Source organism: Mya arenaria, chromosome 5 (genome assembly GCF_026914265.1).
Source record: "Mya arenaria isolate MELC-2E11 chromosome 5, ASM2691426v1".
NCBI classification, from domain to species: Eukaryota; Metazoa; Mollusca; class Bivalvia; order Myida; family Myidae; genus Mya; species Mya arenaria.
Genome location: NC_069126.1, coordinates 35,549,576 through 35,823,182, shown reverse-complemented (window position 1 = coordinate 35,823,182; position 273,607 = coordinate 35,549,576). Strand labels below are relative to the sequence as shown.

The 273,607-nt window shown below is 35.4% G+C and overlaps 7 protein-coding genes, 2 long non-coding RNA genes and 1 pseudogene across 11 annotated transcripts; 5 read left to right on the top strand and 5 right to left on the bottom strand.

Moving 5' to 3' along the window:
• The first annotated feature begins 48,415 nt into the window (after positions 1 to 48,415).
• LOC128233690 (uncharacterized) lies at positions 48,416 to 54,786 on the top strand. 2 transcript variants are annotated; one of them, XM_052947495.1, is made up of 9 exons: positions 48,416 to 48,536; positions 49,463 to 49,690; positions 50,244 to 50,374; positions 50,517 to 50,645; positions 50,792 to 51,139; positions 51,450 to 51,602; positions 52,073 to 52,273; positions 52,753 to 52,831; positions 53,558 to 54,786. In XM_052947495.1, exons 2-9 carry the CDS (start codon positions 49,656 to 49,658, stop codon positions 54,366 to 54,368), a joined length of 1,887 nt encoding a protein of 628 aa, XP_052803455.1. In that variant the 5' UTR covers positions 48,416 to 48,536; positions 49,463 to 49,655; the 3' UTR covers positions 54,369 to 54,786. The 2 variants fall into 2 exon arrangements, with proteins under 2 accessions (XP_052803455.1, XP_052803454.1); XM_052947494.1 differs by having other exon boundaries at positions 48,422 to 48,536; positions 50,513 to 50,645.
• A 654-nt stretch (positions 54,787 to 55,440) lies between these two features.
• Positions 55,441 to 115,708, bottom strand: LOC128236213 (fibrocystin-L-like). The gene is given in 60 exon segments (XM_052951098.1): positions 55,441 to 57,365; positions 62,084 to 62,219; positions 62,590 to 62,771; positions 63,066 to 63,198; positions 63,511 to 63,771; positions 64,158 to 64,532; positions 64,777 to 65,054; positions 65,332 to 65,652; positions 66,188 to 66,394; positions 66,910 to 67,158; positions 68,363 to 68,595; positions 70,871 to 71,753; positions 71,991 to 72,096; positions 72,892 to 73,019; positions 73,833 to 74,003; positions 75,032 to 75,280; positions 75,525 to 75,782; positions 77,617 to 77,880; positions 78,226 to 78,394; positions 79,012 to 80,507; positions 80,775 to 80,940; positions 81,376 to 81,578; positions 81,953 to 82,162; positions 83,181 to 83,346; positions 83,512 to 83,588; positions 83,591 to 83,658; positions 89,284 to 89,446; positions 89,887 to 90,027; positions 90,328 to 91,788; positions 92,552 to 92,725; positions 93,116 to 93,301; positions 94,610 to 94,759; positions 95,414 to 95,511; positions 95,929 to 96,106; positions 96,340 to 96,469; positions 96,907 to 97,031; positions 97,762 to 98,028; positions 98,306 to 98,411; positions 99,380 to 99,495; positions 99,686 to 99,844; positions 100,417 to 100,573; positions 100,781 to 100,935; positions 101,431 to 101,603; positions 102,478 to 102,611; positions 103,210 to 103,437; positions 104,002 to 104,165; positions 104,349 to 104,492; positions 105,128 to 105,236; positions 105,528 to 105,687; positions 109,277 to 109,344; positions 110,047 to 110,393; positions 110,700 to 110,816; positions 111,259 to 111,329; positions 111,494 to 111,536; positions 112,428 to 112,501; positions 113,249 to 113,390; positions 113,813 to 113,870; positions 114,471 to 114,579; positions 114,850 to 114,994; positions 115,633 to 115,708. Coding segments are annotated over 60 exon segments (13,344 nt in total). The 5' UTR covers positions 115,649 to 115,708; the 3' UTR covers positions 55,441 to 57,078.
• A 3,239-nt stretch (positions 115,709 to 118,947) lies between these two features.
• Positions 118,948 to 161,302, top strand: LOC128236214 (serine-rich adhesin for platelets-like; annotated as a pseudogene).
• Positions 135,998 to 141,505, bottom strand: LOC128236212 (uncharacterized). The gene is made up of 2 exons (XM_052951097.1): positions 141,143 to 141,505; positions 135,998 to 140,232 (listed from the first exon to the last, which is right to left on the bottom strand). Exon 2 carries the CDS (start codon positions 140,015 to 140,017, stop codon positions 138,845 to 138,847), a length of 1,173 nt encoding a protein of 390 aa, XP_052807057.1. The 5' UTR covers positions 140,018 to 140,232; positions 141,143 to 141,505; the 3' UTR covers positions 135,998 to 138,844.
• Positions 143,812 to 150,779, bottom strand: LOC128236211 (uncharacterized). Its single transcript, XM_052951096.1, has 2 exons — positions 150,219 to 150,779; positions 143,812 to 148,324 (listed from the first exon to the last, which is right to left on the bottom strand). Exons 1-2 carry the CDS (start codon positions 150,554 to 150,556, stop codon positions 146,935 to 146,937), a joined length of 1,728 nt encoding a protein of 575 aa, XP_052807056.1. The 5' UTR covers positions 150,557 to 150,779; the 3' UTR covers positions 143,812 to 146,934.
• Positions 161,303 to 162,436: 1,134 nt separating the features above from the next.
• LOC128234569 (39S ribosomal protein L39, mitochondrial-like) lies at positions 162,437 to 173,281 on the bottom strand. Its single transcript, XM_052948863.1, has 10 exons — positions 173,139 to 173,281; positions 171,172 to 171,372; positions 170,476 to 170,615; positions 169,382 to 169,481; positions 168,684 to 168,745; positions 168,131 to 168,243; positions 167,116 to 167,260; positions 165,239 to 165,313; positions 164,335 to 164,382; positions 162,437 to 163,541 (listed from the first exon to the last, which is right to left on the bottom strand). Exons 1-10 carry the CDS (start codon positions 173,206 to 173,208, stop codon positions 163,443 to 163,445), a joined length of 1,053 nt encoding a protein of 350 aa, XP_052804823.1. The 5' UTR covers positions 173,209 to 173,281; the 3' UTR covers positions 162,437 to 163,442.
• Positions 173,282 to 173,293: 12 nt separating this feature from the next.
• LOC128234568 (cilia- and flagella-associated protein 45-like) lies at positions 173,294 to 183,393 on the top strand. Of its 2 annotated transcripts, XM_052948862.1 has the most exons (11): positions 173,294 to 173,419; positions 174,430 to 174,719; positions 174,970 to 175,114; positions 175,753 to 175,923; positions 176,149 to 176,329; positions 176,815 to 176,981; positions 177,465 to 177,572; positions 178,008 to 178,315; positions 178,670 to 178,894; positions 179,519 to 179,594; positions 181,506 to 183,393. In XM_052948862.1, exons 1-10 carry the CDS (start codon positions 173,417 to 173,419, stop codon positions 179,586 to 179,588), a joined length of 1,668 nt encoding a protein of 555 aa, XP_052804822.1. In that variant the 5' UTR covers positions 173,294 to 173,416; the 3' UTR covers positions 179,589 to 179,594; positions 181,506 to 183,393. The 2 variants fall into 2 exon arrangements, with proteins under 2 accessions (XP_052804822.1, XP_052804821.1); XM_052948861.1 differs by lacking the exon at positions 179,519 to 179,594.
• A 952-nt stretch (positions 183,394 to 184,345) lies between these two features.
• LOC128235648 (uncharacterized) lies at positions 184,346 to 187,917 on the bottom strand. The gene is made up of 2 exons (XM_052950453.1): positions 187,814 to 187,917; positions 184,346 to 187,046 (listed from the first exon to the last, which is right to left on the bottom strand). Exons 1-2 carry the CDS (start codon positions 187,915 to 187,917, stop codon positions 185,564 to 185,566), a joined length of 1,587 nt encoding a protein of 528 aa, XP_052806413.1. The 3' UTR covers positions 184,346 to 185,563.
• Positions 187,918 to 218,391: 30,474 nt separating this feature from the next.
• LOC128235147 (uncharacterized) lies at positions 218,392 to 220,290 on the top strand. The gene is made up of 3 exons (XR_008261145.1): positions 218,392 to 218,699; positions 219,043 to 219,455; positions 219,699 to 220,290. It is a non-coding gene; the product is annotated as an uncharacterized LOC128235147 (long non-coding RNA).
• Positions 220,291 to 252,070: 31,780 nt separating this feature from the next.
• Positions 252,071 to 254,701, top strand: LOC128236217 (uncharacterized). Its single transcript, XR_008261291.1, has 2 exons — positions 252,071 to 252,419; positions 252,761 to 254,701. It is a non-coding gene; the product is annotated as an uncharacterized LOC128236217 (long non-coding RNA).
• The last annotated feature ends 18,906 nt before the right edge of the window (positions 254,702 to 273,607 follow it).

The window sequence follows — 273,607 nt, the reverse complement described above, 5'->3', positions numbered from 1 at the left end:
ACATCTTCACACAAGACATTTGTGTATTTAAGTCAACCTTATTAACATTGATATATATATATATATATATATAACGAATACAATACAGGTTCTTGGGGCGGGTAATCAACGCCAGTTAAGTCGTATGAATTTCACGAATTTAGTGTACTGTAGCCTTTTACAGTTACGCCCCTTAGAAGTTGTAAATCAGTCTGGGCAAAAAGGACATACAAATAATAAGCAAGAACACAAAGATAAACCGGTAAGTTCACATAGAAAATTATACTTTGGACATACTGGTTGACGGTACATTTCCGAATAGGGCACAAATCTCGAACACCGGCTAAAACACGCGTTTGTTTACCTTGATCGATTATTCGATGATCTAGATCATTACAGAGGCTTGCCTTGGTCACACTTGCGAAGTTTCATCTTGTTTTGTTAAGATTTTTTTAGAAAAAAAATCCATTCAATGTTGAAACGCTTGAAGATCAAACTATATAGTACATGGGTGAATGACGTCAAAGGGCGCACGCGCATCTTTAGGTTTTGCAGATCTGTTTACCTATACTCAAAATATTTATAAATATAAATCACGCTTTACATTTGAATTGCATGTTTTGAAAATCATCTGAAACAATAAATAACTTTATAGCCAAGTGTTTATTAATTGTATGACCATGTATTTTGGCTTTGCTCGTGTTCGGTATTTGTGCCCTCCATAAGGCCAGAGTTTTTATATCTTTAGATTTACGGGAGCGCCGTACCTAAATATTGCAAAACCCAAATAAAAATAAAATTCATTTTCGTAGTTTTATTTTTATTTTTTCCGACGAACGTTGTTCCAATGTTAAAAATAAAATAAAATTAGTGTTCTATAACCCATATCTCAGAACCAACTGGTGTATTAATTGTCATTCATTATCGGTCTTTTTACTGCACAAACCACGTAAACCAGTCGGAAATACGCGGGGAAATAGAACAGGTACCCGTTACCATAACAACGTCCTGTCAAAAGTGAAAGTAGTTAATGTCATACCCCTTATTTCTCGCAATTTCTGCAGCTATATTGAAAGGTTTTACTACAAAGACGTTCCGATGTTAATGTTTCTTTATTTAAATCAAACCGGGGAGAACTTAAAGCGTGTTTATTGTGGGTTTTTTTTGTAGATTCAGTATGTTGTTCGCGATTCGTGGAATGATTGCGCAACTTCCGGGCAAAATAAGGAGACAGAAATTAGTGGGTTGTATTGTCCATTAAAAGTCATTGGCGCACGTCGTATATTAACAAGAATGAATTGGATTACAGCGCAAAAATGTGTAGCTTCTGACAAACATTAACTGCAAAATGATATCGTGTTCATCATAGTCAAAATGGATATTTTTTTCTAAATTTGACTCTGAGGAGCATTGAACACACTGCTTCACGATCACATATTTGAAGAGAAAAACACAAGGTATCGTGATACGTTCGTAGTTGTTAATTAGTTTAATAATGATATAGAATTTAAATCGTTAAAGAATACTGAAAATGATGTAATAATAACATAGTGTGTGTTTCCGATAAGACATTGCTCATTGCCAACGGGCATAGCTGGAATAGGAAGGATATTGTTCAGGACTGATTCTAAAATCAGTTCTTAGACCCGGTTTTTTGAAACATATAACACTTGTCAAATTTATCTTAATGCTCCCGAATTTTCTTTGGTGAAGTACATAAATGTAGATTTTGAATGTCTGTGCATCGGTAAGCCCTGTCAAACTTTGAAGTGAAGAGGAATTTCCATCAGGGCTTGGACTTTATTTGGTAATATTTTCTATATAAAAACCACATCACGGTAAATTGTCACGGTGCTATTTCGTTAAAGACAGAAAAACACATTTGACCTCCTTTAATACCGTGTCTGAAACTTTGTTCAATGTTTGAATACTTCACAATGGAAAGGATATGCTTATATTGTGGGCAAAAGGTTAGAAATGGCCATTTTAACTTCTTTATTACACTGACATGTTTCATAAAATCTATGGGTTGATAACATATGCACCACATATGCATAGATGCATTCGAACAAATATATACAACTAATTTCAATAAGCGTTTGAACTGACAGTGTTGAGGTCAATAATAAAGGACCTTTTAATTATGCTTTTGAAACTTTATGGTGATCTTTCACCCTTTGTTCAGCCTATGAAATAGCTGACACAAGTAAGGTGTGTTTGGTCTTCATGATATAAGAAGGTTTAAAAAATAAAAAAAAATCAGAGAAAAATCTATTTTATTTTTATTTATTTCTCCTTCGGGACATTTTATGCATTTTATTTTTATTTTTATTTCCTCCTCCTTACCCAACTTTTTGAAAAATCTCCCGTAAATCTAAAGATAAAAAAACTCTGGCCTAACATAAATTTAAGGGTGATTTACTGTCCATAAAATGAACGATTTTCGACATAAAATTGATGAAATCGTGGATCTGTACTTTTACAGATCTTGTCACATTGACCAAAGATGTTTCATTTGCAATTTTAACTTACTACAACAAAAGCTCTCCATGATATTTGTGAAATACCTCAAAAAGTGTTCGGATTTGTGACCTTAGCCAGTATTTGAAACACCGCGTGTTTTCCTTGCATTATTTTTAGTTACGACTCTGCTTTGTACAATTTCAAGGATTTTTTTTACAATATTTTATTTGCAATTGATGATTGCAAAGGCCTGAAACATTTATGTTTATATTTTGAATTTTAAAATGTTTAGAAAAGCTCAGACCTGCAACTTTTTTTATGATGGGAATTTGCAATTTTAATAGTTTCTGATTTTATCCAGATGACAGAGTTTGAAAAAAAAACTATTTTGTATCAATGAAATCAAGTGTTGTTAATTACTTTTTAGCTCAACTATTCAAAGAAAGGAGGGCTATTCTAAAAAAAAATATTGTGATAAGAGTATGTTTGATTTCAAGTGAAGTTTTAGTGGGTGAAATTGGCAATTTATAATTGCAAAGGCCTGAAACAGTTTGGATTTTGAATTTTTCAGTGTTTTACAGTTTTTATAAAAGCCACCAGCGGCCACTTATTTAACAACAGAAATTTGCAGAAGCCAGTTTAAGTAGTTACTGCTTTAATCCGGATTGGAAAGTTTGATGAAAACTAATTTTTTTTCAATGAAGTCACAATTGTTGTTAATAGTGATTGCGGACGGCAGTTTTAATAGTTTCTGCTTGTATTGGAAGTTGGAAAAAACTGTTATGTATCAATGATGTGGAAGTTTTTGATTACTTTTGCTAATTGAGTTAAAACCCCATTATTGTGAACAAATAGAAACATAATAAATATGTTATGTGTATTATAAATTGAATTGTGGTACTTATACTGACAAACAACTTGATTTATAAGAGGTTCAGAATTTACATAGTGATTGCAGGCGGCAGTTTTAATAGTTTCTGCTTATATTGGGAATTGGAAGTTTGAAAATACTGTTGTATATCAATGAAATGGAAGTTGTTGATATTTTTGCTAATTGAGTTAAAACCCCATTATTGTGTACAAATAGGAACATAATATTTGTGTTATGTGTATTTTAAATTGAATTGTGGTACTAATACTGAGAAAAAAGACTTGATGTATAAAAGGTTTGGAAGATATATACCGATTTAGTGAAAGCAGCTGGCAGTTTTAATAGTTTCTGCTTATATTGGATGATGGAAGTTTGAAAAAACTGTTGTATATCAATGAAGTGGAAGTTGTTGTTTTTTTTACTGGTATTATGTGTATTATAAATTGAATTGTGGTACTAATACTAACAAACAACTTGATTTATAAAAGGTTTGGAACATATATACCGATTTAGTGATAGCAGCTGGCAGTTTAAATAGTTTCTGCTTGTATTGGGAGTTGGAAGTTTGAAAAAAACCTGTTGTATATCAATGAAATGGAAGTTGTTGATATTTTTGCTAATTGAGTTAAAACCCCATTATTGTGAACAAATAGAAACATAAAAAATGTGTTTTGTGTACATGTATTATAAATTGAATTGTGGTACTTATACTGACAAACAACTTGATGTATAAGAGGTTTAGAATTTACATAGTGATTTAGTGATTGCGGACGGCAGTTTTAATAGTTTCTGCTTGTATCGAAAGTTGGAAAAAACTGTTATGTATCAATGATGTGGAAGTTGTTGATTACTTTTGCTAATTAAGTTAAAACCCCATTATTGAGTGCAAAAAGGAACATAATACTTGTGTTATGTGTATTATAAATTGAATTGTGGTACTTATACTGACAAACAACTTGATAAGAGGTTCAAAATTTACATAGTAATTTAGTGATAGCAGCCGGCAGTTTTAATAGTTTCTGCTTGTATTGGAAGTTGGAAGTTTGAAAAAACTGTTGTACCAGGTATATCAATGAAGTGGAAGTTGTTGATTTTTAACTGGTATTATGTGTATTATAAATTGAATTGTGGTACTAATACTGACAAACAACTTGATTTATAAGAGGTTTAGAATTTACATAGTGATTTAGTGATTGCGGACGGCAGTTTTAATAGTTTCTGCTTGTATTGGGAGTTGGAAGTTTGAAAAAAACCTGTTGTATATCAATGAAATGGAAGTTGTTGATATTTTCTGCTAATTGAGTTAAAACCCCATTATTGTGAACAAATAGAAACATAATGAATATGTTATGTGTATTATAGATTGAATTGTGGTACTTATACTGACAAACAACTTGATGTAGAACAGGTTTAGAATTTACATAGTGATTTAGTGATAGCAGCCGGCAGTTTTAATAGTTTCTGCTTGTATCGGAAGTTGGAAAAAACTGTTATGTATCAATGATGTGGAAGTTGTTGATTACTTTTGCTAACTGAGTTAAAACCCCATTATTGAGTACAAAAAGGAACATAATACTTTGTGTTATGTGTATTATAAATTAAATTGTGGTACTTATACTGACAAACAACGTGATAAGAGGTTCAGAATTTACATAGTGATTTAGTGATTGCGGACGACAGTTTTAATAGTTTCTGCTTATATTGGGAATTTGAAGTTTGAAAAAACTGTTATATATCAATAAAATGGTAGTTGTTGATATTTTTGCTAATTGAGTTAAAACCCCATTATTGTGTACAAATAGGAACATAATATTTGTGTTGTGTGTATTATAAATTGAATTGTGGTACTAATACTGACAAAAAAAACTTGATATATAAAAGGTTTGGAACATACGGTACATACCGATTTAGTGATAGCAGCCGGCAGTTTTAATAGTTTCTGCTTGTATTGGATGTTGGAAGTTTGAAAAAACTGTTGTATATCAATGAAATGGAAGTTGTTGATTTTTTACTGGTATTATGTGTATTATAAATTGAATTGTGTTACTAATACTGACAAACAACTTGATGTATAAGAGGTTTGGAATTTACATAGTTATTAAGTGATTGCGGACGGCAGTTTTAATAGTTTCTGCTTGTATTGGGAGTTGGAAGTTTGAAAAAAACCTGTTGTATATCAATGAAATGGAAGTTGTTGATATTTTTGCTAATTGAGTTAAAACCCCATTATTGTGAACAAATAGAAACATAAAAAATGTGTTTTGTGTACGTGTATTATAAATTGAATTGTGGTACTAATACTGACAAACAACTTGATTTATAAGAGGTTTGGAATTTACATAGTTATTAAGTGATTGCGGACGGCAGTTTTAATAGTTTCTGCTTGTATTGGAAGTTGGAAAAAACTGTTATGTATCAATGATGTGGAAGTTGTTGATTACTTTTGCTAATTGAGTTAAAACCCCATTATTGAGTGCAAAAAGGAACATAATACTTGTGTTATGTGTATTATAAATTGAATTGTGGTACTTATACTGACAAACAACTTGATAAGAGGTTCAGAATTTACATAGTGATTTAGTGATAGCAGCCGGCAGTTTTAATAGTTTCTGCTTGTATTGGAAGTTGGAAGTTTGAAAAAACTGTTGTACCAGGTATATCAATGAAATGGAAGTTGTTGATTTTTTACTGGTATTATGTGTATTATAAATTGAATTGTGGTACTAATACTGACAAACAACTTGATTTATAAGAGGTTTAGAATTTACATAGTGATTTAGTGATTGCGGACGGCAGTTTTAATAGTTTCTGCTTGTATTGGGAGTTGGAAGTTTGAAAAAAAACTGTTGTATATCAATGAAATGGAAGTTGTTGATATTTTTGCTAATTGAGTTAAAAACCCATTATTGTGAACAAATAGAAACATAATGAATATGTTATGTGTATTATAAATTGAATTGTGGTACTTATACTGACAAAAAACTTGATGTATAAAAGGTTTGGAACATACATACCGATTTAGTGATAGCAGCCGGCAGTTTTAATAGTTTCTGCTTGTATTGGAAGTTGGAAAATACTGTTATGTATCAATGATGTGGAAGTTGTTGATTACTTTTGCTAATTGAGTTAAAACCCCATTATTGAGTGCAAAAAGGAACATAATACTTGTGTTATGTGTATTATAAATTGAATTGTGGTACTTATACTGACAAACAACTTGATGTAGAACAGGTTTAGAATTTACATTGTGATTTAGTGATTGCAGAGTCAGATGGCAGTTTTAATAGTTTCTGCTTACATTGGGAGTTGGAAGTTTGAAAAAACTGTTGTATATCAATGAAATGGAAGTTGTTGATATTTTTGCTAATTGAGTTAAAACATTAAATAGGAACATAATATTTGTGTTATGTGTATTATAAATTGAATTGTGGTACTAATACTGGCAAAAAAACTTGATGTATAAGAGGTTTGGAACATACATACCGATTTATCACTAGCAGCCGGCAGTTTTAATAGTTTCTACTTGTATTGGATGTTGGAAGTTTGAAAAAACTGTTATGTATCAACAAAGTAGAAGTTGTTGATTACTTTTGCTAATTGAGTTAAAACCCCATTATTGAGTGCAAAAAGGAACATAATACTTTTGTTATGTGTATTATTAATTGAATTGTGGTACATATACTGACAAACAACGATGATTAGTGAATGCGGACGCCAATTTTGATAGGTTCTGCTTGTATTGAGAGTTGGAAATTGGATAAAACTGTTATATATCAATGAAGTGGAAGTTGTTGATTACTTTTGCTAATTGAGTTCAAACCCCATTAGTGTGTACAAAAAGGAACATAATACTGGTGTAATGTGTATTATAAATTGATTTGTGGTACTTATACTGACAAAAAAAAACTTGATGTATAAAAGGTTTGGAATTTACATAGTGATGTAGTGATTGCTAATGCCAGTTTTAATAGTTTCTGCTTATACTAGTATTGTAAGTTGGAAGTTTGAAAAAACTGATACAGTACATATCAATACATGTTGATTACTTTCTCTCATGTATTTCTATGAAAACAGAATATGCCTAGGTTGGTTACAGTCAGAATGTGCACAGGCCAGGGTTTTGATGTTTATTGTTGTTCACTTTTAACCATGTATTGTTATGTTAACAGAATGTGCCATGGCCAGGTGATTGTTGCTTCGTTTTGGTCACTTTTAACCATGTATTGTTATGTTTACAGAATATGCCTGGGCAAGGGTTTTGTCATTTAGTTTGTTCACCTTTAACCATGTATTGTTATGTTTACAGAATATGCCTGGGCCAGGGTTTTGCTGTTTAGTGTTGTTCACCTTTAACCATGTATTGTTATGTTTACAGAATATGCCTGGGCCAGGGTTTTGCTGTTTAGTGTTGTTCACCTTTAACCATGTATTGTTATGTTTACAGAATGTGCCTGGGTAGGGTTTTATCGTTTATTGTTGTTCACTTTTAACCATGTATTGTTATGTTTACAGAATGTGCCTGGGCCAGGTTTTGTTGTTTAGTGTTGTTCACCTTTAACCATATATTGTTATGTTAACAGAATGTGCCTGGGCCAGGTTTTGTTGTTTAGTGTTGTTCACCTTTAACCATGTATTGTTATGTTTACAGAATGTGCCTGGGCCAGGTTTTGTTGTTTAGTGTTGTTCACCTTTAACCATGTATTGTTATGTTTACAGAATATGCCTGGGCCAGGATCTTGTCGTTTAGTATTTTTCACCTTTAACCATGTATTCTTATGTTTACAGAATATGCCTGGGCCAGGATCTTGTCGTTTAGTATTTTTCACCTTTAACCATGTATTGTTATGTTAACAGAATGTGCCTGGGCCAGGGTTTTGATGTTTAGTGTTGTTCACCTTTAACCATGTATTGTTATGTTTACAGAATGTGCCTGGGTAGGGTTTTATCGTTTAGTGTTGTTCACCTTTAACCATGTATTGTTATGTTTACAGAATGTGCCTGGGCCAGGTTTTGTTGTTTAGTGTTGTTCACCTTTAACCATATATTGTTATGTTAACAGAATGTGCCTGGGCCAGGTTTTGTTGTTTAGTGTTGTTCACCTTTAACCATGTATTGTTATGTTTACAGAATATGCCTGGGCCAGGATCTTGTCGTTTAGTATTTTTCACCTTTAACCATGTATTCTTATGTTTACAGAATATGCCTGGGCCAGGATCTTGTCGTTTAGTATTTTTCACCTTTAACCATGTATTGTTATGTTTACAGAATATGCCTGGGCCAGGATCTTGTCGTTTAGTATTTTTCACCTTTAACCATGTATTGTTATGTTTACAGAATGTGCCTGGGCCAGGGTTTTGATGTTTAGTGTTGTTCACCTTTAACCATGTATTGTTATGTTTACAGAATGTGCCTGGGTAGGGTTTTATCGTTTAGTATTTTTCACCTTTAACCATGTATTGTTATGTTTACAAAATGTGTCTGGGTAGGGTTTTATCGTTTAGTGTTGTTCACCTTTAACCATGTATTGTTATGTTTACAGAATGTGCCTGGGTAGGGTTTTATCGTTTAGTGTTGTTCACCTTTAACCATGTATTGTTATGTTTACAGAATGTGCCGGGGTAGGGTTTTATCGTTTAGTGTTGTTCACCTTTAACCATGTATTGTTATGTTTACAGAATGTGCCTGGGTAGGGTTTTATCATTTAGTGTTGTTCACCTTTAACCATGTATTGTTGTGTTTACAGAATGTGCCTGGGCAAGGGTTTTATCGTTTAGTGTTGTTCACCTTTAACCATGTATTGTTATGTTTACAGAATGTGCCTGGGTAGGGTTTTATCATTTAGTGTTGTTCACCTTTAACCATGTATTGTTATATTTACAGAATGTGCCTGGGTAGGGTTTTGATGTTTAGTGTTGTTCACCTTTAACCATGTATTGTTATGTTTACAGAATGTGCCTGGGTAGGGTTTTTTCGTTTAGTGTTGTTCACCTTTAACCATGTATTGTTGTGTTTACAGAATGTGCCTGGGTAGGGTTTGGTTGTTAAGTTTAGTTCACCTTTAACCATGTATTGTTGTGTTTACAAAATGTGCCTGGGTAGGGTTTTATCGTTTAGTGTTGTTCACCTTTAACCATGTATTGTTATGTTTACAGAATGTGCCTGGGTAGGGTTTTATCGTTTAGTGTTGTTCACCTTTAACCATGTATTGTTATGTTTACAGAATGTGCCTGGGTAGGGTTTTGTCATTTAGTGTTGTTCACCTTTAACCATGTATTGTTATGTTTACAGAATGTGCCTGGGTAGGGTTTTTTCGTTTAGTGTTGTTCACCTTTAACCATGTATTGTTATATTTACAGAATGTGCCTGGGTAGGGTTTTATCATTTAGTGTTGTTCACCTTTAACCATGTATTGTTATGTTTACAGAATGTGCCTGGGTAGGGTTTTTTCGTTTAGTGTTGTTCACCTTTAACCATGTATTGTTATATTTACAGAATGTGCCTGGGTAGGGTTTTGATGTTTAGTGTTGTTCACCTTTAACCATGTATTGTTGTGTTTACAAAATGTGCCTGGGTAGGGTTTTATCATTTAGTGTTGTTCACCTTTAACCATGTATTGTTATATTTACAGAATGTGCCTGGGTAGGGTTTTTTCGTTTAGTGTTGTTCACCTTTAACCATGTATTGTTATGTTTACAGAATATGCCTGGGCCAGGGTTTTGTCATTTAGTGTTGTTCACCTTTAACCATGTATTGTTATGTTTACAGAATGTGCCTGGGTAGGGTTTTTTCGTTTAGTGTTGTTCACCTTTAACCATGTATTGTTATGTTTACAGAATGTGCCTGGGTAGGGTTTTTTCGTTTAGTTTTGTTCACCTTTAACCATGTATTGTTATATTTACAGAATGTGCCTGGGTAGGGTTTTGATGTTTAGTGTTGTTCACCTTTAACCATGTATTGTTATGTTTACAGAATGTGCCTGGGTAGGGTTTTTTCGTTTAGTGTTGTTCACCTTTAACCATGTATTGTTATGTTTACAGAATGTGCCTGGGCCGGGGTTTTGTCATTCAGTGTTGTTCACCTTTAACCATGTATTGTTATGTTTACAGAATGTGCCTGGGCCAGGGTTTTGTCATTCAGTGTTGTTCACCTTTAACCAGTTATTGTTATGTTTACAGAATATGCCTGGGCCAGGGTTTTGTCATTCAGTGTTGTTCACCTTTAACCATGTATTGTTATGTTTACAGAATATGCCTGGGCCGGGGTTTTGTCATTTAGTGTTGTTCACCTTTAACCATGTATTGTTATGTTTACAGAATGTGCCTGGGTAGGGTTTTTTCGTTTAGTGTTGTTCACCTTTAACCATGTATTGTTATGTTTACAGAATGTGCCTGGGTAGGGTTTTATCGTTTAGTGTTGTTCACCTTTAACCATGTATTGTTATATTTACAGAATGTGCCTTGGTAGGGTTTTTTCGTTTAGTTTTGTTCACCTTTAACCATGTATTGTTATATTTACAGAATGTGCCTGGGTAGGGTTTTATCATTTAGTGTTGTTCACCTTTAACCATGTATTGTTATGTTTACAGAATGTGCCTGGGTAGGGTTTTGTCATTTAGTGTTGTTCACCTTTAACCATGTATTGTTATGTTTACAGAATGTGCCTGGGTAGGGTTTTGTCATTTAGTGTTGTTCACCTTTAACCATGTATTGTTATGTTTACAGAATGTGCCTGGGTAGGGTTTTATCATTTAGTGTTGTTCACCTTTAACCATGTATTGTTATGTTTACAGAATGTGCCTGGGTAGGGTTTTGTCATTTAGTGTTGTTCACCTTTAACCATGTATTGTTATATTTACAGAATGTGCCTGGGTAGGGTTTTATCATTTAGTGTTGTTCACCTTTAACCATGTATTGTTATGTTTACAAAATGTGCCTGGGTAGGGTTTAATCATTTAGTGTTGTTCACCTTTAACGATGTATTGTTGTGTTTACAGAATGTGCCTGGGTAGGGTTTTATCATTTAGTGTTGTTCACCTTTAACCATGTATTGTTATGTTTACAGAATGTGCCTGGGTAGGGTTTTTTCGTTTAGTGTTGTTCACCTTTAACCATGTATTGTTATGTTTACAGAATGTGCCTGGGTAGGGTTTTATCATTTAGTGTTGTTCACCTTTAACCATGTATTGTTGTGTTTACAGAATGTGCCTGGGTAGGGTTTTATCATTTAGTGTTGTTCACCTTTAACCATGTATTGTTATGTTTACAGAATGTGCCTGGGTAGGGTTTTTTCGTTTAGTTTTGTTCACCTTTAACCATGTATTGTTATATTTACAGAATGTGCCTGGGTAGGGTTTTGATGTTTAGTGTTGTTCACCTTTAACCATGTATTGTTGTGTTTACAAAATGTGCCTGGGTAGGGTTTTATCGTTTAGTGTTGTTCACCTTTAACCATGTATTGTTATATTTACAGAATGTGCCTGGGTAGGGTTTTATCGTTTAGTGTTGTTCACCTTTAACCATGTATTGTTATGTTTACAGAATGTGCCTGGGTAGGGTTTTATCATTTAGTGTTGTTCACCTTTAACCATGTATTGTTATGTTTACAGAATGTGCCTGGGTAGGGTTTTATCATTTAGTGTTGTTCACCTTTAACCATGTATTGTTATGTTTACAGAATGTGCCTGGGTAGGGTTTTATCGTTAAGTGTTGTTCACCTTTAACCATGTATTGTTATATTTACAGAATGTGCCTGGGCCAGAATCTTGTCGTTTAGTTTGTTCACCTTTAACCATGTATTGTTATGTTTACAGAATGTGCCTGGGCCAGGGTTTTGATGTTTAGTGTTGTTCACCTTTAACCATGTATTGTTATGTTTACAGAATATGCCTGGGTAGGGTTTTATCGTTTAGTGTTGTTCACCTTTAACCATGTATTGTTATGTTTACAGAATGTGCCTGGGCCAGAATCTTGTGGTTTAGTTTGTTCACCTTTAACCATGTATTGTTATGTTTACAGAATGTGCCTGGGCCAGGGTTTTGATGTTTAGTGTTGTTCACCTTTAACCATGTATTGTTTACAGAATGTGCCTGGGTAGGGTTTTATTGTTTAGTGTTGTTCACCTTTAACCATGTATTGTTATATTTACAGAATGTGCCTGGGTAGGGTTTTATCATTTAGTGTTGTTCACCTTTAACCATGTATTGTTATGTTTACAGAATGTGCCTGGGTAGGGTTTTATCATTTAGTGTTGTTCACCTTTAACCATGTATTGTTATGTTTACAGAATGTGCCTGGGTAGGGTTTTATCGTTTAGTGTTGTTCACCTTTAACCATGTATTGTTATGTTTACAGAATGTGCCTGGGTAGGGTTTTTTCGTTTAGTGTTGTTCACCTTTAACCATGTATTGTTATGTTTACAGAATGTGCCTGGGTAGGGTTTTATCGTTTAGTGTTGTTCACCTTTAACCATGTATTGTTATGTTTACAAAATGTGCCTGGGTAGGGTTTTATCGTTTAGTGTTGTTCACCTTTAACCATGTATTGTTATGTTTACAGAATGTGCCTGGGCCAGAATCTTGTGGTTTAGTTTGTTCACCTTTAACCATGTATTGTTATGTTTACAGAATGTGCCTGGGCCAGGGTTTTGATGTTTAGTGTTGTTCACCTTTAACCATGTATTGTTTACAGAATGTGCCTGGGTAGGGTTTTATTGTTTAGTGTTGTTCACCTTTAACCATGTATTGTTATGTTTACAGAATGTGCCTGGGTAGGGTTTTATCGTTTAGTGTTGTTCACCTTTAACCATGTATTGTTATGTTTACAGAATGTGCCTGGGTAGGGTTTTATTGTTTAGTGTTGTTTACCTTTAACCATGTATTGTTATGTTTACAGAATGTGCCTGGGTAGGGTTTTATCGTTTAGTGTTGTTCACCTTTAACCATGTATTGTTATGTTTACAGAATGTGCCTGGGTAGGGTTTTATTGTTTAGTGTTGTTTACCTTTAACCATGTATTGTTATGTTTACAGAATGTGCCTGGGTAGGGTTTTATCGTTTAGTGTTGTTCACCTTTAACCATGTATTGTTATGTTTACAGAATGTGCCTGGGCCAGAATCTTGTGGTTTAGTTTGTTCACCTTTAACCATGTATTGTTATGTTTACAGAATGTGCCTGGGCCAGGGTTTTGATGTTTAGTGTTGTTCACCTTTAACCATGTATTGTTTACAGAATGTGCCTGGGTAGGGTTTTATTGTTTAGTGTTGTTCACCTTTAACCATGTATTGTTATGTTTACAGAATGTGCCTGGGTAGGGTTTTATCGTTTAGTGTTGTTCACCTTTAACCATGTATTGTTATGTTTACAGAATGTGCCTGGGTAGGGTTTTATCGTTTAGTGTTGTTCACCTTTAACCATGTATTGTTATGTTTACAGAATGTGCCGGGATAGGGTTTTATCATTTAGTGTTGTTCACCTTTAACCATGTATTGTTATGTTTACAGAATGTGCCTGGGCCAGAATCTTGTGGTTTAGTTTGTTCACCTTTAACCATGTATTGTTATGTTTACAGAATGTGCCTGGGCCAGGGTTTTGATGTTTAGTGTTGTTCACCTTTAACCATGTATTGTTTACAGAATGTGCCTGGGCCAGGGTTTTATTGTTTAGTGTTGTTCACCTTTAACCATGTATTGTTATGTTTACAGAATGTGCCTGGGTAGGGTTTTATCATTTAGTGTTGTTCACCTTTAACCATGTATTGTTATGTTTACAGAATGTGCCTGGGTAGGGTTTTATCATTTAGTGTTGTTCACCTTTAACCATGTATTGTTATGTTTACAGAATGTGCCTGGGTAGGGTTTTGATGTTTAGTGTTGTTCACCTTTAACCATGTATTGTTATATTTACAGAATGTGCCTGGGTAGGGTTTTATCGTTTAGTGTTGTTCACCTTTAACCATGTATTGTTATATTTACAGAATGTGCCTAGGTAGGGTTTTGTCATTTAGTGTTGTTCACCTTTAACCATGTATTGTTATGTTTACAGAATGTGCCTGGGTAGGGTTTTATCGTTTAGTGTTGTTCACCTTTAACCATGTATTGTTATGTTTACAGAATGTGCCTGGGTAGGGTTTTTTCGTTTAGTGTTGTTCACCTTTAACCATGTATTGTTATATTTACAGAATGTGCCTGGGTAGGGTTTTATCATTTAGTGTTGTTCACCTTTAACCATGTATTGTTATGTTTACAGAATGTGCCGGGGTAGGGTTTTTTTGTTTAGTGTTGTTCACCTTTAACCATGTATTGTTATGTTTACAGAATGTGCCTGGGCCAGGGTTTTATCATTTAGTGTTGTTCACCTTTAACCATGTATTGTTGTGTTTACAGAATGTGCCTGGGTAGGGTTTTTTCGTTTAGTGTTGTTCACCTTTAACCATGTATTGTTATATTTACAGAATGTGCCTGGGTAGGGTTTTATCATTTAGTGTTGTTCACCTTTAACCATGTATTGTTATATTTACAGAATGTGCCTGGGTAGGGTTTTATCGTTTAGTGTTGTTCACCTTTAACCATGTATTGTTATATTTACAGAATGTGCCTGGGTAGGGTTTTATCATTTAGTGTTGTTCACCTTTAACCATGTATTGTTGTGTTTACAGAATGTGCCTGGGTAGGGTTTTTTCGTTTAGTGTTGTTCACCTTTAACCATGTATTGTTATGTTTACAGAATGTGCCGGGGTAGGGTTTTATCATTTAGTGTTGTTCACCTTTAACCATGTATTGTTATGTTTACAGAATGTGCCTGGGTAGGGTTTTATCGTTTAGTGTTGTTCACCTTTAACCATGTATTGTTATATTTACAGAATGTGCCTAGGTAGGGTTTTATCATTTAGTGTTGTTCACCTTTAACCATGTATTGTTATGTTTACAGAATGTGCCTGGGTAGGGTTTTATCATTTAGTGTTGTTCACCTTTAACCATGTATTGTTATATTTACAGAATGTGCCTGGGTAGGGTTTTATCATTTAGTGTTGTTCACCTTTAACCATGTATTGTTATGTTTACAGAATGTGCCTGGGTAGGGTTTTATCGTTTAGTGTTGTTCACCTTTAACCATGTATTGTTATGTTTACAGAATGTGCCGGGGTAGGGTTTTATCATTTAGTGTTGTTCACCTTTAACCATGTATTGTTATGTTTACAGAATGTGCCTGGGCCAGGGTTTTGTCATTTAGTGTTGTTCACCTTTAACCATGTATTGTTATGTTTACAAAATGTGCCTGGGTAGGGTTTTATCGTTTAGTGTTGTTCACCTTTAACCATGTATTGTTATGTTTACAAAATGTGCCTGGGTAGGGTTTTATCGTTTAGTGTTGTTCACCTTTAACCATGTATTGTTATGTTTACAGAATATGCCTGGGCCAGGGTTTTGTTGTTTAATATTTTTCACCTTTAACCATGTATTGTTATGTTTACAGAATGTGCCGGGGTAGGGTTTTATCATTTAGTGTTGTTCACCTTTAACCATGTATTGTTATGTTTACAGAATGTGCCTAGGTAGGGTTTTATCGTTTAGTGTTGTTCACCTTTAACCATGTATTGTTATGTTTACAAAATGTGCCTGGGTAGGGTTTTATCGTTTAGTGTTGTTCACCTTTAACCATGTATTGTTATGTTTATAGAATGTGCCTGGGCCAGAATCTTGTCGTTTAGTTTGTTCACCTTTAACCATGTATTGTTATGTTTACAGAATATGCCTGGGCCAGGGTTTTGTTGTTTAATATTTTTCACCTTTAACCATGTATTGTTATGTTTACTGAATATGCCTGGGCCAAGGTTTGGTTGTTAAGTGTTGTTCACCTTTAACCATGTATTGTTTTGTTTACAAAATTAGCCTGGGAAGGGTTTTTTCGTTAAGTGTTGTTCACCTTTAACCAGTTATTGTTATGTTTACAGAATATGCCTGGGCCAAGTTTTTTCGTTTAGTGTTGTTCACCTTTAAACTTGTATTGTTATGTTTACAGAATATGCCTGGGCCAGGGTTTTGTCATTTAGTGTTGTTCACCTTTAACCATATATTGTTATATTTTCAGAATGTGCCTGGGCCAAGTTTTTTTCGTTTAGTGTTGTTCACCTTTAAACTTGTATTGTTATGTTTACAGAATATGCCTGGGCCAGGGATTTGTCATTTAGTGTTGTTCACCTTTAACCATATATTGTTATATTTTCAGAATGTGCCTGGGCCAGGTTTTTGTTGTTTAGTGTTGTTCACCTTTAACCATTTATGTTATGTTTTCAGATTATGCCTGAACCAGGGTTTTGTCGTTTAGTGTTGTTCACCTTTAATCATGTATTGTTATGTTTACAGAATGTGCCTGGGCCAGGTTTTTGTCGTTTAGTGTTGTTCACCTTTAACCATGTATTGTTATGTTAACAGATTATGCCTGAACCAGGGTTTTGTCCTTTAGTTTTGTTCACATTTAACCATGTAATGTTATGTTAACAGATTATGTCTGGGCCAGGGTTTTGTCCTTTAGTGTTGTTCACATTTAACCATGTATTGTTTTGTTTGCAGAATGTGCCTGGGCCAGAATCTTGATTTTTAGTATTTTTCACCTTTAACCATGTATTGTTATGTTTACAGAATATGCCTGGGCCAGGATCTTGTCGTTTAGTATTTTTCACCTTTAACCATGTATTGTTATGTTTACAGAATATGCCTGGGCCAGGATCTTTTCGTTTAGTATTTTTCACCTTTAACCATGTATTCTTATGTTTACAGAATATGTCTGGCCCAGGATCTGTCGTTCAGTATTTTTCTCCTTTAACCATGTATTGTTATGTTTACAAAATGTGCCTGGGCAAGGGTTTTATCATTTAGTGTTGTTCACCTTTAACCATGTATTGTTATGTTTACAGAATGTGCCTGGGTAGGGTTTTATCATTTAGTGTTGTTCACCTTTAACCATGTATTGTTATGTTTACAGAATGTGCCTGGGTAGGGTTTTATCATTTAGTGTTGTTCACCTTTAACCATGTATTGTTATGTTTACAAAATGTGCCTGGGTAGGGTTTTATCGTTTAGTGTTGTTCACCTTTAACCATGTATTGTTATGTTTATAGAATGTGCCTGGGCCAGAATCTTGTTGTTTTGTTTGTTCACCTTTAACCATGTATTGTTATGTTTACAGAATCTGCCTGGGCCAGGGTTTTGTTGTTTATTATTGTTCACCTTTAACCATGTATTGTTATGTTTACTGAATATGCCTGGGCCAGGGTTTGGTTTTTAAGTGTTGTTCACCTTTAACCATGTATTGTTTTGTTTACAAAATTAGCCTGGGCAGGGTTTTTTCGTTAAGTGTTGTTCACCTTTAACCATGTATTGTTGTGTTTACAAAATGTGCCTGGGTAGGGTTTTATCGTTTAGTGTTGTTCACCTTTAACCATGTATTGTTATGTTTACAGAATGTGCCTGGGTAGGGTTTTGTCGTTTAGTGTTGTTCACCTTTAACCATGTATTGTTATGTTTACAGAATGTGCCTGGGCCAGGGTTTTGTCATTCAGTGTTGTTCACCTTTAACCATGTATTGTTATGTTTACAGAATGTGCCTGGGCCAGGGTTTTGTCATTCAGTGTTGTTCACCTTTAACCATGTATTGTTATGTTTACAGAATGTGCCTGGGCCAGGGTTTTGTCATTTAGTGTTGTTCACCTTTAACCATGTATTGTTATATTTACAGAATGTGCCTGGGCAAGGGTTTTATCGTTTAGTGTTGTTCACCTTTAACCATGTATTGTTGTGTTTACAAAATGTGCCTGGGTAGGGTTTTATCGTTTAGTGTTGTTCACCTTTAACCATGTATTGTTGTGTTTACAGAATGTGCCTGGGTAGGGTTTTATCGTTTAGTGTTGTTCACCTTTAACCATGTATTGTTATGTTTACAGAATGTGCCTGGGTAGGGTTTTATCATTTAGTGTTGTTCACCTTTAACCATGTATTGTTATGTTTACAAAATGTGCCTGGGCAGGTTATTTTTCGTTTAGTGTTGTTCACCTGTAACCATGTATTGTTATATTTACAGAATGTGCCTGGGTAGGGTTTTATCGTTTAGTGTTGTTCACCTTTAACCATGTATTGTTATGTTTACAGAATGTGCCTGGGCAGGTTATTTTTCGTTTAGTGTTGTTCACCTTTAACCATGTATTGTTATATTTACAGAATGTGCCTGGGTAGGGTTTTGTCATTTAGTGTTGTTCACCTTTAACCATGTATTGTTATGTTTACAGAATGTGCCTGGGTAGGGTTTTATCATTTAGTGTTGTTCACCTTTAACCATGTATTGTTATGTTTACAGAATATGCCTGGGCCAGGGTTTTGTCATTTAGTGTTGTTCACCTTTAACCATGTATTGTTATGTTTACAGAATGTGCCTGGGTAGGGTTTTGTCATTTAGTGTTGTTCACCTTTAACCATGTATTGTTATGTTTACAGAATGTGCCTGGGTAGGGTTTTATCGTTTAGTGTTGTTCACCTTTAACCATGTATTGTTATGTTTACAGAATGTGCCTGGGTAGGGTTTTGTCATTTAGTGTTGTTCACCTTTAACCATGTATTGTTATGTTTACAGAATATGCCTGGGCCAGGGTTTTGTCATTTAGTGTTGTTCACCTTTAATCATGTATTGTTATGTTTACAGAATGTGCCTGGGTAGGGTTTTATCGTTTAGTGTTGTTCACCTTTAACCATGTATTGTTATGTTTACAGAATGTGCCTGGGTAGGGTTTTATCATTTAGTGTTGTTCACCTTTAACCATGTATTGTTATGTTTACAGAATATTTCTGGGCCAGGGTTTTGTCATTTAGTGTTGTTCACCTTTAACCATGTATTGTTATGTTTACAGAATGTGCCTGGGTAGGGTTGTTTCATTTAGTGTTGTTCACCTTTAACCATGTATTGTTATGTTTACAGAATATGCCTGGGCCAGGGTTTTGTCATTTAGTGTTGTTCACCTTTAACCATGTATTCTTATGTTTACAGAATATGCCTGGGTAGAGTTTTATCATTTAGTGTTGTTCACCTTTAACCATGTATTGTTATGTTTACAGAATATGCCTGGGCCAGGGTTTTGTCATTTAGTGTTGTTCACCTTTAACCATGTATTGTTATGTTTACAGAATGTGCCTAGGTAGGGTTTTATCATTTAGTGTTGTTCACCTTTAACCATGTATTGTTATGTTTACAGAATGTGCCTGGGTAGGGTTTTATCGTTTAGTGTTGTTCACCTTTAACCATGTATTGTTATGTTTACAGAATATGCCTGGGCCAGGGTTTTGTCATTTAGTGTTGTTCACCTTTAACCATGTATTGTTATGTTTACAGAATGTGCCTGGGTAGGGTTTTGTCATTTAGTGTTGTTCACCTTTAACCATGTATTGTTATGTTTACAGAATGTGCCTGGGTAGGGTTTTATCATTTAGTGTTGTTCACCTTTAACCATGTATTGTTGTGTTTACAGAATGTGCCTGGGTAGGGTTTTGTCATTTAGTGTTGTTCACCTTTAACCATGTATTGTTATGTTTACAGAATGTGCCTGGGTAGGGTTTTGTCATTTAGTGTTGTTCACCTTTAACCATGTATTGTTATATTTACAGAATGTGCCTGGGTAGGGTTTTATCATTTAGTGTTGTTCACCTTTAACCATGTATTGTTATGTTTACAGAATGTGCCTGGGTAGGGTTTTGTCATTTAGTGTTGTTCACCTTTAACCATGTATTGTTATGTTTACAGAATGTGCCTGGGTAGGGTTTTATCATTTAGTGTTGTTCACCTTTAACCATGTATTGTTGTGTTTACAGAATGTGCCTGGGTAGGGTTTTGTCATTTAGTGTTGTTCACCTTTAACCATGTATTGTTATGTTTACAGAATGTGCCTGGGTAGGGTTTTATCGTTTAGTGTTGTTCACCTTTAACCATGTATTGTTGTGTTTACAGAATGTGCCTGGGTAGGGTTTTATCGTTTAGTGTTGTTCACCTTTAACCATGTATTGTTATGTTTACAGAATGTGCCTGGGTAGGGTTTTGTCGTTAAGTGTTGTTCACCTTTAACCATGTATTGTTATGTTTACAGAATGTGCCTGGGTAGGGTTTTGTCATTTAGTGTTGTTCACCTTTAACCATGTATTGTTATGTTTACAGAATGTGCCTGGGTAGGGTTTTGTCATTTAGTGTTGTTCACCTTTAACCATGTATTGTTATGTTTACAGAATATGCCTGGGCCAGGGTTTTGTCATTTAGTGTTGTTCACCTTTAACCATGTATTGTTATGTTTACAGAATGTGCCTGGGTAGGGTTTTATCATTTAGTGTTGTTCACCTTTAACCATGTATTGTTATGTTTACAGAATATGCCTGGGCCAGGGTTTTGTCATTTAGTGTTGTTCACCTTTAACCATGTATTGTTATGTTTACAGAATGTGCCTGGGTAGGGTTTTATCGTTTAGTGTTGTTCACCTTTAACCATGTATTGTTATGTTTACAGAATATGCCTGGGCCAGGGTTTTGCTGTTTAGTGTTGTTCACCTTTAACCATGTATTGTAATTGTTTACAGAATATGCCTGGGCCAGGGTTTTGATGTTTAGTGTTGTTCACCTTTAACCATGTATTGTTATGTTTACTGAATATGCCTTGGCCAGGGTTTTGTCATTTAGTGTTGTTCACCTTTAACCATGTATTGATATGTTTACAGAATGTGCCTGGGTAGGGTTTTGTCATTTAGTTTGTTCATTTTAACCATGTATTGTTATGTTTACAAAATGTGCCTGGGCCAGGGTTTTGTCATTTAGTGTTGTTCACCTTTAACCATGTATTGTTATGTTTACAGAATGTGCCTGGGCCAGGGTTTTGATGTTTAGTGTTGTTCACCTTTAACCATGTATTGTTATGTTTACAGAATATGCCTGGGCCAGGGTTTTGTTGTTTAATATTTTTCACCTTTAACCATGTTTTGTTATGTTTACTGAATATGCCTGGGCCAGGGTTTGGTTGTTAAGTTTTGTTCACCTTTAACCATGTATTGTTATGTTTACAGAATGTGCCTGGGCCAGGGTTTTCTCGTTTCGTGTTGTTCACCTTTAACCATGTATTGTTATGTTTACAAAATGTGCCTGGGTAGGGTTTTATCGTTTAGTGTTGTTCACCTTTAACCATGTATTGTTATATTTACAGAATGTGCCTGGGTAGGGTTTGGATGTTTAGTGTTGTTCACCTTTAACCATGTATTGTTATGTTTACAAAATGTGCCTGGGTAGGGTTTTATCGTTTAGTGTTGTTCACCTTTAACCATGTATTGTTATGTTTACAGAATATGCCTTGGCCAGGGTTTTGATGTTTAGTTTGTTCACCTTTAACCATGTATTGTTATGTTTACAGAATATGCCTGGGCCGGGGTTTTGTCATTTAGTGTTGTTCACCTTTAACCATGTATTGTTATGTTTACAAAATGTGCCTGGGTAGGGTTTTGTCATTTAGTGTTGTTCACCTTTAACCATGTATTGTTATGTTTACAGAATATGCCTGGGCCAGGGTTTTGTTGTTTGATATTTTTCACCTTTAACCATGTTTTGTTATGTTTACTGAATATGCCTGGGCCAGGGTTTGGTTGTTAAGTTTTGTTCACCTTTAACCATGTATTGTTGTGTTTACAGAATGTGCCTGGGCCAGGGTTTTCTCGTTTAGTGTTGTTCACCTTTAACCATGTATTGTTATGTTTACAGAATGTGCCTGGGTTGGGTTTTCTCGTTTAGTGTTCACCTTTAACCATATATTGTTAATATTACAGAATGTGCCTGGGCCAGGGTTTTGTCATTTAGTGCTTTTCACCTTTAACCATGTATTGTTATGTGTACAGTATGTGCCTGTGCTGGGGTTTTATCATCTCATGTTGTTCACCTTTAATCATGTATTGTTATGTTTACAGAATGTGCCTGGGTAGGGTTTTGTCGTTTAGTGTTGTTCACCTTTAACCATACATGTATATTGTTATGTTTACAGAATATGCCTGGGCCAGGTATTTGCTGTCAAGTGTTGTTCACCTTTTACCATGTATTGTCATGTTTACAGAATGTGCCAGGGGCAGGGTTTTGTTTAGTGTTGTTCACCTTTAATCATGTATTGTTATGTTAACAGAATTGGCCTGGGCCAGGGTTTTATCATTTAGTGTTGTTCACCTTTAACCATGTATTGTTCTGTTTACAAAATGTGCCTGGGTAGGGTTTTGCCATTAAGTGTTGTTCACCTTTAACCATGTATTGTTATGTTTACAGAATGTGCCTGGGCCAGGTTTTTATTGTTTAGTGTTGTTCACCTTTAACCATGTATTGTTATGTTAACAGAATATGCCTTGGCCGGGTATTGTCATTTAGTGTTGTTCACCTTTAACCATACATGTATATTATTATGTTAACAGAATGTGCCTGGGCCAGGATTTGTCGATTAGTTTTGTTCACCTTTAACAATACATGTATATTATTATGTTTACAGAATGTGCAAGGGCTTGGGTTTGTCGTTTAGTGTTGTTCACCTTTAACCATGTATTGTTATGGTTACAGTATATGCCTGGGCCAGGTTTTATCGTTTAGTGTTGTTCACCTTTAAACTTGTATTGTTATGTTTAAAGAATATGCCTAGGCCATTGTTTTTTTCATTTAGTGTTGTTCACCTTTAACTATGTATTGTTATATTTACAGAATGTGCCTGGGCCAGGTTTTGTGACTTTGTATTGTTCACTTATATCCATATATTTTTATGTTGACAGAATGTGTCTTGGCCTGGGTTCTGATGTTTAGTGTTGTTCACTTTTAAACATGTATTGTTATGTTTACAGAATGTGCCAGGGTGGTGAATGTGTTATTATTTTTTGTTCACTTAACAAGAACACCACCATTTGTTTTCTAACTGTTGTTTATTGATAATCATGTCTTGTTGGTGGTGGGTGTTGTTTATGGTCGTGTTTTTGTTTACATAATTTGCTTGGGTTATTATGTAAACAAGAACACAGCCTTTTGTTTTCTAATTGTTGTTTATTTATAATCATGTCTTGTTGGTGGCTGGTGTTATTTATGATTGTGTTTTTGTTTACATAATTTGCTTGGGTTATTATGTAAACAAGAACACAGCCTTTTGTTTTCTAATTGTTGTTTATTTATAATCATGTCTTGTTGGTGGCTGGTGTTATTTATGATCGTGTTTTTGTTTACATAATTTGCTTGGGTTATTATGTAAACAAGAACACAGCCTTTTGTTTTCTAATTGTTGTTTTTTTATAATCATGTCTTGTTGGTGGTGGGTGTTGTTTATGGTTGTGTTTTTGTTTACATAATTTGCTTGGGTTATTATGTAAACAAGAACACTTCCTTGTTTTTTCTAATTGTTTTTTTTTTATAATCATGTCTTGTTGGTGGTGGGTGTTGTTTATGGTTGTGTTTTCATACTATGCTTGGGTTATTATGTAAATAAGAACACAACCTTTTGTTTTCTAACTGTAGTTTATTTACACCAAGTCTTGTTGATGGGGGGGGGGTATGTTTTTGTTTTCATACTTTGAAGTGCTACTGGTGCTGCTCTTTTACAATGGATTGAAAACATGGTGTGTGTTTATGTGAGTTGGCAATTATTTGTAAAGTCTCAGGTGCCTGTTGTTTCCTCATTGTAGAATTGCATAGGCTGTCAAACTTTAGGCAGGACTTGTTCATTCTTTATTGTTAATTGCTCAATAGTTCATGTATTTAGATTTCACCCTTTGGTCAAACATTTCAGAAAAGCCTTACATATAATTGTAATGTTTAACATAAAATTTTATGCGCATCTCCATTCCATGAATTTCAGAAAAGTCAACACTGCCTGAATCTGCTGGGTGCGAGTCCAGATAACCCATTTACGGGCTTCGAGCCATATGCTGATGCAGAGGAAACCAAGAAAACTGGTATGTCTGGTGGTAGCTTTGATTGTTACTAATGGCCGTACCCAAATTGTTGATAGCCAAAGTGTTTATAATCTCGTGCCACAGACTCTTTAGCCATTCCCTTTTCCACCAAGCTTTTAAGCTTTTCTGTTGTTTGTTTTGAAGAAAAGTCAGGCTGTTTAGATCACTTTGGTGACGTCACTGTAGTGCAAAACTTCAGGGGCATGATTGTCTGCAGATTTGCACAGATTTAAGTTGCTCCTAGAACCCAAAAAAATAATTGAAAAACTTATTATTTTTTTTACTGGTAGCCTTCTGTTGTTTCATTAGTATTGACATACCAATTTGATTCAAATTGGAATCCAGGAGAACTCTCAAAAGGGCCTTGTGAATAAAAAACTGTATATTAATTGAAACTGCAGTACATTCCCAATATTTTGTTTATTCCTTGCATTGCACTCTTTATGACAAATATCAAAGTTATAAACAGTCATTTATATTATCCTATTTTCTTATGCAGATATTGGATATGTGATGGAAGCGGACTTAGAAGGAGAGGTGTTGTAGCGTCAATAGTGGCCTGTGATTATTGAGGACAATCTTGTGGGCGCTTTCCAGGTATATATATATATATATATTTATATATATATATATATGGAATGGCAGATATCACTTTTGGTTTTTTATTTCTCAAATATTTAATTTGTTTACAGTTTCGGATTATATACTTAATATTTTATAAAAGTAAATGTGATTGTTTTTAGAAAACATGATTTAAAGTACAATTTGTACAATCTGATTTCTTTATCAATCCAATATTTAGAATTTACTTTGGAGGAGGGGGAAGTGGACAAGGTCATCCAAGAGGTGGAACCAGGCTGAAAGACATTGGCACTTTTGTCTATGGAAAAGTAGGTTAATGATGATACTAACATGATATTTTCATAAAAAAAACTTGCTTTAGATTCTCAAAAGTATTTACCCAAATTTATGGAAATCTCTAGTCGTCCAGCTTGTGAAATACAATCATTATGATATTGTATTTGGCACATGGCACCGTTCAGTAAATATGTTCCATTGCATTAAAGATTATACCACCACCACTCACCATACCAATCATACAAATGTTTTTCGCACAGCAATACGACAGGGAGTCATCTACGCCACAAGCTTGTGAAACTTGGATGGAGGAGCGGGATGTGGACCAGCTTATCCGAGAGAAGGAACCAGACTGATGGACAACTCGCCTTGTAAGATTTGATTTTTATGTCTGTAAAGGTACCTCTTTGAAAATACACCATATGTGGCAATGCCTGATGATGATGATGATGATGATGATGATGATTTTTGTTATGTTTTATGTCTGACCTCAACCCTTGCCTTAGACTGATTATTTTTTGAAGAATATCAGAATGCATGATCTGTTGTCTGTGAATATGGAATATGTATTTTTAATGCATAATGCATTTTTAAATTCCACACACTCCATTACAGTTAGGGACTTGACCGAGCAACTCTTCTTCCCCCATCATGCCCAACAGACAGGTCCAACATTTTTCAAAACTCCACAGAAATTTGCTGCCTGGAGTATGTGCATAAGGCTCAGGTACATTGTAGATCTTAAACTCTGAATTCATGTATTATTCAACAGTGTAAATAGACGCTTTTTCCAACTATTTCATTTACTTTGTGATTTTTTTTATTTACTTCCTGTTGTTCTTAGATTTAGATGAAATACATGTATACATGGTGATTATTATGTTAGCCGCATGGTCTGTGGAGTTGTAGCACTTCATGTTGCTCTCGTAAAGTCCATATTCCACGAGACCATAGGTTGAGTGCAATGTGTCTTTACACAAGCAACGAGAAGTGCGATCCCACAGATAAAGCAAATGAAATAAAAATCACAATAATTTTACAATAATTTTCTTTAGAAAAGAGGTAAAATAGGACTATATGTGTCCTACTTCTTTCCCATAGTATTGCAGAGTTGGATTTATGAGTGTGCACTAGACTACCATGTTATTGAGAATTGGAAAACACATTGTATAATACATATTTTATGTTGAAATCATGCAATTCTATTGACAAAATCTTAACAGGTATGAAATACAGATGTATACCCAATGTTACAGGACAGCAAGTGTTTAATTTGTTGGATGTGGCAGAGTTGCCGGGGAAGGTCCTGAGCAGAGACAGCTGTGAGCTTGGTGCGTTACTACTTCAAATACCATGCAAGATTGTTTCGATCATTATGACAGTAAAATAAAAATCATATCAGCCTTTGGTATGTTCTCTTTTGAGAAGAATGGCAGGTTTAAATTGAGCATTCCTTCATCTCAGTTGCATACATGTATCCATAAAATAAGCCTACTAGTTCTGTGCTGTCTATAAATGTACAGATAAGTCACCCTGGCAAATACTGGTAAATTCAAAACATTTCTATCTAAAAGAGACTGTAAGAAATGAGTCAAGAAATTAATTTATCATTTACTGCACAGTACAGTTCAATAGATGTATGTCATAATGTTAAAGTACTAACATTTTATTCACAGTACAGTACCATAGGTCAATGTCATTATGTTAATTTAGTAACATTTTATTATCGTTTTTTAAATTTACATTCACATGTATCTGTTGTAGGACTACATATGCTGATTGAGATATCGAGGATAGCCATTGGGAGCTCCTTGGCCATTTTCCATTGAAAACAACCTCAGATGTTTGTGGACGGTTTACAAGGTCAGATATCTTGACATTTAACTACGCTGCAATAAGATCACACAGTTTATTAAATTTTCAATTTAGCAGTTAAATTTTATGACGTTTCTGATGGGAATTATGCAATAATGCACTTCAATTAATTTAAACATAGATGTACAAAATACACATTTATTAAAACACTGCACTCCATTTAAACTATTATCTAAATTGTTAACGAACTACTTCTACAGATGTACTGGCCGAACTACTTCTACAGATGTACTGGCCGAACTACTTCTACAGATGTACTGGCCGAACTACTTTTACAGATGTACTGGCCGAACTACTTCTACAGATGTACTGGCCGAACTACTTCTACAGATGTACTGGCTGAACTACATCTACAGATGTACTGGGAAACAACAAGGTTATTTTCGATTGAAAATGGCCGAGGAGTTCCGAATTCAATGATGGCAGAAAATACAAAGTTCCACCTGGATCTGCACTGTGGCACTTCAGTCCATAGAAGGTTAATTGTAAAACTATCTAAATAATTCCCTAAAAGACTTTTGCTTAAGATTTTTAAAAGTATTCACTATTGTTTTAGCCTTGTTGTTGTTGTTGTAAGTGTCATGTAGAAAACTAACCTTGGCCATAACTTAAATACTGTTGAAATTATTTGAATACAATTTTGTTGACATGTTGCCAGAGGAATTATGTAGATGTGTAGCAAGAACCGTAACTGTGTTTTAAGTAATTTTTGTGTTAGTTTAATTCTTGAAATGAACAATATAAGCAAACCCTCCAATGATTTCAGATGGAAAATCAAATGCTGAGATGATAGGAGAAGTGGCTGCCACGGTGCTGAGCTCATCAACAGTTGCCATAACATTCTCCAACTTGTAGCTGATGCCTGAAAACCAGTCGATCGGAAAAACAACCTACAACTGTTTTTCATGCTATTGAAAAACATCTCGAAGTACCGGGGTAACACCATTTCCTACCTGAAGGTGTGATAACATAAAATATGTCATATCACCATTTCTTTAAGCTAACAGCATTCAATGTTAGATTTCAATTTCCCAAGAATGTTTAAATGAATATAGAATATTATATACTCTGTTTAACATAATTCTAATATAGATAGTCAAGTCTTTCCCAACCTGGTCAAAAATACTTGCATGAATTTTGTTTAATTACCGATACCTGATTCAGTATATAAATACAAATAAGTAATATTCTGTTTAACATAAAAATGAACAATTTGTTTTATATTTGACTCTTCCTGAATCAACTGTATGAGCCATTTTCCTCTCGCCCTAAGACGTCATTGGACCTTCCAAATCAGATTTTAAAACGGCATCTCATTTATGCTTTTATAACACTTTTTTAATAAGATTTTGATCATTATCTCCTTTTTTGTTTGGATAAACTTTTAACGATGTATATAAGACATATTTCATGGTATTTTGGTGTCGGGGATGACATTCAGCCTATCAGCTTCAGGCAACAGTTCAAATGTCACCCCCTTCACCTTGGGACAACAGTTTTGACTGTTATCCAAATAAACACGAAATAACTGTATACTGAACAGTAGTTTTTGTTATTCTTTTATGGATTGTTTTAAAGTTTTAAATATGTTTTATCAATGTATAATTTCAGCAGATTGACCCAGATTTGTGCAGTGCATAGAGATTGCTGAATCAGATGCTGCGGAGTACAACTAATGCTTCATTGCCGAAAATTGGAGGAGTTGTCTTGCCTGAACTGACCCATGTGAAATCTGCACCCAGGGCATGGATCTTGAACAACAGTGATATTTCATTAGAAGATATGGAAATACGTCAGATTTGACATAAATGGAGACCAAAGCACTGAAGTTTTATGAACACACTGTAACCTTTTCTTCTTACAATTTGTTTTGATACATCTGTCATACAACTGATGTATGGTAGGGTGAAATATATTTTCAACTATAATATGTGTTCTCTATTGAAGGTTGTCTATTGTAACCAACAATTGATATTCGTTGTATTATTCGCCTGTGAAATCTTTAGAAAATTCCCTTGATAGCTTTACTCTAAAGATGCTCTCTTACTCCCAAATAAGATGTACCCCATTAATACAAATGTTTTTGTATACCTTAAAAAGGACAACATTTTAGTACATGTCAAAAACAAAAGTTCTTATGAAGGATACACAGTTAAATTTTAAGGAAACATGCAGTAGATATTATTTATACATTATAAGTGGAGAGTAGATCACAATTTTTTAACACTCACCAGTAATTTGATATTTTTGCTTTTTCAGCTATTAATATATGGTTATAATTATATTATCAGTAATTAATATTTTCCATTTTTTGGTATTATGGTAACTTTTAATGTCTGCCTGAATCAAGAATTTGAAATCCATTATTTGACCAATTTAATAGTAATAGTTCAATAGTTCAAAACACGCATTATACATGTATAATCTGTACTGGTTACCCATAAAGGCAAGAATTAATTTTAAGATCCTCACTTATATGTACAACTGTTTTGTTGGAAATGCGCCTAAATACCATATTGAACTTTTGTCTAGAAAAGATTCAAAACGCACACTATGATCCTCGGAATCATGAATAGGATGCTATGTTGTGCCTTTAAATAAGAAAAAGACCTTCAGTGACAGAAGTTTTAGAACTATTGGCCCTAAGCTTTGGAATGAACTGCCTCTGAGCCTTAGACAAAGAGATTCAGTAAACATCTTCAAGAAACATTTGAAAACTCATCTTTTCAGAGATTATTATGCTTGTTCTAAAACATATACCCATGAACTATTTACCAATATATTGATGTGCTGTTGTCTGTTTACACCTTGGTGAACACCTATCATGTATATACATGTTGTATATAAATTATATACTATGCATTGAACTATGTATCTAATGTACTGTGTATAAATATTCGTGATTTTTTCATTCTGGTTATTTAATTCTTGTGTCTGTATTGCTGTATTGCTTTTATTATCTTCTAATTCATTATTGTACAACGCCATTGAATATGTATTTATATGTAGAAATAGGCTTTTAAGCAAATAAACAAGTTTCAAGTTTAATAAGATTGCTGAACTGCAATGTCAAAACAAAACATGTAATATATATTTAAATGTGTATTTAGTTTTGTCATGGTAACATTTAAGGTTGTTTTTTTATCAAAATTATTATTTACTTTAATTTTGTATCCTAGTAAAATAGGTACGTAACAAAATAACGCAGTTTAATATAAGCTTTCCTGTAGTTGAGATTTTTCAGTGAAATAAATTTCCATCTTTATCATTTAATTAATTTGATTTTCTATATTCATCTTGAAAATGGTTGAAATTTGAGAACTGACTATTGGGAAAGGTGTTAAGTGTATTGTTATTTTACTAAGTTTGATAAAAAAAAATGTAAATTATATTGTGTATAATGAGTATAGCTATAAAATGCATAATTACCAGAATAAACCGTTAATTGTATTACTATTTCTGAATCTTTGGAATGTTGTTTTTTTGTACAACAATGATCCATTCTGGACATAATTGAACACATGTCTAAACATAACGTTCATCAGAAAAGTAAAGTTTGTGTGTGAAAAAAAGTATTGATGAATAATGATTGAAATATGGATACATTTTGATATGGATACATTTTGATATGGATACATTTTGATCTCATAGAAATTATGAATGAATTTGAAGCGTTATGGTATTCTGAGGTACAGTTTTCCAGAGTTATTTTACAAACAGTTGAAGTTTTGATCTCTGGTTTTTACCCTGTCTTGGAATATCATAATTTGTAAAATGTTGAATTATTCAAACATTGTATATAGATGTTGTATGGTAACAATTTTTGGTAAAATGTATATTTGTAATTTGTTTAAAGTTGGCCCGAGAAAAATAAATTTATCACAAGTCTTGCTTAAAGCAACAAAAGTGTTTGTGTTAACTGTTTAGTTGTGTTAAGACATAACCATAACAGTATAAGTATTATTACAGTAACACATACTCTTTAATAACCTTTTAGAAAGTATTTCTAAAATGACCGCCTATACTTTTGTAATTTAAGTAGATTTTTTATGCCTATACTTTTGTAATTCGAGTGTTTTTTAAATGCCATTACCTTTGTTATTTGGGTAGATATTGGTAGCTATACTTAAGTCATTTGAGTAGGTTTTTTTAATGCCTAGCTAGTCCCAATTTCTCGAAACTTCTTAAGCATAACAGACTTAAGTAGCTTATTTCAGTTAGCAAAAATGCATACTTTAATTAGATTTGATACATGAAAAATGGTTTATTGTAATTGGCAATTCCTATATAAAGTATAACAACACTTAAAAGAAGTAAATATAATGCAAATTATTGAAAAACAAAAATATTGAGCTTAGCCTGGTCCTGTTATAAGGGACTTAAGAAGTTTCGAGAAATTGGGGCGATCATATTTGTAATTCAAGTATTTTTTAATGCCTTTATTTTTGTTAAGTAGTTTTTTAAGACCTCTAGTTTGATCCCTGATGTGTTGCATATTGTATTGCATTTTATTGTTGTTGTCATGGTAACATTGTTAATATCAATGAAAGTATTGCAATGATAACATTGTTAAAATCAATGAAAGTATTATCATGATATTAATAGAAATTGTCACCACTTTGATTATGTTATTTTGTGTATACATGATATTTAATTATATAAAGTTCTACAAAATATATAAAGACATGAACAAAACATGTTCTCTTGGATTATTATCTCTAAAATTCGCCACATATAACAAACTTTGCATTATTTGTCATAAAGACAATGCCATAATCGTGATTTTTTTTTTAAATGAGCAAAGCCTCATATGTAAAAGTCTGGACCATGTGTTTTTTGGGCCATGCACCATATTTTATAAAATTGAGCCAAGTCGTGTAATCAGCAGCAAGGTTTCCATGTCCAAAACTTTTGGCCAAATCTGGACTCTTTTTTGTATAAGGCCTTATGGTGCATGTTATGAATTAGGGGTTATCTGTTTTAGTTAAGCCCTACGTGCATCGCTACGGTAACACGTTTCATCCACCGGGTGTTTTTCGTAGGCGGCTGTCATTCCTATGAAGGATATATGATCAAATCTGTATCACCGTTAGTAAGCATGAAGAGGCGCAATGAAGACTCTATGAAACTTTGTAATTATTTTGTTGACTACAGTCTACTGGTAGTATACAGGTTTGATCAGGGCATGTGCCGGAGGGGCCGGTGTAACGTTGTAAAGTGACCCCCATAGAATAATGACCCCCCGGTCATTATTTTATATAAAATAATGACCATTTTCTATAAAATACTGACTCCCCTTATAAAATAATGACCCCCCGATTTTATCTGTAAAATATTGACCCCCCCCCCCCCACTTAGCCTGTTACTAACATATCTATATCAATTCAAGTCACTGTCGTGTTTCTATGGCTTTTATATTTGTTGTTGTTGTTTTTGCTTCTGGAGCCGCTGCATGTTACTGCTGCAGAAGCTGCTGTGTCTACATCTATTGAAATGAAATATAAAATTGCTTCCATTTGAATTTCATTTAAATTATCATCAATGTAATACAATATACATAAGTCGCTTTAACGTAGCTGTATATGATTCAACTTCAAAGACAACATTGTTCTACTTCATCTGACGTTAGATAGCCTTTGTTCATACCGTGGAGGCATTGCTTAAAACGAATGTGTTAAAAATGCAAGGCTTTGAGGAGCTATTTAAGCAGTCACTGTTCGTGCCATGACTTACATCAAAGTCCATGATGTCACTGAGCGGTGTTTTTTATGTTTTATGCAGACTGCATCATTTCTAAAAATAGTTCCTTTGATTTACCTCAGAAAAGCCGCTCGTTCAACATCAAAGAAAACGACAGCGACACCGAAAGCAGTTCTACGTAAACGCGTGTATATATAAAGGTCTGTGGTAAGCAGTCAGTCCAACCTTGCAGCATGGACGAGAAAGATTACACAGATGTTGTAGAGTTTGTAAAAAATGGGAAGTATCCCGTTTCTGTAAAAGACAAGAACAAAAAGAGGAATTTTCGTAGAAAGTGCAAACCTTTTATTTTTGATGACGGGTTGTATTATAAGAAAACCAGCTCATCAAAACGTTTGCAAGTTGTTAAGAAAGGGAAGACAGATGACATCATTCAGAGCATGCATGCATCAGATCACGGAGGACATTTGGGAGTTTCAAAAACGTAAGTTTGATATAATGATTTCATTATCATGACCAAAAAGGAACTTGTGATTCCTGTGAGCCTGTGTTAGATATGACATTTAAGATTATTTAAATTAGTACGAAAGCTGAATAACAAAAGCGTCAAAACGTGACTGAACTCGTAATAACGAGATAAATATCTCGTAAAAACGACTAAGTATCTCGTTATAACGAGACAACTATCTTGTTATTAGACTTGTACGGATTATGACGGACACGGACACTGAGAGCGAACAACCGACAGGCAGGGGATACTCTCAAAGTTATTTCATGCTTTAAAACAGTCATGTATGTATAAATAAGGCGTATCAGATGAGTCGTTTTACAAACTAACATTAAGCTCTAGATCTTTGTATCAGTTATGATTAATTTTCGATTATAATAACTGTAAATATATTGTGAGAACAGTCCGAACGCAATATTTTGGTTTTCGCTGACAAAACCATTATACTGAAAAAGGTAAAGAATATATAACGGTACTTGATTTTAAAGTTTATAATATAGGTGAACAGGTCTTTGGATCATTCCATTATTAGATAAAACTGAAATAAAGTGTTTTGTCTATATATTGTCCGCTTTTCATGCCAATAGTAAATGATACTGGTTTATTTTGATATGCAGTGTGCAATATTAAAGTATAGTCCGTTTAAAAAAGCTGATTATGAGATACGAGTTTATTGTCAATAAATAGGGGTGTAATGATCGGATGACTCCAGGTAAATGTTATTGTTTTGATAAGTATTTTATTTACTTGATGCATTAGCATATTCACTTTAATTTAATTGTCCTCTAAAATGCTCTGTACTTAATGAAATTACAGATATTAATTTCTCATATAGAGTCGCTGGCCCAGTGGTATCGTTCAGATCTATGACGATAGCGGTTGTGGGTTCGAACCTCAAGTGAGGAAGTTTTTTTTATGCCCCCCCCCCCCCCACAAAGTGGGAGGCATATAGTGATTGCACTGTCTGTCCGTTCGTCCGTTCGTTCGTTCGTCCGTCCGTCCGTCCCGTTTCGTGTCTTCGTCATAACTTCTTAACTGTTGAATGGATTCGAATCAAACTTCACAGAATTGTAAAGCACCATGAGAAGGTGTGTCGCGTCCAACTCTCAGTTCCCCAGGTCCAAGGTCAAGGTCACACTTAAAGGTCAAAGTTCAAATCTTTCGTGTCTTGGCCATAACTTCTTTACTATTGAATGGATTTGAATCAAACTTCACAGAATTGTAAAGCACCATGAGACGGTGTGTCGCATCCAACTCTCGGGTCCCCCAGGTCCAAGGTCAAGGTCACACTTAAAGGTCAAAGTTCAATTTTTTCGTGTCTCAGCCATAACTTCTTTACTATTGAATGGATTTGAATCAAACTTCACAGAATTGCAAATTTTGAGTTCAAACATTTCAAGGTCAAGGTCATCCTTCAAGGTCAAAGGTCAAATTAAGGTCAATGTGCTAGGGGGGCATTTGTCTCTTACAGTGACAGCTCTTGTTATTTCATTTTTGGAAAGAATTACATAGTTTGTATTTAGTAATGTTATGTAAAAATCTAAATCACGAGAACCTCACTTATCTCGATTTTGCATGTATAATTCAAATAAGGTCCGAGTACACATAATAAGTAGACAGTATCCTCCAAGTAAACTATAAGAATGCCAGGAAAGTATTTGAATTCCGCCGAAAAGGAAAAGGTTGTATCTGTGCACTTATGAGGATCGAACCCATGATCATAACATGTGTAGTGTTCCGCATTCTTCCATTATACCACTACGCCACAGTCATTGAAAGTTGCTTATGTAAACTCAAAACTAATTCTAATAATTCTATCGTCATTTAGAACATTTAGAACAACATGTATTGGATTTCAACTTGTCTCAGGTGCATCCATGGCTAGCTTTATTTTTAGTAATGATACTACAGTGAAACTTGTAATAGGTGACTTTCCGTGAGACCTTAACAAAAAGGTCACGTATGACTGGGAGTCTTTTAATTCAGGTCCACTAACGTCAAGTGTTTCAATTTATTATTTGTTCTTGTAAATCCTGATGCCTGTCTTTTTCTTGGATTATGGTATTTAAATTGATATAAGATATTCCCTATTTAGAATATGTATACGTATTTGCATTATTATTTGTCTAATTCCTTTTTACTTGTTTTGCAAGCCATTTTGTCTGCCGTGATATCATATTACTGCACATCGGTTGAGTTTTCAAATCCCGCGTTTATTCATCGGGTAATGGATAGGTTTATATGAGATTATATTTCCATCATATTTTATTATTGTTTGGTAATACTAAAAGGAGCAGGGATTTTGAAATTTCGAAATTTTAATTAGGTTGGTAGCTCCAATTCGATTTTCTCACAAGAAAAGTTGTTCGTACGGATTATATAAAATGAACTCGTGCATCCACAGATCGTCCAATTTTGGACATATTAGAAGTTATGGTTAAATTGACTTAACTCAGATAATAAAAGAGAAAAATAAACATTTTTGCCATAGCACACAGTAAAGTTAACACGCTGGTAAGAAATCCAAGATCCGAAGCGCTATATGTTAATGACTGAAAAATGCATGAAATTCGTTTAATTAAGCCATATTATCATCACGGGGTGCAAACATTACGGTCGTTTGTGGCGTCAGACAGGGAGTCTTTTAATTCAGTCAGTGACTTTATATAGATTTTTTTACGTCAGGCGGTCGTAAACAGGGTCGTATACGGCAGGAAGTTGTCTAAATCAGTGAGTCGCTAAGGCAAGGTTGACTGTATTTTGGTAACTTATCTGGACTAATAGTTATGTTTGCTTTGTTTCAGATGGGAAAAGATTTCGACTAGGTTTTACTGGAAAGGATGTTTCGAAGATGTACACACGTTTATACAGAACTGCGACAACTGTCAAAGAAAGGTGAACCTGAAGAAAGCAAAGAAGCCACTGCGACCTATCACAGTTCCCGCCGAGGCTTTCAAGCAAGTGGGCATGGACCTTATAGGTCCTCTAGAAACCTCTTATCAGGGTAAGTTTTGTCTGTCGGTTTGTTGGGCTGCTTTGGTAGACCCTGGTGACTTTGACTCGTAGACAATATATGTCGGGGCATTGTGGTGCCGCATAGCGGTGTTGCTGCATAAAGATGGTCAAACAAAATTATGCGGCGATTTTCAACGCATGCAGAGGGCATGTTTAGGCGGCAGAAAGGCCCCCTTTCGCCGCATAAAGAAACCCATTAAAACATAAACGATAATTACTAGTTACTTCTATGAAGTTTCAACCAGACCAGGATCTAGTTTTATGTACTCACTCTCTCTTCCTCTGAAAAAGTCTTAAGTTCCGAAGGTCATTCCATCTTAAGTGGGGGCATATTTTATTCACTATACATTATATAGGGAAAAAAATTGTGAACGCAACTTCTCCTACACCGCTTGGTGGATTTTGTTCAAACTTTCACAGATGATCAACCTTAATGTGTAGATGATCGTAAAGACAGGAATTTTGGCTGTGATTGGTTTTAGCAAAATTATGGCCTTTTGATGTTTTATTCACTATACATTATATATGGAAAAAAAATTGTGAACGCAACTCCTCCTACACCGCTTGGGGGATTTTGTTCAAACTTTCACAGATGATCAACCTTAATATGTTGATGATCGTACAGACAGGAATTTTTGCTGCGTTTAGTCTTAGCAGAATTATGGCCCTTTGTTGTTTTATTCACTATACATTATATAAGGAAATATTTGTGAAGTAATAATTTTGGTATTAATATACTTATTAATTTCATATTTGAACACAACAAAGCTTTGAACTGGACCTTCAAAAAATTAATATGAAGATAACCTTGGCCTCTGAATGACCTTGACCTTCAAATTTAAAGCCTCATAAGGCCTTTGTGTTTGGAGTGGCTGCCACTATTTTTGTGACTAAAGTATACTAAAGAAATTATATATTTTTCAAGTTAAATTATATAAGAAATAACTGTTTTCTTAAAGCTTTTTAACAGATTTGTATATCCAATAAGCATTATAAGGAAAACAAAATATTTTATTACCTCCCTTAATTCTTTTTACTATATGTTTACATGTAGGATAATTAAAAGTGAGTGTTTCTTTACGTTTTATTGTTGACATTCCCTATTTAGACAAATGTTAAACCCATTTTTAACATAAAAATAAAAGCCTTATGGGACTTTAAAGTTTGAAATTTCCCAAAAGTGACTAAAACTTTGCTATTTATTTATTAGTTTTCTTCATGCTTGAGCACAACAACCTTTTTAAGACAAACTTAATATGCGCTAAAGATCAAATGATATAACATGTTACTAAGCATCATGTAGGGGTGCACCAGTGTCCTATGGACACATATCTAGTTGTTTTATGCGTGGCATGTCGCCGCATAAAGGTGGTCACCCTCTATATGCGTTGAAAATCACCGCATAAACGAGTCCGACCACCTTTATGCGGCAACACCGCTATGCGGCACCACAGGGCATAATAATGTTATGACCCCCGTAATAATACTATGACTGGGGGTCATAATACTATGACCGGGGGTCATAATACTATGACCGGGGGTCATAATACTGTGACCGGGGGTCATAATACTATGACCGGGGGGTCATAATACTGTGACCGGGGGTCATAATATTACGACTCCTCCACACATAGGAAAATGAGTCTCACACAAACCACTATATGAGGGTTATTTTCTGTGTGAGGCAGAGTCATAATATTGTGCCCCCGGTCATAAACTGTGACTGGGGGTCATAATTTTACATCTCCCCTACACATAGAAAACGCCCTTCACATAGTACCAACGGTTGCACTGCTCATTTTTAGTCACTATTATGCATAAAAGTAATGATGCGACTCATATTTCTATAAGGATCAGTTTGCTAAGTTACAATATACTTATATTGATAAAATCACCATGTCCAGTCTTCACGTGGTTTGACGGTGAAGTTAATGCTAAATGATGGTGGAAAACAACCTACTGGGTATTTCACCTCTGTACCACCGTACTCATTTGAAACGTTGTAATACATTGTAGTCAGTTTAACTTGAGATTTTTAGTTACTGGAGCGGTAGAGACGTATCGGTAATGCACCTGTTGAGTGGTGGTAAACTGAAATAGATTTTACGCAGTTTACGATTAGTTACAAGCAAAGCGACCGCCCATGTGAAACAGGGCCATGTGCGAAAGCAACTGCATTTCTTTTTAAGCACTGTAAATATATGTCGTATTTTTACGGGAAAACCATAGTTTATTAAATTAAATTTTGATAGTTCTGTATTTTTACGGGAAAACCATAGTTTATTAAATTAAATTTTGATAGTTCTGTAACTTAAACGCCGTCGACGGTTGCCAGCTGATATGTCAATGTACCAGCTGTTTATGACCTGTCAGTCAAATATGATCAGGCTTATTAGTCCCCTACGAGGACTATAGGAATGCCCTCCGTCAGTCTGTCCGTCCGTCCGTCTGTCCGTCCGTCCGTCCGAAAATCTGGATCCCGCGATATCTTCAAAATACTTAAAAAAAATTCATGAAACTTGGAATAGTGATAAAGGGCAATATGGAGATTATGCACGTCTTTTTATTTATTTATTTTTTTCGTTTTTGCGTCCGTCTGTCTGTCTGCTTTAAAAAACATTCAACACATCTTTAACCTAACTGGATTCCACTATATCTCCAAAAGTACATTGAATTTTTTTATGGAACTCCCCTACCGGTGTAACCGAGATAGGATTGCCCTCCGTCCGTCTGTCCCGTCTGTCCGTCCGTCCAAATTTTGTTTCCGGGCTATTTCTTGAAGACTATTGGCCAGATTTCAATTATTTTTTTTAAGAGTTATAGCATTTGACTAGCAATTTGCAATTTTCAAGCGAAATGAATGGGGGATTTTTTTCTTAAAGTAGTTTGTATAGAACATATCAACTGTAAACTTGAGAAAGATATTATTAAGAAACAGAGTAGTGCTTTTTTATTTTCCTTCCATTTTTGTCGAGCCCACCTTCGGTGAACTCGACCCTTAGTCGCCAGGTTTTGATGTTCGCTATATGTGCGTGCATGTGTCCGTCCTGATTTTTACGGACCATAACTCCAATTTGAATGAAAATGGAGGAATTTCTGTAAAAACTTCACACAAGTGATCACCTCCATGAGTTCTAGTTCTGCGCGCATGAACTGGGTTTATGGGTCAAAGGTAAAGGTCTTCTTAGAGATCACTGATAAATGCTTGTGCAGGGCATATCTGGTAACTGCATGAAGAGATTTTTTTTACTATAACTTCACACAAATGTTAACTACCATGAGATCTAGTGTCGCACGCATCAACCAGGTCTCCAGTTAAAGGTAAAGATAACAGAGGTCATTAGAAGTGCTTTTCTAGAGGATATCCTATATGCATGAGGGAATTTTTATGCAACATCTTAAAACTGCGATGCTGGCCCGTAGACATGCAGAATGAAATTCTAGTTTCTATGCAAACTCAAACTTGAAAAGAAACATCTATCGGCTGGGGATATACTAGTATTGTCTTTGACAATGCATCGTTGATTAAAATAAGTATTGTAAAATGCTTACATTTATACATTTCAGGAAACAAGTACATTGTCGTTATAACAGAATATTTGACAAAATGGGTAGAGGCAGAAGGGATTCCAGACAAGTCATCTGAAACTGTACTATCAGTATTCACAAAGTTTGTCACGACACATGGTTGCCCCAGCGTATTAATAACGGATCAGGGGAGAGAATTCTGCAACGACTTGAATGAAAAGTTTTGCAAGCAGTTTGGGATAGAACATAGAATTGCATCAGCATATCACCCACAAACAGGAGGACATACTGAAAGATTTAACAGGACTTTGTGCGATATGCTTGTGCACAGTGTAGATTTGTCGCAGAAAAATTGGGACATTAAGTTACCATACGTACTGTTTGCCTATAGAACGTCTAAACATGAGTCGACGAAACAAACACCATTCTATCTTGTGTTTGGAAGGCACGCACGCTTACCAATAGAACTAGACTTAGCAATGCAATCGGATGATAACCAAGACTCTGAATTGTCACTAAAGGAAAGAATAGACTCGTTCATTAAACTGTCGTGCAACAGAAAAGAAGCATCGTCCAATATTAAAACGGCACAATCGAAGCAGAAGAAATATTACGATTCTTCACTACCTAAAGACGATACAGCAGGTTTTGAAGTCGGCGACCAAGTCCTTCTTCATAACACCAGAAAATTGACGAGAAAAGGAGGGAAATTGGGTCTAAAATGGAAAGGACCATTCAAAATAACAAAAGTAACTGGAAAAGGCACTTATTTCCTAGAAGGAATGAAAACAAGTGTAAGTGGGAACAGACTGAATCGCTATAGGCAGAGTAATGACGATGCTGCTACAGATAACACAGAAAAGCGACCAACTGAAGGTCCAAAAGATGACCACAGTCTAATAAACAAAGAAACAGGAACCCAAGCAAACGAGAAAGCGTTTGAAAGACCTGCAAAAAGAAACGATAAATCTGACGACTGCAATCTCCCTCCAAAAAAGAGAAGAGTATCGCGAGAAGATGTTGCAACACAACCTACCAATTCTACAGAATCTACTAATCAAGAACCCCAACCATTTCAATTCAGACCATCTAATCAAGAATGGCAGGAACAAATCTCGAGTGTATTTAAGTCGGCAGTCAAAAACACGTATGCATCCGGTCCAGACAAATATATACGACGAGACGCCAAACCTACTAAAACTGTAAACATGCGTGGGGATGGCAATTGTTTGTTTAGAACATTCAGTTATTTAGTTTTTGGCGTACAAACACACCATAGCTTGATAAGGCAAGCGATTGTTGACTTCATGAAAGAAAACGAAACTCTAATGAAAGGCATTACACGTGATTCGGTTTCCAGATATCTAGACACGTCAATGATGGCCTCCGAAAACACTTGGGGAACAGAAGTGGAGATATTTGCTTTTGCAACTCTCACCAGAAGCGTTGTGTATGTTTATTCACAGTATGGCAGTAAGGAACAGTGGCGTTGGTTAGAATACAAACCGTTAGGCCTCATTGGTGGTAATTTAAGGGGTCGAGCAGTGTACATTCAGAATTCCAGCGACCATTTTGTCCCGGTGCTAGAGGTAGATGGCGAAGAGTTCTCAAGAAAGCCATACAAACGAATTCGGAACCACATTCCAGAAAGATACCACGCCCTTATAAGTGATGACATATTAGATGCTGCTTTAGTGAATTGTTACGCAGACGAAGCCTTGCTATTAAAACTTGACAAAAGTGTAAAGACTGTATATGTGAAGGCTTTTACTAACACGCCTTACAATGTAGAAGGGCTGCGTGGGTTATCTGACGAGGTGGATGCAAATATTTTCAATATAGTATGTGACTGGAGCGATGTCGAAAACATACTTAATTGATAAGTGACACGTGCAAGAATAAATCAACAACTCAGTGGAGAACGATACAATTTATGCTAAATTTGGTTTAACATATTGCATCTGATGAGCATAACAATGCGTGCTAAATATACCTTGTGTGATTTACTAACTAAAATAATAGCTTAAGATATAAACATATGTGACATGTAGTTTTACCAAAGCACAGGTCAACACCCTGGGACGTTTTGTTGGATTCGCCTCTATATTCCATACAGTTTTAAATAAAAAGTCCTTTCGTTTATGAAATTGTCCTTATTATATACCGAACAACACTCCCGAACCACGGATATATAGGATCTCACATGAGTTGTCATATGATATAAGATTTTATTAAACGAGCTCAAGAAAATGTTACATAGCGAGCCTCGGGCGAGCTTTATAACATTTTCTTGAACGAGTTTAATAAAATATTATATTTTTTGACAACGAATGTGAGATTCGTTTTATCACATGACTTAAAACATAAAAATAAAACATATAAAATAAACCCTTTTTAACGCTATGAGTACGCACGCTTTTCACGCCTTTTTTCTATATGGAATGTATTGGCGGAAATGAGTCACGTCAAAGTTATATTACACGTGTTAAATATAAAGAAATTCGTAATGATTATATTACATGAAAAACAAGCGATGTCATGTGATAAAATCAGATCTAGCAAATTCAACGATAATGCTACCAAGACCCGTATCTATATTCACACAAAAGTAAAAACACTCTAGAGGCCACATTTTTATATGAATCTTTATAAAATTTGGTCAGAATGCTAGTTAATTCGAGTGAGTTTAAAACTGAGTCATATTAGGTCAAAATTAGAAGTATGTCCGTCCGTCTGTCCGTTTGTCCGTCCGTCCGTCTGTCTGTCTGTCTTCCGGTAATGTCAAACACCCCCGGGGACGTAGACATGGTTGCGCGTCAAAATCGCAAGAAGGTTTAAAGAGTAGTTTAAAAAGATTTAAAAGAATGTTTAAAAGGGTTAACTAGAAATACATTCTGCATGCCCACGGGCAGATGTCGAGCCCGCTTTGTAGGTTTAAATTTTCACAGAAAGATTCATAATGGACATTTGTGAAGATGAAAGAATGATAATGACCTTGACCTTTGATATTGTGACCCCAAAAACAATAGGGGTCATTTACTCAATATGGGTGATCATCCTATCAGGTTTGGCAGCTGAAGGTTGAACAATAATTAAGTTATTGAGCGGAAACCGTTTTCAGTTTTAAGGTCTATGTAACCTTGAACTTGTTATTTGACATTTGACCTCTAAGTGTGACCTTGACCTTTGCCACAGAGACATAATTTTTTCGCGCGACACACCGCCTTGCCATGGAGAACATTTATGCCAAATTATATTAAAATCCCTCCATCCATATAGAAGTTATGCTCCGGACACGGATTTTGCGCCGACTCCAAGTGTGACCTTGACCTTTGACGAGCGGATCTGGGTGGTGTGCGCGACACGTCTTCTAATTAAGGTTAAAATATATCTCAAGTTAATGTTAAATTCCTTCAAAAAATGAGCGAGATATTTCGTCACGCAATCTGATTGGCACATACGAAATAAACAAGTCTCCGTGACGTCATATGGGCTGGCCACCGCTCTTCCGAATAACGGACGCGATCGTCGTGTTAATAAGATGCAATCGATTTTCTTAGAAGATAATCCAATAAATCGACTATTATTCTTTTGATATAAGTAGAAATAATATAAATGATAATATAAATATAAGAAATGAACGCCTTCTCGCTATAGTTCAACGGGTATATGAATACAACAAGTAGCGTGCATAGTTAACGTAAACCCCTTCGGGGTTTACGAACTATGCACGAGACTTGTTGTATTCATATAATCGTGAACCGACGCGAGAAGGCGTTCATTTCTTAAATATAGCTGCACTGAACTGCTCAGGGGTAGGGAGGAGGGCAACAGTAAGTGGTAGGTTGTTCCAATGGTACACAGTCCTGGGGAAGAAAGAACATTTATGATAATAAGAGGTTGCTGTAATTAACCTGTAACTCAGATCTTTTGCATGAATTGCTTATCCTTTTTGTGCTAAATGATTTCTAAAACCACTTTTCGAATGGTCATGAAAAGAAAAAAGGGATAATATTTTTAAGTCATTCATCATTGCTAGTTCCATTAATCTGTGTGGGACGTTTAATCACTATACAACTTTGATGACTACGAAAATGATTCAAATCACTAACAAACACTTGTCACTTACAGTGCACTTACAGTGATTCTGCTTGTATAATTAATAATTATTTAATTTCAATCGCAGAGAGGTTTATATAGTTGACTCCTAATCCAGTTGCACAGATTCGATTCTTAGGCGAGGAAGCTATCGAAGTATGTTACATCAGATCAGGATTAGACGAGTTCTGGTAAGAAGTCCAACGATACTAGATTGAAATCCAGCCACCCTCGCCCCCTGAAAACTAGCTAGTTCTGTGATTATAAATATTTTTGATTGTTGATATTCAAACAGGCCGTAAATTACAACAAGTAGTTGCGTATTTTGTTGATGGAACGTTCCTATGCAGTCCATCGCCTATGTTTTAAATGATAAACTGAGCAGCGCACAGTTTGTATGCCTGTCACCCATACACGACCCTGGTAGGCGTCGAACTCACAACGGTGAGGGGCAAGTGATTCTCGGTCGGAGACTTTAACCATTTTTTCTTTCCACACAAATAGGCATCGGTAGTGGTAATCCCTGAAGCTTGGATCAATTCCATCTAACTGCGGTCAAAAAAAAACGTGCAGTATGGACGCATGCACGGACGGGTGCCATCTCTCCTCCGATGTCTATGGATGAAGATAATTATGTTGTGCAAGTGTACCTTAGATAGGTTAGGTCAAGGTTTGGATTGGGGGGGGGGTCCTTATTCTATAGGGGGTCACATTTCTACGTGAGGGGTCATTTTTCTACGTGTGAGGAGTCATAATATAATGACCCCCCAGTCATAATATAATGACCCCCCGGTCAATATTTTATATAAAATAATGACCGGGGGTCATTATTTTATATAAAATAATGACCGGGGGGTCATTATTCTATGGGGGTCACTTTACAACGTTACACCGGCAACATTTAGACAGAATGGAACAGTATGTTCGAGCTTTTCAGTTGTTAAAGTATTTATGTAGAGAATTTGCTTTAAAAGAAAATTGTTTGTATGCGTTTGTGCCACACTGCTCCAACATGTGCCAAAATAAATATCGAAGTCTTGCCCCATGCAAACATGTGTTTGTCGTTTGTGCGGATGGACGTTAAGACTATCTTTTACAGTATTGTATTGTATCAAACTATTATGATTTTGTTTGAACTTAATAAATATCAAAATTATTTTTTCGTTATGTTTAATTCTTTGATGAACTAATATTTCAGTGTTTGGGAATACCCAGTAAAGGTATTCAGTAAGGTCCAAATGTGAATTGGTTACCCTACAGGAGAGGTGTTTGCGTGCAACCACTATCTAGCAAGGAAAATTACCTTGTTTTAAGAAAGCCGACATGGACCTTGTAGTGGCACTCTTATTCAAAATACACATGTATAACCATCATAAATTTTGACTGATAAACCTTTAACTACTTACTAAATAATGCATTTATGGAAACTATTATTAACTGATTACAAGATTGTAATAGTGCACTTAATAGGTGAAAACGCCCAAACAAAAAAGGTTGGTGAGTGCTAAAAGAATTACTGTGATCTACTGTGGTAGAAAGACCATGTTTTCTGCACATTTCTTTCAAATTAAACTCGGTATCCATCATAAGAACCATTTTTTTCGACATTTATTCATCGTTTTTGGTTTATTAAAACAATTGTATTAATTGTGATAAATCTTATTCAGAAGTAAGAGTGCATCTTTAAAGTAATTGTGTCTACCAAAGCATGGAAAAAACATCCAAGAGATTACACTTATCAACGTTCTACCAAAATGCGAAAAGATGCGAAAAGCGTGGACATATGGGGGACTTAAGGCAGCGCTTGAATCCTGACAGGTGGGATTTTGAAATATAATAATCATATGACACAGAAAACATCATTTAAAGAATCCTCACTACGCCATTATTGCTATAATTTTTAACGAATCTACTTGAAGTATTTCCAATATCCCTGATATGTATGCAATCAGTCGAATTACCTTATAGAGCACTGTATAATCAGTGTGGAGTCATTTGGTTTACTTCTTTGGATATATTAGTGAACTCATACATATTCACCTAAATGTGTTCAGTTTTAGTATCAGCTACAAAATATAAAATTGTTGTTCGTCCCAGCGAAACGGTTTTTTACGTCTGTAAGCGGACACTTTCGAAGGAAAAACGAGTAACTCAATATCTGACTTATACGACGATAAGTGTATTGCATATATAAGTGAGCAAATAAATGCATTAATAAGGCTCTACGATACGCACTTACACCGGATTTTCAAACTCAGTCATTTTTTAAAAAAAAAATCAAAAAAAATCATATAATTCCTTACTAAAAATTATAATACCGAATACGTAAAAAAATATTGAATTTTTTTTTTTTTTAAATATGCACTTTGTACTGTATATTATTATACAGTACAAAGTGCATATTTAAAAAAAAAATCAATATTTTTTTTACATATTCGGTATTATAATTTTTAGTAAGGAATTATTAGATTTTTTTTATTTTTTAAAAAAAAATGATTGAGTTTGAAAATCCGGTGCCAGTGACGATACGGTAGCACAAAGGTGACATGTGTATGTGCGCGCGACAAACTAAGTCAGCTTGCGCAAGAGATACTAAGTCGTGCGCACGAGCTACTATGTTGCGGCGGGGATTCGAACCTGCGACCCATGGTTCTACCGTCAAGTGTGTTACTACTAGACCATGGATCCGCCAGATACTTTTAATGTTTTAAAGTAACAGTAGCAGCGAGAGTAGTCAATGATTTTTTCTGACCACTTAGTCCAAATATATTGCTATTGCCAATAATATTGGCAGTTTTATTTAAACGTAAACGGCCGTGCTGGTCAAACAAGTTTGATATAGACTGTTGCATTTGAAGGTCAAGGTTTTATTTGAAGGTCAAGATTCGTGCTTGTCAAACATGTTTGATATAGACTGTTGCATTTGAAGGTCAAGGTACGTGCGAGTCAAACAAGTTTGATATAGAATGTTGCATTTGAAGGTCAAGGTTCGTGCGAGTCAAACAAGTTTGATATAGAATGTTGCATTTGAAGGTCAAGGTTCGTGCGAGTCAAACAAGTTTGATATAGACTGTTGCATTTGAAGGTCAAGGTACGTGCGAGTCAAACAAGTTTGATATAGACTGTTGCATTTGAAGGTCAAGGTTCGTGCGAGTCAAACAAGTTTGATATAGACTGTTGCATTTGAAGGTCAAGGTTCGTGCGAGTCAAACAAGTGTGATATAGACTGTTGCATTTGAAGGTCAAGGTTCGTGCGAGTCAAACAAGTTTGATATAGAATGTTGCATTTGAAGGTCAAGGTACGTGCGAGTCAAACAAGTTTGATATAGACTGTTGCATTTGAAGGTCAAGGTTCGTGCGAGTCAAACAAGTGTGATATAGACTGTTGCATTTGAAGGTCAAGGTACGTGCGAGTCAAACAAGTTTGATATAGACTGTTGCATTTGAAGGTCAGGGCTCGTGCAGGTCAAACAAGTTTGATATAGACTGTTGCATTTGAAGGTCAGGGCTCGTGCGAGTCAAACAAGTTTGATATAGACTGTTGCATTTAAAGGTCAAGGTTCGTGCCGAATACCTTGATAAAGATAGTTATATTTAAAGATCAATGTCTGTGCGAGTCCAAACAGCTTGGTAAATGCAGCTTAATTTAAAGGTCAAGGTTCATGCGAATAAAAATAGCTTTATTTAGAATGTTGAATTAAAGGGCCAAGGATCGAGGGAGGCCAACTGGCTTGATTTATGACAGTCGTAATTGAAGGTCAAGTTCCGTTCGAATACAAATATATTGAATAAGACAGTTTTATTTTAAGGCCAATAACCATGCGAGCCCAAATAGCTAGATAAAGACAGTTATATTCAAAGGTCAAGGTCCGTGCGAGTTCAAATACCTTATTAGTTATATTTGAACGCTCAGGTTCGTGCGAGTCCAAGTAGCTTCATTTCAACAGTTGCATTTAAAGTTCAATGTCCGTGTGAGTCCAAATAGCTTCAAGTAGACAGTTGAATTTATAGCTCAAGGACCGTGCGAGTCCATACAGTTGCATTAAAGGGTCAATGTCCGTACGAGTCCAAATAGCTTCAAGAAGACAGTTGAATTTATAGGTTAATGTCTGTGCTCGTCCAAACAGCTTTATTTAGACAACTGCATTTAAAGGTCAAGGTCCGTGTTCGCCCAAATAGGTTGCTTTAGACAATTACATTTAAATGTCAAGGTCCGTGCGAGTCCAAAGAGCTTACTATGGACATTTAAATTTAACGCCATACGATTTTGATTTATTTTGATAAGAATTGGTTCGGTTAGTAAATACATTAACAGATTGAAATTTAAAAAGCAAATGTGTGAACTCTAAGCCTTACTTGCAGCTGCAGTGGCATGTTGGCTGACCACTTCTGGTATAATGAGTTAATGGGAGAAAAAAAGTTAAACATCTTGACTCTACATCTACTAAAGTGGTGCAGTCGCTGAGTTATTCCCTCAACTAATTAGGTGTCCACATAATTCATACGGAAACTATTTCAAGTGCTTCTTTCCTCTCTTGCATGGCCAACGGTGTCCCCCGCACATGCCATTTATTAGGTTGTTTTGGATTGTTGTAAACATAAGCTTTTTTAAGATGGAGGTTAATATACTGCTCACGTTTTTTATGTCTTTATGTGCCAAATTAGCTGGTAAGTTTGTGTTCAAAGATCTTTTTGCATGGCAAAATAATTAATACGTAACTAAGTGTTGTTCTTTTTGCTGAAATAACAGACACAGTTATGTTTGTAATTATTTCATATGGATCGCATCGATGAAAAATTGGTAACACGAAATTTGATTAAAAACAAACCAAAAATACGACAACATTCTTTAATATGTTGAATTTTTGAAGCTTCATTCATTCTGACTATCGCCTAGTTTTGTTTTATTTTAATTAAACTCAGTCAAAAAGAGCATTAAAGAATCAAAATACAGGGTCATTCATTTTATTAGGCTTTGTCATAGCTTTGATGTATGGAACGAACATTGGTGTATGATGAACTCTATCATTCGATTGTTGGGAGCATTAATTCGGTTAAATTTGAAACCAAAGAATATATAATGATTTGGATAAATCCCAAATTGAATCATAGAGGTATCTAATTGGATATGAGAGCTCTTCAATTCAGTTGATTTAGAGAATCTAAAATTGAATTGTAGAGCTCTCCAAATGATTTAGAGGCGTCGTTTTTAATTGAATTGAAGAGGTCTCCAATTATTTAAAGAGCTCTTCAAATATTTGAGTTCATGTAGATTTTGTGTTCTATATTGGTGCAATCGTCATCAACGTTGTCATGCAAAAACTTAAACCTTGGCCATACCTCACAAAACGTTCAAGATGTTCCAATGAAACTTGGTACACATTTTGCAAGACACAATACGAACATATGTAACAGGGCCTATAATTCTGGTTGGAATAAGTGTCGAGTTATGTCCCATGTTCGACTGAGAGAACTAATCAGACTGGCGTTAGCGTTCGCTGCGCGGCACTCTTGTTTGCTGTTGAATTTGACGAACTCTATAGCCATTTACGACATTGATACATTTCCTGTTTATCAATGTATTTGTCATCCAGAGCCTACTTACCGGATATCTCGCCAGTCCGGATCCTGGGAGGACGCAGAGGAACACTGTAAACACTTTAACGGTCATCTAGCAACGCTAGGAGACATGGGGAAGTTTCGCGCGTGGCTGAAGACACAGCAGACGACATTTTTACAGGAAGAAACCATGGAATTGTGGGTAGGCGCCAGTCTTGAAGTTGGAGAATGGCATTGGGATGGCAGGCGAGAAGCATTCAACGGTATTTTTTCTTGCTGTTAAAGGATTAGCTCAAACATAACGCTAAACTACCAATTAAAAAAGGTTTTAAAAACGTATTCTGACGTTATATTTGATGAAAAATGATGGGAGCGATGTCGTACCTGGGAGAGATTTTTGACGTTAGTAAGTTAGTAGTGACTTGTTTAAATTTGTCCTTGATACAAGTTGGCTCAAGGGATACTTGGTGAAATGACATCATGGTTGGATTTGTTCTATGACGGTCCAATATAGATGTGGGGAATCATATATGGAAACTAGTCCAATTTGGCGGAATGTTGATTATTTGGAAAAGCTAAATGTGTATTGAAAATATATCTTGTGAATTGAACAGTAGTTAGATTTTGTAATATTTTTTTTCTTATCTTTATTTTAATGTATCAAAATTTAAGCGAGCATGAAGTTGGACTCTGGTTGAGTCTTTTAGTGTAAGATCTTTTTTGAGCAAGATTTACTGTACTTCAATATGCCACAATCGGCGTTGAAACGCTTCAATATAGACGGTAATGCACGCCAATCGTTAATCATCTTTCCAGGCACGGTCAGATTCTACGATATCGAAGGTTGCCATCGCCAGCAGTATTGGTCAAGCGGAATCCAGATTCCCGAACTGACACCACAGTTGTGCCTGGACCAGTGTGGATGGCGGGGAAGAGTTGGTTTGAAGGTGGGTTTTATTTTGTATGAGATTTAAGAAAAAGAGGTGAACAAAATTAATATTCAAACAATATATTAGCCAGAGATGAATAATTGTCGCATCCCTTTCATTTCAAAGACTGCATACATATAACCGTTTTTCCCGTAGAAAGATTACTGTCTGTGTGAAGGTGACCTACAGAACGTGACGTCAGCCGGTGACGCCATTTGCCATATTGCCTGTGACGGCGACGCTAAGTCGATGTGCGGAGGGTACTTTGGCGTTTCAGTATACAAACCAGGTATCAAATGCAATTCAAAGAGATCAACATATCACCGCATTGCTCAGCTGTCTCATTAATTGAATCATTTCGAAGCAATCCATTTCTATATTAATGTTTTTATTATCATTTGAATTACGTCTCTTGACGTCTCTTGCTTGTCACAGATAACATGACCATTGGCTGGGCAAAAGACGAATCTTCGGAGGAAAACAACTGCGCGGTTTTACGAAAATTATCGATGGACTCCGATCAAGAGTTGTCGTCTGCAAACTGTGACATGCGGACACGTTCTCTGTGCTCATATTCCGATGACGTCACGTGTGGTTTGCACGAGAGCTGTATTCGGAGTTCATCTGAACAAAACACGTGGTCGGCAGCGAGGACTGGCTGTAATATGACATCACTTTTCGACGGTGACGTAAGAAGGTCGGACGTGAGGGATCTTAAAAACCTCGCTCCCGGAAGCTACTGGATTGCACTTAGTCGGGCGGCGTCATGGGTTTGGACGCTTGGTAAGCTGTACTCCGCATATATAAACATCGTTCTCCAATTTTATTGTAATTGTCCGATGACAAAACTCTTATACCAATTGTCGTTTTCAATAGGGCTTGTACCTCATTTCCATCTTTCTGGAACAACTTTAAAAGATATTATGATGGTTTGATTGTCATGCAACGCTTAAAAGTTTCATCTTGGTGACATTGAGAGTTAACATACTATTAAACAGTTATAAATAATCAAACAAAATATCAGTTTAATCGAGTACAATGGGTATCCATGCAAGGGTATCGTGTCATATGATTTGAAACACACTACCACTAGGTTCGACAGTTCGGATGGCAGACTTCTTCCCCCATGAGACGGGACGGATAGGATCTTCCGGGCGGAGCTGCGCGGTGTTGCGGCTCGTGCACGGCTCCTCCGGTCTGGCGGCAAGGGATTGTGAGGCCAACCGCCACTTCCTTTGTCAATATGGTAAGATGGTGCTGGCCAATCTCTCTCTTTTGATATACATGACAGACACTTTTATGAATTGTATTAGTGCATTTGGAGCAAAGACAATCCTATATACAGGGGGCGGATCCAGAAATCGACATAAGATGAGGCGTAACCTAGGGGCACAAACTTTTGACATGCGCCCCTCCTTCAGAATCGAAATAAATTGATAAGATTTAAAATGTTTTGGCGGTTTTGTGGGTACCCTCTATAAATATTTAACAATTTAGATCTGAAATCATTCCGAGCGTATTGTAATTATTTTTCTCCGATATTAACAAAAACGTAAAATTGGACTTTATTTAGGAGGGGGGCTGTATCCCCTAGTGTTTTTTAGTAGTGCGCTGCATTGTATTGAAAACAGTTGTTCATACGTATTCATTAATGAACTGAAAACTTAAAAATGAATCACAAATCATACCCGATCCCCAGTGTTTCTTTTAATTCAGATTATATGGAGAAGCGAGACGGCCCCACCCCACCAGGGCCGAGTGAAAATGACGGTCTACTCCAAAATGTTACCGGAAGTGATGTATTTAACACTCAGAGCACGAGCGGTGTTACCGGACTTGGCATTCCAACAGAAAATAACGAAAATTCTAAATCGAACGAATTCGACTTTTTGGGCATAACGGGAACGGCAAGCACGTGTAAGTTCAGGATGTCTTACGAACATTTCCCGTGTAATAAATGATGTCATATATTATTATTATTGATGATATAGGAACATCTGCTGCCAATTTCACATACTTGGCACGACACTCGCTCTACAGTTCGATTCTCATTATCAAGGGCGTATACGTGTGAGTTTGTGTAATTGTGGTCACCAAGCCAAGTGGGTTTCCCAATTTCCCCCAATTACACATGACTCGCGTAACATCAATCCAACGAAGAGTGATTTCTGTAATGTTGTTATAATTAATTAAAAACTCAAAAGAAAACCGTATATTTCAAAACAAAAAAATAGGTGCCAAAAAAATGTGAACATTTATTAAAAGTATTTTTTTCCATAATTAGGTAATTTGAAGTGTCTATATATTTTCGCTATATAGACAATACAGCATTAGTTTAAAAATTCGGTGCCATTGGTTTTAAATGTTTATGTATAGTGCCAATCCATTTTTTTCAGGCGTTCATTTGGTGCTCGGGTTTGTATCAGGAATGGTCTGCATTTTGATACTTGGGCTCATAGTCTACACCATTTACAGGTGAGGGGTCCTCAAGTTCAGTTACACCTTATGAAAGACTGTACATGCTGGTTTGACATTTTGTCAAGGATAGTATTTCCTTGGAAGGTCATGCCATCCAGGCAGTTATATGTATATGCTTAAAACAACGTCTACGCTAAAGCACTTACTGTTTCCTTCTATTCGTATATGCATTTTTCTGACGATAATTCAAAGCTGCTATAACTCGAAATCTCGAGCAACATTACCGGTCCGAAATGCAGAAGCACACCCAAAACGTTATGAACACATTTGTCCTTATTTATAATGTTAAAGATGCTCTGTTACTCCCAAATAAGATTTACCACATTTAATAATAAGATTTACCACATTTAATAATAAGATTTACCACATTTAATAATATTGTTTTAATATTCCAAAAAAGGATGAATAAATGTCGACAACAATGGTTCTTATGAAGGATACCAAGTTTAATTTGAAAGAAATGTGCATAAAACACGATATTTATACCTAGGAGACTATAGTAGATCACAGTAAATATTTTAGCATTCACCAATCATTAAATATTTTTGCGCTTTCTGCTATTATATACACGGTTACGATCTTGGAATCAGTAATTGAAAGATTCCATAAATGCATTATTTAGTACTAAGTAGTTAAAGGTTTATCTGTCAAAATTTATGTTTGTTATACATGATTGTGTACGTATTGATTTTGAATAAGAGTGTCACTTTAATATTGTGTCAGGTGTACACGACCCCCGCAGACGAAGCATGAGCGGCTCGGTGGAACCAAACAAGAGCAGCACTACACACCGAGCGTCAACTACAGTTCCAAAGACGATTCCCTTCACATTTCCCCACCGCCGTCTGACGTCACCTACGACACCGTGTACGATCACGCCGAGTCACCGTTCCGTAGAACGCAACGTCTCATCCGCATGGGGTCCGCTAACGCCTGGCGCCAAACGCATCAAACACCGACCCGCCGGGTGGGGCGGTCCGATGCCTCGGATTCTTCCGGCTCTGATTATACGTGGCGCGGCATGATTGGTGGAAAGATCGAAATTGTGAATACGGAATTACGTAATCAATACCCAGAACATTCAATCGCGGCCACGTGCGCACGTGCTGAAAGGATGACGCCAGATTCAACTTTGCGCACGCGTTTAGACGTTCACGAGCCAATATTGTGCTCAGACGGGATTTACGATATGCCTGAAAGGCCAGTCAGTTCAGCAAACAACACACACAAACATGGTAACAGTGGAAAAATAGTTGAAGGAACCACTGGCCCGACGATGCAAGAAAACTTGACATACAGACGTGAAAGTGACGCCAGTAGAGGTGACAATGACGCCAGAAGTCAACGCGATTCCCAAGATCCGACTTTCCTTCAATTCCAGCTGTCAAGAAATTCGATGAACGAAGAGAATATTTACGCGACGATTAAAAAAACGTTTGAGAAGATTAAGGACGACCTGGCGGAGCAGGCGAGAAGAGAAGAACCGGAAGAGGAAGAGCAGATGATGTACTCCGTACGTCTGTCTAACGTGTGAGGGAAATACCATGGAGTCCCCGGCACTTTTATCTGACTCAAAAATGTTCCAATCAATGTTGTGCCCAACTGGATATGCGACGTATTTATATATTTATTAATCTTGAGACTTAAAGACTGTGTCTGACTTCCAAAAGACAGGATATTAGCAGGCTTGTTGAGACCCGAGTTTTGATGTCTGGAATACCTCCAACTTTGCTGACAACTTAACCTGCTCCTTGGGTGGGATCTAGACAAAAATGCAGTTTCAGTCTGCCTTATTCCGCCTTGAGCCCCGGGTATACCCCCCCCCCCCCCGCCACACACACAAGATAAGGAAAATCATTGACAGATGCATAAGCTGCATGTGAATTGTAGGTGGACTGAGGGTATAAGTGTGACCCGGTGCTATTCCTTTGAAAATAAATGAGCTTCGAAAACTGAAGTTCAGGACTTGTATATGTAATGTTTGCCTGCCTTGAAGATGTAGACATGTTGAACTGCTGGAACTACATGTACATAATCTGGTTTGAAATAGTTGTTCATTTTAAGTCGTCGCTATACGCATGTTTGAAAAACTGCACGTGTTATTGGAACACCGATATCGGGCTGGCAGCGCCCATCGAAATACTTATCATACAGTTTTCATTCAATGTTGACCAAATTTTGTTAGCATAATACCCGTCAGTCTGATCGGATGAAAAGTAACTGCATTCGACCAATTTGACCTTCTTGGCCATTTTTATAGTGTTGGACGCCTACTTGATGGCTACTCTTTCTTTTTTGGATTTGAATACAATTTGTACAAACATAAATATCTCCAGGGAACATAATTCATCTTTTGATAAGTTTGAAGGCCGCCATTTTCTTGGATATGTCTGTAGCTGATTAGCGAATACCACTAGTAAATGTATATACATACCGAATGATCCTTTGGCGGGCGTTAATCGCTTCATCTGCCAGTTCTTTTTTAAGAGTATTGTTTGCGGGCTCTTTTGCACGAATATTGTTTAAAACAAGGGTTCCAGACATACTGACGTACAGATATCAAGAAGAAATATAATTAAGTTCTACTTCAGAATTTATTTCGGAAAGCTAACAAGACAATAGTAACAAAGTGAAGAAAAAGAAACAACACAGTTGATTTAGGATTAAATAAACACCAACAATATATGTAAGCGAGCCCCAATGCTCCTCTGGCCAGCATGTGGCAATGATTACTACAGCCAGACTTATGGACCTTACGGTATAATACATGTGCCTAACATCTCTGGCAACATGTATACCAAGTTTTGTTCGAATATATTGGACAAACCAATTTCATATTCTGAATTGTGGCCAAGTTTTTCCGAGAAGGCTATTTAACGTCTCTGGCAACATGTATACCAAGTTCCATTTGAATATATTGAACCACATCAATTTAATGTTCTGAATTATGGCCAAGTTTTTGCAAGAAGGCTATGACAATCTTTCAATACTTTTTTCCCAAAAAAATCAGACAAGCTAAATAACATTATAAATACATATCACAGGTAAAGATATCACAGAAGTTGCAACAATACAACATGAATGGATCAATGAAACTGCAGACGGGCCCAAATAATTCGGATCACCGTAAAAACACTAATAGTATCAAATAGTTGAAGTGCTTTTATGTGTTTTTAAATTTTAAATTGATTTCGAGTGAAGTGTATTATTGCATAATTAAGACTCCCAAGAGAAAAGTCACCAAGTTTTACTGCTAAATTAAAATTACTACGCGAACTACTTGCAGCGTTGTTAAATGTAAAGATTTCTGACATTGTAAACTGTCCATATACAACGGAGGTTGTTTTTAATTGAAAATGGCCATGGACTTCCGAATTGGCCCAAATATCACAACAAAGTAAAATCTCAATCTCAGTTTCAACTCATTTTACCTTATAAATTCTTAATAGGATTCAAAGTCTTTCAGGTTTTTAATTTTCTTAAAAAACGTACTTTTGCATAGAATGTGTTGACAAAAAACTGTCAATATTTCTCTAGAAAAACTAATTCTGAGAGCAAAAATTATACTGTTAAAAAGAATGAGTTGTACTCAATTACAATTTTCCTGTAACGTTTTAATCAACATATTCAACACATACACAATTTTAAATAGCTTTTACTTTTACATGTTAGTGGTAAAATGTGTAGAGATTGAGATAAGAATTAAGTACCTTTGTGATATTTGGGCCAGGGTCAATATTCACTACTGTTCTAAGTTTGAGACTCCAGACTCAAACTGCAAATCTTAATTGTATTGTACAGTCATTATTTTAAGAAGAGTAATGGTAAAACTGGCCGCTCATGTTGCAAATACCATGTCCGACATTTATGTTCTCATTTTATGTAAAAAATCAACTACATTAAAGGTAATTGGTGACATAAACAAATTACAATTTCTGAGACCGAGACTGAGACTCGAACTCAAGATGTTAGTGATATGAACCCTGAACAGATTATACCATGTACATGACAATGGGCATACAGCTGATGATCGTCGATTTAAACATATGAAAAGAAATTCTACCTAATATTGTATTACAGCGTAATAAAATGAACATTTTCCCACTGTTTTTCCAAACAAAAGAAACCTTTCATTATAATACAAACTAGTACTTTAATTACAGTGTCGAAATGAGACAGCAGAAACTTTAAATATCTACGGAAGAAATGATGCCAGTTTTATTACAAGTTTAATTGTCTTGGATCTAGAACCTCCATTTTGGCTTCATTGCCTTTAGCGCCATGATTTTCGTACGTGGCCAACGCGATGCTGGCAACTCGTGTTCCACAGGTGTCATGGTGCGCTCCGGGGATGATCCCTCTAGGGGTACCTCAGGGGACTGTATTCTGACACTGAACGGGGACCAGCGGCCCTTGTCCTCCCCAAGGAAGGTGTTGCTGGGCCCCAGATACGGATCGACGCCGAGTTTCTCGTCGCTGTACGGCAAGTCCTCGACCACCATGTTGTCATTTTTCTTCCAGTCTCTGACATCTGCAATTACAGTAATGTAAGAATTCAGTAATAAACTTCTACATGAAAAGTGCATTGAGTGTATTAATCTAGAAGATGTGTCTCCTGGCATTGACGGTCTACTCCTAAATGTAACCAGAAGTGTTGTATGTATGGATACAAATAGGACACAGGACAGACCACACAAAGTTCAAAAGTTTGCTGTGACCTTGACCTTGAAGGTAGGGACACTATCCCCTGTTAGAGCAATGTTTTCAGCTTATTATTGACATTGATGACGAAAACTCTTAAATTCTGTGATTTGAATTTTTGACCACCCAATTTTGTCCATTCAGTAGGCCTACAAACATTGGACGAATCTAGGAAAGATGTGAGGCTTTGTTTGATAAAAGAAGATCAAAGACCACAATAATGTATTATGTGATTGTGTGAAACTACAAGACAGCTCAAGTCAATAAAAGAACCTCTTACTTGACACACACATACATTGCTACACGAAATGACCTTGAACATATGTTTTTTACTTTGATCTAATTTTAGATATAGTAATAATGTTTTCCATACATCTCCATAAATGGCAAGGATTCAAAAAATTGTCAGATTTTTTTATTAATGATTCATTATAGCAGCATGTACATGTACGATTAAAAGCAGCATGTACATGTACGATTAAAATCTAATGCTGGCCTGACCTTGACCTGGATACCAAACGACATAATGATGGACGCAATTATTAGATTTGATCATTTTCAAAGTCAAAGTAAAGATGCATGTTGGGCCTCAACAGCATTTACCTTGACCTTTAAGGTATAAGTCATATTTGGCACCAATATATTGCATGTACTTTCATTTTCTGAGAAACATTTATAATTTAATAAAACTTTGCATACATGTAGCTCTAAATGAACTCTTCAACACTTACCAATGACGGTATTTTGAAACATATAGTTGTTAAACATTTGTGTTGTCTTGAAACATAGTGTCTCTCGTTTCTTGTTTCTTTAGTTTACATTAATTTATTTTCGCTCCATTGTGTATAAAGCTGCAAGCTTATAGAATCACACACTATCTAATTTCCTCAGTGGAAACCAGTAATGGTGTTCTTTTAGAGAGGCTATTTGAAAGTACATACAGTTGTAGTGGGGATCAAACCTAAAACCTCTTGTGTGAGAGGCAGAAACATAATACGACTAGACCACTCTCACATTTTAATGTTTGGACCTCCTGTGCTTTATAAGGTAAACCATCCATCATTAATACAAACATGCAACTGGTAAAGGTTGTTTTTTTTAAAGTTGCATGATGTTAAGTTTGAATATCTTCGACGTTTTCACTCAGTGCTTTTGGATACAGGTCTAATGCTATTAAAGAAAACAAATAAATACAATATCTATATAATCATTGTCAACTTGCTTTATTACCTCCCTTTGACATAATTTATCATATCATAAAAGTGGCGTCTTTATGAAGGATTCTCCTTGTGGCGGTTTTTCCACCCAGATATGTATTTCGGGAAAAATTTTCCACCCAGATATGTATTTCGGGAAATGTTATTATACACATGCTATTGACACTTATGTTTTATTTTACGATATTTCGTAAAAACACTTTTATGGCATTAATAAATGCCCTATTTTCATTCAAAGCTTGTGTTACGTTTTCCCTTCATCCATACGAGTTCGACCCGGCCTGTGACTTAGTACCTTGACGTTGAGCAATACATAAATGGCATTAAACAAAAATGAATCCATGCAATAACATAGAAATAACCTCGATGTTTATATCTGAAATGCACCAACACGTATTTGCATCCTAATGATGGATGACTTACCATTAACAGGATCTTGGTTTATTTTCAGTATACATGGCTTGTCCCTGGAGTTTCCAATGTTTTGTTAGAATGACTGGTAGACAAACATATCACTATTGGACATCTACAAGCAGTGTTTACATGTATGTATGTGACATCTTGTTGGAGGTAAAAATGAAAGATGTACACATACACGAGTCCTTTTTTCGAAAAATAACCTGTTTTCTATAGCATGTGCTAGTTTAAGAGAGTTCAATACACAAAAAGATGGATCGAATGTTTTATTTTATTCAAGATGAAAGAAACAAGCAACAACAACACACTTTCCAGTTAGACCCAATCTGAATAATACATGTTAGTACATAGGAAAACAAATCAGACAGAATGCAATAAGTGAGAAAATAACCAATCTTCAAAGTCAAGCCACAGGGGCAGGGTGTGTTGTGATGCCACCAACCTGACAAGAATGATTTGTACAAAAATAATAGAATAACAGTATAAAAATATCATTCTTGCTAGTTATTACTAGTTACAGTTCCCTGGTCATTATTCATAAGCCTTGGAGTATTTATTAATTTTCCATTAATTATTTTTGGTGGGGGCAGCGGGTATGATTATAGGGGTGTGGCATAACAATGCACACTGCCCTTGTGTGTCAAGCATTTAATGAGATTATACACAAATTGTACTATCAATCCTGCACGTGTATTAAAATTGACCTGAATGACACACTTGAAATATCAGCTAAATATTTCAAAATGTTTCAATTCAGAAGTCTGTAGCCATGTTTTTCCCCACGGGTGGTAGTGGGCTGTCGCATTCCCTGAATGGGGAGTGTGCACGAGCAATGAAAGAGCTCCCTGGGGTATCCGTGCACAATCCTTCATGGGTCATCAAAGAATGAGCCAACAGGGAGGACGCTCTTGCCGTCAGGTCCTGGGGGTTCTGTTTTGACGACAAAAGGATTCTCTTATTGGCCGGGTTTCCTGAGGTACGGCCTTGGTTGGCAAGAGGCATGCTTGCTGGTTTGTTGAAAGGGCTAGCAGTGAGAGCAAGGAGGGCCGCAGAATTCCTTCGTACAGGTGCAGAGATTTTTGTAACCTTGGCATTCATAGGCTTGTAGACATTCATTGCATACACACTTTTGACAGCAGCCTGCAGCTTAGAGGTACCTTGAGCTTGATTGGTATGCCTGGGCGATGCTTGAAATGGTCTCTTTGATTGTAGAGTTTCAACACCCTGATCTGGAAATTCATCTCTGGTTTCCAGCTCATCTGGTGTGGGGGTAACCAACACCTCCAGGTCAGCCCCAAGTTTGTCTCTGTCAACTACTTCTCTTCTAATCAGCTTGGGAGTGCTGAACATGACAGGCTCAACTGATTTCTGGTTGTTCGCGGTGGAGTTGGCATTTTCCACTATAGGACAGGGTGGGGTTACTAGCACAGGCTCCTTTCTGGGGGTTGGGCTGAACTTGAGGCTGTCAAATGTGCTTTCCTTGTTGGTAAGGTAATTCTCAAACTCCATTTTATCATTGCCGGAGAAACCTAGGTACGTCACTGAAACATTGATTTTATTGTTTTTAGAATAATTTTAGGTGTATTTCATTATATACAAAGTTGAATAATACAACACTTATAAAAAAGTTTTTACATTGTCAAATCTAAAATGATTTTAGCAAGATATTTAAACTATCATCATACATTTGATACTATGATAGTAAATGTTGCTGAAATTGTTGTCGGCTGAAGTCAGAAATGATTAATTTTGAAAATAATTATCTTTCAAACTAAACTACATTCTATAAATTAAATTATGCAAAGGAAGAAACTGTCAAACAGCAGCAAACATACCTTGTGTGTTATTGTTCATCAGAAAACAACAGGCAGTCAAACCACACCGTGAATATCGTGAAATTAATCACAGTGAAACAGGAATATTGTGAAATGTGTACACAATAAATTGTGAAAATATGAAACACCATGAAATGTGAAAATGTGAAAACCTGGTTTTAAAAACTGTAAACGCAAACACAGGGATATGTACAGTGTACAAGGATAAATTTCGATAGTGGAAACACATGCACACATTTAACATGTGTCTTTAACATTTACCTAAGGCCGTCTTTTTAGTCTCCATTGATGTGACCATGACTGGTTCTATAAATTAAATGGGGATTGTGCTTATTTGCTCTACTAGTCTATGTCAATATCTGATTTATGTAGTTCAATTTTTTTTATCTACATTGGAACAAATTAGTACATCATATATCGATGGCCTCACTTCAAAATGCCGAAGCTGCATTTTTTCTGTTTCAGAAGTTTTACGTCACTAAAACCATACAGGCGAGCTACATCTAACTGTAAATTGCTGAGTATATAGTGCAAGTAGAAAATGGTGTTGTATCATGTGATAAAAATGTCAAGCAATGATTCGACATCTCACAGAGAAGCAAAAATGCAGAACCTTCAGAAATTGTAACTACAAAATTGTTACTTCTGCATTTTGTAAAAAAATGTATGGTCAAACTACCAAGATTAAATACTTAAAATGTTGCTACTGAAAACATGGGAATTCGTAGCTTTGACATTTGGTAGTGAGGCCATCGATATGCATCACACATGAATTACAATCACAATGAACTATGTATATATCCTATATGCTATATATCACTATAAAAGCACAAGATCAAAAGTAATCTAGACTTACAATGTAAAAAATACAAATATTTAGACGGTGTTCTTACATAATAAACTGAATACTTAGACAGCGTACAACTAAGGCTTTATGCAAATAATGAACACCATATTCTAAGCTGAATACTTAAAGGAAACATAAAAGGCTCTATGCAAATAAGGCACACTAAAGTATCATATAAGTTTCCAACTGCTTTTACTCTACCATACCTGAACAAGAAAAAAAAAATACTGACCATGTGTCTTGGCCTTGGGCTTGACCATCAATCTCCAGATGACCACACAGACAATAGCAGCCAGGATGAGGGCAGCGATACCGGCGATCAATGCTATCACCCACACAGACAGACTCGAGTCTTCTTCATCTTCAGTCTGTAAGCAAGAATTACCCGTAAAACTTATAATGATGCTCAACAAGGAAGCACTGAGAATCTTCCGGCAAAAAATGTTTAAAAACTGCATTTTCATTTGAAATATACAAATATGTACTGTAAAATTCTACAGCAGTTCATTTAGGTTACATTGTCATTCCTTTGTTACATGTATGTTTTGAGCGTATATGTTGAAAAAAAAGAGATCTTTGATTAAATAAATTGTGGCATGACTAGTGTCTAAGTATGAGATATTTTATTTAACCAAGTACTCTTTAAATTTGCTACATGATAACATTACAAATATTTGCAAAATCAGGAACAATCCTAGACTGATAACAATCAACAGCAGACGTAAAAGTTCAACATACAATGCTTCCGCAACTGACACCGTAGAACGTCTGGTTGTTAATGGTCATGTACTCCGACAGTTGGATGTCGTAGTTGTTGATGTTGTATATTGTCTTGTCCTCGATACTTGTGCACAGGCTGTATGCTGTGTCATTAACGTCACTCAATGAGCCCTCCACAATAAATGTCACAACGATGCTGCCTACAATGGTAAAAGGTTATGGGTGAAGAAAGATATTTTTCAAATAGAAACGTGTGTAATAACATTTATTCAACACTAAGTTAATAAAAGGTAAAACAATTGTAAGTTTTATCTGCAATTAATAACACCTTTAAAGAAAAAATGTGTACACATATTTGCTACAAAATAATGCTTCATTTGTGTACGTAGTTTGTTAAGGTTTCATTAAAGGCTATAAAATAATCAACGCATTTAAAATAAAACTTCAACAAACTATAAAGTGTAGGATAAAATTAATGAATTGAATTAATGTACCTTCATAGATCGATCCGACTGACAGACGCACGTCAGGCCACATGTTAGCATACAGAGTGAACACCTGCTGCTCAAACTGGTTCTGTAGATCCGTGGTCGGCAGCACACGGTTAAAATCAACATCAAACTTCACCTAAAAAATACAAGAGAGTATGCGTCAGAAGAGGAGAAATAAAACCAAGTGCCTAGGACAATACTCACATGTACAGCAAAAGCCATAACTCTGGCATTTTAATATTTGTTGAGTTATGAAGCCTTTACTGAAATCACTCAATGATTACATTTTGCCAGTTTCATGCGGGAAAATATAATGAATGATGTAGGCATAAGCAGAAATGGATAAATCCTTTGACCTTTGAATAACATTACCCTAATGACATTAAACTGTTTCAATATTACTTGATGAACAATAATTAACCAATGGTTATGATCATGTTCAACTCACAGACAGCTCATAGGTTTCCTCAACAACCAGCCCGACATGCGCCGGGTTCATGATGTTCAGTTTGTGGTTCACAGTTAGGTCATAATCTGGGGGGTCCGACACAACGTGGATCTGCACATAGAACACGCCATAACCACTCATGTTTAGGCCCATGAACATTGCCTGGCTGGATGCAGGGTCAAAGGTGGTTGCCACGGCACCACCAAGGTCACCATACTCAGAAGCTTTAAGCATGCTCACCTCACCTGTCCAAGTGTGGTCCTGAATATCAGACAAGTATCATAAGTTATTTACTTACTTACCTAACTAAATAATAAAAAAATGGTTGCCATGGTAACACGTCCATCAGCATACTAAGATGTTCTGAGCACCTCTAATGACCAGGAATAGTCCTTAAATGCAATATTACACAGAACGTTCAAGTTACTTTCTTGCAATATATTTATAAAGAATTTGCATCAAACATATTCAACTTACTAGGTTTACTACATGCCTGCTTATGTGTTTGTTTAAAAAACATTCAAACTTAGCTCGTTATACTGACAGTTATTGAAAAATCAAACTGTAGAGACTATGATTATTTTTTACACACAAAATTAATTTGATAAAACCAAACAATTACAAAGCTGAACATGGATTTCACATACCCTCCAGTTAATGTCAGACAGAACTTTGTCAGTGTTCTCATCTCTGATATCCACAGTGAGGAAGAAGTCTGATTCTGGTACAATGTTCCCACTGGTCTGATCAGCAACTGTGACCTTCAGGGGTCGACTGTCAAGGTCAAATGGGTCAGTGTTGACCGTGAAGTTTGCTCCGACCGGATAGGTGACATTGAACACCAGGATATATCCACTTCCCATATGAGATATTGTGAGGTCAGTAAAGTTGAACCATCCGTTTGTGGCCAAGACTGTGAGGGTGCCGGAAAGATTTGCGCTAGCGTGACCCGTGCCCTCTTGGAGACTCACGGTCAACTCCCAAGGGTGCTCTGCTGTACCCAGGTCGGTGATGACCACATCCTAAAAAAGATTGTTTGAATATTTTCTTATGCATTTAAATAAATTGACATGATTATTGAGTCTAAAAAAAACTTTATACATGCAAATTATTAAAAAAACAAAAACAAGTGAAAGTTTTTATTCAACATTTTATTTTGTCGTAGAATGAAACATTTTTTACCATGCATTTTAAATAAAATTTATTCCATTATATCATTGATTGGGTTAATTATTTATTCATACTAGTACACCATAGTGGACTTACAGAAGTATCGGCCACCCGTATCAGAGGCTGGACACTCAATGGAACACCCTCGTACTCGGGAACCAGGTTTGTATGGAAGAACAGGTAATCTGGCGTCTGAGGAGTATATGTGATCACTGGCGAATCAGGGTCATCAGACGACAGTTGAACCATTTCACAGGAGCCACTTAGGTTGAACGACGCTGACAGATTTCCAACTTGGCACTCATTCACAATGTCAGAGGCAAATGAGAGCAGGTCATTGACAGAAACAGAGTCGGATACAGTGGAGTTCATGTCTGGAATTAAAAAGGAATGAATAAAAAATATCTATCATAGGCTTAGGTATTGCAAGGTGTCACAAGGTTTAACAGAGTAAGAGAGTTGAAACTATTTCCCTTCCAATGCAAAGTAATTATCACAGTTGTAAATTCATCAAATATAGTCTTATACACACGAAGTAATTATCACAGGTGACTCAACTACTTATAAAATAGATACATTTTTAAAAGTACATGTAGGTCAAAGTTTAAATTCAAAGACAGTGATGACAGCTTTCTAGGGCTATATTTCTACCTGAGGATGGTTCATTTCCGATTTCAATTTCCACAGAGATTCCACCCGTTGACCTTCGCCTCCGTCCACTGGCACTGATCACGTTCACAAACCTCACCTTCGTGAGCGGAATGTTGAGGAAGTTGGCAAGATTTTCCACAATATTGTCCCCGAAGAACTGCTCTATTGTGAGAGCCGGAATTCCAAACGAGACAATCACAGTCTGTTGGGTGATTACATCAATCTTCTGTGGGCCTTTGATGATAAATGTGAATAAACCACTGTTCTTGTCGAAGAAGTTTGTGCCAGTGGCGTTGGCCACATTAGGGTCAAGCTCGTTACCTGAATCAGGAAGAAATATTCACATTTAAATGAACAGATTTTATTTCAATTTTGTTCACACGAAAATCATCCTCGGAAATTTCTTCGTAACACTTAAGGAAAACAAGAAGTACATTAAGAGCAAATGCCAATGCTTGTCTATTGTGTTTCAGTCAAAAAGTTGCATTACTTAACAAATATTTAAGTTTAAGTCAGAGTTATGGCCCTTGCTGTACTTGTGTGTATTGTCTCTGGCAACATGTGCACAAAGTTGTTTTTTATTTGAATATACTTTTTTTTTATTTGATTTGGGTTTTTCTCAGTTATTGCCAAATTTTTTACACACTGATGAAAATGGCATTGACAAAGCTATTTAAGTACCTCAATTATGTTTCTTCAAAGAGCAGACAAGTTAAATAAATCAACAATTTTCCCTGTCTTGGAGAAACTTACAACATGCAGTAGCATAAAATCTACAGAAAGCACCATTAAAAGAGTCTTTACCAGAACGCCCACAAACAAAACATGTAAACAGATATAACCATAAATCCTTCACCTGTAGGCATGATTGTTTTATAATATCCATTCTCATCAATTTCAGCGTTGGTTGAAATAACGAATGTCCCGTCTACAAACAGATCGAGTCTGTTGGGTCGAGAGTACCAGATGGAGAGCTTCACGGCATCATCGGGCTCCGAGTTCAGTAGGTAGTACCGTAGGTGCTCTGGGGTTGTACTCGTGAAGTGGATCAGGAACTCATGATCTGACATTTAAAAAATGTGAAATTAAAGTCTGAGCTAAAACATAATTGTTGTTATCCCAAACATGTAAATTGACTTGAAGCAAACGAAAATTAAATAACAACTGGGTCCTGTTGAGTAGGCAGAGAGATATACAACAATTACACATTAGATTCCTCCTTATCAAAGTAATCATCCAATTTTAATAGCACGTTTTGGAAAGAATATGATGTTAACCACAAGAAAAAGAACGTGCCAAGTTAAGTCCCACATCTACAAAATTCACATGGTATTTACAGCTCATTAAAGATGTTGATTTTCTATGCAATGATCTGAATCAGAAGGGTGTTCTACCGGTACTTATGGGTCAAAATTCTAGCCCACAGAGAGTACAAAGGGCTCTCTTGTAGCTTGAAGTTACCATTGCAAAGGGTTAGGGTACAATTTCTCAAATGGAAACAGCTAAAGCAACATACCCTAGTTATCATACATGTACATATTGAAATTGTATACCGTAGAGATTAAGCCCAAAGCATACCTGTTGCAACAAGAGCCATGAAAGTGGACAGCCTTTTCCTGCATGTGTAGCCACTACACCAGCCATGGTCCTGAGGCCCGTTAATCAGGTCAATGTAACCATCTCCCAGCACCGCAACAGGAGATAGGCGTCGCAACTCCGTATCCGAGTCCATGTTCTCGATAATTAACATCTCATACTCGAGATCATCTCCGCACTCATACGCCTGCCAGCTGGACTGGTATTCACAGTTCTCACTACGAATCACACCTGAGAAAAAAAAGGAACATCTACAAGGCATGTTAAGTGAGTTGTTTTTTTTCAATTAAAGTGACTGCTGTGAATTTGAAGAGTTTAAAATCACAGGGCCCATATTCCTTAATGTGTTGAGTCTGGTGGTGAGCCCGAGTTCAAGCTCAGAAAAAAATATTTTAAATTTGATAAATTATGTTTATAAAGTCATAAAAGTCATATTTTATTAAAAATATGTAAATAATTGTTAAATATGTTGTTCGCAAAATTTATGGCCATTATTACTCTTAAAATAACAAATGTACGTAGAATCTAATGAAGATTTGTAATTCTGAGTCTTTTGTCTTAAACTTGGACTCACAAATTTAGTGAATACAGACCCTGACTGTTTTCGAAATTGGCTATTGGCCATCTAAACTATTACTAATGACTCACTGTCAGCTGATTACTTGAAAACAGCCCGTTCTAAATTATCGAACAATCTTAAGTCCCTTATAACAGGATCAAGCTCTGCACACTTTTTTCGCTGTATTATGAATTATTTAATCCTCTTAGAGATTTTTGCGACTTTTGAATTGATTTATTTTTAAGTTAATCACAAGAAACTAGTTTTTATTTAGCTAAATCAAGTATATATTGGAAATTGGGGTAACTGAAATTAGATTCTTTAGAGTGTTAGATGTAAGATTTTTGAAAAATTGGGACCAGGTCCCAATATCACAAAAACCCTTAAATCGAATCTCAAACTTAGTCTCACAACTCATTTTAACACTTATTAGCATAGTATGATTCAAAATCTTGTCAGTTTTTATTTTTTTTTTTTAAATCATTAATCGTCATAGAATTGTGTTCATGAAAAGATATTGTCAATATTGCAATGAAAACTTTTTGCTATGATAGCAAATATATACTTGGAAACATTGATTTGCACTCAATTACATTTCATGCTGTGTAGTATGATTTATTTGGAATTTTTACCAAAGTTTTAAACCCTCCAGAAAAGTGTAAAACATACACCATTTTCAATAACTTTTAATGTTATGTAGTTAAATGAGTCTGAGATCGAGATTTGACTTAAATATTTTTGATATTTGGGCCTGGTCAATATAAAAAATCTTCTTATATCACCAATCAAGACACACTAGATTAAATACTGGAGTACAAAAAATTAATTTGCATAATTTGCTTTTACATGTATTCTTAAAAGAAAACCCAAACATACCTTTGTTCGGAGCAATATCCTTAACAGGAATTCTTTTCCCATCGAGCGTTGTGACCATCTCCTTCGGAATACGATAATCTCCGAGACCGCGTCGCGAGTCCCCATCCCACTCATACTCTGACTGAGGGATAACGGAGCCAATGTGACCGAGGAACGTTCCATCAAGATCCTTGAACAACGCTTTCTTGAGAGCATCACAGTCCATGTCTACACAGTCTGCAGAGTTGATCTTCCTGAATACAAAGCAGAAGTAAAGTTATACGTATATTTCTTAAAATAGTATTGAGCATCTAAAAAACAAGAGGCCCAAGTGGGCCTACGCTCTACTGGCATAATGTTTTTGGTAAGTATTTATCCAAAACATGAACATAATAGTAGAACCCACATTTAAAGAAGCAACCAGTACAAAGGAAGATAATAGCTACAATAATACACAGCTCTCTGTACAAAGTTGTCTCCCTTAAAGTATACTATTGCTATGACTAAAGCATTTAAAGGGCCATAATCCAGTCATGCATGGGTAGATCCGGCTCGATGAAAAAAGGAACCAAGCTCTCTAAATATCTAACTACTATATAAGTTTGATTGAGATACAATCATAACTGATGACTCTGTCGCATTCACAAGCAACGGTTTATGGATGCATCCACAAACGACAGACACCATGCCATGGCTATAGCTCTTCCGGCTTTTGCCAGTAGAGCTAAAAATGGATCTAATCATATTATGGTTAGATCCTTGATCTATTATGATTAGATCCTTTAAACCATGTTCAAGACATATAATACGTTTAGCATGTGCTTAACGAGCCAAAATTATTAATTCAATTAAGGTATAATTTTAACAGTACCGTGGTATCATTTATAAAACAAGAGGCCCAAGAGGGCCTATGCTCTACTGGCATGGCTCTTGTGTTCATTTTCATTCCAGAGCATGTACGTTTGAGTAATAGGCAACAAATATATAGTTCACTTTTTGTGTTTGGGTTAGCTGAAAATGCTGCACTGTCAACATCTGAGGACAGAAAGTGTTGTAAGCAGATTTGTTGCATAAACTATTTTAATATGTGCCAAGTAAAGGTAATCTGAGGGTAAAAAATATTTGCTTTCAAAACTGTACTCATGGTCAAAATTTCATTTCTGTAGCTTTAAAAATAAAAAAGTTGGTCAAAAGGTCAAAGTCAAGGACATCTGAGGACAACATTGATGCTCGTTTACAAAACTGTACACATGGTCAAAATTTCATTGCTGTAGCTTTAAAAATTAAAAAGTAAGTCAAAAGGGGTGGGGCCAGCTTTTGCCCAAGGGGAATAATTTGAAATGTTTTGCTAGATGGTCATTATATGATGCTCCACAACAAACATCAAAGGTATGGGCCTTGTGGTTTGAAACAAGAAGATTTTGAAAATATTTCTTAAATAAGTCTCTAGAGAACTTGTGGGCAGTGCCAGTTTTGACCCAAAGGGCATAATTTGAACAACCATGCTAGTGGACCACTTAATTGAGCCTTTTTCAAAATAGCAAGGATCTGCATAGCTGTTTCAGACAAAAAGGTTTTTAACATTTCCCAATTTAAGTATAGCAAACCTGTGAATGTGGGGGCGTGGCCAGTAATGACCCCAGGGGCATAATTTGAACAAACATTTACAAGCAGTTGTGACTTTACATGTAAACTTGGCTAAATAGACTTAGCTAAAAATAGCATTTTTTTATACTTTTCAAAAGTAACCGAGCTTTAATGGATATCTTAATACTGTACAAGTTTCATCGAGATACAATCAAAACTGAAGACTATATCGTGTTCACAAGCAATTGTTTACACATTAGCATTTTTTTATACTATCAAGGCCCATAATCTAGGCATGCATGGTGGACCTGGCTGGTTTTCGAAAGGAACCGAGCTCTAATAGATATATAGATACTGTACAATGTTCGTCGAGATACAATCAAAACTGAAGGCTGTATCGTGTTCACAAGCAATTGTTTACAGACATACTGATTTTTTATACTTTCAAGGCCCATAATCTAGGCATGCATGGGCAGATCTGGCTGGTTTTCAACAAGGAACCGAGCTCTAATGGATATCTAAATACTGTACAAGTTTCATCGAGATAAAATCAAAACCGAAGACTGTATCGTGTTCACAAGCAATTGTTTACAGACGCACATACTACGTACACATTACCATCGCATAAGCTCTTCTGGCCTTTGGCCAGTAGAGCTAAAAACAGTTTAACGGACAAAGCCACATTTCCAACAAAATTTCAAAATATATCCTGCCCAGCATTTTGTGTGTGTTAAAAACAATTCATTGAATTTTATAGTATCAACACACAAGGATTTAAACCACTTATAAGTTAATATTATTTTAGAAAGAAAATGCTTACCCTACATTAAATATTGGTCGGTGGAATACAGAATTGATTGAATTTTATAGTATCAATATATCAAGATTTTACACCACTTAGATTTCAACATTATTTTGGAAATATAGAAAGAAATTCCTTACCCTACATTTGGTCTGTGGTAGACAATCTTATTTGAATGTGGAACATCAGCGAAAGTAACGCCACTTGATTCCACTGGATGCTGGCCGTCATCATTTCCCACATTAGTGGAAACAGCAAAATTTTCCTTACAACCAGTTTCATACTTGGCGAATGTGTTACCAGACATTCTCATCAACCCTCCAATTGAATTATATGCCATGCAGCCTTTCCATGGCTTGCCAGGGGCATTGTTAGACTTTTGGTAAAAGTTTGGGAAAATAAGTCCAACCATCCCTCCATCTGGTGCCAGACTTGGCCTTGCTTTCACTGCCAGCATGTAATTGTCATCCAGGTCTGGTTGCACGTCCTTGTCACAGTCAAAGGCATTTGTCTGTCCAACAAATAGATTGTCAATGACATCGACAGTCTTGTCAGCTTTTTGATGACTTACAGCACTTGGTCCAAGAACAAAAGTTATCAAGCCATTTTGGTTTTCAATAAAGGCGTTATTCTCGGCAACAAAATTGAAGCCATTCTGATAGTACATGCCATAGTCATGATTCTTCCAGACAGTAAAGTTGGCAAACTTAACACATGCTCCAGACTCAAACTCTGGCTTATCCACGGGCAACAAAACCACGCCATGCATGTTGCCAAAAGCCTTGTTGTTGGAATAACTGCCGGAATAATCGTCACAGGCAATGGGTGGCACATGGTATGCTACTCTCTCGGACCCTGTCACAAGATTGTCATGCATGACAAGGTTTGTGGACTTCATGGCTTCAATGCCAGCCTCCCAGCGAGGGTTGAACTCTTCTATGCGGTCTTGGTAGGCATTTGTGGCAATCATTAAAGTCACAAGGTTGTTTAACAGGTGTGTATCATTAGAACTGGTCACCATGCCTGAAGTAAACAGTAACCCGAGAAATAATATTAATACTGTTTGAATTCTTCATGTGTTGAAGTTAAAAAATTTAAAACAGTTAATTAAATAAAATATTTTTTTGCCAAATAGGACAGTAAATTATTAAAAAATGACTTCATTCAACCATTTAAAATATGATTTCTGTGAGAAAAGAAGGAGAGTATGAAATCCAATCAAAAAGTCATTTAATAAGCACAAACAAATAAAACATGCACCATTGCCAACAGTTCCGAACACCACATTGTTGGAAACCTCCAGACTTCCAATACCGAAGGCTCCAACAGCCGTGTTGAAACCATTATGGAAGGAACATCTGGTCACCTGACACATGAAACAAAGGAAAGTACATTACAAAACATGCACGTTGTGAAAATATGTTAAATTTGATCAAGACTATATAAAGGCACATTTAAACAAAACCACCGTAAATGCTAACACTTGTCCGTTCTTTTAAGTCAAAAAAGGGACATAACTGTAACCTGAATAATTTTCTAAAATTTATCCCCCCTGCTCATTTTATATATGCATTTTTTCACAACACGCTAAGAAATAAAGCAAATTTAGTTTAGAAATTACAAAATGAAACAACAAAGTCTGCGTCTTTTCTTTTGAATAAAACTTGTATTTTTACATATTCATATTAGCGTTCATTTCATGTTTATATGTAGGCATATCTTTTATTTATCACCACTGCCATGTATAATGTCTTTTATTTGTCCTAGTATATGTTATGGACGTAAAAATAAACATGTTTTGAGTTGAGTTAAAAACTCAACAACAAATAAAGCCAAAGATAAACAAATGTGTGTATGTCAATGGTTGCTTATATCTGAAGTTTCATGGATATTTTAAGCAATGGCTTTGGTTAAGTTTTTGCCCAAAACGTTGCTGACAACATCAAGACAATACTTTGATAAACTTTTGAATAATTTTTATCTCCAAACAAAAGTTAAACATCTATAAATTTAAGTCATCATACATTAATGATTTGATAATTTTAATGATTTATAATAAAAAAATTCTTTCTTGGCTTTCAAAACAGAAATCAACTCAAAATCAAAATGACACCAAATATCTCTGCAAAAACTTTTATCCTCCATTCGCAGGGAGTCTCACCTTGGAAGGTTTTACATTAGAGACAGTTCCCGTTGCGACAAATGACACTGAGAATCTCGGGTCGTATTCCTCAGTCCAGCCTTCCTGGCCCGTGTGGTAAAACTCCACATTTGACAGGCGAGCATAACCTGCATTGATAGTTCCCTATTATTCCATGTATTTCAATTTTACATTATTATTATTATTATTATTATTATAGCAGTTTAAACATATATTTTTTTTAATTTTACTAAATTCTGTTTTTAAAACACGTACAGGGTCAACGTGTGTATACCACGTGATGAATTGCGTCATAAATGCTACGTCGGAAAGCAACCTTTTGCTTCGAATGAACACTTTAAACCTAAAATAACTTCATTATTTCTTCACCATTTTAAGTGAAACATAGCACAGTCTACGCCACTTACGGGCCCGCGTCTTCGGTCTTTTACCAGAGTTTAATTGCCAGTCTAGTTGCTTAAAACACTTTGGCAAATCTTTCACAAAACAGCTGTCTGACGGAGCACTGTCAAAATATTATTTTGATAAACATGTATGTCGAAGTGTTTGTTTCATTTAAAATGGTGTTGTAGAAGAAAAGTTATTTTTGTTTCATGTCTTCATTTTAAGCAAAATGTTGCCTTCCGACGTAGCATATATGACATAATTTATCACATGATATACACACACTGAGGGTGAGTGCTCTAATGGTAAAGATGTCCACCTCTCAAGCAAGAGATTGTAGCTTCAAACCTTATAACACCACCTAGCCTCCGATAAAGGCCACTAGTACTGGTTTCTTAGTGACTCAGAGAGAGTACACGAGTGTACTAGTAAATCATATCAGTTTATAACTCAAAGTTAACAAAGACATTACAATTAAATAAGAATAAAATAAAACACATACACATCACATAACTTACACATAAACATACGAACATTTAAACAAAAGGGCTCCTTACCTGTGTATGTTTGACTCTGGTGTGTAATAAGCCCGACCAGAACACGAGCCCCGAAAGACTCTGTGTACAGCTCTGAGTAGTCCTCACCGACAACCCGGATATTGTGGGAAAGCAATCCCACCCCAGCAGCCAGGTTCAGTTGCTGACCAGTGGTCAGTGTTTCCTCATAGGCTGGAGAAAGAAAAACAGGCGTATAGGTGCATAGGTCATTGAATGGTCAACTTATCATCGCATATACAAATAGGAGATATTATATGAGTGGTTATTCAGTATGGAATTTATCAAATGAGCTTCCTAAATTAATAAAAAACTTGCCAACTAAAAATAAAAAATGAAGTTGTACCACTAATAAACTTCCAAAGGAATTTTATGATTGGGAACTTTTCTGATGCCCTGTATCACATGGCATGGGTGAGTCTAGACATATTTGTTGAGACTGCTTAGCACAGATGCATGTTAATATACTTAAGGAGACTTGATATAAAAAAGCGTCCTCCTGTGATAAATCCCAAATTCAAAGTACCTTTCAAAAAACTATGTTTTGATTCATAAGTAAATTTTGTAAAACTTAAATAAACATCAGTGGGTTAAAAGCAGCTCTCAACACATAGCAAAAGCATGGTAAGGATCAGAATGTGACAGTAGTGGGATATGGATTTTTTCAGATTTATTTTCGCCGTTGGATATGGACAAAGAAAAAAGAATAAGCATATGATAATCTATTTTTATCTTGAGCTGCACTCTCACAGATATACCGTGTTTACAACTTGTTTATTTTTTTGTCTTGGAAAGAGCAAATTTTTGAAAAAATAGCTGCGAACCAATGATAAAAGATTGCTGACAAAAGATCTGATCGCAGATTTTCATATTTCCTTTCGAAAATTAATGTTATTATAATAGCTTAAACCGTTATTGACAGTTTAAGAAAAATGCATAAAACATCAATTTTTGAACTTAAATATAAAAACCTGTGATCTAATTTTTTGTCAGCAGTCTTATATGACTATGGTTTCAATGCATTTTCCCAAAATTTGCTCGTTCCAAGACAAAAAAATATAAAAGTTGTCAAAACGTTCAATCTGTGAGAGTGCAGCTTTATTTACTAATTTGATGATGTACAGTACATAGCTTTATAGTACATACTTATTCAACACTGTTCTTTTAATTATGACTTCCACTTTTCTTATTTTTTCACTTACCAACATGTCTGTATCTCACAGTATCATTGAGAGTCAAAGTGAGGCCGTCATCCGACACGGCCGTTATCCGGAAAGACTCTGTTTCCCAGGCGTTAAAAGTGGTCGTTCCCAGCACAATATCGTTGCCAGCCGTCCAGTTTACTGACTGGGCAAGCGTCAGAGAGGATGACCCTGGCATTACTGTGGTTGCGAGCTGCGTCCAGGTGAGACCTACGTCCTTACCAAACAGGTCCAGCCCTCCAAATACACCTGGATTCATACATATTTGTTTAATTGACAAAATAAACAAATATATATATATGTCAACTAAACAATAAAAAAACCATTTGCACCAAATCTGATCGATCACAGCTCATCATTGTGTTATCTTGCATATCATTTAACTAAGCGTGATTTAAATCAAGACCCGGAATTAATTTAAGAGAAGTAAATTTGTTACACTGATTGGTGAGTCAAATGTTCTGGGTGAATAGTATATCAACAAAATGAATACCGATAGCTTTAGATCCAAGTACTGGTCCGTCCCCGGGAGTGAAGTAGGAGGAGTCGTGATTTCCACGGAGGGTAATAGTCACGAGACCCAAGAAGGGATCCTCTGGCCAACCAATTATCAATCGACCTCCACGAATCACGATATAATCAGCCTCAAGGTTGTACACGGCTTCTGCCAAGTTGTTGAACTCCAGTACTCCTTCGATAATCAATGTGCCTAGTTGAATGTCTGCTGTGTTGTTTACAACAACCCATGAGCCTGAAAAAATATTATTTTCTGTGAGAAGCAGGACTGTTTCTCATAACAAGAGGCCCAAAAGGGCCTATGCTCTACTGGCATGGCTTTTGTGGTCATATCAATCTACAGCATGTATGTATGGGTAAAAGGCAACAGACATATAGTTTATGTTTTGTGTTTGGGTTACCTGAAAACGTAGCACGTTCAACATCTGAGCCCAGAAAGTATTGTAAGCAGATTAGTTGCATGAACTATTTTAATATGTGCCAAGTAAAAGTCATCTGACAAAAAAAAATGCTTTCAAAACTGTACTCATAGTAAAAATTTCTGTAGTTTTAAAAGTTAAAAAAAGTTGGTCAAAAGGTCAAAGTCAAGGGCATCCTAGGACAACATTGATCAATTTGAACAAACATTCACAATCAATTGTGCTGAGATGGATGCACGAACACACAAAAAGGTTTGAAAACCTTTCCAGATTTATGTTTACCAAACCTGTGAACCCTGGGTGTGGCCAGTAATGACACCAGGTGCATAACTTAAACATTCACAACCAATTTTGTTAAGATGAATGCGCAAACTACAAATCTTAAAGCTAAAAAATGGCCTTTGGGCTTTCAACAAGAACAAGGCAGAGTAATTCACAAAATCAACTGCAGAAGCAAAAAGCAAATTGTCTCTCAAAATCCTAGACTTGCAAATTGTCTCCCTTAACTCTAGACTTGAATTTACATGTACATGTAAACTTGGCTAAAAATAGAATTCGCTCATGCAGACCTGGCTAAAAATAGAAAGCATTTTTTTAAAACTTTCATGGCCCATAATCTAGGCATTTATGGGCGGATCTGGCTGGTTTTCGAAAGGAACCGAGCTCTAATGGATATCTAGATACTGTACAAGTTTCATCAAGATACAATCAAAACTGAAGACTGTATCGTGTTCACAACAAATTGTTTACAGACGCACGACCACATTTGGCCAGTAGAGCTAAAAATTATCAAAATTTGTACTTTTAATTTTTCATGTTTTTTTTTTTAAAAACAAATTCCTTTCTTTTAAATTGAAATTTCAACATCCTAATTGGAACACATCTGTGAACTTATATTTCAATGACTTTAAAAAAAATGCTGTCATTGAAACTAATTACACCTTGATTAAATTAAATGCAAGCATTATTTCAAACACAATAAACCGAAACAAAACCATAAACGACAATATTTTGTTTCTTCTCCATTGATTACGGTATTTAAGCACCTCCTGTAAAATCCTGAACAAATTACAATATTTCCTAGTCATGTTTTTAAATAGGGTCTATAACATTGCTTGCTTTGATTTTTGGCAATACTTAAAAAAAAGTAGTTGTTTGGGAATCGAGAATTTGGCCCACTTTCAGCCACATTTTAAGAAGAGGAAAACATTGCTTAGCATACACAACATTTTTCTGAGACTTCCTAGGTTTTTTGCTCAGAAAACCAAGGGATTTACAAAATGTAGCATTCAAACAAGGGGATGTGATTGACCTCCATTAAGCACTCCAGAACTGTATTTTCTTTGCTGTCTTTTACTGTTAAAGCATTTTCTTTATACTTATTATTAAAAAAAATGCTTAAAATCAGTTAAGATAAGTTCAGACTAACAGAGATAATGGAACATCAATAAACATGTTTATTTCTTTATGTCTTTCACCTCCCAACAACTTAGTCAGATGAAACTATTTGTTTTTCTTTTTATAGATACTTTTTTAATATCAGGATATTCAGCCCCCGTAGGTGGGCCGGGAATTGAGCAAAACTTTAGGGGTCTCTTAGACCCCTCCAGCCAAGGGATATGGCATGAATGACTGCCCAGACATGCTTACCTGAGGCAATCAGCACGTTATCCATGCTCTGAGGAACACCAGTGATTCCTCCAACATTAGTAACGTAATCATCGTCTGTGACATTCCACATAGTTGCATCATTCCAGTAGTCAAAGTCTGCAGGACGGGACGTGGTGGGTGGGATAGTGTCGGGGTCAGGCGGAGGTATACAATCCTCGTAGAAACACTTGTATGCAGTAAAGCCGTATACACGATCAACAGAGTATGTAGACATTCCTCTCTTGGAACGGGTTCGGCCATGAACTGTAATACCAAGTCTTACTTTACAAGATACGCTAATATAGATTGAACACAAATGGAAATACAATGGCAGAATTAAAACAAACTGACTTAAAATGGAAATAATTGTTCTACTATTACAAACATGTTAATGTGGCTTATTTTCAAACGAGACCTTCTCCGAAAATTCACAATAGTCATAAAACGCAGCAGATTAGTCTAGTTATAGGGATGATTGTATTTTTTTTTAACCAATTTAAAAAAGATAGAACACAATATTATTTTTGATATCTGTCTGACAACACGTATATCTTCTATATAAAGTCACATTTTGCTGTATTATTTGTAACTAAGTACATATTTCATCACCTATATATTTGATTTCCTTGTTCACATTATCCCACTCCCAGTCCCCATTCTCGGCTGTGTTCGGGTCAATCGAGCCCTCCGTCATGTTGATGAACGATGCCCCGTTGTCGACAGAAAATCGATCTGGAATGGTCTCCACTGATGCTCTCATAAACAAGTAGTCATCACTCTGCATAAAAATAAAACAAGTAGTCATCACTGCAGAAAAATAAAAAAATTAGTCATCACTCTGCAGAAAAATAAACAAGTAGTCATCACTCTGCAGAAAAATAAACAATTAGTAATCATTCTACAGAAAAATAAACAAGTAGTCATCATTCTACAGAAGTATAAACAAGTAGTCATCATTCTACAGAAGTATAAACAAGTAGTCATCATTCTACAGAAGTATAAACAAGTAGTCATCATTCTGCATAAGTATAAACAAGTAGTCATCATTCTGCAGAAAAATAAACAAGTAGTCATCACTCTGCAGAAAAATAAACAAGTAGTCATCACTCTGCAGAAAAATAAACAAGTAGTCATCACTCTGCAGAAAAATAAACCTTTTTTGAGACTCCATATATGACTATCACAGATCAAGAGACATATGGATTTGCAAATATCTTGATAAAGAATGAATTACCTACAAAAACCATTGATCCACGCCCTTTTTACTTACTCAGTTTGCGAAACCTATCTATGTTAGTTTCTTTTTATCTGAAAATATTCTATAGCTACATTGGCGAAGTATCTAAGATGAATAATCTTAAAGAAAACAAAACAAGAATACAGTAATATACGTACATCAAAATCATAAAACTGGCCAGTGAAGCTGATGTTCTTAAAATGATCTCCATTCTCGAACGAGAACATGTAGGTGGCGCCCTTGAGAAGTGCACACTGCCATCCTGGCTTATGGGACAGACGCTTCTTTGCAAAGGGAACATTGGATGTCCCATATTCATTTGTAATCACGAAGTCTTTCCCCTCAAGTGACGTTGGTACAATATTATTGAACGCAAATCTGTGCCACTTGTACTGAGGGGGACACACGCTAGCATTAATACCGATACTGAACTCTTGAGCAACCTCGCAGTCGCTTGGCAGGGTGCCAGTTGTGGGCAGGATCGTCCAGCCAGGGTCTTTTCCTGTAGTGGTGCCATCCTTGTCCAGAATAATTCCCTCCCATTCCCACGCAAATATGGCTTTGTTGGGCGCATTTATGAACCTAAGCTGCTCGTTGTGGTAAGTGTAACCTCCGCAAAACAAGGAACAGGTACCTGAGATTCTTGTCCATCTGAACGTGGCACATTCTGAGTCCGCAAAGTTGACAAATCTTGTGTTAATAGCTCTAAATCCTCTGCCATATGGGTAGACAAGCCCGCCCTTTGTGCAACCCTGCTCAGAGTCTGGTATGACGGTTGTTTTCCCAACAATTAGACTGTCCTTTATCAGAGGGCTGTCATCTGTCCACAACGGAACATTGTTTATCTTCTTTCCTTCATAACCAGCAAGTTTATTTTGCACGAGCACAAAATCCTTAAACTGCAATGCTCCAACATTGACAGACTCGGCTCCCTTTTCACAGTTCCAAGCAAACAGGCCTTCGAACACGGCTGGTTCCACTTCAGTACCTCCACAGCCACCCTGAAGTGGGAAATAAAATTCAAACACCCAGAGGCCAAACCAACCGAATGAGTGAGCGGTGTTGTTGTAGAACCTCCCCAGTGGAACATTATCAGGGCAAACATCAGGAGTGAAGGAAGGCCCATCAGGGTGGGAATGCATCCTGTACCAGTAGCCGAAATGGGAGCCTCCAGCTGCCGCGTTGTGCTGGATTATGTTGTTAGGGTTTGTCACCCAGAATGAAGCTGGAGTAACATCATCGTTTAGTAAGCTTGAACTCTCGCGAACAAACACAGCCAAGTTGTACTGAATTGTGTTATTGGTCTCAATTCCATCCTCCAAGAAGAATGCTCCACCCATGATGTTATAAATGACAGTCTTCTCGACAAGGGTGTTGTGAGTGCCATGGATGTTGACCGCCCTATTGAATGTCTTGTGGATACCGCATCCTCTGACGTAACTCGTGGACATGTCACCATTCAAGTGGAAATGAATGGGGTATCTGCCAAGCCTAAATGCCTGGCCTGCAAAGGTGACCTCCACATAGGAGATTCTGGCCTGGGCTTCGCGGGTGTCAACAACAGGTGCATGTATAAGGATCATGGCCCCAAACTGGCTGCTGCCGATCTCATCTCCAAATCTGCCCTGGAAACATGTCTGGGTGGCAAACTCACCTGAAAATTGAATCGTCAGTTTTCTAGAAAAAATAATTTCGAATCATTTTGCTTTCCGAATTCTTCAAATGGTGTAAAACCAATGCTTCAAAGACTGGCTTGAATGCAAGCAACAATACATGTTCAGTTAGCATACTTTTTTCGATTACAAAAAAATATGCATCATACATGTAAACTTTCATATGAGATAAATTTTATGTCAAATAACCTAGACAAGATGGTTAAAAGTTAGATAGCCACATATAAAAACAGAAATTTCAAACTGACCAGTGTTAAAACCAGCCTCACAAGCCTCTATCTCGTCTTCCCACTCAGGATTTTCGTTGCCACGGACAACCACATTATGGGTGAGCAGCCCAACCTCTGCACGGAACTCCACCTCTGTACCATCAAATGTCTCTGTTGTCCCAACATGAGTTGCCTCCAGGGACTCCTATGTTTCAACAGAGTGATAGATGATAAAATCACAGACACCTACTTTGATACAGGTACATAAGCATAATTATACAAAGATGAAATATATTTAATAATTGAAGTATATGTAGAAAGGTATGAAGACAATCACCATTCATAAATTGTGCTCCAAAGCCAATATTGCCAGCACTAAAAAAGACATTCCTCAAAACTGGGCTCCATTATTTGGTTCGCAGCAACTGTGTTTAAACATGAGTTTCATTCAAATTAATGTGACAATTTATTGCATGCTAATTTTGTTATCATGATCTGATGAAACAAATAAACTAACATTTTTTGTAAGATATGCCCATCTTTAAAAGTTAATTAAATTAACCAAATGCTAGCTTCGTTATTTTTGAGCCACATTCATTTTAAAAAAAAAAATCCATATTCAATAAATATGCAGATTTACAGTAAGTGTAAGAGTCCTCTTGTCCGATGAAATGGATTCAATTGTTCGTTTCTCATTCTCGCTCTGTGTGTGATGGTGTCCGGTGGTCGCTATGACGATCTCGTCCCCAACGTTCCATTCTACAGGGTCCACTAGGGTGATTGAGTCTGATCCTGCGTTAGCAGTTGAAGCCAGGCGGGTCCATGTCAGGGGTACCTCAATACCTGTAATCAGAAAACAATGAGGAAAAGGGAAACATTACCAGTATTGACTGTTCATGGCAGGCAGGTCAAGGTCAAAGAAACCAATACTGAGCATGACTAAAAGATTCACAAGAATACAAAAAAATGGTTAATTATCAACCTGGTAAACAGGAAAGGTAATTTTACCTTGAATAAATTGCTATCTCTATTGCTGAGAACAATAAATCATAATTTCAAATGAAGATGAAGAGATATTGCCATTTTATAAATGGTAGTTTTCTGCTGAATTTTTTCCACCTTCAATGAATAAAGATCATTTAAAATTCTAGTTAACATTTTATAGACCAATTTAAAACCCTAATTTAAGTCAAACAATCAATATAAAGTCCACTTACCATGCAGATCAAGGGTCCCGTTCCTAACTGCGAGGACCTTGGTGCCGTATATTGGCAGTTCCCTGTCTCTATGGTGACCATGGAGGGTTATAATGGCCTTGTTCTGGAATGGCTCCTCTTTAGTACCAACTTGTAACACTCCGCCATCTGTGATCATAATGATCTTGGACTGCAATTCTATGTCCTTCTCATCAAAGATCAGCTTTCCTCCTGAAGATGAAGTTCAAGAGATCCCATGAACAGAGTTTCTCTATTTCATTAATTTGAAAAAACTTTTCATTCCTGACAGGTTATCGTTACGATAGACCATCAGAAAGAATATTTTGCTTTTTATTAGTATTGCATGGTTTAAATTAACCATCGCCATTTTCATGAATTAATTTTATTTAGTCACTGTCAACAAACATGGTGGCCAATGGTGTACAATTTAATCACTTTTAAATGTGTCCTATAACCCAAACATAGATTTAAAGTGTTTTTTTAGAGTTTTTCACAGATTTTTTTGCCGCGTCTTATAATACCTATCATCTTATAACCAGTAATTTATGATACAATTGAGTTTGTGTACTTTGTTACATGAGAATATATTTATAACAATTTTGTACTAATGTTCGAATCTGAAAAAAGACATAAATTAATGGCCAATTATTTTTTTTCTTTAGTTTGCAATTAGCACTTTAATTTCGTAATCAAGGCACAAGTGCCAATTATAAAAGCTTAATGGTCCAACCGAGGTAAGCCTAATCAGCCCTGTAATGTGTCAACATCACAATGAAAACTAAAGGGACATGCGTATTCAGCCTTATAATTACTCAGTTCGATTAATCACACAAGGACCAAAAACTAAAGTGTTGTAGAGAAAATGTCAACGCTCGTTTTTCTGTTCTTTCTACTCAAACAAGGGGCATAAATAAAAACATTTCACCACGCTATAACTCCTGGATCAAGCTTTAGTCTCTTTTAACAGAATCAAGCTTAGCTCAATATTTTGTTTGGTATTATCTGTGTAATTGTCTCATTTTAAAGAGGTTTGAGACTGTTGAAGGATTTTATTCTAGACTTTAATAATAAACTACTTTTTTGCGATGTAAAGTAAAATAAAAGCAATTAATTTGGTTAAAATGCATTAAGATGCCTACATCTGTTATCCTTGAGATTTTTCCAAAAAATGGGGCCAGCTATAAACCCCACACATACTTATCAGATAAAATTTAAAGCCATATCTGACCTTGTATGAGCAGGAACGATAGTATGGGCGTGTCAGTGTCGAGAAGCAGCGTCATGCCTGCAGGTATGATGATAAACTCCCCCTCCTGTGGTAGCGGACCACCACCCCATGTAAATTCAGAGGACCACACGTCGATGTAGCTGTAGTCTGATGAGCCTGAACTTGCCTTAATATAAATCAATTATGATAATGAATTTACTTTTAGTTGAATGAAATTGAAAGTCCTCAATAAATTTAGGATTTAACATCAATGTAACTTTTTGTTTAAACATTTCAAAACTTGTTCAGAATAATTTTCAAATCTATCAAATCTCAAATCAGTATCACCAACCTCTTCTGCAATCCCATTCCCATCCACCTGGACCTCCACCTTAGCATCAATAGAGCCCATGTGTGGTCCGGACTTGCTGTGTCAACCACTGCACTAACAACACATTCCGATCCATTGATCATCACACTCACAGCACCAACATCTGACCTGCAGTCAAAAATATTATTTTCATTAATTTGAATAAATGTAAACCTTAAACTAGTAATAGTATATCGTAACCTCACATTCTGATTTGTCCATCAGCACACGCATAGCACCAACACCTGATCTTCACCTGATCTACAGTAAGAATTATTATTTCTGTCAATGTTAATATACTTAATAGTCTATCGTAACCTAGCATTCTGATTCATCCATCATCACCCTATATGAAAGGCAGTTAGAAAAGATATTACTTACAATTGTGCATATACCTAGGTCAGGTAATAGCGTATCATTACATCACAGTAATATACAATAAAATAAATGAATTCCAGGGGATATACACCCCGCGGTGGGGACAATGGGATGGGTTGGAATTCCAGGGGATTCCCCCTCCTTCCCCCCGCCGGGGGATATGGCATGTACAGTACTGTTAAGACCAAACTTGACAGTTAGTGCACATCGTGTTCACTATCAGTTCACTTCGTAGTGCACTTCGTAGTGCACTAGGGTAAGACAAGGGAAAGACTAAATGGAGACAAGGGGCTGACCAGATAAGGCTTCTTCAGTCTATAATAAATGCTATCTTTACAGTGAAACTTAGAATGATGTGTTTAGTTTCAACAGATGTTTTAATGTTAACTATTATAGAGATTATAATTATAATCAATTTTGACCTTTCATTTTAACAATATAGAATTATATGATTGATGTTGATTTATAAAATAAATTTGTCAAACATTTAGACATTTAAATGTTTTTGTTTTCTTTATAAATATGCATTGCATTATTTTCATTTTAATTGATAGCTTTAATTATATAACTTTGGTTCTAAATAAAAGGGTTTCATCTTCAAATACTTTTATGACATAACGTTAATGGAGTTCATGAGCCTTTCTTTAAAGTTTCACAAGGTGATAATTACACGTTGTTCGTTATTTGTAATAGTTAATTATCAAAGTTCACGCCTTATATATTGTTCCAAGCTCAAACTGTGAAATTGTTGTGCCATTGTTGATTCATTCAAAGGATATATTAACAAAATTTTCTTCCAACTCTTCTGAAACTTTCAATTTTATGTTTATTCGTGTTTTACAAATGTGTTCGGATTTAAGGTGACAGCCTGACAGCAATCATCATCAAATAAGTACACCGTTATTAATTATTATAGTATATTTTCTACATTGTACCCAGATTTATTAATTGCATTTCTAATTTGATTCACATAATAGATAAACGTATATTTTAGACATTTTGTATTATTGGTTATGCTGCTCCATTATTTAATGAAATACTATCCATTGAAGGCTAATTTAAGCCTTCTTTAAGAGCCCCCCCCCATACTACACAATTCTGTGTATTGATTTTTATCTTTATTTCCTCCTGCTAACTATCAAATCTTAGATCTGTCAGTGTTTGACTTATTGTTTTATTTTGATTACTATTACTTTTTAAATAATCTTAAAAGCACTATTTCGATGCTTTAGAATAAGAATATGAGTAGTATTATTTGTAATATCCCATTAAAATTATTTATATTTTACAACTTAAATGGAATGAAACCCTTTTTACTTTTTTTGTTTATTATTTACTCCCAATCAGTCAAATTAATACATTTGCTATGCATATATGTTTATGCAAGAAGTGGTTGTGTATTAATGAGCTAATGCTATTTTCTACTCTAAATGTTGTCAACTCTAAATGGCCCCAAGCCAATAAACAAATACACAGGAAATTGGCCCCTGCAATGACACTAGTGCCATAAACAAGGGATACACAGCAGACAATTAACATGACAACCATTCCTAAAACTAGGCCTTTGAAGGAAACTCAATATATTTTTCAAGAATTTTGTTTTAGAGAAGAGATGCAAACAAATATGTTTTAAAAAAAGATGGAAAATAGTTAATTTATATTATATTTTGTGTTGCAACTGCATAATAAAATAAAAATACTATTTTTTAAAGTGACACTCTTATTCAAAATCAATACATACACATAAATAACAAACATAAATTTTGACTGATAAACCATTAACTACTTACTAAATAAGGCATTTATAGAAAATATTAACTACTGATAACAAGGTTGTAACCGTGAATTTAACGATTCTAGGACATTTGCCCCCCCGGATGTTTGCCCCCCCGGATGTTTGCCCCCCCTTTGGACCATCGCGGACATTTGCCCCCCCGCCGTTTTCGAGGGGGCGGACATTTGCCCCCCCGCCGTTTTCGAGGGGGCGGACATTTGCCCCCCCCCCCCCCGGTTTTATAAGTTTATACCAAGATATTAAAAATATATTAATATATAAAAAAAATGAACATTTTTTTCTTTAACTATTTGTTCAATTTACGTGCAAACTGCCAACCGATTTACACCAGTTTGTATGTTTGTCACTAATTACATATAAATACAGATTACACCGTTCAGGTCACACATGTGACGATGTAGGCTTAGGTAAGACAACAATGTAAATCCTTTTATAATATTTTTATTTCAAATCAGAAGTCATATAGCACATTTATAGCACTCATATATACAAGTATATACAGCAAAAAATACGTTTCTGTTCTCTGAATGGTATGATAAGTAATTCACTAATCAAGATCAAAATAGCACATTCATTTTAGCACATTCATCATATCATATTACAGGTACATTACAGATGTTCAGTCCTAACGCAGTCGGATGTGACCCCCAATGGCCTGCAGAAACTCTTCGACCGTCTTCTGTCCATTGGATAACTGCTGGCACAGGGTCTTCAACGTCTTCTGGTATCGTACTGTTCCCTTCCTCGCTGGCTTCTTTGAGCACTCCCAGGTGATGGTGGTCTTGCTGCTTTTCTTCTTTGTGTACGTAAAACTATCAAAGCAAAGCTTTGGTGCGCCTCTACTACTCGTAATGAATTCCATGTTGCTTCGTGGAAGTGAATTGTGAGTTGTAATTTGTGATAGGAAATACGTCCATTATATGAGTCCCGTGTTCTTAGTTTGTATTTTGAGCAAAAGTACGTCACATTTTTCTCGTTAATTATCTCTTCTTTGATATCATGCAAACAGAGGTAAATAGCGCGATCGAGATTGCTTTAATTGTTTCTCATTAATTAACTCTTCTTTGATATCATGCAAACAGAGGTAAATAGCGCGATCGAGATTGCTTTAATTGTTTCTCATTAATTAACACTTCTTTGATATCATGCACACATAGGTAATTAGCGCGATCGGGATTGCTTTTATTGTAGTGTTGGATCGCACTTTAATACAAACACATGTTTGGTGTTGATAGTTTGTAAGATTATTAAAGTTATCGCAAATGTCCGCCCCATCGAAAATGGAGGGGGGGCAAATGTCCGCCCCCTCGAACATTGAGGGGGGGCAAATGTCCGCCCCCTCGAAAACGGCGGGGGGGCAAATGTCTGCCATGGTCCAAAAGGGGGGCAAACATCCGGGGGGGCAAATGTCCGGGGGGGGGCAAATGTCCGTTTACCGAATTTAACAGCAGAAAGCGCAAAAAATATTAAATGATTGGTGAATGCTAAAAGATTTACTATACACTACTGTAGTCTACAATAGTCTCATAAGGTAGAGATAGCGTGTTTTATGCTCATTTCTTTCAAATTAAATTCGGTACCCTTATAAGAACCATCGTTTTGACATTTATTCATCCTTTTTGGAATATTAAAACAATATTATTAATTTTGGTATATCTTATTCTGCATCTTAAATGACACTTTTCATCATTTGTTAATCAAATTATTAAGACTGGAGATATTTAATATTTACCATGCATATCATGTATTTTAACATCAAATAGCAAGTTTAATATGAAATAATATTCATTGTAATGCCTGGTTAATGGTTGAATGCATAGGATAATTTCATCTTTTGCCATTTTGAATGTTATCACAGCAGGGTTCCTGATACTCCCTGTGTATTGTTTATTGGCTCCGACCTATTGGGGCTAACACTGTTACAATGGGTAATCTCATTACAAAAGTATGAATAAGCATTTTATCATTTTGCTGATATTCAATTAATTTTAATGCCTGGTTAGTTGGCCATTTGGTAGGACAATTCCCTTTGTGCTATTTTTATAGAAAAAGATAAATAGATACATTCAGTATCAAACGCTAAAACTAGGCTTTAAAGATGTTTATTTATGGAAAGTTAATAAAATAAATCGTGAATATAGTTACGTAAAAAAAATCAGAAAAAATAGCTTGAGCTACTATTTTTAAATTATTCTAATTAAGGCAAGATCTTTTTTCAACCGCATGCATTTTTTCTTTTGTTAAATCACATTGACTTTTTTATCATAAATGATACAATGATTTTGTATTTACAGTTTGAATATATAATAGTGCTGTTCACTTTTATACGTAGGATTTAGAATTACCAAAAAAATCATAATTGTTTGGATGTTACAATAGTATCACAATTATATTTATAACACTCTTATTTAAAATATTGGCTAACAAATAATTTATTTAAGAAATGTTTTATTTTTATTTCATCTGCATTAGAATTAAAAATTGACAAATATGACCAGTAAATGACGGGTCCCCTTTTCTTTAGTTACTGGCCCGAAAAGATGATTTACATCATCAGGTGTGGGCTGAGTGTGTGCGTGTTATGGACAAAAACAATGTGTACTTGTGGTGAGTTGTTGGGAAGAAATTTGACATTTCATCTGTTCTTGCTTACGTCTTTTAAGCGAGCAAAACAGTATTATGTGTTGTAAATATTATGATAGAAATAGTGCTGTTAACTGTATATACAAAGCATTCAGAATTAATATTTTGTTATCACTTAATGATTTAAATCAAATGTCTGAATTACAAAAAAATTGTCATAATTGTTCAGATGTTACAATAGTGACACAAGTATATTATATAACACACCTGTTTCAAAATATTGGCTTTCAAATAAACTTATTGTATTAATTTTAAGAAATGTAATATTCTTTCTTATCAACAATAAAATAAAATTGAAAGATATTGTATCCCCTTGTCATAATTGTTCAGATGCTATAATAGTAACACAATTATATTATATAACACTCCTGTTTCAAAATATTGGCCTACAAATAAACTTTATGTATTTATTTTAAGAAATGTAATATTCTTTTTTTATCAACAATAAAATAAAATTAACAAATATAGAAACCCCTTGTCTTATAAGCCTAGTACAATGGCTTTACATCATAAAGTCATCAGTAAATACTAAAAGATTTTGTCACAAGTTTTGAAATGAACTGGTAGAGGAAAAGATCTTATCAGTGATATAAAATCAATATAGTAAGGCCAATCTCAGTGGACCAGAAAAATCATTACTGGCTTATCAAACAAACTACAGACTACATTAGTTTATCAATAGTGCACAAATTGTTCACTAGTAGTTCACTCCTAGTGCACAAGGGTGTAAAGTTTGGTCTTAACAGTACTGTATGGCACTGCTCTATTTACTGAAAATCGCTTACTCCTTTGATTATATTCACTCTTTCAGCACAAACAATCCTATTCCATCCACTACCAATCACACTAGAACCCATTTGGTGCGTCATTTGGCATATCATGACATAAATACATTTTTGTAAATACAAACACTTACAATTCAATAAAAACAAACCTACCCAAATCCAGATCCTGAGATGGTGATAGTGGTGCCACCCCCCGTCCCACCCTTAGTTGGGGTCACGTCAGATATGGTTGGGGTTAGAGCAGCATTGTAGGTGTACGCATCCGCTAGGGTCTTTGTTAGACCATTAAGTGAAATGGCCACATCACAGGTCAGGGCTGTAAAGTATGTAAATATTTTGATGAACATTGATGCTATCATAAAACAAGAGTGCTGTGGAGTGGACGCAATTTTTTGTCAGTTTTTTCCCCAATAAAACAAGGGACATAACTTGCCACTTACTAAAGCCAGAGTTGTGGACTTGGTAAATGTTCAGTTTTTCTCTGGGATCACACATATCAAGTTTCAGTTGATTATCTTAAACAGGTTTTAAACCAATAGCAATTTACACAAAAGGACCGATGTAGACAACACCAAGGCAATTACAATAGCTAAACTTTTTTGTTGACAGACTTGAGAGAAGAATGTTTGATGAACTTCAAAATTCCAAACTAAAAAATCAAGTCAACACTTAATTCTTTATTTGGAATATGAAATGAATACATTTAGGATGACTAGGCAACTTTTTCAACAAATCTCTCTATCCTTTTCAACCTACCACTGTTTGCTGGAGTCCTGCATGTGTACGATAATGTATCAGAGGTCACATGAGTACACGGGAGACTGCACACTGTCACAATGGCATCCTCGGTAAAGCCGGTTCCAGACAAAACGAGGTGCTGACCTCCTGCAGTTCCACCTGTGGAAGGAAGATTGAAATAGGTTTTTTTTTATTGTCCAAAGTTATGATCAGGAATTCGAATCATGTATAAAAAAATCAAATCCAATCAAGAAAACTTATCTCATGAATCTAACAAATGTCCGGATCAAACTTCAAACTAGTTGTGAGGTAATACTTATCATGTTAACGTTCGCTTCTGGTACAATTTCCATTTGACCAATTGCCATAAATTATACATACTGTTTGTTCTAGATAATTGGGATCAAAATCATGTTGCAAAAGACTACTACAGTATTTGATATCTAGCTTTCATATTACCTGTTGTTGGTGAAATTGAGGATAAAGAGAGCTGATATTCAAAGCTGACATCAGAGTTGGAAACTCCCAGACCATCCACAAACACGACCACTGGCACAGTGCCTGTTGCATGGTTTCCCAGGGTACACTGGATCTGGCTGCCTGAGCTGGAGGTTACATCGCACTCTACATCATTAAGTGTTACACTCCCGTCTGCAAGGTTGGATCCTGAAATTGTAAGGGTGTCCCCTGGCAAACCACGAGGTGGCGAGACTGAAGAGACACTTGGAGTAGAGCCAGTCGCGTAGCTGAATGTTGCGGTAGGGTAACTCTCACTGTTGGAGGTCACTGCAACATCTGATGAACCAGCTGAGTTAGCAGGTGTTATACAGACTACTTCAGATAATGTAGTTGAAACAATTTCACATGCAGTTCCTTCAAAAGTTACAATTGTGTCACCATCTACAAAACCGTTGCCTGCTATTGTGACTGTGGTGTTACCATGGATACTGCCTGATGCAGGTGTTATACTGGAGATAACAGGTGTGCCAGTGACAGACAGACTTCCTGAGGCCTTCCCGTGGGCAGAGAGTCTCACAATCACATCATTGCTTCCGGCAGGTATGTTATCAACTGACACAGTCAAGGAGGTGTCGCTGACAGCAGTAACGGTCCCCAGAACTCCTCCAAATGTCACCTCTACTGCTGAGATGTCAGTTCCAAGCCCTGTTCCAGTAATGGTCAATGATGCAGTAGAAGATATAGCATCAGGAGAGATGTTGGTCACTGTTGGAGTCCATAAGTTTGCATAGGAGTATCTGCAGGTCTGGGTTGCAGTTTCACACTCAGCAGCAAGAGGAGCCCCATTCACCATAATCTCAACAGTTACATCGCGCTGAGCCTGGACAGAAGTTGGCGTCTCGCAGATGATCTCAGAGTAGGAGCTCTCAACAATCAAGCACTCAAAATCACCTACTTTTACTATTGGACTGTCACCAAATCCAAAACCTGTTATCGTTAACATGGCTCCACCAGCAGTAGAGCCAGAAACAGGGCTGATGGACTCGATGTTCGGTATCACAGCAAAGCCTTGGTCTTTGGCTGACATTATTGCGACTAATGCGTTACCACGGTTACTGATTCTTACCCCCAATGGATGGTAAATTCCCAACTCGGGCTCACCTGATTTAGCAAGCTTACATGTTAACTCGGTCGCAGTGGCAGAGATGACGTCACAGACAATACCTCCAAATGTAACCTCATTCCGACACAAAATGGTCGAGAATCCGTTGCCGGTAATGACGATCTCAGCGTTAGCTGTACCCTGGTTGACATTGATGCTAGTAACAGAGGCAGTGCTACATGGAAGGAGCTGGAAATTGAAATATCCAGCCTCACCCTCTGGGATGGAGGAGTCAGAGCAGCCAGAGCGTGCAGAAGTGGTGCCAACACAATCAGAGGAGTCAACTGGGTCAGACGAACCTGCAACATTAACAACTTTAATTTTACACAGATTTATTTCAGGTTGATTCAGACATGCACATACAGATAGAATTATGCTTCAGTCTGTCCTGCGTAAAGACATGTACTAATATCCATATTGAGAGGCTATGAGAAAGTTCCCCTGGTGGGGTTCAACCCACAACCACCTGGATGAGATGCGGACACCTATAACACAAGTTGAGTGGTCTCATCCTTTCATACTAGTGAGAAGTTCTTTAAGAAACCAGAACTTATGCCCATTATGAGTGGACATGAAAACACAACACTAACATTAATCTTTCTCTTTTAACATTAACATTGTCAGGTCAAGTTAAGCTCGCCATTACATGTTTTGTCCCCAAGTCAGTAGCCATGATTTGGAAGAAAACATTTATTGAAGACTAAAACAAGAGCATTGCATACCGAATGCCAATGCTAGTTTGTTGTCGTTTTTCCATTCAAACAAGGGACATAACTCAACATTAAAAAAGCAAGAGTTGTGTGCCTTTTTGTCTCTGGCAACATGAGTACTAAGTTTCATTTGAATTTCGTGAACACTTTTTGAGTTATGGCCATGGTTTTACATACAGCCATTAATGATGACAATAGAAACGAAGGCAATGATAAAAACTTGGCTTCTTTTCTTCAAAAAAAGCACACAAGCTAATAATGCATGTGAATAGCTCATTTTCTCAAAAAGAACTGATGAGTATCTAAACCTGTTACAACACACTACCCTACAGTGTAAAGTATAATATCCTACCTCCGACATTGTACACAGCCTCAATACCAGCTCGAAGGACAGAGACTTTAGCTGTACTTGCCGAAGCCTCCACAACCTCAATAGTTCCTGCGTAGTTCTTGATACCCCACTCATCTACGAAATCACTCCATACATAGAACACTCCAACCTCTGTGAACTGGTACTGATAGTTTCCTAAAATTGGTGAGTAATACATTTACTCAGAAATAAAATATTTTGCAGTGACAGAATATATTTTCAACAACCCTTCGTTCAAAAGAGAAACAACGGCTTATGGTTTAGCCATGTTACAAAAAGCAATGCAAATACATGATATATTATGTATGTGATAGCTTCCGGAAGACTGAAACAGGTATACAGAATTATTTATTTGCTCAGTGCTTACATATAGAAGAGTTTTGCAATTTAATCATTCTAAATATTACCTGTATGCTCTTTTTGTTAATCAAAATCTGTAAAAAAAGAATTTGCTTGCTCGCTCCGATATTACCCAACCGAAGAACAAAACATTAAATTGGTATTGCCTGAAGGTTTTTATCCAAAATCTCAACCTCAACAACTCACCATCCTTCTGTGGAGTTCCGCTTGTGAAGCCTCCCTCCATCCCCACAGTGGAGCTGGGACTATCAACCTGGATTATAGCGTGTGCTACATTGTTCACAAAGTCTGGCGTTTCCCACGACCAGAGGACAAAGTCTCCAACATTCACTGTTAGGTAGGGCTTGTCAAAGGCATAGAACACTCCATAGGCTGCAAATTTTAAGGAAATTATTTCTCAATAAATCACAAAGTATTACAACAAAATGCAAAATATGTTACACATACATGGAACAAAGACTCTTTTCAATATGAAATGCCCTTATGTGGTTTATTTTTGCTACTTTTGGCATATACATGCATTATGGTAACCAAATTTGAATCATTTAAAAACAATTAAAACCTGATCTATATTCTTAAGTTATCATTTAAAAAAAAACCTAATTCCTCTCATAATCTGTAATTAATGACAGATTAATGAGAAAACAACCAGCAAGACAGTGTCCTTTTGTTTTAAAATTTTGCCCATCACTAGCCACAAAATGAATTGACCCCACCATACATCACATGACTTCTATATGCCATAAGTGAAATGAGTTAGAAATCTCCCCAATTTCCTGTCACAAACAGAAATCAGTAAAGTTGGAGACAAACAGCGATATACAAGATCCGGGAACTATACCCTTGACTTTTTTAATGTGCATTGGACCTGTTTCAATAAGGTACCATAGGTTTTAATCTGAGGCTGCTTATGAGTGGTCAGGTACACCCGTAAATTTTCAGGCATAATCCATTCGATTAATGTCAACCGATAGTTCTCCAATTCTCCAAGTTTAATCCTGCATTACTGGCAAGTCTTTAAAGCTGCACTCTCAAAGATTGAACATTTTTATTTTTTGTCTTGGAACGAGCAAATTTTTGTGAAAATACATGGATACCAAGCAAATTTTTGCGAAAATACATGGATATCAGTTATATAAGACAGCTGACAAAAAGTGAGATCGCAGATTATTATATTTTGGTTAAAAAATTGATGTTTTATGCATTTTTCTAAAACAGTTAGTAACGTAAGCCATAAAACATTAATATTTTTTTAACGGAAATATGAAAATCTACGATCTGATTTTTTGTCAACAATCTTATATCATTGGTTTGCAGATATTTACACAAAAATTTGCTCTTTCCAAGACAAAAAATAAAAATTGTTGTAAAAATGGTACATGTATATCTGTGAGAGTGCAGCTTTGATGTCTTTCAGTAATTAAATCCCAGACCCTCCATGCCCTAAGAGACACTGAGCAGAGCAGTTTGGCAATTGTTCTACGTTTGTTGCCACCTTAAACAACACACTGATTTAAAATGACACTCCAATAAAATTCATATTTCCAAGATTAAACCCCAGACTTCCATGTCCTAATAGGCAGTGAGCAGAGCGGTTTGGCAATTGTTCTATGTTTGTAGCAACCTTAAATAACACATTCTTAAGCAAAATGCCACTCCATTAAAATTCATAAAACATACCTGGGTCTATGCCTTTATTTGTGACGTGGTGAATTTTCCCGCCCTTGGCCACCAAGCAGACAATCTCTGAATCCGAGACGGTCTCGATGTCACACGTGGAATCACCAACACTGACCTCCAAATTCGCACTGTTTTCACCAAAACCAGACCCTGCAGGCAAGAATAATAATAGCGTTGGTTATACATTGTTAGTAAGGTTTTGTAAAAACTAGTGATAACAAAGCATATTCTGGCTATTAAATTGCTTTGAATTTAAATAAAACCACTATCCGGCTTCTAAAAATCAGCATGTTGAAAAACACATACTATGTCACTGTCAACTGTTGCCTGGTTTTCGTAGATTGCATCACATGTTTATTACAACCTTGCAATTAGCAAGACTTTATTTTAAAACATTACTCAAACAGAAAAAATTGAGAATAGCCATGCTTGTCATTTAAAATTATGTGCATTTCATGTAAATATTTTGAAAGGTTTCAAAGAAAGAAAAACATATGGGGAAAATTAATTGCACGTTCAAGATAATTCATAATAAAATATGTACTCTCAAAACATCCAATCTCTGCTTTGGTCAGTTCATATGTTCGTGTTTATATTGATGAATATAGAAACATTATACTGGTTGCTTAAGGCCTCTTGAAGGCTTTATATTAACATTCTGCCTGATAGCAAAGAGGTTTGTTTTTTAAAAGTCCATTTTTCTTTGCTATTTTCAGGCTTTTAGTTAAAATAATTCTAAATTTTTCGAAAATATTTTATTTGTTACTTGAATTCTGTACCTTATGGGCCCTTAATGTCTCCTACCTGTAAGAGTGAGCCTTGTCCCCCCTTGTAGCGAGCTCTTCAGTGGGTACACATTGGTTACATGTAGGTCCACGGTAACCACAGGGATCTCTCCAGCACTGGCACAAACAGTGAGAATTTTTTTAATGAATTATGTTATGTTTAACACATTTATAACATGTATCTAAATGTATTTAAGTTTCTGATTCAGAATTTTTATTTGCATAGTGTCATGAATAGATAAAAAAATTGTTTCCTTTCCCACAGCAGTTTTTCAGTGCAAAATTTTCTTTGTATATTTGCACCGGCTGATTACATTCTCATTTGTCTAGAAAGTTAACAGAAGATATTGACTAACATTTGAAAAAAAATAATCATAAGAACCATTTGCAGCATTTACGCATGACCACATATTGAAAAATTTGGTTGCATTTTTCTTTACATACTTCATTCTAATAGTGTCAAATGTGGCAAGATTTGAAAATAACACACCCAATTAGTTGGACATAATAGATTTGAAACTTTTAAACACTCACCTGTTGACTGCCACCCCATCTGCAGTGTGGACTACAAGGTCAAGGTCACCTGCTTCCACGACCTCTACCGTGACCTCAATACTGGAGTCACTCCAAGAGGTCACAATGGCCTCAGTGTCACCGAGGTAGACAATACCCTCGCTGCCGAATGACGAACCTGTGATGGTCAAGCTGCCACCTGCAGAGAAACAGTGTTAGTGTTCATAAAATATACAATATTTCATTTGCTTAAGCATTTCTTTAAATGTAAGAACATAATTAAATTTCATTATGATCAATTGGAAAATAAGAATAAACAATTAACACCTGATAATTACAGGTGAAAATAGCTTCCTAAGAATACACTGATTACACAGATGAAAGACTGCCTAGTAATCACTTTACATGACAGTACACTTATTTATTCGTTACCCTCAGCAGTAAGAGTTGAAGTTGAGAGGTCGGTGATGGTAGGGGTGGCCGAGGGGTCGTAGGTGAATCCCGAGTAGCTTAGTGGAGATGTGCCCTGGGTGACCACAACATCGAAGGTGCCCGCAGTCGCCTGAGGGGAGATATGATTGATGCTTTATTAGGTACATTTTCCTTATAAGAAGAAATATGTTACTGTGTATTAGCGGAGAGTAATTAATATAGCTAATTTGACTTTCATACCATAAGTGTAAACATCGTTCTGACAATTTTTTTTTAAATAATTATGGTGTATATCAAAAATTTAGTCATCAATGATCTAAAGATAATTTTAAAAGGGCACGTTATAGGTTGATGCAAAAAATTATTTTGATTTAAATGAATTATTATATTCAACTCATTTAACTGAAATTATCAAAACAAAAAAGCATACATTGTGTACAGATGAAAAAAATATACTTATACTTTTTTAACCGTACATATGTTTTTTTGGGTTTAGATCATTTTCCATCAAACTAAATTGTGCCCTTTAACATCTACATAAACCTCCTCGTACAATGTGTAACATACCGAGCGTGGGACTGTGCATGTGACTGTATCAGTGGTCACAGAGAGAACCCCACAGTCGTTGGAGTTGATTGTAATAGTGGCGTCAGATTTGAAACCGTAACCGGTCACTGTCAGCACCACCCCACCTGAGAAAGACATACAAGAAGTCTTAAAATTTGCCTTAAAAACCATATTTCGAACTCATTTCACTTATGGCAAAAAGATACACTAAAAGTCATGTGGTATTTGCTTAGGACAAGCCATTATGTGGCCATGGCATTGAAAGGCAACATAACAGTCAAACAAGGGACATAACTTGAAAAAATATTGAAGCCAGAGTTTATTGCATTGTTAACCATGTGTGAATTAATTTTGTCAATATGATTAAATAAATATTTTGAATATCTGGAATGGTTTGTGAGGTATGCCTAAAGTTAAAGTTGTCTGGTTAGCACAGTGATTAATGCACTCGCTTCGCACCAAGGTGACCAGGGTTCGATTCCCAGCCTGGGGGCATGTGAGTTTGGTTGGTGGTCATCGAGCCGAACAAATTTTTCACCAGATACTCCGGTTTCTCCCACACTACAAGACCACATTCTCACGCAACAGTATAAGTTATCATAACTTTCTTCAAAATAGTTGTAAAATAAATAATGTTTAAACTAAGATTTAAGTTCTTTCCTGATGCCAACTCAATCACAGTTACTAAGTATTTGATGATACCTGTTCTTAAAAGTACAGTAAAATATTGTGACTTGTTAAGGTAAGATCCTCTTTTAAAAGGTATCATATAGAATGTTCATATCCCTCTTGTCAAAACATATACAAAGCATAACATTACTATAGACTGTTATTATTTTAGCTATGACAGCTCACCTCCCAGACTACTAGACGCAGGTGAAATTCCGGTCACGTCTGCCGTATACGTGAACTCTATGCTCCCGGAGGCATAACCTTTCCCTGCTATGTTTACCACGACAGGATATGTTCCAACAGGACCATTACCCACGCTGCATGTGATGCTTGTGCTGGTCGCTGCGGTAACACTGCAAGCCACGCCTCCTATTGTCACCGAGTTATCTGATTGGTTGGAGCTAAACCCTGTTCCAGAGATTGTGACAGACGTCCCTAGAGCCAGTGTCCCTGACATATAAAAACATTCATAGAGATACATACATGGTATATGAAAATCTTCTTTAAAATATACAGAAATCTTCTTTACAATATACAATATTAAGCACTTTAATCACAATATGCAATTAACTTAACCAGAAAACATTTTTTTACTCCTACCAGTTACATGGTCACATCATAGCTTATGTTAAACCGAAGTAGACACCAATTTGTCTGTCAGACCCGTTTCAGAGCATTTCAGCGCCTTAAAATCATTTATTTATGTTTTACGAAAGCATTTGCATACCAGTTGAAGGTGACACGGTAGTGACAGTTGGTACAAGAGCAGCGTCCCAGGAGAATGAACAGTCAGTGTCGCATGTAGTAGGCACGTCATTGATGTAAAGCCGCACCTGAGGTGGATATTTATATCATAAATATTTGAAACATTCATTTAATGTTAGGGCTATTCACCGGGGGGGGGGGGAGGAAGGCACTTTTAAATTATGCCACCCCCTACAGAAGCAAATTTATTCTAGTGCGGTCAAAATTAGTGAAACAAGACACGCCCCTATATACTATTTAAATAATTGCCTTCCGCCCTTGGGTTATATGTTTTACTGGGATAGATCTTAGATTGTTTAACTTTTTCTCAGATCTGTTATTTGGCTTATAATAAAATTGTTACAAGAGCTTTGATTAGCGAAAGCCAACGATCACCTCTCATAGTTTTTCCAGTCGAACAAGGGGCATAACATGACAAATATTTCAGACAGAGTTATTGGCCAAGCAGTAATTGAGTAATGGCCAAAGGAAACCAAGGTATGACATTATCTTTACTTTAATTCTTCAAAAATAGAGATGACCTTATAAAAAGATTAACCCATAATAGATCAATGGACGAATGATAAGCTACAAGTAGGACAACTGACTTAAAGATGCACTCTTATTCCCAAATAAAATTGAACCGATTAATACACGACGATTTATGTCGAAAACAATGGTTCTTATGAAGGATATAGAGTTTAATTTGAAAGAAAGGTGCAGAAAACATGGTGTTTCTATCTTGTAAGACTATAGTAGATCACAGTTAATCTTTTAGCACTCACCAATCATTTAATATTTCTGTGTTTTCAGCTATTAAACCGGTTATAATATTGTTATTAGTAATTAATAGTTTCCATAAATGCATTATATAGCAAGTAGTTAAAGGTTTATCACTAAAAAAATATGTTTGTTACACATGTGTATTAATTGATTTTGAATAAGAGTGTCACTTTAAAATTTAGTAGAAATAAAGTGATTCTTAAAAATTAAAAATAAATAAAATTATCTTATATATATTTTTAAAAACACAAATTAAATAAATAAACTATGTCACCTGTGGTGCATCATGTACAGTTGTGAGGAAGTCACCAGACAGGGGGTCATAATACAAGCCCCCATTGACATCTGTGCTCACGGCGCCAGCTGCATTGTTACCCTGCAGGCCTCTCGCTGACAACTGAAATGTATGTGTTATGCAATATAGTGTATGAAGAGTAGGATACAGAACAGTGTTACTATTCTTTGACATTAAATAACTTAAATTCTACTGCTAATTTTGAGTGTTTTGCAGCTTGTTGTGCTTAAGAACTTTCAAGAAATTGAGGCAGAAAGAACTACTTCAAAACTTGAATCAAACCACTCACTGTCATCTCAGGAAGGTCACCAGGCAGGGTAACAAATGTGACCTTGAGGTCAAATTTGGCACATGTCCCCTCCTTCTCTACAGAAAGGGCTCCTATACCTTCCAGGGATTCTAGCTCTTTATCGAAGTCAAATGACTCAAGCGAGACATTTAGTCCTGAAATATATAGAAACAAACGTGACCTTGTGGTCAAAGTTGGCTCCAAGTTTTCTCTTTAGAAAAGGGCTCCTATACCTTCCAGGGATTCTAGCTTTTTTATCAGTATGACTCAAGAGAGTAATTTAATCCTGAAATATAAAGTTGACCTTGAGGTCAAAGTATCTCATACAAAGGGCTCCTCTACCTTACAGGGATTCTAGCTTGTTATCAAAGTCAAATGACTCAAGAGAAACATTCAATCCTGAAATATAAAGAAACAAAGGTAACCATGTGGTCTAAGCTGGCACATGTCCCTTCCTTCTCTACCAAAAGGGCTTTCGAGGGATTCTAGCTCTTTATCAAAGTCAAAAGAATCAAGAAAGGCCTGATAATGGTTGAAATGATTTATATAGTACAGTCAAAATCATATGAATTATTACTCAAACTTCTTTATATTTTTATTTAAATCCAAAAAACTTATATCAAGAATAAAGTTTAAGAGATATTCAACCAATAAGTAGGAGATACTTTAAGGAATTCCATTTCTGTAATATGATAAGCTGTGTTGAGAGGTTTTGAGCTGGTGGTACCTGTTCTAGTTTTCCCGTTAAAGGTGATATCAATAAGGCCTGTAACTGGGGGCGATGCAGTGCCTGACCTTGACACCTTCATAACCCCTGACCCTCCACCGTTGTCAAGGGCATAGGTCACCCTGTTGCTAGGGTAGGAAATTCTTCCTGCTGTCACCTTTTGAAAAATGAAGTAAACATTTAAATATTTAAACATTTAGAATTTAAGCGCATGATAACCACAAATGGATAAAATTTATTTCAAGAAGTTTCAAAGTTCTGCTGTGGACAAAATGTGGTTAATGAAAAAGATGAAGAATGAAAAAAATCGTATGACAATATAATGATTATAAAGATAAAACCTTGAAAAATAATTCTCACTTACCTCTGCATGGGCAAGTTCAAACAGTGGAAACTTGTCTCCACACTCATACGGCTTCAATGTGATGTCATATTGTGTACCTGACACTACGGTCACTGTCACCTCGTCCATCAACGCTCCATTAGGACGGGCAGGCGCCAGACGGAGTCGATTCACCTCTGTCAATTAAAACGGTAGTTACATGCAAATGAGGTTAATTGAAATTTTTTTTTATAGAGGGTTATGTAGTTATACTCATTTCACATAGTTGGCATTACATAAGACTTAAAGCCTGAAATTTGTTGTGTTTTACACTTATACAATATTAAGTAAACCATAAAACTTAGCCTGATTTTTTTTAGTTGTATTTTACATCCACAATATTAGGTTAATCCAGTTGTTGAACTCAAATTGAGGAGTGCATAAAGTTATTATGGTATTGCTTATTCAATTGTTGTTGTTTTTCTGCGCAGAGATACAATTTTAATATCCCAATGACTACCTGCAGCTCTATTATAACAACATGCCAAGGGAACATTTGCTAAGAGAACAGCATGTTAACAGCCATCAATCTTTTTTTCCCTGCTAATCAAGGGAAACAACTTAACACATATTTTAGCCAGAGTGACTGGACTTGCCACAGAGAAACTAAAAAATTAAAAAAGCTCTTGTACCTGGATCATGAGTGGTTGCCTCTCGACCAATAAAGAGTGAGTCAATGTAGAGATTGGTTTGTGAGTTCTGACTATACACCCAGATTTCCGTCATTCGATGGGAGGTGTCCAGCGGGTACGCCTCATACACAGCTTTGTACACATTCACACATGTGTAGTACCAAGTCGTAGATCTAAAGATTGGAAGCAAAGTGAGAATTCACAACAATTTAATGAAACCACAGATTTGTGAAGTCAATAATGTTTAAAAAAAAATTGCACATAGAATACCAATGATGGACTTATTTGAGGCTGATAGATTGTTAGCCTATTTGGAGACACAGACCATACAGCCTCGAATCGTACATGGTATTATGAGCAATAAACTGTCTATGCAGATGCTGATGGCTAAGTTTTAGTCTAAGGAGTTAACACTTGGACAGCTTTTTCTGAATTTATTAGAACTTCCCACAATCATACAAACAGTTTCTTTTCAGTAGTCAGAAATAGCATTAGCACAAAAGACCTGCACTTGTTATATGCCTTTGTCTGGATTTTATATAGCAAGGCATTTAAAGAAAATATATGCCTTGCACAAGTTTTAGCATTCTGGCAATTCCATCCAAAATTCTATAATTGTTGGTCACGGATTATCCATCGTCGGCAACTTCCGTAACCACAGAACTTTTTTCAAACAGACTGCGACAAATGACTGACACAATCTCATTTTAATGAACATGCATGAGGCAGGAGAGACATCTCTTCTTTCAAAGAATTCGCATAATACACTCAAATATTGTTCAATATCTTTACAGTGTCAGTAGCCTCCGTGGCCACATGGTCTTGACTACTGCCAAATATTTTGGTACTGAGAAGGGGGACCCAGTTCAACTCCGGCAATCGCCTGAATATTATTCAACCGTAAAGCATGTGGTACTTTGCGGAACCAATGAAACTGTCTCACTATTCATGATTACAAGATTTTCCTAGCCAAATTGCCGCGGTACACAAAGAAGCATAGCGTAGTGTGTATCGGAGGTATCCAACGATGGGGATTATTATACTCACTGTGTCTCAGAATCCATCTCAAATGTGTGCGGTAGGTAGATATTTTTTGTCACAGTTTCTCCGTCGGAGGCCTGAATACGTGTAAACTTTACACCAATATAGGCCTGTGGAAGACCCTTGTAGGCAAAACACACCTGTAAAACAAACACATGGACTTATCTTTAAGTCGAAATGAATACTTTTTTGGATCCTACCAGCCAGATTAACACTAGAATGCCTTAACCCATCAGATAAATATTCATAACAAGAGTAATTTAGGGATTTATGTTCCAGGTGGTTCCAACAAAAAATGTTTACACCTCAACTTCCATGCCTTAAATGAACTGCCTTTCGGCAATTGCGGTTATCATCCCATGAACACAACATCTTCGGATGTTTCCGATCTCAATTCATCGCACTTTGACTCCACACACTTTGACCAGCCCAATTGCGTTCATTCCCGATTCAATCCTTAAATAAAACCTGGAAAACCCTTTCAATACATTTTAGTGTGAGGCTATTATCACTGTTTCACTGATCAGCCATCAATTTCAATGTACACCTTTATCTTAGCTGTTGCTATCAATTGTTTTCTATTCTAAGAACAGACAAGCAAACAATTGATCAGTAGCCCTAAACCAACTTGTTGAGTTTGTTTAGTGAAAGTATCACATGTGCATTTTATTTATAAATGAAATCTAACATTATTATTGGTAAACTTGTTGTTTGATTGACTTGTCCATTAACACTCACAGTGCCATATGACGACAGCGAAATTCCCAGCTCCCCTTCAATCTGTTTGTAAATGCGATACGGGTTCTGCAGCACGTATCTCCCACAGAATGGCTCCGTGTCCTTTACTCGTGTGCCAGAATACAAGTCTGAGTGTGACTCGAAATCCTGGAAGTACTTGCTGATCCCCGGCCCCGAAAACACTGGTGGGCACTTGGCCTCAAACAAGGATGACATCAATGTTGAGATCTGTAAAAGTTTTCATGTCAAAATCTACAGAAAAGAACCACAGCAACATTAAAATAATGACTTCGGCATTAACTTTCATAATTTCTGAGAGACAGGTAAAGTCAGAAAAAAACATCCAAGGTCATTAAAATTCATAGTCCCGGTTTAAAACTATATTATTGGCATTCTATTTTAATTATTTATGAGGGCTTCAAATTTGCTACAGTCTCAAGATAAATACTAGTCTGCCAACTTTGATAGCATTATATTCTTTTCACGAATATTCATTTTTTTAAATATTTATTTCTTCTTTCCAAAAATGAGACATTTCAATGGCGCAACAAATATGTGGGGACAAAAGCTAACATACGCATGTGCTTTGATGTTAATGTGCTTATTGGCACTTTCAAAACGTGTACTAAGTTTTATTTCAACATTTGAATGGTTTTGATGTTATAGCCAAGGCTCAAGGTTTTGAAATATGCAGACAAGGACACAAAAACAGACGAGCAAATAAAAAGGGATAAAATTTACTGAATCCTGTTTTGTAACTTATGGTCAAAGCAAATCAAAGTTATTACTGACCTTGTTTTGATCAACTGTTGCCACAGAGACGGGACTACTGACCACTCCATCCATCGCTATGGCGATGGTGTGAAGGTCAGGCCGACCTTGCACTTCCTCTGTGACTGTGTACGCCACATCTGAGCTGTTCAACACTTTCACAACCTCAATATTTGGGAAATCACCTGGAAGTCAAGCAGATATTAATTGTTTTGCTCTTTACACTGAAAAATAATGATTCATACCTAATGATAACAATATTATTATTTTTTTATCGGTGGAATGTATTGGTTGCCATGGTTGCTCGGATGCTTCAACAGCTATAACTCAGTAGAAATACATTTTATGAAACCTTTTGTGCTACGTACCTCTGTCAGAAACAAATGTGAGTGTGTATGTCGGTGTTTCAGTGGTCTCCCGTACAAGCGTAATTGATTCCTCACTAGACAACACTGGCAGGTCATTCAGGGCATCCGATATAGTCTTGTCATCCGCCTCCAAAGACAATGGAGCTAAAAATAGCATGTAGGTAGTGTTATGTTGTGTGTTAAAGGAACAAGAGCAAGGCAACAATTGTCCACAATCATCTGTTTATAACGGTTGATTAAGGTGAGCCATCCATCACAAGGATGCAAAGATATGTTAGTGCATTTTAGATATAAACATCGAGATTATTGCTATGTTTAATACTACCGTATACATATCCATGATATCTTTTTTTCATACATAACATTTTTTAACCATATTGTAGCTACTATTGTAAAATGATATATTAAAGGGAGGTACTTTGACCTTATAGCAATTTTATTATTTTTTCTTAAATAACATATTGCCTTTATAAAAAAATGCTTAAAAAATTAAAAATATTCAAAATAAATATTTTGTTTCTTTAAAATGAAACTTTACCAGTAGCAATTTTTGTATTAATGATGAATTGCTTAGTTTTAGGGGCATAATATTTGTTGTCAAAGTTATTAGACTTGCTTCAAAATAAAACATTCTTAAACGATTAAAATGTTTCTCTAGTCATGTTATAAGTATAAGCCTATATTGTGTACAACACAGCATGCCTTGAGATCCTAAAATGTTTAGAAACCTCACAAATTTATAAAGTAAAATATATTAAAACAGTTTCAACTAAGCCTACCAGTGTAAACCCCAAACAGGCCAAATCTGAATTCCCCTCCTGTTTCCAGGGTTACCGTCTGGACTTCCTGTGTGGCAGACTGGTTCCCAAATGTGAAAAAATCCAGTCTCTGTGAAAAAGATATATGAAATAAGTGAAGCTATGTATTGTAGTGTGTTAAAGCATTGTTTGCAACAAAATATATTATGGCAACATTTGAAATTGTCTGTTATCTGTTAATACCGAGACCACCAATATTTAATATCAATGATGCAGCTTGGAAAGAAAATCAAACCCAGGCTGCCTAAATCAGAGTCTAATAGACTAACCATTGCATGTCACTTGAACATTCTTTTTTCAATTAATCTCTCTGTCTTGTAATTTTGTAAAAATAAAACCAAAATCAGGTTTTTGCCCTGACCTGCACATCGTAAGTGACCGTTGACGTGATTGAAATGGTCTGCTGTTCCTGCTCCGCTTTGCTGGTCCATGCACTCGTGAACTTTGTGTCAAAGAATTTCACTCTCACATGCACGAAGGAGCCTCCGTTGTTCTCATAGTGGACAACTTGAAGAAGCGACCTACACAATACAAGCAGCATGAAGAATACTCTCTGACCAAAAGTGAAACAGCAACTCTTTAATTTTCCCTAACATTTGTCATAGCATTGCTGATTGGCATTGTGTCTACACTTTCAAAAGTAATATGTCATAGGCCGAGGATAATTGTTTGTTTCAGTGTACCATGAGTTAAAAGTTTGGACTTTCATTCTGATTGAATTGATATTTCACTGAAACAGACAATTTTTATATCTATTTTATGCCTAAAACTATTTGAAAGTTAGGTTAATTTGTATTTTACTGCAAAAGCGATGGATTCTAAATGACATCAAGCTGTTTAGGAAATGGCCTCATTGATATCTTGTTCAATTTAGTTTGATTTAGACAGAAGAAAAGGCCAGCAATTCAAAACAGCCTGTGATATTTTACTAGTGAAATCAGTATGTTATTTTCCTAGTGATATCAATATGTTCTTTTACTAGTGATATCAATGTTATTTTACTAGTGATATCAATATGTTTTTTTTACTAGTGATATCAATGTTATTTTACTAGTGACATCATTATGTTATTATACTAGTGATATCATTATGTTATTTTACTAGTGATATCAATGTTATTTTACTAGTGATATCAAAATGTTATTATACTATTGATATCACTATGTTATTTTACTAGTGATATCAATATGTTATTTTACTTGTGATATCAATACTAGTGATATAAATATGTTATTTTACAAATGATATCAATGTTATTTTACTAGGGATATCAATATATTACTTTAATTACTAGTTATATCAATACATGTGTACCAGTATTCTTTTATTGTTATACAACAGTTCAATATTAATTAATTATCAGTAATATAATTCTTTGAACAACTGGAATGTATTTCATATCTGCACTATTGAACTAAAGCACCACCTTCTACTGGGGCCAGTGTATTTCACTATATTCATGAATAAAGAAATAAATACAAGGTTATCAGGTTGCATTTAGCCTATTAAATGTTATTTATTAATCTTCTGCCTGATAGCAAAAAACAGGGGCAGATCCAGGATTTGACATTAAAGGGGGCATAACTTAGGGGCGTAAGAATTTGAGTTGCGCCCCTCCCTCAGAAACAACTGAATGGTTTAAAATGTTGGCAGGGGCTGTGGGGGTACTTTGCGTAGAATTTGTATACAGCATTTTACTAGCATTTTGGGCATATGTTATGACCTTTTTTCCCCTATATTGTAATAACATTTTTTTCTTATTGTTTTATTTTATCAGTTTATTTATCAAATTTATTTTGTGTCCTAACTTATCACTTTGATAAGGTGTTTTCCAAAATTTTCAGAAAAAGGTTTGAAATTGAATACATAGAAAATGCAGCTAGCTTATGGGCATTTAAGTCAGTTTAGCCAGGCTGTTACCAGGTGCTGATGAAAATGTTTAATGAAGCAAGTTTATATAAATACTATCATGATTTCAGATTTGGGCCATTGTCTCTTTACAGTCATTTTGATTGCCTAAATAGCAAGATAACATACTCAATAAAATCAAATAATAACAAAACTTTTGGGGTCATTTATCATCAAAAGCCTTAAAATGGATTTTAACAAGGACATGTGAACTCTACTGTGGTAAGACAATAATACTGCTTTGGAATCTACAGAGGTTGACATGTCTGTAAACAAAACCAGTCTGGCGATCCCAGAGGTTCACATATCTGTAAACAAAACCAGTCTGGCGATCCCAGAGGTTCACATGTCTGTAAACAAAACCAGTCTGGCGATCCCAGATGTTCACATGTCTGTAAACAAAACCAGTCTGACGATCCCAGAGGTTCACATGACTGTAAACAAAACCAGTCTGGTGATCCCAGAGGTCCAAATGTCTGTAAACAAAACCAGTCTGGCGTGTCTGTAAACAAAACCAGTGCGCTTTTGCCAGAGGTTCACATGTCTGTAAACAGAACCAGTCTGGTGATCCCAGAGGTTCACATGTCTGTAAACAGAACCAGTCTGGCAATCCCAGAGGTTCTCATGTCTCTAAACAGAACCAGTCTGGCAATCCCAGGGGTTCACATGTTTACTGGGTTCACATGTCTGTAAACAAAACCAGTCTGGTGATCCCAGAGGATCACATGTCTGTAAACAAAACCAGTCTGGTGATCCCAGAGGTTCACATGACTAAAAACGGAACCAATCTGATGATCCCAGAGGTTCACATGTCTGTAAACAGAACCAGTCCGGTGATCCCAGAGGTTCACATGACAGTAAACAGAACCAGTCTAGCGATCCCAGAGGTTCACATGTCTGTAAACAGAACCAGTGTAAACCGAACCAGTCTGTCGATCACAGAGATGACTGTACACAAAACCAGTCTGTTGATCCCAGAGGTTCACATGTAAACAGAACCAGTCTGGTGATCCCAGAGGTTCACATGTAAACAAAACCAGTCTGGTGATCCCAGAGGTTCACATGTAAACAGAACCAGTCTGGTGATCCCAGAGGTTCACATGTAAACAGAACCAGTCTGGTGATCCCAGAGGTTCACATGTCTGTAAACAAAACCAGTCTGGTGATCCCATTGTCGGAAATAGGAGCACAAACACTTTAAGAATTATTCTAGTCATTTACAATAAATTACTCCATAATTTATTCATGCAATTAATAACAATGGTTTTAATAAATATTTTAATAAGATTATTGGAAGATTAAAATTTTATTATGAATACGATACAATGAACAAGCATATTTAGCATGATTAAGCATAATAATCTGTAAACGATTGTTCTTCTGACTTCACTGAAGTTTCATAACCATTTGTTACAGACAAATGTACAGTTCATTTGTACCGCAATTAATTGGAAACATTTTAAATCCATTAATTTTAATCCAACCTTCTATGGGAGCAATTTTGTACAGGTAAAACCAATTTAATCCAATTACGTCTAATTCAGATATGAATCAAACAAATATTTTGATTCTGTGTTTGTTAATGCTTTGGGTCAACAACGCCTCAATTAATAAAAATGACTAATAATATTAGTTTTACCAAGAGATTTTTGTCAGAGGTGGTCAAAGGATGAAATGGATAATACAACCATGCTTGTTTATTGAGGAAATATCTTTTATTTTTTTCAGTGAAATACAGAGTATTATCAGTGAAATAACAGCAGTGAAAATATTTTTCAATCCAAACTAAGGGGTGAAATTATCAACTAAAAGAAGCTTCCCCTCTCTAGAAAATATGTTTTTATGACACTCCTGAGAACTAAAACACGATCTTACATTGAACTCAACAAATATCCTGTATTTTATGGCCGACTAAATGGATGAATGCCAACCAGCTTCAGATACCAAAAAATGGTAATAATATTTTGTGTTTGTTGTTTTTTATCTTAATATTCATTCCCATTTTTTTATTCTTCCCCCCGAGCACCAACCCCAACCACGAAAAACAAATTTAACAACAGCAAGAATTTGTTAAAAATTATTGAATTTGAGAACACCGAAATTTAAACGTGCTACATTATTTTTTTACATTAAACTGACAAATTCTTTAAAAAAAATTGTGAATAATAATCAAATAACAGTTTTCTCTTTTGTAATACTCACCTTTGACCCTTGGTCAAGGTTAATCTCCTTGATCCCGCCTCGGACATTGACGACGTCACCTCCGCTACCTGATTAACCACAAAAGAACTTTCTGTATTTGTTTACGATCATTATCCACTTAACCAACTTAACTTTGAGTTTATGTAAATACAATTAAATACGCTTTTGAGAAGATAAATCTCAGGAAAAACAAGATCAGTTTTTAAAATAAGCATAACTTTTGGTGGGGAGTCATGTTTACGAATATAGTAGAAAAAAACAAATTGACTAAAACTAATGTTTATGCTTATATGGAATGAAAACAAAATATTGACCACTGACATTAAAAGCACATAATAGTATCAACTAACTTATTTCAGGGAAGTTAATACATTACAATAATAATACTTGAATAATACCATGTTTTTTTTATATTTTTAACCAATCAGGGCATTTTTGAAATTTAATGCTTTAAGCAATAACTACAACTTAATTGACTTTACATAATTTGATCAAAATACCAGACATAATTGAAAATATAGCTATTACAAAACAACCACAAAATGATATATAACTTCAGATATCTTATAAGCAAGTTTAAGGCACGAAATTGGACTGGAGGTCATTTTCCTAAAGGCTGTTTTTACTGGTTTTGTAATCTTGAACCATGTTAGGCTTATTCAGGGTTTTTTTCACAACAAAACTTAATTGGATTTGTGAATTGGATTGTATCAAATAAATCCTTTTTCACTAAAGGTCCAAGAAAATTTGAGCAGTTTACATATACTTACTCCATCAATGTAAAGTCGTGCCCCATCATCAGCATTCAACAGAAACTGGTACTCTCCTGTGTGCGGAGCGGTGAAATATGTCGTCATCCGACTCACGTAATTATCCATCGTGTCATTCAGGTCATTGTGATAAGTCTCATCCAACCAGTCTGACACATAGTTAGCGCTAGAAGATGTCAGGTCAAGTATTGAGTCGAGGTCTGAAGCACTCTTAGTGGTCGACATCCAGTACTCAAAGTTGACCCCTCGGTTGCCATGGAAACTGGTCTGCGTGTATCCAGGGTCAGCTGCTACCTCACATTCCACATACTGGTCGACAACGACATCAGTGACCACACACTCTGTGTCTGTTGAGCAAACAAGAGATGATATTTAATGAATCTATAACAATGTAAATCTATGGAGATAATATTTGTATCTTATGTCCTTAAACTTGATGGCAATTGAACAGTTTGATCAAACAACTGTCTATAACTTAATTTCTTTTATCTTATTATTGGTACTTTGCTATCAATGGTGATTGGTGATTACAAATATGTTTTTTCACTCATTGATAACCAGTAGGGTGGGGGTGGGTAATCAAAGAAATTAAAGAAATTATTTTGCAATAAAAAGTAAAAAAGGGTGCCATGCTCAAAACAAACTGCCTGTACCTCCAATATAGGCCCGAGGTTGGGCATAAGGTGCTCTGTTGTCCACAAAACTGCCGTGAATGCGTAGACGTAGACCGCCAGTCGTACTGCCAGATGAGTGGCTTAGCGAGGTGATGTCTGAAATATAAAGATACAAATTAATTGTATACCAAGAAAAATACCTGTATGTATAAGTTAAATTGCTAAAACATTTCTGCATTTTTTTAAAATTTCATTTTGGCCTTGCTATACCTGCACTTATTTTCTCTAGCCAAATGTGTGTACTTAGTTTCATTTGAATATCTTAAATGTTTTTTAAGTTATGGCCAAAGCTTAAATTTTTGCACTATCATGCTTTCATCGCCAGTGACGACATCAAGGCTATTGTAATAACCAGACTTTCAATCTTAAAATCTCAAAACTTGGACTAAAAAGTTGGCATAATAATACCACATTTTAGGTGAATTTGTGCTCTACTTAAAACAGGAGACTGAAACAAGGATATAGTCTCTGTGATGCACAAATAATTCTAAATCTAAAAGCAGAGATATAGTAGAAAAAGTGATATAAAGTGGTATACTTGTGTAGGTCTGGAAGAGGTAAATCTGGTCGTTGTAGGACATACGATATATCTGGGAGTTGGCCATGGACCTACAAACAATGAAACAATGACATTTGATACGATTTTGTGTTTCTTGTTTATAAGTTATTTCAATCTGTTGGTTGTGAAACTCATTTTGTAAGGAACTTCTGAACACTTACTTGTTATAGCAGAGTATATGAATGTACATATATAAGCTGTTGAACATTTTTACCTTCCATATGGCGAGTCAATTATGTAACTGGTATTGTAGAAACCTGAAATGAAAATATGCCAATAATGTTAATTCACCAAGTTATGTTACACAGTTTTTGATTGATAATAATATACAACATATATATTTTATGGACCATAAAAAGTACTATTCACTGAAACAAAGTCAAGATAACTATTACTTTCGTGGTAAATAAAAATGAGATAAACACTGATAAAATCAGCCTCGGTTTTATTATATGCTTTTGGTCATAACGGAACCATCTTATCAATGAAAGTACAATTTTTTTTCGAAAGATGGAGAAATTCGTCTGAATTCACTAGTTCAGTTTGAGATGTCAAGTTCATGTATTAAGTTGCAATTTTAAATAACATAGTGCAACCCTTCATGCCAACATATCTGTTTGAAAATATATCCCGCTTAAACCCAGAATAAAGGATTTGAAAAAATTGATTGTGTCATACCATCGCTGATAAGATGACCCCTATATTCCCAAAATCTAATTTCCCACCATATCTACTCATTAGGCCAAAAACAATTCGCTAAGGAAATGATGTCACTGAGGCTAATTCTACATCCGGTCACTTCTTTTGTCATTCTTTTACAAAGGGAATAACATCATCTCCTGTTACAAACATGGGTTTAATAACAAAAATATCTGTCATATCACTTATTATAGTTTATCATGTCACAGCCTTTTGACCAATGAAGAGTGGAAATCAACCAAGCACATAAGCAAAATATGTATACATGTATACATGTAAACGGACAGAAACATGCTACGATCTGGGGCCAAGGACCAATAACCCCTACTCCCAGCTAAGTTTGAAAAAAGTATTTGTCATTACGAATTTCTATCTTATTTTTTTTAATAAGAAACCAAGTAAGTGCTGTAAGGTAAATATATGTGAATGTAATAACTTCATGTACATACCTATGGAGGATCCCCGATGTTTACAGATCAGAGTACCTTTGTTGGAGTTCTCATCTTCCAGTGCCAAACCATAGCTGAAACACAACACACAAACCTTTGGTTAGTTGTTCATGACAGTAACAGAGTAATTCTAATATTTTTGCAATTTTTTTTAAGCCTGTGTGAAATTCGAAGCAATATATCTAGCTTTAGTGTGTAAATATAAGCTTTTACATTAAAGTCTGAGCTAATGTGTAAAATTCTAAACTTGTGTGAAGCCTATGTGTAATTCAAGGCAAGCTCTAGTACAAATTATAAGCTTTTGTGTAATAATATCGCATGTTTGTGTGATTTACTTAATATATATTTATATATTTGTGTAATGTAAAATTAAATGCTTTTGTGTGATGTGAAATCAAATGCTTTTGTGTGATGTGGAATTAATTGCTTTTGCATGATGTTAAATTGAAGGTTTTGTATTATGTGAAATTAAATCCTTTTGTGTGATGTGAAATTAATAGCTTTTGTGTGATGTGAAATTAATAGTTTTTGTGTGATGTGAAATTTAATGCTTTTGTATTATGTGAAATTTAATGCTTTTGTGTGATGCGAAATTAATAGCTTTTGTGTGATGTGAAAGTTAATGCTTTTGTATTATGTGAAGTTTAATGCTTTTGTGTGATGTGAAATTTAATCCTTTTGTGAGATGTCAAGTTAAAAGCATCAGTGTGATGTGAAATTCAATGCTGATTTATGATGTGAAATTCAAATCTTATTTGTGAAGCTTCACTGTGAAATTTTAAGCTTTAAGGTAAGTTACTTAAGATTAAAGCTCTACTTACAATTCATCTCCTTCCTTCAGAGCACAGTCCTGAGGCCCGACATACACCCTAAGCAGTTTTTCTGTACGTCCGTTCGTGGCTGACCCGACGTTACTACCATAACGATCACTGTACAGTGTGCCACTCATGGAAACAAGGGTGCCTGGAATAGAAATTGTGCTATTATTTATTTGTTCACATAATATCTGTATTAAAAAACATTATAACTTACAAAGCATTACACAATGATATATAAAGTACTTAATCAGATGATATTTTAAGTTATTGTCACTTCTGTATTTCCGCATAAGGCGATACATTCATAAACCATTATTGCTTTTTTTATATATTGGACTATTTAATTGAAGAGTTATATGAAAGGCAAGGCCTGGAAGACTGTACATGATAATTGAGATATAAAATTAACTGATTTTTTTTTCAATATTTGACAAACAAAAATAAAGTTCAGACTTTTCTCAACACTAAATGAAACATTTTTTTTTTTCTTTTTTTTTTTTTTTACTCAAAGTAATTGTTTTTCAGATGACATTCTTTTACTTTGTTCATCAACACAAAACATTATACCAGGATTTCCAGACTGTGGAGAGAATGTGTCGATTGTTGGGGTGTTGTCTGCTTTAGGCTGAAAATGTAAATGTGACAATACTTAAGCATAAGTTACATAACTTGTCACAAAATACCAAATTATTACTGTTAGCAAGTGAACAAAACTTTAATTCATTATCTTGAATGGTTTTCAAGTCATTAACAAAACCATAAAAAAACATAATTTCTTAGTATACAAAGGGTCTTAAAATCTGCTAATATTAAGCATGAGTTGTCACAAAAAAGTGTATTGTTACTATGAGGAAGTATGATTTTGATATCTTGAACAGCTGGTTAGTCATTAACAAATAAAAAAATGTGGATGGACAGATGGACAGACGGACAGGCGGACAGACAGTCTGACTGCTACATCTGGCACCCTCCAATTTTTGCGAGCTATTATAAGATCAGGAATAAGTTATTTTTATGCTAATACCTTTTAATAAGTATGATTGTAACAAAAGCTGATGGCTAAAAGAATCTGGCTTATTTTTCCTCCCAAGTACTAAGTATAGACAAAATTCACAAATTTGACAACTGCAAATTTAAAGTTGTGTTCCTCCATCTCTATTATGAAAATTCAAAGGTCTCTGGCCCATTCACAAAATGGTCAGAATAAAGCACATGTAGTTCTAACCTCAAAGCTGCAGTCATCATCAGTTGGATTTCCTCCACACAGCTCGTCATTGGAGACAGTTTTTCCATCAACCACAACCTTGACATAGTGACGCTGTTCCGTCAGACCGCTGCATGAATAAGACTCAATATCAAATCAAAAAATCATTAAGGGGTTGGGGTGAAAATTAAACAAGTATTTTAGCCAAAGTAATAAACCTAGCTACACATAATTTATGTGTGACACATTTTGTTACACATGATTAATTGACTACAGCCTTGGAGATAAGCTAGAACAACTCATAAAATGGCAACAACTATAATTATTTTCTTTCTTCTCAGAGAATAAAAATAATAAATATTAATAACAATGGCCTTATATTATATCTTAATATAGCAACCTGGGCGTGTAGCAAATGATCTGGAGCTTAGTGGATTGATCTCGATGAACTGGGCAGACCAGCTCGCTCCCCGATTCACTGACGAGGTACACACGGTTACCAACATCTGGGTCGTCATCCTGCGTAAACTGGTTCCCAGAGAAACCTGCATTGGGAAATGTTTTTTATAGACGAGTTATATGCCGAGTGGCTCATGAAAAATCATTTACATATAAAGCCTTAGTCAAAGTTAAAACCGTTGATTTGTGGCAAAATGGTTTCTTGAAGATTTTGGTCCTAAATTGCAACCACCATCATTCATAAAAGTAAACCCAGTCACCAGAACAATTCAAAGAAAATCAAAAATTCTAAAATATTTCTCTTTTAGTCAAAGACCATTGATTACATACATGTATTGTTATTTTCCAGACCATTGATTACATACGTGTATTGTTATTTTCCAACAATCTTCAAACGATTTTTAAATAGATTTCAATTTCCATTCCTATATGTGTGAAACACTTTGATCTCATTTAGAATCACCAAATGCTTTACATTGGCAATCATTGCAAAAAACAAATCATGCTTCACGTTTAGGCAAATGTTCAGCATGTCACATAATCCAACCGATGAAACAACAAAGACAATGTTTATAAACAAGAACACTGTCATGGCAAGGCAAGCTTATTGTTAACATTAATTTAATGAAGTACATTATGTACCTTATTTTTAAATATTTAACTATCAAGTTTTCTTTAAAAATAAATCAAATAAAATGATCTGCATTATCATACTATTACATACAAAACTTATCATTCATGGTATGACTCAGGGGCAGTTCCAGGATTCAACGTTAGAGGAGGCGTAAATTAAGGGTGTTCCCTTTTGACTTGGGCCCCTCCCTCAGAAACAAATTTTATTTAGTTTACAGTGTTGGAGTTTGGGTGTCCTCCCCCAAGAAAATGTTATCAATTTCTAGTTTGAAATAGTGTATTTTGGGCATATTTACTTAGTTGGTGTATTTTGGGCATACTTTTTTTAGTTTTCTTCTCCTATGTTGAAATAAAAAGTAAAATTTGACGATTTTATGGGGGCGCACGACGGGTGCAACCCTCCCCCTCCCCCGCTAGTGTGACTGATGTTTTACTCTAAATATATTACCGTATTAGACCATTCTAAATCATAAGAGGTTTAATTGATAGTGATAAATCTAACGCAACTCTGTGGAACTGTACGCATAGCACCATCACTCTGGAGAGAGTGTATTAGAGTTTAGACGGGCATATTAGAATCAATTTAGATATGAATGTAAGCTGGCAGCTTTATTCAACAGTGATGTGGCCTGACACCCAACTTACGCCCATCTAAAATGAAACTAAAAGTTGACATTTGCGCGGGAAAGATGCACTTGATTAACTTACCCGCTCCTTTGATCGTTAATCGAGTTTCGCCAGCCAGACTTCCATAGCTAGGAGTAACTTTAGTCACTGATGCTCCTGTAAATATTGAATAATAAAGTGTTTCAATGATAATAAAAAAAAATACATTATTATTAAGTACTAAATCTTTATTTTCTGAAAAATATCTCACCATAATTAAAACTCTTATCTTTTTATTCAAGAAACGTTTCCAAATGTATTTGATACAAGAACTACGTGCCGTATGGTACAGCATCTGCGACAATCAGCACTGATTCCAGTATAATTATAAGTAGAACACGCTGTAATTATAAGTTTTCATATTAAACTATACACCTTTAAAAACAAAAACAAATCCTGCAAATATAAACAATTCCAAGCATTAAAAAACCCTTGGACCAATAACTTGCAAATAATCCAACTCTAAGATTTTTTAAAGAAAGAATACCGTTTGCCAAGGAGCAAAGAACAACGGTAATCCAGAAGAAAGCGAACAAAAATAGTTTCTTATATCTTTTCCCCATGCTGTCAAAGTACGTTTTGAAATGAAAGTCTTTGGAAAATGTTTATATAAGTAAATGTTCTTTGATTCATTAATCTTGAATAATGCTTGAAAAACAAACTCTTAATAGGATTAATTGTTAAAATGACTGTAAAAATCCATCAACCTGATCAAAGACCATTATTGATATTGAAATGAAATTGCACAAGGATATTCTTTGGGTCACTGACCAGGTACTTTGTCGCCAACTTAACGTCAATGCTTTTTGTTTTTTTCTGCAAATCAGAATGAACGAATTTGGAGTCTTTCCAAGACGTACTCGTTTATGTAATTTTATTTAATACGAAAACGGAAAAGTCTGAAGGAAAAACCACCATCAGTTCAGAGTGAAAAAAAACTGATGCAAACTTCAATCTGTATGAAATATTTTTTATCTTGATTTTTCAAAGGTCCAACAAACATACGTACATTAAAAACCCGCCGACTATTTTAACACGGAAACACAGTCATGCATTGTTGTAGAATAAATGTTTTGACATATACAATGTATGTGCCTACTCTGTCCCACATTTGGACTGTGAGAGTACATGTACATAAAAAAACAACAAAAAAAACAACATGTAGGCGGTATTCAGGTTGTGTAAAGAGAGTACTCAACTTTCGGCATTTTCGGTAAGTAGACTCGTAAGATAGTATTATACCATTTGGAACGCTGAATGCTGGTATAAATGAGAGTTGTGTTACAAAATTGGAAAGAGGGTTTCCATTCCACTTTCAGTACCCAGAAAAATACCCGAACGGGTTACGAACCAAATTGCGTACATGTACACAGCCACGGACCATTGTTCCATATTGTACTTTATTATATGGCTATAAATGTGCACATGCCGTTTAATGCTGAATAAAGATATGTTATGTTATGTTATATGTATATATGGTTTATTGTTGCTGAACTTTCCAACTCAAAATAAACCAACACTTGACTGTTAATTCCAGTACATTGGTTCTATTGTTGACACATTTAATTGTGATCCATTTTAACAAAGGTAATTGATACAAAAATATGTTGTTGTTCTAGAGAATAATAACAGGCGTGAATAACCGAATATCGTAGATGTTTACAGGATAAGATCACATCACACTGACCGTAGCATGCGGCGCCGCGAGTGACATAAATGCGCAGATTAAAGGATTAATGCAATTTAAACACCATGAATAACACTCGTGGCTAATCAGAGAAATTACCGAATTGTAGCAGTAGCAGTAGCAGCAGGTGGTGGTGGTGGTAGTGGTAGTAGTAGTGGTAGTGTTGTCCAGTTTCATATTTGTCATTAATAACAATAATTCCATGTAACTTGATATGGTTCTTTGAAGTAATAATTAAAAAAATCTTTAGAATCACAGTTATTGAATTGTAAAAATCAGTAGCAACAATATGACTAGTAATCATAAATTCTTGAACATACATTAAATACTTTGCAATTCTACAACATACGCTGGTTGGATATTGTCTGGAAAAAAGGGCATTTAAGTTTGTTAATACATCAAATAGTTCAGTTAGATGCAATGTTAATTCCAGAAGATACGCATTCAATGGTACTTTGAAACTTATCAAATTAAACAATTATCATATATAGAACTGCAATTTGTTTAGTAAATGCAGCACATTTCTAACAATTGAATACATGCACTTTAAATTTGACCTATCAATCCTTATAGTACAACTTATGCGATACATTTCAAACATAATGTAAGGGACTCCATGACAAGGGATTTGTTTAAGTTTAATATTCACATTTACAATTATAGGATAAACACATAATTCGTTCATTATTATTAAAATTATTATAATATTTTATTAAAAATACATGGATGTTTAACATTGGAATTTCCTGGGATTTTTCAGTTACATTAAAGATAATTTTCATACTGAGCACTAATATTCAAGTATTTATTAACAAATTTAAGACCAATGAGTGAATAAATTAAAAAAACAACAAATGTTTAAAAACATTATAAATGATGGTCCGTAAGTTTCTGAAGATGGTCCGTAATGTCCCTAAATCTGGTCCGTAGTGTCCCTAAATCTTGTCCGTAATGTCAATGGTCCGTAGTGTCCGTGACCCGTGTCCTGTTACTTCTAACTAAATTTGTTGTCTGCTCCTTTTAACCGATTGCTATACGGCCTTTATAACTTAATATATCTTTAAACAAGGGGAGATAAATGTCGGCGGGAAGTAAAAATGGAACGAAACGGAATTTTGACATGATTTGGAAGATATTTTCTATTTGACAGCAAGTTTCAAGTAATGAAGTTTTTCAAACTTTAGATTATTTTAAGATCAGGCGTTTTGTCTTGATAAATCTATTGTCATGACATTATAACCCATTTTCTTGAGTTTGTAAAAGTCTTGAAATTGTGTCAGGTGTGTGTTGTTGAAAATTTCACTGATTTCAATTACTATAATATAAACATATTTAATCTTTAATACGCACACAACGGTAAGAACAAAAACGTTTCTGTCAGTGATGTTTTCAGATGTCACTTAAATTGGAAGAATTTCTGGCATTTGTTGTTTTGAATTGGATCAGTGGAAATCTTCTGCTTCTGCTTAGGTGCAGAGCCTGTTACGGCGTAGCACACCGGGGGGGGAGGCGTTTAATCAAAATGGAGAGCGCCCCTAAAGCTCTCCACTGTCTGTGCGTGGACTACACTATTATCCAGATGGTTCCAATCCTGACACGTTTGACAAAGAATGAATGTTTTAACTGCTCAGTTTTGCACTGTTGAATTAAGAATCCTCGATCATGATTGATCACTTGTTTGTCAATAATGTTTGTTGTAATACAGTCTTGAAATTTAGTTGCTTTAATTTGCCTAGCTGGCTGTAGGAACTCTGTAGGTGGTAGTGCTGGCACCAAACCCTCGGCCACCTTATAGAAGATCAGCCTGCTACCCTTTCGTCGATCTTGTAGAGTATGAAGTTTCAAAGATTCAAGCATGTTTGATACACATCCTTCTTCTCTGGACTTGTAGTTCCCAGTTATAAAACGGGCTGCCTGACGCTGAACCTTTTCTAGTTTTAAAATGTCCTGTTTTAGGTATGGGTCCCTAATAATCACACCGTAATCAAGTATAGACCATACTAGTGCCAGATATATGCTGATTTTCTACATTCCTCTGGGCAGTGTCTCAAGTTGCTTCTTAGGAGTGCCATAGTTGAGTTTGCTTTTTTGGTTATCTTAGTAATATGGGTTGACCATGTCAAGTTCTCGGAGATTGTTAAACCAAGGTACGGATTTTCAGTAACTTGTTGTAATATATGTCCACATAGACTGTAAAAATGTGGGGTTTTGTTGTTGACACTCGTGATGTAGCACTTTTTAGCATTCAATTTCATTCCCCATTTATCAGCCCATTTTTCAAGTTCTTGGAGATCATTCTGAAGTGTGTCATAGTCTTTCTGATTTCTAATTTTCCGATATAGCAGGCAGTCATCTGCAAAGAGGCGTACTTGTGACTTTACTGATAGGCAGGTCGTTTATATGGCATGGAAAAGGAAGCGGGCCCAGTACAGTTCCTTGGGGTACACCAGAGTTCACTGTGGCTTTCTGGGAGCATTCACCCTCTACAACAACCTGCATGTGTCTCTTAGTCAGGAAGAATTCTAACCAATTAAATATGGGTCCTTTGACGCCAAAGCTTTCTAGTTTGCAGAGTAGTTCTTGGTGCGGGACTGTATCGAACGCCTTAGAAAAGTCAAGTATAATGACATCTGTCAGGTGACCTTCGTCATTGAAAGTAAGGAGGTCTTTAAGGGTTAATAGGAGTTGCGTTTCGCATGAATATCCTGAGCGGAAACCATGATTCAAGTTTGTTAAGATCTTATTCCTTTCCAAATGGTTCAGCAGATGTTGCAGATGATATGTTCAAGTGTCTTACATAGAATTGACATGAGGGACACAGGCCTGTAGTTCTCAGCAAGGTGGACGTCTCCCTTCTTGTACACAGGTGATATGTTCGCATTTACCCAGTTGCATGGTAGCACGCCGCTGTTTGTTGAAAGTTGAAAGTTTTAGCATATACCAGGGGCAAGCTGGCGTGCACAATTCTTAAGTATGACGTTAGAGATTTTATCTGGACCCATAGCTTTAGATGTGTTCAGTTTGGAGAGCAGTTTCTCGACTCCAGGAGTAGTAATGCATAATGATGGTAGGTTATACTTGTATTGTTTTTCAAGCACAGGTAATGATCTATGTGTGTTTCTGGTGAATACTGAGCTGAATTGTTCTAGTAATATCTGTGCCTTGCCTGTACCTTCGTTCACTAGTACTCCTTTTTGTTTCAGCGGTGCTGTGCCAATGTTGTCCTGGCGTTTAGATTTTAAATATCTCCAGAATGGTTTGCTATTGTTGTTTTCCAGGCCTTCATGAATTGTCTTATTTATGTAATTGATTTCCACCTTTTTAAATTCCTTTTTACACATTTTCTGATAACACTTAAATTCAATCCACTGCTTGGTCTTCTTTGCATGATTATAGAGTCTGCCTTTCCTTCTCATCATTTTCTTTAGAGTTCTATTGAACCAGGGTACAGTGTTTCGTTTACGGAACATCTTTGATGGAATGTTTGTGTCCATTATAGACTGAATACCAGTTTTAAGTCTTTCCCACATCATCTCAACATTTGGTCCACTCATATAAACCAAGTCGTCAGATAATTTACTACACTCCAGGGAGATGTTATCCCAGTTAGCTTTGGAGTACAAATATACCTTTCGAGGTTTTTCAATGTTATAGAACGGTTTGATATCCGAGTCTGTGACTACCATCGCGTGGTCACTAATTCCAGGAATACTTATCGAAGACTTCGTTAAGGATGGGTTGTTTGTGAATACTAAGTCTAATATATTATCTTCTCTTGTAGGCTGAGTATGTACCTGCGTGAGATTGTGTTCGATAGACATGTCGATGAGTTTCTGTTGAACATGGCGATCACTAGCGTTAAGTTTAACTGACATATTTTCCCAATCAATATCCGGGCAGTTGCAGTCACCTGCTAGTACAATGTTTTTACTTTTCTTGTTATCATAGATTTTTTCAGTGACATATCAAGATTGTTAAGGTCGTTCAAGTTTCTATGATGCATGTAAAACGAACATAGGAATAGGTCTTTCTCATTCTTCATTTTAATTTTAGTCCACTCAATTTCACAATCAGTTACAAGGTTAGTTTGTTCAACTGCTATCAAGTCTTTTCTCACACCTGTAAACACTCCACCTCCGCCTCCGATAGTCAATCTATCGTTCTTATGAAAAGTAAAGTTATCAGGGAAGATTTCACTTGACTTGATGGCCCCTTAAGATGGTTCCTTACCAGGTTTGATACCTTTTAACCACGATTCAGTCCCGCAGATGATATCGACAGGGTTTCCGCAAGCCCTTTATGGCTTGTCGGGCCCGACGTGCCTTCCGCTGGCAATGCCAATTACCGACACGCGTTAATTATGCCGACATGCTTTAATCCGCGTAGCGACAATCCTTATCAAAACAATCATCAGTTTTGACAATACATGATTGCAACGGTTGACTGACAGCCAGAAGGCGTGTTGGGACTATTACGACATTTGTATCAGCCATTCAGGATCGACGACAGCATGAAGGCGTGTCGGTGAGGTTCAACAGTGCCAATTAACCAAACTCCTCCTATTCTTTATCATAATGGGAATGTGTGAAAAACACCACTGTCGTAATTGCGACCTTCATCCCTATAATCACCTATGAACGCAAAGTAAACAATAAGTGTTAATTGATTTCGGTAACATAAATCATGTGTCGTTTTATTTTGTTTCTTAATCCCGAGTCTGTTTGTTAACCAATTATTAAATTATAATTGAGAACCGTGTTAAGATATCCGTGTTATTATAAACAAGGGTTATGCTATGTCGTCGTAATTAGTTGAGTCGCGTTCCCGTCTTTAGTTTAAAAGTGTAAAGTTATATTTTGTGTTGCTTATTACTTTGATTATTTTATCGTTCTTTTAATTTATTTAGAACAAAGATAAAAAAAATCTGAAAATACACATTACATTCCCTTTAAGTTATTATTTAGCCAACCTGGCTTTAAAAATATTAGCTGTTGCAGCTTTAAATACGAATACACGAGCAGTCGCTTTGCTCCGGGCTCTTTTGTGTTCCAGCATGCAGCGTGCTTTACACGTTTTGCTTTGACGTCAACGGTGTCAATATAAATAATACCCGCACTAAACGAAACATGAGTCGATCAATATCGTCGATATTGACAATTGTATTGTCGGAAAACTTGAGAAATACCAATAATTAAGGAAGAGAAACCATTAAACCTTTTCACAAATAATTTTAATGTTAATCAGACTTTAGTTGGTAGTTCCAAATCATAGGAACATAACTGTAAACTTGTTTAAAATGCAGGAAATTGCACCATTTTGGATACGAAAATAAAAAAAATCGACGTAGGGAGGGGACACCGCTCCCAAACCCTCCCCTTCCGACATACCTTATGAAATTCCTGGCGGAAACCCTGATATCGGGCTTTACAAAGTCCAGGGCAGCTATAAATTCCTGTTTATTTTCTTTTATACTGCAGCAATTCACTGTTAGTAGTCTAAGGTTAGACTTCCTAGGTATAGTGATGCTGGTTCTGGTGTCACAGACAACGCGAAAACTTTTTCTCCTTCACAGGACATTGCGACAGGTAAACACTTAAAGTTTACCTGTCGCAACAAATTTTTACCTGTCGCAATGTTACAAACAGTATTCGGTTACATCAGCCTAAACCTTGATTTTAAGCCTCTTTTTTAAATAAGTTTTGTAATTCCCCATTATAACAGGTTTAGATCTTTTTGGTTAGATTTGTCCTACAGTACTATAATAAATTACAAAAAAAGCTAAACATCATGTAAAAAAAAAATGAATATTCGAATCTTATGTCATAATTTTTTTCTTCCCTTGCCTCCCAAAAAAAAACTCATATCTGTTCGCCTACCCATGGAACAGCTAGATCTTACTCTTTTAATTCATCTTTAAATCAAAGATACAGTACAGTTATAAAATGTAACGAATTGTACTACAAGTCAAACTCAGGCACAACATTTATGCAAAAACGAAAGTAGATTTCTTGTTATTGGCAATGTTAAACAGAGCGGAAAGAAAGTCAGCTTGGTATATTAATCATCATATTTAAATTAACACGATTGCCGGGAACTACTTCGCCGAAAATAAATACATACGGATCTTTGTAATTTCCGAACATTTCCGTAAAATAAAAGTATGATAGTACGAGCTGAGATCGGAACCTTATGCGTTTTATCGGCTTTAACGGAAACATGTCGAAACGGGGTTTACAAATAGTGATACACAGATTAACACGCTGAATAATCATGATATAATAGTTAAAAATAACTCTGAACATTTATTTAGAAACTGAAAGTCAATTTTCCGAAAATTAAACGGTGCTGACTGTAATTTTTCACCGGACATTGTGACCGACCAAAACAAAAGTTTCGTCGGTCAAAATGGAAATATACCGGACATGTCCGACTGTCCGACGGACATTCGCATTGTCTGGTGTCAGAGGTAGTTATAGAGCTCGACACTTGGCTGGTACGCGATATTAGTGCTCGTGGGTTGTTTTTATTTATCGGGCTACTTGTATGGACTGGGCTGAATGGATTAGTATAGTTTAAAGAATCTATAGGAAATGATTCGCCTGTCTCTCAATCTTTGGGGGGATGCATGGTTATCAACACTAGAGTAGTCTCTGCTGTCTTGGAGCATGTTGTTGATTTGTTATAGAATTAGTTCGTCAAAATGCACAAGGGGAATTTGTTAGAAAAATTGTATTTAATAATGTTTCTAAATTCTATTGCCCTGAGGAATTACAAAAGACATCATTTAAACTTCAACGTCATACCATATTTGTATGCGCTTTCAAATGAGTTTGTGTTGGTTCAACTTCTCTTATACCAATTATCGGCCATTACTTAAACCTGGGCCATATTACCATTCCCATAAACACATGAATCATGGTTTGGTTACCACTTTCTATGTCTTACAAATGATTTTTAGCCCTCGCAAGACGCGAAATTTCATCTGATCATATCTGTGACGATAAGTTAACTGGCAGAATTTCTTGTACTTGTTGAGAGTTTCCCAAAATTGTAAAAAATTTGCCTGTCCATTGGACAGGATGGACAGACACGTTGGAAGTGCCTGTCTGAACAGTCATGACATCAAAGCCGAAGCATATTGAGTGCTGACGAAATTGACTAATTTGAATAGACTAGCTATGGCTAAGACAAAAGTTTTTGCATACATATCATAAGGTACCTTTTGGCATATTTATGATTATCGTCTCCTTTGTTTACAAAAGAGCTGCCAGACCCGACAAAATTTGACGGACATGTCTGGCAGACCAGCACATTTCGGAAAGACTGTGAGTGTGCGCTTAGGGTCGTAAATAAATGAATTTTTTAGAACGTTTTAATGATATCGGCTGTGACTATACATGGACCTGTAAATGTATGTGAATTAATTGATTGATAAATTCTACATTTTTTCACAATAAAATAATTTTGATATACATAAAACAACATGTTGAAAATGGATTTATGGATTTACTTCAGAAAAATTATTAATTTGACATATATTTATTTGAATATATAAAAGTTATACATGTATGCTTTGAATCTTTTTTAACTAAAACATATATTTCAAGACAGGATTTAAACTGAGTATGGTATGTTGGTATGGCCCGGGTATGAGTAATTACATTGATGTTCTTTTCCGTAAGCGAAATAGTCTTTCCATGGAAATGGGCCAATGAACTCTTTCCAGTCCTACTGAATTCTTATCTTGTAGCTTATGATTGCAGGGTAATTCCAGAGTATGTTTCAGGGGTGACCTACAATGGGTGTGGCGACAGATGAGCCCTCTAGAAAGAGACAGAGGCTGTCTCTGAAAGCAAACAGACAGAAAAAAGAGGAGACGACAACAGCTCCTAAAATAGAGGATAATGACAACAGTGCTTCAAAACAGTCTCCAAAGAAAAGGCAACTTGATTTTCATTTAAAACAAGCAATAAAGTAGATTTCTGTCATGACCATTTTGGCATTATCAGTAATGGTACATTTACAGAGTCAGAAGTTCTGGGGCACTGGCAAGCTAGCAAATTTTACTATGAACCACTAGTTCACTCTGTAGAGTATCCTTAAGTTCTACAGCATGAACATACACTCAACCATCCTTAAAGGGACGGTACATCGGATTGGCACCAAAAAAAGTTTTTTTCTGTATCGAATCTCAGGACAATTATATAAATCTAATAGAATGTGTTACGCTTTGATATCATAATTGTAAAAAAAAAGTACCAAAATGTAAGAAAAAATTGTGTCTGCGACCGGGTTCAAACCCGTGTCGCCAAAATTTCAGTCCAGCATCCTATCCACTGAGCTACGACCGCTTACTCTAATTGGCTGACATAATTAAGCTATACACCTACCTCTGTAACATCACGTGATAACACCTACTAGCCAATCACGCATAAGGAATGAATTCTACCTGGTAGACATACCCAGTAATCTTTTTAATAAAAAAATACGAAATAACTGCTAAACTGAAATAAATTGTAAACTATGTGGTACTTCAGTTAGTAAGTTTCAATGCATTGACTTTTGTACACATAGATGCCAAGTTTATGTCAGTTTTCGACAATTTTCTTTTCTTTTCACTATTTTATCATACAGAGTACAGCCCCTTTAAGCTATAGTTGCTGTATGCTTCTCCAAACATCCTGCTGTGTGTGGGGCAAGCTCCTTTTTGGGATGCATTCATAGTCTGCGGAATTAAAGTTTCTGGGTTCAGTTTGTTGTTCTGTCTCCCTATATTGTTAAACATAAGATAAAGAGAGGACCTGCTGTTTTACAGTGCTGGTAGCAGTTCTATTGACACCATAGAGACATCATGCAGCTACACCACAGAAAAGTCAGGCAGTTCCACCACAGATAAGTCAGGCAGTTACACCACAGATAAGTCAGGCAGTTCCACAGGCAGTTCCACCACAGAAAAGTCAGGCAGTTCCACCACAGTGAAGTCGGGTAGCTCCATCACAGAGAAGTCCAGTAGCTCGACCACAGTAAGGTCAGGCAGCTCCACTACATTGACCACTGGCAGTTCATGGTCGTCTGTCTCCAACGCAACAACATACTCTTCCTCTGGTGAGGAGACTCTGGTGCCTGCTGTTGCTTCCCTGGAAAACCTTGGTACTTTGATTAATTCAAAATGAAATAAGCTTGTTTAAAAACCTCGGTGTGTGTACAAATAATCACATATTGATGTATGGATAAATATAAAGCCTGAAGATCTGTAGATTGGTAAGAGTGGTCTAGGGGCAGTGTTATTTTTTTTCACTTTTAAGGGAATGATGCTGGGTCTTGATAGGGGAAAAATTGCTTTGTTTTGACAAAAAGGGAAAAAATATTAAAATGATTCATATGTTCAACTTATTTCCAAACCTTTTATTCCATAAACCTCTTGATGTATTCATGCCTGGCACCCTATTGCTACATTTGCTAAATGTTTAGAGGTCACTGCTCCTCTTAAAATTTTTAAATATACATCTTTTTTTTTAAAGGTTTTTTTTTTTACCCAAAAGGGACACAGTCATGGTTTCTTTCCAGGAAATGGACTTGAGAGTGATTCATATCTACTTTCAGCTGTCTTTACAATTGAGCAAAAATAAATTAGTATAAACCAAAGTATTGAATGAAGATGTTTTGAAGGGAGAAACATTTTGTGCAATAATTTAATGTAGTTATAACTTGGGCATTTAATGACATGCTTATAAATAAATTTAGATGCTGGTGTATTGACAAAAACACTTAAATATTGCTAGAATTTATGCATGATCATTTTTAGCTCGTCTAATTTTTGGAAAAAAAGGCGAGCTATTGTCATCACTTGATTGTGGTCGTCGTCGTCGGCATTGGTTAAGTTTTGCGTTTGTTCATTTAATACCCTTCTTCACATTGTACCCTAAAGTTGCTGAGTCTCACCTGTTTTTGGGGGTAAAAAACATTAATTTTGATGGGTTTTGGTTGATTTTGAGAATTGGACATAGCATCTTCAATTTCTGTTGGATTGATTTAAAAAAAATTCAAAGACAATAAATGGATAATGCACTTCAATATATTAAACAGGTTTTTGAGTCACACATTTGGAAGGGTAGGGGGAGGGTGGGGGATATTTTGGACTTTGTAATATTTAGCTAGTCTGATTTTTTAAGTTTTGTGCTTGGGTCACTTACATGCAAACTATCAAAGCTATCACTTTCAAACTTTGGAATACCTGTTCTCTATCAAATGTACAATATGAAATAAATCAACCGCAAAAGGATAAAATCAGACGAGGGTTTAGCACCTGCAGGCGGTGCTCTTGTTTACCGTAATTTTGTTTTTTCATTCATACATGATAATAATGTTTTCCAGGCAACACATGTTTCATGAACAGTGTGCTACAGGTTCTTCGCTTTACACCTGGTTTCCTTGACAACCTTGCCACTCTATACCAGGACATTGCTGCCTCGGAGAAAGTAAAGAGGAAAAACTCGAGCACGGGAGACGTTGAGGTAGGGCACATAGACCGGGGCCATCTGGCTTGTAATATTGGTAGTTATCTAGTACAGTTTAAGCCAGGTTTTATAAAGGGCAGGGTAAGGCAAAATAGGTAGTTTGTTTGTATTTTTTATTATCATTTAATAAGTTTCCAATAAAACAATAGAATTATTTGAAAGTCTTATAAGTATTAGAAGGGTGACGGTTCTGATCTCCTTGAGTGTAGTAGGGTGCTACCAAAAAAAGGACAGGGTGGAGCAGATTGCCACATTGCAACAACAGGAGAAATCATTGAAATTTTTACTTATTTCTTGTTAAAAAGCGTATTCTTATTCTTAATAAAAAGCGTATTCTTATTCTTACATAGGTTGATGCAAATGCAGGCTCTGCAGATGAAGACAATGTAAAAATTTGTTGGAAGATTGTCAAAAATATGTTCAGGGTAAGTTCTGTGTTGGGGACATAAAAACACAAAAATATAGTGAAAGTGGTCTTCAACCTAGTGTTTGTGGTCTTGAATCAGGTGTTTGTGGTCTTGAATCAGGTGATTGTGGTCTTGAATCAATTGATTGTGGTCTTGAATCAGGTGATTGTGGTCTTGAATCTGGTGAAAGTAAACTTGAATCTAGTTATAGTATGTAAAGTTCAGGTGTGCCAACTGTCAGACCCTAAAATTTAATGATTTATAGTAATAACTTCTTTTGAGTATAAACATCAATTGGACACAAATAAGTAAATTACAGCCTAGGAAAGCATGTAGTGCTAAGCCCTTTTGTACAAGTCAATGTCATCATTTGAATATTGCTCATTAATTGTTGTAAATGAAGTAAATAGAGAAGTGTATTCTACTCAGGGTTTGTTTTTACTCATACATTTTGTACCTTCCCAACTTTTTTAAGCCTTAGTAGAAGTCTGTGGAGTGACAAACAAACATGGATTTTTTCGCAGGTAATCAATCATTTGACCCTATTTGCAGGTGTACCGTGATCAAAGTGCCCTGGAGGAAAGATATGAGGAAGTAGCATCAGACGATGTCATGTCCATGGCTGTACGGCCCTGTAAAGTTCTGTCCGCAATCAGGTTAGATCTTTAATAGTCATTTAATGGTACTTATTGGCAAAAATCTTGTTTTTATGTACTAAGTTCATTGACAAAACACATTAAAACAACAATATTTTGTGGAAATCTTGAAATCTTGCTGTACCAAATTCATGACGCCTGGTTGAGAAGCGAGTGTACTAACCACTTACAGGGAAAGTGGCAAGTATGTTGACTAAAAACTAAAGCTCCCTTGGGCCATGATTGCAAACAATCTAGACTCAGAAAAGCACTTTCATGTTATTTATTCTATTCATTTTACCAAAAAATGTCAATACTTGTAGTATTTCAAATGTTAATAAGATTTAGCAAATTCCATCGTTAAAACTCAACTGGAAAGAAAGTTATAATGAAACAAAGATATTATGATAAACCAAATATTATGATCAAAGCAAACAATATGACAATAAATGAGAGAATTCTTTTAAAAATAGCTATTACTGCCTTATCCTGGGGCAAGAGTCCTGGCAACAAATGTCATCTGTCTTCACAGAACCCAATTTCCCTGATGATGTCACATATTATGTCATAGTATAATTTGTCATCTGTGGCCCAATTCACAATCAAAAAACGTATAATTTAGCTATGGAAATTGGACTTAAAATTCACAATCTTTGTTCAACTCTGCGACATGTCAGCTTATGTCAAAATACAGTCTTTTAAAAAGGTGAAAATAACTTATTTATCTGCCAGATAAAACAACTTAATCATTTTCAGGGATATGAACCCGATGTATGAGGGTCATATGCAGCATGACGCCCAGGAATTCCTAAGATGTCTCCAGTGTTACTTTCAGGATGCAGAGAAAGAGGTCCAGAAATTCTACACCCAGCTCCCCACCAAACTCTCCCCAAAACCCATGAACCACATTATGCAGAGACTGCTGAATATTGTGCAGATCATTGATAAGAACATGGGCATGAAAGCTTCAGGTATGGAGTCTGATACTGTGCTTGAAGTAGGTGGTGAAACCCCTGAGGCAGAAAAAGTTAAAGTTAAATTGTTCCCAAAACCTGAAGAAGAAACCAGAACCGCCAAGTCTCCCAGTAAGGTTCATCTGGTTCCTCATGAAGCAGACACTGCTGGTGTTGTAGATAAATTGATTGGTGAAGCTAGTCTTCCAAGTGCAAGTCTAGAACATCATAGTGAAGATCAGGGTAAGAAAGAAGATGGCACTAGTGAAGTGATTGGGGATAAACCTGAATCTGTAAACAACAATTGTGCAGCTGGAAAAAGAAAGCAAAAAAAAGCCGATGTGTCTAAACATTTTGAAAAAGGTAAGAAGAAAGATCAGAAAAGACCCAGGAAAGAAACTAGTAAAGAATTAATCATAGAGGACACTAGTGAAAAATTTAATGGCAAAGGTATAAAGACCTATGGTGCATCAAAGAAGCGACTTGGAATGAGAGGTGCTGTAGTGAGGAAAACATCTGAGGAATTGTTCGATGAGATACAAGAACAATTTGATGATATTAAGTCTGACAGCGACTGTAATGGGAAAGAAAATGAGGCTGCTAGAGCCATAAATAGAACTGATCCTGGACAAAATGCTGATGTGAATGATGATATGAAAAAGGATGTTGCAACAAAAGATGGTCCTAATAAGTGGGAAAGTGAGAAAGAAGTCATAGACGCTGGAAAGTTGATTGGACCTTTAACAAAACTGAACTCATTTCAGAATGCTTTCTCTGCATTTGTGAATGGCACTCATGTTAAAGTTGAAGACGATTCGGATTCAGACAATGGAGATATTGTGGCAGAGAAAAAGAGAGCCAAGCTCTTGCATGAGTCTCCAAGAAGGTCCCCGAGAAAGACAAAGTCGGAAATGGTGCGACCCTCACCGGGTAAAGCACCTGTCTCTAAGCTTGCATTCGTCTCAAATTCAGAATCTACTGTGCAATCGGTCAAATCAAAACTGGATTTTTCTCAGCCACCATATAGGTCATTGTCACTGAAGCGGACAGCAGAAAATTGCAGTCAAAATGCTTCTGTTTTCAGTGAAAATAAGACATGTTCTGACGCTGTGAACAATTCAGAAAATACAGAAGATGTAGAAATGGATGACAGCGATTGTAAAATATCAAATGAAAATGTGTCACATTGTAATGATAAAAGAGACACACAGCATCTAAATAATTTCTCACTAACATCCAGTCAGTCATTGTTACCTGTAGTAATTCTCGAAAACTGTGACTATGTACTGCGTGAAAATGGAATGTCAGTGAGCGCAGCATACGCCAGTCAATGTTTGACCCCAAGAAAGGAAGGCCCAAGGGAGGATTCCAACAACTACCTGAAACAGCGCACACCCCAGCTGCCCACAGAGATACACGATGAAGTGGAGTTTAAGAAAGCTCTAGAGGAGATGTTTAACTCGCCAGTTAAGAGCCGATCAAAGTATGACATGGTGGAACGAAATTTTCAGGTATGTGCCATTAATGTGATACTGACTTGTTTAATCTAGGCAGTTTGAGAGGAAGGATGCCCCCTGCCCATTAGGATTTTTTTTTTAACCTTGTTTGCAAATATATCTGTTTGGCGGTCAGTCTGTAGTTAATGTCTTGTCAACACTGGTAGGTTGCCCATGACCAGTTGATGACCTCTAGTCATTAGTATTTTGCTGACCAATTTGGAGCTGAACATTTGCTACATGCTAAAACATATACTTTCTTACCAAGATCATGGTTAACATATTTATTGGTACTTAATCGGCAATCAAAGTGGTGCATTTCTTCTTAAAACACTATTATTCAATCTTTTTGCAATATACTTTCTCAAATTTGGGCTTATCGGTAAAACACTAAATACACCCACAAAATGTATATTTTTTAAGATTATTTATAACCTACATTATCAGCTACTGAAATCGCATGTGAACCTTTAAAAAGAACCATCCCTAAGATTCAGGTTTTTTTTTTTTGGTTATTTTGGGAATATGACCTATACCCATGGGATTGGGAATTTTCGCGTCATTTTGGCAAAATTGGAAATTTCTACAAAAATGTTACAAAGGACATAATATATCTAATATTACAATAAATAATACCAAAAAGGGGTTTACCGTAAATGACTGGGTATTAGACGCATTTTTTTTCCTCAGATTTTGATGCAAAAAAATGCCTGCGTATAATACCCAGTAACAATTTTTTGAACTTTTTTTCTGATGTCAATTTCAAGCCGAGAGTTTGTTTAGCTTTATGTAGAAAGGGATGTTACTCGCGTCATATTGATCGAGTATATACGGGTTAAAACGGCAGTTGAAGATCGGGATACGGTATATCGTAAGACGTTTATAATTTCAACAAAAATATTTTATATTTGGACACCCATAATTATTTCCCAAAATAATTTATTTTGCGTACCTAATTTTCGGACACCCAAAGGACATCAATCATAACTTTCATAGTTACCAAGTTTCACAGACGAAGAATATTGATTTTTATCTTTACACTGCCTGGCTAGATTACCTAACCGTATACACCACTGTGACAATTTAATTAGTTACTACCCATCCTAAACGATTTATTGCCTGTTGAAAAGGAAGTGTGATATATTTATTTGAGGATTAAACAAACAACAAGGGCAATCAAGGGATTAAGAAAACATCGACATGGCATGTTTGTAAAACGATCTGCCAATAAGCTTTCAAACTTGTACCACACTTATAGAATATATGAAGCAATAATCGTACAGTTATACATTAATCCTGCACAGAAATGTCCATGCTCTCCACGAGATCCTCGTGGGCATAACTGTAAGTTATGTGACGTCACACAGTGTGACTCTTTGATCTGAAGCCGATAGAATGTGTTTATTCAGTTCAGTGCATGTATAAAATGGTGTTTTAATTAACTTCATGAAGGATTTACACTTATAGGCGTAATAAATAAGTTTATGACCATTGATTACTACGGATAAATGAATAAGTGGTAAAAAGCAAACATGAAGAAAAAAGGCAGGTTAAACAAACATGTAAATAAAATGTAAAAATGATAATTTTCTATGTATTCGGAGAGCGAAAAAGATAATTAATTTATGGTGTCCGAACTCTTGTGAATTACGGTATTCAATATTATTTTGAATAATAAATTGAATTAAACAATAATCAAACTTACATATAAAAAAGCAAAGTTGGGCACTGTCAAAATATTTTTTGATTAACATAACTTCATTCTCGACAGTATGGTTTTAAAGATAACCATCGCCATTTTCACGAAAAAAATTTTTTTTGTCACTGTCAACAAACATGGTGGCTGAAAATGCCGGACGATTGTGACATTTTTTCTATGCGTCTTTTAACCAAAAACATAGATTAAAAGTTTTTTTCTCGGATTTTTCACAGATTTTTTTCCCTGCGTCTAATACCCCCTATCGTCTTATACCCAGTCATTTACGGTATATCTGTATGGTGTTAACTCAGGTGTGCATATGAGTCTTTACATATAAATATGTTTCAAATAAATATGTTGAACTGTTGGTACTATTCATTTTAGTATTATATATGTATCATATCTTTGTAAAAACCATTATTCACTTACGATTTTTGTGATTATATATAAAAACGACTAGTTTCACTTTACATTTGATGGAAACATTACAGTAACACTTCAAATATTGCATTTTCATGCTACAATTATGTTTGCTTATGCATGCCCAAACTCCTAAACTGTTATTACTTTCAAAACAATTAAAATAAACACGCTTTAATTTTTGTTTACAATGTTGTAATGACTGTAAGAATTTTAAGCAAAACAAGTCTACTTTCACTTTGGAAACTCAATTTTTTTTTTAGGAAGTGATCAAATTCAATAGACACTATCGATCGGTAAAGTTTATTTCCCGGCTTCCGGTATTTTTTGTATGCAAAAACATTTTGCCAGTCGAAAACTCTAGGGGTTATGACTTTATTTAAAGAACAATATAGTTATTGTAATAAAAAACGATTTTTTTTTTTTATTATTTAAATAAAATAGACGTAAAAGTAAAACAATAACATAGACAAGAAAATTGCCAAAGACGGCCTTCTAAGGTATCGGGAACCGGATGTTATACTTCTACGATACCGGGACCCGGATATTATTCTAACATTATATATGTCTTTGTGAAAAGACGTTTGCATGTAAGGGAAATAACTGTTTTGTTTATAATTTCATCGTCCTTTTTAAAAAAAAATCCAAATTTTCGGAACTTCTGATTGGAAATTTTTATTGGAAAAAAGATTGCCATTGGGAAGATGACCGAATACCGGCTATAAAAATCGCCTAAAAAAACCCGCTGAGATTGTCAATTTTACAACTCAATAGATATGATGTCTTAATCTGGTTTCCTGCCTAGATAGATAACACACCTTATGTACAATTACAGGGCTTTTTCTATAGTAACCACGGGTCCGACTATCGGACCCATTCCCAAAGCAAAATATAAGATATTTTTCCCAATCTTCAGAAAAAAGTCTTTTTTAGAAAGTCTTTTTACCTGTACTTGTTCATTTTCAACATCCTAATAAATTATGTGATGTAAAGTTTCTTTGATAAATGAAATCGGAAATCATTGACTTTCATCACATTCAGAGATCAGTATGAAATATTATCTGTCATGATTTATTGCAATAGATATTTACACCCCAAGGATTGATTTTCTTTGTGTCTTTTAAAGGGAAAATAAACTAACATTAAATCATTTCCTAATTCGCAGGAGACTAGACAGCTTTTTTCTCTTAACTGTAAAATTTCCCAATTTTGGCATTTTCACGACGCAAAATTTCCCAAAATGTCTAGGGTCTTTTTCCCAAAATGGGCAGAAAAAGCCCTGAATTATTAATTATGACATTACCACGCATACGTTTCAGTTTCGTTTTGATCACAACAACTCATAAATATATCTAGTTATCAAATAGCCAAGTGTGGCAATCAAATGGTCTACCTCGCTTCAATGAAATTAAATTTCAGTTTTTGAAATTGTAAGAGCATGACATTGTGCAATAGTCACTCCCATATATTTCATTCGCAATTTGCCTGCATTCAGAATTTGTGTGCTTTAAGAATCCATTGAAGTCCAAATTCACACCCGGATTCTAAATAAACTCATATGTAAATTGTTAGTCCTTGTTTATTGTATTGAAAAAGCTAAATGTTTTATGTGACAATATGTAGGAACTGTTTTGTATTCTGTTGGTTTTGGTTGAATGTCTGCACAAAAAACGCATGCAACTATAACAGAATTCTGACATTTACAAATGACCGTGGTGATTCTCAATCTGTCAGGCGTAAAAAAAAAAATTGTGTGTTTCCGGTTACCCGGCCGTGTCTGTTCCGCGCCCGCCGACCGTAATTTTTTTATCCTACCCAAATATTCCTCAATGTCGTCAGAGGCTTTAAACGTGTATTTTATTCATCCCGGAAAAATCGATAAAGCGTCTGAGCGCACTGAGTAGGAGTAAGCAGGCGACAGATAATGGCGTCTGCCGATTAACTCAGCGTCTCATCTGTATGCAATCTGTTTGAAATTCAGAGTGTGTATTTTATCTCTGCTAGTGACTCAAATATAAAATTAAATGTTTCGCTTTTAATGATAATAATTCCGATATAACGATGATAATTTTGAGGTATGTCAATATGGTTATAAGCGGAGTTAACTGTCAGGGTTCCCGCTGGCGATCGCCATTGTCGCCATTTGCGACAAAATCGCAAAAGTGGCGACAACTTTTCAAATTTGGCGAATTTATGGCGACAACGATTTTTTTCTAAAATATTTTCTTAAAATGACGTAAGTGGTGACCATGCGGCCTGCATGATAATCGATTCTGTCACTGTCATAAATCAAGCGCATCTGCTGGTGCGACAACAAAAATTAATCCGATAATTAGGGCAAGCAGTCACGGCCCAGTCAACACCTCGCTAATTATTGCAGAATTTTATTGCTTTCACGGATAAACAATGACATCCTTTAACTGTTATGTCTCTTATTAGCAAACAATTTTAATATTTAGCTCAACAGCCTTGTTGTTGCATAATTATCGTGTTAGTTTTAAATATGCAAATCATAGAATTTTATGTTGTCGGAAAGTCACGTGATATGCAAATTTCGTAATGACGTTTACGCGCTAAAAATAAACTTGCTTTCGGTTTTGTCGCAATTTGTAATATTGCTATAAATGCAGCATTCTAAGAGTTCAAAAAGTGTCAAAAAGATTAACAGAAATCAAATAAATAGGATTAAACCCCATTTGATAAGGCTTCTAATATGTTGGCTGGAGTAAAGAGTAGGTAGACAAATTTCTATTAGGAAAGTTATGGCCCTAGTTTGACAATGTATATTTCTTTGAGTTTCCATTTATTTTGCAGAAAGCTGCATTGTTTTTTAAATGTATGAAAGCAACACATACCCTTTTTGTTTGAATTAATAACATATACTTGTGTTGGAATTGTGAAGTGTGAAATACTGTGCACAGCCTTATCAAGTAACTGGAGTTAGGGCTATATATCTTTGACAAAGCTGCATGAAAGCTAAATGTATATTTTACTGACTCTACATTTAATCCTTTAATAATAATATTTAACATTAAAAACACAATACAAAACATTCATAATTGGCATTTTATTTTTTCCCATAAAATTCCAATTAATTATTATGAATGTTTTGTATTTAATAATATGGGAAATGGAGCATTTGCTCCTCAGGAGCAAATGCTCAGTTTTCGATAATATTTGCAAGAGTGATCAAAATTAGAATACAATGCATTTTTTTTTAAATGTAGCATACATGGAGTCAAGGGTTAATGGATAAAATAAGCCTTTCTGATTTCACAGTGTTGGTTTATTGATAGTAATAAAGAAACAAAGAAATAAAAATACAAGTTGTTTGTTTTTAATATTAATCTTTTAGCAAGAAAAATGACAGGATAATAGTACTAATTTGGTGTTTCCACAGACGTCCTAACAGAAACTGACAAACATAAACATGTGCAGCATCTTGTTTCCTTTGGTTTGCTGTAATTGGTTGTATGGGTCTTCATTTAAATATTGTACATGTATGGTCCTGAAAGTGCACCAATTAAATTATTATAATGTTATAAAATATTCAAAACATCGAAAAAATGGCATCTTTAATGGCATCATATAGTAGTTGTCAAAGATACCAAATATGTGACGGTATAAAAAAAAAAAAAAAAAAAAAAAAAGCCTGCCTACCGTCCCTATTTTTTTTGATCATGTAACCTGAAACACACATATATTTTTTTTTGGCCTCATCAGTTCACTTTTGTGTACCTCATATCATGCTGTAACTTCAACATGATCTAGATGACGAAACCTTAGAACGTCTTGTTGACAGTTTCAAAAGATACAGGAATAGGAAGTTGTAAATCAAGAATCTACAAAGCTGTTATCTGTAACTCTTTGCATTTAATAAATATGCAACTATCAATGTTTCATTGTTGTCTTTTATCCTTCTAATGTTAATACAGACACTAAATCAGGCTGTATGTTTGATTATAACACTATTGTATTTCAGAATTAAGATTTTAATGTTTTGTTAATATTTCACAATTTTGAACTTTAATGCGCTAAAATTTCACAAAAGAAAAGGCATGGTCTGTTTCACAAAAAAAGTGAAAAAAAATCACTGAGTACCCACCATATTCAAGTTTTAAATTTGGTTTCTGGTTAGCATGTGAATATTTATATGTGTTTATAATGAAGAACTGTCACATAATTATATTTTCAAATATTAGATGGAGGCATATGAGAAACAATATCACACACACGCTTGGTGAACTAAAGACAACTTGGCATGAACAGAAGCATGTGTTCTCCACCCCAGAGTAAAACAAAGTTTAAATCATTCAATTATCATGAAAATTATTTCTTCCTTTTGTACTTTTTATAATTTATGAATAAAAAAAAAATCAACAAATCTGCCTCAAATTGTGAATTCTATTAAAGGTTTCAATGATTTTCTTTTCTTTTTGCAATTTGGTTTTATCTTGTGTCTAGTCCCTTTAAAAGTCATTAATTTAATGGCTACAGTCTTATCAAAAGCCTTCATAGGTACTTTTACCCATTCACCATAGGCGCACGTTTCATGGCAACACATTCGAAAATTTCATCATGCGTCACTGATACTTGCATTATACAACTTCCTGACATTGATGTTAGAACGAGACTCATGCACATTGTATGAAGCGATTAATTAGTATCCTTCATATTGTAATTAATCAAACATTTGAAATGAAGTGAAATGTAAATAGTTGATCCTATTTTTGTACATACTAATAATTACAATTGATATATTTCAGGACTTATTCATGTCATGTTCTAATTACAGTGTATCTTATATCAACCACTGACAGTTTCTACTGTAGTTCCACCACTAGAATGTCATTTTGTTGTCCCCCAACAATAAGCCTGCCTGTGTGGGTGCTGTACCAGACTGCCTGTGGATTGTAGATGCCATCTCCCTTCCTGACCAGTGTGGCCAGCTTCTTCCTGCCTTCATGGTCAATCTGCACCACTGTTTGGGAAGTCAGTGAACACACAAACACATGCCCACCCTCACTCACATGTACACTGTAAGGCCAGTCCAGGTCAGGGTCCTGGAGAGTGGCCAAAATGTTGCCTGTGGTGTCAATTGTGACGATCTTTTGGTGGCTGGAGACTGGTATGTATATTTTGCTGCCATCCGTGCTCAAGGCAAAGTGGTTCACTGTTACTTTGGCAGATGTGTCTTGATATACTTTCTTGACCAGGCTACCATCTGTTGTGTAGAGGTACAGGGCATTGAGGGAGCCCACATACAGTTTGCCCTCATAGTGGCTGATGGAGTTACACTCAAGGTCAACTGAGAACTTTCTGGTCATCTTGATAGTGCAACGTGACACTGTGAGAAAGTGGACCTCATATATTTTGGCCCAACACCCAACAGCTACAGCTACTTGATGGTCTGAGATGTGACAGATATCCTGTGGATACTTAGGGAGATCACAGTCGTCTGTCACTTTGTATTCGCTGTCCAAAACCTTAACTCTGCAATTGTTATAGTCTACAAGGACAATATCTCCTCCTGGAAGTTGTATAATACCACGAATATCACAGACATTCTTGTCTGTCGATACTGTGGCTGCAAATTTTTTCGTTCCTATCACCTTGAACGGGTTGGATATACCAGAGGGTTTGATCTGTTGAGACGATTGTTCAAATTGTGCTTTAGAATACCTCTTGATGTCTCCCAGTGCCTTCAGGTCTGAAAGCAGTTGTTTAGCTTGGCTTTCAGGCTCGAAAGTAACAGTCACCTCTGGTTTTGATGCTATCTCCTGGAGAAGATTGTTTGCCTCTTCCATCTTTTCCTGGCATTTCCTGTGACCAATGTAAGAGCAAGATTCACTGTCCTTGTTTGGGGCTTGGACAGTGTCCAGTAACGCCTTGAGCTGTTCATGTAGGAGGTCACAGTGGTCTATATCCTTCTGTAGTGACTCATCCAGGTCAGCCAGGACACTGTCCATTTGTTCCACTCCTTTTCTCAAGCTCATCTAGCAGCTGGTTCAGTGAAGACCTCAGAGTCTTAATCTTTGTCAGCATGGACTTGCCTGAAACCTTGAGAGTGTTTTGGTTCTTCTTTCTGGCCTCTGTCACCTGGTTGAGGCTGTCTGTTACCTTGGTAACATTGGCTTGAAGCTGCTTGAAGTCGGCCATCTTGTGAATGCCCCTGGCCAGGTCAGATATCAGGCTGATGCTTCTGCACATCCTGTTAAAAGTATTAAATGGAGAGAATTAACTGATAATCCTTATCTGTTATATTTTGGACATGATAAAACTTAAACTGATATAAAATACTTGTATATTGGACAGATTTATATTAGTATGTGTGTTTCTTAATGCATATAACAAATATAGTACATGAACTAAACCATACTATAAAGGTTGAACCACGATGGTATGAGGATAGGTGAGCGATTTAGGTCCTAAATCTTACTCTTGGAAAAACCTTAATCCATGTTTTATATAACCTGACACAAATCGGAACTAGAAATGCATAACCAATTTCAAAACATGTATTTGATTTATTTAAAACTCCCTGATGTCCTGACCGGTTGTCCAGTTAGGGCAGCGGTTAGCGATTCCCGGCCTGGGCGCATGTGAGTTTGGTTTGTGGTCACCAAGCCGGACAATTGGGTTTTCTCCGGGCACTCCTGTTTCCACCACAACACGAGACCACACTCTCGCACAACATCGTGCCAACGAGAGTGACTTAGTACAAGTTATCATAACTTTCTTCACAATGATGAATCGTTGTAAAATATAATAATATAAGAATAATCTCCATAATACAAATACAAATATCCTGATAAATGAAAGCTGTTGGAAACAAAATCTTGGCAAAAGATTGCATATGTCCATTGTAAAATGTGAATGACAACCTCTGGCAATTAAACTGTTTACATATTACCCAGCAGTTGTTTCAATTTCCACATATTACGGTTTCAGGCGATTTAGGATTCAATCAAATTGAATGTTTTGTCAAAGTTTATTCTCATTTTCAGTTTTGATCTCAGTGTGAAGGGTATAAAATATAATTGTTTTTTTCTAAGAGAACCATTAATGCCCTAAATCGCTCACCTATTTTCAAAACACTGTGTGTAGAACTGAACACTTACCTATGGTTAAGTGACACACAGAGGGGACAACAGAGCTCATCGTGATCCTCACACAACAGTTCCAAGACCTTTGAAGGGTGAAGGTCGCACATAACCAGTGCATCATCTTGCCCCACCCACTTGTCGACATCCTTACGGCCTAACACAACATGGCGCTTGTGTATTTTGGCATGAAAAGGAAGGCAGTTGTCACAGTAATATTTTGAGCAGTCCCCACAGAAATACTTGGCCTCGATGTTGAGATTGTCATCTTTACACACAGAGCAGGAAAAGTCATGTATCTCTTCAGAGGCATTTAACACCGAGTCCTTCAATGATGTCTTATGCTTTGAAGCCATTGAGTACAATGATTTATGTAGTTGATGTATCCTCTTTTTGAAATTTTCCTTGTTATGTTGAAATCTTTTCAAGATTTGTTAACATTTATCAGAATGTTTTTATCTCATCTCCCATTGACTGAATTGATAGGGTGCCTCAAGGTCAGCGTCCATCTCAAATCAAGCTGGAGATTGAAATTAAGTTACTACCTATCGGTAGTTCAAAAAATCTCCAAATATTTCTTAATCTTTATTACTTAAATCATTTATTAATTAACAAAACAATGGAACATAAAATATAGTTCAACTGTTTAAAATATAGTTCAACTGTTTATTCTAATATCTTTCCTATTGATATAATACTTCTTCAAAAAATAAATTCTATTACAGTACAAAATAACTTCTAAGATCTAATAATAATTTATAACGATTTCTGACAAATCATTCACAGCCGCGGATTTACAGCACCTATCTTTTTGAAAATAAAAAAATGTGCAAATGCACTTATTTTTAACGCATACTGTTTTTTTTGCGATGAGTAGCTTTTTTGAAAGCTGAAATATAATCAATTACATTCGTGTTTTCTTACACGGTTCTAGTGTTGTTTTTTTGTAAAGGCAGTAACTATTGCATGGAGTATTATACTACATATTGACCAGTTAACACATGGTGGCTTGATGACAAGAGCTCATAAAAGTCATAATTAATCAATTCAACTAGCTAAAATCATATTTAACATATACTTGAACATGTATATTATCAATATGATACACTGCCTTAATCATTTAATGAGAGTTGACAAAATTTAAAAGAAACCTATACTGTAATATAAACCAAATGAAAAATGTTTGTCTGAAAAAATGTAAACAAAGACCAATTCTTGTTGAAAATTATTACTTCTTCGAAAGCTAATACCTGACTCATAGATGCAGTGACTCTTTATGTACATGTTATGTCCTTGTGGAAAGAAACAGTCAAGGATGAAAATGCGAATTATCACAGGCACTAGCCAGACATTTTTTGTCATTTGTAGTAGAACCCCTCTCGCCTTCATCGATTAGTGAAAGCGGCCGAAGGAAGGGAAGCACAGGAAAAGTGTTGATTGTTCCCGTCCTTCGGCAGCTTTCAAACGTTTTCCCTTAAGGCAGGGTTGTTTTTAATGAATGATCGGCATACTTAAAATATGTTATAATTATCTTAGAAATTTGGTTTATCAATATATTTGTCTTAATAAAAATGGATGAATAACTAGTATGTATTCAAACATTTTTGCATTATAAATAGAAATTCAGTTCAAGATTTATTCAAATAGGTTAAAGCTGCACTCTCACAGATTGAATGTTTTGACAACTTTTTATTTTTTGTCTTGTAACGATCCAATTTTTGCTAAAATTCATGGAAACCAGTCATATAAGACTGCTGACCAAAAATAAATCTCAGATTTTTATATTTAAGTTAAACAATTGATATTTTATGCAGTTTTCTTAAACCGTTGGTAACTGTTTAAGCCATAAAACATTAATTTTCGAACGGAAATATGAAAATCTAAAATATGATTTTTGGTCAGCTATCTTATATCATTGGTTTGCAGATATTTACAAAGAATTTGCTCTTTCCAAGACAAAAAAATAAAAAGAAGATGTAAAAATGGTAAATCTGTGAGAGTGCAGCTTTAAAGGGCAATTACATCAAACAATCTTTCTTCTTTTTATTGATTATAAGAAATCAATGTGCCCTTCGTTCGCTTCGGGTTTTATAAAAACTGCCTAAATTGTTGTTTTTTTTGCTTGCTTGCTCCAATTTGTTTGGGCAATACTTTGAGGAACAAAATATTATTTTGATGTGGCAAAATTTATGAAATTACTTCTAACATCAAATTTAATACCTATTTTACACTGAAAAGTATAAGAATTGTCTGCTACCTAAGCCACCACTATTTCTGTAAAAATAATTACTACTACTAGTCAAACTATTTAAGCATTGTGCTTCTTTGAACAGTTGCAAAATCGTGGCCGGGCGTGCATGAACGCCCACAAAATAAAAATCAATCCTTTTTTTTATGTTCTCTCCTTTTCATTACATTTTTTGTGGTAATAATGATTTTTATTGCAATAATTTTAGCGTAAAACTAAAGGATTATCAGGATATTTTTATTCATGTTTTACATATATGCACAACTCAGGTCTTTCTTGCAAAATGACGCCTATAGTGATCAGAGGTTGACTTGTTCATGCAAAATGAATGCAAATTTTATCAAGTTGCAAAGTTTATTGTCAATCAACATAATTTGCCTTTGGCAAGGATGAATTCTAGTTTCTGGTTGATATGGGTGATAAATAAACAACCCTGGTATGTGGAAATGTCATTTTATTTATAATGACGCAAATGATATGTTGAAACTTAAGGAAGCAAACAAGACACAATAATTTCACACATACATGTACATTTAGGTGGAAAACAAAAAAGCTATGACAAGTTGCCACACAAAGAATCAAGTTGCCCTACCCCAGAATAAGACAATATTTGATTATTCTTAAATTTGTGTTCCCTCAGCTTAAACAATTGAATAAAAGATTAAGACAAATTTAATGAACCACAAATGTTGCCTTACACCATAAAATTCTAAAGAGTCCCTTATTAACCCAGTGTGATCAATTTCACCCAGAATGCACACAAAGAACTGCACATGTACACTTGGCTGCACAGAAACAAGCAGCATATTTACACTGAAATGCACTCGATCAGTGCACTGACCTTTGAGCTTTTACACCATTTATGTTTTCCCATGTGAAATGTGCAAGATGTAGCAAAGAGAGCACAGCTACGAGCACAGAGTTCACAGACCATGTTAAACGCTCAAAACCTAATCAAAGAGGACACAGGTTCGAATTGGCACAATGTGTATTTTCAAATGTTAAACTCTCACGATGTAAACAAGAAGTCTTTTTTCTGCAATATTTGAAATTCGTCCCCATTTCTCTTCTAAAAAAATCCCTTTAGTTGTCTTTTTATAGAAGCAATGAGCTCTCAACATTTTAATAGCAAATGTAGCAATATAGTGCCATTCATGAAAAGGTTTGTTGAATAAGATGTTTAAAAACAAGTTTGTACACTATATGAATCTTGTTAGTATCTACCCCTTATGCCAAACATTTTTCTCCTATCAAAGGCCCTTCCAGCATTCTCTAAATAGTGGGGAAAAAACACTGAAAGAGCTCACAGCTGTGTACCCAGAGTGCACTGCCCTTTGCTCTTAAGTTTTAAATTGGGTCAGAAGTGTTTTTTATATATTGAGATTTATGAGAGCGCCTTACCTAAATATTGCAAAACCCAAATAAAAATTAAAAAAAAGAATTGTTTATTTTTTTCCGCTGTATGTTCCTTCAACATAAAAATGAAATAAAAAAGTGTTATTTAATCTTCATCTCAGTACCAACTGGTGTACCAATTGTCTTTCATTATCAGTCTTTTTACTACCATACGATGTAAACCACTTCTAAAATATGCGGGGAAACAGAATAGATATCTGTTACCATAACAACGTCCTGTGATAGCAAAGATGATATTTGTAATGTCATATCATTGGTGAAATGAAATGGCGCTAATCCAATCAAAGCGCAATATTGGAATTACCAATGACGTCATAACTCCTTGCATGTTCAATGATATTATTATTAAAAGTTTTTTTTTCCTCTACAAAGAACAAGGCAAATGTAAACATTGTGAAATGTTAGCAGCATGTTATCGGCAATTTATGGAATAACTGCACAACTTCCAGTCAAAATAAGAAGACATAATATTGTGGGTTGTATTTGTAAAAGTTGCTGGCGCAATTCGTATGTTGACAAGAATGAATTGGATTACATCTCAAATAAAATGCGTATATTGACTGTAAAACATGAGCTGCAAATTAGTATTGTGGTCATCAAAGTAAAATGGATGTTTTTTTTCTGATTTTGACTCTTATGAGTATTGACCTGAAATACTACTTAACAATCACTTATAGGAAATGAAAAACACAAGGTATTCTAATACTCTCATAGTTGATTTGTTAATACCGAATGAGAATTTAAATCTTTATAAAACACTGAAAAGGATATTTTCATAACATTATGAGTTATGTACCTAATATGACAGAAAAAAATCTGAACATGAGATAATATTTGGCAGTCGTTACAAGTAGTCAAACTGACCTAGATCTACCTGGTTGCTACCATGTGTCAAAGGACATCTCTATACCTTGAGTAAGAAGGACATTGTTCATGAAAAATTAAAAAATCAGTATTTAAACCTTTTATTTTGAAACATATTACACTTTTCAAGTTTATTTTTAAGCTCCAGAATTTTCTTTGGTGAAGTACATAGTTTACAGACTGTGACCATTTGTGCGTCTGTATGCCTGGGCCACTTTTTTATGAGGAAGTATGTCCTTCAGGGCTAGGACTTTATTTTATTTCCTCCTCCTTACTATTTTTTTTTAAAAACTCCAATAATGCTAAAAATATAAACTTATGTGAGCTAAATGAAGCCATATTATTTTGCACCAGGTAAGTTATTGATACAAATTTAGATATCATTACTACTGATATTAATCACATCTGAATATATCAATCTGGTTAAACAGGTTTCTAATGTAAATAATCCCTCAATAAATTGAATGAAAACATGAAAGCAGCCAGTGACATTGAAACTAAAATGACTATCAAAATATACAGAAGCAAAATGATAAGAAAGTTATGTGCAATAGGTAATTGGTAATTAGCTATATGATTCAATGCATGACATAGCAATATTATGAATCCTATCATATAATAGATCTGACATAAATGTTTGGATGTGATTATCTACATAAACTGATAAACTTGAAGATATATATTTCATTTCGTTTTTTGTACATGAATGTCAGTTGTGAACATCTTTAAAGAATGAAATTTTGTTTAAAACCAAGTCCGATTAAAATAATCACGGCATGGTTTTCTGTTGAACTGTGCTTTGTGATGTTTGTAAAATGTGATAATATAACTCAATGATGCAATGCAGAACAAACAAATCATGATACAAGATATTAAAGATTGATCTCTCTAACAGCTATATAGTTTATGATTCTTTTAAAATCACTCTCAAAGTCATAACTTTAATGACTACAGTCAAATCAGAAGCCTTCATAAGTACTTTTACCAATTCATCGAAGGGGCACGTTTCATGGCAACACATTTGAAGATTTGATCACTCATCACTGATAATTGCATTTTTCAATTTCCTGCCATTGATGTCAGAATGAGACACATGCACATTGTACAAAGCCATTCACAAGTAGCCTTCATGTTGTAATTAGTCAAACATTTTAAATGAAGTGAAATATGAATAGTTGATCCTATTTTGAATATACTAGTACCATTTACAATTGATATATATCCCAACTTATTTATATCATGTTCTATTCACATTGTATCCTGTATTAACTACTGACAGTGTCTACTGTAGGTCCATCACCAGAATGTCATTTTGTCTTCCCCCAACAATAAGCCTGCCTGTGTGGGTGCTGTACCATACTACATGTGGCTTGTTCATGCCATCTCCCTCCCTGACCAGTGTGGCCAGCTTCTTCTTGCCTTCATGGTCAACTTGCACCACTGTGTTGGATTCAGTTGAGCACACAAACACATGTCCACCCTCGCTCACATGTACACTGTAAGGCCAGTCCAGGTCAGGGTCCTGGAGAGTGGCCAAAATGTTGCCTGTGGTGTCTATTGTGACAATCTTTTTGTGGCTGGAGACTGGTATGTATATTTTGCTGCCATCCGTGCTCAAGGTAAAGTGGTTAACTGTGACTCTGTCAGAGGTGTCTTTATATACTTTTTTGACAAGTCTACCTTCAGTGGTGTAGAGGTACAGGGCAGTGAGGGAACCCACATACAGCTGGCCCTCATGGTGGCTGATGGAGTAACATTTATGGTCAACTGAGAACTTCCTGGTCATCTTGATAGTGCCAGCTGACACTGTGAGATAGTGGACCTCATGTCTTTTGGTCCCACACCCAACAGCTACAGCTACTTGATGGTCTGAGATGTGGCAGATGTCCTGTGGATATTCAGGGAGATCACAGTCGTCTGTCACTTTGTATTCGCTGTCCAAAACCTTAACTCTGCAATTGTTATAGTCTACAAGGACAATATCTCCTCCTGGAAGTTGTATAATACCACGAATATCACAGACATTCTTGTCTGTCGATACTGTGGCTGCAAATCTTTTCGTTCCTATCACCTTGAACGGATGGGATATACCAGAGGGTTTGATCTGTTGAGATGATTGTTCAAACTGTGTTTCAGGATACCTCTTGATGTTTCCCAGTGCCTTCAGGTCTGAAAGCAGTTGTTTAGCTTGGCTTTCAGGCTCGAAAGTAACAGTCACCTCTGGTTTTGTGGCTATCTCCTGGAGAAGTTTGTTTGCCTCTTCCATCTTTTCCCGGCATTTCCTGTGACCAATGTAAGAGCTAGATTCACTGTCTTTTCCTGGGGCTTGGACGGTGTCCAGTATGGCCTTGAGCTGTTCATGTAGGAGGTCACAGTGGTCTATATCCTTCTGTAGTGACTCATCCAGGTCAGCCAGGACACTGTCCATTTGTTCCACTGTCCTTTTCTCAAGCTCATCTAGCAGCTGGTTCAGTGAAGACCTCAGAGTCTTGATCTTTGTCAACATGGACTTGCCTGAAGCCTTGAGAGAGTTTTGGTTCTTCTTTCTGGCCTCTGTCACCTGGTTGAGGCTGTCTGTTACCTTGGTTACATTGGATGGAAGCTGCTTGAAGTCAGCCATCTTGTGTATGCCCCTGGCCAGGTCAGATATCAGGCTGATGCTTCTGCACATCCTGTTAAAAGTATTAAATGGAGAGAATTAACTGATAATCCTTATCTGTTATATTTTGGACATGATAAAACTTAAACTGATATAAAATACTTGTATATTGGACAGATTTATATTAGTATGTGTGTTTCTTAATGCATATAACAAATATAGTACATGAACTATACCATACTGTAAAGGTTGAACCATGATGGTTTGAGGATAGGTGAGCGATGTAGGGCCTAAATCTTACTCTTGGAAAAACCTTAATCCATGTTTTATATAACCTGACACAAATCGGAACTAGAAATGCATAACCAATTTCAAAACATGTATTTGATTTAGTTAAAACTCCCAAATGTTCTGACCGGTTGTCCAGTTAGGGCAGCAGTTAGCGCACTCGCTTCTCACCAGGGCGACCCGGGTTCGATTCCCGGCCTTGGCGCATGTGAGTTTGGTTTGTGGTCACCAAGCCGGACAATTGGGTTTTCTCCGGGCACTCCTGTTTCCCCCACAACACAAGACCACACTCTCGCACAACATCGTGCCAACAAGAGTGACTTAGTACAAGTTATCATAACTTTCTTCACAATGCAGGGTTTTTTTCTGAAAAAGGGGCCTGGTGCCTTTGAGAAGGGGAAAATTTTGCTGCGTTTTAGTAAAAAAGGGGGAAAATGTGCATGTTTAACTTTTTTTTAAATTTTTCTATCATACATTTTATTATATTTGATTGTTACATTACAAGTCCATTTCTCCTTATTTTTCCTGTTCTTAAACTCCTCCAGCACAGTTTTTTTATTCGGTGGGGAGATTACATTTACCTCAGACTCGCTTTCACAATCGAAACTTCCAGACAGTTGGACTTTTTGCTCCGTGGTTTCGAAATTTCAGGGCCACTAGGCTCAACAGAATGTTCAGGATCTTGCTGGGACTGGGGTTCCACATCATCCGAAACAGAATGATCCGGTTCAGAAAGTTCGGACTCGGTCACATTTTATGTGCTAGTGTATTGACAAGATGTACCTGCTGAGTGCGGTCTTACAGTCAGTGAAGAAAGAATCAATTTTCCGAATATTTTTTTTGCGTCATTTTTGTGTGATTTTTTTGTTGAAATACTTCCAGTTATGCGACATTTCTCGAGCATGCGAAATTGAAAAAGAACAGAATACGGAGTGTCGTAAACCATCAAGGGAGACCACTGTATAAATATAAGTTTAATCAATTAAGTTTAGCATGACTTACCTTCCCTGGCAGACGAAAAAACGACAGCTGATTTTTCTCGATTCAGCAATGAAATATTGAATTTTATCGGAGGGGAATTTTTATTTTTAGGGGAAAAACTAGGCTTATTTTTGGAGGGGAAGGGGCCATTAACCGGCCCCTTCTATATAAGGTAAAAAAACCTGCTGAATCGTTGTAAAATATATACTGTTTGAACTAAATCTCCTGACACTGTAATATTGATAGAGTGTTTACTTCGTGTAATAGAGTTTGTAAACAAATGACCAATTCAAGCTTGAAAATATAACTAGTTTGCAAAATATTATCAAAATATCTTGCTCACAAAACAATTGGACAATATTCTCCATGATACAAATACAAATATCCTGATAAATGAAAGCTGTTGGAAACAAAATCTTGGCAAAAGATTGCATATGTCCATTGTAAAATGTGAATGACAACCTCTGGCAATTAAACTGTTTACATATTACCCAGCAGTTGTTTGAATTTCCACATATTACAGTTTCAGGCGATTTGGGATTCAATCAATTTGAATGTTTTGTCAAAGATTATTCATTTTCAGTTTTGATCTCTGTGCGAAGGGTATAGAATATAATTGTTTTTTCTAAGAGAACCATTAATGCCCTAAATCGCTCGCCTATTCTCAAAACACTGTGTGTGTAGAACTGAACACTTACCTATGGTTAAGTGACACACAGAGGGGACAACAGAGCTCATCGTGATCCTCACACAGGAGTTCCAAGACCTTTGAAGGGTGAAGGTCGCACATTACCAGTGCGTTATCTTGCCCCACCCACTTGTCGACTTCCTTACGGCCCAACACAACATGGCGCTTGTGTATTTTGGCATGAAAAGGCAGGCACTGGTCACAGTAATATTTTGAGCAGTCCCCACAGAAATGCTTGGCCTCAATGTTGAGATTGTCATCTTTACACACAGAGCAGGAAAAGTCATGTATCTCATCAGAGGCATTTAACACTGAATCTTTCAATGCTGTCCTATAGTTCGAAGCCATTGTGATTTATGCAGCTGAATTATCCACTTTATGGAAGACTCTTTGATTTGTTTAAATCATTTCAATATTTGTTAACATTTATCAGTATGTTTTGATTTCATGGCCTATGGAGATCTGAATATTCTGTATCCCATAAGTCTTCACTTTTTCAATTCCCAACCAGGAAGTTTAAACTCTTTCGACACTTGCGATCGTCACTCAAATAGTATTTCAAATATTAGGTATGCCAGGGCATACTTTGTTATTGCCTTCAATTGAATGCTTGGTTTGTAGTATATTGAGGTTATAGCACACAGAGTCAATTAAATCAACTAATTGTAAAGATTTAATTTTCTAAGATTTATATTTTGGCTAGATGATTTACGTTTGTTTGTTTTTTTTAATGGGAAAATGAAGATTTAGCTTTATTTTGCTGATTTTAGAATTTTCATTTGAGCAGGGACAATCAGACAGCCTTTAGTGTGGTCAGTAAATGAGCCCTTGTTGATTATGGGGAAAGTAGGTCAATGGCCAAGGCTGACCATTATCAGAAAATCAGTTTTGATTGTTTACTTGTAAATGTCATCTTGAAGAATCATCTAACTTAAAGATCACCATTGATTTTGGGAACAGTAGATCAAAGGTTATGATCATGTTTAACTTTTCTAGAAAAATGGATTTTGCACTACATATTAAAGACGCTTGGTCTTAAGTTTGTAACTCTTTCTTGCATATTATGCAAATTATGGACCTTCATTTTTTGACCTTTTTTGAAATTTGAGATAAAGTTCTGCATGTAAAAATGAAGTCAATATCTCAGCAAATACTTCATGTATTAGAATGAAACATTGGACCCAATGTGTCCCCAACCATCCAACTTAATTGCTTAATTCATCAAGTGAAATAGCTCTTATTTCATATAATGCAAACTATGCATTTTATGTTTATTTGACGTAAAAATTCTGGTTAAGGTTATGCATGTAAGCACACATAAGTCAATAACTCAGCAACTATATGAAGTTGACATATTGCATTGCTGTTCTTGTTTATTCTTAAATTAAGTTGAAATGAAGTTAAATGAAAGCATTTGGAAATTCTCATTTAAAATAGACTTGTGTACATTCTTAAAATCATTGCAATGTTTTTGTAATGTTTTTGTCATATGAACACCTAAAAACTCTTCCTAAATTATCACCTAAAACTTGATTCTACAATATATAAAACTTAAAATAGTCTTAACAACTAATTGCTAGAAAATCCCGACAATATGTGATTTTTACAAAGTGAAAAAACACGCCTAAATGCATCATTACATGCATATGGCTACAATATGTAGAAGCCTAGAGTATGGTATGCAGTTTTCTGCTCTTCTATTTCCAGGGTATGATGATGTTGCGTACACGGTGCAGCACGTGCGAGTGTGCCAGGGAGAGACAGGAGGAATTCCATGACATCAGTGTTCCCGTGCGGGTTGACTCAGGAGATAGCGATACGGAGGAAGGTAAACGGAGGAAATAGGAAAAATTACTACTCACTGTTTTGTTATAAACTCTAATTATTTTATGACCCTTAGACAAACACCGAGTTCACACATCCCATCTGACGTACCAGCCAAGTTTAGTAAAATTTGAGTGAGTTGAACAGCATTTTTAGCTGTTTTTCCTAGAAATACAAGTAAGTTGGTACTGTCATAACTTTGATGTTGGTGATGGTGGAGCAATAAACATGTGTACAGTTAGGCCCATGACTAGTGTTGGTGTTGGCATTCACTTTGCGGTCCACTTGTTAAGCATATACAATAATTCTGTTTAATGAAGAGATATTGGAGAGGTAACCTGGATTGTCACATGATGATTGTTTGATTATCTGATTTACACTAAAAAATATTTAAATTTGTTTTAATGTTGTTTGTGAACAGAAAATTCACATAACAATAAGAAGAGATTGGACCTAAAAAAAGAAAAAATGAGCTGTCAGTAAAAGGTTATGTTTAATTTGTTTACAAATCTGCTTTGCCTGCATTGTTTGTCACAACTATTCAAGTGTAGTTGTAATGTCTCCCCAGGCAGTCATTGCAGTCTTCTTCATCTGATTGAGCCATCAACGATTTATCACTAGAAGTTAGTCCATTTATTGTTATAACACTCCCATTCTTTGTTTCAGACCTGGTTCAAGCCTGTACTCTTCAGAAGTTTATTCTCCACGTTATTCGCCCGGTTCTAATCGAGGCCCCCAGGGGTTGAAAATCTTGTAAACTTATTACTTTTGCCCTATTATTTATGTTTCTCATTGTCAGATATATGCTGCCAGGTGCTGATTCCCAGCAGAGTTGATGCAGTCTCCGGGACAGGGGTTGGAAAACCTGCTAACTTATATCGTTCCATAATTTATGTGTTTTATAGGCAGACTCATGCTCCCAGGCACTGATTCCCAGCAGAGTTGATGCAGTCACCTGGACATGATCAGGCCTCGGTTATCACAAAGATTTTCAATCTCAACTCACTTTACCACATTAGAGTACAGCACTCATGGAAGTGTGAGCTGTTCAACTTAGTGTTATAATGCTCCATGATTTCAGACATGTGTTCCCAGGGCAGTGATACTCCATGGAGGTGTGAGCTGTTCAACTTAGTGTTATAATGCACCATGATTTCAGACATGTGTTCCCAGGGCAGTGACACTATGGAGATGTGAGCTGTTCAACTTAGTGTTATAACGCTCCATGATTTCAGACATGTGTTCCCAGGGCAGTGATACTCCATGGAGATGTGAGCTGTTCAACTTAGTGTTATAACGCTCCATGATTTCAGACATGTGTTCCGCAAGCATTGATACACCAAGGAGTTGAAAGCTGTTCAACTTAGTGTTATAATGCTCCATGATTTCAGACATGTGTTCCCAGGGCAGTGATACTCCATGGAGATGTGAACTGTTCAACTGAGTGTTATAACGCTCCATGATTTCAGACATGTGTTCCCAGGACAGTGATACTCCATGGAGCTGCTGTAGTTTACTGGACCTGATTGAGGCCTCCACGGAGGTTGAAAAGCTTGTCAAGGATAACAAATACTTCTGTGAAGAGTGCCAGTCTTACACCGAGGCCGAGCGCTCCATACACTATGACATCCTGCCGAACATACTTACACTCCACCTTAAAAGATTCTGTGCGGATCCAAAGTATGATATTGTTGATTAGTTAATGTTGTGTGCCTTTATTGCTTCCCATGGAATCATTTTGCTGTGAATTTTTCAACTTCATTTTGGAATCAAAAAGATTTTCCCCTGACTCTTCTCAAACACAACTTCAACTCATCTTACCTTATTACAGATTATCATCATTAAAAAGTTTAAAAGTGCATTTGAAATAGAATTTGATGAATATTTTTTTGTCAATATTCCAAAAAAACAACAACTTAAGTGTACTTTGACAAAAACAAAAAGGTTGTACTATATTACATTTTTTTTGTTATAGGAAATCTTGACCCAAGTAATGCTTCAACATTCTATGAGATAATGCTCTTTTAAAAAGTGTATAAACACTGTAGCTTTTAAACAATTTGTTCATGTATAGTGGTCAAAAGAGTAAAGATTGAGAAATAGCATGAGTACCATATTTTATTATGGTATTCAGGCATGGTGCAAATAATTAATCTTAAGATTAACAAAATGAGGCTATTAGTATTGCTTTTTGATCCGGGAGGTTGTATTCAACTCAAGATTTTTTAATTTTAGTTGCACCTCTTGAATTCAAAATCTGCAAAAGGCCAACAGAGAGGAATATGACATTCTCGATCAAAAGCAGTTATAAATACCCTTTTATTATATAAATTAGTGGTTAAATCACTAGAAAGAGGCATGCTTTCATAATAACTATGATTTAATGGCGCACTTTTTTGTTTGATGACGTCATTTAAACATCACATAATTATACGTTATTGATGTGACGTCAGCAGAGAAGATTACGGCTGTATTGCACTTAAGTGGAATACGGATGGACTGTATTTTGCCATAGGTATCCCATGTGAATTTATGATGGGTATATAATAACTATGTCTTATTACTGCTGCTTAGTTGTTTCCAAATAGTCCAAATACCTTGAGTGTTTCATTCAATCACATTATTAATTAACACGTTGGTTAAGTACTATAAATGTTTGTTACAGCATTTGGAAAGTTGGGAAATGTGGTATTGTATGCTATTAACATTTTGATTGTGCCCTTTGATTGCTTAGTACATCATTGTCCACAGTGTACTTTTGTTTTCGATTGATAGTTTTTGAATAGCTTGGTAAAAAGAGGCTTAAAGCTTGGTCAAAATGTTATAAAAGTTTCCTTAGCGCGCATTATTGTGGCTCAAAGTTTGGTATGCTCATTAGGCATGGTCTATCAAGCCCTGTGGGGGTCAGAAGGTCAAGGTCATGGTGAATGTAATATTGAGCCCCGTTTGGGGTCAAAAAGTCAAGGTCATGGTGAATGTAATACTGAGCCCTGTTTGGGGTCAGAATGTCAAGGTCATGGTGAATGTAATACTGAGCCCCGTTTGAGGTCAAAAGGTCAAGGTCATGGTGAATGTAATACTGAGCCCCGTTTGGGGTCAAAAGGTCAAGGTCATGGTGAATGTAATACTGAGCCCTATTTGGGGTCAAAAGGTCAAGGTCATGGTGAATGTAATACTGAGCTCCGTTTGGGGTCAGAAGGTCAAGGTCATGTTGAATGTAATACTGAGCTCCGTTTGGGGTCAGAAGGTCAAGGTCATGGTGAATATAATACTGAGCCCCATTTGGGGTCAGAAGGTCAAGGTCATGGTGACCTTAATGTTTTCAATAGGCGACATATTTGATTCACAGACTTCTAGTCTGATATATGAATGTTTGTTTTCCAGCAATCCCAGTTCCCTGATAAAGATCAATGACAGGGTGGAAATCCCGCAAACCTTGCCATGTCTACGCTACAAGTGCTCCCCCGCATGTCTGCGTCCGGATCATGGGTAAGAACTTCTATCTAGAAACACTGGCATTCAGATAAGTGAATATTCTTTATATATGTGGCCATAGTGGACTTACGAGATTAATTCTCGATCTAAAAGAAGCAGAAATGCTGTAAATTTCCATGAAGAAATCTTAAAATGTTCAAGTCTTCAAAACTAGCTGTTTATTATCCTTACACATTGAATATTGGTTGATGCATATTTAAATATAAAAAAAATCTTTCAAGAGGCTTATCAGCTGTGGCAGGTTTATTGTTTCTATCTGGGCCTCTTGAACACTTCTTTTTACCAACTAGGGTAATTTATGTTGATATTTGTCAGCAACCATACTGGCTTTGTTCTAGAATGTGTTCATTTCACCTCAAATTCTCACCGCAATTAGAAACCTCTTTAAATTCAAAGTATGAAATTCTGCTGAGTATATATTTATATATATATATATCAATGGCACAGTAAATACAGTTGCCGACTTAAGACCCAATGGTACTGAGTTTTAATTATGTTGCTGCCAAATATATATATATATATATATATTTCTAACAGTCTAACCTATAAATGTTTTCAAAGTTGACAGAAATATTTAACAAGAAAAAATCAGCTTATGAGGCTTTAGCTTTAGAGTATTATGTTTCAGGTACAAGCTGTATGGGATAGTGACCCACTCCGGAGCCAGCTTGACCTCCGGTCATTACCTGGCATATGTGCGAGCCCTACCGAAAACAGACCGCACCCTTCCGCTCTACCCAGACATTAAACTTGAGCCCAACATTGAGAGAGAGAAAGATGCCACAAAAACTACCGACAAGTTTCCAATGACGAGGAAAAAGGCTGGGGTGACTACGAAACTCCCAGCAAGATTCACAGACAATGTTATAGCAAATACGAAAGTGAAGGCTTTTGAAAAAATAGCTCCTAAAAAGAAAGTGGATTTAGTAGATAGTTTGCTTCCAGCACGTGCCTTCAGTACAGAATGGTTTGAGTGTGATGATGAAACTATACGTGTCTTTGACCAGGAAGATTTCCTCAAATTACTCTCGGGGGATTCCGGGGCACTACTGGGCACTCCTTATCTACTCTTCTATCACAAAGCCACGCTCTGTTAGTCATATGATAAAGCCACGCTCTGTAAGTTGTCTGATAAAGCCACCCTCTTGTTAGCTGTCTGATAAAGCCACCCTCTTATAGTTGCCTGATAAAGCCACACTCTTGTTAGTTGTCTGATAAAGCCACGCGCTCTGTTAGTCGTCTGATAAAGTCATGCTCTGTTAGTTGTCTGATAAAGCCACACGCTCTGTTAGTCCTCTGATAAAGCCACTCTCTGTTAGTTGTGTGCTAAATACCACAGTCTGTTAGTTGTCTAATAAAATCATGCTCTGTAAGTCTGAGAAAGCGTCACTGTTAGTCACTTGATTAAGCCACCTTCTGTTAGTTGTCTGATAAAGCCTCTCTGCTATTCACTTGATAGAGCCAAACACTGTTAGTCACTTGATTAAGCCATCTTCTGTTAGTCGTCTGATAAAGCCTCTCTGCTGTTGCAGTGTACGAAATTCGGCTTTGAATCCACTAGCCCATTCGGGCTACCAGATAGGAAATTTTACTAGCCCGAAACCAATATCACTAGCCCAAACTTAAACACTTAAAAATTTCACTCGTTCGGAATAATTTTTGGAAGTTTAATTAGGATTCCGCAACGAGTCCGATCATCTAATCTAGCACGCTCATACAGTTTCAAAAAATGCTCCCCAATCTGAACAATGTGTCAATAATAAATTATAGTCATACTTATATCAGTGTAGTCATCAAAAGTTCAGTAACTAATAAAGTTTTCAAAAAGGTATTACGAGAAAAAAGAGAAAAAATATTTTCTGAACATATCATTTATTTAATGGAACGAGTTATGCATGTACTGTAAGTTATGTTATCCAATGCATCCTTGTCAAATCCGATATGTACCAGCGATTGTGCAATGACATTTTTCTCTTTTCAACTTTCAGTTTCACTTTCAAGTTTCAGAAGTAACAACAAAAATATATGGATGTTCATATTGCCAATATTCCTATAATTGTTCTTTAAAAATTAATGGCAAAGCTATTCAAAGGTATAAAATACAACATGTAGAACCCTACTGTACTGTACACAGACAATGAGTTAACTATATCCGACAGTTCCCCTTTCACTTTGATTAAATTTGTCAGGAAGTAAGCGGGCACCTGTTTCCTCCGCATTTCAGACAACTTTTGTAGAATGATTATGTTCTGTTCGCATTAAAAACTTAAATATCTTTCTTTTTATTTTAGCTAATAAATAAAATATATTTAAATGAAATAAACAAAATATCAATGTTGATATTGCTATTTTAGCATTGTTGATTTTCATAGCCATCGTTGTTGTCAAAAACTGCCGACTTTATCCGTTAATTTACATAATGGGCGGAGTTTAAATGACGTCATAGAGTTTGACTGCTGCTATTAGACGCAGTTACTGGTTAGAAACTGATCGATAATTACTTGTCACTTTAGGCGTTAATTAATTTTGACATGTGCTTATATTCATTGATTAAATAAACAAACATTGAGCACATTGCTTGAGCCCTGAATAGCAGAGCAATTAGCTTTTTTATCATCGTAAATTTCGGCGAATCAGACTACGCCGTTGTCACTCCAGTCGCCTTGAAGGACGCATTCTTGAATAATAAGGCTTTGTGTATAAAAAACATGATGCGTAACACATTTAATTGGCAGTTTTTTTTGGTTTTTTTTTAAATCACAAGGAAAAAACGGTAGCCCGGTCAGGCTAGTTTCTGTGGAAAATCGGTAGCCCCAGCTGAAATTTGGTAGCCTCGGGCTATCGGGCTACCGCAAATTTCGAACACTGCTGTTGACTTGATAGAACCAAACACGGTTAGTCACATGACATGATTCTTCTGATCATGATGGTGCGAAATTGAAACTGTCTACAGTACTCATATAGGCCATACTAAATTGATTCTATGTCTAGGGTCAGTTTCCACTTCCCAAACATATCGACCCGGCAGTAAAAAAACAACTTATTCTTTTTACATTTGGCCTGACAGCAGAAAATCATTAGAAAAGATCAAATATATTTTAAGGTCCATGCATTTTCTCCTAGAATATGATACATTTCATGACTGTTTATTAACTCTAGAAAATCCTACCTGTTTGCCTAATAGAGATTTTGGAATTATTTGTTTTTATTCTGAAGATTGAAAACCTTCCCGCCAGTTAACTCTAAAATTTCAATTTAAGTGGCGTGGGCTTATCACCGAATGTTAGTCACATGGCACTTTCCCCTACCTGAGGAGAAGATAATAGCTTTTTGTTTATATTGCAAAACCACTATGTGTTCATTCCATGATGTTGGAAATTTTACAACCAATCATTTGGCAGCCTCATATTGATTATTCCGAGTTAAATGTATTTGTTAGAGTAATGGAAAGTTATTCCATATAAATGCATATATATTCTGTTTGATGAGCTCATTAGTAAACTCACTTATTTTTAGCTCACGAGGTTTTGAAGATAAAATGTCGAGGTATAGTAGCCTTGGTGTCAGCAATGTGTATAAGCTTGGCCGTATTTCTTGAAACTTGGTACACATGTTGCCACAGACAATATGTAAATTTATAGCAAGGCCCATAACTCTTGCTTTATTAATTGTCGAGTTATACCCCTTGTTTGACTTAAAAACAACAACAGATGAGCGTTTGCTTTCAGGGGTGCTTTTGTTATTGATTGTTAATTGCTTTAGAAATACTTGTTTTTGTTGTATATGTATGTGTATGTTCGGATATCTCTGTCATCCTTCTTAGCTCACATCTGTTTGTACAGTATGTGAAATTGTTTATACCCCTGTCCATGAATTTTCTACATTATAATACTTATACTTGCAAGTGCTTGGGTTGATGATTGGTATGATTTTGATTTTTCCTGTTTTTCGACTAAAACAATCTGCGTATTGTGATAGCCTTGGTGTTGCAAGAGACTACCTGTACATATGTGTTGCAAGAGACTATCTGTACACAGGTGTTGCAAGAGACTACCTGTACACATGTGTTGCAAGAGACTACCTGTACACAGGTGTTGCAAGTGGCTACCTGTACACATGTGTTGCAAGAGACTACCTGTACACAGGTGTTGCAAGTGGCTACCTGTACACACATGTTGCAAGAGACTACCTGTACATACATGCTGCAAGAGACTACCTGTATACACGTGTTGCAAGAGACTTCCTGTACACACATGTTGCAAGAGACTATCTGTACGCACATGTTGCAAGAGACTACCTATACACACGCTTTGCAAGACCCTACCTGTACACCAGCTTTACAAGACACTACCTGTACACACATGTTTAAAGACACTTCCTATACACAGGTGTTGCAAGAAATTACCTGTACACACATGTTGCAAGAGGCCACCTGTACACATGTGTTGCAAGAGATTACTTGTACACACATGTTGCAGGAGACTACCTGTACACATGTGTTGCACGAGATTATTTGTACACACATGTTGCAAGAGGCCACCTGTACACGTGTTGCAAGAGATTACTTGTACACACATGTTGCAGGAGACTACCTGTACACATGTGTTGCACGAGATTACTTGTACACACATGTTGCAAGAGACTACCTGTACACATGTGTTGCAATCCTAGGAACAGTATACCTTATCGAGAGATTTTCACCTGAAGTACTGTACTATTGAAAATCCCAACTACGAATTGAACTGCTTCTAGGATTTTTGATGAATCAGCCCCCTGTACATGTATCTCTGACTTTTATATAATTGTTGGTTTGGGCCCTTGTTTTGACTTTAAAACGCAACAGGAAAGTGTTCATGGTTTGAAAATCCTGTTTGCTTCATGTAAAAACTCTTACTGGTATATAGGTCGAAACATTATTTTCTCTGTTTTGGTTTGATAGTGTTTTAATGTCCTTTTTACATTTAAAACCGTTTCTAGGTTTGTCTCTATTTAACTGTCTTAAAGACGGTACAAGAAACTACTGTAAAGAATGCCTAAACGCATAAAATAATCCAAGATAAGAAAAGTTTGTCAGATGGCAATTAAAAAGGGTTGGGTGCAAAATTATTGTACTTCATAACTACTGGGGTATCAGAACAGAATAATCTGAAATGTCTTCGAAACAATGAGGAGTATAACAAACTTATATGCAACTGATAATCATAAATAACAGGAGTCTAGTTTCATTACAAACAGGTAAATATATATATACAGTATGTCGTCGGCATGATAATCCAATATTTATTTAACTGTTTCATTGAAATAATTCATCGTTATCAACTTTTTGTAAACGTTAAATCTGCTGTACTAAATGTTATGATGTACACTGTATTATACATGCACTCATTATATTCCTACTCATGACTCCGATGAGATTTGATATTCTCACTGCATTTATTGTTTATAATACCGATTTTTACTGTAATTAATACGCAGTTTTTTCCTCATAATATCATTAAGATTATTAACTAAGAACTATAAAGCAAAGTAATGGACTTGAAGTAGATTGTCGTTATTCCCTGTGTAGCGTTGTAATACGAACGTTTACCCGAATTTCTCTTGCATATTATCTATCCATGTGTATTGTCTGCAGTAGAATTCGGTAATTTGTTTCTTTTTTTGATTTATAAACATTTTCCCAGACTACAGGAACTAGTCAGTTGGTTCTATTTTGTCTTTATAATGCAGTTACAGAATTTTTAGTGTTTCCTTGTACAAATAAAAAATCTAAAACTGGTTCTGTTCTTTAATATTTTAAAATCTTACTGACATGTAAGGTTTATTTGAAGTTCTGAACATGTTTGTGAATCAGACTAAATTTTACTGTTCATTATCGGAGATTTAGAAACAACGTAGAGTCAATAAGTAGTCAAATATATATATATATATATATATGTAATATCAATGGAGCCTTAAAGGGTTTTAATAGTAATAATTAGTGTCTCAGATCTTCACAGTATAGAAGAGCTGTGTGGAAGGGTATGTGTCGCGCATACCATTTGTGCTCTCTGGAAAGGTCAAGGTCACACTAATGAGTCAATGGGAGCCTGATAGATATTTTTTAGATATAATTTGTGTCTCGATTGTAGCCTCGTCAAAAAAAGTGGGTCAACACTGGTCTAGCTTTGCGAAGGCACTATAGGCCCAGGCCTGCACATGATTTTCAAAAATGGTACTGTAAAGATAGCAAGATATAGTTGGAAACTCATCAAAGATTTAAAAAAAAAAATGCATGGCAGCATGCCCCCGAACCCCCCAGCAAACCAGGCCTTCACATCAATACAGGTCTAGCTAAAGTCGTGTTTAAGATATATTTTAATACATGTAAAATGATATATTTCAATGAATGAAAATTTTGTCCATACTATCTTTGGATACCCCTGATTCACTAGTCTATTGCGCTGTGGAGTGTAACATAACGGTACCATAGTTGCCGAAGATGGGTCAATATGTAAGCTACAACCATCTATTGTTGAGCACATGATCCAATTGTGTCTGCTAAATGTCTTCATTGGTGTCTAAGGTCAGATATTTGTGCCTGCAACTGAATTAACAACTGGACCATTTTAAATTCAGGATTTTTTCTTGTAGCTTTTGTCAATTAAGATATTGAAACAAAGGTCAGCCCAGTAAGCTTCAAGCGTCAAAACATCTGACAACCTGATAGCTTGGTACACATGTTGCCAGATAAAATTTACACATGTATAACAAGGCCCACAACTCTTGCTAACAAATTCTTTTGAGTTATGCCCATTTATCAACTGAAAAACAATAGTTGAGCCTTGGTTTCAAAAATGTTTCATATTTCATTACTCCAAAACGATAGCTCTCACACTTTTATCACCACACCAACTTCGAAAAAAGACCAAACTTGATTCAACTTTATTTTCATATCTTTCAATGCCCATGTACATTATTTATACATAAGCATACATATATTTAAGATGTCGTTCAAAACATCTACCTTTATTTTAAAGCAGCATGAAATACAAGGAAATAAAAGATAAGAACTGTTAACGCTAATAAAATCGCTTCTTGTAAAAGGAAAACAATTACCCTTCAATCCCCGATGTATCATCATAATGCTTATGCTGCAATCAACTGTTGTCCAAAATAAAGTGAATTCTAGAAATTGTATGTACATTTGAATTCAATTCATGAGATAAGGTCAATTTAGCCATATCCAAGCAGATAATAGGTTAGACATGATTTTCATATAAGAAACATATTCCTAACAAAAACTTTAACATCAAGCCAACACCATTGTATGGTCCAACTTGGGTCCCTGTTATCAGCGATTTTATCTTTAGAGCCTGTTTTCGAGTTGGAAAATGCAAGCAGTAATGCTATTTATTTCAAAACAAATTGATTATTTGGTCACTTAATATACACCTAGTTTGAATTTGCAAACAATACCTCTAGTTCACTAAGCGACTTTATCACAATGTTTAACTATAATTCTTGACAGTAGGATATTTTATCGTATGCACCATAATAAGTCAGCCACCTATGTAAACATATTGAATTGTTGATACAAATTGAAACTTTAAAAGGCAATGAAATACATAAAATGAAATAATAAGTTTGTTTTTTTCTCACAAGTCCTAGTATTATATCCAGAACAGGTCTGCACTTATTTTCACACCACAAGAACTACGACATCTAGTACTTTGATAGCTTCATGTAGTTGTAGTTCTGTTGTGTATTCTCAAAGTCGCATAAACCACACTGGTTCCAAGCTATCATGCGACACTTGCTCTGATAATTTTGGAATTACATGCATTATCAGGCACATCTTAAACAAGTCTATTGGCTTTACTTCCTTGCATTTATCAGTATTGATCCTTGCAAAGCCTCAAACTCCAGTTCCCTGCATTCATGAGCTACTTGTGCTGGATACCAGCCTGTCCCCCTCCTTGTCATCTATTTCTTCCTGTTTTGGCTTCAAAAACGCATCTGGTAACATGTACATCATCTAAAATACATTTATTGCATACATAGTTATACACTCCCGCTGCTTTCACTTCACAAATCATACCAACAGTGTAATATCTACATAGTATGTACATGTAATACTAGTATGTATATAATAACAACAAGTAAATCAATAAAACTTCACAAAACTATACTTAATCAAGAAATCAAATTGGTTTATTTGATCTTACATTAAGACAGTAGAGTAAGTTTACACAAACTTAAGCATATCCATTTTTGGGGCACAATTTATTCAAAGCAACATTTTCTGTTAAAACCATTATAATTGTTCTAAAGTTCTCAACCCTAAACAATAACAATTAACATTGTTAAACATGTTGACAACTTTCATTTTAATGTTGACAAATTACGCCACAATGTTAAATTTTGTTTGTATTTTACAAAAAAGTCCTTAATATCATTTTATCTGTTTACGGTGGTGCGATGCACTAACTCAGACCTAAAGTAGCTGATCCAATACAGAATTTGTTAAACAATTTTAAATTATAGCTAACAAGCTCTACAAATTTCGCATTGAATGAGCACAAATGAGATATTTTATTCTTATCAAAATTACTCATTTGTTTATTTACAGCGCCTAATATACAAAACCTCACAATTTAAAATGCACATTTTTTTTAATGCTATTCATTTATAATGATGCATCAAAATTCATTAAACTAGTTATACATCCAAAAAATATATAAAACCGAAATTTCATGCTGGCAACATCATAAATGATATAAAACTTTTTATCTTAAACTGCCCAGTAGCAGTAAAAAAATAAAACTTACAGGTTTAGCTGCTCTTTCACACAGTAATTCCCAGCTCCACCAATGCATCTGCACAAAATGTTACAAAGTTGATTAAATGTTACCATTCATACAATTGCAATAGTGAGTTTATACCGGATACTAATTTATTTAAGCTTGATTGTGCAGACAGCTGTTAGTTAGTATATGAATCTCTATCAAATTCGTTTTCTGAGCAGAAACCAGTATTGTGTCTTTTACAAGAGAATGCTCTCTTGAAAACGATCAAAGCAACGACCTCTCTATTAAGTTGCAGACACCTGTACTGCCAGACTAATTTCACCTTCCTTGCAATAAGAAGGAAAAGGTCTAAATATTTATCAACATGTTTCTTTTTCTGACCTCAGCAATTTATTTTCAATCTAATAAGGTTTAGATTATAGCCTACTTTTCAAGCCAATGATTTCACCTTTCAGCCTTCAATAAGTAGTACACTTTACAACTAAACAGAAATGACATCATTTTCTAGTTCCCCAATTGCTCAAAAACACGCCTAAATCTTATTTGGTTCAAACAAATTATGTAAAACCTTAATGACTTAGAAGAGGTTGCTTGATATGCCCTTCTTAATCACGAATATTTTACTTAATATGTTCTATCTTTTAGTATTATCTTAATGCGATATTTCATCATTTAAAAAAAAAATCCAATTATTAAACATGGATTTTGTAATGTTTCCATTTCATGACAATTTTGCTGTATTAGAGTAACTTCTATGTGATGAAAATATTGTGTTTGATTTATATTATTAATTACAAGATTAATGATTAACAAACCAAAATGAAACTCTTGACAGTAAAATTATACTTCACAAGTTGTCTTCATAGCAAATATTAACATGAGTAAGCTTCAGTATATTTATAATTGCAAACAACTGCTCACTCACCATGAGTGCTGAAGGCAGGGCTATGGCCTGGACCCGCTGTAGAGAGCCATATCGCTGTGAGCTGATCTGATGAATCTGAAACATAAATAATACACTATTTAGTTTTGTCTATCTTATGAGATGAAAGTAGATCACAGTAAATCTTTTAGCATTCACCAATCGTTTAATATTTTTGCATTTTCAGCTATTAAATACACGATTATAAACTTGTTATCAGTAATTAATATTTCCCATAAATGCATTATTTCGTAAGAAGTTGAAGGTTTAACGCTCAAAATTAATGTTTGTTATACATGTGTATGTATTGATTTTGAATAAGAGTGTCACTTTAAAAACAGACAAGCTAAAAATCACTCCTTTCATGTAGTCGCAAGTTCACAGATAATTTCGTTGACTTGAACAAAAAATTATATTGAAAAGAATACATGTGATATCTTGTTTATTTCCTAACCTTGGGCCGAATACATGTACTTATCTATATCCTTACACGTGTCTCAGTGATTCTACTGAAGTTTAATCGAAGGTGGTTATTGAAAAAGCTGCAGGGGTCAATACTTATATTGGCTTTTATTTAATCCTTAAATTGGAATCAAAGCATTTTGATTTGTCTATAAAAATAACTGGCCAATGGTCTGAATGGAATCACTGAGGCATGTCTAAGGACAAGAATAAGAACGATATTGAATATGGCCCCAGACCTACACATTCTGCAAGAACACAATTATAGGGGCCATCTTATCAACAAGCATATATGGCAACATGTGTACCAAGTTTCATTCGAATATCTTCATTATATTTTTGAGTATTGGCCATTAAGGTTAAAAAAATTGCACAATGACACAAAGGCAGTTACAATAAACTCTCAACTCTGTCTTTTGAAAAAACACACAAGCTCAAAACAATCCCTTTGAAGTGGTCACAAGTTCACAGATTATAAGTATCTATCATGTGTTTTCGGTACAGATAGAAAAATCCGACCCTCAGGCACGTGCGTAAGCCGGTAACGAGGCTTGCCGAATTACCAGCCACGCAGTGTGCCCAAGGGTCAGATTTTTCGGTCCGGACTGGAAAAACATGAATATTTTTTCTTGCATATCTAAATTTATCAATTTGTGGAAAAAATGACATAGAAAACAAACTTTTGTACAATTACACCAAAAAGCGTGTGCGACGTTGCTAACTGACGTCATAGAGCGCAGTAATTTTAAATAAGTAAAAATGACATTTTTTACGATTATTTATTTTCAATTTTAATTAAAAGTCTTGCTAACATATATATTTGATTGCGGTTAATTGAAATGGCATAATATACTTTTCATAAATCATACAATAAAAGAAATAAGAAGTGGCGTGTTGCTGCGCGTGACTTATCTTACATGGGGTATGTAAGATGGGTTTTTTCCAGCACTGGTCACATGACCGGACCCACATGTCCGGTATGCTAGAAAATTTATCCTTACAGGTAGGTGTCTCAGTGATTCTATTAATTCCATTGGCAAGTTAATTTTACACTTAAGTTTAAAACACACAGATTCTACACTTCAACTTAAATATAAGGAGGCTCTGGAAAACGCCCAAGATCTTCACACTCTGCAAGAACATGACATTAGGAGCATTCTTATCAACAAGCATACGACAAAACATCTTATGATTAAGATTTTAAGTTAATTAATCCATTAAAACTCTCCACTTTAAAAATTAATTGTACATCAATTATTCTTTGTCTGAACTGACGACTGAAGCCATTATTTTGCGGAAATTTGTTTATAAATATTACCCAGAAGTACTGAATTGAAAAAATTGTTGAGGTGGATCATATTCTGCAATAAACTTGCTTATTAATTAATCTGCCAACATAAACTTATCATGACACGTACCGCAGTGACTTGGAACCTGTAGAATTGTGAAGTGTTTGCTATCAGCGGGCCCTTCGTGATGTCGATATGGTCGCCCATCCGGTAAATAATCACACGATTGTGGTCAGACTTGGCAGCTATGTCAGGAATCTGGTCAGACTTGAACCTGGATAAGTTTAATTTAACATCACATATAGAAAGGGAATCAGGAGTAAAAGTTGTTCTTTAATCAAAGTTTTTAAGTTTATAATTCATTAGTTTTTGTTTTTTAAATACACTGGTCTTATATCTATTTTTATTAAATTTTGGGATCCACATTAGCATTATTTTTAAAATGGATACCACGCTGTAACCAAAAACGAATTACAGGTGACAATGCTGTAAAACATTTTTAAATTCTTTTAATCAGACAGTTTCATTTTAGTTTCATTTAATTTTGCAAAACTTATCTCATGATTGACGACTCATGATGCGACTTTAGGAATTTTTCTTTCATGTAATCATAAAAGCTGCACTCTCACAGATGCTGTTTTGACAGCTTTTTTTGTTTTGTCTTGGAATGAGCCAAATTTTGCGAATATGTCTGAAAAACGGTGATATAAGGCTGATAGTAAAAGATCAGAACCCAGTTTTTAATATTTACTCTTGAAAACTTATGTTATCAGGTTAAAAGCATTACTTACACTTTTAATATGGAAAATGAAGGTTTCATCAGTTTCCCAAACAACTGAGATCTGTTCTATTGTGTGTTATCCTACATGACTGATTTCAAAACACAGAATGATGCCAAAATCAGCTGATTCTATGACAAAATATAAAAAAAAGTTGTCCAATCGGTCAATCTGTGAGTGTGGCTTTAAAAAATGGGTTTACGTATAAAAAAGGGTTTACGTATACACTGAGATTCACATATACCTATGTTTCTGTGTTGGAGTCAAATGTATGGAATATGACATTACCGCATTACCATAATGAAATAGCTGAAATATTTCTACAACCTTAATCATAATGTAAAAACAATAAATCAATGTCCCACCTATTATCAGCGAACATTTTCAGGGCGACGCTGGCATCCACGTCAAGTCTCTCAATGTCCCAGTTGTGACCCCACAGTCTCCCGCCGACCATGCCCAGTCCCGTCAACTCTCTCTGAGTAGTGGGAAACAAAATGTTAAATTATATGCTTAATAGTGGTTTATAAAGATTGAACAGTGAAAAAAAATTGATTATGATATTTCACTGTTTCACAGATGCAATAAAATCAATGCAGGCATCAAAATTAGTCTTTTGAATGTACCAGTTGGAGTTTATATAACAATTATTTACATTACTACTTATTTTTAATTTCAAGCAAAGCTATATAAAATACAGAATCAACCCATGTCTCCATTTTAATAAAGATTGTAAGGCTTAATTAAGATCATAAATTTCCAGGTGTAATCCCTTTTTGATGTCAGATCATTAATCACATTGATTCTGCCTGCAACTTTAAGGGTGTCCCTGAATACTACTGGTACTAAACTTGTAGGTCAATCTTCCATATGAAAATTTAGAATATTAAATATTAAGTATCTTAAGGGCTCCTATACCTGAGTTGGTTTCCAGTCTGGTAGTTTGAGATCCACATCATACGCAAAGCACCCATACTGAACTGAAAAACATCAAACAAGCCTAGTTAGTACCTACATATACATTCACATCAAAGGAACTGTTCATAAAAACATGTAGTTAGTGCTTTTCACATTTTGGAGAGGGGGTCAAGGGCCTTTCTGAGTTGGAAAATTGGGTCATTTAATTATACCAAAAATTTGGAATTTCATGTTTGCATAAGACTGAACAAGTTGCTTTAAAGGAGAGACAGAGAGGATCAAAGAATGTGCTAAGCTACCATGCAAAAATGGTTTTTGAGGTCCAATTATTTGAACAAGGTTTTCAAGTGTTTATTATCAAAGTCAGAAATAGTTGTTTTTTATCACATTCAGAGATCAGAATGCAATATTAAGTGTCATGATTTATTGCAATACAATTTAGATATTTATACTGCCACAGATTGATACTTCGGCCATTTCAAGAAATAAACTAATATTTTACACGTTCTTTTAACTGAAAAAATTCCCATTTTTTTCTCAAGCGATTATTTTTTCTCAAAATGGTATATTACGCAACACAAATTTTCCCACAATGTTGAGGGTCTTTTTCCCTAAATGGGCGGAAAAATGGTAAGAATTAAGGTAAATTTAACGAACATAAATATTTAGTGATTCCATAGTAGAAAAACAGTACCAACCAGGAACTTTAGGAAATGAACACAGCTCCACATAAACATCATCCTTGAAGGCTGTCTCCAGAACATGACCGAGGGCAAAGGCTCCACTTCTCCAGAATACCTGTAAACAGATGTATGAGAGAGTAAGAGTGGTGTAGTGGTTAAGGGAGTCACTTCTCATCAAGAGGTTACAGGTTTGATCCCCAACTGGGGTACATTCTCTTGGCCACTATAGATGGACACCAGTAATGGTTTCTGCCCAGGAGACAGACAGAAGAGAGTTTTATATCAGCTTTTAGCTGTTTTAAATCTGCCCTCTCACAGAATGAGAGTTTTGACATGTTTTTTGGTCTCATAATCAGCTAGTTTAGGTATCAACCGTTGATACCTAAACTAGCTGATTTTGAGACAAAAAAAAACAACGCCTTCAATTCAGTCATATAACTTGCAATAGAACAGATCTCAAACGGCCAGAAAATTTCATTTTCATCAAGTGTTAGTAATGCTTTATGCCATAAACCATCTATAAATATGAAAAACTGTGATCTTATATTAGTCAGCCTATTTCATAGGTAGGGTGGGATAACCCAAACCAAATGTATTTTTTTTGAGCCTTGAACTATTTTCTAACAAAGATACACCATGCTAATTTAGTCATAAAACATTCTTTAAAATTTCTTTACATTGTAAATATTTTCCAGGGACCTCACTTAAATCAATACTCAGATTATACTCACTGGACACATGACAAAAGGGTAAAAATACTCAGACAAATAGTGATTGAAAAGTTTTTAGATTAGAAACGATATTGAAAAACACCCTCACAATGAAATTGAAAAAAAGATTTTTAGCCTCTGAGACTTGCATTATTCAGATTCAAGAAATATCCCTGCTGTTCTATACCTAACCACAGTCAAAGCTCGCTATGTCAAAGTCGTTGGGACCTCTGTAAAGATTCGAGGTAAAGAAAATTTGAAATAACCAAAATTCAAAAAATGTCTGACTAAACCATAAGTATCAGGAAAAAGTTTGACATAACCGAAACATTGAGATAAAGAGTTTGACAAATTAAGTTTCAACTGTACATGTATTATTCGTCATCCATATCGGCCTACCTCATTGACAAGTTTCGTGTCCACCTCGAGCATATGTTTGAACTCAAGGGAGCAGTTTTCCTCCAGGGGGCGGTGCATGTCCCAAGGCTGACCGTTCACCAGCGCAACCACTGACCGCTTCATTAGATACTCGTGAACATCTTCAAAACACCAGTCAAAATGATTTTATTTTTTATTTCTTCAAACACAAGTCAGAGACGTTAGAACATAATTATTTATACCGGAATGTATCTTTAATCATCATTCAAAATACTTTTTTACATTTTTAAAATGGAAGGTTGTTTAAATAAGTCCCAGTGTCAATCTAACAGTGTGCCCTTTTCACCCTAAGCACCCTTTCCCTTGGCACCCTGTCCTTTTAAAACCCTAGTTTAAACCCTACAGCAAGTTACACAACATTTCATAAAAGTCATAATTCTATTGCTTTAGATATGTTAGATCTACTGTAATGTTCCCGTTATTAAATAATTACATGCATAATGTACAGTTTGATTTTGAACTACAAGAAATTTTATTACCTGAATACATAATCAATAAATACGAGGGGTGAAGTGCAAGGTTCTAAGTGACATTAAATAAAGAAGAAGATAGAACCTTTTCACTTTTACCAATCAAATTATATATTCCTAGACCTAAATGGTACGCCTGGTTAAAAACAACACCTGGCATTATAAAGTTATATAGTTTAAGACTTACGCATAGCACAATTGTATGGTGTGGAAATGTCTTTATTCATTAAAAGTGTCACATTTTCTGGAGGGCCACTGTAATCCACTGTGATTTTTTCCACCCGCTTAACAAAGGCTTCCCGCTGTCTCTGCTTTTCTTCATCAAATATCGCATTTCTTTTCTTCCTCACTTCTGTATTAGTAAGTTTTGTGCTGGCACTGTAGAATCCTGAAAGAATTGGTGTTGACAGAAAAATATTTTAGAGGCTGGGTAAATGGGCTTTATATGCCTTTGAATGTGAATCCAGGTCAGTTAATGTTTTGTGATGAAAAATTGGCACTATTTGAGACAAACACAATCAGCAAGCTTTCGTTACTTTTCAATCATATGATCAGACACTCATATTGACTTAAATCCATACATTCGTTCTATTCTAACAGACCTATCATTTAATTTATTAATTGACATACATAATTATGAAAACACTGACAAAATAATTTAATTTTATAACACAGATATATATGAATGTAAGTCATTCCAAGTCGAGCAAAAAAAATAAAAGTGTGCTGAAATCATTTAATGGCTAAAAAATGTTCCAAGCTGAAATAGTTTATTGACTGAACTGACTCCTTTTACTCCTATATTTGCATAATTTGGCCAACCCCAATAAAATGTATTGAAAGAAGTGTTAAGATTTGACAAGTTCATAAAGTAGTACAAATTTGTGCACACCCTCAAAAGCTTTCCTCTACAATCACAATACACTTACTGGATATATAAAATAAAACAAAAACATAGGTGTAGGTCTGAATTTAAGAGGAACACATTTAGCTTTATGCTGTAAAACACCATTGGGTGGTGACTTACAATGTAGTACAGGCAAAATAAAATTCATTCCAAACAAAACTTTACAAAGACTGGGTTGATTGCCCTGATAAACTTTAACCAAAGTGATATATATATAAGAACTGAACAATAATTATATAGTTCATAAAAAAAGTGGAATTTGAAACTGTTTATTCAGTCATTACAAACCTAACATAAAACAGGGAAAACTGAATTTAAAGAGCCTTAGAAACCAAGTGTTAGTGGGGACGAACTGATCAAATCTGGCTTAAAATTATATATATATAATTGCAGTCATCGAAATTAGACTTTTGCCGTTTTGGATGGACAAGCACAAATTCATATACTATTGCTTGGCATCAAATTTTTTAACAAGCCCTGCAATATAAAATTCAGAATTTGAGCAAGCCCGGAAGACATTTTATCAGTGCAGGGCTTGTGGGCTAGTGCTAATTTCGACCACTGTAATTGTGGATTGGTCGACCAATGGTTCAATTTTAACATTTAATAAACCTTATTTATTTATATAAACCATCACTAGCATAAGGAGCAAATTAAGCTATTTTCGCTCAAAAAAAAATGTTAAAATATATACTCTAAAACCAAATATTATCTGAATGACATGCCTTTTACTAGACAACAGGAATTAATGTAGTCCAAATAATTGTACGTTGACGTTTTTTTTTTTTTAGGTTTTTGATATGGCAAATCCTTCACGTACAAATTGTTTAGTATCAAAAGTGGGTAGTTGTTCCGATCAGGATTCCGGGTTAAAGCATATAACGTCTATAAAATATCATAAAAACAAGAAATATTACCAGATAATGTTATTTTATATTAGTTCCGTACACAAAAAATAAATATCCAACTTATAATTAGGAGTTTGACGGCTTTTCTTCATTTCATTCTGTCAAAACATAACGATATATACATGAAGGGCACCTGCAAGGCTTCAGGGCAGTTTTAAATCGTTCGGAACATTTCGGCCATGGCCGAGTTTTTTGCACATTCCCGTTTAGACGTTAGGGATTGCAAGAATCCCGTATAACAAGTCTAATATTTTAGACTAGAATTAATGTTGTGAATTTTGGTACGAAAAGGAATGAGTACAAACAAATTATACAGGGTCATGTACATTCTACACATACTTTTAGAGCCCTGGTTACTGATGTCTACAGCACTTTTCATACATAATGTGCAAAATCTTTTAATAAGCATTTTGGTCGCAGTTTACGTAGAAATTATTCTACTTTAACATGTAATGTCACATTTGCCGGAACCGGATGCTTAGTTCCGGAAATGATTTTACGCATGCGCACTTGCCTTAACGACGGGATAAAAACAACTTCAGTGGCCAGGTGACAGCTATGAAAAGACTGTAAAATATCTATATTGGACACAGTTTACATATAAAAGATTAAAAAACATGGTAAATATATACATTTAGTTACATTTTATTATCTTAACAATGTAAACATCACGATTATTTGCAACAAGCATGTCAAATCTGTAGTTTTTAGCACAATTCTGGTTCATAGTTTGATTGTGAATGTCTTATGGTCAAGAGTTAAAAACTTAGCAAAATATTTTCAACAGTCGAAATAAGTACAATCATGCAAGGCCTGCGATAGCAAGTACCTAGGCTTGTTAAAATTTAACAACTCATATAGCAGGGCTTGTTGAAAAAAGTTAGTCTTACTGTCAACCATAAATATGCCTAGCCACAATAATGTGGGTTTAGGCAACTTCGTTAACATTTGGATATTCATTTTGTTCCCTAAACGCCACAAGTCGACTGATTCATACAAATGTTAATTATATTCTTCAACTGTAACTCAACAAAACTTAACACTTATTTGATAAATAAAAACACAAAGTTGCACATTAATTATTTTAAGCCAATACCATTCTTTTATTACACACTTATGTGTTTCATGAAACACTAATTCAGATCAACAAAGCATTGCCATTTTAGTACTATCTAGCAGGTGTCCGTTATCTTTCCCCTCAATATGCTTAGCGCTGGGAAAAGATTAAGTGGGATTTGGACGCGCAGAATCGCCAAATCTATCATCAGACTCTGAAGCAGCTGTTTATATGGACTATAACAAGCCCTGCTTAAAATTGAATAATATAAATTTAGGCTTGCTCTTGTAAAAGTGTAACTGATATGATTATTATTGCTGTATCATAAAAAGAAGTTTCCAGTTTAGCAATCTGTTCTAACTATGCCAAATAATTTTAGGGAGGTTGGCTTGCAGTCGACAAAGTTAATAATTAAATGAATCCATGAAGTTAATAATTAATTGAAGTTTAAATATGAATAACCTGAGACAGTGATGGTACCTACAACACCATTTTAGTCACCAAGTCATTAATTTTCTTGTAGTATTGTACATGTATGTATAGTTCAATAAATAAATGTGGTATTTTTTACAGCCTGGCAGTGCAATCTCTGCTGTGGGGAGTTCCTCCTCTGCCTCCTCACGGCGAGGTAAAACAAAGAGCTACAGAGTTGTCAGCAACCACTCACAGATAGATGAGTCTTTATTCGGACAGCCAAATCATGTGGCAAAGAGACAAGAACTTTTGGAAAACAAATGGTCTGGTGGTGACAACAGAATTGAAGATTTAGCTAGAGAAAGAAGTGCAAGAAGAAATAAGAAAAACAAAAAGAACAACAAAGAAACAGTTCAAGTTATCACAAAAGACCTTATCAGAAATCTTATGTAAGTGTATTTGAGTGACATTTAATATTATCAGATGGTAAATCTTACTTGCCATGTTTTTCTTTTAAGCAGAGGAAGTTCTCTTTAATGACTTGTACAATTGTGTGTGTACAATGTATAATAAAAGTCATTATCACCAGTGTGACAAAAAAAATGTCAAGATAATCCTTACCTTGCTCATTGTCTTGAAACTCAAGCCAGGAAATAAAATCCAAATAAAAGAAAATGCATTTGTAATGTATCTTTTCAGTGTACCAACAGAAGACCCTAGTGGCCAGTCAGTTATCCTGCCGCGACATGAATACTACAGAATAATTCAGAACTCTAGAGTAATAACAAAATCAGAAAGAGAGCAAATGGACAACAGAATAAAAGAAGGGAAAGAAAGGGCAATGGTATGGGTTTTTTTTGCTCTGCACATAACTATTAAAGAAAATCCTATTCAAATTTACTTAACAAATTTGTGTTGTACTGTAGTTAGAACTTACTGTGTAAAATCTTAATGCTTAAGATGGATTGAGCAAGAAGTCCTACTTGTCATCACGATTTCACACTTTGTTCAAACTGATTTAGATAAGAATGTGCTTATAGTAGACAGGGAACTAAATTATGACGTCATTTCTGTTAAGAAGTAATATTTGAACTCTTACTGACTATGGTTAAGCGTAGTTCTTATTGGAAACTGATTGGCAATCTTAATGGCTTCAAATGTAGGTTATAATCTAATTTACATGACTGGCATTACTCCTGAGGAAAAACAGTAAAATATTTAGCATTTTAGCAAATAAATCAATTTTGTCAATAAAATAGAAACTCTTGTTTGGAAAAATACCATAAAATCATGTTCAATCTGTTTCACTAAATATCAGTTTGCAAACCGGGCACACTTTACCAGGTTTACTTAAGCAATCTGACATAAGAAGACAATTTGATGATTTGTTTTCTGAGAAGTTCCAATCAGATTGAGTACATACAATTTTGCTTAATTATTATGTACCAAGTCTCTGAGCCATTGTGTTGTGTGAATTTACAGGAGGAAAGTGCTGCAAGAAAGAATCAGATGAAGGCCTTGGACCTTGACAGGCGTAATAATGAGAAACTCAATGATCTTGAGGAGGAGGCCAAGGAGATGGCAGAGCACCTGCTCTCCAAGGCAACGGAGATGAGGCAGGAACAGGAGGATGAGATCAAACATCTTAATGAGGTGGGTAGCAACTGATGTTGTTGATTGAATATATGTTTTGGTATATTTTTTTCATATTCTGATTCTTATCATTTAACCTTTTCAAATGATATCAAATTGTGGGGAAACATGACATTCAAAGTTTAATTAATTGTACAATGGAATAATCTGTGTTGACTGCACAAATGGCAAGGTGAAGTATTTTGAGTTCATCTTTTCATTCATTTCATAATCTTACACTTGCAGCTGATTCTGAATGCCAAGTGCCACGCAATCCGTGACGCCCAGATCCTCGAGAAGGGACAAGTACGAGGTGAGATGGATGAGGAGGAGAAGCGGCTGGACGTGATGATGGAGGTAGACAGACAGAACGCCATCCGTGTACAGGAGGAGATCGAGAAGAAGAGGAAGGAAGAGAGGCTCATAGGTACTAGCTTTATTGCAGTGTATTATATCAATTACTTTTGTGAAAATGACGGAAGTTGTTATAATGTGTTTAGCATTTTCTTATTGATAGATGTATCTATAAGTGTAGGTCCATTAAAATTTAAAAAAAAAACAGTAGCTCCATCCTCACTTTAAAATACTTATTCTGACCTACTATTTGATAGTTTGTTCACTATGTTTGCTAACCAAGGTATCTCCCACTGTGGCTCGAATCTTAAAATTAAACGTTATTATTGACAATAAATGTGTTGTGACCATGCTTGAAGTCATGGTTCATTATTCCATCCACAAAATAATCATTAGTTATGCAATTTAAAGTAGTCTATTTTATAGCTACCAGTATCTGGTACACATTTTTATATTGCATAATTAATCATTAACTTAAGACCAGGGGAATTTATGTCTAATTGTTTTCACATTGTAGACCTTAAATCTTGACTAGCTGAAATCAATCTTATCCCTCAGGTGCGGCTAAACTGTTGGAGCAGATAACAGAGAATGAGCAGGACCGTCTTCTTGAGCTGGAACGCAAGGACCAAGAGAATGTGCATATGCAGCGCCAGGTTGAGAAGATGATGGATGAGGATCGTGTCATGCTGGACAAGAGGAAGCGTGAGCAGGAGGCTCTCAGGGTATGGGAGTTGTAGGAATCTGACCTCATCAGGGGCCACTTCATTAAAATTATAGGAGCTATTTTGAATTTATGAGATGTTTAAAGATTTCAACACTACTATTTATCTATTTAAAAAAAACAACCTATATATGTCATAAAAATCATAAGAATCTTGATGAAACAGCCCACTGATTTTTCGAAAATAGAATATAAAATGAGTATAAATCATTTAAACAATTAAGCTGATTCACTAATTATTTTAACCCAATTCAGAGAGATTAGTTGGCCTTATTGTTATCAGGAGTATTATTTCAGTAAATCACAGAGTCTCTTGGAAAACTGAAATGCTGCATAGTTTATATACCTGTACCCTTTAATTCAAGTGCATCATTAATTAAAATTGGAAATTATGTTGAAAAACCAAATGATCTATTTGAATGATGAGAATTTATGTTGCATGCCGTGAAAACTCTGTATAAATCTTGTTTCTCATGTATTTCAGACTGACCTAAACCTTGCTAACGAAGAGATCCTTGCCCGCCGAGAAATCAAGAAGCAGCAGGAGAAGGCTGAGGAACACAAGGTCATCGAGTACATGAAACAGAAAGCTGTAAGTTAACTTACACATAAGTGAAATTTTTGTCATGTCCCAACTATTTTTGACCCAAATTCGGAAGTTCTGATTTTGAAAAAAGGTCACTGTTGCTGTATTGCACTTATAATGAATTGAACTATAATACAATCAAATGCTGAACTCATTTCACAAAGATGATGACTTATGGTTTAAATTTGTGCAATTCGACACAATCATACAGAACTTTATTTCAGAACCTTTGGACATGTGAACTTTAAAATGTATACAACTGTGAACTTAATGCTTTTAGATTTTTAAGATATTCTATTTAAGCATTTATGGATACAGTATTTATTCAGCATCACTTATGACATTGTTGCAAATAAAAGGTCATCTCTATGTAAAAAGCTCTGACCTTAAGGGGAAAATATGATCATGTTTAAATATATATTCACACTTTTTATTCCTCAGGAGCGTGAGGCAGCGTTTGAAGAGGAGCAGCAAAGAATCCGAATTCAGAAGGAGAAAGAAACTGCTAGGCTCCGAGCCCTTCAAGAGCGTGCCCGTGACGAACAAGCGGACAGGGACGCCCTCCGCGCCAAGCGAGCCCAAGAGCAGGCGGAGCGTGAGTGGCGCAAAAAGGAGGCAGAGGAAGGAAGGAAGAAGGCAGAGACGGAAGCAATGTTAATTGATGCACGTAAAAACCAGATGAACCAGAAGGAGCACTACCTCGCCGTCCAGGCACAGAGGGAAAGGAACGAGTTCGAACGTGTGCTCAGGTATTGAAATGCTTTCAATATAATTGTGTTTTAAAATTTCAAGGCTATTATAAATTGGTTTTTCAGAAAAAAACAAGATGGTCAAATAAACAAGGTGGGCAAATGTTGCAATATTAAATCTTAAGCATATATAGGTATAATCATTTGTGGTAAATTTATAAACATGTATGTTTAAAGGACTTTGTTTACATCAGGTTTTGGGGCTTCAAATTCATGAAAAACTATTTTCTATTATGTGCATGCATGTTGTTGTTTTTTTAGAAATTCTTTTTCCTACTTAAGGTAAAAAACATAACGTTTACTGAACTAATGCATTTATTTTTAACATTTTACAAATTAAATATTTAACTCCAGGGCCCAGAAAGAGCTGGTTGAGAAGGAGCGTCGCGAGGAGCAGGAGGCCAAGAAGAAACGCCACGGCCATGCTGATGATGTGCGCGCTCAGATACGTGAGAAGGAGCAGGTGCGAATCTCTGAGAGGAACGCATTCTTCGAGGAGGGTGTAAAACTGGATGAGGAGGCCCGGGCCCGGCGCGCAAAGTTGGAGGATGTGAAGAAGAAGAAGTTGGAGCATCTTAGGTTAGTTCAGGCCCAACACTTAGCTCATTGTTTTTTATACTGGTCTTTAGCTCATTGTTTTTTATACTGGTCTTTAGCTCATTGTTTTTTATACTGGTCTTTAGCTCATTGTTTTTTATACTGGTCTTTAGCTCATTGTTTTTTATACTGGTCTTTAGCTCATTGTTTTTTATACTGGTCTTTAGTTCATCGTTTTTTATACTGGTCTTTAGCTCATTGTTTTTTATACTGGTCTTTTTATGCTTTCAGATTTTATTATTGGTTTTATATTTAGGCAAATTCTCAAACCAGACCCTAGCACATAGATAACATTTCTGTATTAATTTGTTTGGGTTGTAACAGTTTCTAAGTGTCATACTGGGCATTCCTTGTCCTAACATAATATTAAATAATTCTGTACGTAATGCAGATTTTTGTTTTAAATTTGAAAAATTAGGTTACATTGAATATGAAATTATTTAATTTACGGTCGGTTTGCATTATACCTGTTTTCATATTAATGGTTTGAATTCTTATGAATACTGTTTTTAGCTGAATATTATTAAGTAGTGTTTTTCATTTATATTTTAATTTCTTATTTTATCAGACAGTTATTTTCATTTTATTGGTTGTCCCTTTTTACAGAGCTGCAGGCATACCTGATCGCTATGTTACACATGTGGCCCACAAGGTCAATGTGAACATAAAGGCGTAAAAACAGGTGCTCATGTGTGCCCAGAAACTGCGTGTCTAATATTGTAACAACATTGTGTGTTGCCCGCAAATCTTAGTGTGTGTGCTTAACTTTTTCTTGGCTGTTGTGTTTTCTCAATGGATTTCAGTGACAGCTGGTAGTTTGGCATTGCACATTTAATATAAGGCCTAAAAAATACATTTGGTTCGGGTTACGCAATCCTACTGTTTTTAAAGACAGTTGGTAAAAAAAAATAAAAAATATATATATATATATATATATATATATATATATATATATTATATTTTATTTTTTTTAAGTGTGTGTTTTGCTATGTAGTTTAAAACCTTTAAAGCTTTAAATGGAAGATTACTTTAACACCATTCCCAAACGATGACAATAATGTTCTTTTATAAAGCTCATAAAAAGAAAATAATAATAAGCCTATCTTCCCTACCTGTTTTTGAAAATAATGTAACCCTTACCAAACCATTTTAATTTTTTTGGCCTAATCAATATTGATTGAAATAAATATTAATGTATGATACCTTAAGCATTCTTGAGGTTGACTTACATTGTAAATCATTATTTTCTGAAATTGTATATCTTTAGTTTGGAAATATCCAACATCACATACTTGAAGTTTTTATTTTGTGAATTCAACTGTGGTGTAACTCTGGTGTCTGGTATAATCTGTTACATTTTCTAATGGAGATTTGGGCCACCCTATCAACAAAAGTTCAACAAAATGTTGGGAGGTCTGGTGCCCAGATTACGAACAGTCTCAAGTCCTAGTCTAGACTCAGACTCAGAAAAGCATTTTTATAAAGGAACAAAAACTCATATTTACTTCATTTAAAAAAAAAAATGTATGTAAAGGTAAAACATTCAAATATTAATATATTTCAACAAATTTTACCATCAATACTCTGATAGAAGGAAAGTTACAATGAAATGAAGTTTTGCCATAATGAGTCTCGAGTCTGAACTTGAGACTGTTCGTAATCACTGCCCCAGGAATTTTAGTTGAATATTAATTACATTTAAGTGTTGAAAATAAATGATTTGTTGGAAAAATAAAAAATTCTTTGCCTACTCTGACAGATAAAGTTATTAGATATTAGAAGAATATCAATGGCCTCACTTCAAAATGCTGGATCTGCATTTTTTCTGCTTTGGAATTTTTGCATCACTAAAATCAACAAGGCATCTAACTGCAAAATGATGAATAAATAGTCCAATGAGAAAATGGTGTTGCATCATAAGATCAAAATGTCGAGCAATTGTTGGAAATCTCACAGAGAAGCAAAAATGCCGAACCTTCAGAAACTGTAATTACAAAAATGATAACTTCAGCATTTTGTAAAAAAAAATGTGTGATCGAATTACCAAGATCGAATACCAAAAACGTTGCTACTGAAATCATGGGATTTTGTAGCTTTGACATTTGGTAGTGAGGCCAGATTAATAAATTGTATTTACCCAGATATCGTGACCGTAGGATATATGCTTTGGTATAATGGCCCAAAAATGATTGTTTCATTTATTTATTATTTTGATGAAATTGATAAATATGCTTTTGTGTTGCAAACCTCATGGAAGTATTTTTTTGGAAAATTGTAGTGAGTTGCTGTGTTGCTATTTAAGATTTTATTTCATTAACATTTATAAAAAATTTGATATCTCATATTTTCAATTATCAGTAAAAGAAAAAGATCATTATGACATTGATCTTAATTTCAAATAGATCTTATATGAATTAGTAATTTTCAATTTTGGTCTCTTATCTTGAATATGTTCCAAATAATTTCATTGGATTGTTTCATTGGCAAGAAAGTTAGTTCGTAGTATGTAAATACAAATTTACACTCATACTTACACTATCAAAAATAAGACCTATGTATATTTATAAAACAAATTGTTTTTGTCCTTTTTCAGGAGTGCGGGAATCCCAGAGAAATACTTGAGCCAAGTGGAGAGGAAGATAGCTGCCCCTCAACACATCTCAGCATGAAACTCATCCTCTACATCGTCAACATGACATGCACAACATGTTCTGTACATTGTGTCTGTGATATCTTTACATTGAAATAAGTTTAATTATCTATATATGTGCATTATTTCTCGAGAAAAACTTGGAACAAAAGATTTATTTTTTTCATTTGTTTTTCTTCAAAAAATATATCTGTAAATTTGTAAACTTACCTTATGTTTTTATCAATCTATATTAAAATTGGTAGAGAAATAACAAAATAATATTGTTTCTTTTAACGAAGTTTGAGAATTTTTCAATAATGTATACACAAAAGTAAATCTAGAATGCCTTCATTTCGACCAAATATTTGAACATGTTTTTTATAAGATTGAGTATTAATCCTTATCTAAAAGCCTTTAAACTCAAATTTACCACTTCTCTTTTTCCATCTTTAGTTTTTTTGCACTCATGAAAGCAGAGAAAGTACATTACTTTCTGTAACATTGTTGTTTTTATTTATTTTAATATTTTGATTGTGTGTTCAAAAAGAACATGTAAACACCATTTCAAAATAACGTTGTTGATGGCTTGTTATATTGTCTATTGCATTTTATTGCTCATTTGCAATCCACATGTACATTATTTTTTGTGCACAGTATTTCACATACATGTAATATCAAAGCATTATGTGGCACCGACGTTTTGCAAAAAGATAAACTGCTGTTTTAACGTTTACTTGTATTAATTTTTAATCATTGTATTTTTATGAGAAGAAATTATTTTTCCTTTGAAAATATTGTTATAGTTTTAGACTTGGCCCATATTGTATAAAATAACAAAATGCTTTATTAGATGTGGTTTTTATTCCATTTTTATTTAAAATAAGTATTAAATTATTGGTTGTTGATTTTTAAACATTCTGAGGTTAAATAACTCCTGCCTCTTATTGTATTGTATTGATTCAAGGGTTAAAGTCTGTGGTTATAGCAAATTGATTGTCTTCAGGATGGATATAATTTCCTGTTTATTAACATACCGTATATGGTATTGTTGACTTTCAACATTAAACTTATTGTATGAAAACACCAGCCTAAAATCCAGAAAAGCAGTATTAACAACGATAAAACATGTCCAATTGGTTTTATTTACATGTATAATCCACACTTTGTGTGCTGTAAAGCATCTTTTGATGCTCTTATGAGATGGATTTGGCATATTTTTCCATCTCAGCCATTGTCCACATTTTAATAATTGTATGATATAACCATGGCCTGCAGAATAATTAGTCGCTAAGAGATTTAAAGCAGTATTAACAACAATGCTAAAATAATCGTTCAGTTTGTTTGTATTCATTATGTAGCCATCTTATCAAGAACTGTACGACCAGGGGATCAAGATTTTTAATTCCAGATTGCCTGAAGGTCACTTATTAAATTGAGCGTGTTATGTGCAAATTCTAACAAACTGAGTCTTGCATGCTTGTTCAGTTAACATTTGTTCCAAAATAAATGAGTTTGCCAGTTCAAAGAAGAGTAAGGTGATACTATCGTTGTCGTCCCATTGTGTGTACTGTCATGAATAATGAAAAATGTAGATTTATTTGCATTACATATTCAGGGTTAAATTTGCCCTAAGCTCTGTATCTTACCATATGCACACTTCTGGAAGTTGTTGTGTAACATGCATATGAATTATGATCAGAGAACGAACGTTTATGGTAGGATTAAATTATGTTCTATTACTTATTTAGATATATACATATATAATATTGAACGACTGAATGTTGATATAATGACTTCCTCTTTTTGTGAAAGAAAATGTTATGTAAAGACAATAAATATGTGATTTATATATGTGGTTGTCGGTCATACACCTAACCCATGCTCCATGAATTCCTATAATTTGTATTCCTTTGGATTAGGCCATGCCAAATTGATTCTTTGTTTAGCTTCACCGGTCGGGTAGGTTTTCAGCTTTCCAAATGAAAGAAAGGCTAAAAGACTAAAACCAGTCAAAACATGTATTATTTGTTGTAATTAACTCCAGATAAGCCAATAATCTAACTAAAATAAGTTGTTTTTATCAACATTTATGCGAGGACCAATAATACTCCCAGATTTATGAGAGCACTTATCCCTGATATATCTTTCTATTGTGTTAATGCCATTTTTTATAAATGAAACAATATACATCAAAAAAGTATAAAGATCGGCTTTAATCTAAAAAATCTAGGCCACTAGCTCAAATCTTAGGTTTGCAAAATTTCATCATCAAATAAAAAATCGGGTTTTAATGCGGCGTTGCCGCATTGGTGTCTTGTTGAGAACTAATGAATGGTTTTCATTATAAAAACTGAATAGATGGGTCATAAACAGCTCCAATTCTTAATTATTTTTTTAAATATTTTGTAAAAACGGTGTGACGAACTCTACAGGTGTTCATGTCTCTTTCCTTTCCCAAACCAATTGAAAATTAAAAAGGCTAACTTATTTGCGCTGTTTATAAACATTACTCAGTATAAATCTGAGACGCTGGTTACTGGCGTCTATGACACCCGCTCGTCATTCAACGTGTTACTGAGTTGGAATTCCACGAGTGTGTAAGGTATATATACAGTATTATAGTAAAAAGCCCCTCAACATAGAGTTTTGGTGTGAACACCATTTAGCCTGTGGGTTGTTTAAGAAAAATCCACATATATTCTCATACCCAGTCATTGTCAAAATGTAGATTGAACATTGATGTTTTAACATCGTTTCACTGGAATATTTAATCAGACGAACACAGAGTGATGATACTTAAATTACACAAAATGACAATATTTCAATTACACAAAATGACAAAACTTTAATTACGCAGGATGTCAATATTTCAACTACACAGAATGACAATACTTCAATTACACAGAATGACAATACTTCAATTACACAGAATGACAATACTTCAATTACACAGAATGACAATACTTCAACTACACAGAATGACAATACTTCAATTACACAGAATGACGATACTTTAATTACACAGAATGACAATACTTCAATTACACAGAATGACAATACTTCAATTACACAGAATGACGATACTTTAATTACACAGAATGACAATACTTTAATTACACAGAATGACAATATTTTAATAACACAAAATGACTTTAATTACGTAGAATGACTATACTTTATTACACATACTGACATTATACATTATTTTTTAATAACGCAAAATGACAACATTTCAATAACACAGAACATGAGAATTATTTTATATTAAACAGAAACTACAATAATGACAATATTTTAATTGCACAGAATGACAATACTAATAAATTACCCTGACCATGACAATAACTTAAATATTTTTATATTATAATTAAATATAAGTACTTAATATTAAACATTCAGGCAATAAATACATTGTTAAAGACATGCCAAATCACCCATATATTGTTAAGATATTCATAAAAATGACGAAACTATTATTGTACACCATTGATATATCTATGTTTTTGTATTATGGGCTGGTGGCCGTAAATTACTTAATACGCATGACTATATGCATGGACTGAGTTAGAAGTAACAAGTGTGACATATATTCAGCACTGATAAGCAACTATACGTATCGTTAGAAGTAGCAAGTGTGACATATATTACGCACCGATAAACAACTACACGTATCGTTAGAAGTAGCAAGTGTGACATATATTCAACACCGATAAACAACTACACGTATCGTTAGAAGTAGCAAGTGTGACATATATACAGCACCGCTAATCAACTACACGTATCGTTAGAAGTAGCAAGTGTGACATATATTCAGCACCGATAAACAACTACACGTATCGTTAGAAGTAGCAAGTGTGACATACATTCAGCACCGATAAACAACTACACGTATCGTTAGAAGTAGCAAGTGTGACATATATTCAACACCGATAAACAACTACACGTATCGTTAGAAGTAGCAAGTGTGACATATATACAGCACCGATAAACTAAAACGCGATTCTGGTTATCTCACAAGTCTACAAATTACCATAAATGTTTAACGAGGCCCCAGATTTTCTGCACTGGGATGCAGAACATTTATCGTATCCATCGCTGACATGATCACGACCAATCTGAGAGTTAGAATACAACTCCTCGTTCAAATTAGAGTTAGAATAGAAGTCCTCATTCAAATCGAGTCTTGGATCGTTATGAAGCCTGATAGGACTACCGTCCTCATCATATTCCGCCTTTCCAAGGGTGGTTATATCATTGCCATGATCTGATTGACTCCTTCTTTTACCATCCAACGGCACTGATCGCGGCTGCACATAAGAACCACGAATAGCGTCATATTGTTGATTTCCATCCACCGCATCCAACTCATGACTTTCCTGTGTATAATCCGTTATAAATGGCGTTTGAGTCTTGTTGCAAAATTTGCGTATCGATAGAAATAAAAATATAATGCCAAAAAGGGCTAGAATTGCACCTACACCTATAACAATGCCGATTACCAAGGAATTTGTATGAATTTTATTTTTGTCATCAAGAATGTCCGTACGATTGTAGACATTGTCATCAACTGTGTCGTTGTTGTTTCCGTGTTTTCGTCTTACGTTCTCTAAACAAACATACTTCCTCCTCTTGTTACAGTCTTCCGGTTCTAAAACAAGCTCGTTATTAACTCTCGTCACTACCAGGCACGGACTGTTACCCGTGCGGTCATCAGCAACAGTAAAACTACGAAACGTTCCTACCCAGTAATCAACTGTATCATTGACTCGTGCATTTATTTCAGATACCAACTGCGGCGTGACAGTTGGTAAAATGTTACCTGAGATAGTTTTACAGTGGTTTACGCTGTCAAACCAAGTCTTAGTTTCAGCAACAATGCAGTAAAACGTCCAAGAGTTGTTTATAAGATAGTGTCTATTGTTGTTTGTGCACACTTCCGGGTTTCTGGTATAACAGACGGATTTATGTTTTTCTGTGCATTTTTCGATGCTGGTATTGATTTGCATGTTGTTACACTGGTATAAGAATTTATCTTTTACCCTTTCTGTTTTAACTGCATACACACCCAACATTATATCGTTGGCTGGGTCGCATCGAGTCCGATTCGCTTCTACCATATGCCGTGTAAAGCAAACACAGTGTCGTGAATTAACTCCTATGTAGGCGTCTGTGGTTGATGTATCGTATCCACAATAATTTAAACAACTATAGATGGAAGCGCCGTTTCCTTCGCTAGCAGTGTTTTCGGTCCACACCACGCAATTTTCGAACACAACAGGCAAGCTGTATGAAGCAAATCCCGCTACCCACGCTGATTCCCCATCTTGTAAGTTAAAGTCAAATAACTCGTCGTATTTCACTCCAAGATCTGGGTGTTCTGGTGGATAACTGACCGTTCCTGGCACGGGATTGAAGTAATTGCTTGGTGCTAGTCCACCGCTGCCCTGGCATCTTTGAACTGCATTTTGGTGTAACCTCTTGTTGCTATATTCGGCTTGAACTCTGTTTAACAATAGGTACAACACAAGTACAGCATACAATTGTATTACGTTCATAATTCCAAATGAATGTATAGTGGCAACTAATTTAATAAATACAACTCAGTTATGTAAAGATAAAATAAATAACGTTTTATATGATGTACAACCGGACTTTTTTAAAGATTCCTTCGAGAGCAAAAGTCAAGTACTGTTATTTTCAAGGAACATAATAAAAAATCGGATTGCACTAAAAAACATGCACTTAAGACAATTACAGCGGAAATTGAACGGTCGCGTAAGACATCATCACCAGCTGTTTTAGTACCATTGTGTTTTACATTTGCCGGAAGCACACTTTGAACATGCCAGCACATTGTTAGTAGAAAGATGTGGTATGAGCAGTTTGTCTACATGTTTTGTAGTTACATTTGTTTAAAACGTTATTTATATACACTTACATAATTATGTAACAGGCGGTCGTGAGTACATTTCACGAATTATGGCTCATACGTTGGGATTACTGTGATTTTATTATTTACAAATATAACTATGTTTGAGAAACTTGATGTTGTTTTGTGAAATTAAAAGTTTACATATTTTTTTGCGAATTTAATGTTTCTTTACTATTTAAGCTTATATTGAATCAGTGTTCATTCAGCATCACTGCTCACATGTATACACAATAAGTTTGCAAATAAAGAAGTTGTTGCATCTGTAAGAAATCTGACCTTAATGGGATAAATATAATCATGATTTCGTATCGTTTCATGCTTGTTTTTTTTGTCCGACAGGAGCGGGAGCCAGCGTTTGAAGAGGAGCAGCAGGAGAAAGAATTCAGCTCGTCGGCTCAGTTGGACAGGAGCGAGCTTGAACGTGAGCTCTGGTTTGGACATGTTTAGGATGAAATTGTGCCTTGTAAGCCTGTCCGTTTATTTCAAGTTTATATTATATTTCAAAGATGATTAGCTTTAAAATAAGGTGATGACATTTTACATGATAAACTATTTTCTATAATAAACTTGTGTTTTGTATGTAATGTTTACCCAAGTTAAGGCTTATAAAAACTTGTTTTTGTGCCAACTAGGCATTCTTTGATCAAAGTTATAAAGGTAATATTGCACAGTTTTCTAACAAATGCAGATCATTTTTACAAACTGTTCAAAATACAGGGATGAACAATTAGGTTGCTCATGTGTGCCCAAAAACTGAGTGTTTAAAACTGTGTCGCCTGCAAATCTTAATGTGTTTGCTTAACATGTTTGTTTTTCTTCAATTGTGTATTCAAATTTATTTTAGCGACAATTGGAAGTTTGGCATTGCACATGCACTGTAATAGATATTTATTAAACTAAATGGTGTAGGATACCTTTTAAATTCCAGAAGTTGACTTACATTGTAAATAGTTATTTCCTGAAATTTAATTTCTTTAGTTTGAAAATATCAAACATCACATACATGAAGTGTTTATTTTGTGAATTCAACTGTGATTTAACTCTTTTATCACATGTATGTATGTGCTAAGTGTACCAATAAAACTTGTGTCTGGTGGAATGTTACCTGTTCCAATGGAGAATTGTGCCATCGTATCAAGATTCGTACAAAAAATGCTGGGAGTTCAAAAAATTTTAGTTAAATATTATGTCAGTGTTATAAATAAAAATAATTGTTTGCAGGAAAAATGAAAAATAAAATGCATTAACTTACAAATAACGTTATAGATATTACAAAATATATTATGACAAAATATATATTTGATTGCAAAATAAGATGTCCCACACTTGATTGTTTTATAAATTGATTGTTTTGATGAGATTAAGAAGTTAGTTTTAGTGATGCAAACCTCATGGAATTGTTTTATGGAAACATTGAAACATTGAAGTGTGATGCTGTGTTGCTCATTTTAGAAGATTTTATTTCATAACATTTATCAAATTTTAAGAGTCTTTTTTTTCCATTTAAAAGAAATAGATCGTCATGGCATTATCTTAATTTTAAAAAAGCTCTTATATGAATTAGTATTTTTGTCACTTATCACGTAAAAGTTCTTAATAATTTCTTTTGTTTCTCTTATTGGCAAGAAAATTAATTCTCTTATACATACAGCCTCGTATATTATGCCAGGTTGAGACATATATACATATTTATTCCATTCTTGTTTTTTTTTTCAGAAGTGATGGATTTCCAGAGAAATACTTGAGCCAAGTGGAGAGGAAGATAACTGTCGCTCAATACATATTTGCACGAAACTCATCATCTAAATACATATTTGCATGAAACTCATCCTCTAAATACATATTTGCACGAAACTCATCCTCTAAATACATATTTGCACGAAACTCATCCTCTACATCGTCAAGAGTCCAGGAAATAATGCTTTACAATATAAGGCAACCTAAATTATGTTTGAGGTATCGTACATAAATAGTGTGTACTGTATGCATCCATCTACATTTGTAGAGAAAATACAAGATAACTGTTGTTATAGTGTCTATTGCATTTTATTGCTCATTTGCAATCCACATGTAAAGTGTTTTTTGTGCCCAGTTTTTCAAATACATGCAGCATCAAAACATCATGTAGGCCTAATTTTTGCATAAAGATTACCTGCTGTTTTAAAGTTTACATTAACAATAATCACACAATAAGTTAATATAAAAAAAACCTTTATGAGCAAACAATTTTTATAAACTGATTAAAGAAAAAAAGAAACATCAAGATAAAAAAGTATGTCTCATACCGTTATTTCAAACTTTTGGACTTATATAATGGGTACTTGTCCCCAAACTCGTAGGCTACGGGGTTTGTATAGCTTGGTTTACGAACCGTAGGACCCGATTCATCAAAGCTCAGAAAAATACTTTCGGAGGATGTATTGCGTATTTTAAATAATCTGGCTTTTTTAATAAATGGGTAAACTTGAAAATTCAATGATAATTCATAACATATAACAGTTAGAATGATATATTGTAGGAACTGTACGTAACCCAACTATGCAATAATCTTGGCCGTATCATTGTCTTATTTCCTCCCTTTTCTTCAATTAATATAATCCACCTTTCGACTGAAATATTTTATAAAGATAACAGTGTAAGTATGATTTGTTTTAATAATATTTAAATGAATTTCTTCTTACTTAAAGTATGAAAAATGATTAGTATTTAAAGCAATATAGTATTCTTTGCTCTAAGATATGCAAAATTCGTAGTGACGTTCTGCGCTAAATTTAGAATATACTTTCGGTGTTATAGCATGCTTGGTATTACAATTCTATTTAAATAAAAAACTATCTATAAATTATGTGACTGTTGGGTTTTCAATGTTGAAAAATGACCCGACTATGCAGTTGGGGTGATATTCAATATTGGTCTTAATTGGATCTAACATTTATGTAGCTAATCGGAATGCGCTGTATAAATACTCGTAACCAACATATACAATTAATTTATATTTAATGACGTATGACCACATCATAAACTAAGTTTCATATTGAATACCACCCTTATTCAATTTCAGATGATAGTCATTTTTCTACGCAACGAAGGGTCATTTATTAACAGTCCGGGTCAGTTTTCAACGTTATAAATTGATCCAACTTTTTATTGAAAAATGACCCCTGGGGTCAATATTCAACAGAGTCAAAATTTAATGTTACAACGGCATGACTGTGGCGTTTCTTCTAAGGCCTCATGCTCCTCTCCACGTTCCTTCTCCTCAAGACCTTTCTGGGGCCTGGAATTAAATAATTAAATCGTAAAAATTAAATAATTAATTCCTAAAAATAAAATGAATGCCTTAATTCAGTAAACAAGTTGCTCTTAATCCGGGAAAAAATATTTACTTGAAAAAAGTGTAACATACAAAATATGAGGTTTAAAAATTGTTTATGTTAAGATATGATGCAACATTAATTGTTTTTGTTAAATTCATGAAAATGGAATAAAATCTTAAGAATCGCCAATGCTCCTCGTTCTCTCCTTAAACCTGATTTTATCAGGTATTTGCAAATATCTGAGACAAAATAGAACATATTGTGTAAATAATACATAATCGGTAACGAAGTAAACAATCGGTATGACGACTTCAGACTTTGAAAATACGAGCGTACAAAATATTTCATAACGGACCAAAACGGAAGCTTGGGTAGTTCAAAACATCGGACCACTCGAGGTTTTAGCTCGGGTCCGGCGTCTTTGAGCGATCGAAGTATTATTGTACTTTATCGTAAAAAAAATGAAGCACAGCAAAATGATTCCCTATATTTTGCGTATTTGCTGGCCTGAAAATGAGCCTTCGTGAACCTACCCCTTTGCAGTAAAGGATTATATTTATAAATGCTAACATATGACATTGCAACATTTTACCGTCTTGTTGTTGTTTTTTCTTAGCTTTGAAATCAACATATATTCGAAATAAACAGACAGACTAACAAGGCACAATTTCAACCAAACCAAGTCTGCGTAATGTCTACCCACCTCCACCATCACGGCCAGCTTTTTCTCCGCCTCGTCCATCTCACCTCGTACTCTAGGATATCATGGAAATCACCAATCGCGTGGCTTTTCACGTTCAGGATCAGCGACAGGTGTCGGAATATGAAAAGAATGGCTGTTTATTCAAATTTTATTTCTATTTTACACTTTCAACCTGGAACCTGCCGTTTGTCCAAGATATGCGCATCACAATCACATGGTGCGTAATAAAAACCAGTACGGTGTGCTTTTTGAGAGTCTAAGAGAACTTTGCCTAGGTGAGGAACCCGCTAACTATCGAATAATAGGTGGACACCTATACCCTAAGGCATTCACACTGTCTTCATAATTCAAGTGTACTAGCATTATGTATTTGATAAAATTCGAATAGTAATAAAAAAACTTAGACTTATATTATACATGTACCATGAGCACATTAAACAACATTTTATTTTTAAAGACATAACATAAGTGGTTCTACAATCAACGAAGTTTTTTCATAAACTCGCTCATGCTTTTGGACCAAAACAGTTTTCCCGAAAATGCATCTGGAAGCTCTTATTTTAGAATTATTTTACTCTTTGATGCCAAAAGTGCAGAAAAAATACAATTCAAGTATAGAAAAATATATCGGTTTTAGTGAGCAACGAAATTACGCCTGTACGGCAAAGAATTGTGTTTAGAAAACTGAAGTCTTCAACGATCGGCTACAACGACTGATACAAAACATCACGTGAAAATGTAATCAACCCATAACGCAACAACCCTTTGGCGAATCACGTTGCTAACGTTTTCAAAATTGTGGTCTTCAAGAACAAAATCTCGGCAAATATCAAACTTTGTTGATGGGTTCCAGTTGTCAGTATGTTAGTTTCAATACTCCTAATGAATAGCTTTCCATGAACGAGTCCATTTAGATATCCGTTGTATATTTACGTAAATTTTGATAAGGTCTGGTGATCCCCATAACTGGAAAAGCTACCTTTTGGCCTGAAAAGATCGATTGCAAAACAGGTCATTTTACGTACAATTTATTTCAAATAAAGAACAAAAAATCAAAGTTTTCGGCAATTGTTTTACATAAATTTTATCACTTTTAATTTCAAACACTTGGTCACCAGGCATCAAAATATAACCGTATTACCATTGGCTGAATGCAATGAAAAACTTCATTTTACATCATATACCTTAAAGTTGCACTCTCACAGATATACCGTTTTTACAACTTTTTTGTCTTGGAAAGAGAAAATTTTGCGCAAACAACTGCAAACCAATAATAATACATCGCTGACAAAAGATCAGATCGCAGATTTTAATATTTCTGTTCGAAAATTAATGTCTTATGGCTGAAACCTTACTAACGGTTTAAGAAAAATGCATAAAACATCAATTTTTGAACTAAATATAAAAATCTTCGATCCTATTGTTTGTCAGCAGTCTAATTTAACTGGTTTCCATGCATTTTCGAAATAAATAATGACTCTTTCCAGGACAAAAAAAAAATTGTCAAAACGTTCAATCTGTGAGAGTGCAGCTTTAAATTTAAGAAGCCAATATCACCATTATCACGGACACCGAAACCAGACTTTTGTATAATACACACGAATTGTAACATTACTATTTGGCATAAAATGTTGTAACAAGCCCTGTTATATGAAATTCAAGAGCTGAAGCCCTGCAAAAATATTAACAGTGTATGACTTGCTGGCATGAACTTATTTCGACCACTGTTATCATTGAAAGAGACATTTCAGTCAACATCGTCAATCAGTACACACCTCGTTAAGTTTTTTGATATTATCCTCCTGTTCCTGCCTCATCTCCGTCGCCTTGGAGAGCAGGTGCTTCGCCATCTCCTTGGCATCCTCCTCGTGGTTGTTAAGTTTAGCGCTATTATGTACGTCAACAACAGTTTTACAACGATCTGTGAACGGATGATGTTTTCAAGTCATCGACAACCACCTTTCGACAATACCGGCTTTACATCATATCAACTGTATATTTAACCCCATATATATCCATGCACGCCGGTCCGCCACTTACACATAAATTGTACATAAATAATAGTTTTCAGTATTATGATTGTTTTAAACAGTTAGGTCTGAAAACACGTTGAATCAAAATCACGGTCCTATCTGTAATCAAAATTGCCTGTAAAACACGATTTTAATACATGCACATAATCCCGCAAAGCATGCTTTTTAGGCTGTAGGCCAACAGACTTTAATACCGCAATTCAGCTATCGTCATATCTACTTTTTGACATGACATGTTAAAACAATAAATGCGCCAGTGCTACTAAATGGGCGTTTTGCTGTTTGAAAATGCGAATTAAAAGACAACTATTTTCAAATAATTTTATAAGATTGAAACGTAAACGTTCAACCGAGGAATCTTAAATAAATCTTTGTGTGTAACCAAGGAGAATAATAGTGTAATTATAGTGTTGACTAACTTTACTTATTAACTTTTAACAGAGTTCAGGCCAAACATAGTGGACAGGTGTCGCAAAAAGGCAACCACAAGATGCCAGGGCAGCGGTGGACTAGCACCAAGCAATTACTTCAATCCCATTCCTGGAACGGTCAGTTATACACCGAAACACACATTTTGAATCAGAAAACGAATATTTCAGTGACTTGAACTTAAAAGAAGGGGAATCAGCGTTGGTGGCGGGGTTTGCTTCATACAGTTTGCCCGTTGTATTCGTCGAGTGCCTGGTGTGAGCCGAAAACATGATAAGAATCCAACGGCAGTTCCATCTATTATACTTCTTTAAATTCATGTGGATACCATACATCAACCACAGATTCTCTAACTAGGGTAACATTTTGAATAGGCCAGTGGCGCCGTACCCCCCCCCCCCCCACCCCACCCCACCCAAACACCCCAAAATAGCATCATGCTTCATGTAAATGTGCCTGCAAAACATGTATGAAAGATTATAATGTCCTACCCTAGCAAACGAAATGACATATGTGACAATCAATCAGTTAACAAAGGATCTGGCATGTTCAAAGTGTGTTTGTGAATCGTAAGACAAAGCAGCGGTATTGAAAATTTATTTAGGACATCCGTTTAAGCTATTATTTTATAAAACCACAAAGCAAAAACCGAACTTCAATTTTTCCTTGAAATTTAAAATAGTTGAGTTTTGCACCAGGAGGAATCTTGTAAAAAAAATTGTACAGTTTATAAAATTCCGTGATTTATTTAAGCGTGACAATATTTAACTTAACATATAAGCTACTACTGTTGGAAAATTATAATGGAATAAAGAAACAGTAAAATGATGAATGTAATACAATTGTATGCCGCACTTGTGTTGCTTAACAGAGTTGAAGCCGATTATAGCATTAAGGTATCCCACCAAAATGCAATTAAAAGATGCCAGGGCAGCGGTGGACTAGCGCAAAGCAATGACTTCAATCCCGTGCCAGGAACGGTCAGTTACCCACCAGAACACACAAATCTTGGACTGAAATACGACGCGTTATTTGACTTAAACTTACAAGATGGGGAATCAGCGGTGGCGGGATTTGCTTCATACAGCTTGCCCGTTGTATTCGTGGATTGCGTGGTGTGGACCGAAAACACTGCCAGAAAGGCAAACGGCACTTCCATCTATAGTTGTTTAAATTATTGTGGATACAATACATCAACAACACACTCCTACATAGCAGTCAATTCGCGATATTGTGTTTGTTTAACATGGCATATGGTAAATGCGACACGGATTCGATGCGACCCAGCCAACGATACATTATTGGGTGTGTATGCAGTGAAAACAGAAATGGTAAAAGATAAATTCTTATACCAATGCAACAACATGCAAATGAATACAAGCACCGCAAAATGCACAGAACAACATAGCTCCGTCTGTTTTACCAGAAACCAGGACGAGTGCACCAACAACAATAGACACTACATTATAAACAATTTTGGCACGTTTTACTGCATTGTTGCTGAAACTAAGACTTGGTTGGACAGCGTAAACCACTGTAAAACTCTCTTGGGTACCATTTTACCAGATGTCAAGCCGCAGTTGGTATCTGAAGTAAACGCACGATTGAATGATACAGTTGGTTCCTGGGTAGGAACGTTTCGTAGTTTTACTGTTGCGGATGACCGCACGGGTAACCGTCCGTGCCTGGTAGTGACGAGAGTTAATAACAAACTTGTTTTAGAACCGGAAGACTGTAAAAAGGAGAGGAAGTATGTTTGTTTAGAGAACGTAAGACGAAACCGCGGAAACAATTCCTTGATACCAGGCATTGGTATTGGTGTAGGTGCAATCCTGGCCCTTTTTGGCATTATAATTTTCTTTTTATCAATACGCAAAATTTACACCAAGACTCAAACGCCAGTTATAGCGGATTCGGCAACATAAGTTAAGGGGCTGAATTCTGTTGCTATTGAGCAACATTATGACGAAATTTGTGGTTCTGATGTGGAGCTGCGACCGGAGCCGTGGGATGGAAAACAAAGGAGCCAATCGTGTGACGGCAAATATGTAACCACCATTGGAAAGGACGAGTATGATGAGGACAGTAATCCTATTAGGATTCCTAACAACCAAGGAGAACATTTTAATGAGGACTTGTATTCTTACTCTCAGATTGGTCAAGAGCATATCAGCGACGGATACATTACATGTATATTATAATCCCTATCTATCGTCTGGTAAAGGGGGTCTGCGTTCAACAGTTGTGTAAATTTGTAGACTTGGAAAAATTGAGCCGTGATGAACACGCGTATGATAAAATATATTTGTGAGATGCCACAAGTGCGTTAATGTGTGCGATACGTGTAGTTGTTCATTGGAGCTGAATATATTTAGCACTTGCTACTTCCAACTCAATTAATGCATATCAATATAATGAGGGTGTAGTCATTTTGTGTAATATGGTTATTCTTATTTAAATTATTTTGTTTTGTATAATGATGATAATGTTACTCTGTGTTGTCTTAATTCAGTATTCCATAGAAACTTTTTAACAGTTTTTTTTTATCTTTTCTTCATTTTGGCAAAAAATCTGGGTGAGGGGATCTATGCCACATACGAACAAAGTTATTTTTAATTTGTATGCAACACCTCTGTATTGAAATGTATATATGTTAAATAGTGTTTGCACCAAATCCTAATCTCTGGGTGTATATTATAAAAGTATCAACATGTCATTCAAATACGAATTGCATACTGTCCAATAACTAAAGCTTTTTACGTTAAAAAGTTGCTCTGTCGGACAAAGGACAAAGAAGACGTATGCAATATGAACCCCTAGCTCGAGTGTAGCGAAAGATGTTTTAACTTTTTAGTACTCGTGACCGTTAGAACCCTTGACTACGATCGAAACAACGGCTTCTTGAGCGAGAGGCGCATATCTTTACCGCTACATGATTCTAACTGCGGCAATTATAAAGTAACTGTATTGGAGAGCAACTTCAATAACTTTAAAACTATCCAAAGATCAACAACACTAAGGGACATCATGTATGTAATACCACCACTTTGGTTGGACGCTTCTGTCGTTCTAAAAAAGTAAAGCCATACCAAAACAAACCAACTCGGCAGGAAAAACACAACCAAGTTTCATAGAAAAAAAGAAGTCTTATACTCTTTGCAACAAAAGAATAATGAAAAATAGCCCACGATAACAATAGATTTTCACAATTAAGATCAAAAAGAAATTTAACAGATACATACAACTAAAAATTGAACTTCTCGCTGTAAATGACATGTTTTGACTCACAGCATTATTATTTTATTGATTTGGCTCTTTCTTTCTTTGGAAGGCTAGAAACAGACCAGCTCGGTGACGCTAAACAAAGAATCAAGTCGTGTCCGATATGGGTTTCATTTTTGCCTTGCAAATCCTCAATTTATGAGTGTGCGATATAAAACAAAACAGCTATTGTAGTTTTTGTAGACCGGACAAGACTTTTGGATATTGTAGTTTTTGTAAACCGGACAAGACTTTTGGCCATTAGTATAATAATTATAGGAATTCGTGAAGCATGGGTTTGTATAATATGACAGATAGCCAAAAGTATAAAACACATATTTTTGGGCTTTATATTGAAAATTGTCTTTATATCAATATTTCCACATTCAGTCATTCAATATTTTATAATTATAAACTAAAACCATTCTAAACGTCCACTATGTATTTTATTGAAATGTGAGAATAAAATAACAAAATACAAAACTCGTTAAATACGCACGTTTTACGCATTTAATTGTAAACATGTTAATATAATTGCATTTCATTAGAATAATTAATTCATTTGAAATAACAATGTAAAAGTAAGTCAACCATTAAATCACAGTGTACTGTCCAGGAGAAAGTCTTAAAATTAGTAGCTAGGGTGTCCACCATTTTTCAGCAAATACTACATGGCACCTTGACCTCATTGAAACCACATATCTGTGCATGTAGTTCTTTGGAATAATGTCCCACATCCGACGAATATCGCGCCTGAGTTCGTCGGCATTGTGTTGCTTGGACAAAGCCCTAACTTTTCTCTTTAGCAAGTCCCACACATTTTCTATTGGATTCAGATCTGTGCTTTTTGCCGGAAAATCTAGAACACGAATGTTGTTTGCTGCAAGCAAATTCTGAGTTCCCCGTGCAACATGACAAGGCGCAATGTCTTGCAACAACATCATGCCTCGATTAGCTTGAATGTGTTGAGTCTTTGTGTCCATGGATATTCCTGCCCAGACCATCACGTAACCACCGCCAAACTGTTCTACGTCAACCAGACAACATTCCCTGTTTCGCCCCCCCCCCCTGTAGATAAATGAGGACGCACCCATCTGACCCACGGAGCATCTATCTGGTTTCACCCACAAAATGACATTAGCCCAGTCAGCTCTTATCAACCGTAGATTCCGTTTCGCCCATGCTAGCCGTGCTGCTCTGTGTCCCGCAGTAAGGACAGGAACCTTCCGTGGGTGGACGGTCTGTGGGCTAATTGGTCGGTTGTGCGTCCAACGGTCCGCCTTGCCGTTGACGTAGCCTAAATTTCTCCTACAGATGACGGATACTCGCGTGTTGGCTATTAAACAGCCGCTCAACATGAAATGTATTGATTAGTATGCGTCATTGGTTTAAACAGAACGTTTTTGATATTAGTTCGCATATTATATCGGAATTTTCTATTAATTTACAAAATTGGTTATACCAGCCGAATCGAGATACCTGCATCAATCATGCCGACGGCCCTTGTCCGCTCTTCAATGGTCATTCTTATCTTATTTTCTGTTTTTCTAGTTGAAAGTTCAACATGTGTTGCGTAAATATGAAAATTAGCATTAACATCATAATCCTCGTGATTCTCTTGCTAAAAAATCGGAATTCGCACCTATCTTCTCGCATGGTTAACCTCTACAGTAAGGTGTGATTTTTTTTTATATAAAAGTCGATAGAGTACTAAGCATAACGATGTAGTTTCAAATTTCAAGTCGATAACATTGAGTAGTTTTCATATTAATGATTTTCATAAAATGGACGTTTAGAAATTTTGTTCAGTGTATATATATATATATATATATATATATATATATATATATATATATATATATATATATATATATATATATATAATTGATTCATAGATCGTAATTTAATTATACCATAATAACGTTTATTCTCTGATCACATGCAAGTAACACAACAACTTTCAGACGTGTGCATACATATGCCGATCTTAGGGCAAATTTAAACATTAAAGCTACACTCTCACAGACTTACCACTTTTACAAGTTCTTTATTTTTTGTCTTGGAAAGAGCAATTTTTTTGTATAAATATTTGCAAACCAATGATAAAAGACTGCTGACAAAAGATCAGACCGTAGATTTCATATTTCCGTTCGTAAAATAATGTTTTATGGCTTAAACTTTTACTTACGGTTTAAGAAAAAATGCATAAAATATCAATTTTCGAACTGAAATATAAAAATCTGCGACCTATGTTTTTGTCACTAGTCTTATATAACTAAAAATTGGCTCGTTCCTGGACAAAAAATAAATAAAAAAAGTTGTCAAAACGGTTAATCTGTGAGAGTACAGCTTTAAAATGTAATGTAAATAAATCTACATTTCTCATTATGCATGTCAGGGCACAATTGGACGGCAGACTCTCTTATCAACTATCGTATCGCATAACTTTTCCTGGAACTGCCAAACACAATCAATATGGAACACTTGTCTATTTGTCATACACAGCTAGTTTGAATTTGTACATAAAACTTATTTTACAATAAGTAGTTTTCAGACAATCTTTATCTAAAATCCTGACCATCTGATATTTGGTCATACAGTCCTTGAACATGGCCAAGTCATGTCTAAAACAAACTGAACGGTTATTTTAGCACTGTTGTTAAAACTGCTTTCATTATCTTAGTTACTAGTTACACTGCAGGCAAAAGTTAGTTTATACAATTAGTAGAATGCGTTCAATTACTAAGATGGGAAAATATTCCAAATCCTTCTGGTAAAACAACAATAGATTCGTTACAGTACCCACAGGGTTCATAGTACATGTCAATAATACTTAAAGGGCGTATGCTATCATAACTTTTCATTCATTGAGTTTAGGCAGCTATTTTCATGCAATAAAATATAATGCAGAAAGTCGTCAACAGGCGTTTATGTCACTTAGCAGGAAAATAAAATGAAAACATCCTAAAGTCCATCAACAGGCTACAACAACAGACTTTAACCCTAAGGTGTCCTATGATCAATAATTCTGAACATTTGATGTCTGGTGTATTATTTTGGTTTCATATGCAAGGGTTTATTGTGAAGTGGAAGAATATTAAAAAAAAATGATACAAATAATGCAAACACGCTGTTTTGACCTTGAACCATTTCTCGTATTGGTCTTAATTTGATATAATACAGGAGTAAGTTTGTGTGTATCAATGGATTAGTATTCTTGCCAATGAAACAAACAATAGAAATTGAAACTAATTTCTTAATCTCATCAAAATGATCAATAAATCAAATAATCAAGTGTGTGACATCTTATTTTGTAATCAATATTTATTTTGTCATTATATCTTTTCTAATATCTATAAACTTTATTTGCCAGTTAGGGCAAAGTTTATTTCATTTTTCTAGCAAACCATTTATTTAAATTTGTAACACTGACATAATATTTCACTATAATCATTGATCTCCCGACATTTTTTCTGATCGAATCCTGATTCGAGGGCACACTACTCCATTGGAACAGGAAACATTCCACCAGATACCAGAGTCACATCACAGTTGATTGCACAAAAAATACTTCATGTATGTGATGTTTGATATTTTCAAACTGAAAAAAGTAAATTTCAGGAAATAAATATTTACAATGCAAGTCAAACTCAGGAATGTTAAAGAAATCGTACATAACCATTTAGTTAATGGTATTCTGGCACACATGAGCAACCTATTATTTCAAATCATATCTTTTAAACTGTTTATTAAAAATCATCTGCATTTGTTACAAAACTATGCAATATTACCTGTATAACTTTGGTCAAAGAATGCCTAGTTGGCACAAAAACAAGTTTTTCTTAAGCCTTAACTTGGATAAAACATTACCTACATAAACACAAGTACATTATTGGCGCCGCACTGAAGTGCGCGCCTATTATGGAATGGGAATTTATATTAATTAGTGGTAGGAGCGGTTTTTACGTTGATTGACAGTTGGGTTTTACTGTTATTTTATTATGATTAAAAAATGCAAATGGGTGGCGATTGCATGGGTGTTAAAAATGCTATTTATGGTTGAATAGATTGTCTTCAATTTATCTTCAAAACATTATATCGGAAGAACGACAAATGAGTTTAATAACTGTTCTAGATTCGTTTACGTTTTCCGATTGGTTACCTGTAATATCATGTGCCGAAAATGTAAACATTCGGAGGAGTTCCGAATGAAATGTAAAATGTGTGGACCGGTAATTATGTGAATGGGAATAATTATATTTTATGTTATTTTGTTATGTTTACTGCATTGATAAACAATGAGGTAAGCTGTTTTCTTTAATTTAATCGATATTGGAATTCAATGTTCACCTAACTTTATTTGTTAATGTGTTGAAGGTGACATTAGTAAAATTTTATTACGATTGCCCCCGAGTTGTTTTATTTTTATAACACTACACATATCCGGATGTTGCTATTTTTAGAACCAGAAGGTATTTCCCCGCTATTCATAGGTCAATGGAATTTCTACATCGTCGTTTAATAGTTGGAAACTATGTGATGTTTTATCATGAATATACGTTTAAAATAAGTAAACACTAAAAGTGCACACTGGCAGTTGATTACGATACATCTAACAATTTGAGTCATTTTAGTAAAACATGGATTATAAGTGAATACGCGTAAGAGAAGATTTCCTGTCGAAAAAACGAATGTCAACAATCAGCATGGAACTGGGATATTCGTATCAACGGGCTATTCATGTAAGTATCCTTGAGTAGTTGTGTACGTTTATGTGTTCAAAAATGTTTGTTTTTTAATTTATCTTTTGAATTCTTAAATCATTTTTATTTGCTAAATGTTAAGACAGCGTGTTAATATTTTTACATGTACTATAAATATACATGTTACATACTTTATATCTACTTATAATGCATCATTCAATTGTAACCACGGCCCCCCAGGTCCGAGGAATAGCTTGGACTTTGACTTTCGGTCCAGCCAACCCCGTGTAAAATTCTCGTCCTGTGGGGACGAACTGACGGTCAAATTTCCGCCATATATTTTGCTCAAAGACAAAACCACAGCATTCACCCGGCACTGCGAGGCCACCTGAAAGGTAAAAACACAGCCCATTTCCCCGGCTATCCCCGGCATATCCCCAGACCTGGGGGGGGGGGGGGGGTCGTGGTTACAATTGACTGGTGCATTATGTACATGTTACATATTTTTAAATGTACTTATGTACATCATTTATGTATATCATGATATGAGTATGTAATCTTTTATTTGATTGTTTTATCTTAGAAAAATATTAGACTTAAAGTTTTGTTTAAAAATGATGTGTTTTGGTATGTGACCTATTTCTAACATACCACAATACATGAACATTCCCATTATTTGTTTACAAACTGCATATTTTCAAAATAAACCTGTAAGAAAAGATGTACATGGTTTCGGGCTGGAAGCCACTACAGATTGGACACAAGCGACATTCATTTGCTTGGTGTAGGTCTCGTTGAACGCCATACTGTTGTGAATCATTATCAACCATATGCACAACAACTACACATTTGTGCCTACCAACCCTTACTCTTGGCTAAAACGGATATTAGTGCAGAATGTATAATTAATACATGTGCATTTGTATTTTACAGTTGTAGTTTCTGTTGCTTAATAATCAGAAGTCTAATTTCTTTCAGGCAGGAAAATGACTGAATATTACTAAGTCAACAAATCGGGGTTATATGAAGAATTCCAGCCTGCATTAAATACTTTGTTGGATCATTGAGACAGATTTGACATCCATGTCTATCCACAAGGCAGTCACATCTGATAGAGATGATGTGAGTATTTCATATAAAACATATTTAAGTTGGTGTTTGTTGTTTTATAAACTCACTGTATTTAAAAATCCAGTGGTGGTGGTGGTGGTGATGGTGATGATGATGATGAATTCTATTGATAAATTTAGTAATCTTCTTTATATTATATACATGTATGTATCAGCTTGTTGTTATTTTTTAAAAATAATGTCGAGAAATATTAAACTGTTTATATTTTATTTTGTATATGTATGGCAGTATTATTATCTATACTAATTAGTTAGAAAGTACTTTTTTTCCTTTTACAACACTAAACATTCTAGATGGGTAAAGAACCTGAAGGGGCATGAAAACCAAATCAGCATTGACTCAGCATTGAGTAATTATCATCTGTGCACACACTACAAGTACAAACGCATGGGAACAAACCAAACTTCAAATGTTGAAGAGTGAAGAATTATTGTGAAAAATTCTAAATGTAAGAATACCATTGACTAAATAAAACAAATAGACATTGATTACCCACAGAGACTGTTTACATGTTATAATATTAAAAAGTCATTAGTTGAGAACTTTCACTCTGACATTTTTGGAGGGGCATTACCGCCTACTTAGTGTTCTTGTTTTTTTACATATTTTAATTTAAAAGTACATTTATTGTTTTTAAATCTGAATTCTAAGTTAGTATCATAAGTAAAATTCATTTATTTGAATGATTACATTTTATGAATAAGTCCAATTACGCTTTATCAAGTTTTACAAGAAAAAGGCTGATTTTTAAGCATTATATTAGCTATAAAAATGTATAGTTACATGACATTATGTATATTTTCTTCAAAACTGAACGGTAAACTATCATAAATTGTCTTTTAAATTGTTCATTAAACATCATGGAAAATATTTACAATGATTTCAGCAGGTTGTTTTATTATTAAATATTTTGTATGAATTGATGAAACTGCTATATATTTTCAAACATCGAAATACTGCTCTGTCCCGAAGACTCTTAAGATCAATCAAAATGATTTTTTTCCATGTGTATCAATAATATGTTCGGTTGAACTTAAGTTTTCTGTCAACTGAAGTTTATTTTACCAGAAACTGTTGTGTTTATTTCATAATCTCTGATAATGTGAAAAAAAATCAATTATAGACAAAATATTTTTAATTCACAGTAAAAAATCTTCAAAATTTGGATAAAAGTCCCATAGTGTACCATGATAATAACTATGTTGTTGGTAAAAGCTTTATAAAAGTGTGTATTACTTATAAATACCTTAATTCAGTTTAAATAATTATGGCCTTTAAGGATTTTTGTTTTCATATAGATTTCCTGTTATATTGAGCTTTGTCAATTTTTGTTGTTGTTTTGTATTATGTACATTTACTACTTCTATTTCCTTACTTATTTTTTTTGTCTCATTTGTCAAATTGAATTGTTACATATTTAAGTGAAAAAAAAACACACACTATTTTTAAAGATGCACTCTTACTCCCAAATAAGACTTATCACAATTAATATTATTGTTTTGATTTTTTTTAAAAATGGGTTGATAGATGTCAACAACAATGTTTCTAATGAATTAAGGATCTTGAGTTCAATTTGCTAAGAAGAATGAACATAAAACATCGTATTTCTGCCTTGTGATACTATAGTAGACCACAGTAAATCTTTAAGCAATCACCAATCATTTAATATTTGTCATGCTTTCTGCTATTATAAACAGGGTCACAAGCTTGTTATCAGTAAACAATATTTCAGTAAATGCATTATTTAGTAAGTATTTATTGTTTTATCAGTCAATTTGATGTGTGTTATAAATACAATTATATGTATTGAATTCAAATAAGAGTTTCACTTTAAAGATGCTCATTTAAAGATAATGAACAGACACACAAAAACTAGACACCTTTGATACTAATTATATGAATGATTATTGTTTAGGTGACCTCTGATTTGTTTTGGAGATATTCCTAAATGGGTGTTATTCTTTGTTGTCTTCAGTTTCTTATACATTTAAAAAAATATAATTGCTTTTCTGGTATATATTTCAATGTAATTTAATGCAAATGAAAACACACTTTAAACTAGACACATTTGATACTAATGATATAAATGATTATTGTTTACATGTACTCTGATTTGTTATGAAGATATTCATAAAGGGGTGTTCTTCATATTATTATTCATTTTGGACTTGATTTAGTATTGCTTTTCTGGTATATATTCATTTAATGCACAGAGAAAGTTCAGTATCACTTTCACACATTGTTTACTATTATGTTTTTGCATATTTGGCCTATTTATGCTTATATGTGCGTTGTTGTATTTCAAAACCTTTGTGAAAAATAGAGACAGTATTATTTCTTTCATACATAGTCTGATACATATTCAGTTTGAATGCGTTATTTTGATCATTTTTGAAAAAATTGCCATTGTCCAATAAGACACATGCTGTTTTTGTGTTAATATCATTATCAACTAAAAACAGCCATTTTTCTTTACCATGTACATTTTAACTCCATTGATCAGATTTTTATGCAATTTTACATTAAATTTTAGTATCATTAAACAGCTTAAAACAAGGCATGTTATGTTATAAATGCATTTCATCTAGTAAACAATGTTCAATTTTTATATAACAGTTCAATATTTATGTTCTATTTATGTTTGCAACTTTCAGACGAAATGATAATGGTTATTAAAGTACTACAAAAATGTTAAATTGTTTTTTTTATATCATTTCTGTATGATGAATGAGGAAATTTATTCTTCCTTACAAGTTGTCATTCCAGCATGGTGACGTTGCCCCCTCCCCCTATATGATTAGAACTGCAGTGTACATGAACAACAACTCTATTTCAGTGTATTGCAAGAGTTATTCCCTTTGTACCTTTTCCTGTCCGGAGTATAACTAGAAAACTACTTTTTTGGAATTTCATTAAACATCATTCAATGGTATTTAGCACAACGAGAGGAAGTGCAGTGCACAATGACTATACATGTAGCTGTATTTCAGCTAACTACATAATTATTGCCCTTTGCCGCTTTTTGTTGACCAGAGCATTACTTTAAAACTACTTATGGTATTGAAATAAAACTTGGTATATGGATAGGTGACAATGACAAAAAGTACCCTAATTCTGTCGTGTTCATTAATGTGCTACACCTCTAATGAAATGTTCAACTTGAAACTCTTCAATTTCAATGCTTTTGCCTATGTTGTCAAGCACAATACTACAAATATTTTGAGAATTTCCTGGATGCGGTTCGTTGCACCATAATATGCTTGTTGGCCTTGACATTCCTTGTTTTTCAACATATAACAAATGCATAAACTATTAAACGGCGCACTTTGATGCTTTGCATCAATGGTCTTTCTTGTAGTACAACTGTAACGGTCCGCTGTAGGCGGCGGATGTGCGTTCATAGTACAACTGTAACGGTCCGCAGTAGGCGGCGGATGTGCGTTCATAGTACAATTGTAACGGTCCGCTGTAGGCGGCGGATGTGCGTTCATAGTACAACTGTAACGATCCGCTGTAGGCGGCGCATGTGCGTTCATAGTACAACTGTAACGGTCCGCTGTAGGTGGCGGATGTGCGTTCATAGTACAACTGTAACGGTCCGCAGTAGGCGACGGATGTGCGTTCATAGTACAACTGTAACGGTCCGCTGTAGGCGGCGGATGTGCGTTCATAGTACAACTGTAACGGTCCGCAGTAGGCGGCGGATGTGCGTTCATAGTACAACTGTAACGGTCCGCTGTAGGCGGCGGATGCGCATTCATAGTACAACTGTTACGGTCCGCTGTAGGCGGCGGATGTGCGTTCATAGTACAACTGTAACGGTCCGCTGTAGGCGGCGGATGTGCGTTCATAGTACAACTGTAACGGTCCGCAGTAGGCGGCGGATGTGCGTTCATAGTACAACTGTAACGGTCCGCTGTAGGCGGCGGATGTGCGTTCATAGTACAACTGTAACGGTCCGCTGTAGGCGGCGGATGTGCGTTCATAGTACAACTGTAACGGTCCGCAGTAGGCGGCGGATGTGCGTTCATAGTACAACTGTAACGGTCCGCTGTAGGCGGCGGATGTGCGTTCATAGTACAACTGTAACGGTCCGCTGTAGGCGGCGCATGTGCGTTCATAGTACAACTGTAACGGTCCACTGTAGGCGGCGCATGTGCGTTCATAGTACAACTGTAACGGTCCGCTGTAGGCGGCGGATGTTCGTTCATAGTACAACTGTAACGGTCCGCTGTAGGCGGCGGATGTGCGTTCATAGTACAACCGTAACGGTCCGCTGTAGGCGGCGGTTGTGCGTTCATAGTACAACTGTAACGGTATGCTGTAGGCGGCGGATGTGCGTTCATAGTACAACTGTAACGGTCCGCAGTAGGCGGCGGTTGTGCGTTCATAGTACAACTGTAAAGGTCCGCTGTAGGCGGCGGATGTGCGTTCATAGTACATCTGTAACGGTCCGCTGTAGGTGGCGGATGTGCGTTCATAGTACAACTGTAACGGTCCGCAGTAGGCGGCGGATGTGCGTTCATAGTACAACTGTAACGGTCCGCAGTAGGCGGCGGATGTGCGTTCATAGTACAACTGTAACGGTCCGCTGTAGGCGGCGGATATGCGTTCATAGTACAACTGTAACGGTCCGCTGTAGGTGGCGGATGTGCGTTCATAGTACAACTGTAACGGTCCGCTGTAGGCGGCGGTTGTGCGTTCATAGTACAACTGTAACGGTCCGCTGTAGGCGGCGGTTGTGCGTTCATAGTATAACATTCCGTTATAAACGGAAGTACGTTTATAGTACGTATGTTTGCTTGGCTGGTAATATGCAAATTAGCAAAGCCCGGGCTTTGTCTGGATTGAGAATTTAGTGTATATAAAGACCAGCGGACCCCTTCAGGCTCGAGCATGCTTTTCTCTGATTGGATCAGTTGGGCTTGTTTAAAGCGCACGTTACATTAGGTATAGCCAATCATCTTTGAAATCTAACATCAACTTAAACTTGAACTAAACAGACAGGCTTACAAGGCACAATTTTATCCAAACCTGAGTTCACGCTTGAGCTCATTCCTCTCCCACTGAGCTGAAAAGCGATATGTACCCAGTAAGGTCGGGAAACACATTGAACTTAAAGCTCGGCCCTATATTCAAGCAAATGTGACTGCAAACAGTGACAAAATGCTTATTCCCTATTCTTCAACTTACAGTTGGCTGGCATGAGCAAAGTGTGTTTCCGGCAAATGTAAAATACAATGGTACAAAATCAGCTGGTAATGATGACTTGCGCGACCGCTCTCTTTCCGCTGTAATTTTCTTTAGTGCCTGTTTTGTTTAGTGCAAACTGATGTATTTTTATTATTTTCCTTGAAAATAACAGTACTTGACTTTTGCCCTAGTAGTAATCTTTAAAAGTCTTTAGTACGGTTGTATATCCTATAAAACTTACAACGTTATTTATTTTATCTTTACATAATTGAACTGTATTTATCAAATTAGTTGCCACTGAACATTCATTTGGAATTATGAACGTAATACAATTGTATGCACTTGTGTTGTACCTATTGTTAAACAGAGTTCAAGCCGAATATAGCAACAAGATGTCCCACCAAATGGCAATCGAAAAATGCCAGGGCAGCGGTGGACTAGCACCAAGCATTTACTTCAATCCCGTGCCAGGAACGGTCAGTTACCCACCAGAACACACAGATCTTGGACTGAAATACGACGAGTTATCTGACTTTAACCTGCTAGATGGGGAATCAGCGTGGGTGGCGGAATTAGCTTCATACAGCTTGCCCGTTGTATTCGTGGATTGCGTGGTGTGGACCGAAAACACTACCAAAGAAGCAAATGGCATTTCCATCTATAGTTGTTTAAATTATTGTGGATACAATACATCATTCACAGACGCCTACATAGGAGTTTATTCACGATATTGTGTTTGCTTTACACGGCATATGGTAGAAGAAGCAAATCGGATTAAATGCGACCCAGCAAACGATACATTATTGGGTGTGTATGCAGTGAAAACAGAAATGGTAAAAGATGAATTCTTATACCAGTGTAGCAACATGCAAATGAATACCAGCACCGCAAAATGCACAGAAAAACATAACTCCGTCTGTTATACCGGAAACCCGGAAGTGTGCACAAACAACAATAGACACTATCTTATAAACAACTCTTGGACGTTTTACTGCATTGTTGCTGAAACTAAGACTTGGTTTGACAGCGTAAACCACTGTAAAACTCTCTTGGGTACCATTTTACCAGATGTCAAGCCGCAGTTGGTATCTGAAGTAAATGCACGAGTCAATGATACAGTTGAATACTGGGTAGGAACGTTTCGTAGTTTTACTGTTGCAGATGACCGCACGGGTAACCGTCCGTGCTTGGTAGTGACGAGAGTTAGTAACAAACTTGTTTTAGAACCGGAAGACTGTGAAAAGGAGAGAAAGTACGTTTGCTTAGAGAATGTAAGACAACATCGCCGAAATCATACGGGAATTTTTGGTGGCAAAAATGAAGTTGTTACAAATTCCTTGATGCCAGGCATTTCTATTGGTGTAGGTGCAATCCTGGCTCTTTTTGGCATAATATTTTTCTTTGTATCAATACGCAACATTTACACCAAGACTCAAACGCAAGTTATAGCGGATTCTGCAACAGAAAGTCAGGTGCTGAATTCTGTTGCTATTGAGCAACATTATGACGAAATTTGTGGTTCTGATGTGGAGCTGCGACCGGAGCCGTGGGATGGAAAACAAATGAGCCAATCGTGTGACGGCAAAAATATAACCACCATTGGAAAGGACGAGTATGACGAGGACAGTAATCCTATTAGACTTCAAAACAACCCGAACGAGGACTTGTATTCTTACTCTCAGATTGGTCACGACCATGTCAGCGATGGATACATTACATGTATATTATAATCCCTATCCCGCGTCTGATAAAGAGGGTCTGCGTTATACAATTGTGAAAATTTGTAGACTTGGGAGATAACCATAAATGCGTTAAAATGTACTGTACGTGTAGCTCTTTATTGGTGCTTAATATGTGTAGCACTTACTTCTAACTTAGTTTATGCATATAGACATAATTTAGGCATTGTCATTCTGTAAAATTAAAATATTGTCATATTTTTAATTAAATAATTGTCATTCTGTGTAATGTAAGTATTGTCACTTTTGTGTTGGCTTTATTCAATATTCCATAAAAATGTTTTTACTTAATTTTTTACCACTACATTCGGTTAAACGACAAGCGGTTTAGTGACAGTGTTGAAGACAATGTTCTCACTCTTATGGACAACAATGCTGGATCTACAGCATTTGGTAAACGACCATGGATATCAATGGCACTGTTGATGACAATGTCGACAATGGTACGCACACTAAGATCAAAACCACATATTTGAAGACAATGACCACAATCGTACTGACATTCTTGATGGTATAAATAAATTGTATACAAGATCCTTGATAATAATCATTGCTCTTGCAGCACGTTTGATCCTGGCCCTTTTTAGCATTATATTGTTTTTGGCTTATCAATACGCAAAATTTGCAACAAGACACAAACGTCAGATATAACTGATTCTGCAAAGGAAAGTCATGAGTTGTATCCGGTTGAAGGTGAGCAAAATGGATCTGAGCCGTTTGATGGTAAACATATGAGCCAATTGTGTGATGGCAAAGATATAACCACCATTGGAAAGGCTGAGTATGATGATGACGGTTGTCCTATCAGGCTTCATAACAATCCAAGAAACAATTTAAACACGGACATGTATTCCAACTCTCCGATTGGTCACGACCATGTCAGCGATGGAAACAATACATGTGCCTGAGCATCCCGTTTCAGGAAAACTGGACCCTTGTTGAACAAGCGTACGATAAAATAGATTTGTAAGATTCCACAAATGCGTTAATGTGTGCGATACGTGTAGTTGTTCATCGGAGCTGAATATACAAAGCACTTGCTACTTCCAACTCAGTTAATGCATATCAATATAATTAAGGTATAGTCATTCTGTTAAATTTAAATATTGTTATTCTGTGTAATATATTAAATTATGTTTTATTCTGTATAATTAAGATACTGTGAATCTGTGTTGTCTTAATTCAGTATTCCATAGAAATAGTTTTTTATCTTCTTTTTTTGTTTATTTTGCAAAAAACTTGGTGTGAGGATCTATGCCACATGCGAACAAAGTTATGTGTATGCAATACCTCCGTTTTGAAATGTATAGATGTTAAATGGTTTTTGAATCAAAACCTATTCTCTGTGTGTATTTTTTGAAAGTATCAACATGTCAATCAAATACGAATTGCATACTGTCCAATAACATAAGCTTGTACTGAAAAGTTGTTCTGTCGGACAAAGGACAAAAGTATCTTTACATGATTCTAACTGCGGCAATTGTAAAGTAACTGTATTGTAGAGCAACTTGGCAATAACTTCCAAAGATCAACAACGCTAAGGGACATCATGCATGTAATATTCTGTCGTTCTAAACAAGTAAAGCCATACCAATGTATTCCTTGTTTAGGGTTAGATTCCTGTTTCAAAACTTACCAACTCGGCAGGAAAAACACAACCAAGTGTCTTAGAAACACAAAAAGTCTAATACCCATTGCAAGAAAAAAATAATAAAAATTAGCACACGATAACAATAGATTTTCACAATTAAGATCAAAAAGAAATTTAACAGATACATACAACTAAAAATTGAACTTCTCGATGTAAATCTCACATCATTATTATTCTATTGATTTGGCTCTTTCTTTCTTTGGAAGGCTAGAAACAGACCAGCCCGGTGACGCTAAACAAAGAATCAATTTGGTATGACCTAATCCAAAGGAATAATAATTATAGGAATTCGTGAAACATGGGTTAGTGCATATATAATAAGAATATTGCCTTGCCGTTGACGTAGCCTAAATTTCTCCCACAGCTGACGGATACTCGAGTGTCGCTTAAACAGCCGCGCAACCTCAAATGTATTGATTATTATGCGTCATTGGTTTAAACAGTACACTTTTAATAGTATTTCCCATATTATATCGAAATATATTAATTAATTTACAAAATTGGTTATACCAGCCGAATCGGAGTACCTGCATCAATCATGCCGACGGCCCTTGTCCGCTCTTCAATGGTCATTCTAACCATTTTCTGTTTTTCGAGTAGGAAGTTCAACACGTGTTGCGTAAAAATGAATTTTGGCATAAATTCATAATCCTCGTGATTTTCGTGCAAAAAAATCGGAAATCGCACCTAGCGTCTCGCATGGTTAACATCGACCATAAGGTGTGATTTTTTTGTATAAAAATCGATAGAGTACTAGGCATAACGATGAAGTTTCAAATTTCAGGTAGATACGTTAAGTTGTTTTCACATGAATGATTCTCATAAAATGGACGTTTAGAATTTTTGTTCAGTGTATATATAAATGATTCATAGATCATAATTTAATTCTACCATAATAACGTTTTTTCTCTGATCACATGCATGTAACACAACAACTTTCAGACGTGTTCATACAGATGCAGAGTTCAGGGCAAATTTAAACATTAAACTGTAATGCAAATAAATCTATATTTCTCATTATGCATGCCAGAAAACAGAACTGGACGGCACACTAATGAATTTTTAAATATAGTTTGGTCCTTTTTGAACATTTATGTACAATTTGTAGAAAATCGATGCCCAGAAAATGTGTATTAAACTGTACGATAACGGTTGTATTGCCCACCCCGCGGCGTATTCACAGCAGGATAGAAATAATCCATCGGCAAGGTCATGACACTGGGTATGACATGTGCCACGAACTTTGTCATTTATAGTATTAAAATTATTTCATTACTTTTTCGGATTGTTCCCCCTTTTAACATTATTATTTCATTGAAATTATATATGATACTCGATTATTTATTGACATTAGTAGTTAAGAAATGTCATATATTGTTTTTGTGTAAAAAGAAAGAAAGAAATATATTTAACAAAAATTATTCCCATTTTTAATAGCAATCACTTTTACAGACAGTTAAAACGTAACACTTTTCTTATAAAATATCAATGTTTCAAGTTTCATTGGCAATTTTGGAAATACATATGGGCTATGAAAGATAATAAATAAGGGTATTCAAAGATAATAATTAACATATCTACATCGAGTCAACATGTTCATTAGCACTGCTTAAGTTCTAATTCTTAATGGTAAACATTTTGGTCTACAATTTTGCACTCAACCAAACATGTTTATAAATTCAGCGTATACACTGCTATCAGAAAAATTACCAAACTGTTAGAACAAAGGTGTGGAAATGGCCTCAATTAAATGTCTTGATAAACGATCAATTAAAGACTTCAACAAAAAGACAGAGTTTATCAGAGATGATTTGATATTTCAGTACTTTATCAACTTACGTTTCCCCTATATAACAGCTCTACTTAATTATGGCTAAATCTAAATCGTCCAAAACTGAAATTTTTATCGCAACTTATAATAAAAGGACGGGTCAACTTTATGACCCCCATAAATTCTATATTTCTTATCTGCCTTAATCTTACACTGTGTCCAGTAGATAAGTAAGTGCTAAACTAGCGTATCTTAACGCTACTTTTGCACTGAGAGGAGAAATCGATAGAGACCCTCGTTACCCTGATAAGCTCCAAAGTTGGCAATGATTCCAAGTAGTCTAATTCTGTGTAATAAACTAATTGCCATTCTGTTTTATAAAGATATTGCCTTTCTGTGCAATCTAAGTCAGTAGTCCATAGAAATGTTTTTAACTTCAATGTTCATCCTTTCTTATTTTGCCAAAATGAGTATCTATGACACTTTTTTTAAACAATCAAGACGCAGAATTTTGATGCTAACAAAGGTATTTTTTATTTCTTTAACAATACCTCTGTTTTTATATGTATCGATTTTGATGGTGTTCGTACCAATATTTATGTAAAAAACTACAGAAACAAGCTCAGTAGCCAAACGTTTAAACATATACCCCGTTTAATGGCACAGGGTAAACGCCAAATACATAGAATACAAAAACAACAAAAATCACAAACAAGAAACATGGAGCAACAACACAAAACTCCACAAACAACACAGTGCATATATACTATACATGTATAAAAAACTGAATGGTAGGTTGATTTTTACTATGCGAGTACTACACATGCGTATATGAGTCTCAACACTTGAACATATTTAGATACGAGTTGCATACTGTGCAGTAACGAAAGCTTTAAGCATTGAACAATTAATTGCGCACCCAATTACCAACAAATAGGATAATCGCAGATGCCGTTTGAACCCAAAGTGCAATGAAAGAGAGTCTTCCCTTGGAACCGTAAGTCATGATTACGGTTCCACATGTGCCAGGTAAATATGCTGGGCAGCGATGGCTTTTTCACTAACATAGCATATAGTTCGTTTTAATGCAATTTTGCGTATGCAAGGTAAAAAAGGGTGCTTCCGCTTCACACCGGAAGGAAACAAACGGAGTCCCAGTTGTGTATGACATTGCTTTTAACTAGCGCTCTCTTAAGAACAAGGGAAGTATCCCCTGACCCAGGACATCATATAATGCATTTGCTTGATATGATATGGTTAATAATGTACCGAGTTAGGTCGGAAAACACGTTGAATCAAAAGCACGACCATATTTTCAAGCAACTGTGGCTGAAAGATGCTTAAACACAATCCTTATAAAACACTCAATATCTAAGTTAATGTTTTTTTAAATGTGTCGTAAACGGACCACAAAGACAATTCGAACTAATATTTTAAATTTCCTTGATAATAAGAATACTTGACTTTTTCACAAGTGGGATCTTTAAAAATCTGAAGTCTAGTTGTACAGTTTATGACAATTCGTGATTTATTTCAGTTTTTTTATAGTTTTATTTTACATATTAGTTATTATAGAATAAAGAGACAGTAGTAATATGAACGGAATACAACTTTATGCCGCACTTGTGATGTGCATTTTGTTTAAAAGAGTTTAGGCCGATCATAGCACCAAGGTGTCCCGCCAAAAGGCAATCGAAATATGCCAGGGCAGCGGTGGACTAGCACCAAGCAATTACTTCAATCCCGTGCCAGGAACGGTCAGTTACCCACCAGAACACACAGATCTTGGAATAAAACACGACGATTTATCTGACTTGAAATTACAAGATGGGGAATCAGCGTGGGTGGCGGGATTTGCTTCATACAGCTTGCCCGTTATATTCATCGAGTGCGTGCTTTAGACTGAAAACACTGCTAGAGAAGCAAACGGCACTTCAATTTATAGTTGTTTAAATGATTGTGGATACAATACATAAACCAGGGACGCCTAGATAGGAGTTAATTCACGATTTTGTGTTTGTTTAACAAGGCATATGGTAAAAGGGACTCTGACTCGATGCGACCCAGCCAAAGATTTTTGGGTGTGTATGCAGTGAAAACAGAAATGGTAAAAGATAAATTCTTATACCAGTGTAACAACATGCAAATGAATACCAGCACCACAAAATGCACAGAAAAACATAGATCCTTCTGTTTAATCAGAAACCAGGAAGAGTGCACCAACAACAATAGACACTATATTGTGAACGACTCTCGGACGTTTTACTGCATTGTTGCTGAAACTAAAACTTGGTTGGACAGCGTAAACCACTGTAAACATATCTCAGGTATCATTTTACCAGATTTCCAGCCGCAGTTCGCACCTGCAATAAACGCACGATTGAGTGATACAGTTGGTTCCTGGGTAGGAACGTTTCGTAGCTTTACTGTTCCGGATGATCGCACGGGTGCCTGGTAGTGACAAATGTTAATAATAAACTTGTTTTAGAACCGGAAGACTGTAAAAAGGAGAGAAAGTACGTTTGTTTAAAGAATGTAAGACGAAACCACGGAAACCACAAGATTGAGATCACCACATTTGGTAAAGCGACCAGCGATATCAGAGAAAACGTTGAAAACAATGTTCACAATCGCATGGACAACACTATTGAATCTACCACTTTTGGTTAAAGGACAATTGGTAGCAACGACACAGTTGGTGACAATGGTAACAATCATACGGACACCAAAATTGAAACCGCCACATTCGGTAAAACGAGCAGCGATATCAGTAACAAAGTTAAAGACAAAGTCCACAATCATACGGACATTCTTGATAGCATAAATATAATGTATACAAACCCCTTGATAATCAGCATTGCTATTGGTGTAGGTTTGATCCTGGCTCTTTCTGGCATTATATGTTTTGTTTTATCAATGCACAAAATTTGCAAAAAGTCTCAAACGTCAGATTCTGCAAAGGTAAGTGTGAAACTGGATACATTTGATAAAGAACAAAATTATGACATAACTCATGGTTCTGATATAGAACAGTGACCGGAGCAGTTTGGTGGTATAAAAATGAGCCAATCTTTTGATGGCAAAGTTATTACAATTATTGGAACGGCGGAGTATGATAATGACAGTAATCCTATCAGTTTTCATAGCGATCCAAGAGACAATTTAAACACGGACTTGTATTTTAACGCTCAGATTGGTCATGACCATGTCAGCGATGGATACGATACATGTTCTTGAGTATCCGTTTTAGGAAAACTACAGCTGCGTTGAACCACTTTGAAAAAAATAGATTTGTGAGATAACATCAAATGCGTTAATGTGTGCGGAATGTGTCTGTTCATCGGAGCTGAAAATATATAGCACTTGCTACTTCTAACACAGTTAATGCATTACAATATAATTAAAGTATTGTCATTCTTTGTAGTTCGAATATTGTTATTATGTTTAATTATAATATTTTCCATTCTGTATAATTAAAGTATTGTCACTCTGTGTCGTATTCTATAAAAAGTTGTGAACAAGTTTCATCATTTTGTTATTTTGGCAAAAAACTGGGTGGGGGGATCTATGCAACAGATAGAATTTTGTGGGTTTTTTTTTTCATTTTGTATGCAATACCTCTGAATTCATTTGTATAGAGGTAAAATGGTTTTCGCACCAAAACTGAATGTTGGGGTGCTTTTTACTATGCAAATTACTACACGTATATTATAAAAGTCCCAACATGTCAAGATATTCATATACGAACTGCATATTGTCCAGTAGCTAAAGTATTTCATGCTTAAAAGTTGTTCTGTCGGACAAAGGTCAAAAAAGTATGCCTAGCTCGATTGTTGCGAAAGCTGTTTTTAGTACTCGTGCCGGTAAGAACTCTTGATTACGATCGAACCCAATACTTCTTGAGCGAGATTATAAGTATCTTCCATGGCCGAGAGTGTAAGATAGGTTCATTCCGACCCGAGCGTAGGGTGTTTTGGGGAAACGAGGTTTACCGAGTTTCCGCTAAACACCCTGCGCGAGGGTCGGGATGAAACTATCTTACACGAGCGGCTATGGTAGATGCTTTTTCTCCCACCTCAGTTAAACAAAATTAATTAAAAATGTATTTTTTGCTGGAATTCTTTTGTGCTTAGTGAAAATAATTGCGTATGGATATGCGATAGCACGTGGTTGTCATGGATACGCGCGCAGTGATCCAGTTTATGTCAATAGTCAAATCGGTCTTTTTAAATAGTTCTAAGAAAAATGAAGCATTATTTCTTGAATAGTGCGTGAAAACTGTTTTATGGTGACATTTGAAGCGAGAAATAACTAATTAGCGTCCTAAATATTACCATAAGACAAGATTTCCTTGATGGTACTGACGACAGTCTTCATCAATGGAGGTTATTATAATGTGGTGACCGTTAAAAAGGAGTTCCATACGGGCATTTTATCTTCCCCCGTGGGCAAGATTATAAGTATCTTCCATGGCCGAGAGTGTAAGATAGGTTCATTCCGACCCGAGCGTAGGGTGTTTTGGGGAAACGAGGTTTACCGAGATTCCGCAAAACACCCTGCGCGAGGGTCGGGATGAACCTATCTTACACGAGCGGCTATGGTAGATGCTTTTTCTCCCACCTCAGTTAAACAAAATTAAGTAAAAATGTATTTTTTGCTAAAACTCTTTTGTGCTTAGTGAAAATAATTGCGTACGGATATGCGATAATTCGTGGTTGTCATGGATATTCGCGCAGTGATTCAGAGTATGTAAATGTTCTGATCGGTCTCTAAATAGTTCCAAGAAGAGTAAAGCATTATTTCTTGAATGGTGCGTGAAAACTGTTTTCTGGTGACATTTGAAGCGAGAAATAATTAACTAGCGTTCTAAATATTGCCACAAGACAAGGTTTCCATGATGCGCTACAGACGACAGTCTTCAACTAGGGAGGTAATTGACCTTACGACAGCGGCTTCTAAGCCACGCCCCCTGATATCAAGGGAGCGAACTCTGTCTATGTCCGTCAAACAAACGAGGAAGTAATGGCGTCTCGCGTCGTTTCGCTTTCCGATATTCCTGACAAATTATCATAAATGTGACATTACAATGCGAAAAAAATAGAAGTCAAAGGAATTTGTAACTGGCTGCTACATCGGAAGGCTCGATATATCTTTAGAAAATGACGATATCTAACATTGACGGGGTGAAATCTATCCAAGTCAGAGAAAATCGGATAGCCGCCATGTTGTCAACATTGACATCGATACAAAGGAAAAGCGTGTGTGTGACGCATACTGTAAATGCAAACAAGGGTAAGTTTAACTTTAAATAACACCGGTCCTTCTTACAGTATTGTTGAATTAAAGATTAAATCATCGCACAATATGAGTAAATCATTTAATGGCCCGAATGGGGAACCCGGAAGTGACATTAAATAACAGTTACATGCCAGCTATACAGTATAACCTTATATTCTATAGTATGAGCAGAAATGGTTTATTGGGGTTATGCATAAAAAGTTTCAGTTTTAAGCGATTGAACACTCCCCCTTATGAATAATAATGTAATAGTTGACAAGTGACAATCGTGGGTGATACCAATCTGTAACTTTTGCATTGCTCAAACATTCACATGCTTTGATTTTTGTTCTTACAGAAATTGTGGAACATGTTCACACACTCTGGCTGTAAAAGTAGACCTGAGAGGAAAATTGCCCCCGGTGTGGGGTTCGAACTCACAACCACCAGAACACTAGCCCAGCCCTCTAACCAACTAAGCTGACCGGGCAGCTGGTTCTAACCCACACACACTACCCTCCCCCCATTTACCGGTTAAGGCTGGTGGAGGGTCTCCTGCTATTTACCGTTGACACCATTAAAGTATTCTGATTGATGGAGATAAGGAAGTCCCCTTATTATTGTCTTCAACAAGCCTACCGCAACAGGGGACCTAGCATAAGACCGGAAACCGCCCCCCCCCCCCCACACACACACACACATGATATTTGCCAGTCCAGGCAATGTCAACCGCAAGAGAAAACCAGTGATGACAAGTTTTACAAATAATCGGTAGGACCTATTTTAAAGCTTTTTATAACATTTAGTTTTACTTTGCTGTACAAAAGTAATGGACTATTTGTCCAGAGAAAAACAACAACCACAAAACATTAGCTATTATCTTGTCAATATTTCATTATGATATACATGTAGGAAGCAAACATCAAAGGCAGTAGCATTTACAGCTGGTATTAAAATATTTAACAATACATGTAACTGATTTATTTTAATATTGGCATCTTTTATTTATTTCAGGAAAGTGTGGTCTTTTGAAGAGAGTTCTTGAAGTTGTTCAGCATGTTGTTTTGATGGATTCTTGGAAGGATGTACCTCTATGATGTTAGCTTCAGTTCTGGATTATAACACCAGTTGTTGCATATTTAACATCAGATTTATTAAATACATTGTTGTTTTGCAAACATTATTTAAACTTTGATATTTCTTTGGTGTTTATGTATGATATTGTAGGTGAATATCTCTTTATTGCTATGGCAAATATATTTTAAAATATATAGCATTAGCAGAAGTTATTTTTCACTGTTAAAGCTGCACTTCCACAGATTGGTCATTTTGACAACTTACACAGGATTTGATTGCATTTATCATATTTTGGCTCGGAGAAGTTTGCTTTGTGATTTATATATTAGGTCTTAATTTAAAGAATGCCAAAATAAGCCGATTCTGAGACAAAAAGTGTCAAACTAGAATTCTGTGAGAGTGCAACTTTAAGAATACTATTAATTGAGTGTGCATGTGATCCGGACTCTGAACATTGGATGAACTATCATTAAATATTGTAGATTTACGTAAATGGCCCAAAATATAAGAATAACAATGAAAATATGTACATGTTTGACTTGTTCTTTATTCATAATAAGTCTTAAGTCTTTACAGCACATGTTTGGCAGAATCAAGTTCTAATGAACATAACAATTGATTTAAATGTACAGTGAAATAAATTGTTTTATACAGAAAATAATACCTTAACGATTCAGACCGATCTGTTCTCGTATTTTTTTGGTTGCTCAAATATTTATTTGAGTTTTGGAGGAGGCCTAGCTGGTGTGAGCTGGTCAAATACAGTAGCTGCTTGAGGGTCAGGGTTTTCTTGATTGGATTTCCCGTCGACAAAGTGCTGATATGAAAATAAGAAATCTATGAAATGTGTCGGAATGACAGCTGCAAAAGCCATTGTTTACATAGGATCCATACGAGTAGATGAGATTCGGAAGCATGCGATGGTTCGGACAAAAAATTAGTTGTACGATATTTCCTGATTTGCTTTGAAAGCAAAGCAGTTTATAAAAACTACATAACGGTATCAACAAAAATACCTCTATCTTGAATGAAATCAATCGTGTCCATGTTGAACCTGATATTAAATGGCCATTAATGCCGATTTGACAACACAAGCCAAAGCATAAATGTACTATGTTTATAGTTTAAAAATAGTAACACTTATTTAGGTCATGCACGGACAATTTCAGTATTAAATAAATTTTGAGCGGATTGAAATAAGTAGTTTTGTTCAAAAAAATACTTTTGTACAGACGTATAGATGTTTCGCCTTTGAACGATCTTTCAAAATTTCCAAGTTCAGCTGTTGATGAGGTCTTCCACAGAGTCTGATATAGCACTTGTATTTTTCTAAATAACTCGCTGGTTTCGAATACGGAACGAATTGGAAGCCATTCTAAGTCGGCCTGGCTACCTTGTATCCGAATTACAAGTGCCATGACAACACCTTTTTACCATAATACTTAAAAAGGCGAGGAATTGCCAGCGCATGTATATGACGGACTCTGGTCAGTTTGACGGACAAAATGGCGGATAGCAACACGGCTTATCAGCCCTGCATTCTGATTGGCTGATAGGACCTGTCAATCAAATCCTGTCGTAAGGTCAATTACAATGTGGTGACTATAAAAAGAAGTTCCATACGGGCATTTTATCTTCGCCCGTGGGCAAGATAAGAATTTCTAGCATGGTTAAATTAATGGATCTACTTATCTGAGGTGGGAGAAAAGAATATCTAGCATGGTTAAATTATTGGATCTACTTATCTGAGGTGGGAGAAATATATTTACCGCATCATTCTTACTGCGACTTTTGTATCGGGGAGAAACTTGCCAACTACTTTGAAATTATCAAAAGATCAACAGCAACTAGAGACATCATGCATATTACACCATCGTATTGGATGGATGCTTCCGTCTGTCTTATAAACTTAAGCCATACCAAACTCTTTGCTAAGTGTCAGATTCCTGTTTCAAAACCCGGCAGGAAAGACAAAACCATATGCCATACGTAAGCAACCAATTTTACACTCTTTGCAACAAAATAATGATAATAAAAAATAGCACACAATGACAATATAATTTGTCAAAAAAAAAAAAATATTGAACAGCCCCAAACTACAAATTAAACTTCTTTTTCTGTAAATGACATTCTTTCACTCATATCATTTGTATTTTAGTTAATCAGCTGCTTCTTTCATTTGAAATGCTGAAAACCTACCCATCCGGTAACGCTAAACATAGAATAAATTTGGCACGACTTAATCCAAATGAATATTTATTATAGGAATTTGTTGAGCATGGAGTTTGTATAATATGATAGGTAGACCAAAGTATTAATCACATATTTATTAGCTCGATTAAGAATAAGGAGGCTCTACTACTCGCCCAGGTGTCAGCGTCGGCGTTGGCGTCGGTGTCCGGTTAAAGTTTTAGTGCAAGTTGCCGTTGACCCTGTCCCATTAAAAGGGGTTTATGTTTAAACCATCGACTACTGTGCTTGTTTCTGTAAGTTTTCATTTACTTCGGAACTTAGGTTTAAGTTGAGGGCACATTGTGTATTTTAGGGCAAGTTGGGATTTTCACTAATAACTTCTATAGCCGTCATTCAATTAATTGATACTTCTCACAGTTGGTTACGGCCATCACATAATTAGGTAACATAACTCCATTTCATAATTAACACAAATTATAGCCCCTGATTGACTTAGGTTAAAGTTTCAGGGCGTGTTGTGTCTGGTTAAAGTTTAAGGGCATGTTAGGAATAGCACTCATTACTTTTGTACCCTTCATTCATCTGACTTAATACTTCACACAGTTGTTTACGGCCATCACACAATAAGGCTACACAGCTCCATATAAATCCTAAAACAAATTATGGCCCTTGATTGACTTTTTATTAGACCAAAAAAAATAATTGTTTGTTTAGGGTAACCTTCCCAAAAAATTTAGGTACGGTAGGTAGGTTTTTTTTTATTTTTTTATTTTTATTTTCAAACTCTGTCGTAAGTTCAGAGTGTTTCCTTGCACATGACAGTCTTTCCTACATTACTCTCATTGCCTGACTTTGTTTTATCATATAAACAATAAGTCTGATCGTTCAATTCGCATTTATCCGCCCTTCGTAACTCTCTATTCGCCAACGAATATTATTTTGCTCAGAAACGGAAAAAAAAAATAGTTAGGGTCGGCGCATTTTTATAGGTAGTGTCGGGTTACCCGAAACAGACATTTTTTTTAGGCCTTATTTCTTTTTTTTTTACTTTTGACAGGCACATTGTTTTAAATTTTTAACCAAAGTTAAACCTGGTTATTAGAATGATGTACGTCGTTATTTGTGCAGGCGCGCATGTGTACGGTGTTAAACTCACCTATATGGTATAAAACATTTTTGTTAGGGATATACTAAAATTGATATATGAGAAGAGACTATGGTGAACTTTTATGGGATTGTAATGTTGGGCTTTAGGGTTAAGGTCAAGGTCACTGTTACTAAAATAGAAAAGTGGTTAGAATTGATGAATTTTAGTAAGGGTTGACATATTGCATCCGATTTTGGTTTTTAGGAATAGTTTAAAGATACCTTTCATGGGATTGTATTTTGGGGTTCCGAGAATCATGGACAAGGTCAAAGTCACTGTTACTAAAACTAGAAATGGTTTGTACTGAATAACCTTAGTAAGGGTTGACATATTGTGACAGTACATGGCATATAGGAAGAGTTTATGGAGACCTTTCATTGGTTGCGTTTTAGGACCCTTAGGTCAAAAAAGATAACCAGTTGGTACTGAATAATTTTAGTTAGGATTGACATGTTGTGACCAAACATGGTATATAGGGAGTGTTTATTGGGGATTTCCACTTGAGGATTGCATTAGGGGCTCATAGGGTCAAGGTCAAGGTCAAGGTCACTGTTAATAAAAAGAGAAAAACAGTTAAGACTGAGTTTCACTACGAAGGCTGAAGTTCTTCTGTCAATCATTTGAAACCTGGTGTCGTCGCATTGCAGTGTTTGTTGTTTACTTTTAGATTTGTCATTTTTATTGCTTTTGACAGGCATTTTATCATTGTTGCATTTATTTAAGACAAAGGGGCGTATAGTCGAGCGCACGGTCCTAAAACAGTTATTTTTGTCTTTATATCAAAATTACCACATTAAGTCATTCAATATTATCTATTTATAAATACGTAATATATCATTATTTAATTCTACCATTACGTTTGTTCTCTGATCAAATGAATGTTACACACACAACAACTTCCAGAAGTGTGCATACAGATACAGAGTATAGGCGAAATCGGTATTTTAGAGATAAATATAACCCTAAAAATGTAATGCGAATAAATCTATATATTTCATTATGCATGACAGAACACACAATGATACGGCGGACTCTCTTATCAATGATCGTATCGCACAACTTTTCATCGACTTGCCAAATAAATTTATTTTTGAACGATTGTACATTTGTCATTCACAGCTTGTTTGATTTTGCACATAGCACTTTCAATACAATAAGCAGTATTCAGGCAATCTTTAACAGAAAGCCTGACCATCTGATATTTTGTCGTACAGTCATTGAAGACGGTCACATCATGTCTAAAATCAAACTGAACGGTTTTAGCATTGTTGTTAAAACTGCTATAATTATCTTAGGTACTAATTATACTGCATGTAATAGTTATTTTACACAATTAGTACAGTGCGTTCAATTACTAAGATGAAAAAATATTCCAAATCCACCTGTAAAACATCAATAGATTCATTACATTTCCCACAGGGTGGAGAGTATGTCAATAATACTTAAAGGGCGTATGCTATCATGACTTTTCATTCTTTGAGTTTAGGCAGCTATTTTCATGCAATAAAATATAATGCAGAAAGTCGTCAACAGGACGTTTATGTCACTTAGCAGGAAAATAAAATGAAAACATCCTAAAGTCCATCAACACGCTACAACAACAGACTTTAACCCTAAGGTATCCTATGATCAATAATTCTGAACATTTGATGCCTGGTGTATTATTTTGGTTTTATATGCAAGGGTTTATTGTGAAGTGGAAGAATATAAAAAAAAAACAGATACAAATAATGCAAACACGCTGTTATGACCTTGAACCATTTCTCGTATTGGTCTTAATTTTATATATTACAGGAGTAAGTTTGTATGTATCAGAGAATTATTATTCTTGCTAATGAGACAAACAATAGAAATTAAAACTAATTTCTTAATCTCATCAAAATGATCAAGTGTGGGACATCTTATTTTGTAATCAATATTCATTTTGTCATTATATCTTTTCTAATATCTATAAACTTTATTTGCCAGTTAAGGCAAAGTTTATTTTATTTTTTGCAGCAAACCATTCATTTAAATTTGTAACACTGACATAATATTTCACTATAATCATTGATCTCCCGACATTTTTCTGACCGTATCCTGATTCGAGGGCACACAACTCCATTGGAACAGGTAACATTCCACCAGACACCAGAGTCATATCACAGTTGATTTCACAAAAATTACTTCATGTATGTGATGTTTGATATTTTCAAACTGAAAAAAGTAAATTTCAGGAAATAAATATTTACAATGCAAGTCAAACTCAGGAATGTTAAAGAAATCGTACATAACCATTTAGTTAATGGTATTCTGGCACACATGAGCAACCTATTATTTCAAATCATATCTTTTAAACTGCTTATTGAAATCATCTGCATTTGTTACAAAACTATGCAATATTACCTGTATAACTTTGGTCAAAGAATGCCTAGTTGGCACAAAAACAAGTTTTTCTTAAGCCTTAACTTGGATAAAACTTAACTTACATAAACACAAGTACATTATAGAAAAAAGTTTATCCGCTGTAGGCGGCGGATGCGCGTTCATAGTACAACTGTAACGGTCCGCTGAAGGCAGCGGATGTGCGTTCATAGTACAACTGTAACGGTCCGCTGTAGGCGGCGGATGCGCGTTCATAGTACAACCGTAACAGTCCGCTGTAGGCGGCGGATGTGCGTTCATAGTACAACTGTAACGGTCCGCTGAAGGCGGCGGATGTGCGTTCGTTGTACAACTGCAACAGTCCGCTGTAGGCGGCGGATGTGCGTTCATTGTACAACTGTAACGGTCCGCTGTAGTCGGCGGATGTGCGTTCATAGTACAACGGTCCGCTGAAGGCGGCGGATGTGCGTTCATAGTACAACTGTAACGGTCCGCTGTAGGCGGCGGATGTGCGTTCATAGTACAACTGTAACGGTCCGCTGTAGGCGGCGGATGTGCGTTCATAGTACAACTGTAACGGTCCGCTGTAGGCGGCGGATGTGCTTTCATAGTACAACTGTAACGGTCCACTGTGAGAGGCGGATGTGCGTTCATAGTACAACCGTAACGATCCGCTGTGGGCGGCGGATGTGCGTTCATAGTACAACTGTAACGGTCCGCTGTAGGCGGCAGATATGTGCGTTCATAGTACAACCGTAACGGTCCGCTGTGGGCGACGGATGTACGTTCATAGTACAACTGTAACGGTCCGCTGTAGGCGGCGGATGTGCGTTCATAGTACAATTGTAACGGTCCGCTGTAGGCGGCGGATGTGCGTTCATAGTACAACCGTAACGTCCGCTGTAGGCGGCGGATGTGCGTTCATAGTACAACCGTAACGGTCCGCTGTGGGCGGCGGATGTGCGTTCATAGTACAACCGTAACGGTCCGCTGTGGGCGGCGGATGTGCGTTCATAGTACAACCGTAACGTTCCGCTGTGTGCGGCGAATGTGCGTTCATAGTACAACCGTAACGGTCCGCTGTAAGCGGCAAATGTGCGTTCATAGTACAACCGTAACGGTCCGCTGTAGGCGGCGGATGTGCGTTCATAGTACAACTTTAACGGTCCGCTGTGGGCGGCGGATGTGCGTTCATAGTACAACTGTAACGGTCCGCTGTAGGCGGCGGATGTGCGTTTATAGTACAACTGTAACGGTCCGCAACGGTCCGCTGTAAGCGGCGGATGTGCGTTCATAGTACAACTGTAACGGTCCGCTGTGGGCGGCGGATGTGCGTTCATAGTACAACTGTAACGGTATGCTGTAGGCGGCAGATGTGCGTTCATAGTACAACTGTAACGGTCCGCTGTAGGCGGCGGATGTGCGTTCATAGTACAACTGTAACGGTCCGCTGTAGGCAGCGGATGTGCGTTCATAGTACAACTGTAACGGTCCGCTGTAGGCGGCGGATGTGCGTTCATAGTACAACTGTAACGGTCCGCTGTAGGCGGCGGATGTGCGTTCATAGTACAACCGTAACGGTCCGCTGTGGGCGGCGGATGTGCGTTCATAGTACAACTGTAACGGTCCACTATGGGCGGCGGATGTGCGTTCATAGTACAACCGTAACGGTCCGCTGTAGGCGGCGGATGTGCGTTCATAGTACAACCGTAACGGTCCGCTGTAGGCGGCGGATGTGCGTTCATAGTACAACCGTAACGGTCCGCTGTGGGCGGCGGAGTGAGCGGCGGATGTGCGTTCATAGTACAACCGTAACGGTCCGCTGTAGGCGGTGGATGTGCGTTCATAGTACAACCGTAACGGTCCGCTGTGGGCGGCGGATGTGCGTTCATAGTACAACCGTAACGGTCCGCTGTGGACGGCGGATGTGCGTTCATAGTACAACTGTAACGGTCCGCTGTGGGCGGCGGATGTGCGTTCATAGTACAACCATAACGGTCCGCTGTGGGCGGCGGATGTGCGTTCATAGTACAACCGTAACGGTCCGCTGTGGGCGGCGGATGTGCGTTCATAGTACAACCGTAACGGTCCGCTGTGGGCGGCGGATGTGCGTTCATAGTACAACCGTAACGGTCCGCTTGGGTGTCGGGGTTTGCCCGTTGTATTCACCGAGTGCGCGGTCTGGACCGAAAACATTGGCCGAGAAGCAAACGGCACTTCCATCTATAGTTGTTTAAATGATTGTGGATACAATACATCAACAACACACTCCTACATAGGAGTTAATTCGCGATATTGTGTTTGTTTAACACGGCGTATGGTAGAAGCGACTCGGGTTCAATGCGACCCAGCCAACGATACATTATTAGGTGTGTTTGAAGTGAAAAGAGAAAATGTGAAAGGTGAATTCTTATACCAGTGTAACAACATGCAAATGAATACAAGCACCGCAAAATGCACAGAAAAACAACATTCCGTCTGTTTAATCAGAAACCAGGAAGATTGCACCAACAACAAGAGACACTATCTTGTAAACGACTCTACCTCGTTTTACAGCATTGTTGCTGAAACTAAGACTTGGTTCGACAGCGTAAACCACTGTAAATCTATCTTAGGTAACATTTTACCAGATGTCCGGCCGCAGTTGTTATCTGAAGTAAATGCAAGAGTCAATGATACAGTTGGATACTGGGTAGGAACGTTTCGTAGTTTTACTGTTGCGGATGACCGCACGGGTAACCGTCCGTGCCTGGTAGTGACGAGAGTTAATAACAAACTTGTTTTAGAACCGGAAGACTGTAAAAAGGAGAGGAAGTATGTGTGTTTAGAGAACGTAAGACGAAACCACGGAAACAACAACGACACAGTTGATGACAATGTCTACAATCGTACGGACATTCTTGATGACAAAAATAAAGTTCATACAAAGTCCTTGGTAATCGGCATTGTTATAGGTGTAGGTGCAATTCTAGCCCTTTTTGGCATTATATTTTTATTTCTATCGATACGCAAATTTTGCAACAAGACTCAAACGCCATTTATAACGGATTATACACAGGAAAGTCATGAGTTGGATGCGGTGGATGAAGAGCAACAATATGACGCTATTCGTGGTTCTTATGTGCAGCCGCGACCAGAGCCGTTGGACGATGAAGCAATGAGTCAATCGTTTGATGGCAAATATATAACCACCATTGGAAAGGCGGAATATGATGAGGACGGTAGTCCTATTAGGCTTCATAGCGATCCAAGAGACAATTTAAACACGGACTTGTATTCTAACTCTAATTTGAATGAGGATTTGTATTCTAACTCTCAGATTGGTCACGATCATGTCAGCGATGGATACGATACATGTATTGCATCCCAGAGCAGGAAATCTGCGGCCACGTTGAACATTTATGGTAATTTGTAGGCTTGTGAGATAACCACAATCGCGTTTTAGTGCACGATACGTGTAGTTGTTTATCGGTGCTGAATATATGTCAAACTTGCTACTTCTTTCTCAGTCCATGCATATAGTCATGCTTATTAAGTAATTTACGGCCACCGGCCCATAATAAAAAAAGCTTGTATACATCATGGTTGTACAATAATAGTTACGTCATTTTCATGAATATCTTAACAATACATGGGTGAATTGGCATGTCTTTAACAATTTGTTATATGTATTGCCTGAAAGTTTGATATTAACTACTTGTTAATTAAGTTATTGTCATGGTCAGGGTAATTTAAGTATTGTCATTCTGTGCAATTAAAATATTGTCATTATTGTAGTTTGTGTTTAATATAAAAAAAATCTCATATTCTATGTTATTGAAATATTGTCATTTTGCGTTATTAAAAAATAATATATAAAATCATTATGTGTAATTAAGATTAGTCATTCTACGTAATTAAAGTATAGTATTTTGTGTTGTTAAAATATTGTCATTCTGTGTAATTGAAGTATTGTCATTCTGTGTAATTAAAGTATAGTCATTTTGTGTAATTGAAATATTGTCATTTTGCGTAATTAAAGAATTGTCATTTTGTGTAATTACAGTATAGTCATTTTGTGTAGTTGAAATATTGACATCCTGCGTAATTAAAGTTTTGTCATTTTGTGTAATTGAAATATTGCCATTTTGTGTAATTAAAGTATCGTCACTCTGTGTTCGTCTGATTAAATATTCCAGTGAAACGATGTTAAAACATCAATGTTCATCCTACATTTTGATAAAGACTGGGTATTAGAATATATGTGGAATTTTCTTAAACATTGACCCACAGACTAAACTCTGATGTGAACAAAAAGTTGTTTGTGTGTGTGTGTTTTTTTTGCAATACGTCTGTGCTTTTATGTATAGATGCTAAATGGTGTTCACACCAAAACTCTATGTTGAGGGGCGTTTTATTATAATACTGTATATATACTGTGTATATATCAACACACTCGTGGGATTCCAATTCAGTAACACGTTGAATGACGAGCGGGTGTCATAGTCGCCAGTAGACAGCGTCTCAGATTTATACTGAGTAATGTTTATAAACAGCGCAAATGAGTTAGCCTTTTTAATTTTCAATTGATTTTGGAAAGTAAAGAGACATGAACACCTGTAGAGTTCGTCACACCGTTTTTACAAAATATTTAAAAAAGAATAAAGAATTGGAGCTGTTTATGACCCATCTATTCAGTTTTTATAATGAAAACAATTCATTAGCTCTCAACAAGACGCCAATGCGGCAACGCCGCATTAAAAACGTGTTTTTTATTTGGTGATGGATTTTTGCAAACCATAGATTTGAGCTAGTGGCCTAGATGTTTTACCAAGAAGACCCATATTTATACTTATTAGAGATATGTTTATACAAATAACCTGATCAATTTTCGTAAAGATCTACAGAAACTATTCCAAATTTTTACCCAAGATGATTCGTTTTCACAAAAGCCACAGATACAATGCAGACAATTTTTTTGAACAAGTTTTATAAAGATTTGATAAAAATCTTTTGACTTCATAACATGGAAAAAACCCCCGTATGATTTGACCTTGTGTCCTAGTTTTCTCAAATGGTCAAGACACCATGTAGACAAGTAATCTGGAAAAGTTCCATAAAAAATGGATAGAAATTATTGACTTTATGACATGGAACAAAAGCTTCCTAAGAATTGACCTAGTGATCTAGCTTTTGACCTGAGGTGATCCATATTCATTAATGTTCGAGACAACATGTAGAACAGTATTCTAACCAAGTTTCATATCAATTGGATAAACACTATTGACTTTATGACATGGAATAAAAAAAATAGGCAGCGCTGTTAACGCCCGCGCAACATTCGATAAAAAATCCAGCTAAAAACCCAAGTTAGCATTTTTTAATTATAATATTTTATAACAATACTGTATTTTGCACTGTCAGTTGCTTATTGAAAAAAAACCTTATACAACACATTCACTAAGTCTCATTACTTGTCTCGGCTTATATGACGATTGTAAATCAAATTTCACATCTTGTTGTTGACAGGGTCTGGGTTATTTCAAGATATGAACAAAATGGGGAATCTTCTTTCATGGAGCACACAGACGTATTATTTCATCAACAGGTATCAGCTTATGACAAAAGCAAACGTTCACCAACGACGTATAGCTGATGTAACGAATTTACCAGCTACATGTAATTGTGTTCTGTAACTCGCCAACAATAATTGAAACATCTTCAAAACCCCTCTTCATCACTCTTACTGCCGTCTTGTAGATGAACTGAATTGGAGATAAAAAATGGCTAGACCTTTAAAACCATCATTAGAATACAACCTATATTTTAAGCCAATGAAATTGCAGATAGGCAATCATCAAGCACTCATCTAGACTTAATCATATAATTAAGAAGTTCACTTTTCACGTGTTTTTAAAGGTCCGCCTACTGCCACTCATTCAATACACATTCACTGAGTCAGATTTTGCGATGTCAATGTATCAGCCAATGAGGTTGTATTATATGTCAGTTAGATGACCTGAAGTAATTTCTTAACGAATAATAAGGGCTCGTTCGCTAAGCTCACTCCGTCCATTCTTATTCATGAAGAATTTACTTCTTGCATGTAAACCACCATATTGGTTGAACACTTCTGCCAGTCTAATATTAAAAGTAAAAAAAAAACATACAAAATTGACTCCTATTTCAAAACCTACCAACCCGGCAGGAAAAACACAACAATATGTCATGGGTAAACAACAAATTTCATGCTCTATGCAACAAAAATGTTAACAAATGTCAACGATGACATTGTATTCTTTTAATGAAAATCAAAAAGAAAGCTTACAGATCCATACAACCAAAAATGAACTGTTTTGACTTGCATCATTATTTTTTAGTTACAGACCGGAAACTCACCTATTCATTCAAGTTCTTAGCATTACGATTAACAAATCACTTCTGAACAAATATTAATTATGAATGCATCGATTAAAGCCGATCTTTATACTTTTTGATGTATATTGTTTCATTTATAAAAATGACATTAACACAATAGAAAGATATATCAGGGATAAGTCTCACATAAATCTGGGAGTATTATTGGTCCTCGCATAAATGTTGATAAAAACAACTTATTTTAGTTAGATTATTGGCTTATCTGGGGATAGTTACAACAAATAATTCATGTTTTGACTGGTTTTAGTCTTTTAGCCTTTCTTTCATTTGGAAAGCTGAAAACCTACCCGACCGGTGAAGCTAATCAAAGAATCAATTTGGCATGGCCTAATCCAAAGGAATACAAATTATAGGAATTCATGGAGCATGGGTTAGGTGTATGACCGACAACCACATATATAAATCACATATTTATTGTCTTTACATAACATTTTCTTTCACAAAAAGAGGAAGTCATTATATCAACATTCAGTCGTTCAATATTATATATGTATATATCTAAATAAATAATAGAACATAATTTAATCCTACCATAACGTTCGTTCTCTGATCATATTTATGTTACACAACAACTTCCAGAAGTGTACATACTAAGATACAGAGTTTAGGGCAAATTTAACCCTTAAAATGTAATGCAAATAAATCTACATTTTTCATTATGCATGACAGTACACACAATGGGACGACAACATAGTATCACCTTACTCTTCTTTGAACTGGCAAACTCATTTATTTTAGAACAAATGTTAACTGAACAAGCATGCAAGACTCAGTTTGTTAGAATTTGCACATAACACGCTCAATTTAATAAGTGACCTTCAGGCAATCTGGAATTAAAAATCTTGATCCCCTGGTCGTACAGTTCTTGATAAGATGGCTACATAATGAATACAAACAAACTGAACGGTTATTTTAGCATTGTTGTTAATACTGCTTTAAATCTCTTAGCGACTAATTATTCTGCAGGCCATGGTTATATCATACAATTATTAAAATGTGGCAAATCCATCACATAAGAGCATCAAAAGATGCTTTACAGTACACAAAGTGTGGATTATACATGTAAATAAAACCAATTGGACATGTTTTATCGTTGTTAATACTGCTTTTCTGGATTTTAGGCTGGTGTTTTCATACAATAAGTCTAATGTTGAAAGTCAACAATACCATATACGGTATGTTCGCTAAGCTCACTCCGTCCATTCTTATTCATGAAGAATTTACTTCTTGCATGTAAACCACCATATTGGTTGAACACTTCTGCCAGTCTAATATTAAAAGTAAAAAAAAACATACAAAATTGACTCCTATTTCAACACCTACCAACCCGGCAGGAAAAACACAACAATATGTCATGGGTAAACAACAAATTTCATGCTCTATGCAACAAAAATGTTAACAAATGTCAACGATGACATTGTATTCTTTTAATGAAAATCAAAAAGAAAGCTTACAGATCCATACAACCAAAAATGAACTGTTTTGACTTGCATCATTAATTTTTAGTTACAGACCGGAAACTCACCTATTCCTTCAAGTTCTTAGCATTACGATTAACAAATCACTTCTGAACAAATATTAATTATGAATGCATCGATTAAAGCCGATCTTTATACTTTTTTGATGTATATTGTTTCATTTATAAAAATGACATTAACACAATAGAAAGATATATCAGGGATAAGTCTCACATAAATCTGGGAGTATTATTGGTCCTCGCATAAATGTTGATAAAAACAACTTATTTTAGTTAGATTATTGGCTTATCTGGGGATAGTTACAACAAATAATACATATTTTGACTGGTTTTAGTCTTTTAGCCTTTCTTTCATTTGGAAAGCTGAAAACCTACCCGACCGGTGAAGCTAATCAAAGAATCAATTTGGCATGTCCTAATCCAAAGGAATACAAATTATAGGAATTCATGGAGCATGGGTTAGGTGTATGACCGACAACCACATATATAAATCACATATTTATTGTCTTTACATAACATTTTCTTTCATAAAAAGAGGAAGTCATTATATCAACATTCAGTCGTTCAATATTATATATGTATATATCTAAATAAATAATAGAACATAATTTAATCCTACCATAACGTTCGTTCTCTGATCATATTTATGTTACACAACAACTTCCAGAAGTGTACATACTAAGATACAGAGTTTAGGGCAAATTTAACCCTTAAAATGTAATGCAAATAAATCTACATTTTTCATTATGCATGACAGTACACACAATGGGACGACAACATAGTATCACCTTACTCTTCTTTGAACTGGCAAACTCATTTATTTTGGAACAAATGTTAACTGAACAAGCATGCAAGACTCAGTTTGTTAGAATTTGCACATAACACGCTGAATTCAATAAGTGACCTTCAGGCAATCTGGAATTAAAAATCATGATCCCCTGGTCGTACAGTTCTTGATAAGATGGATACATAATGAATACAAACAAACTGAACGGTTATTTTAGCATTGTTGTTAATACTGCTTTAAATCTCTTAGCGACTAATTATTCTGCAGGCCATGGTTATATCATACAATTATTAAAATGTGGCAAATCCATCACATAAGAGCATCAAAAGATGCTTTACAGTACACAAAGTGTGGATTATACATGTAAATAAAACCAATTGGACATGTTTTATAGTTGTTAATACTGCTTTTCTGGATTTTAGGCTGGTGTTTTCATACAATAAGTCTGATGTTGAAAGTCAACAATACCATATACGGTATGTTAATAAACAGGAAATTATATCCATCCTGAAGACAATCAATTTGCTATAACCACAGACTTTAACCCTTGAATCAATACAATACAATAAGAGGCAGGAGTTATTTAACCTCGGAATGTTTAAAAATCAGCAACCAATAATTTAATACTTATTTTAAATAAGAATGGAATAAAAACCACATCTAATAAAGCATTTTGTTATTTTATACAATATGGGCCAAGTCTAAAACTATAACAATGTTTTCAAAGGAAAATCATTTCTTCTCATAAAAAACAATGATTTAAAATAAATAGTAAACTTTAAAACAGCAGTTTATCTTTTTGCAAAACGTCGGTGCCACATAATGCTTTGATATTACATGTATGTGAAATACTGTGCACAAAAAAAATAATGTACATGTGGATTGCAAATGAGCAATAAAATGCAATAGACAATATAACAAGCCATAAATAATGTTATTTTGAAATGGTGTTTACATGTTCTTTTTGAACACACAATCAAAATATTCAAATAAATAAAAACAACAATGTTATGGAAAGTAATGTACTTTCTCTCCTTTCATGAGTGCAAAAAAACTAAAGATGGAAAAAGAGAAGTGGTAAATTGAGTTTAAAGGCTTTTAGATAAGGATTAATACTCAATCTTATAAAAAAACATGTTCAAATATTTGGTCGAAATGAAGGCATTCTAGCTTTACTTTTGTGTATACATTATTGAAAAATTCTCAAACTTTGATAAAAGAAACAATATTATTTTGTTATTTCTTTACCAATTTTAATATAGATTGATAAAAACATATAAGGTAAGTTTACAAATTTATGTACATATTTTTTGAAGAAAAAAAAAATGAAAAAAATAAATCTTTTGTTCCAAGTTTTTCTCTAGAAATAATGCACATATATAGATAATTTAACTTATTTCAATGTAAAGATATCACAGACACAATGTACAGAACATGTTGTGCATGTCATGTTGACGATGTAGAGGATGAGTTTCATGCCGAGATGTGTTGGGTCTTCCTCTCCACTTGGCTCAAGTATTTCTCTGGGATTCCCGCACTCCTGAAAAAGGACAAAAACAATTTGTTTTATAAATATACATAGGTCTTATTTTTGATAGTGTAAGTATGAGTGTAAATTTGTATTTACATACTACGAACTAACTTTCTTGCCAATGAAACAATCTAGTGCAATTATTTGGAACATATTCAAGATAAGAGACCAAAATTGAAAATTACTAATTCATATTAGATCTATTTGAAATTAAGATCAATGTCATAATGATCTTTTTCTTTTACTGATAATTGAAAATATGAGATATCAAATTTTTTATAAATGTTAATGAATTTTTTTTAACGCACCCAATAGTGTATCGTTTGCTGGGTCGCATCGAATCCGTGTCGCATTTACCATATGCCGTGTTAAACAAACACAATATCTTGGATTAACTCCTATGTAGGAGTCTATGGTTGATGTATTGTATCCACAATAATTTAAACAACTATAGATGGAAGTGCCGTTTGCTTCTCTGGTAGTGTTCTCGGTCCACACCACGCACTCGGTGAATGCAACGGGCAAACTGTATGAAGCAAACCCCGCCACCCACGCTGATTCCCCATCATTTAAGATCAAGTCAGAAAAATCGTCGTGTTTTATTCCAAATCTGTGTGCTCTGGTGGGTAACTGACCGTTCCTAACACGGGATTGACGTAATTGATTGATGCTAGTCCTCCGCTGCCCTGGCATTTTTCGATTGCCTTTTGGTGGGACACCATGGTGCTATGATCGGCCTGAACTCCGATAAACAAAAGGCACAAAACAAGAGCGGCATAAAGTTGTATTCCGTTCATAATACGACCGTCTCCATAAGAACTAATATGTAAAATTAAACTATATAAAGCTGAAATAAATGACGAAGTTTCAAGGAATTTAAAATAATAGTTCGAATTGTCTTTATGATCGGTTTACGACATAGTTAAAAAGCATTCACTTAGACATTCAGTCTTTTATTAGGATTGGGTAAGCATATTTCAGCCACAGTTGCTTGAAAATATGGCCGAGCTTTTGATTCAACGTGTTTCCCGACCTAACTCGGTCCATTATTAACCATATCATATCAAGCAAATGCATTATATGATGTCATGGGTCAGGGGATACTTCCCTGGTTCTTTAGAGAGCGCTAGTAAAAAGCACTGTCATACACACCTGAGACTCCGTTTACTTCCATCTCGGGTGAAGCGGAAGAACCCTTTTTTACCTTGCATACGCAAATTTGCATTAAATGAAACTACGATTTGAAAATGGGCTTTATGCCCGAAAACAGAAATCTTTGTTCATTTTCGTATATACTGTGTAAGTGAAAAGCCGTCGCTGCCCAGCATACTTATCTGGCACATGTGAAACCGTTATCATGGCGTACGGTTCCCCAGGAAGACGCTCTTTCATTGCACTTCGGGTTCAAACGGCATCTGCGATTATCCTATTTGTTGGTAATTGGGTGCGCAATTAATTGTTCAATGCTTAAAGCTTTCGTTACTGCACAGTATGCAACTCGTATCTAAATATGTTCAAGTGTTGAGACTCATATCCGCATGTGTAGTACTCGCATAGTAAAAATCAACCTACCATTCAGTTTTTTATACATGTATAGTATATATGCACTGTGTTGTTTGTGGATTTTTTGCTGTTGTTCCAAATTTTCTTGTTTGTGATTTTTTTTGTTTTTGTGTTCTATGTCTTTGACGTTTACCCTGTGCCATTAAACGGCGTTTATGTTTAAACTTTTGGCTACTGAGCTTGTTTCTGTAGTTTTTCATATAAATATTTATAACACAATGGTTAATGAAAACGCCGAAAGCTGATCGGCGCGACAAACATTATTTTACTTTTTTACGATTTTGTTCACAGGCAATAAAAATCGATTGCAAAATCTCTTTATGTGTGGCCTAAAACTGAGACTGATGAGCGCATGTAAATTGATGAATCTTAATAAAATTAGCTAGTTTAATAACAGTACCTAATAAACATTTACGTATTAGGCTATATGAAAATTACTTTCATCTCGCAAATTAATTGCTAGTTAATTAAATGAAACCCTATATTGGCTGAGAAGGTAATAAGTAAAGCTTGTCAATACATTTATATTTTCTGCGTAATCTAAAATTAAATATTCTCCCCGGCTACACACCAAGATTTATTTAAGATTCGCCTTGAACTTAAACGTTGCAATCTTATGAAAGTATTGAAGAGTTGTCTGTTAATTCGCATTTTTAAACGTCCTATTTAGAAACACCGGCGCATTTATAATTTTAACATGTCATGTCAAAAGTAGATTTGGCGATAGCTGATTTCGATTTGCAGTATTAAAGCCTGCAGGCCTGCGGCCTACAACCTAAAAATCATACATTTCAGGATTATGTATTATGATCTTGTTTTGTATGCAGTTTAAAGATAGGGCCGTGCTTTTGATTAAACTTGTTTTCCGACATAACTTGTGACCATATCATATCGAGCAAATGCATGGTTTTTTCATATAGGGATTGGAGTACATTGTAGTCTATTTGTTTTTGAGCGTGCGCCAGTGTTACATTGGACCCCGTTTTACATCCCTCCAAGATGACGATATTAAAGAAGAGTTTGCGGTGAGGCTGGTGATCGAACCTATTACCCTTTACGGTTATTGAGTGTCTTATAAGTAATCCATGGAATCGCTGTTATGGTCTGTTAGAGGATAGCGCAGTAAAGAATTTGTTCAGGAGCAAAAACGGGACCATGTGAATTAATCCCGCATCAATACAAGAATAAAACAGGGACACAATATATAAAAGCTAAAATGGGTCAAAATATTAAATCGGTTTTCACCCGAACCACAATTATGGCTGCGCGACCGAAAGAAACCCATCAGAGGACAACTATTATTTATGTACACTTGCATGTGTAAGTGGGGGACCGGCGTGCAGGAATAAATATATATACGCGGCCAGAGTCCTAGATTTTACGAATCGTAGCTGCATGCGTTGAAATTGATACAGTCAGAAGAGACCAGTATCAACCACTAAATGCTGGTAAATCCTGGTCGATCATGCGTAAATATATTTACGCGGTCAGCGTGATATGTAACGAGGACGTCAAACTCGTATTTCGTATTTAGTTTTGACATTGAATGAATGTCCTTTTCACTCACTGTGGTTTATTATTCATGTCTGTCATTTTAGTTGAAATTGTCATGGCTAGCCTCTTCTTATCCAGGAACAATACATAAACATAATGGTATGCCGACATAAAATATTTTATGGATCTTCGGGTTGAACTGAAACACCTGGGTTCAACCGATCATATGTAAAACATGGCTTATCAGCATACCAAGCCATGACCAGTGGTCACGTGGCGTGTAACGACCTATCGTTAGCCTTCTAGAGAATTTTCAGAGATACGTGCTTGCGATTTTTAAGCAAAATATTTTGCATAATTTTCCTCCACCTCCTAATCCACCTCCATACAGTCAAATAACATGTTTTCAAACATTATATGTATATATACTATTTTTATGCATTTCTTTAATAATATGTTGTATACACGTATCAACCCATTGAAATGTTACGAAGATGTCAAACTCGTGTTTAGTTTTGACATTTAATAAATCTCCTTTTTACTCACGGTGATTTAATATTCACGTCTGCCATTTTAGTTGAACTTGTCATGGCTAGCCCTTCCTTATTCAAGAGCATAACATACATACAGCGTCATTAATTTCAGGAATCGTTGCTGCATGCGTTGAAAATGATAGTTTAAGTCAGAAGATCCCGGTGATATCTACTATATGCTGGCAAATTCTGGTCGTGCGGGCATAAATATGTATACGCAGTCAGCGTCCTAAATATCAGGAATTGTACCTGCATGCCTTGGAATTGATTGTATGTGTCAGAAGATCCCGGTTATATCTACTATATGTTGGTAAGTCCTAGTCGGGTTCATGGCGGATCCAGATTTTGACGTAAGATGGGGTATAACTTAGGGGCGTACCGAAGTTTATTTGGTTTAAAATGCTGACATGGGTTTATGAAAGTACTTCTTAAAAATATTTTAACTAGTTATAAACCAAAATGGTATATTTTTTCTCTTATATTGAAATAAAAAGAAAACTTGTACGAATTTGAAGGGTCACGCACGCCGGGTGCCCCCACCGTATCCACTCGTGGGATTAAATCTAAGTATACGTCTTTACCAAACCATGAAGGCCGTGTGCTTAATTGTTAAATTCACCATTCATATATGATGTTAAGCCTGTGTTGTCGAATGGTGGTTGTCAATGACTTGAAAACATCATCAGTTCACATATTTTTAGCACGTGTAATGTAATACTGCTGCTGTCATACAGTACATAATAACGCTAAAGTCAACAACCTCGAGGAGGATGCCAAGGAGATGGCGGAGCACCTGCTCTCCAAGGCGACGGAGATGAGACAGGAACAGAAGAACGAGATCAAAAACCTCAACGAGGTGAATACCGATTGATGTTGTTGACTGAAATGTCTCTTTCAATGATAACAGTGGTCGAAATAAGATCATGTCAGCAAGTCCTACACTGTTAACATTTTTGCAGGGCTTCAGCAATATAATATAGAATATAATTATGATATCAATGAAACGGGAATTGAAAACTGATAAAATTTATGTAAAACATTTGTCGAAAACTTTTGTTCTTAATTTGAAATGAAATTGTACGTAAAATGCCCTGTTTTGCAAAAGATCTCCTCATGCCAAAAATTACCATTTTTTGCATATTGTTTATCCACGCCGGGTAATCATTGGAGCCATAACATTTTGGTATGTGTTGAAAATGCTCCAACGCGTCTTCCGTTATAGTGCCAATGAGTGGAATATGGATGTTAACAGTGAGTATGGTTTCTTTTTTTCAATTTAAGAGGTTTATACGAGTAAATTTAAAAATTAGAGAATGTAGTTCCACATAGGAATGGCCATGAGTTGTTCTAAAGGTAAAAGTTCTGAATAAAATTTAATATCTGATCGTCTAGAACTTGCATAACTTGCTAGACGTTAGTGTTGACAACATAAAAATCTGGATTTTCGTGAGAATTTTTCACATACCTTAGGTTTAAGCATTTTCTTTACATGTGTGTGGCTTTTTTATTGACAAAAGGTTGCCGCGTTACAAATTTGAGAACTTTATTTGTTATACTTGCTGCACTTCGCTCGATTTTCTGTACGTTGTGTTGCCAATGAATAGGTTGTGGTGCTCATGAACAGTAATTTAGTAGGAAACGAATTGTGAAAAAGGGAAGCAATTTCATAACATGAAAATTAACAATTAACTGAATTAAAATCATTTTCGATCTTTTTAAAGTATGACCTACTACCGCACAGCTTCGCGGACTTTTAGGTTCATTTGGTGTCTAATAAATTAATACTTGATAGCAAATGGTCGTCGTAATTCTAATTATGTATGTGTTCTCAAGTATGGACGTGATGAAATTGTGCCTTGTAAGCATGTATGATTATCTCAATGACATAGCTTAACCTTTATCTAAGAATCCTTTGTGGCGAAACTGTAAGTTTACGAAGGCTCATTTTCAGCCCCGCATATACGAACTAGAAGATAAATATTCACACAAGGTATGGTACCTCACCACAAATATTTGCAATACTAGATAAAAAAATTGGTTTTACGTGGCCATTTTTTATGAATTTGATAGAAAAAATATATGTGTCCGCATTTATATGAGGGATGATCCAGAATTACGTGGACTTCTTACATATTTTCTATATTTTTCGTCAAAATCATTTTAAAATTCATGATTATCTTCTTCAAAGTATCCTGCATAGACGGTATGAACTTTAGGTCTGTAAAATAAATAAGCATTGAAAAATTACGGGTTCTAAAATAACAGGAACGCAGGGCGGCGCACCGTCTAAAATGTATGTTTACAAACGTTTTATGTATCTCTTACAACATGCTTTTCTTCCACGTTTATCTATGAAATTCCGCCAAATTACCTCACATATTACGCTGACTTCATACGAATATACTGTTTTAATTTCTGACGTCATTTCCGTTTAAAAGTCGTTATATTTTGACTTGGTTACAAGCACAGTCTGGAATACAACATGGCGTCATCGGGCTTTGTAGAAGCGCGAGGCGATGAAGTTTTACGTTGAATTGGGGAAAACACGGAAACAGATTATGATAATGGTGGCCGAGGTGGGATTGAAGTAACATGTGCCGTTAATTAGTATTTAACTGGTATTAACGTTTAAGAGAATGATGATATTCCATACTTGTATAAGACGATAAAGAAAAGGGACAGAAGAAGACGAGAGTACCATCAAAGTTAATTTAACCGCATACTTTGTATGTAAAACGCTAAATGTACGCAAAACATGAACGCTGGTGGAAGATGTGACCACTCCGGAAAATATTAAATTTCTATAAAATTGTAAAACACCCCATCCAAACCAAATTTACACATTTTTTTCTAAATTGTTTCGTGAAAAAATAATTGCAGATATTATATAATAAAGGGATTTCTTTAATATAAGGTTTTGGGGCTTCAAATTCATGATAAACCGAAAACCTTTTCACTGAGCTACATGAAGTCTTTATTTTGTGAATTAAACTTTGGTGTACCTCTGTTGTCTGAATAATACCAATGGATAGTTTGGGCCAACATATCAACACGCCCCCGACAGAAAAAAAGGTTTCGTTAGATAGAATTTTCTTGTAAGGACACATTTTTATAGAGCTTTGAATTTTGCGCGCTATTATTATCACATATTCACATCATCAGGGCAATCGGAACTCCTCGGCTAGTATCAAGATATGGCATCGGATATAATACACGGCGGGGAATCCACGTGACCAAATGGTAGGTTTCAGTGCAAGATGGCGTCACCAAAACGCTCGACTCGAGCCGAAAATCAAGGCAATACATATAATTATAAAACTTTCTTTATTTTTTAACATAGCCTATCATATGCCCACCTACCTAGTGTGTATTAGCATATCCATGTTTTCCTTGAAACTTTAACCGTTCTCGAGAACACTTCTGCAATGATTCCAAAATGTACGAAATCCGACTGGTAGGTTACAGTTCCATTTATCATTTTGGCTCGGATTTAGCAGAAAATGAGGTTGTAATTTGGGAAAATCGCATAAAACACTTAAGTTTTGTTTAAACATAACAGGCATATGCATTTGGCAACGAATATTTTAATGATTTTAAAAGATATGAGCACGGAAAGAAAATGATAGGTTGCAGCTCCGATTTTTGAAGAGATAGGTTGCAGTTCCATATAAAGGTTGTCGTCTGGCCTGCAAATTATGTAATGTGATTGTATCACTGATATTGTATACAAGCATGGAGGAATTGAAATGTGACAAACTGTTTTTATGTTTATGAATTAAAGATCGTGTATATAATATCAGGATGTTTAACATTTTTATTTATTTACTGCCGATATATTATTATGTGAAGTATTATGGATACAACTTTTCTACCACCTCAGATAAGTACATCCAATAATTTAACCATGCTAGATATTCTTATCTTGCCCACAGGCAAAGATAAAATGCCGTATGGAACTCCTTTTTAATGGTCACCACATTGTAATTACCTCCCTTGTTGAAGACTGTCGTCTGTAGCATCATGGAAACCTTGTCTTGTGGCAATATTTAGAATGCTAGTTAATTATTTCTCGCTTCGAATGTCACCATAAAAAGTTTTCACGCACCATTCAAGAAGTAATGGTTCACTCTCCTTAGAACTATTTAAAGACCGATTTTACTATTGATTTAATCTGAATCACTGCGCGCATATCCATGGCAACCACGAATTATCTCATATTCATACGCAATTATTTTCACTATGCACAAAAGAGTTCCAGCAAAAAACTCATTTTTACTTAATTATTTTTAACTGAGGTGGGAGAAAAAGCATCTACCATAGCCACTCGCGGATGAAAGGGTAAACCTCGTTTCCACAAAACACCCTACGCTCGGGTCGGAATGAACCTATCTTACACTCTCGGCCATGGAAGAAACTTATAATCTTTATCCTGATCAAGTGTTAAAGATTTCTTTAGTTGAAGTTACCTTTAGGTTAACACAAGGTTTAATAAATAAAAAATACCAATCACTTGGTTGGTATTTGTTCATTTAAACAAAGGTGGTCTCAATTGGTCCGAAGTTGTTCAACACGGGGCATTAATCGAAAGCTAACTCTTCAATATCTTACATCATATTTTTTCTAGTACTGATATTAAGTCAGGTAATGCATGCTCATGACACGGAAGGATTATAACAGCGACGAATGTAGTTTTATAATTAAACAATGGAGGAATAAGCTAGGTTTGAACCACATCATCCTGCGATTAAACAATATTTTTACATATAAAATGCATGTTGCCATTGAAAACCAGTCGAGTTTAATTCGTTGATCTTGTTCAAACGCAAGCAACAAAGTTAAACGTTATACTTAACTAAAATGACAAACATTGCCTTTCATGAGTTCTGCTTACATGAACTGGTGACCAAATATGTATTACATGTAATATGTAAGGAGCGATTTAAAAGTTCAAACGTAAATGGGTAATAATTTCTGGAGATGTACATGGTATATGGTAATGCATACATAAGCATGAATATTTACAAACACAATACAAATTTGATAGTACATAGTAATGAAAGAAAGTCACAGTAACATAAATTGCGACAAGTTTGTTTTATACGCATTAAGTTGGTCTCGTTTATAATCTGCATACAAGTCTGATCTTACAAACGATTAAGAACAATGATAATGCATCGACTAAAATCAATAGACTGTTTCCTATTAATTTAAGCAATATTTCTTCGAAAGCGAAATAGAAATAGCTGTTTAAGGATTAGCTCATTTTGTCGAGTGGCATTGTCATTGGTGAAGTGCTCTCATCTAAATGCGTCTTAGTTTAACACATCATTGTATAATTTAGCACAGTTCATAAGGGAGTCCGGGTATAATTGTACATCGAGTACCTTTATCAAATGTTCGTCGATTTTGCCAAGTGTGTATATAATGAAGGACTGTCTCGATATCGTACTAAGTAAGTCATACATCGGTCCACTCAAACTTTTAATCGCCACCAGGAATAAAAGTCGCGAATAGCTATTGTTATTTGAGCAACACTCGAACATCAAGTGCTAGAGCTCATGGCTGCATTGTCGATGGCATAAACGGCAATCGGCTGGTCTGGGGGACGCTGGCAGCAAAGACATGCTAGCAGCTTCATGAGGGAGAGGTTCTAGGGACGAGCTCTCTCGACGGACCACACACTTGATAGGCACAGATGCGGATGGATCTATTTAAACAGATCAAAGTCAGAGCTTGTGTCCATTCTCGCTTTCCATGCATTCACTTCGTGGTTGTAGACAGCTGTTTTGCAGACACCTTTCTAAATGTACTTGTTTGGGAATGACACTTTGACTAGGTTCAATATATAATATTATAACACACACACACACACATATATATATTAAAGCTAAAATATCAAATGTAAGAACGGCATCAGCATAACATGAACTTTTTATTATGATATTTACAGTGAAAATGGATATATTTGTCGTGTTTTTTTTTGGTTATGAGAATGGCACATGAGTCTTTCCCGATGATCTTTGTTGGAAGCTGTTTCGACAAATTTCATCTAGCCTTTCCCAACGTACACCTAAAGTTTCCCTTTGTATTGCATTTCTGTCTGTGGGTGCTGTCGCTTTCTTTCTGCGTGAGGCCAGTCTTGACCTCACCTTGTGATCAAACGAATGCTCACTGAACACTTTTTTTGTTTTGTTGTATCGCTGCCATTTTTTTGGTTGGTTGTTTAGATATCCTGCATTAATTGCGTTTAGGTTGATCAAGGAAAAGACTCTCTTATTCGTGTCATTGGTCTAAAAGATAAAAATGCATTCCATATGATATATCGAAAATTGCAAAACATCGATTGACACGTCATACAATAAAAGTATGCTGGTGTGCAGATTTTATCACAGATAATGGTTTAACAATTCAACTCTAAACGTGTAATATATCAATTTGTCACAGAAAACAAATCATTAATGATGGTAATCTTATAAATTTGTAAGCAGAAAAATCAAAAGTATAAAAACAGCAGTCTCGATGTGATCTTCAATGATTTTATAATTTTAGATGATGTTATAACTATGTAAAAATGGTATAGAAAAATATTAGTTGAGTTTTATGGGAACCTATATGTTTGGCTTGAACACTAAAACTAAGTCAAAGAATCTGCAGTCCAGACGGCAACCTAAATATGGAACTGCAACCTATCTCTTCAAAAATCGGAGCTGCAACCTATCATTTTCTTTTCGTTCTCATATCTTCTAAAATCATTAAAATATTCGTTCCCAAATGCATGTGCCTGTAATGTTTAGACAAAACTTAAGTGTTTTATGCGATTTTCCCAAATTATAACCTCATTTTCTGCTAAATCCGAGCCAAAATGATAAATGGAACTGTAACCTACCAGTCGGATTTCGTACATTTTGGAATCATTGCAGAAGTGTTCTCGAGAACGGTTAAAGTTTCAAGGAAAACATTGATATGCTAATATAAACTAGGTAGGTGGGCATATGATAGGCTATGTTATAAATTAAAGAAACTATTATAGTTATATGTATTACCTTGATTTTCGGCTCGAGTCGAGCGTTTTGGTGACGCCATCTTGCACTGAAACCTACCATTTGGTCACGTGGATTCCCCGCCGTGATAATACGGGTCGTAAGAAAATAGTCAATCATGGCCGACCAAGAAGATGTTCAAACAACCAAGAGATATGTTAGACCAAAGACAGAATGAGGAGCGTAACTTTTACCACTTATTTGTGTGTAATTGTTTTTTTTATACTTATTGTATTTTATTAAAATATAAAAATGGTTTTAAAAGAGCCCTAATGAGAAACTAAATGGAAATGTCATTAATTCTTAGTGGGTTGGGTAAAGTCTTCTTCCATTTGACAGATTCTAAGATATACATTTCATTTCATTAACTTGATTTTTTTTTTTTTATAATTAAAATTTACATTCTTTTAACCAAGGATGTAGGTTTATATGTCCGTGAGTGTTGGTATGGAACAGCTTAATGTAATCGCACAATTGATGCCTGTTCACTAATATAGCTCTCTAAATAAATAAGATCTTCATTCAAGTGGTTTATGAGTTTGAACGTATAAACAAGCACACATTTCTTTCAAGCTGGGAGTAAAATTACTATTATTGGTCCCAGTTTCAACTTCATGGTTAAATTCTATGATATCCACTGGTGGTGGTGATGCAGAAACATTGAAAAATGCTTACATTTTTACTGTGCCAATGAAATGCAGACATTTAAATTTTAACCTTATTGTCATTTTCAGAGAGCAGTATGGTATTAGTGGTGCAGCCGACTCTGAATTCCTGGCTTGTTCTAATGAAAAAAGGCGGATGAGATAATGGTTGTGCTATTTTCGAAATTGGAACAATATTTTACCAATCAAGTATCCTATTGGTTTAAGCCCAAATGTACCTGCATGTTTGTACAATTAATCAACAAGGATTAATAGTATTATCATTAAAATATCAACATTGTAGTGGAATTTAAACATGATAACAATTTCATTTCATATTCTTAAACTTACCAGTAGTCCAGAGCTAAAAGCTGCTCTCTCACAGATTGACAATTCTTCTTGGTCATTCTTCAAAAGCCCTCAATTGATATCAAAGGAGTAATAAAATTAAATGTACACAAATATATGGCTTAAAGCAATAGCAACAAATTATTTTCCAAACAATTGAAATCTGTTCTATTATGTGTGACCTTATATGACTAAGTAGAAGGCATTTATACCAAATTTTCAATCTTGAATATGAAAGACTGTGATCTGTTATTATGTCAGCAGTCTAATATCACTGGTTTCCATACATTTGCACAATAGTTGCCAATTGGCTCGTTAAAAGACAAAAATAAAAAGGTTGCAGAACAGTAAAACTGTGAGGATGCAGCTTTAAATTGGTGTTGCACTTAATATTTTGTGAATACTTTTCTGTTGTTGTACAGGCTTTTAAAATAATTGATCTGAAAATATAATTCCTATTATTTCTGTTGTATTTTATGTTTTCTATTTCACGGCGGGTAATCATTGGAGCCATAACATTTTGCTATGTGTTGAAAATGCTCCAAAGCGTTTTCCGTTATAGTGCCAATGAGTGGAATATGGATGTAAACAGTGAGTATGGTTTCTTATTTTTCATTTTTAGAGGTTTATGCGAGTAAATAAAAAAAAATGGAGAATGTAGTTTCACAAAGGAATGGCCATGAGTTGCCATTGACTGTAAAATACTTTTTCTTGCAAGTTTTGAGCTACGGAGTGATCTTTTTCTCGACATGAATATACCCGCCTCCTTTTCCCTTTAAAGACACCCATATGAAAATATGTAAACACAATCGTTAGATTTTACAGATGCATGTTTATTTTGTTGATTGTATGAGTTTATTTTCTCAAATGATGTTATAAAAGTTATTCTGAATGTCCTTTTTTTGTTTGAAGAAAATGTATTGAGGCTTTGGCATAGCATAGTGTCATCATCATCATCATCATTGTTGTGTGCAAATAAAACATTCAAAACAATGTATTAAAAACCAAACCGTCAAGCCAAGTACTCAAAGAGGCACAAGGATATTGCTAAAGAGACCGGTTATATATTTAGACAAATAAAATGCATAGAAAGATCTATACCTCTGACACATGGTAATGCTTTAGTCCTCTCATTGTGTGTTTATGGTTAACACTGAGACTTACAGTATCTTTTATAATGAAGACTTAAATTTGTATGGCAACTTAAAGCCATATATATATATATGGGGATTAAATGCCAGAAAGATTGTGAAGTCTCCCAAAATACTCAATGCACTTAAAAGGGCTTTGCACAGAAATGAAAGTAAAAATGGGAGCAAAAACTAAAAACTAAATTTGAGTAAATTGTCATTTTTTATTAAAAACAACAACACCAAAACAGTAACTGATAAGATACTCATTTTTTTGAACAAATATTTAGCCTTGTTACTTTTCAGCAATGTATACCAGACCTTTTTATTATTAATACTTAATCTATTTCGAATAATTAGCCTTCAGATCACTCTTCACACAATGACTTTTAAATGTCCAACTCCATAAAATGCAAACAAGACAGTGTTTTTCGCAAAGATACATATGTGTACATGCATAAAGAAATATTGGCGATTATTTTTTCCATATGTGACCTTAAAACCACATATATAGACATAATCTGAATTCCCAACTACTGACTGGTTAGCAGTTAAACATTCGGGAATAATCGACTGGAAATGGTCGAATATCCGACTGGCGAAAATACGAATAAAAGTAAATTAAAACAGTGTTTTTGTCGCAAAGATACATATGTGTACATGCATAAAGAAACATTTGGCGATTAATTTTCCCATATGTGACCTTTAAAACCATACATATAGACATAATCTGAATCCCCAACTACTGACTGGTTTGCAGTTGAACATTCGCGAATAATCGACTGGAAATGGTCGAATGTCCGACTATCAAATATACGAGAAAGAGTGATTTTATACAGTGTTTGTCGCAAAGATACATATGTGTACATGCATAAAGAAACATTTGGCGATTAATTTTCCCATATGTGACATTTAAAACCACATATATATATAGACATAATCTGAATCCCCAACTACTGACTGGTTAGTAGTTGAACATTCGGGAATAATCGACTGGAAATGGACGAATATCCGACTGGCGAATATACGAATAAAAGTGAATTAAAACAGTGTTTGTCGCAAAGATACATATGTGTACATGCATAAAGAAACATTTGGCGATTAATTTTCCCATATGTGACATTTAAAACCACATATATATATATAGACATAATCTGAATCCCCAACTACTGACTGGTTAGTAGTTGAACATTCGGGAATAATCGACTAGAAATGGTCGAATGTCCGACTGGCAAATATACGAGAAAAAGTGATTTTATACAGTGTTTGTCGCAAAGATACATATGTGTACATGCATAAAGAAACATTTGGCGATTAATTTTCCCATATGTGACATTTAAAACCACATATATATATAGACATAATCTGAATCCCCAACTACTGACTGGTTAGCAGTTGAACATTCGGGAATAATCGACTGGAAATGGTCGAATATCCGACTGGCGAATATACGAATAAAAGTGAATTAAAACAGTGTTTGTCGCAAAGATACATATGTGTATATGCATAAAGAAACATTTGGCGATTAATTTTCCCATATGTGACCTTTAAAAACATACATATAGAAAAAATCTGAATCCCCAACTACTGACTGGTTAGTAGTTGAACATTCGCGAATAATCGACTGGAAATGGTCAAATATCCGACTGGCGAATATACGAATAAAAGTGAATTAAAACAGTATTTGTCGCAAAGAAACATATGTGTACATGTAAACATAAACATTTGGCGATTATTTTTCCCATATGTGACCTTTAAAACCATACATAAAGACATAAACTGAATCCCCAACTACTGACTGGTTTGCAGTTGAACATTCGCGAATAATCGACTGGAAGTGGTCAAATATCCGACTGGCGAATATACCAATAAAAGTGAATTAAAACAGTGTTTATCGAATCCCCAACTGGCAACTAGCAGGTAGTTGAATATTCGAATCCCCAACTGGCAACTGGTAAGTAGTTGATTATTCGAATCCCCAACTACCAACTACCAACTACCTTCCAACTTTACCGTCATGTAAAGAAGCACATTTAATTTAACACAATCCTGTTCCTTGTTGTTAAAATGGGCCTTCTTTACGCGGGTTGAAAACGGTGTTAATCGCCGGTAGCCGCATCGCACTTTCGTATATCCTTACTACTATTTACGAGGTCTATCTGGAAGCTTGCCGGAGATGGCCGAGTTCTTACGATTGATCATCAGGGCTGCTTATTTTCAGATTGTATAAATGTGTATTAAATTCAGCATCTTCGTTATAACCGGAAGCATCATTTTATCTTATCAAAAATATGCGTTGAAACAAAAATACGAACTGAAAACGGGCTTTTCTCGCATGCAAGTTACTCATTTTTTGTCATGTAAGTAAGTAGTTGCAGGTGGTGCTTGGTTTGCAGCGACAAAGTAAAATCGTGGTCAGAGGAAGACGGTCGAGGAAGAAGAAACGGCATTGGTTGACGTGGATGCAGCGGAAGTGGGCGTGAACGAGGAGAAGACAGGGGGTGACGGGGGAATATGGGGTAACGAGGAGAATGCTGAACGGGATGTTGCGGTGATAAAAGAAGGAGGTGGAGACAGACCGGACGAGGGAAATAGCGCAGTCGTGCGGGTTGGTTTACAGCCTGTCAAATAAATATAGGGTATGCCATGAGTGGTCATTCATTACGGGATTAAAGAAACGAGTTTTCTTAAATTGATAAAAAGTAGCTTTGGCGAAATATTTTAAACAAACGAGTTCAATTAATTCGGTAATAAATGACAAAGAATGTGATATAATATTTATGTCATACATATATACAAATTCGATGATTAACGTCGTTACATGGAGTGTTCATTTTCAACGCTATGCATTAAAGACGTCACGTCATAAGTAATTACAAAGGTTTTGTAGTTATACATATAACAATATACCTTATCTGAATATGTCCCTTATGTGTATATAAAGTCCAGCAGTCCATAAAACATTTTTGGCCGGTCCGGAACTGTCACAAAATATCTTACCAACCGCTGACGTAATTAGTTCTCTTATTTAGTTATTTAGTTTTATTTTCAACATGGCATATGATATGCATGTGATATCACAAACAATGAAACATATATTTAATTAACATAAAACTGTTGAATATCAAACGCGCTTTAGAAAAAGAAAAATGTATAAAATGTTTAGCATATATTATTGAAAACATAAGACACCACTTTGGGCCATATGTCCTTACAAGGACAAGCCAGTCAGCACGCAAAGGTGAAAGGTTCTCGGCTAATGCCACGGTCAATATACACCTTCGGGGGCTGATTGGCCGGTCCTCATTATTTTATATGACTCACACTGGCATGTACTATATCTTAATTTATATACTGACGATATATAGTGATGGCAGTACCATTTATGATCTTCAAGAAGCAAATTTATTCACCAAAATCGAACTTGAACAACAAATATTGAGTCCTCAACATTCTACATGTAGCTCTAAATAATTAACATAAGAAGGATATCAGTTAACCAATAAATACAGACAGAAGCTTAATTTAATATACATGAACGTTATTTTTAACTTTCATTGAAATCAATCTGCTGTTATTGGAAATTGTTTGTATACTTGTGTAGTCTGGTACACGGCGTACTCTGCACAACAAGCGTGAAATAGTAAGGAAATGTAATCAAGGCTAAAACATGTATGTGTGTAGCAACGGAAATAAGATTTGTTGTTTTTCCATAACATTTTTGAGCTTCTAGATTCAGGGTGAGGAATCACGTGACTTCAATGGGGTTCTCACATGTGTCACCACGGTTCAAATCCGATGTAAACAATCAAGAAAGTGACAGTTATTTCTAAATTACCTTTTTAAGAGAAACGATGGGAAAATATTTCTTAGCCTATAGAAGACTATACTATTTTCTGCTTTTGGATTAACTTGTTTTTAACGATGGAATCTTTGGCCAAAATATCGAATCGACAGGATTTTGTAGTACGATGCAACGCTGTGTGCGCCGTGAGTCTTTGTTTTGTATACCTTTCTTAGTAATTAGTAATATTTAAGAACTCAAACTAATGTTAAAATGTTGATTTTACTCATTTCATTCATTAAACGAATTGTTTGTAAAATTTATTTTAGTTCTTTTATGAATATCGATATTTCCTGAGAAGCTGTTGTAAACGTGATTTTTATATTTGCTGTTGTTTACGTGAATTCTTCTCATAACATGCTTAATTGATTTAATAAGTAGTTTGAACTACTCTCTCAACTTTGACGATTATGCATTCAACACTGAACTTTTATTCCAAATAATATTTCTTTCATGAAATGAATATATATCTATTAAAATGTTCTAGGTTGGCAGTCATGGTGATACGTCCAAATTATTCATTGTCATTCTTTAAGAGACGGAGACAACCCTTATATGTTTCACCAAATGTTGACAAAACATGGATAAATTTAATTGATGCAGTGATGAGTACATTCAAATGGAAGACAAGATATACTCCAGCCAACCCCGTTCCATGTACATCCCGTGGTAAAAGAAAGTCAACAGCGAAGAAATGGTTTAAAGTATTATATATCACTAAACTATTGAATAAAAGAAATAGTGAGGACATGCTTTGCTGGTTGGATCCATTGTATTTGTATATGACGTCATTATAAACTACTTATTTCTTTTTTCATGATATATGAAAAACCCTTTGGGTGAAATGATTCAAAAGTTTTAACATTTTAAGTTATGGATGTAATGTATGCAATAACAATTTCTTTGATATATGTTTGCGTATTACAACAGTAAAGTCATGTTGTTTTTATATAAGTATAATCATATACCATTGCTGTTTGACATTACTAATTATAGGAATTGTAAATGTGTTTAATTATTTGTAAAAGATTTCACAATGTGATTATATTAAAGCAACTGTGCACCAGATGATCAAATTGCAAGAAAAAAAGAAAAATGTCGAAAACTGACATAAACTTGGTATAAATGTGTACAATGCATTGAAACTTACTAACTGATGTATCACATAGTTTACAATTTATTTAAGTTTAGCAGTTATTTCGTATTTTTCCATTAAAAAAGATTACTGGGTATGTCTACCTTATAGATTTCATTCCTTATGCGTGATTGGCTAGTCGATGTTATCATGTGATATTACCAAGTTAGGTTTATAGCTTAAATATACCACTCGATTGAAGTAAGCCTTTGTAGCACAGTGTATACAACACTGGATTGCAATCTTGGCGACACGGGTTCGAACCCGGTCTCCGACACAATTTTATTTTTACATTTTGGTACTTTTATACAATTATGATATCAAAGCGTAACACATTCTATTGAATAATTGTCCTGGGATTCATTACAGGATAAAACTTTTTTGGTGCCAATCTGGTGTACAGTCCCTTTAAATATGTTAAAGCTGTTTTAAGAAAATTGTTTAGATATTTAGAAAGATTGCCAAATTGTTAGTCATGGGCAAAAGTTATTATAGATATATTACAATCACTAGGATTTTATGATGCATGGTTATTTCAAAGCGTTGGTGATTTTGATATATATTTAAAGTGAACGCAAACAGGGACTAAAATGTTAATGTACAAAAATGGTTTGCTGAATTTATTAATTCAGGTTCAGCCAAAACGTTTGTTTTGTTCACTGACTGTAAGTTACAACCACTTTTGTGTGCTGTAAATGTAGTTAAATTTAATAAATCATTGACGATACATAGACTTTCGTCACATAGGTAAGAAATTGAGGCCGGTAAATGACACAAACCTTAACCTATTTCTGAATTTGAAAGGAAGGGTCAAGTTTGCCATAAAATACAAGATGAGTTCTATTTCTTGTTTGAATGTACTTTATTTAGTTATTGAATAAGACAATACAATACATACATAAAAACTATTTAAACAGACCAAATACAACCAAATTTGATGAACTTTTACACATACCAATAAATATATTTAAAGGAAATTAGCAATGTTTATCGACAAAACTTCTTAATTTAGAGTTCCTGTTGTACTTATAATGATGTTAGATAACTCAATTAAATTGTATTTGTAACCACTGTAACCTCACTATGGTTATATTATATTGTATGTGTACTGTCTATGTTTAATTTGTGTTTCGAAAGTACCTTGTTAGTAAAGATAAGTAAACATGTATTAATATATATCGTGACCTACGATCGATTGATAGAAGTGCATTTAATTATATATATTATGAATTCCATTGATGTATGTTCATGGACCTAAGGCCTTTATGCATTTGAATAAACTATGAAACTTTATTATCACAACTCGAGGCTTGTGAGTCCACTTAAGGTCTCTTGTTGGTGATATTTTCTTCTATGGCGTTAAAGCTATCAATTTCCCTTTCCCCCTCCCCAGATAAGTAGATTAAAATATTTGGCCACGTTGGACATCCTAATCGTGCTCATAGCTACATAACTTTTTGATGAAATCTACATAAGAGTGTTTGTTACAACAATGTTCCCACATATTTAAAATTTATTTATGCAAGAAAACAATCAATCATTTGTTTCCAGTAAGGATAGAATAATCCGATACTCGGGCACGCTGCGTGACCGGTAACCTCGGCAAGCCTTGTTATCGGCTTACGCGCGAGCCCTCGGGTCGGATTTTTCTATCCGTACCGGAAACACATGATAGATACTTTTACTCTTCTATTGTCATCACATACCTGCCTCCCTTGTTGAAGACATTCGTCTGCAGCACAATGGAAAAATTGCCATACGGTATTATTTGAAAAGTGAAAACTTTTTAACCTTGTTCCCGCATAATACCCTATGCTCGGGTTGGGGATGAATCTTTTTACACGAAAGGCCATGCTAGATACAAATTATCATCTAACGAGGGAAGGTCATTTTCATGGTAGTCAATTTCGTTGTCAGTGTTTCTTATTATATCCTGATTTCTTATGAATAAAGATATTTTGACCATTTTTGAAACATGGGATTTAACTGGAGCGTGGGCAGTTTTATAATTAACCTTTAGGAATGGCGATTTTGTTATTTAATTGTTATTGTTATTGGTCGTTTATTGGGTGTTGAATTTCTTTAACTTTGGAACGTACATGAGACGGGTTTGGCTCAAGTGAGTTTTGCCTTCCATTTTATTGTATCTATTACTTCATCCATTTAATTTATACATCTTTGTAAACATTTGGTGAAACTGCAGAGGGATACTGAATATTTGGAAGTTTCAAATCGATCAAATTAATGTAATTTCATACCAGAGCTTAAGATTGTATAACTTCTCGTCACAAATGAGAGGACAATACAAACCATAAAATAGAATAAACTGAGCATGTAATGATAAGTTTGTTAAGGATACCGACTTAACATAGTCAGCTTTATTGAGATGAGAAGAAGTTTACGTTACCGACAGCACATATCACTATCACGTTTACAACAGCACTTCATGAAAATTCGATATTTGTTGAAAAAAACTAAAATCACATTTAACGAACAATTCGTTTTATGAGAGTAATGAGCAAAACTAACTTTTTAACGCATGTCTGATATCTAAACTATTACAGATGACTAAGAAATATGTACAAAACAAAGAATCACGGCGCGCACAGCGTAGCATCGTTCTCCAAATTCCCGTCGATTTGAAATTTTGGCCAAGGATTCCATCGTTAAAATACAAGTTAGTCCAAAATATATGCATGTGTAGTATTCGCATACATGTAGTAAAAATGAGACAAACATTGCTTTGGTGCAAACACTATTCAACATCGATTAATATCAATACAGAGGTAGTTCAAAATAAATAAAAAAAGAACTTTGTTCACGTCACAATTCTGCGCCTGGATTGAAAAAAATGTGACACAACTATTTATGCGAAAAGCAACAGAAACAACCTCAGTAGCAAAATGTTTAAACATAAACCCGGTTTAATGACACTGGGTAAACGTCAAAGACATAGAACATACAGTCATAAACAAGAAACATGGGAGAACAACACAATACTCCACAAACAGCACAGTGCATACATACCATATATAAAAAAAACTAGGTAAGTTTATCAGGAATTGTTAGGTACCGCAGTAGAAAGGTCAGTAAAATGTAAATTTACTGGGGGGTTAAGCCAGTTTATGTGCACAAACCTCACTCTTATCCAAACAATTCTTAATAAAGATAAAACGCATAAGGTAAATATCATCAAAGTATGCATTAACTTGAGGGAACTTAACAATAAAACAAATAGTACTTCTATGAGAAGATATCCTAACTCTATTTGCAGATGGAGGAACACAATTTAGAGCATCTAATGCAAAAACTTTTCAAAGATACGATGCAGTCATTGTTTGAAACTTTAAACATCACACACAGTCTGCCTGATAAAATAAAAGGTTTAAAACTGTGTGATCGTAGAGTTTCATAATATAAAGCATCATTGTACTAAAACTGGGAACATATAAGGAACACATTCTTAAAAATAAAGCGACATGTATTAGCAAATCCTTCCTTCCAAATGATATGATAATGTAAAATATTTGAAGAAAATGAAGTCACATGCAAAAACACTCCGAGTCAGCCAAAAACGTGTTCACCAAAAAAAGGTTTTTAATATAACATGAACTAGCAAAATCTTCATAAAATCAAAGGACTGAAAGCTTAGTTATGTAAGGATGCTATATCCAACCCTATATTTTGTTTCAGGAATTTATCCTCAAAAACTATAAGGTAGGTGCTCTTCAAAATATTGCCTTTATATCCAAGGTTCAAATAAAACCAAGTAATTCACTGAGTCTATCTGCCCAACTACCTGCTGGAAACATTTTAATTTTACGAATTTTCTTTAAAACATCACCATAAGAATCGTGATTAGCAATACTATTAGCAATCAGCGATTGAAGAATACTATTGTACTATTGTACTTTGATATGAGATTATAATGACCATTAACAATTCTTGAGAAAGTTTTCCTAGATTTATAATGTCTGAAACCCTGGAATAAAAACACCATATGATGGAATCCTAATTTTGGCCAAATATAAAATTATGAACATTGAAGTTCAAAACATTTCTATGGTATACTGATTAAAATACAGAATGGCAATACATGTACTTAAAATACACAGAAGGACAATAAATTATGTTCACATAACATGACAATAACTTCATTTAACAGAATTTATATTTACATTTATATGCATGAACTGATTTAGAAGTAACGAAAGCAACATATATTCAGTAGCGATGAAAAACTACATGTACCGTACACTTAAACGCGAAGTTGATTGTCTCGCAAGTCTATTTTATCATAATTATTCGACGTCGCCCCAGTTTTCCTGAAGCGTGATGCTGAGGAACATATATCGTATTCATCGCTGACATGATCGTTACCAATCTGATCGTAAGAATACAAGTCTGTGTTAAGATTGTCTTTTGGATTGTTATGCAGCCAGATAGGACTACTGTCATCACCATACTCCGCCTTTTTAATGGTAGTTTTAGCTTTGCCATCAGACGATTGGCTCCTTTCTTCACCATTCAACGGCTCCGGGTCAAGGACTACATAAGAACCAGGAATATCGTCATATGGTTGCTCTTCATCAACCGGATCCAACTCATGACTTTCCTTTGTTGAATCCGTAATAACTGGCGTTTGAGTCTTGTTACAAATTTTGCGTACTGATAAAAAGAAAAATGCAATGCCAAAAAGGGCCAAGATCGCACATACAGAAATTGAAATGCTGATTATCAAGGAATTGAAATCAATCTCTCTTTTGCCATTAATAATTCTCGTATTTTCTTCAACTTTGTCACTGATATCGCTGGTAGTTTTGCCGAACGTGGATGTCTCAATATTGTTTTCTTGGTTTCGTCGTACGTTCTCTAATCAAACATACTTCTTTCTCTTTTTACAGTCTTCCGGTTCTAAAACAAGTTTGTTATTAACTCTCGTCACTACCAGGCACGGACGGTTACCCGTGCGGTCATCCGCAACAGTAAAACTACGAAACGTTCCTACCCAGGAACCAACTGTATCATTGACTCGTGCATTTATTTCAGATACCAAATGCGGTCGTACATCTGGTAAAATGGTTGCCGATATTTTTTTACAGTAGTTTACGCTGTCTAACCAAGTTTTAGTTTCAGCCACAATGCAGTAATTCGTACCAGAGTCGTTTACAAAATAGTGTCTCTTGTTGTTGATGCACTCTTCCTTGTTTCCGATGAAACAGACGGAGTTATGTTTTTCAGTGCATTTTGCGGTGCTAATATTCAATTGTAAGTAGCTACACTGGTATAAGAATTCGTCTTTTACCTTTTCTGTTTTCACTTCAAACACACCCAATAATTTATCGTTGGCTGGGTCGCATTGAGTCCGATTCGCTTCTACCATTTGCCGTGTTAAACAAACACAATATCGTGAATTTACTCCTATGTAGGAATTTGTTGTTGATGTATTGTATCCACAATAGTTTAAACAACTGTAGATTGAAGTGCCGTTTGCTTCTCGGCCAATGTTTTCGGTCCACACCGCGCACTCGGTGAATACAACGGGCAAGCTGTATGAAGAAAACCCCGCCACCCATGCTGATTCTCCATTGTTTAAGTTCAAGTCAATTAAATCATCGTATATCACTCCATGCTTTGTGTGTTCCGGTGGATAACTGATCGTCTCTGGTACAGGATTGAAGTTCATGCTTGGTGCTAGTCCACCTTTGTTCTTGCATTTTTTGATTGCACTTTCATTGGTTACGTTGTTGTGTTCTTTGGCCTGATCTATGTTAAACGAAAGGCAAAACACAAGTGCGCCATACATTTGTAGTATATTCATAGTTTGACTGTCTGTTTAATTCATCTGAATTTTAGAACTTTGGCAACTAATTTGTCACGTTAAATTATATAAAGTTAAATTAATACAAATTTTATCAACAACTGTACAACCGGACTTCATATGTTAAATATCTCTATTGGCACAAAAGTCAAGTATTCTTTTTATTAAGGATATTAAAATTAAAGTGCGAATTTCCTTTATTGTTTGATTACATAATAGCTAGCAATAGCAATTAAAATCGAATCAAAAATATCTTTTGAGTGGCCCAAAACGGCAACCGATAAATTGCATGTAAATGGATGATATTTAATACAATTAGCTAGTTTAATAGCAGTTACTGATACACCTATATGTACTTGGATATATGAACATTGGCTTGAACTCAATTAATCGCTAGTTAATTAAATGAAACGCGATATTGGCTGAGAAGTAATTAAGTAAAATAAGGCAGGGTCTTTTAGTCAAAACATTTCCATTTTCAGCGTAATTTTCTATAATAACCTATCCACCCGGTTCCCACCAATATGTATTTAAGATTCTTCGGTTGCACATTAACGTTGCAATCTAATGAACGAATTTAAAAAGAGTTGCATTTTTGTACCACAAAACGAAATACGTCCTATTAAGCAACACCAGCGCATGAATTATTTTAACATGTCATGTCAAAAAGTAGATGTGACGATAACTGAATTCGATTTGCGGTATAAAAGTATGTCTGCGGCCTACATGAACGTATTTAAATAATTTGTCTTTTAATTCGCATCATTTTAAATCGCAAAACACCACACGTTCAATTTAGTAACTTCAGCGCATTAATTATTTTAATATGTCATGTCAAAAAGTAAAAATGCTGATGCCTGATTTCTATTTGCGGTATAAGAATTTGATCTTGTTTTGCAGGCATACCTGCTTAAAGATAGGGCCGTGTTTTTTATTCAACGTGTTTCCCGACCTAGTTCTTGACCATTATATCGACAGTGTGTGTATACCACGTGATAAAATACGTCATATAATTATGCTACGTCGGAAGGCAACATTTTGCTTAAAATGAACACTTAAAACAATGATAGCTTTTCTTTTACTACACCATTTTAAATAGAACAAAGGGCCGTCTTAGCCGCTTAAAGAGCCAAGCCTCCGTTTTTTACCTGACATTGATAATGTGATTAGTTTCATCAAACACTTCGACAAACCTGTTTGCAAAATAATGTTTTGACAGTGCTACGTCAGACGGCCGTATTGTAAAAAGGTTTGTCGAAGTGTTTTAAGAAACTAGACTCTCAATCAAAGGCTAGCAATAGACCGAAGGCGGGGCTTCGTAAGCGGCGTAGACTGCGCTATGATTCATTCAAAATGGTGAAGAAATAGGAAAGTTATCTTTGTGTAAAGTCTTCATTCGAAGCAAAATATTGCCTTCCGACGTAGCATTTATGACGCAATTTATCACGTGGTATACACACACTGATCGAGCAAATGCATTATGTTGTCATATAGGGACTAGAGTATAGTGTAGTCTGTTTGTTCTTTAGCGTGCGCTAGTGAAAAGCACTGTCACATTGGACCCCGTTTTACATCCCTCCCGAATGATGATATTAAAGTAGGGTTTGTGGCGTGGTTGTTGATCCAACCTTTCACCATTTGTGTTGACAGTTAAGCGTCATACCATTAGTCCTCGGATCCGCTGTCATGTTAGAGGATAGCGCAGTAATCTTAAAGGGGCTGTCACACGTATGATAAAATAGCGAGAGAAAATTGTCGAAAAATGACATAAACTTGGCATCGATGTATAAATGCATTGAAATTTACTAACTCAAGTACCACATAGTTTACAATTTATTTAAGTTAAGCAGTTATTTCGTATGTTTCCATTAAAAAAAGATACTGGGTATGTCTACCAGGTAGAATTCATTCCTTATGCGTGATTGGCTAGTCGGTGTTATCACGTGATATTACCGAGGTAGGTGTATAGCTTAATTATGTTACCTGATTAGAGTAAACCTTTGTAGCGCAGTAAGTAAGACGCTGGACTACAATTTTGTCGACGCGGGTTCGAACCCGGTCTCCGACACAATTTTGTTTTACATTTTGGTACGTTTTTACAATTATGATATCAAAGCGTAACACAATAGATAATTGTCCTGAGATTCGTTACAGAAAAAAAACTTTTTTTGGTGCCAATCTGTGACACAGTCCCTTTAAGAGTGTGTTTTGGACCAAAAACGAGCCAATGTGAACCAACCCCGCATCAATTCAAGGCTAAGAAAGAGACACACTACTTAAACGCTAAAATGGGTCAAAATATTCAAGCAGTTTTCACCCGAGCCAAGAGGATGAATGCGTGACCGAAATATGTGTTAAACCTAAAATTGCTTTTCCTGTTTAAAACAATTATATTATAAGAACTATTATTCATGTACATTTATATTGTGTAAGTGGCGGACCGTCGTGTAGGCGTTAATATGTTCATGCGACCAGCGTGCTAAATTTCACGAATCGTAGCTGCATGAGTTGGATTTGATAGTTTAGTCAGAAGATACCGGAGATACCTACTATATGCTGGTAAATCCGAGTCGGACTAAACTCTAAGTATACGCCTTTCGCAAAATATTAAGATCGTGTACTTTAGTCATACTTGGTTAAATACACAATTCAGATGATGTTAAGCCTGTACTGTCGAATGGTGGTTGTCGATGACTTGAACAGATAATCCGTTTACAGATCGTTATCACGCTTAATGTAAAACTGTTGTTGACATACATTATAACGCTAAACTCAAGAACCTCGAGGAGGATGCCAAGGAGATGGCGGAGCACCTGCTCTCCAAGTTGACCGAGACGAGGCAGGAACAGGAGGATGAGATCAATAACCATAACGAGGTTTATACCGATTGACGATGTTGACTGAAATGTCTCTTTCAATGATAACAGTGGTCGAAATAAGTGCATGCCAGTAAGTCCTACACTGTTAATATTTTTGCAAGGCTTCAATTCTTGAATTTCATATAACAGGGCGTGTTACAACATTTTATGCCGAATAGTAATGTAACAATTCGGATGTATTATACAAAAGTGTGGCTTCGATGTCCGTGATACTGGTGGTATTAGCTTCCTGAATTTAAGGTATCTGACGTACAATGAAGTTTGTCATTGCATTCAGCCAATGGTTCTACGGTTATATTTTGATACCTGGTGACCCAGTATAATTTTGGTATTAATGGAACGGGAATTGGAAACTGATAAAATTAATGTAATTTTTTTGCCGAACACTTTTTTTTGTTCTTTATTTCAAATGAAATTGCACGAAAAATGGACTGTTATAAAATCAATCTCCTCATGCCAAAAAGTAACGTTTCCAATTTTTGCTCAGGTATATTTTTTGCATATAGGCTAGCTACCTATTAATTCCTTTCAAAATACCAAAACACATGCCCATCGAATACATTAAACAGAAGGCCGTAAATAAACTTACATATGCGTCATAGTTGCGTATCAATGTTTGACTCTAAGTCGGTAACCTTGACGTCGAAAAAAATCACTGTTGCTTGTTGAACTTAAAATAAATTGTATTATTAAACAATACAATGCTTAACGCAAAAAAAATCCAGATGAACCCAAAGAAGCATTTTCTCGCCGTTCAGGCTTCACTGGAGGGCAGCGAGGTCAAGCGTGTTCTCAGGTATGAACGTGATGAAATTGTGCCTTGTAAGCCAGTATGTTTATCTCAATGACATAGCTTAATCTTTATAGAATCCTTTGTGGTGAAAGTGCAAGTTTACGAAAATAATGGCAAATCATATATATTAAAGGGATTTCTTTAATATAAGGTTTTGTGGCTCAAATTCATGATAAACCGAAAACCTTTTCACTGAGCTACATGAAGTCTTTATTTTGTGAATTCAACTTTGGTGTATCTCTGTTGTCTGAATAATACCAATGGGCCAACATATCAACACGCCTTGAACAAAAAGAAAATAGTTCTTGCGTGGATACGTTTTATAAGATAAAATATTTTTGTACGGACATATTTTTAAAGTGCTTAGAATTTTGCGCGCTATTGTTGCCACATTTTCACATCACCAGGGCTTCTTAATTCAGATTGTAAATACGTGTATAAAATTGAGCATCTACGTAATAACCGGAAGCATCCCTTTTTTACCTTGCATACAAAAACAGACATTGAAACAAAAATACGAACTGAAAACGGGCTTTTCTCGCATGCAAGTAACTCATTTTTTTGGTTGTTAGTAAGTAAGTAAGTAAGTAATAATAATAATAATAATAATAATAATAATAATAATAATAATAATAATAATAATAATAACAACAACAACAACAACTTTATTGAACGAAGGTTACGGCATACTAAGTGTACAATCATTACAGACATACTACGCATTTCCAGCATGGCATTCACACAAAAAGTTTTACAAAAACACATATACTAACTTACATATTAAGCAACATACAAAACATACAATCACACTATCTCTATCATACTTTTCTCATGTAATTCAACATAATTATACATGTATTCAAAATTTCTTCGACAAACACAACTGAGTTTAATATGATGATTATAAATTACAATAATTTCATCCTGTAAATAATGTATATATATTCAGTAAAACCACATTCAATCAATATATTTTCAACATTTGGTAGTATCCATTACAAGTTGTTGCAAGAATGTCATATACGGACATATACACAATTCATGTAAACAATGAACTGTTTATTATAATGTGAATTAAATAAAGTGTCAAGATAAGTGTTGATAAGTAGTTGCAGGTGGTGCTTGTTTTTCAGCGATGAAGTAAAAACATGGTCAGAGGAAGACGGTCGAGGAAGAGGAAACGGCATTGGTTGACGTGGATGCAGCGGAAGAGGGCGTGAACGAGGAATAGACGGGGAGTGACGGGGGAATACGGGGTGACGAGGGGAAGGCTGAGAGAAATGGGGCGGTGACAAACGAAGAAGGAGGTGAAAGACCGTACGAGGGAGATGGACCGGAAGCCGTCGAGGAGCTTCGTGTCATAGAATACAAATTCATGTTCCGTGACAGTAGCGGTTCAACCGGGGGGGGGACACATAGGGCCCGTGCCTCCCCCCCCCTCCTGCGGGTCGGCAAGTAATGTTTTTTTGGGGGGCCCATCTTGATTGATTTAACTGTACAAATAAGTTGTTTTGTCACAATTTAAATTTTATATAAGCCTTTGATCAAATAAACAACCTGATTATTGAGTATAATATAGTATACGAAACAAAAGCCTTTTGAAAAATGACATCGGGGCCCCAACATTCGATAAAAAAAATCGGCGCCGCATTTAACACAGACAAAAGTTGACAAATATGACTGCAGTTATACGCGTAAGTTTACTGTTTTCAGAATATATCATATTCCAGAAATATAAGTTGTTTTAAACTGTTTACATGTGTACATTATATGTTCGTCATTGCTTTTAATAATGTCTTTGTGTGCATGACGTCATTTAACAAAAGTTTAAATACAAAACGTTGCCACTTTGAAACTTTCCATTTCGGCCTATATTATCGTCTTGTTCTCTGAATTATGCTAGAGCCTTTGTAAGTTATAACATTATAATTTATTTGAAACCCTTTTTGGAATTTGTTGTGAAGTTGTTTTTACTTCAGTTAACTCAAATTTATAACAATGACATCCGAAGTACATAGTATAGTTGAGTGCGATCAATATACTGTAGTGTAGGTTTATATCGCACTAATTTTTAAGCATAAATATGTGTGTCACAGGTGGACGAGCGGTTTTCGACTTAACCTGTTTAACCGTCGACCGGTGGTTCGATTCCCCAAAACGGCTATATATCTTTTGCTCTTTTTTAAAGGTTAATATCTCAGTAAATGATATCTTTTTAATTCAATTTATATGCGAAAAATTATTGACAGTGAAGACAAATGTTAATTCCATGTCATTCCCTTCGAATTGATTCTAAGTTAAGCGCAATTGTGCTGGTCGGTTTTCAGGCTTTCAAATAATTATAGGATATGTCATTAGTGGTCATTCAATACGGAGTCAAAGGAATGTGATTTCTAAAATGTATAAAAAGTATCCCTTGAGAGTTGTAATCATTTTAGTAAAGGAGTTCAATAATTTTCGTATTAAATGACAACGATAAGTGGCTGTAAATTGATTAATTTCAATACAATTAGCTAGTGTAATAGCAGTTCCTGATAAATCTAAATGTACTTGGGTATATGAACCTTGCTTTCATCTCTCAAATAAACTGCTAGTGTAAAGTAAATTAAAATTATGTTTTAGCTGCCAGGTTGGTATGTTTTAGAAAGGGAACTTGACAATTAACAAAGAATCAGTTCGGTATGGCTTTACTTTATTAAACCGTCCAACCAAAATGATGGTGTTACATTCAAAATGTTTCTTCCTTTTGGTGAGCATTAAAAAGTTTTCTTTCCAATACAATAACTAACAGGAATAACTTTGATGCCAAGCATCAAAGACGCCGCGAATGTTTTTTTTAAAAACATGACTAAAAAGAGCAGACGCAGTTCACCAGCATAATAGGTTTAAGGTACAAGCATTCTTCAGTTGTTGAACGAATTCGAATTGTCAGCTCAATGTCACCACGACCTTGACTCTTGGCCAACTGACGTCAAAATAGTTAGGGTACTGGTCATGTTAAAGGGATTTCTGCCGTGATCGAGGTCTCTCCTTAGCGTTTTTATTTTTTGAAAGGAAACTGAGTATTTTCAGCTTACGGTCACAACGACCTTGACCTTTGACCCACTGATCTCTAAAGCAATAGGGTTCATCTGATGGTTATGACCAAGCTGCGTACGACGTTTGAAGTCCTTGGGCCATAGCGTTCTCCATATATTTATCGGAAATCGCTGAAGGTAATCTTAAGGTCACCACGACATTGACCTTTGACCATCTGACCACAAACTCGAAAGACTTTATCTGCTGATCATGACCAACCTTCCTACAAAGCTGAAGAACCCTGAACCTAAGCGTTCTTCAGATATTGACCGGAAACCGTGAGGCGGATGGACGGACGCACATACGATCAGATAACTGTATTCCATCCTTTGTGGCATAACAATCCAGAGTGTTATAATACTAACATTCAGAAACTTAAGGTTTTATGTTTTTAGTTATGGGTTAAGTGTGACACAAGCTTTGGGTGAATGAGGGAAATTCTATACGCGTCCAGTTCATAAGGGAAATAATAAACTGAACATGTTTTCATAAAACATCTTAAGTCATTTCTTAGCTTAAGTCGATTCCGAAAATGTTCAAGGTCTAATTAAGAAAAAAACTACACGTTTGTAAACATGAAATTATGTGTTATACATAAAATTAATGAAAACAAAGTATTTCAGATAGTATTAAGTGATTATGTCATATGACCAGTAAAATACTTTACCTAAGAAAATGACTTTAGTTAGGAAATGACTTAAGATGTTTAGGAATACCAGTCCAGGAGCATATATGAGATAATAAATTGAAAGTAATTATAACAAGTTAAATGGCATTTATTATCAAAAATGAGCAATTATGATATTTAAAATTAAATTCACATTTATATAATCGTATACTCGACAGTTAGCAAGAATACAAAGGTCTGAATAAACAAACTGTACTGTATTTAGAGGAATGTTAGAAGTACAACGGGGACCGCATAACAGACGCATCTTAAGTAAGAATTAAATATTTTCAATTAATTAATTAGAAAAAAAGGATAAATTTCCAAAATCATTCTACAAGATATTTTAACTGCTTTAGCATAGAAATAATAGTAGACTATAATATTCATCTATTTATCTTAATTTAACCACTGATATCCTTTATGTTTAAAGTCCCAGTTACAGTCCTTTCAGAAATGTAAATATGTCGAAATGTATCAAATTTACTTCTCTTAACCTTTTTGACATTTATTTTAAATGTTGATAAAAACATGAATTTTATCGATATAGCAAACATGCCATGTAACACCGAAAGTATAGTCTAAATTCCGAGTGCGCGGAACTTTCCTACAAAATTTGCATATCACGTGACTGAGACTCTTAATGCAAAGAATACTATATTGATTTATATACGGATATTTTTTCATATAAAAATCAGATTATTTTTAAAAAATGCAAAACATCCTCCGAAACTTTTTATGAGCTTTGATGAATCGGTTTGTAAACCAAGTAACAAAAAATCCTTAGCCTACGTGTTTGGGGACAAGTAATTAAGTACCCATTATATATGTCCAAAGGTTTGTAATAACGGTATAAAACATACGTTTTTTATCTTGATGTTTCTTTTTTCTTAACTCAGTTTATACAATTGTTTGTTCATAAAGATTTTTATCAAACATATTTTATAGTTTTATTTTACAATAATAATGATGGCTGGTCCATTTTGATCACGCGACCGTCCATTGTACAAAATAAAAAAGTATGGACATTTAATTTCAAAATATTTCCATAAATAGATAAATTTAGACAACACAGAATGAAATTGCTTTGAAACACATAATGGCAATAACTTATTTACACAGAGCTACAATTGTCTAATTACTACTTGGATACTACAAATCATATTCCTAGATTGCACAGAATGAGAATACATGTACCTTAATTCTATTAATATGCATGAAATGAGTTTAAAGTATATAGTTAGTTTCGCACCTATAAACAACTACGCGAATCGTGCACTTATAGGCGATTGTGGTAATCTGACATGTCTAGCTTATCATAACTGTTTAACGCCGCCCCTGTTTTTCTGAAGCGGGATGCCGACGGACACGTATCGTATGCATCACTGACATGATCGTGAACAGTCTGAGATTTGGAATACAAGTCCGTGGTAAATTTGGGCCTAAGCTGTTGATGCCTGATAGGATTACAGCCATCAGCACAATCAACCTTTAAAAGTGTGGTTATATCATTGCCGTCACACGATTGGTTCCTTATTTTACAATCAAACATCGGCGCATATGAACCACGATTTTCGGCATAGTGTTGCCTATCATCAACCGGATCCAACTCATGTCTTTCCTTTGCAGAATCCGTTATAACTGACGTTTGAGTCTTGTTGCAAATTTTGCGTTTTGAAAAAAAAATATATATAATGCCAAAAAGGCCCAGGATCAAACCTATTGCAATAACTATGCCGATTATCAAGGTATTGCTGCCTCGGTGTACTTGTATAACGTTATTTTTACAAACATACTTTCTCTCCTTTTCACAGTCTTCCGGTTCTAAAACAAGTTTGTTATTAACTCTCGTCACTACCAGGCACGGACGGTTACCCGTGCGGTCATCCACAACAGTAAAACTACGAAACGTTCCTACCCAGTATTCAACTGTATCATTGACTCGTGCATTTACTTCAGATACCAACTGCGGCTGGAAATCTGGTAAAATGGTACCCGAGATATTTTTACAGTAGTTTACGCTGTCCAACCAAGTTTTAGTTTCAGCCACAACGCATAAAGAGCCGCTTTCAAGATATTGGTTATTGTTGTTGGTGCACTCTTCCTTGTTTGCGGTATAACAGACGGAGTTATGTTTTTCTGTGCATTTTGCAGTGCTCATTTGCATGTTGTTACACTGGTATAAGAATTCAGCTTTGACCCTTTTTGTTTTCACTACATACACACCCAATAATGTATCGTTGGCTGGGTCGCATTGAACCCGAGTTTCTTCTAACATATCCCGTGTTAAACAAAAACAGTATCGTGAATTAACTCCTATGTAGGAGTCGGTGGTTGATGTTTTGTATCCACAATAATTTAAACAACTATAGATGGAACTGCCGTTGGCTTCGCTGGCAGTGTTTTCAGTCCACACCACGCAATCCACGAATACAACGGGCAAGCTGTAAGAAGCAAATCCCGCCACCCACGCTGATTCCCCATCTTCTAATGAGAATCCACATAAATCTTCGTATTTCAATCCAAGATCTGTGTGTTCCGGTGGGTAACTGACCGTTCCTGGCACGGGATTGAAGTAATTGCTTGGCGCTAGTCCACCGCTGCCCTGGCATATTTCGATTGCCTTTTGGTGGGACACCTTGATGCTATGATCGGCCTGAACTCTGTTAAACAAAAGGCACAACACAAGAGCGGCATAAAGTTGTATTCCATTCATAATTCGACTGTCTCTTTATGCCATAAGAACTAATTTGTAAAATAAAACTATGTAAAGCTAAAATAAATCACGAAGTGTCATAAACTGTACAACTAGACTTCAGATTTTTAAAGATTCCAACTGGTGCAAAAGTCAAGTGTTCTTATTTTCAAGGAAATTAAAAATTATAGGTCGAATTGGCTTTGTGGTCAGTTTCGAACGGAAATATGAACATCTATGATTTGATCATTTGTCGGCAGTCTTATATCACTGGTTTGCTGATAATTACGCAAAATTTGGTTAATTCCGAGACAAAAATAAAATAAAAAAGTTGTCAAAACGGTAAATCTGTGAGAGTGCAGCTTTAAAGTTGCATCACAACAATTTGATTCATCATTGTAATTAGTATCAAACCTAACCTCACTGCACAAAAATGACAAAGACTTAAGTCACTGCAATAAATACCTCTAAAAAGATTCCCACAACCTTACAAAGTAATGCTAATTACACTATTAAAGGGACTGTACACCAGATTGGCACCAAAAAAGTTTTTTCTGTAACGAATCTGAGGACAATTACTCAATAAAATGTTTTATTCTTTGATATCATAATTGTAAAAAAATACCAAAATGTAAAATAAATGTTATATAGACAAAGTGTTTGGCAATGTTCTATTTACTTGAGTCAATAACAGAATGCATTTCCCATTGCTGTTTTATTGTGGCTCTAACTGATACATCTTTCAGCATGTTTATATACATGAGAAAAGCAGAGAAGAAAAATAAAACAATGCACACACGCCCTAGTTTTATGCAGATGTCATTATATAACAATGTGGACAAAACTGTAGCTGTATATACTTAATAAAAAGAGGTCAACCTGTGGCGTTCGAAGTCGGTGACAGTATAAAAGGATTTGCCACGTTTCGATGCCGTCTACGATGGACACACAGTTTTGACTTGCTTCCGAAACTTTTTCCGCAGTTCGCGCACAGATTCTGTTCACCTTCCATAACTGTAATAAAGCGTTAAATATGCAACAATACTTTTCATCAGAAAAAAAGACATACTTGTGTCTCATATACTAACATTAATAACTATTTATTTAAACAGTTAGGCTTTTTTATCCACTTATTTTTGTTCACCTACTTTATCATTTTTTTAATTTATCTTTTTATTCATTTTAGACCTTTCTGGAAACCACTCGTTTCTTTACACTTTTTGGAATATCATGTCGACATTTTACTTGAAATTTCATTGTATGAAATGCCCTAGGATTGACATATTGGTGGAAAAACACTTCGGTTCGCCAATTTAACCATATAAATCAGAGGCACATGCTCTCGATTGAAAACTTTCGCAAAGTAACGAAGCAAACTACAGGGAATAATGTAGGAAGAAATTATACCAAAATGTCGAGGAGAATGGGCCCTAGAACATGACCCTTAAAATTTGACACAGTATACTGATTAAAGATGAAAAACATAAAAACTTACCGGCGCTCGTCGACTCTGGAGATATTCAGTTTTCTACTTTATCACAACAAAGGTCATGTGATTGGCAGCCGTGAAATATAGTTATTTGGATATTTCTATTGCTAGATATTATTTTGATATAGACAAATCCCAGAAAATCATACTTTTGTTTAGATTTGTTAATGTTTTACATTAAAAATCACGTTTAGCAATATTTGATGTGCCTTGATATTAGGTAAGTTATGATGCTGTTATCTATTAAATAGAGTTTCTTAAGGTCTTTTATTGCTAAATCCAATTTTGATTCAGACCAATTCTAGAAATTCATACTTTTGTTTACAATTTTTAACATTTTGCCCCCAAAATCAAATTTAGCACCGTTAGATTTGTTTATACTTTTTTTCCACACATAGTATATATCAAACAACACAAATATGCAAAAATCATTTCTTTGCATTTTTTCACTTTATTTGCATTTTCAGCCATAGGGTTACCCCATATGTTGGTAACTCGGGTGCGCAATTATTTTTTAATGCTTAAAGCTTTCGTTACTGCACAGTACGCAACTCGTATCTAAATATGTTGACCTTTTGAGACTCATATATTTATGCATGCGTATTACTGGCATATAACAAATCAACCTAACATTCACAATGTGTATATACCACGTGATAAATTACGTCATAAATGCTTCGTAGGAAGGCAACTTTTTTGCTACGAATGAAGACTTTAAACAATGATTACTTGAAACGTAGCGTAGTCTATGCCGCTTACGGAGCCGCGCCTTCGGTCTTTTACCACAGTTTGATTGAGAATTTAGTTTCTCAAAACACTTCGACAAACCTTTTCACAATGCGGGCGTCTGACGGAGTACTGTCAAAACACTATTTTGGAAACAGGTTTGTCGAAGTGTTTGATGAAACTAATCACCTTATCAACTCCGGTAATAAAACGAAGGCGGGGCTCTTTAAGCGGCATAGACTGCCCTTTGTTTTATTTAAAATGGTAAAAATAGTTATCTTTGTTTTAAGTCTTCATTTTAAGCAAAAATATTGCCTTCCGACGTAGCATATATGACGTAATTTATCACGTGGTATACAAACACTGATTCAGTTTTGGTGCAAACACCATTCGACATCGATCCATATCAATACAGAGGTATTGTAAAATAAATTAAAAAGACCTTTCATGGCCTTTGTTCAAATCACAATTCTGCGTGATGAACAAATGTTTGAAAAAATGTGACATAAATCCTAATTTTGGCCAAATAACAAAGATACACATTGAAGTTCAAAACATTTCTATGGAACCCTGATTAAAACAACACAGAATAGCAATGTTTGAAATACACAGAACGACAATAATTTAATTTCTCATAATGACAATAACATCAATACACAGAATGACAATACTTTGATTATATTTATATGCATATACTGATTTAGAAGTAACAAGTGCAACATATATTAAGCACCGATGCGAGTATGTTTGACTCACAAGTCCATTTTATCATAAGTGTTCGACGTCGCGCCCCGTTTTCCTGAAGCGGGATGCTGAGGAACATATATCGTATCCATCACTGCCATGCTCGTTTCCAATCCGAGAGTACGAATACAAGTCCGTGTTCAAATTGTCTCTTTGATTGATATGAAACCTGATAGGATTAATGTCATTATCATAGTCCGCCTTTCCAACAATGGTTCCTTTTATGCTGTCACACGAATGGCTCATTTGTTTACCATCCAACGGCTCCGATCGCGGCTGCACATAGGAACCACGAACTTCGTCATATGTTTGCTCTTCATCAACCGGATCCAACTCATGGCATTCCTTTGTAAAATCCGTTATAATTGCAGTATGAGTCTTGTTGCAAATTTTGCGTATTGATAAAAAGAAAAGTATAACGCCAAAAAGAGCCAGGATCGAACCTATACCTATAACAATGCCGATGATCAAGTAATTTGTTTCAACTTGATTATTGCCATCTAGATTGCCTGTACGATTGTAGACATTTTCTATAATTTTGTCGCTGATATCACTGGTCGTTGTACCAAATGTGGTGGTTTTAATCCTGTTGTGCGTACGATTATGGACATTGTCTTCAACTGTGTCTTGGATAACACTGGTCGTTTTACCAAATGTGGTGGTTTTAATCCTGTTGTGCGTACGATTATGGACATTGTCTTCAAATGTGTCTTGGATAACACTGGTCGTTTTACCAAATGTGGTGGTTTTATTCTTGTTGTCTCCGTGATTTGGTGTTACGTTATTTTTACAAATATATTTCCTTTTCTTTTCACAGTCATCTGGTTCCAAAACAAGTTTGCTATTAACTCTCGTCACTACTAGGCAAGAACGTTTACTCGTGCGGTCATCCACAACAGTAAAACTACGAAAAGTTCCTTCCCAGTAACCAATTGTATCATTGACAATTTGCACTGATTCCAATCGCGTTAAAATGGTACCTTTGATAGTTTTGCAGTAGTTTACGCTGTCCAACCAAGTTTTAGGTTCAGCCACAATGCAGTAACCCTCGCTAGAGTAGTTTTCAAAGGAGTGTCCATTGCTGGTGCACTCTAGCCTGTTTCCGGTATGACAGACGGAGTTATGTTCTTCTGTGCATTTTGCATTCTTGGTATTCAATTGTTTTATGTTGCACTGGTATATGAATTCACCTTGTGGCCTTTCTGTTTGTACTACATACACGCCAAATAAGAATTCGTTGGCTTGGTCACATTGAATCCGATCCGCATTTAACATATCGTTATATGTTAAACAAAGACAATATCGTG

Coding starts and splice junctions, on each gene's coding strand:
- LOC128233690 (XM_052947494.1), top strand. CDS start 48,431: ATGCCATTTATTAGGTTGTTTTGGATTGTTGTAAACATAAGCTTTTTT. Junction 48,537..49,462: donor TTTATGTGCCAAATTAGCTG/GTAAGTTTGTGT, acceptor TTTGTCATCCAG/AGCCTACTTACCGGATATCT. Junction 51,603..52,072: donor CCACTTCCTTTGTCAATATG/GTAAGATGGTGC, acceptor CTTTTAATTCAG/ATTATATGGAGAAGCGAGAC.
- LOC128236212 (XM_052951097.1), bottom strand. CDS start 140,017: ATGAGCTTGAGAAAAGGAGTGGAACAAATGGACAGTGTCCTGGCTGAC.
- LOC128236211 (XM_052951096.1), bottom strand. CDS start 150,556: ATGGCTTCGAACTATAGGACAGCATTGAAAGATTCAGTGTTAAATGCC. Junction 148,325..150,218: donor TGTGTGTCACTTAACCATAG/GTAAGTGTTCAG, acceptor TACTTTTAACAG/GATGTGCAGAAGCATCAGCC.
- LOC128234569 (XM_052948863.1), bottom strand. CDS start 173,208: ATGCTTATTAAAAGATTTTGCACATTATGTATGAAAAGTGCTGTAGAC. Junction 170,616..171,171: donor ACCATACAATTGTGCTATGC/GTAAGTCTTAAA, acceptor GGTGTTTTGAAG/ATGTTCACGAGTATCTAATG. Junction 164,383..165,238: donor CCCTGCCTTCAGCACTCATG/GTGAGTGAGCAG, acceptor CATTTTGTGCAG/ATGCATTGGTGGAGCTGGGA.
- LOC128234568 (XM_052948861.1), top strand. Junction 177,573..178,007: donor AGTACATGAAACAGAAAGCT/GTAAGTTAACTT, acceptor TTTATTCCTCAG/GAGCGTGAGGCAGCGTTTGA. Junction 178,895..181,505: donor AAGAAGTTGGAGCATCTTAG/GTTAGTTCAGGC, acceptor GTCCTTTTTCAG/GAGTGCGGGAATCCCAGAGA.
- LOC128235648 (XM_052950453.1), bottom strand. CDS start 187,917: ATGTCCAAACCAGAGCTCACGTTCAAGCTCGCTCCTGTCCAACTGAGC. Junction 187,047..187,813: donor AAACGCTGGCTCCCGCTCCT/GTCGGACAAAAA, acceptor ATTGTTAAACAG/AGTTCAAGCCGAATATAGCA.